Here is a 288,358-nt window from a genome sequence, read left to right as displayed (position 1 = left end):
CAAGCGTAGATAGCCAAGGTGATGGGAAGCTTTAGCCCTGCAGCAGAAAGTATTAGGTAGCTTGCCGCCCAAGCACCGTTCCCTAAGACCCCGCAAATCGTGGCGGACCCCCCACAGTCAATGTCCCAGACGCTGTACAATATGGGATGCAGCTATAGCAGTTGTGTAGATGCCGATCAGGTCTGGGATGTCTCGTGGTGAAGAAGGCCAGCGGCTGCAACCTCGCAGAGGCCTACCTTTCAAGTCGGAGCTGGCCCCTCGCGCAGCAGAGTACGCCGTGCACCCCGCAGCTCCAGCACACACCCGTCCCCCGGAACACCAGCGCTTACCGTTAGGGACGGGATCTCTCATCAGGCCGGGTATCGCACAGCTCAGCATTGCAGCAGCGGCCACCACTGGTCTCAAATCGCACTAGGGCACCGCCGGAGGCTCCGTGATCTAGGCAATGTGCTCAAGGGAATCCATCCAACATCAGCCTTTCGGCCGCCATCATGGCCGCAGGTGGGACGTAAGGGACATAACTTACACAAATCACTGCCGCACAAGGCTCATGAGCATTGGTTGCTAGGCAACGGGGCTTGCTGGCATCCAGCTGCTGCACGCAACACGTCGCAGCTAAACGTGCACGCGGACGCCCCTCTACGCTTTGGCAGCTTTATCTTCTGCCTGTCAAACGCGCTTAGGCTGACTGACGAAATGCGGCTACCCGGCAGGATTCACAACTGCCCTCACGCTTGAAGCCCTGCCTTGGCCCTTAAAATAACTCTACAGGTGAGCGGCACTAAGGACATCCTTAGAAATGCGCACTCTCTTTAATTAAGGAGCGCGAGTAACCGGCGCCTTTGTTTTATTTCAATTTAAGTTTTTTCACAGAAGTGAACGTGTATTCTTTACCTCACTTCGGAACCCTGAAAAGCGGACTTCCCTGGGTAAACAATTCATATGGGTGAGTTCTATGCCATGTGCCCGGCTCCAACCTGGGGGTGTTTAATTAAATCTCTACCCCTTCCTCTCCTTTGATTGCCTCTTGAAATTAACATGATGGATACTTTCTTTAAATTAAGGAGCGCGAGTAACCGGCGCCTTCGTTTTTATTTTTTTCACAGAAGTGAACGTGTATTTATTACCTCACTTAGGAACTCTAAATAGCGGACGAATATCACCACTTCCCTGGGTACATAATTTATATGGGTGAGTTCTATACCACGTGCCCGGGTCCAACCTGGGGATGTTTTATTAAATCTCTACCCCTTTCTCTCCTTTTATTGACCCTTGAAATTAACATACAGTACACACTACTCTGACCAGAGCTATCCATTTCTTTTTATCACCCCTAGAAATTAACATGATGGGGCCTCTAACAACACTGACTTGAGCTTAACCAGGATTCACTCTGGTTTCCATTAGGTGAGTTTTTACCACTTTGCTCTCACTACAATGATATTTCTTTGTGGTTGTTGGAACACACCTCAACTTCAATTCAATATCCCTAAGGCGCGTTCTGTCTGACTCCGCAGGCTGTAATCCCTATCCCTCACCACAGTCCTGATGAAGACCCGCTTTGACTATACATTATTGCATATATTGGGTTGAAACGTCGACGATACCTCCCGGTCCAGTTCAAGGCCTTGCTTGCAAAAATATTAAAATTGGATAGAGCAGCAGGGTCATTGTGTTCTCCGTCTTACCCTGGCCTCCTCCATCCTTGTACATATTTTAATCACATTGTACATATTACGCACTCAACTGTATCACTGAGCACAATATGTCACTTGATCACAACTCACTTTAATCTTCACCTTGTTGACAGCCTTGTATATAAAAAATTCTTTATGTATGGGTATATATAAATGATGCAATTTATATAAAATATCCTAATACCCTTCAAACCTGATTTCTTTGTGGTTTCTGGTTTATCTATGGTGTGTTCCCTAAAAACGCTTTAACATTAAACTTGTGCAGAGAATACCTTGTTTTAATTAAATTACATTTATAAGAAATAGTTGGTTACACCCGACAGAACCATTGTATTTTTTGTACCAGATTGAGAGAGGCAGATCTTAATGCCCCAGTGTGTTCACAAATGACACTGCTGTTGTGTTGTTCTTCCTGATAATCACTTCAGAATGTCCCTCCTGAAATATAGCATTGCTTGAAGGACTGCTGATCATTTCTTCCAATTTGATGTCCTTCTCGTCGTTTGTTGACCATCTTCTGTGAGCCTCTTTGCTCCCCTGTATTGCTCCCCATTTTATGGGGCTGGCACCCATTGAAATCACTATCTCTAGTGAACAATATAGAGGAAACCCTTTTTCTCCCAATCCGATGAAGACAGTTAGAAATATGATCCTAGGTGTCTTTGTAAAGGCCTTATATGAAGTATCGCCCAAGGGAACAAAAATACACACTAAGCCATGTGTACCTGAACCTTCAGCCACAGCATCACAGTGGCCTTGGCTTTAGGATAATAGGGCAAAACCAAAGGGGATGATGGATGGAGTGTTGAACATAGCAAGCACTCACCCCCAGTCAACTGATCTGGGTTTAATCCATCATCATTCTTTAGCTCACTCCGCCACCCCAGTTCAGACATGGCCATATGCAAATCAGTCTGACCCTGTGCCTCATGGAAACAGTCCAGCCCGAACTGCCAAGCCATGTCTTCCCTGGGCCAGAAACAAGCATCCTGGGACCGGTTTCAGGTTCATAACCCTCATCAGCTAGGCTATCTTGAATCCAGTGGCAAAGTGAGCAAGGGACCCACGTCTGGGCATACCCTGCCAACTTAGGGCGAACAAAGCAACACCAAAGAGGATGATGGATGGAGTGTTGAGGCACAGGGTCAAGACTTATTTGCTTATGGCTGGGTTCAAACTGGAATGGCATGGTGAGCAAAAAAATGATGGATTTAGGCCCAGATCTCTGTACTGGGGTGAATGTATGACATTGTTCTACATTCTGTCCATCAACTGTTGTTTTTGCATTTGTCACCCCGAGTGAGACAGGTATGCTCAGACGTGAGTCCCGTGCTCTCCATGCCACTGGAATCAAGCTATCCTGGCTGAAGAGGGGTGAAACCCCAAAACCGGTCCTAGGATGCTTGGTTCCAGTCCAGGAAGGACCTGTCTTGGCAATTCGGGCTGAACTGTTCCCATGAGGCACAGGGTCAAGACTGATTTGCATATGGCTGGGTTCAACCTGGAATGGCATGGTGAGCAAAAAAATGATGGATTTAGGCCCAGATCTCTGTACTGGGGTGAATGTATGATATTGTTCTACATTCTGTCCATCAACTGTTGTTTTTGCATTTGGCATAATAGGGACAAGAGCTTTGTTCTCAATCTCACTGCTCCCTCCTCTGGCAGAAAAATCATGCTCATATCTGACCTGAAATGGGTTCCGCTGAAAATTCTGACCTAGGACAGATCCTGTTTGTACTACTCCAAATTAAGTAATAGACCATGACGTTCTACACAATCTTTAATTATCTTCCAATCCTACATCACCTTCTCTACTGATAGAGCATGGATGAGTCAATCGTTCAAGCAGGGAAACACACTCCATCCCAGCAGACAAAGAAATGCCACCGGGGAACCATCTTCTGTGTAAAAACCCTTGAGGCGGACTTGTTGCCAAAGGACAATTCCTTGAACTGATAGTGCTCCTTTACGGCACAAAACCTGAGATGCTTCTGGTGCGGAAGTAGGCATGGGGTATGTCCATTGTGAGTACAAAAGCTTTGTCCAGGATAAAAAAATAATTATTTGTAATGTCTCCATTTTGAATGGAATTCTCCATATCGACATGTTCACTCCCTTTAGGTTTATAGTCAACTTGAATTACCCTGAAGTCTTTGGGGACTAGGAAAATGCTTGAATACATTCTCTTACCTCTCTCCTCTCCTCTCACTGGACTGGAACAACAGTTCCCTTTATCAGCAAATTGTGAACTTCTTCTATCAACTCCTCCTTCCTTATTATATCTGAAGCTCTGAAGTAGAAATTAGCCCAGATTCTAAATTTGTCTGTAGAAATTCTATCCAGTAACCCTACTTCACGTGAATCACCCAGACATTTGAAGTAGATTTCTCCGATGCTGCTCAGAAACAATTTACTCTTCCTCCCACTGGTTTCTGGTGAGAGAATCTGATTTTAATTTTTGACCCCCCTGGCTTCTGTTCCGCTTTCCTCTATGTCCTTTGTAAAAGCAGAATTACTGTTGCTTCCGAGACCTTCGTGAGGGCTGATGCGAAGAAGGCTTAGAAGAAAAGGGTAATGAATCTGAGTCAGACCCAACATTCTGTCAAAAGGAAAGGCCTTGAAAATGTTGTGCAATTCATCTTCTAGACCAGTTCCAATCTGCTTCCCTCAAATGGCATACACAACAGCAATGATATCTGCTCTTTATCTGTATGCCATTCCCTCAAGTAAAGGTGCTGTTTGACCTGGCATCTTTTGGCGTGGTGTCCCCTGGTTTTTTGCTTCTGTCCTCCTGTTTTTGACTGTGTGCTGGAATTCGATTTTGCTGGCTTTAGGACTCTAGGCACTTTACCACTGCATACCAGTGATGAAGTGCATGTGCTCTGTGTCTAAATGGTGATGGCATTTGGTTTGTCCATGATTAGCATATTTGATTTATTAATAAGTCGCTAGTACAGTGAACTGTGTGTGCCCAGGGCCTGTGAATCAAATGCTACTAGTGGGCCTGCAGCACTGATTGTGCCACCCACATACGTAGCCCTTCAAACATGTCTCATACTGCTACTGCAGAGCCTATGTGTGCAGTTTAAAACTGCCATGTCAACCTGGCAAGTTCACCTACTTGCCAGGCCCAAACCTTCCCTTTTATTTCATGTAAGGCACCCCTAAGGTAGTCCCTAGGCAGCCCCATGGGCAGGGTACAGTGTACTTAAAAGGCAGGACATGTGCTTTTAAGTTTTACATGTCCTGGTAGTGAAAAACTGCTACATTCGTTTTTCACTTCAGCAAGGCCTATCTCTTCCATAGGTTAGAATTGGAGTTGCCTTGTAACACTTTACAAGTGTATCTTCCAATTGGGAGCCAATAGAAAATTGGAGTTTGGTGCCTCTGGACTCACGCTATAAAAACACATCTTTTAATGAAGTTGGTTTTTAAATTGCAGGTCTGAAAATGTCTCTTTTGGAAAGTTGGAATTTTCTTACTTTTACTATTCTGTGCCTCTGCCTGTCCCTTGTATACACGTCTGGGTTGGATGACAGTTGGGCTTTGTGCATTCACTCTAGATAGTCACACACAAAGGGTACTGAGGTGTGCCCTGCATATCTTGATGTCCCATCACCAGGCTGATGTGTCTTTCTGAGCTAGAGTGGTGCGAGGGACAGGAAGGGCAGGGTCTTGTGCACTCTTTTAAATCTCCGTACTTCAAAGGCTAAAATGGATATAAATACTGAACCTCTGACACCATGTACTCAGAACACTTCTGGACTGAGGACATTCTGCCAGGAGCTGTTGTGCTGTCAGGAGGGACTGCCACGTTGCTGCTTGCTTTGTTGTGTTGGCCTGCTGCTTCTGTCTTGGGAGTGAGAGGACTGGACTTTGCTCTCGGCATCCTGCTTTTTAAGGTTCTCCAAGGGCTTGAGTTGAGCTTTCCTCCTGTTTGAAGTCTCAGGGCCATTATAAACTTCACCTGCAGCATCTGGGCTTTTTCTGCTGAAAGCCCTACTCTGCTAAGTGGTGCCAAATTCAGTTCCTGGGCCCATGGAAGTGAGTTTGTTGTACAAAACAAGGAGAAACCAGTACTCCGACTTCAAGTATGACTTTGGAGCCAGCGCCCCTCGTAGACACCGTGCCGCTGCCTGCACCAGAGCTGTGGTCCCCACTTAATGCAATGACCGTGACTTGCAATGCAGGCCCTGACACCGCTGCAGCGCCTCTAAAGATCAGCCACAGCGTGAGTCTCGATCACCGAGTCACCGAAGTCCATGAAGCCCGACTCAGCCGCAGCACCTGTGGCGGGGATATCGACACCACAAAGTCTACACCTCGTGGCTTGACCATCTATGCTTTTTCGACCCTGCACCACCAGCGGAACCGATGCATTGCTGCCAACGCTGCATCACCTCCACTGTGCCATGCAACATCCCAGGTGTCAACGGTTCAAAGATTCTGCACCAACGCTAGGAACCTACGCCTCAATTGCTTCAGTGACACCTGACCTCTGTTGTGCAATGCACCGTCCCAAGCACCGACATGCCTACCACCTGCATGGACATTAAGGAACTGACGCCGCACCGGCCTCAATGACGCCTCACCTCCCCGGCGCCTTGCAACATCATTGTTTTGTCATTGTTTCAAAAGTACTGTAACCGGGGGCAGTGCCACTCCGTAGCCGATCCACACTTCAAAACGGTCAGCCCCGAAATTTTAGATTCAACTTCATCAAGCACATTGTTATAGCCCCAGCAGGAGCTATTGTGTTTCTAAGTGCTAGAACTGCATTTAATCTTTAAGAATTCGTTTTTTGATTTGTGTATATTGGATTCCTGTCATTTTGGTCTTGTTTTATTGCGATAAATATTGGCTATTGGCTATTTTTCTAAATTGGTGTGGAGTACTTTTATGGTGTTTACACTGCATTACTGTGTGTGTATGTGTGCACAAATACTTTACACAGGGCCTCTTTAGTTTAGCCTGACTGCTATGAGCCAAGATACCCGAGGGTGAGCACAGGTAAACTGAGTGTGTACCACACTTACCCTGACTAGGATTTTGGGTCCCTACTTGGACAGGGTGCATACTTCTGCCCATTTCTAACAGGTTCCTTCTGACTGAAATAGTTGCTCCTCCAGTCAGTGCACTATATCAAGGAGATTTTGGATAAAAATGCCACCTGCTTCTCCAATGATTCAATAAGTACTAAACATGTGTAACAGTCCTGTACAGCCGTTAAAAGGCTTTTTAGATACCTGAAATTAGAGACTGAGGAGTATAGGTCCCACATATCCCAGCCCTCATTGCTAAATGGGCTCCAGCATGGGATTTCTTTAGTCTGGAGTTGATTTTCTTTTCTGTCTGGTCAGGGTGTTTTTCTCTGCCATGGATGTCTGCTCCACCAGACTGGCCACAAAGGAATCTATTGAAACAGATTCCGACATAGTCTTCTCTATCTCTTTCAGTGGATAAAGCCTCAATTTAAATCTAGGAACATTCATTTTATCTGGATCCTTCCATTCCTTTTTTACCACAACAATAACATATAGGTGAATCGGTAACCACAAGGTAACCGAGTGCGGGAATTACTTTAAAACCAGCTCTGAAAACGCACTGGGCAACTCCCATACTGGAAATCCCACATTTTGCCTAATTCTTGACAGAATTTCTCGCAACGTCTCCTTGTCAATATATTTCCCCTTTACTTCGGAAGGAAGCACCTCCACAACTTCCTCTTCTCCAGAACTTGGAAATTGACGAATACTGATCTTCATTTGCAGAACTAGTACTTGAGGAGCATAAAGAGCCTTCACTGTGTCAAGGTCAATCTTAATCCTGTTCTCCAAACATTTGTCTTCATACTTCCATTCTGAAAACTTCCTTGGGGTGGCAAGGTCATATTCTAATTCCTACCCCCTCCAAACAAAGTTGTACACCCTAATCCCCCTGTGCCAGTCACAAGAGGAACACAAGTGTATCAGCATCAGACCTAAGCCCGGCAGAGCTCCCAAGTTCCAGTTTAGCAGAAGAAAAAAACAGAAGTGAGGTGGGGAGGCTATTGTTTACAGCACTCAGAGGGTGAGTGGATTTTTCCCTCCACTTCCTGGTCTTCTCTCCTGGTTAAGGTAGGGTTTGTAATGTCCTACCAGTGATGTAACTGGTAGGACATGTTGGTAGTACACACCCATGATGTAGAGGGGTGTCGCAAACTTATTACCTGCTCCGCTGGTCTGGTGGTGCAGTTCTGCATACCACGTGGACCCAAGTCAATAAAAATCGAAGCGGGCAGGCGGGGTCAGGCAGGACCACCAGTTCCATGGCCGAATAAAACAGCACTCCCCTGCCTCTGGCGTACCATATTTCTAGGCCTCTATCACCTGCTGATTGCGGCTCCTACATAGCTGGTTGGAGCTCCTCCATTTCCCGGTGGGACCAACATAACACTGGTGACGAGACAAAGAGGATCCTGTTCTGGTGCCCGTGCAGGTGGCCATTCATCATAGATAGGGGGCTCCTTACATGCAGGCGCCCAGATGGAGAGATTAGTTGAAGAGAGTGGGGTTATTCTTTGAAGCGAGAGAGAACTCTGATGAAAGCAAGCGAGCCATGCTTCTACATCTTGGGGGTAAAGCCATTCATAAGATATTGAAAACCATTACCAAAGCAACTCTGAAGATCAATGCTACACTCATAGCTGGCCTCAATACATATTTTGCACCTCAATAACACCCAGAGCTATCCATTTTCACTTTCTACACCCTACATAGAGTTAGCGAGTACATATGGCTTTGCAGATGCAACAGAGGAGATACAGGGACAGATCATTCAGGGCTGTGCCTCCGCGCAGCTCAGGGAACACATCTTGCAGGAGTCAGGCAAGTTGCTAGCAGATATTCTGACCATGGGCTGTCCTAAGGAACTGTTGAAAGCCTGTGCTTCCCACATGGAGTAGGCTTTAAAACAAGCAATAAAGACTGAACCAGTCCTGGTGATCACGGCCTGAAAAGGATCAGAAAGCCCCAAGATGACCATGACACTGGCACAAGCATGTGGATATTGTGGCAGCCCAGCGCATCGCCCAGCAGAGTGTCCAGCGGAAGGCCAATGGTGTGTCGGTTGTGGAAAGTTCAACCACTTTGCAAAAGTATGTCAATCCGGTAAGAGTCGAACACACCCCACAACCGTCAACGCAATACCAAAAACATAGGAAAGCGACAGGGACATGGACGACGATGAGGTTATGAAACACACAGTACACTCTGTCTTCACAGTAGGGACTGCAGCAAAGTCACAACACCATTGACCCCAATGTCAGATACGAATAGGGGTGCAGCCGCTTGTAGCCATTGTGGATACGGGTGCGTCCATACACATTATGACAGCTGAAGCATTCAACTCCATGCCGCTGGCACCACCCCTTCAGAAGGCAGCAGTCCGGGTGTTCGCATGCGGACGGGCAAGACACACCACTGCCCATGCTAGGAAAATTCACAGTACCCATAACCTGCAGTTACCATACGGTAGTTTCGTGCATCTATGTCGCGAAGGTGGCCATTGCATGCTTCTGGGTTGTTGCACAGCGGAAGAACTGGGAGTTATCACCTTTGCATTCGAGGTTCATCTAGAAGGAGTGTTCCAAACACTGTTCCCTGTAACGTGTGGGCAGGTCCGTGTGCGCACCTATGTCACCTCAAGCGCGCAGTGTCCTGTGTGAAGGGATGATTGTGTGCCTTTTTGAAAGTATTCATGTTAATCGCAGCGCCCGTCATGCGCTGAAATTAGCATGAATACTTTCACAAAGGCACACAATCTGCCCCACAGCCGTGCCCTCTTAACAAAAGAAATGCAGCAAGTCTACAAGCACGATTTGTGCTTTCAGAATCACCTGAAAGCACACGTCGTGCTTGTAGACTTGCTGCATTTCATTTGTTAATAGAGTGGGGCAGATTGTGTGCCATGCTCAATTAACAAAAGAAATGCAGCATGTCTACAAGCACAACGTGTGCTTTCAGAATCACCTGAAAGCACACGTCATGCTAGTAGACTTCAGAGACGTTTTAAGGCATGGCCAAAGTGAGCTCTGACCCAGGGCCCCAACCTTTCAGTGGCCCCCTGATTGTCTTGCCCTGATTTTCCTTTAATTTATTTTTAACGTGGGTGATGTGTGAGAGTATATTATAGACATTTTGCAGAGAAATGTTGTGGTTTTTTTTCAGGCAACATCCATAAAAAGATTTCTTTTAGATCGCAACAGGACCAAACATATGAGAAATGAGAGTGTGTCACAGATATTATTTGCAGTAATATTAGTGAACTGCAGATGTGTTACAAAATTGATAACACAAATCACTATCCCTGAACAGTAGATGCAAACAAATTTAGAATTTGGACAATTGTGTCTGTATACTGTCAGTGACCTGGCCTAAGATGGCATGAAAGAGCTGAAATTGAATCATAAGTTCAAACCTGTTCTGACCAGGGGCACCCAAAATAGGTTTGGCCCAGGGCCCCCAAAATCCTTTAGATGTCCCTGGTAGACTTGCTGCATTTATTTTGTTAATAGGGCATGGCTGTGGGCCAGGGCCGGCTCTATGGCGGTGCGACTCGTGCCATTGCACCGGGTGCTGACTTCGGGTGGGGGCGCTGTGTTTGCAAGTATATTATTGTTTTAAAAGCACCTGCTGTGACATTCCTTGCCTCCAGCAATTTTCAGGCAATAATAAATATGTCAAGATAACTCTCAGAGTTTTCTGTAGTGGACATTTTAAAGTAGCGCAGAGGGTTAATATGCCTGCTGAAAAGAATATGTACCATGCAGGTCACAAAGTGCATAGAATGAACATAGGTTAGCGGGTTACTACTTTTGTCAGAGAGGTCATTTTGTTACTTTCTATTAACTGTCATCAATGAACTTCATGCATACTGCAAGGTATAGGTTAGAGCATTATGCAAAAAGGGTTAATTTGGGTACAAAGCAATTCTTATTAAAGAGAACCCCCAACCATGGTGTTACATTTTAAATTCTGAGTTTGTGCTTCTCTAAGACCAAGCACTCTTAAACTATACTGCCTACCAGTATGGATGACATGTCACTCCTACAACTTGCAGTCCTCTGTCATATGTAACATTTCTTATACACTGATTTACATACCTATGATTGATTGTCTCTGTTTAATGTGTGCAATGTAAAGTGCTCTGACACCCTACACTGGTATGAGTGGTGATTTAAAATGAATTAAATGCAGAGAGTGTTAATGAAGACTTGAGGCGCACTGTTAAAGGATGGTAGTGAGGGAATCCGTGGCAGAGATGGTCATTGGGGGCACCAACAAACATTGTCAAACAGGTTGCCAACTGCGCTAAGGCCGGCCATGTGCAGGGCAGATTGTGTGCCTCTGAGAAAGTATTCATATTAGTTGCAGCGCATGAAGGTTGCTGCCTTTAACATGAATACTCACACAATCTGCCTCGCAGCTGTGCCCCATTAGCAAAAGGTATTGACGGTACCGGCGATCCTCCACGTGCATCATGTGTGAAAAACACAATGAGTGACCAATACAAAAAAAACATGGTTTTGCTGGATTTAGAGTTACTCAAACAAATTTGACACAGAAAGATTTTGGCTTTGAGGGTACAGAGAATTTGCTCTCCAGCTACCTTTGCATTATATTAATATCTATACATAGGTTTGTGAACTAACCTATATGCCACTGTTTTAATCAGGAGGTATGTGAGCACGATATTTCAGTATATTGTATGACGAAAATATAAACAAAACATGTGATATTTCTCAGCACCTGATGCATTAACCAGCTTCCAATCATCCTTTCCATGCAGAACCTCTCTTGCCAGATGCCTGATGTCTTTTTGCCCTCTCCTGCGCAAGTGTACATCCCACTGTTGCTGCAATGCATTATGTATTCCTGCTGCTCTGTCTGCTATCCAAGAACTGGTGTTAGTTGTTGCTGCTCGCAGGTTTGCTGCTTTTGCTACAAATGCTATGATTACCATGCTGACTTAGGGCCCTATTATGAGTTTGGCAGTGCAGGACCGCCCCGCTCCGGCATCACCAAACCAGTGTGAACACCGCCTGCCAGATTGCGACTTTTTTTCGTCACTGGCAGGCTGTCCCATGGCGGTGCCTATAAAAAAGGGACCACAATGGGAATGGCAAAGCAAAGTCCTGCAGAGCATGGACTGCTGTCAAGTCCATGCCCTGAAGGACCTGAGGGTGCATGCACACAGGGGGGCAAAACATGTATCCCTAGGGATGTGATCTTGTATAGGCTCCCAACATTTCTCCACCCTACAGTGCTCCAGTTGAGAATCTTTAGTAAAATCTTATAATGGTACCACCATTGAAGTCCTGTGCTTTTCTAAAGCTGAAGTGTACTTGCCTGTATAACCAATTGATGTCATGGTGTGTGTATCTAAATTGCATCTAAAGTCCATCATGTGATGCTGTATGTGTCAAAATGCACCGTCTTTTCACTTTTAAAGCAAAAGTTTGGAGTTATATTTGCACTGATATTTGTTGCTAGACCCACACGGACGGTCGGGTCCTGGCATACATAGCCTAGGCTGCAGTACACAGAGACCTTACACTGCCGCACACAGAGGAAAAAAATCAGAGGGAACATTGATCCCAAATACTAAGAGTTCTTAAAGGTGTTCAACAACACTGGATGCCTAAAAGGAAAGACAGTGAAACTATATATCAACCGATCAGTCCAATCAGTAGCCCTAAGACACAAGCGCTTTGCTTTTCACCTGAGGCCTCAAGTAGAGAGCGAACTAGAAAAGTTGGAATCTACCGGGATCATAGAGAAAGTGTCAGGCCCTACCTCATGGGTATCACCCTTTGTGGTGACTTGAAAACCAAAGCAACCAGGTGATGTGCGCATATGCATAGACATGCGGCTCCCCAATGTCGTGATAAAAAGAGAATGCCACCTGACCTCCACCATCGATTACTTAATTGGGGAACTAATAGAAGCCAGCTGGTTCTCGACGGTAGCCCTATGATCAGTTTACCACCAGCTTACCCTAGATGAGGAATAGAGATATATTACAACATACTCTACCATGTGGGCCTGCAGCACTACCAGAGGCTCCGCTTTGGGATCTTTTTTTTTTTTTTTTTTTTTTTTTAAAAACCTTTATTTGTGCATATTAAAAGAACAAATACGGGCCTACAACCATCAGGCCGGCCACGGTACGGTTAAGCACTGGTACAAACATTACATCCCCTGTGCATCAACGGTCAAGATTAGCAACGAGTCATGAGGTATACACTGGAGAGATCCTTGACACCAGGGGAAGGAGAAGTGAAGGTTAATTTTAAGGTTTTCAAAATAATTTTATCAGGGAAAAATCAGTAAAGAATGAGAACCAAGGAGATTCGAGTCCGCAAGATAGCTTCACCACACGGGAGAGCAGCAGCATCATTAAAACAGTCATGAAAGGAAAACCTCAGGCAGTGAGGCGATGCAGTTATATAACAGGATAGTCACATGAGTAAATATGCACCCCTCCAGAGCCGCCCCCACTCAATCCACCCCACACCCGGACCCCGAATCGAAACAAGTATAGCACAGAAACATAAAAGAAAAAGGCCCATAGAACTAAATAGAAACAGTGAATTACCCCCCCACCCTACACCAATGCGGAGGCTACGGCCTACCCCCCCCCCAGCATAGTGCCTGTCGCCCAATGAACCCGAAATATAGACAAGAGAGAAAGTAGGAATAGAGTGAAGAAAAATAAGAGAACAGAGAGGTAAGTGGGGAGGAGCCTACGTTACCCCAGAGCGCCCGAAACCATCGGCCAGCTATGGCCTCCACCCACTGAAAACCCACTACGCCGAAAGCGGTCGTGGGAAAATAACGTGTCACAACAATTGAAGTGAAGGCGGACAAACCGCGACGAGTGCGCACAACATATGCAAACAGTTCCAGTCCCAGTCCAGCCCATCCGTGAAACCATGGCGATATAAATCAGTTTAGCCCTGGCCCGATCGCGGGCTTAAGATTACCCCAGCCCCTACATGAAGGCCCCGCCCCCCGTGCAGACAAAGACAATATGGCCGCTTGGGAGAAGATGGTGAAGTAGAGTCACAAAATGGCCGCCGACCATCTATTGAGGTCCCCTTGTACACCACATAAAGTCCAAACCTGGCATGTAAAGTACAGGAGTTCCACAGAAAAGAAGCAGTAGGCCACCGTGAACAGTTCCTCGAGGACGTCAGGTGTCGCTCTGCTGGATACCCTTGCGGGCACGTTGAGGCAGGCAACAACGAAGCAGGCAGCAATGAACGGGGAGACAAAGTATCCGCAATTGAGCTGGAGAGCGATTGATCCTGGGTGCCGGTAAAGCCAGAGGCAGGCACCAGTGTAGCACGATCATAAACAGCCATTGCGTCCCCGCAAGAGGACAAAAGCACTGGCAGACCCACGCCTTGTTGATGACAAACGGGGCGCTCACGACCCGCAGCCGACAGTATAAAGTCAAACCGCTCACTCAGCGCTTGCAAGCCAAGACACATTTGTAGACGCAAGTCCCGCAGGGCAGCCAGAACGGAGCCGCATGTCAGCGGAGGCTGCTCCCCCACATCGGTAGCAATCCGGGACGGCACTGTGGAGCTGGCGTCTGGTAGAGGGAGGGCGAAGCGGGCAGCGGGCGAGACCAGAGTAGCATCCCCCAGCCGCGGGCAGGCAATCATCGCCATGTTTTACCGCAGCACGGTACGGTGGCCAGGGGGGGAGATCGTAGCAAGGAGGCAATTCCCCTCAGGTCTGCGCCGCAACAGGGAAAAGCCAACAATCGCTGCCCTTCCCTCGGGTTCTCTTTGCAGCCGACTAGGCAATAGAAGAAGGGGGTCTGCAGCCTCCCACAGCTCGGTCCACGGAACGGGGCAGGAGACCCGCCGCACCGGGGCTTACCCTGTAGCTCCAGCCCATCAGTTGCGGGGTGCAGGAGGTGTCTGGGCGTCCCTCCCCCGGCTCATCCGGCGACAGTCCGTGGTGTGAGGTGGGACCGGGACCGTGGGGCTCGGGTTTACGCTGGCGGGTCCGGTAACTGCGGAGCTTCCAGGGGGCCGGCCAAGGCCACAATAGAGCAGGGGTCCAGTGCGGAGAACAAAAGCACCAAGAACTCCGGCGTCCGGGCGGGCTAAGACTCCGGGAAAGCGGCGGCGCGGTCAGCGCGTCGTCGCACACGTTGCACCTCGAAAATCGGCGAGGATAGGAAGCAGGATGATAGTCCGAGGCCAAGGGCCGACGGAGCCGGGCGCTCAAGCGTCTGCTCCGGTCGCCATCTTGGCTCCTCCCCCCGCTTTGGGATCTTGAGCTTTTTTATACTGCATAATTGGCAGCTCACAAGTAGGCTTCATGAAAAACTGAATGTCCAGTGAAAACACATGTTTGTTTTGCCACATGCACGAGAGAGCGAAAGTAACCAACTCTGATACTGTAGGTATAACTTTAGAGGCATAAAAGGCCTTTGATAAAGTATCATGGTGCTTTGTTGAAGAATCTTAAAAAATATATAACGTAGTAGATGGTTTTACCAGATTGATAATGGCTGTATACAGCAACTCGACGGTGGAGGTAAGAACAGGCAGGCTCATTTTATCTCCTTTTAATCTCCATAAAGACACAGGACAAGGATTACCTCCTCGTCCAGTCTTCCCATCCCATTCCTTATCAGTGAGCAGCTAGTCTGCTCCCCAGAACCCTATACCTAGCAGAACTTTTTTAGCACTTCCCCCTATATGGCTCCGCCAATCAGGCGAGGATATAGGGGGAAGTGCGTCACACAACTTCCTGTTAATTTTTTCCTGCCTTCGCAGTCTCTTTGCCTAGCAGGACGTGGGTCCGGTAAGTGTATTGTTCCTTTCTTAATTTGCATTTTTTTTTTTGGGCCGCCTGCTGTAGCGGCTGCCTTCTTCTATGCATTTTGTGTTTTGCTTTGTGTGGATTGTGCTGTTTACGCGGCTCGCTCTAGCGGCCGCCTGTGCCTGTTTCCTCACGTATGGTATGCAGCGTACTGTAGCGGCCGCTCACCTCCAGGCTCTCCCATAGCGCCCTGCTATAGTGGGCGCGGGTCTTCGGTGGTTCCTTGCGGCGCGGAGTGTCCTCCTGGGTTCCCCCCATAATTAAGGGATTTCCTGCAGCCGGGGCTCTCCCTTTCAACTTCCGTCCTCTCTGTTAGTTGCGCAAGAGGTCGGGGGCCTCGGGACTTCGTTCCTTTCAAATGGGAGCTTTTTTCTGTTGGTCCCCGAGCTTTTGCTGGTTGTTGGAGTGCCTTGTGTTGCTTTTTGCTTCCTCGCTGCCATGGACCAGGGTGCCTCGGGATCTGCTGCTCCAACTTTGGATGCCCTGCGCCTCCTTATTAATGAGGCTGTTTCTGCTGCTTTCCGGGCTCGAGAAGCGGCTGGCCCTCCTTCCAAGTTGCCTCGTGGGTCTGTCGATCCACCTGACGCTCATGCCGACAATTTGGGTCCTGAGGAGGAGGAGTGTGTGCGTGGGCGTTTTGTTCAGGGTGCGGAGCTCTCTGATTTGTTCTCCCGTGTGCGTGATAATTTGTATCTGATGTCCTGGAGGATGGCTTCTTTACCCAGTATCACCAGCTGCCCCCGGAGTCTTTCCCCTTGCATTGTGCTGTGTGCAAGGTGCTGGATCATGAGTGGATTGAGGTTGATAAGTCCTCCTTCCCTCGCTTTTTGTCCCGGCGTTATCCTTTGGAGGGGTTTGCTGCTGAGTTTCCGCAGGCCGTCAAGGTGGACAATTTGATGGCTGGTCTTTCCTCGCAGGGTTTGGTTCTGTCTGATGACGCCCTTCCTTCCGACGCTGTGGATAAATGTGTTGAGGGGGCGGTGAAGCGTTCCTGCTTCCAACTTTTCTGTCAGGGCGACGTCCTATTCCAAACGTGGTGGCCCACGTCACTGGGGTCCCCACGGCCCCCACCGACCACGCACGCAACCTGGGAGTCATCCTCGGCTCAAAACTCTCCATGCCCAAACAAGTCAACGCAGTCTCCGCCACCTGTTTCAACACCCTCCGCATGCTCCGCAAGATCTACAGATGGATCCCGACAAACACGAGGAAAACAGTCACCCAGCAGCAGACTCAACTATGGAAACGCCCTCTACGCCAGAGCCCCGCTCAAACTCATCAACAGACTACAGAGGATCCAGAACGCCTCTGCACGCCTGATCCTCGACGCCCCACGCCTCGACCACATCACCCCCCACCTGAGGAACCAGCTCCCCGTCGACAAAAGAATCTCCTTCAAGCTCCTGATCCACGCACACAAGGCACTCCACAAAACCGGCCCAGCCTATCTCAACAGTCGATTCTCCTTCTACGTACCCAACAGGAAACTCCGCTCTGCTGACCACGCCCTGGCCACGGTCCCACGCATCCGGAGAACAACTTCCGGAGGCAGATCCTTCTCCCATCGCGCCGCCAGGACCTGGAACACCCTCCCCCTCTACCTGCGACAAACCGAAGACCTGCTGACCTTCAGGAGACAACTCAAAACCTGGCTCTTCGACCAATAGCAGCAGCACCCCCCCCCCCCAGCGCCTTGAAACCCTCACGGGTATGTAGTGCGCTTAGTAAATTATTGATTGATTGATTGATTGATTGATTGAATTACATGGTCCAGTCCCTGCTGAAGGGTTTCCAGTCCCTGGCTCTTCTTTTGCAGGATGGGGAGGATGCCTCCTCTCTCTTGGCCCTCATGGAGTTACAGGTGCGCTATTTGTCCGATATTTACTTTGACAATTTGAGTGCCACTGCGGCAGCTTCCGGTGCTTCGATTGCTGCGAGGCGTCATATCTGGATGTGTTCCTGGAGGGCTGAGCCTTCTCAGAAAGCGGTCCTGCTTAAAGTGCCCTTTGTGGGGTCCAAGGTGTTCGGGCCTCAGCTGGAGGACATGATCAAGCAGTCAGCGGAGAACCGCAAGCTTGTGGCTCCTGTCCGCCATCCTTCTCGGGGACGTGGGTTTGGCTACCGCCGTGCCTTTGGGCCTTCTGCTCGGGGTGCTTCGCAGCCCTTTTGTGGCAGGGGTCGTGGCTGGGGGGCCCCTGGAGGTGCCAAGTCCCGTGTCCCTGCCGGTGGTGCTGATCCCGCTCCTTCCTCTGTACAATGACTTTCTGCCTTTTCCAGTTGGGGGTCGCCTTAGTTTTTTCCTGTCCCAGTGGTTGACGGTTCCAGATGCCTGGGCGGTGCAGACTGTGTCCGAGGGTTATCGGATCGAGTTCTCTTCTCCTCTCCCCTGGTCTTCCGGGAGACCCCCCTGCCCTGTCATCCTCTATGGCGGAAGGCTTTGCTGGAAGGTGTGCGCCTTCTGTTGGAGAAGGCGGCTATCGTGGAGGTTCCTCCTCTGGAGTGGGGCGACGGTTGTTATTCGATCCTCTTCCTGGTTTCCAAGAAGGATACATGGGATCTGCGCCCTGTCTTGGATCTCTTCATCCCCGACGTACGTTCAAGATGGTAACTTTGTTGTCCATACTGCATCTGGTGCTTCCCAGGAGCTTCCTGGCGTCCCTGGACCTCATGGATGCTTATCTGCACGTTCCGATCCATAGTGCGGATCAGCGGTTTCTCCGGTTTGCTGTTGATTCCCGGCACTTCCAGTTCAGGGTGCTTCCTTTCGGCCTTTCATCGGCGCCAAGAGTTTTCACGAAGCTCTTGGCCCCTCTGGTGGGTATTCTCCATTCCAGAGGTCTGCAGGTTTTTCCCTATCTCGATGATTGGTTGATTGTTTCTCCTTCTTTTTCTCAGGCTCTGTCGGATGTGGACCAGGTGTGTCATCTTCTGGGGTCCTATGGGTTCCTCATCAATCACCGGAAGTCCTCCCTGCTGCCCTCCCAGACTCTGAAGTTCCTAGGGGCTCTGTTCCGCATGGATCTGGGTATGGTGTTCCTCTCCCAGGAGTGCCAGTTGACTTTGTTCCGTCACCTTTCTTGGGTTCTGTCCCAGTCCCAGGTGTCTGCTAGTCTCTGGTTGTGGAGTCAAAGGGAGATGGCTTCCACTCTACATCTCCTCCCTTGGGCCCGGCTGCATCTGTATCCCCTCCTGCATCATGTCCTGTCGCACTGGGATCCTGCCTCTCTGGACTATGAGACTCTTATTCCTGTCACCCCCGTGGATTCGGGAGGCGCTCCGATAGTGGTTGCCCCCTCTGTCTCTTTCTCGGGGCTTCGACCTTCTTTCTCCTCCGGCAGTGGTGGTATTGTCCACGGATGCCAGTGCCATTGGTTGGGGGGCGGTCATGGGTCCTTCCAAGGCTCAGGGTCGGTGGTCCCTGTTCGAGTCTCGCCAGTTGTTGAACTGGAAGGAGTTGAGGGCGGTTTGGTTGGCTCTCCTGTGGTTTGCTCCTCTTCTTCTGAGTCGTGCTGTCTCAGTGCAGACCGACATCCAGGTCATTCGGGCTTATGTTAATCGCCAAGGGGGCATGTTCCGGTCTCTGTTTCTCCTCTCCAGGATGTTCGGTCTTTGGGCCAAGCGCAATCTGTTGTCTCTGACGCCAGTGTATCTTCTGGGGACGGAGAATGGGCCTGCGGACTCGCTGAGCAGGGTGTTTCCTTCCTCTGGGGCGATGTGTCTGTCCCCTCTTCTGTTCTGTCAGATTGTCCTCCGGTTCGGCCTTCCCTGGCTGGATCTGTTTGCCTCAGAGGAGTCAGCTCTTTTTCCCCATTTTTGCAGCCTGGTTCCTTCTTGGCTGGCCTGGGCGATCTACGCTTTCACAGTTCCTTGGTCCCTGGGTCTTCCGTTTGCCTTCCCGCCTTTTGCGTTGATCCCCCAGGTCCCCCGGAAGCTTCGGTTGGTTTGGGCAGAGGTTTTTCTGGTGGTGCCGGAGTGGTCCCGTCGGACTTGGTTTCCAATACTGTTGTCCTTGTTGGTGTGCCCCCATTGGCAGTTTCCTATGTGGCCGTCCCCTCTGCGGGCTCCTATTCTCCATGTGTCCTCTCTGCGCCACCTCCGGCTGGGGGTCTGGCACTTGAAAGGTTGAATTTGATGGGCAGGGGTTGTTCTGTCGAAGTGGCCCAGTGTATCCAGTTGTCTAGACGTCCTTCCACCTTGAAGTCTTACGACCGTCATTGGAATAACTTCTCCTCCTGGTGCCTTGGGAAGGGTCTTTTATCCTCCTGTGCGGCAGCACGGGTGCTGGACTTCTTGCGTGATTGGTTTGTCCTGGGGCTCGCTGTTGCGACGCTCCGTGCGCAGTAGGCTGCCATTCTTGCTTTTTGGGGTTCTGATGTGTCTTCTGTCTCCCCCTTGGTGGCTCACTTTCTGCGTAGTTTTTTGCTTCAGCGTCCTATTTCTCGTTCTCCTGTCCCGGCCTGGAATCTTCCCCTTGTTCTGCAGGCCTTGACTGGGCCCCCCTTTGAGCCTTTGCTTTCTGTAGACCTTAATTTCCTTACGGCTAAGTTTGTTTTTTTGGTGGCAGTTTCTTCTGTATGGAGGGTTGGTGAGATTGGTGCCTTGATGGCTTCTCCCCCTTTTTTGCGTTTCTGCTTGGACAAAGTGACCAACTGACTATCTTATTGTAAGGAGTGATCGTGCAGGAGGACGTGGAGATGGAGTCGCAATCATTTATAAAAATACACTTTCCTGGTCCTTACTCCCTAAACTGGTCTTGGAGAACTCGGAAAGCATGAGTTTCCTTCTTAAAACCTCTCCACAGTCCTCGATTGCAGGGGCTTTGATTTACCGGCCACCTGGGCTGGCTAAAGGTTTTTTAGATGGTCTGCACTCTGCCATTTCCCCCCTAGCTGCCAAATATGAACACTGCTTAATTTTAGGTGATTTTAACATCCACATGGATGTGCCTCACAATTTGGAGTCAATTAAGCTGTTCGATTCTTTAAATATGCTTCACCTCCTTCCTTATGTGACCCATTCTACACACGATAAGGGACACATATTAGACCAAGTCTTTTCCAATAAATTGATTGAAATGGATGTTCCCTTTCCCGTAGCTTGGTCAGATCATTATTTACTGACTTTTAGCATTAAGAATCACTCGCTACAACAGCTGAGTCTTATACACCACGTACCAGTAGTTTCAGATCTTTTAAATCTATGACCCCGGCCGCTGTAGGAACTTTTCTGAAATTACACCCCCTCTTACTTAATGACAATCTGGCAGCTGACGTATCTTCGCTTGACAACTGACTTGAATCTTGTGTTAATAATATGGCCCCACCCCAAACTCGAGTTGCTAACAGAGGTAGACCAACCGCACCATGGTTTACTGCTGACCATAGGAAAAACAGAAGCCACTGCAAATATCTTGAAAGGATATGGCGACAGGACTATGACACCTGTGCTAAACAAACATATAAGAACGCATTAAAAGCATATTACTGTAAAATCCGCACAGGCAAAATTAATTTTCTTAACCAAAAAATTGAGTAAGCAGGCAAGAAAAGTGCAGAACTTTTTAGAGTTGTGAAAAATTTTACGTCCCCCAATGTCTTAAAAAACCCTTTTACTCCTACCAAAGCTTTGACTGATGACATTGCTCTATTTTTTTTTTAACAAAATCTCCTCTCTACAAGCCTCCTTTGAAGCGGCAAGTTCTAATTGCGACACAAAGTTGGACTGGCTGCTCCAGCAGCCTCCCCCACTATAAACCGCTTAATACATGTCCCTGCCATCCCTTTTGAGAAATCCTTACACCTTCTCCGCTCCCTTAAATCTGGTTCCCCTACTGACCCCTGTCCGGCAAAAATCTTGGCTTCGATTGCTGAGGTAATCAATCCAGCAGTCAACAAGATACTGAATCTTTCACTTTCCACGGGGACTGTTCCGGAGCAGTGGAAACTGGGTAAAATTCTCCCCCTGTTAAAAAAAACCTCCGCTGATCCCTCGATAGCGAGTAACTACAGACCTATCTCACTGCTTCCTGCCCTATCCAAAACTTTGGAGAAATATGTCAACCATATCCTCGGGGAATTTTTAGAATCTAATAACATTCTACACTCTAGCCAGTCTGGTTTCCGTGCAAACTATAGCACCGAAACCGCTCTCCTTGAGGTTTCTGAATTAATTAAAGTTACCTTGGATAAGGGCGGGCGAGCAGTGCTGGTCTTGCTCGATCTATCGGCAGCTTTCGATACCTTACCCCACGACCTTCTCCTTGATCGACTCTGGAGGTGCGGTATTGGGCATCTCGCCTTACAGTGGTTTCGGTCCTATTTAACCAATCGACAACAAACTGTCTGGTCCCCCCCTTTTGAGGCCCGTATTCAAGCTATGAATGTTGGAGTCCCCCAAGGCTCCATCTTGAGCCCTACACTTTTTAATGTGTATGTGGCTCCTCTGGCAATGTTAGTTGAATCGTTTGGCGCCAGAATTGTCTCTTATGCAGACGACACTCAACTGCTATTTACATGTGCCAGGGGTGAAGTCTTGGACGGGAAGAACATCAAGCTCTGCCTCTCGGCAGTTTTTAGCTGGTTCAACACCAACCACTTGAAATGCAACTCTGATAAATCTGAAATGATTTTCTTCGGCCGGGCACCTGATGATAATTGGCGTGATTGGTGGCCGCCCAATATGCCTCCGCCTACCGACTTGGCTACCACGGTTAAGAACCTGGGCGTAAAACTGGATAGTAAGCTCTCCATGAATGCCCAGGTTCAATCGGTGATAGGCACATGCTTCGGCTTACTGAGGATGTTGCGGAACTTTCTTCCTCTGCTTTCTCAATTGCACAGAAGGATAGTCGTGCAGGCCTTGATTTAATCTTGCCTCGACTATGTGAACGCTCTGTACCTGGGTCTACCTGAATATTTACTTAATCGTCTCCAGGTGGCTCAAAACGCTGTTGCTCGGGCGATTTTTCTTGCTGATCGACACACCCATACAACCCCCCTTCTGAGAATTCTGCACTGGCTGCCAGTACGCAAGAGGTTTCTCTTTAAAGCATTGGTACTGGCCTTTAAGGCTTCTCATAACATCCGCGCACCCTATTTAAGAGCTCGCTGCCAACACTACGTACCTGCACGTACGTTGCGGTCCTCTTCTGCCTATCTGTTTCACACTCCCAGGTTCTACCTCTCACGACAGGACGGCCGTACCTTTCAGGTACTGGTATCCTCACTATGGAATAATCTTCCTATTGATCTACGCCAGGGAAATTATCTTTTGCGCTTCCGTCACAAATTAAAAACAGTGTTGTTTTAATGCTCTCTGTCTGTGGTATCTGATTGCTGAGTGTTTTTGAGTTACGGGTCCTATGACAAGCGCCGGGACACTCTTGGGAGTAGCCGCGCGCTCAACAAATACCCAGTAACATAACATAACAAAGTTATTCTTCGACCTTGTCAGTTCTTTCTACCCAAAATGTTGTCTACTTTCCACTGTCAGGAAGATATTGTCCTCCCTGTCTTTTTTCCGGACCCCTCCTCTCCGGAGGAGGTGGTTCTTCATTCTTTGGATGTGTTGCGGACTCTCCGCATCTATTTGCCTTTCGTAAGGTTGATTCGTTGTTTGTCACCCACGGGCCCTCTGGGAAGGGGCTTCGTCCTTCCTTGTCCACGTTGTCTCTTTGGGTGAAATGTGCTGTGGTTTCCGCTTATAAATCCGCTCGCTGTCCTCTCCCTTCTTCGGTGCAGGGTCGATCTACCCGGGGTGTTTCCTCCTCCTGGGCCATGTTCAAGGGTGCCTCCTTGCGTGACATTTGTAATGCTGCCACTTGGGCCTCTCTCCATACTTTTGTTTCTCATTACCGTCTTCAGTTGGGGATGGCGGCCTCAGCTGCCTTTGGCTCTCTTGTTTTGTCTGCTGTACATGGTGTTTGATTTGTACTGCTTTCATTTGATTAAATTGACCTGTTTTGCTTCAATTTCTGGTCTTTGTTTTTACAATCACCATGTGCTTGGGTATGGGCTCACTGATAAGGAATGGGACGGAAATACTGGACGAGCAGGTAATGCCCGGTTACTCACCGGTAATATTCATTACTCTGAGTCCTGGTCTTCCCGTCCAATTCCTGAGCCCTTCCCTCCCTCCCTGGGATTTTTTTGTGGGGAGATTGTTTCTTGGTTTTCTGGGTTTCTTTGGTATTCTCAGGAAGTTGTGTGACGCACTTCACCCTATATGCTCGCCTGATTGGTGGCGCCATATTGGGAGAAGTGCTAAAAACGTTCTGCTAGGTATAGGGTTCTGGGGAGCAGACTAGCTGCTCACTGATAAGGAATGGGACGGGGAGACCAGGACTCGGAGTAATGAATATTACCGGTGAGTAAGCGGGCATTCCCTCTTTACCTTTTTATTTTCGCTCTTGAACCTCTACTCCAAAATATCGAAATTAATGCCCAGATTTCTGGCATTGATTTCAATAACACCACTGTAAAAGTGTCAGCATTTGCAGGTGACATCTTGGTCATTGCTAAAAATGCCAGAACATCTATTACAGCCCTTATTTTGTTTTTTATTGCCATTTTTAGGTCTCGTCTGACCCAGCGCATGAGCTGGTCTGGCGAGACATTTAGTAGGTGGGTTTTGAAAGTGCTACCCACATTTTTGTGCTGGCTACAAGCTTCAGTGCACGATGGCGTGCACGCGCACAGCTGCTCTCTGCATTCCCCCCTCCCTTCTCGCCCAGCCATCTGCCTTTCCTGCGCCAGCCTTCAGCACCATGCCCCTCCCCCCGCTGCTGCGCACGCATCCCTAGCATGCTTTAGCTTGTCATCGCGATCACTTTCGCTTTCAGAGTGATCATGATAACTTTTGCTTTTACGGCTGCGCTGCGTTACTTTTACTGCCGCACGGCAAATGCTTGTTTTATTGTGCTGAGAATGTACTTTTAATGGCAAATGCATTTTTGTGTATGTTTTAATTGTACACTTTTAGTATTACATGTTCTTACTCGAAAAACATCCTACGTGTTTGTTGTTGTAGTTCATACTTGTGTCTGGAAAATATTTTGATTGAGACTTGATTAGGGAAATGAAACTCATATTAAAGTTTACATTTCATAAGAGATAGGGAGTAATCCATACTTGAAGCACATATATTGAGATAGAGCCAGAGATGCATCAGCTTTAGCGCTAAATCTCCCTCCTGAGTGATAATCAGAGAGCCACAGACACCAAGCAAAATGTACAAAGACTACAAGAAAAGCACTGGCCCCGCCCACATTTACTATTAAATGTACAGCTCTGTGTGCAGAGATCTCTGCATATGTGATAGTGACCTCCACACAGAGACGTGTGGGTTGTGAATTGCGTTTAGTATTAGGTGAGTATTACTACTGTAGTATGAGTGTTCTTCGATAGCACTATAATGTTCTGTATTTTTTTTACAGTGTTTTATTTAGCAGGAACTTGATCTGACGGTATCAGAGCGCTTTACATGAGCACCAGTTACATTACTTTCTTAGTTTACTCTCACTGGAATTCTTGGGGTATATTCTGTAAACCTCTGAGGGCAGAGGTGATGTCACATCGCTCCTGCGTGATGTGGGCACAGGAGAACACACTGGTAGTTGTGTATATTTCTGGACTGCTTAGAAATGCAAAAACACCACCACTGCCATCCTTTAATTACTGGACTGAGTACATTCACAGTGCTCACAACATGGATAAAGGCGTAAAATGGCAGTACTTTGGCTATAAATGAAATTCACAACGTGCCGCGCGATCCTTTCTTTTACTAGTACACTTATTAATCTGATTTAAATGAATTGACAGTTATTTAGCGTGCTGGGCGGGGATGAGGTAGCCTGCCTCATGTATCAAACTATGAATCAATTGCAAGTGTCATAATGTACGTGCCAGTTCCCGCACTGCTGTGAGTTCATACGATTCGGCTGTGTTTATGCAGATTATAACAACATTAATTTTGGCACATTAAACAACAATCTCTGGCTTCACAGAGATTGTTGTTTAATGTGCCAACATTGTTTCAAGTTGATTTTGTTATAATCTGCATAAATACAACCGAATCGTATGAACTCACAGCAGTGCGGGAAGGGGCACGTGCATTATTACACTTGCAATTGATTCAGGGCACTGTGGCTATACCAGGCAGACTCGCGCCAAGGGAAAACATGCCACTCAATTGTCTGATTTCTTGCATTGTCTGTTCAATGACACGTTTTAGCTCTCACGTCTCCTGTTGCTTCTCTTGCATTTGCACGTCGCAAAGGGGAGTTACACCCTTTAAGTAGCAAGCTGCACGTGGCACTCAGTGGCACTGACAGACTCTACTATTTATTGACGCTCCCGGTTCTTTTTTGCCGCTCATCTGGAGTATCCTGTCTACGGGGGGGAGTTTATTTTTATTTAAAGTATCACATGTTACCCTCAAGGACATCTCTGTAAAGAGGGGGAGCAGGGCAGATGCCTTGCAGACTCACACCGGGGCAGTGTCACCGCCTGAGGTCCTTTTGAGAGCCTCACACTGCCCAGCAGGGGTCACTGCTGAGCCTGACCCCAGACACGGACACCGCTGCTGTGTGTGGCTTGTAAGAGAGCATCACTCGCCCGTCACTCAGACAGCCTGGTGATGTCACACATGAGCAGACTCCAAGCATGGGCACATGACTGGCAGATAAGGCAGCGCCCGCCAGCAGCAGCTCTGCCCAGGGCACCGCTTCACACGCAGACCTCACACTCGGGTCACCAGCACATCTCTGCCCAGGGCACCGCTTCACACGCGCACTCCACACTCGGGTCACCAGCCCAGCACATCTCTGCCCAGGGCACCGCTTCACACGCGCACCTCACACTCGGGTCACCAGCACAGCTCTGCCCAGGGCACCGCTCCACACGCACACCTCACACTCGGGTCACCAGCACAGCCCTGCTGTGTCCCCTCAGTCACCCAGTGTTGGCAGCTGCTGTAGCGCCCCTCCCCTCTCGACATGCTTTTTTTGGGCGGAGGGGAGATCATGAACAAAGTAGCCTCTGAGAGGTGGGCTACGGCGGTTCCCCTTATCAATTAGTTGCTTCGGAGTTCTCTTACCTTTGCTCTGTGTCTGGAGAGATTTGTTCCGCTGCAGGAAAGTAACAGGAGCTCCTGTGTGCAGAGACACAAGCTGAACTGCCAATGAGCCCTACCCCTCTCTCTGTGAACCAGTAAACATTTCCTGCACGCTCAGCCTGAAACTGAGAGAGAGAGAAAAGGCTTTCTCGTCTTACTAGTTAGAATCAGGTTTATTTTAGATTATGAGTCCAAAATTCATATAGAACCATGGACGTCATTTAGGGTTCATCATAACTTAAGTCATAATGGCGGAATCTAGGGTTGGAAGGCCCCACTTACACACAGGCCTCACCACGCAGGTACGTTTTTGTACCTGTTGGAAAGTGGACCCCTTTTGACGTGGTCACCCCCACTTTTTGCCTGGTATCGGATGCAATTTTGACTGAAGTGCAGTGGGTTCCTGCTTTCCAGGTCCCCAGCACCAGTGCTCTTTCCCTAAGACAACAGTTTGATTGTTCCCCAACTGGCAAGGCCTTATCACCTCTGTTAGGCCCTAGTGAATTGTACCTCTGGACCTAGGGCATAGGTACTAACGAGGGTCCCCAAGGGCTGCAGCATGGTGCCACCCTAAAGGACCCACACCAAAATCATACAGACTACCATTGCAGGTTGTATGAAATTGCGTAGACAAATGTGAGAACACAACTTTGCACACTCCCTGTGTGCCATGCCCTCAAACATTGCATGGAATATATGTAAGTCCCTCTACAGCAGGACTTACAGACTTGAGGTAGGATGCAATATATTACAAGTCAGGAAACACCTTAACGAACAGCTATATCCCTGCACTGTCTAGTTCAATTGCTAGATAGTGCAAGTGAAGAGTGAAGCCATCTTAAGTACATGTACTGGATACTGGTCATTATGAGTTTCCCCGCTACATGATGGCTTCACTGAAACCTATGGTGTTAGGTAACAAACACATTGTCTTAAAAAATCCCTACTTTTCAATTAGTGGATTTATTAAAACATTTAACCAGAGGGTACCTTAGAGGTGCCCTCTGGAAACCTACGGGCCTCTTAGTGTGCTGCCAGACTGGTATTGTCCGGCCTGCCACCACAGACATGTTTCTGAACCCCTGCAGGTGAGAGCCAGTGCTCTCTGAGGACAGTAACAATGCCTTCTCTGGAGGCAGGTGCTCACACCTTCTCCATCAGATGGCTAGTGAATCTGCATACCAACACCATGGACTTCAAAGCCCTTGCTGCCTTTGATATGCAACCCCGTGTTCCCCCAGACCTGGGAGATGCCACCCACTTCCCTCAGATGCTTTCGACACCAAGATAGACAGGAAGTTAGCTATGCAAGGAGGCGTGGTGCACTACCAGTCCAGTCACACCCCTAAAGTGGTCTGCCTGATGTGCGCCATGAAAGAAGGATTCCACCATCTTGATTTTGGTTTAATTAAGAACTCTGGGACAGAGTTATGCCCACTCCCCAAAGGAAGTGGTCATATAGGGGATTTAGTAACCCCAATGGTAAGTAGCCCATTAGTTACTATCATTCACTCCCCTTAATGACCCTAAATTCAGTTGTTAGGTGGCTCCCTGACACCAGGCACCCAGATTTCTCTGACAAAAGAAGACAAGCATTGGCATAGCCAATAGGTCTCGCCTTTGGGACCTTATAAGTGTTTAGCCATGCAACAGTTGATGTAGTTGCACCAAGGATATTGTGCTGCATAACTAAATACTTATAAGGTCCCAAAAGCGAGACCTTTTGGCTATGCCAATGCTTGTTCTTAAATCCATCCCACAACAATTCAAGTACAGAACATATGTCAGGTTACAGCAAAATGTGCAGGAGAATGACATGTCCAAAAGAACAGGTGCATATAGAACAACAATATACAGCAGTACTAAACCCAACAGAGACGTCAGGAACGACAAATCAACACTGAGCAAAGCTGATTGTTAGATTTCTTTGTCAGTTCATGGCATTTTCTTTATGACTTTCTTTACGCCATCACCAGCAAGATTATTAGGTATTTGATCATCTTTTTAGTATCAGTCTCTTCAAGTACATCAATGAAACCTTCAAATGTCTCTATCCACTTATTCCATTGGTCCCTGATATTTTGCTTTTTGTTGCTATTGAATGAGGATGGTGGTTTGAAGAAAGAGGCACCATTGTGACCATTTGTGGGAATGGACGACATTGAGGGTAGGATTCTCTCCGACACTGTCTGCCGTCCATTCGGACCCAGGTCATCTGAACCATCTTTGAGGCTATGTGATGTGCTGGCCGCCGGGTCACCATGGACAGTCTGTGGAATGGTGACCTCTCTCTTGGTCTCCATTGGAGCCTATCACTTTCTTGGAGACCTATGGCGTAGTTCCGAGCCGCCACCCCGCAGCTTTGGTGGTGTGCCACTACAGGTATAGGACAGCTCAGTAAGCACAACCCCAGTGCTTCTTCTTGGGTCTCTTTGCCTGCCGATGATGTCGAAGAGCTCTTCATTTTTCAAGGTTCTGGTAAGTACATTGATAGTATGCGTTTGTCTGCTTCCAACCAAAGCGTTCTCTTGCACTTGTCTGTCGCTTTTTACTTTTCTTGACACCTGGCTAATCTCTACCTAGCAGCACTTGTAACTGCAGCATTATCAGTCTGCACTATGTCTGGCTCGATATTGAGTAGTAGCGCAGTACCTTTATGTATGGCCTGACCAACAGGTTCTCAACCAATGACTTGTAGATTCTTTGTAAATGCTTTTGTTTTAAACTGCTTCACCGTGGCTGGAACTGCGATTAGACTCTACATGCATTCAGCATCGATTCCGTACTTCAATGACGGCACACGTGGCACGCACAAGCAGTTTGCCTGGATAACGGAAAATTCTATTACAGGACCGGAAGCTTCGGATTATGCTATCTCCTTCTTTACTGCGTAAATCACAGCAGCCAGTAAAACATACAATTTAGTAAAACAAACTACATTGTCCATGGTCCTTTGCGTCAGCCACGCCTCCTTAGCCCTCCATAAGAGCCCTGGTTACTGTCCCATCATCCTCTTTCTTTGCTGCTCACAGCAAGAGATAAGTACCCCATACATTACCTTTAAACGTTGCCTTATTGGTTATTGCGCGCGATGTACCACAGCGCTGAGCGGTGAAAAAAGGCCGCTTTCGGTCGCAGCGCTTCTGGCGCCGGTGTCTGGGCTCCCCTCATCGCCCATACGTGCCTCAAGAGCCGGGTGGTTTCCGTCCGGCGTGTGCAGTTCACGCGAACCCATTGGGCAACTTTTGGGCTTCTTTTGGGCTCGCGTTGGGCTGCACATGCTGGGATCGGCCCTTTTATCGTTTTTGAACGCGTTTTCTCTGCAACACGGACGGCAGGAAGGACGCCTGACTGGCTGCAACAGTAGTCGCCCTGAAGGAGTGAGCACACGTTCCCAATACAACTTTCATTTTGGCTCCTACGCCTTTTAGGCTGAAATAATACTTGAATACAGCTTTGCTGAGGGGGCTTGGCACAGGAAATAACTTGTGTGCACGTGGGCTGCCCCCCCCCTTTACTCCTCCAACATATATATATATATGTCACCTGGCAGTTGGTGTGACATTGATTAATTTGCCCCACTATATTAATATCATTGATGAGTGGGTGCGCTATGAGGATGAGGAGGATGTCTATTATGAGGGACAGCAGGAGACTGTCATTAAGGACAATATAGTAGAGGCTCTGGATGCCTCTGTCCAATCCTCTGTGAACAGGGCCCTGGAGACCACAGTACCCTCTACTGTACAACAAGCTTTGGCAGCTGCGTTGAAACCAATCACCAAGCAGCTTGAGAGTTTTGCCAAGCGTCATGGTTTTACTAAAGACAAGCGTAATGTGCGTCCGGATACTGCGGTAGTCAAAGTGCGCCGATGGCTGCATGCTACGGCCCTGGATTTGCTTCCCCCACCACCTGTTGGCAACCACGAGTACTCCACTGGGGGCAAGGCAAAGAGTAAGCAAAAAGTCTATGTGGACACCGATACCACGAACACTGTTACCGATAATACCACAACAGACGATGAGACCCCTCCCAGGAAGAAGGCCAAGAAAGTGGCTTCTTCCCCTTCGGAGACTCCAACCAATACCCCCTTCACCTTCAATCCTAGTGAAATAGTACATCCTAGATCTACTGACTGGGCTCCAACACCCGAAGTCATTGAATACTTGCATGAGAACATTCGTAAAGGGTTTGATAAGGAAGTCCTGAACCGGCTTAGGTCGGAATGCCCTCGGCCAGACCTACCTGACAAGGTCGCGGAGACTCCCGAGATAGATGTAAGTTTGCTTACATTTTTAAAGAAATTCGCCAGAGATCCCAAAAAAGGGCTAGATCGAGCCTGGAGATGGTGTCAGTAAAGCTCCTTGACGTTGTAGGACCCCTTGCAAAAATACTGGAAATGGCCTTGGTGGCCAAAGAAACAGCGACTCCGGTGGATCCGGATATCCTCGCAGGGTGGACACAGAGGGCCATTTGCCTGCTGGGCAATGCCAACTGTGCCATATCGACGGAGCGGCGTAAGTCCTTGCTTATGCGTATGGACTCTAATCTGACCGATCTGGCAGCCGCTGAACCCGGGCCTCTTGCGGAGGGCAACCTATTTGGAGACCGTTTCGTGAAGGATGTGTCAAAGTACGTGGGGACTTTTACATCCCTTGAAAAGCCCAATCAGGAATAAAACGAGTATTTACGCAAGGCCTTTTCAACAGGGCCGGATGAGGTAGGGGACGCTCGTCAGGTCGTTTCTCCAATCAAGATCCCCCCAGAGGTGACTATGGTCGCGGAAGAGGTGAATGGGATTCTACTAGAGGGGGAACCTTCTATCCCACTCGTCGCCGATTCAACAAACGCAGATTCCACGGAGGTGGCAACAGAGCAGGCTTCCAAGCACAGAGTTCAGCAGGTGAGTGTGACAGATTTGTCTCTTTTACCGTTGGGGGGTCGCACTCAATTTTTTCTACACAATTGGCGCAACCTTACCCAGGATGCGTAGGTACTTCAGACGGTTCAAGGATTCCAACTGGAATTTTACGAACCTCCCTGTCAGGAAACGTTCCCGAAACCTCTCCATTTTTCCCAACAAGAATGCAATTTTATCGACAAAGAAATAGAAGAATTGCTGCAAAAACACGCAATAGCTTTATGCAACAACAAGCCTAACGGTTTTTGCAGCAATATTTTTCTGGTCCAGAAGAAGGGTGGTGGCCACAGACTGGTCCTGAATTTGAGGGAATTCAATCACTACCACGTTTACAAACATTTCAAAATGGAAGGGATTCACCTTTTGGCAGATCTGTTGAAACCAGGGGATTGGCTGGTCAGATTAGATCTCAAGGATGCCTACCTGTCCTTTCCCATTTTTCCTCCACACCGCCGCTTCCTGCAATATCAATGGAAGGGTCGGTGGTTCGAATATTTGGCCCTTCCTTTCAGGCTTTCCTCTGCTCCTTGGTGTTTCACCAAGGTGATGAAGCCGGTAGTTGCACATTTGCGGGAGCAAGGGGTGCGCATGATTATCTACCTGGACGACATCCTAATCATGGCTCACAGTCCAGAACTGGTTTCACATCACCTTCAAATGACTATCTCTCTCTTGCAGAGTCTGGGGTTTGTAATCAACCATGTCAAATCGGCTCTGATCCCGTCGCGGACGACCGAGTTTCTGGGCTTTGTGATACTCCCAGAGGGCCCAATTGCGTCTTCCCAAGGCGAAGCTCAGGGACTTGAAGAAAGAAATAGTGGCACTGCTAGGCAAACAGGTGGTTTCTCTCGGGGTCATTGCCAGAGTAGTGGAGTTATTGGCATCGTCCATTCAGGCGATTTTTCCCGGGACCACTACATTACAGAGCTTTACAGAGACTCAAAATCCAACACCTACAGAAGGGTCTGGCTTACACAGACCTGGTTCCCCTGTCACAGGAAGTGAGGGACGAGATGCAGTGGTGGCTGGGCCACTTGGAAGCGTGGAATGGAAGAGCCATTTTCGGCTCCCTGCACGAGGTTGTTATCGAGTCCGACGCCAGTCGTTGGGGTTGGGGAGCGCGCTGCGGTGATATTTCCACAGGCGGAAGGTGGTCCCCCCAGAAACTATCACTACACATAAATTGTCTGGAACTCCTAGCGGGTTCCTTTGCGATTCGAACTCTGTCCCCCAAGCAGACCTCCTGCTGCATCCTTCTACGGATGGACAACGTGTCGGCAGTGAGATACATAAACAAGTTGGGAGGAACGAGATCGTCCCTGTTGGTGGAGATTGCCAAGGATTTCTGGCATTACTGCCTGAGCCGCCAGATAACGATAATAGCGGTATATATTCCAGGACAGTCCAACCTCATAGCGGACTGGAATTCCAGACAGCTCCGGGATTACAGCGATTGCAAATTACTGCCGAGCATATTCCAATGGCTGCAGGAAATTTGGGGTCCGTGTCTGACGGACCTATTTGCTTCCAGGCTGAACCAACAAATTCCCAACTTCTACAGAGGCCGGATCCAGTAGCGAAAGCAACAGATGCATTCCTTCAGGATTGGTCGGGGTCAGTGAATTATGCATTCCCACCTTTCCTTCTCATCCCGAGAGTGACTTCTCACATTCTCAGACAACAGGCAGAGGTGATTTTAGTGACGCCACAATGAAGATCGCAACCATGGTTCCCGATATTGTTGGAGATGAGCTGTGATCTTCCCAGGATGCTCCAATGGTCGGAGTCACTTCTCCTGGGACCTCACGGGGAACGGCACCCTCTGATTCTATCGGAGCGATTGTCGCTGATGGCATGACGAATTTCCGGCAACAGTGGGAAATGCCGGGGTTTTCGGAGACAGCTTCAGATTTCATCAGGCAAGCTTGGGCGCCTTCCACCAGGAAGCGATACTCTTCAGCCTGGACAGGCTGGATGGGTTGGTGCGTGGAACGGCTCCTGGATCCTGTGGGGGCGGGATTACCCAATATTGTAAATTTTCTTTCAGAGAAGGCAGCAAGTGGTTTGGCTTATCGATCTGTAAATAACTTTCGATCAGCCATTTCGGCGGGGCATAACCCGGTGGATGGGAAACCGGTTGGTATGCATCCTATGATTTGCAAACTTCTTAAAGGCATAAGAATAGCGAATCCCCCCAAACCTAAGTTCTCAGGTTTATGGGATGTTTCTTTAGTCATTTCTCTCTTCAGTAGTTGGCCGGTGAATACTCTGTTATCAAGAAAACAGTTGTTTGCAAAGTTAGCAATGCTTCTATGTTTGTCAGCTTGTAGACGTTCATCGGATGTGCGGGCACTGGAAATTACAGATAGAGTATTTACTCCGGAAGGAGTTTCTTTTACGATTACAGGCCGTACGAAGACACTTTCCAGACATATAGAGTATAATGCTTTTCCTAGCAATGAGAAATTATGTGTTGTCCAATGCTTGAAAACTTATGAGGATTGTACTCGATCATTGAGGCCTGAGGGCTCTACTCAACTTTTGATTGCTTTGCAAAAACCTTTTAAACCAGTGTCTGCTGCAACCATAGCCAGATGGCTTCGCTATATCATGAAGGAAGCTGGTGTTGATATTCAAATGTTTGGTGCACATTCTGTGCGTGGTGCCATGGCATCAAAGTCCTTTATGTTAGGCTCTAGCATTCAGGACATTATGCGTTGTGCTGATTGGTCATCTGAATCAACTTTCAAGCAATTTTATTATAAGCCGGTGGGAGATATAACATCTGTTGTTTTTAATAAGCGTTAAACTAGCAAAATCCGAAGCCTCCGGTCCTGTAATAGAATCAAAAATTAGCTAGCATTCACGCCAAGAGTTTTCAATTCTATTAAGGACACGGAGGCGAGGATTATCCCACCCGGCTATGTTACAATATGATTGTTCATGCTTACCCACCCGTTGTTATTGTACTGAATTATGGTAACACGCAGAAATTACGGGTTGTTCAGGTTTGGTTTTTCTTAGGTGCAGACAAGAAGTCTGAATAAGAGAAGCCTTTCGATGGAATTTGGTTTCCTGTTAACTTCCATGTTGGAGGATGTTCGTGAAATATTATTGATTTAGTGGACTTCTATACAGTTCGAGCAAAGAAAGAGGATGATGGGACAGTAACCAGGGCTCTTATGGAGGGCTAAAGAGGCGTGGCTGACGCAAAGTACCATGGACAATGTAGTTTGTTTTACTAAATTGTATGTTTTACTGGCTGCTGTGATTTACGCAGTAAAGAAGGAGATAGCATAATCCTCGCCTCCGTGTCCTTAATAGAATTGAAAATTCTAAGCGCAAATGCTAGCTAATTTTTGACTCTCTGAGAGAGCACTGTCAGTCTTTGGGTTACTTATCCCCTATCTTGTCGCCACTTGTAGCGTCTTCCCAGCCAGGGTACCCGTAAATGACTACGACACACATGGAGCTTGGTACTACACGTCTTTATTCATTGTGTGTAACTGCGAATTCTATGTCAGGACCGGAGGCTCCGATTATGCTTCTCATTTCTTTACTAGAAATTGCTCAGCAGCCAATCATATTACAACAAACAAAAACCAAGACTACAATACCCATGAACCCACTGGGTATGACGCAACAACCATAGAGTATCTTCGTATAAAAGGTCAGTAAGAGAATACCACATCCTCTTTCTTTGCTGCTCCACAGCCAGTTAAGTGCATTTTTATTATTATTCCAATACTATTTCTCTGTATTTCCTTGCTGCAGCGCGACATTGCTATCATTGTACTCAGCGTTGTATTTTTGGCTTTAATAGCACTGTGCGCATTCAGGTTTCCTTTGCGGTCGCGTGTTCAGCAAGTTTTGCATTCTTCGATTCAACGTTGCAGGGAGCGTGTGTCTGCCTCCCCGGTTCGGGCGCGGTGCGCCCGGGCCTCTTTAATTACGTGGAGCGGGAGAAAACGGGGCTGAAAGGCTACGCGCGTGTCGCGTAGTCCTTTTCCTTTGATGAATTCAGACGGCCGTTACCGCGCATGCGCAGCGGCCATTTTCTTTGTTGGTAAACACTGTTTTCACCTCAGAAACTCAGCGCGAGAGCAGCGCTTCATTTGCTCGTATGCCCACAGCCTGTTTTCTTGCCCCTATTGACGTCCTGCTGTATATTGACACAGTTGGGGCTGGATAATCTTGCATAGGCACTGCCTAGAGTGGCTTATAATTATTGGCAAGCCCTCCCTCCACATTTAAATATTTCAGGTTATTTCACCTGTTGTTTGGTCTTGCCTACGGGGTTCTGCCGCTCCCCCTTTATTGTGCTTTGGCATATTGATTTTCCTGTTATTATTCCTTCCTCTTGTGGGCTTTATTAACGCCAGGTACTGCCATGGCTGAAAATTTTGAGGAAGATGAATATTATTATTATGATGATGAGGAAGCCTCTGGCTCTATGGAACAGGATTTAGTAGAGGCTCTTGACGCGGGTGTTCAAAAGTCTGTGAATAAGGCGCTGGTTCGCGCTATTACACCCTTAAAACGTCATTTGTCCCAATATGCGGTGCAGCAGGGTTGGCTGCCTAAGTCTTCTAAATCTTCCAAATCTTCACAGTCCTCCAGGTCTTCTAAATCTTCCAAAATTGCTAATCCGCATAAGTCTGATTTTGCCAAGCTTGCTAAGGCCCTCTCTTCTGAGCATTCCTATGGTCAGCCTTCCAGGGATCCTTCGTCTCCTCCGGCTCAGCAGACAGACGATGATGGTACCTCTCCTTCTTCCTCCTCTAACCATGACGTTGCTTCCCCTCCTCCTTGTAAGAGGGCTCGGAAGGAGCATTTTGTTGATGTGCCGTCGCATCCCCAAGTCCTTACCTTTGAACCTTCCGACATCATACATCCTAATTCTTCTTCTTGGCTCCCGTCTCAGGAGGTGGCGGACTACGTCCAGACACACATTTGTCAACCTTCTGACAAGGATGTGCGTACCTGTCTCCGATCTGAGTGTCCACGGCCTGATTTAGCAGACAAATTGGCAGATACTCCTGAGGTGGATCCCACTATGGTGACATATCTTTAAAAATACGCCAAGGATCCAAAAAGAGGTATTGATAGAGCATGGCGCTCTTGTCAAGATAAGTTATTAGACTAATGGGACCCCTCACAAAAATATTGGACTTAGGCTTTCGGGCCAAGGAGTCTTCCTCCCCCATTGACCCAGATGACCTGATTGGTTGGGCTCAAAGGGCTATTTGCCAATTGGGAAACGCCAATTGTGCCATGTCCTGTGAGCGCAGACGTTCTATATTATTGAAGTTGGACCCAAAATTGGCTGAACTCTCCACTTCGGAATCTGGTCCTTTGGCGCAGGGTTTATTGTTCGGGCATCCTTTCCTTAAGGAACTAACGAAATTTGTGGCCACTTTCAGTGGCCTTGACAAGGCTCAAGCTTTTATTAGACGGGCTTTTCGCCCGGTTTTTGGACGGGCCGGACGATATAGGGGACGATCGTTCGGCCGCGGTTTTAACCAATCCACCCAGCGTGGTTTCCAGTCCCACCGTGGAGGAGGATAAGATCCCAACTACACCACCAACAAGCCTTCCTTCTACCCTTCCCGTAAAGGTCGACACCAATTCCGGAAAGGACGCTATGGCGGTAATCAAGGAGGACATCACGATTCCTCCGCTTCAGGTGAGCTTGCTCTCGGCTACAGAAGTCGTGTTGGGGGGCAGGATTCAGTTTTTTCTTCCCAATTGGCTTTTGATCTCCAGCGATGCATGGGTGTTAGAGACAGTCAAAGGTTTCAGAATAGAGTTTTTCAGTTGCCCAAGTCAACCCTTCCCTCCTTCTCCCCTAATTTTTTCCCTTCACGATCAAGCGATTATTTCCACGGAAATAGACTCTCTCCTGCGGAAAGGGGCTATTGTCCGGTCTTCCCGTCATCCTCAGGGTTTTTCCAGCAACGTCTTTCTAGTTCAGAAAAAAGGAGGCGGTTCCAGGTTAGTTCTCAACCTAAAAGAGTTCAACGGCTGGATTGTCTATCGCCACTTCAAGATGGAGGGCATCCATCTTTTGAGGGATCTTCTTCAGGAAGGGGACTGGATGGTCCGTCTCGATCTGAAGGATGCGTATTTGTCGATTCCCATTTACGGTCCTCATCGCCGGTTTCTCCAATTCCAATGGCAGGGTGTCTGGTTCGAGTTCAATGTTCTCCCGTTCGGCCTCTCGTCAGCACCTTGGTGCTTCACGAAGCTTCTGAGGCCCGTGATGGAGTCACTGCGAGCTCGGGGTGTTCGTCTGATAATCTATCTGGACGACATTCTCATCATGGCTCACTGTCCCCGTCTGTTAATGCTCCATTTGGAATGGTCAATAGATCTCTTACAGTCACTCGGATATCTAGTGAATCCTCAGAAGTCTATTTTCCGTCCCTCGCAGTCGATGGAATTTCTGGGTTTTCTGATCAATTCCCTCTCTTGCCAACTGCTCTTGCCCCTTCAGAAGATCAGAATGATCACACGGGAGTTGAGATTGATTTTACACAAACAGCTTGTGTCGTTGAGATCTATAGCTCGGATTGTCGGTCTGTTAGCTTCATCAATTCAGGCCATCTTCCCGGGTCCTCTCCATTATCGGGCGCTCTAGCGACTCAAAATCCGTCATCTCCAGAAAGGCCTCCGGTATTCGGATCAGATTCCTCTTTCAGAGGAAGCAAGGTGGGAGATGTTGTGGTGGTTGGAACACATGGAGTCCTGGAATGGCCGAGCCCTATTCGGAGTGTCCCCGGAGGTGGTAATAGAATCCGATGCCAGTCAGTGGGGATGGGGAGCCCGTTGCGGTCCAATGTCCACGGGAGGCCGGTGGTCTTCGGAGGAATTATCTCTCCATATCAATTGTCTGGAGCTTCTGACGGGGTCTTTTGCGATCCGTTGTCTGTCTCCACGCATGACAAACTGTTGCATTCTCCTGCGCATGGACAATGGCTCAGCGGTTCGATATGTCAACAAGTTAGGGGGGACACGTTCCAAGATTCTGGCAGAGATAGCCAAGGATTTTTGGCACTTCTGTCTTCAGAGAAACATCACGGTGATTGCAGAGTATCTGCCGGGTCACAGCAATCTGGTGGCGGACTGGAATTGTCGTTATCTTCGGGATTTCAGCGACTGGAGACTTCACCCTCGGGTGTTCAGATACCTGTCTCGGATATGTGGCCCCTGCCAGATCGATCTTTTTGCCTCTCGACTCAACACTCAACTTCCTCGGTTTTTCAGTTGGCGTCCGGATCCGGAGGCTCTGGCCACGGATGCATTTCTACAGACATGGCCGTCTCTTCTGTGTTATGCCTTTCCCCCGTTTGTCATGATATCCAGGGTTCTGGCACGCATTAAATTTTATCAGACGGAGTTGATTCTGATCACCCCTCTCTGGAGGGCTCAGGCTTGGTTCCCACTTCTTCTGCAGATGTCTTGTGCAGTGCCACTTCTTCTTCCCCAGCTGTGAAATCTGTTATTGGATCCTCTCAGCAATCCTTATCCTCTAATAGAGTCGGGTCAACTCTTTCTGGTGGCATGGCGGGTTTCGGGGATCGCTGGCAAATCCCAGGCCTTTCGCGAGACGCTTCCAGATTTATCAATGAAGCTTGGTCTCCCAACACACACAAACGTTATGCCGCAGCATGGAAACGTTGGTGTGATTGGTGAGATCAACGGGAAGTGGATCCCTCTTCAGCAGATGTCTCTTTGATTGTAAATTTTTTAGCATCTGTTGCCTCCTCCGGGCTTGCATATAGGACTGTCAATAATTTCCGCTCTGCCATCTCTGCAGGACATATTCCTATTAATGGTAAACCTGCCGGTGAACATCCTTTGGTTTCTAAATTACTCAGGGGTATCAGGTTGGTTAAATCACCTTGTCCGAAATATGTTGCTTTATGGGATGTGTCTATTGTCCTACGTTTTTTGGAGGCTTGGCCCTCCAACGCTTTTTTATACCGCAAACAGTTGTCTGGAAAGTTGACTATGTTGTTATGTCTGGTCTCTTGCAAACGTGTTTCTGATGTTCGCGCGCTAGATCTTGCAGGTCGTACCTTTTCACCTGAAGGGGTTACTTTTTCTATTTCCAGACGTACTAAGTGTAATACTGCCTCAGTCACTTACCCGAGTTTTCCCAATAATCCAAAACATTGTGTAGTGCAATGTATTAAGGATTATGAGGTAAGTACTGCTCAATTTCGTCAAGATATGCATGGTCAATTGTTGATTGCGTTGCAGAAACCTTTTCGCCCTGTGACCCCGGCTACCTTAGCAAGATGGGTCAGATGGCTCATGGGTGAGGCAGGTATTGATGTTACAGTTTTTGGTGCACATTCAACTCGTGGAGCAATGGCTTCCAAAGCTTTTTCTATGGGAGTGACCTTAATGGATATTATGAAAGCAGCTGATTGGTCAACTGACTCTATGTTCAAAACTTTTTATTATAAACCTATTTTGGATATTGCTTCTGTTGTGGTGGCGCAGCTTTGAACAAGCATAATCGGAGCCTCCGGTCCTGACATAGAATTCAAAATTTGCGAACATACGTGACAAGAATTTTCAATTCTATTAAGGACACGGAGGCGAGGATTATCCCACCCATTTTTTCTGTCATGTACTTTTCATATATATCTTTGCATATGGTAATTTTCCATTCTATATTTCTTGTGTATTGTTATGATGTAATTTGGATGAATTCCTTGTTTTTTCTTCCCTCCCCTTAGTATCTATACCTTTTTTCCTTCATTTGGGAATGGTTTATTACGACTTTATATCTTTTTCAGGTTCTGATCCGAAGTGAGTTGCGCTCTTCTACTTTTCTTCGATTATTTTGGATACCTGCTGGTTCCGGTTTTGGGATGTCGACTCAAGCATCAAGACAGCTGTTCCGTCCTGTTGGTCTCTTGTTGCAGTGATCGAGCTACATTGTTCTTCCATGCTCTTCCCAGATGTTGAACTGTTTTTCTTCCTCTAACTGTTCTAACTACCAAAGAAAGAGGATGTGGTATTCTCTTGCTGACCTTTTATACGAAGATACTCTATGGTTGTTGCGTCATACCCAGTGGGTTCATGGTAGTCTTGGTTTTTGTTTGTTGTAATATGATTGGCTGCTGAGCAATTTCTAGTAAAGAAATGAGAAGCATAATCCTCGCCTCCGTGTCCTTAATAGAATTGAAAATTCTTGTCACGTATGTTCGCAAATTTTGAACTCAACCTTATAAAGCACCCTTCAGTGCAATACACCTTATTCATTACGTCATAGCTCTACTGAGTTCATCAGTAGCCAAAAGGGTTCCGTCATTGTTTAACCAGCAAGACACTACACCTTATTTCTAGGCCTTTGTCCCCTCGTTGGCACTCCTCCACCTCCCAGAGCTGCCAACATAACAGGGTTCACCTCAAAAGTAATGACTGGGATGTAGGGACACTAAAGTTTACTGTTACCTCATGTAATGTAACGTTTGCTTTTGTAACATGCCCACTTGTAATTTTCTCCTCATGTAACGCTGCTGTTCCTATTGTGAAGCGCTCTGACACCTTCGGGTAAAGTCCGTGCTATATAAAAACGCATAAAATAGAATAAAATAAATAAATAAATAAGTTGGTGCAAGATGAAGGCTGTTACTTGTAAAGTTGTCACATAAAGCACTCGAGACACGTGTGATTCTTTCCGCTGTGTTTATTGGGATATCACACAAGCAGTTACTCCGAGGAGCGCCGGCCAACCCTCTGTGCCCTCGCTGCAGCGCGCTCACTCTCCCCGCCTCCGCGCTAGCTCTGCGCGCGCATCCGGCGCCAACGTGCCGTGCCGGCGTCACGTCTGCGTGACGCGGTAACAACTAGACCGCTACATATCTCCCCTTTTTTCCAACCCAAAGTTCAATCACTTACAATTCGCAGTCCAGTTCAAAGTCGTGGAACCTGGAGGGCCTTACAACTTGTCTACCGCTCCTGGTCACCTTACCACTGCACTCTCGAGTCACTTGGCTCTGTGTTTCTTCACGTTCTGCTCCTACATTCATCTCTCCTCCACTGTTCATGTTACCTCTCGGTCTGTCCATATCTGCCTCTGGTGTCTCACCCCTTTGATCTCCTACTTGCTCCTCTCCAGCTTCCGCTTCTTCCCTTTCTTCACTTCCACTCGCCTTGTTCCCTTCGTCCACGTCTTTCGTGCTTTCACCTTCCGGTTCCCACTGCTCCCATCTCAATATCTTGTTGCACCGGGCCATGCGGTCCTGCGACCACACATTCCCATCGCTGAGCAGGGCCGCTCTATCGTACACTTCCTTGACCTGCATGGGCTTGCTGTACTTGCTGTCTCCTTTCCTTTGTAGGGTAGCCAATTTTACTCTCACCCATTCTCCTCTCACTAACCGAGTGTCCTTCACACTCCTCCTCTTGTTGTAATTATTGGTGTAGATGGCTTGTGCTCTCTCCAGATTTGCTCTTACGACCGCCGGAGACCATTCACTGGTCACTACCTTCTCCTTCCAGATTCTGTTGTCGTGCGTGAAGGGTTCCCGCCCTCTCAATATTTGAAACGGGCTGAACCCCGTACTCGTGGGCGTTATTCGGTAGGCCCATACCATATTCTCCACCGCCTTCTTCCAGTCTTTGTTGCAGGTGATGGCCGCTTGTATGGCTCCCATCACCACCCTGTTAAATCGTTCCACTAGACCGTTCCCTGCTGGATGGTAAATGGCCGTGTGCTTTACCAAGATGCCATTTCTCTCCATGAACTGGTTCCATTTCTCTGATTTGAACTGGGGCCCATTATCACTTAAGATGGACTTGGGAATTCCCTCGCGGGTGAATGTCTCCGATAAGAACTCCAGGATGTTCTCCGTGTCCATGGATTCACTCACTTTTATCTCTGGCCATTTGGAATAACGGTCGATGAGAACACACACATATTTCTGTACGCTCTGGTCATCCAGCACCGGCCCTAAAATATCTATCGACAACTCTTCCCAGGGGTTTGAGGGAGTGTCGAATTTCCCCAGTGCTGGGCGTAAGGGCCTCAACGTTTTGTCGGCCCCTTGGCATTGGGGACACTCTCTGACGTGTCTCTCTGCTCTCATGTCCATGCCTGGCCACCAGTAGTTCTGTTTCGATCTGGCCTTGAGTTTCCCAATCCCCAGATGGCCGACATGCAATAAGTCCAGCAACCTGTTGATGAGGTTCGTCGGGGGGATTACTCTCTCTCCCCGGTAAATGAATATGCCCTCGTCTCCCACCGTCAGTTCTTCTCTCACCTCATAGAAGGGTTTGAGGTTGGGTTTCACCTTTTTCTTATCAGGCCACCCTTGGGTGATGTGCACTTTTGCCTCCCTTAGGTCAGCATCTTCTTCATAAGCTTCCGTCCACTCTTGTATGCTGATGATCTTCTCTTGGTCTTCTATGAGAGCCACCATCTCTCCTCTATCCGCTGGGTCTTCTTCTCCCGGCTCCATGGCCGCCGCTCGGCTCAGGTAGTCCGCCACTCGGTTCTTGTTGCCAGGGATGTACTCCACGTCGTATCTGAATTCCAACAATTTTAGGGACATCTTCGATATCCTGGGCGTGGCGCTGGCGTGTCCGCAAGATGTTAAAACCTTCACCAACGGCTTGTGGTCCGTTTTGAGCAGGAATCGGGTACCCCATAGGAACTGGCGGAACCTCGTCATGGCCCACACTACCGCCAACATCTCTTTCTCAATGACGCTGTACTTGCCTTCTGTCTCCGTCAGTGCTCTGGAGGCGAAACTTATTGTTTCCATGTCCCCACTTCCTCGGTCTTGCATAAGTACAGCACCTAACCCCTTGTCGCTGGCGTCCGTGATGAGTATGGTGACGCCTTGTGGGTCATACCCCTTGAGTGGTATTGCTTCCAGGATCCCCTTCTTAATGACTTCAAATTCCGCTTGGGCCTCCGGTGTCCATTGGAACACCGTGCTTTCTCTGGTCAGCCTCCTCAAGTTGTAGGTTTTGGATGCGAATTGTACCACAAACTTGCTGTAGTACTCCGCCATCCCCAGGAATGATCTAACCTCCTCCTTGTTCTTGGGTGGCGGTGCTTCAACAATGGCTTTCACGTTCTCCCTCTTGGGTGTGATCCCCTGTTGCCCTATTTCGTGGCCTAAATAGGTCACTGACTGTAGTCCCAAACGGCATTTCGACCATTCCGCCGTGAGGCCTTTGGCTTCCAGCGTCCGTGGTACCTTATCTAGTGTCCGGTCATGGTCCTTTCTATCTCTGCCCATCACTAGTATGTCGTCCTGGAAGTACTGTACGTCTTTGCAGTCTCTGAACAGTTGGTGCATCATCTTTTGGAAGACGGCCGCCGCTGAGGCCAGTCCGAACGGCATGCGACAAAACCTGTAGCACCCAAACGGGGTAATGAACGATGTGAGACTTTTGCTGTCCGGGTGTAGCGCTACCTGGTGGTAGGCTGACGTGAGGTCGATTGTGGAGTACCACTGGACTCCTCTGGTTCTCGCCAGCATTTCCTCTATCTTGGGAAGGGGAAATTTCTCCACCACTATGTTCTTGTTGAGTTCCCTCAAGTCCACACAGAGTCTGACCTTCCCGTTGGGTTTCATCACGACCACCAAAGGCGCCAGCCATTCAGCACAGGTTATGGGTTCTATGATGCCCTTCTTCTCCAGATCTTGAAGTTCTGTCTGGACAGCTTCCCTCACTGCAATGGGCACATTCCTCACTTTATGTGCTACTGGTGTGGCTCCTTCCTTAAGTACTATTTTGTGTTGGAATTTCTCCATTTTTCCTACTGCGCCCCCGAACACTTTTGGGTAGTTCTTTTTCCATCGATCCATGTCCGGCCATTCCTCCTGGTCTGTGAGCAGGATCTGTTCCTTCCCCCCAGGGTCGAGTTTTATGCCCAGGTCGCCCTGGTCTAACCATCCCAGGACGGAGGGTCCTTTCTCGGCCACATACAGTTTGCACCATGCTGATCGACCTCTGAACTCAAACAGTAGACGTCGGAAGCCTAGCATGGGAATGCGATCCCCATTATATGTTACCGGTCGTATGTCCAGTTTCTCCAGGCCAGGGCCCAACTCATTTTGGAATTGATCTACCCACACTGCTCTCTGTATGATGGTGAATGGGGATCCGGTGTCTGCCACGACCGAAATTGTTATGCCGCCCATGGACATCTCTAGGACCGGTTTGGTGGATCTCTTGGCGTCCACGCTCAGTACCTGATCGTATATACACAAGACAGTGACCACCTCTTCCTCCGTGGCTTCTTCCTGATCTTCTGTGCTTTGGTCCATATATTTCACCACTCCTTTCTGCTGTTTCTTCCGACACACCTTCTCGTAGTGTCCCATTATACCGCAGTGCATGCATTTTGCTCTGAAGGCCGGGCACCGTCTGTCGTGGGCTTCGTGGGACCAACTTCCGCACCTGTAGCATGTTTTCTTATTCTCACTGTCCGCTTGCTTCCCTTGCCATCTGCTGGTCCCTTTGGCTATGGGTGGTTTGGGTTTCTGGTCCCTGCGGTGGTCTCCCTCTTGTATCCTGTTCACCATGGTTGGGGTGACCGTTTCTTTCCTGGTAGCCTCGGCGCACCTCTTTGAGAGTTCGGCCCTCTTCACTATGACCATTACTTCTTTGAGTGTGGTGTCCCCGCTCGCCCACAGCTTGTCTTGCACATTTGCACTGGTGGTGTGCATGATCACCTGGTCCTTTATGAATTCGTCTTCCCACAGTGCATACCTGCACGGGGCTGCTAGCTTCCGTAATGCTGCTACGTACTCTTCGATGGACTCCCCCACTTTTTGTTTCCTTTGCTGAAAATTGTATCTATCTACTGAGACACATACGGTGGGGCGGTATCGCTCATCTAGGTCTTCCACCGCGTGCGCATATACATCATCGTCTGTGTCTTCTCTCTTCGTGGGTACCAGGCTCTTGTATATCCTCAGTCCTTCTGGCCCTAGGTTTAGTAGTAGGATGCGTTTTTTCCTCTGAGGGGTGAATTTTTCTTCGTTCTCGTCCTCCAAGACCCCTATAAAATTGTCTATATATTCCTTCCAATCTTCCCATTTCATCATTGGTTCACCAGGTTTCGTTAGGAATTGCACCGGTGCTATCGCATACCCTGCAGGGGAGCTCATCTTTGCTTCCTTGGTGCTCGTTCCGTCAATAGCTTTGCTCGGGGGGCTACCTGGGGTGTTATCGTTGTTTCTTGTGTGCTTAATCCTCTGGGGGCTCTTGTCACTGGACCCCTCTTCTTCCTCTTTGGTAGCCAGTGCAGCGCTCTCTGTGCCTGATTACGTGCGAAGGCGGCTCGTATGCTTGTGGCTGTTGTGGACGGTGTCGTCCCTGCAGCCTGTATGTCGTTCGGGTGCTGTTCCGTGGCTCTGCCACGCTCCTCGGTTGCTCTGTGCTTTGGTTCGACCAGCGCGGTCGGCTAGGGCGTGTCCCGTGGCTCCCTCCCCGCTCCAGGCGGCCTGTGCGGTGTTCTGTTCGGGCCTGGTGGCCTGGTAACGTGTCTTCCTTCGACTCACGGGGCCACGTGGGGTGTTGCCCTCTGCTGTGCTTCCCGTCGGTCCGGTTTTCGTCCCGACCTCGTCGCCACTGTAAAGTTGTCACATAAAGCACTCGAGACACGTGTGATTCTTTCCGCTGTGTTTATTGGGATATCACACAAGCAGTTACTCCGAGGAGCGCCGGCCAACCCTCTGTGCCCTCGCTGCAGCGCGCTCACTCTCCCCGCCTCCGCGCTAGCTCTGCGCGCGCATCCGGCGCCAACGTGCCGTGCCGGCGTCACGTCTGCGTGACGCGGTAACAACTAGACCGCTACATTACTCTTGCAGCGTTACACCATCCTCTCTTTTGCGTGAAGAACTCGGAAAAACGATGAGATAGTTCAACATTATGTGAATTTGAGGAAATTCCATGAATCTCCCTGTGTCTACAAAAAAACATAACTGCCGTCTTGAGTAACGCTGGTGCTCATTTCGAGCTGTGAAAAAACGCAACAAAAAAATTGCTGACGTAATTCACTTCAGGTTCCTGTGAATTGTTATTCCCACCCCACCCTCCCATTGAACACTGTCAACCAACTTTCCAGACTGAACGCCTTTTCATAAGTCTTTCTTTGGCCTTGCTTTATGAACAGGCATTGCTGACCGACTGTTTCGACCATGCACATAGCTCTTCTCATATTCGTTAGCGTTTCCTCCTACGCGTTTGCGCAGTGTGTTTGAAGACCTTTTTTTTTTATTATTTTTTATTAAAGAGTCTGGCGATAGAACTCTTACATTCATGCCCATGCGGATGAGTCCTCTTTCTATGGCCGTGCATTTTTGTCTGCTCGACTCGTTTGCGTCTGCTCGGTGTTGTCGACCCGCCCGCCTGCAGTGCGCGTGCGTATTAGTGCCAGGCCGCGGTTCCAGGCCGGCCCGCTGGGTGACGCTGCCCTCGGCAGGACTTCATAGTAGCCGAGGGCGGAAGGAGCGAGGCCGGGCTTCGAGCCCGGAATGAAGGACTGCGAGTACCGGCAAATTTCGGGGGTCACCCCCGGAGTCCCTACTCCTCCCGGCCCGTCTCCCCCTCTCCGTCGGAAATGGGAGGTGTTCCCGGGCCGCAATCGTTTCTACTGCGGGGGACGACTGATGCTGGCCCGGCACAGCGGGGTGTTCGTGCTCACGCTCGGGCTCATCCTCTGCACAAGCGGCCTCTTCTTCGTCTTCGAGTGAGAGTCACGGGTGATGGTTGGGTCGGGCGGGGACATACTTTAGGCGAGAAGGAAAGGCCAGTAGGGAATATGTAGCGGGTACAGTACATGAGCCAGGAAGAGAAAGAGTGACAGATACAAACCAGACTCTTGGGTACTTGGGAGGAGAATGGTGATAAAAGTTAGTTTGTAAAGGCACGCAGAGAAACATTTGAAAGGGTAGGCGAGTGCATGTACGAGAGTAGGGGACAACAGTTTAAGAGAATGGAGAGTTGAAGGAGCCAAGGAAGCCAGGGGAGACGGATGCTGCTGAACAAACACGATGAGAGGACGCTGGTAGTAGTTCTATGAGTAAGCTGGCCCGCTGTATGGATAAAAGTACACACACACATTTTCCCTTCGAACCTTTCAGGGCGCTTTGTCAATACGAGCATCCTTCCCCACTACCGAGCGAACAATCGGAAGAATTCAGTCAGTAGTTGTTAAGGCGGCCAACGTTTTCTTATTCTGTGTAGTTAGTCTTTTTACCCACGCTGTATTGCTGCAGAAGGGAGGTGTCCTGCTTTTGGCTGTTCATACGAGAAGTGGAGGATTAGAGCTTTCCAACGATACACCTGACGTGGCTGCCAGTGTCCAACTCTCACTCTTTCATTCCGGTGTTAGCTGTAGAGGAGTGCAACTCCTGTGACTGAGAGGGAGGGCCTGCTGCACACGTGGGGCCCTGCACAGTGCAGCTGTAGTAGCCAGGTTAGCTGTAGATATAGAAAAGTCGAATGCAGCATCCTGCCATTGAACAGCTTTGAACATGTGAATGAAAACCACGCAGGGTGCATATACTGGGAATATACTTTTGGTGTTTTAATCTGTTAAGCCTGTTTCCAAGTGCTCACATATTGTAAGATTGGTTGACCGAGACACAAGGAGACTGTCTCATATCATCCAGTTTGTTGTAGTATAGTGCCCGATAGGGCAATCGACTAACCTCTTCCAAGGGCAATCGACTAACCTCTTCCAAAGGCAAAACATTTATTACCATATTGTATTTCGGTGAATTTTACTGAGACTTAGCGCTGCTCTCCATCCAAAGGTAATATCAAGATCAGTTTTTATAACCACACAGTAATCTATTCCTGTTTTCTAAGTTACTTTTATTATTGGTTTTGCGTATATAATAAACTTAAATGGTTCTCCCAATCCTAGTCTTACACCTGTTGATGCTTGTATTATAAAAAACGGTGGGGATGTCTCTTTTGCCCCCACCCCTTCTATCACTTAATATGTCCTATAAATTGATTCACGTTCTTCGACTTCAATTGAGAATTATGACAGGCACTGCATCTCTTCTTTTATTGTAGTATTCATCTAGTTTTCTCGAGAATGTGTACTAATATTAATCTCTCGAGGGATTGTAGCTCTTTAAATCATTCCTGGAATTCACATGTAGTACAGCACAGCAATTGCACATTATCCGGTCAAGCTTCTTTTCAGTTGGTCTAGTGTAGAGGTAGTGGTTTATGAATGAACGCAGAAGTATGTGCTCTGAATCGTAGATCCCTGCCCCCTCTGCCGTGTCGACACTTTACCGAGGCAAATCTGTGGGAAGAGAATTGAAGATCCGCGCTGTTGACATTAAGGCCAAATCAGACAGAATCATGGGAGCAATTACGTCATAAGAGCTTAGACTGGCTATCCAAACATAAAGGGTTTAGGGCATCACTTATTGACCATATTATTATGGTACGGAGAGTTGGTTGGGTGGGAGATTCCCTAAAACGCATTAAAGGGGACTGTATAGTTATTAATTTTCATGGACCTTCATTGGTTAGATCAATATTATCGTCCCAGGAGGCTCAGCCTAATTTAAACACCAGTATCTGGGCCCTGCCATTGGGGTATTTCTATAAACCTTCCCTGGAGGCATCACTTATTGATTTGCGTTTTGCCGCCCACCCCCTCTCGCTACACAACAGATTCACGCCCTTATCTGGTTTGGATAGCCAGGACTGACTATCTTCTCCCCGACCAGAATTAGATTTAGTACAGCTAGTCCCCTCTCTAATTGTATCCCCGTCTTGTTAACTCGACACCCGAGCCACTCTTAACGTTGAACCCACTCTCAAAATACTGAGTTGGAATGTGGCAGGTCTCGCGTCTAAAATGAATTTGCCTGACTGGTTGGAGTTAATTCACAAACAAGATATTGTAATGTTCCAAGAGACCTGGGCCACTCAAGAGCTGTTTTTAGAGGGGTTTGAATGCTTTAATATTGTGTCCCCCATTCCAGACTCTGGAAGACCAGCTGGAGGCCTCTCAATTTGGATTAATATTAGGGCAGGGGGCCGTGCCAGGGCGCTCACCACCAATAACGACAAATTTCAAGCCCTGGCTACAAACGGGGAATTTCGTTTTATTTAATTAATTTTTATAATAATGATTTTAAGAATGTTCCCAATATGAACTATATTGATCTGTTTAACTTCATCTCTAATATACAGACATCTAACCGCGGCATTAAACCTGAGGGCATTTGCCTAGGGGGTGATTTTAATGTTAAGATCCGGAGGGGCATCCACTCTGCTATCTATCCTACGAACATGGCACCATTATGTCATGGGGGGCCCAATTACTAGACCTCCTAAGTATTAATAACTTTACAAACGTAATGGAGCTCGCAGAAGTGTCGACTAGAGCGGGCCATATTGAACCCACCTGCAGGGGCTCGACTTCCACTATTGATTATATTTTTACTACTGCCCCTTTAGGGAATTTTGTATTAAAAGCTGAGGTGATTCCCACACTACAGGGGGATCACAACCCTGTCAATCTAACCCTGAGTTCTATGTCTAGACCAATCTATGATGTAGAGTGTGGTGCTAGGGACTTGTCCCCCTCTACTGACAATCTCAGATTGGTCTGGCGTGGAATAGACAACAAAGCCATATTTGGCAGGATGGTAAGAACTCACCCTGAATTGATCGACACTTGTTTGTCGTTTAAGGAACATAACCCGGAGGTAGTCGTCGCCTTCTCACAGCTTTGTGCAGGAGTTAAAACCTTGTTGTCTAGGCCTAACCTGGACCCAGGTTGGTTCAATGTTGATTGCTCCTCAGCTAATAGAGCCCTGTGCAGGGCACTTGTTAACAAACCCAGAGATAGTTCCCTTATTAAATCACTCAGATTATGTTATAAAAGAGCTATAGCAACTAGAAAGGAGGCAATCATAAGAGAGCATTGGGACAATCTTGCACGGGCCACCGCGTTAAATGGTAAGGATTTTTGGTCGGCCGTTAAAGGCATGAGGTCTCTAGGGAACCCTATGTCTCCTATTAGTTGCAATATCTCTAGTGAGTCTTGGGAAGCGCATTTTAGTAAGATCTATTCTGCTCCGGCTGTACCTATAATCATCAATGAGTATATAATGACTAACAGGGTTTCGATTGACCTATCGGAGGTAGAGGAGGCTATCGATCAGAGTCTGGGAGGTAAAGCCCCTGGCCCAGATGGCTTGCCCATCGACCTTATCAAGTCATCCTGATTTTTGGGCGCTCCTATTGTTGAATGTTTTTAATAATTTAACTAATTCCCCTATTCCCCGTACTTGGTCCTCCAGTATTATTGTGCCTATTTTTAAAAAGGGGGACCGCTCAGACCCGAGTTGTTACAGGCCGATCTCCCTGATTGATAATACGCTGAATTTTGGGGAGGGTCCTGTATAACAAAATTAGGTCATGGGCCGAGGAGTGTCAGATTTTACATCCTTGCCAGTTGGGATTTAAGAGTAATATCGGTACTGTTGAACAATGCCTCAACCTCAACTTGATTATTGGCAAATATAATGTAGCTAAGAAAACACCTATATATTTGGCATTCATGGATCTCACGTCGGCCTTCGACTTTAACAGGTCTCGGCTGTGGACTACCCTTTTAAACTATGGCCTGGATGAGTCCCTTGTATCCTTTTTAGCTTATCTGCATAAAGACCTACTCGCCCGGGTGCGCATAAGCAGGGACGGGGAGGTCTAAAAAATTATTGAAGTTGGTAGAGGGGTCAGGCAAGGATGTGTCCTGGCCCCTCTTTTATTCATCTTGTATATCAACGATTTGAATAAGTCTCTGATAACATTGACCCAAGACGTCCCACGCATTAACGGCAATAAACTTCCGGCCCTGTTATATGCCGATGACGCGGTGCTGATGGGCTGCACCCCAAAAGCCCTTCGCATTTTGGTGCGTGGTTTTGTAGAGTTTATGGATGCCTTGGATTTATGCACTAATTTCCAAAAATCTTTTTTAATGGCGTGTGGGTCAAAGAAGTATTTTAAGTCATCAATAGTTTTAAATTCCAATAGTTTACAGAGCACTCGCACTTTCCCATATCTTGGTCTGGTATTTGCCTTAAATGGATTATGGGCGGACCATGTGGCTTATTGCAGGAGGAAGTTCACAAACTCTACTAACACGATACTCTGGCTATCAAAGCCGAGGAGTACAGAGGTGGTGTCTGCCACTGTTAATTTTTAGACTCCAATGTATACCTATTGCCACTTATGGCGCTGAAGTTTGGGGACATACTAATAGTGGCATCATGCAGGATGAGGAGAATAGATTCTGTCGTAAAATCCTGGGTGCACCTATTTCTTCTAAATATGCCTGTCACTGTGAACTTAACCTGCCATACATTGAAGATTACATTAAGGCTCCCCAGCATTATTTTGGCTGAGAGTTTGGAGAAATCCCGCGGCCCAACTAACCAGAGAGATAATATCCGACTGTTTGAAATGTGATAAGGGAATGAACATAGCTTGGTTGGCAGCGGTACACAAAAGTTTATCCAGTGTGAATTGCGAACACTTATTTTTAAATCCTTTAGACCTCAGCACTATTAGCAGTAAATCCATTCAGATGGCTCGCTATGCATTTTATAGGGATGCCAGATTGGATAAAGAGCGCAAGAAAGTGTCAGTCGCTAGGTATATGTGTATTGAGAATGTTTCACGTACACCTTCTAGCTATTTATTAAAACCAATTAGTAGCTGGGAAAGGGGGCTACTCTTCTGGCTGAGGACTGACACCATGAAATGTATGCTCTCCTTTCCCGCTGGGTTTACCTCTAACCTTGATCTACTGCCATGTCCATGTAATAGCCAACCGAAACAATCGATGTTGCACTTTTTATTTTTCTGCTGCTATTATTTAATACTCACTAAAAGGTTTTTACTTCGGTATTTTAAAGCCTCACTGGAGACTGACTATAAGGCTGCATATGGGAAGGTCATTGCTTTAAAAAATGATGAGCTAACCTTTCGGGCTTGCTCTTTCTTGAAGGCGGCGGTACGTACTCGTAACTCTATGTGCCCCTGCTGAATCCTTTGTATTTTACCTTGATATTTTAACTTTTAAGATGTCATTTTAATGGATTCTGCACTTTCTATCTTGTGTACTGTACTACTGGAGGACTCATTTTAATTTCAACTGGATTCTTTTTAACTGTCCTTTTGTTGCTGATATCTTTCGGTGAATATGCTGCTGTTTGTCTGCACTTTTATGGATATTTATTTTTGTATCCGAATAAAGTTTAGATTGATTGATTGACATGTTTTTGTGAGTATACATGTTTTGACTAAGGGCTACCAGGTGACCTTTTCGCTGGGGAACACTTTTCTAACTGTGTTCCTATGAATTATTAGGTGTAAGGCACCATTCCAAGAAAATTCCCATTTGTTTAATTTAAGCCAGGACTTGGACACAAGGCATATTATCACCACCTGGCAACCATATTCTTAACACATGCTTTTTAAAGGAAAATTCTGAATCATGTCACTGTTAGCGACTGGCAAAGTGCTTCATTTTACGGATACAGAACATTGCTGTACCAAATTAGGTTTGCTAACTGCTGCCAGATATTAGTCTAGCCTATTCCAGAGTTCGCTTACTGCCCATGATCAGCAAATGTACTTTAGAACTGACAGGAAGCAATCACCTTATGGGCATCAGAGAAATCCTTCTGATGGTCCTCAGGATGGCAAATGTATGTCCTAGGTAGTCAGGACTGAACAATTATATTTTTTTCTGAAATAGTGTGTGTGTGTGTGAGAGGCCTAAAGTATTTAGTGGGGTAACGTGTTGGGTAGATAAGAGAAGGAGCACTTGTGAGTGAGATCTGGAGATGGTCTGTTACATTGTATAGGTGGAAGTAGAATGTCTTTTCATTGTATATAGGAGTCATGGTTGAAATAAAACAGCGAAACTGTAAAAGGACTAGAGTTGGTATTATTTCTTCATTTATTTATTTATATATATATATTCTTTACAATGTAAGCGTAAATGGGACTATTAATGCCCGGAAATTTAAACGTAGTGATGCTACTATCTGTGGAGCACCACTAGACCCATTTGTAATGCGCCTTACATTCTCTTAAATTAAATCCTTTGTAATCTAAAGGTCCAAATTAGGTAAAGTATGGTTGTTGTAACTCTTTGTGTGCCTGAGCGTTTAATTCTGCAGTTTCTAAAAAGATGAAATATATTGTGGATGGAGGTGATGTGCATATTAGCTTGCCTGGTTATGTTGGTGGCTTTTCAAGTACTCAATTACTTTCATGGCTGTCGTAAGGCTTTTAAATTCCTTCCCTGCAGCATTGGTGAACCCTTGTGGCTTTTGGGGGGCGGGATATTTGGTAGTTTGGAGAAGCAATACTCTTGGGAACAGGGGTTGGTGGGGGGTGTGGGAGAAGGGAGACCGAATGCGTGCAGTTGTAGCTTAACGGCAAGTGGGGTTGGGAATGACTGACTTCATTGCTGACTGTCAGTGTTGGGAGCCAGAAGATTCAACCAGAGACTGGAAAACTGAAGTTGGGAAAGGTTCTTAGGAGTATGTGAAGTTAAATAGAGGTAGTAGAGTATTTGGTGCGGTGCTATGACTGAGACATGCTTTAAGAGACCTGTGGTTTTATATTAATTTGAGCAGTGTGACTAGATTGATGAATGTTACATGTGTGTATTTGAAGATTTGCTTAAGTAGTGCAAATGTTAAATAAAAAAATTACATAATTGGAGACATTAATGTTTTATTTTGAGGAGTGTTGAATGTGATAAGCTGGCACATCTTTACTTGTCAGGTTATTAATGTATTTTTTCCTGTGAACCGCACTACACATTAATTGGGTATGTACACGTTTTTATTGAAGCCCATCTTCAGCCTACTCTAAGGTTTAGCTAACTTAAGTGTTTCAAGAGGTGAATCAAAATAGCTTTCTTACCCAGAAGTCTTGGCGCCGTTTGTTGATCATTGTTTTATAGATTGTGACCTGTTATGAAAATATTTTTTAAAGTGTTTATGTAAACTTGAGCTACAGTTTGTGTGGACTTTGAGCATCTTTCCCTGGGTTTTCTTAGTGATTCCAATGCAATCATTTCAAAATTAACTCCGCCCCCATTCTTTTTGTGCCATTGTGATGGGAAGAACTGTCTGCATTACTAGTATTTATTCGATGTTAGTAAGACCTAGTGAAGTCCTGACTTGGCCCAGGGATATTCTAATATCCATCAGCCAGTATAAAGTTTTTGTAGTCCAAAAAGTATTGAGCATATGTGGGCCAGAGTTTTCTTATTCAGTTAGAACCCAAACACTTCGAGACCAGGATGAATGGTTTTGTATAATCCATGTGGGATTGAGGCATTGAATTTCAACATGTAAACTCTTGGTGGCTGGTGGTTGGGCTATAAAAATGTCCCAGCTGGAATGAAAGTCTCCATATATGTTTGACGATTGCACTGCAGTAGTTAGGTGGTTGCATGCTGTGAAAGGTCAGCGACTGGGAGTCTGCGATTTGTGTGTATATGTATGTGTGTGTGTGTATATACATATATATTTGGGATTGGATCAAAGCTGAGTAAATGAGATTCATGGATTTAAATGTATGTTCTCATTGTTTGATTTTAATATAGCTACCGAGATCAGAGTATGTTTATAAGTGGCTATTCATCACATAAATATAGTAAAATTTGCACAGAAGTGGAAATCGAAGGTGGTTGCAGACTCTTAGGGGCACATATTTAACTTTTGTGTTTTACTGGTTTCTTGAAAGACATAAGATGTATTGTTGACGGAGTGCTGAAACTATTCAGACACTCACCCCAGTCACAGATCAGGGTTGGACTCATCATCATTCTTTAGCTCACTTTGCCACAAGTTCAGACACAGCTAAATGCAAATCAGATTTGACCCCTTGCCTCATGGGAACAGTCAAAACCGAATTGCCAATCCATGTTGTCCCTGGACCGGAAACAAGCATCCTGGGACCGGTTCTGGGGTAACACCCCTCATCAGCCAGGCGAGCTTGAATCCAGTGGCAAAGTGTCCATGAACATGCATTTGTCACCCCGAGTGGGACGGGTATGCGCAGACGTGGGTCCCATGCTCTCTATGCCACTGGAGTCAAGCTATCCTGGCTAATGAGGGGTGAAACCCCGAAACCCGTCCTCAGATGCTTGTTTCCAGTCCAGGGAGGACTGGGCCTGGCAGGTCGGGCTGGACTGTTCCCATGAGGCACAGGGTCAAGACTGATTTGCATATGGCTGGGTTCAAACTGGAACGGCATGGTGAGCAAAAAAATGATGGATTTAGGTCTAGATCTCTTCACTGGGGTGAATGTATGACATTGTTCTACATTCTGTCCATCAACTGTTGTTTTTGTATCGTTGGTATTACAGCAGATAGCAATGGTTCTTGGCATACTTGCATGGATCAATAGACTATAGCGCATGAGGTGAATTTGACTTATGCCATGTGTGCCTTGGATGGGGTGCTTGGGAGAATGACTAGAAAGATGGAAGTGACTTATGCTTGGAGGTGATTGTTGAGCAGGACGGTGTGGTTTTGTTACAATCTTGTACAGATTTTGCTGGTTAAGTTTGAAAAAATAATGAGAAGCTAGTGTCTGTCTATGCACACGTTCTTTCAATGCTGTATTGTGGAGGTCTTTATTGATGTATAGGTCACAGAAATAGTTGTTGGATGCTTGTTTTCTAGACTGTTCTTTAGCTGTATTGTTTTTATGGTATGGTCTACCAGTTAGTGAGAATAAGCTGGTCCTGTTTCTTTACACCATTCACCTATTCTCTGAAGTACTGTAGTGATTATTGTTTGATGAGGTTATTTCTGATCTCTTTCAGGGGTGCCATTGCATCTAGAGTGCAGCTTGTCTTTTGGTTAAATGCTTCGTTACTCCTGTCTATAGGTAAGGATGTTGAAGTAGATCCGAATTAGGTCCGTGGGAGTGTAGAGCAGAGGTCTTTTGGTGTTCCAAGTTGTCTTGGGAAAGAGGGTATTGCCTTGACGTGTCTTTAGAAGGAAATTGTAAGTAGAGTCCATGGCGCATTGTGCATGGGAGCCAAAAGTATTAATTGTGCGCACGTTTGATAAGATGAGTTTGCTAGGAATGCAAGGTTTGAATGGTTGATCAGAAGTATATAAATCTAGAGAAGGAGCAGCTGAAGTTAGACTGGGAATTGTTGTGTTCAGAAAGCGGGTTTTAACAGCGAGCACTGAATGGGTGGTTTTGGGGGAAAAAGATGTACTCCTTACCACTTATTGTAGTGCTTCTGTGCCACCCATTTGATTATAACCATTCCTTGGTTGATGTAACAAATCATAGGGGGTGCGACTAGGGCGATCAGTCGCAGGTGTTCATACCTCTGGCTAGGAGGGTGTATGTGCTTGGTGGGATATATAGGCTGGGGAGGGTGAAGCGGGAGTGGGTCGGTGAGGTAATCGGCTATCGTAGCATGCCAAACTGTTCCATGGTGGAGTGAGTTGTGGGGAGGGCACATGTCACCCTCTCGTTCAAGAGCAGCATGGGTCTTCGGGATTTAGGTACCAGAGGAGAGTACTACGAGAGCTAGGTTTGCTCCAGGTGTTTCCCAGTTGGGGAACCTGCCTTGGGGTCGCACCGGGACTGGTTTCCACATGGCGGGGGGGGAGGGTCAAAGAATAAAGGGACCACCTGCTAGGATAGGGTTGTCGAGGCATGGAAAAATCAGTTATGAAAACAAACCTGCCTACCCTTCAATTATGCTTCTGATAGTACATTTAATATATGTATGTGTGTGTGTGTGTGTGTGTATATATATATATATATATATATATATATATATAAACACACAGCGTCTTCTTCACATATATATATTAGTAAAAATTGTGAATATTAGGTATTTATGCTGATAGTATTTCTTTGTTTGCACAAGATGACAAAAACAGGGCCAAGGTATTTATACCAATATTTTTGCACAGAGTGCATAAAATTATGGTCCTGATTAAAGATGTGTAAATCGTATAAATAATACGTATTAAACAGATAGTATTGCGATTTTTGCACCTCTTGCTGAAATTAAGATCAACAATTGCACATGAAGTTTAATGTGAAATTGCATGAATTGCACATTGTGCTAATTTGCACATACAAAAAAGAGCATTGTATATCAGATTATCTGTAAAAATTGAATTCTGCACTACGCCAATTTGCACATGTAAAAAAGTACTTCTTAATTACCTGTAAACTTGAAAATGTAACGGTGATGAGGAAACAAACAGGCAGTCTGTTTTCCGTTGTTATTGCACTGGCACTTTAAATTGTGGGGGGGAAGTATGGGTACGTCATGTGATCAAGGCCTCTAGGGGCTGAAACGCGTCATGTTGGCTGGGCACTTTTTCAAATAAAGAAAGCGCACGCAGTCAAGAGGTGTCCGTTCCTTTCTGATTCCAGTGGCAGGGAAACGAGTAGAAGTGGTATAGTGGAATATATATATATATGTGTGTGTGTGTGTGTGTATATGTATGTATATGTATAGATATAGATATATATATATAAAAATCGTCCTTGCGGGGGGAGCGCTCGATAGCTCGTGCCGACCGTGAGGTAAGGACAAACCCCACATGGATTTGAAAAGCAAAATCAAAAAGCTGCACTCTTCCACAGTGATTAATCACCGTGACCAGGAACTGTTAAGTTCGAAACGCGTAGGTGGAGAGAAGGTCATTTAAAATTTGCAATTACCAAATCCAGGAAGAGTGCGGCTTTTTGATTTTGCTTTTCATATATATATATATATCTATCTACCTACCTACCGGCAGTCGCCAGTATGTAGTTATAGTTAGGACCTAGTTACTATAGGAACATGGCAACATTCTATTCGCAATAACTTTGGCGCCAATTGACTAATCTTCGCGAATTTTTCAAAACGAATTCTTTGTTGAGATCAGCTCCTATGTTGAAAGTTTGGGGGTGATTCGTGAAGGGGGGGCCGAGAAAAAAGGGGAGTCCCAACACGTGTTTTTTCAATGTTAATTTCCAGAGGAAACTTTAGACAAGGTTACAGGTTGAACAGAATTACCCCAAATTTGTAAGGGAGAAGGGTCTTGGTCTAGAAAGCATGCTTTTGTTTATTTGGTGTAAATCCGTTCAGTAGTTTTTGAGAAATATCGAAATTTACAGATATCGATATTTGGGAATTCTGTCATCTGATTGGCTGAGGCGTTACTGCTGGTGATTGGCTGCAAGCGGTTGCAGCTAGGAAGTGTTGGCCCCCAATTTGTGATTCCGTTGAAGTGAGTAATGGGAAAAAAGGGAGAAAAAAGTGGGAAAGAGGATGGTAGGAGCGCTGTGAGGTTTGTAGGGTGTGCTATAGAGGGAGTGTGAAGCAAATTATTTATCCCTACTGGTGTGAAAGTGCTGTTTTGCCCACTGTAAGATGGTGCTGAGATGAGGTGCCGGTACAGTCTGGGATGAAACTGTGCGTCTAAACTGTGAGCTGAGTGCTGTAAAGTGATGTGCTCTGGGCGCTGTAGCATAGTGGGCGCTGTAGCATATCTGTGCAGGTGGTCTTACAATGCGTTTAGAGTATAGCATGAGTGGGAAGCAAAGTACTTAGTGGTATCGGTATGAAGACTCGGGGATGAAACTGTGAGTGTAAGTCGTGAGTTTATTGCTGTGAAGTGATGTGGGCGCTGTAGGATACTGGCCGCCGTAGCATACCTGTGTAAGTAGTGTTAGTGTGCGTTTATTCTATACAGGGAGTGTGAAACGAACTACTCATCCCTATTGGTCTGAAGAGTGGAATGTAGTGTTTTAGGAAGCAGGAATAAAGGAATAATCGTGAAGAATATAATGCAGAATGTTGCAATGCCAGAGAAGGAAAATGGTAAAATGAGTTGTCTAAAAGTGGTTGTGTGTAATAAAGGGATGGAGTTTGAAAATTCTATAGAAAGTGTCTTTATTTTAGTGCCATAATTGGACCCACTGGTGCAAGAGCTAAGGTATCCAGCTGATGCATAGTTGAACCACTTCTCCTGTATTCAAACGTAAGCTCCGGCATCGGTGACTTGTACATTACATGTTACAGTTGCATGTGAAATAAACAATAGCTATTACACTTGAATGACTCTACATTCTATAAAGAAAATAAAGGTAGGATACTATTAGTACATGTATCGTTTACGAAAATAAATAAAAAAGAAATTGCAAAATGTAGTCATCAAACTTTTGATGTACCTTGGCAGTGCTTTTTTGTAACAGAAAATTAACAACAGTAGAATAGTTAGCAATCTGTTGTATAGTAGATTCAATGTGGTGCGTGTCAGAATTGGTACTAGTTCTACCCACATTGGAGCTTTGAGAATGAATACAAACATTTCGCTTCTGAGAAGCACATTCGGTACCTTTGTAGTCAAACCGTACATTATTGTCTTCAGCTGTTTCAAAAAAACATTCTTGTGTAGAGCTAAGGCATCGAGCTTAGACAAACTCCAATTGCTTCTGCTGTAGTCAAATCAAAGCTCCTGCATCAGTGAATTGCACATTATATGTTACAGTTCTATGTGACCTACTGAATAGCTATTAGACTTGAATAAATACATTGTATAATGAAAATAAAGGTAGTTCACGATTACCACACTGTGCCAACCAGTTCCTAAACAAAGTCGTCTTTTTACATTTTTATCGTGAGGTTCTGAGCAGAGGCTGACTTTGAGTAAAATTGTGTGAAAGGGCTTTGTGAATGGCAGGCAGAGAGGTGTGTGCACAAAGAATAGACGTGGTTTCTAAATGGGTGTCGGGTTTAGGTTAATTTTGGAAGTAAATAGCGTATTTGCATAGGCCATACATCATCGATTCCTGTTTAGACTGGAGACGTAAGGGGGAATAATGAGGCTAGAGTTCAAATCTCTGAATATACTTAGAAAGTTATTATTTTAAAGTAGTAGGATTGAAGTGTATTATAAAAAATTTAAAGGAAAAAGTCAAAAAAGATGGAAAAAAATCCATTCAAGAATGTGAGTTTCTTACAAGTCTTGGAGATTCCAGTCCAGAAGTTCTTCAGCTGCTTGAGATGTGTAATGTTCCAAGAGGCTATTGTTGCCATCGTGTGAGAAAAGCGAAGCGATCCAATTCATATCCTCGAAGGGACAGTAATGTTCCTCGAATGTTGGAGCGGTAATTTGAATGGGCAGGCAATCTGCGATGTTGTGAAAGGTCGCACGTTGCAGGAGATCTTTCGCGGCTGCGCAGAAATCCCATTGGGCTGCGATTCCTTTTTGCATTGCATTTGCCATTGCTCCGCTGCCAGATCAATCACTTTCATGGTTTTCAAGATACTCCATTACCTGCTGGATATCTGGATCGATTGTTGAGATGTTGGCAAGGCATACATCCATTTGCCAGTCGAATGGGCAAGTTTTGCAATCAAACGATGGTTGTATGCATATTGCATAAGTGTAGATAAATGTTATGTTGTAGCTAGCTCCGATAATAGAGGCAGGCAGCCGAATATTTATTTTTTTTTTTTTTTTTTTTTTTTTTACAGTATTGATGTAGCTTGGCGTAGAAGCGTATTCTGTCGGACATAGTTGTTACTATAGAGAGCGTAGCCATTTCTAGAAGTAGAATTAGTAGTAGCATGGCCGCAAAGAGGGTAAGAATTATGGACACTGCTCCTGTTATTCCAGAGATGATCGAAAGAATGTCTGAATGTAGTCTGGTATTAAAAGAACAGTTTGAAAGCGTGTTAGAAGGCTGTAGGAGACCGTGTTAAAAAAGTGTGCCAGACCTTGAGTGTGATGTGTTAAATTGTGTAACAATTCACAAAGTGTAATGGGAGGTTCGTATTTAAAAGGGATTGTATTTTACTTGAAGTTCGTCGTATCTGCAGTCAATAAATTTCTTTTGCAGAAGTGAGGGACACTTCTGTTGTGAACAAAAGCGCTTTCAGTTTGGTTTGTTTAATGAAATCTGTTTTCAAAGTAGGGATTGAAGGCCAAGTTGAAGTTTGGGAGTTTGTGTGGTTGGGAATAGACATTGCCACAGGAAGTTACTCGGTTTGAAACAGTAAGGACATACGGTATGCCAGCTCACATTCCGTAGGAGTGCATGTTATTGAGAAGCAGATAACTGCCGTTAGAAAGCTATGTGAATGTTGGTTTGATTGTGGGAGTTGGCGTCCTTTTAAGAAAGGGCGCAAGATTGGGGGCTGTAAGCTTAGGAGCACCGTGGAGTTGGACATTCTTGGATAGTAATGAATGACTGCTATTGTGGTCTCACTTTTCACCTGTGAGAAACTTCTGTATGCTCTTTAAAACAGCGATATGTAAATGGGAGAAACCACTGCTCGTGAATAAACGTGCTACTTCATATAATCACATACAACATGTACACCTAGCAGACACGACACTGCGTACTGTGGGAACCGTGGCTAGCCATGTACCCAAAGCAAACATGGCATTGCACCTCTGCCACACAGTGCAGAATGCGGGTAGAAATGGGAGCAAAGTATGTGCGAAGGTGGCAAGTAATTCTCGATTATAAAAGTATACAATGCAAACTCTTGTGGGGATGTGCCGGACAGACTTGAGTATGCAGAGCACAGACATGTACATGTCAACATACACTGATGGTCTATTGAGTGAAGTGGACGCAACCATGATAGTACAGTCAGTAGGGAAGATTACGGAATGGTAGCGTGTACATGCCTCCAACCCCCCCCACCACCTCCAATGTTTAGGGAAGTGGACTTGCTTGCCGTACGCAACGCTAGTGTAGGGGTATGAATAAAAGGCACGTATCTTTGGGTGTGGTTCTCTTCCGGATTGGCGAACGTGTCTGCCAGGTCTGCGCCGCTTACACCGCCACGAGGTTGACGCTGTGAGTGAAGGTGGGTGCGTGAATGATGCTCTCAGCCTGCTGGTTCTCAGAAACCGTCATGGCCGCTGTGACGCATATATGCCCCACAGTTCACCTTTCGACACCGCTGTATGTGAAAGAGGGCCGACCATGTGCCGGTGGAAGGTCCTGGGCCGAGGTCTGCGAGCTCGGAAGGCTCCTGAGATTAACACTGGCTACCGCGACAAAGGCACACAGAGCCCAGCCTGAGGCCCAGGAGCGTGGAGTGCTCTGTATACTACTAACACAGTAGTCGAAGAGGTACCAACAGTGGAAAGGTGTTTTGATACCATAGTGGATGATGTTAGAACTGTATCTGAGAGTGGGGATGAAGGTACTCCCTTCGACCAGCTGCAACCAACTCTGGGTCCCAGCAGTGGAACTGTGTCTTGATCCCAGAATGGGTGATGTCCGATATTACCTGCTACTCAGTTTTCAGGGAACTCCCTCCATTGAGGTGCATCAGACTCTGTGCTTCTGTAGCTACCTGCTGTACAGGATTACTGGGCTTTGTTGACTGCAGTCGGTGGAGTACACTGCGGTACAGCAGGTCCTAACAATGAAACGGGGTCTTGATTCTATGATTGAGGATGTCAGAAGGTAGTCTGTGATGATTTCGGTGTACCCCCTCCGATCAGGTGCAATCAACTCTGGGTCCCAACAGTGGAACGGTGTCTTGATCCCAGAATGGACGATGCCCGATTATTACCTGCTACTGAGTTTTCAGTGAACTCCCTCCATTGAGGTGCACCAGACTCTGTGCTTCCGTAGCTAACTGCTGTACATGATTATAGGGGTTGGCTGACTGCAGTCGGTGGAGTACACCGCGGTACAGCAGGTCTGAACAGTGGAACGGTGTCTTGATATCACAATGGACGATGTTATAACTGCATCTGAATGGAGATGAAGGTACCCCCTCCGATCAGGTGCAACCAACTCTAGGTCCTAACAGTGGAACGGTGTCTTGATGCCATAATGGATTATGTTAGAACTGCATCTGAGAGTGGAGAAGAAGGTACTCTTTTTGACCAGGCGGAACCAACTCTAGGTTGCAACAGTGGAATGTTGTCTTGATTCCACAATGGAAGATGTCCGATATTACCTCTTGCTGGTTTTTCACACAACTCCGTCTGAGGTGCATCAGATTCTGTGCTTCTGTAGTTAAGTGCTGCACATGGTTATTGGGCTTAGTTGACTGGTATTGCTGGAATACACCGTGGCAGAGCAGGCCCAAACAGTGAAATGGGCTCTTGATATATGATTGAGGATGTCATAAGTTAAAGTCTGTGATGATTTTTATGTACCCCCTCTGATCAGGTGCAACCAAATCCAACGAATCCAACGGTGTGGCTGTGAGTTGTGAATGACCACTGGATTTGGTGTAGACTGCAATTCGCAGGGTTCACAATTTAGATTGCGTGGTGATTGTTTAATTACAGAATCCAGTAGTTAAGTAATTAGAACGTCTATTGAAACATACACAATATTGTTTTAGTATACTTGCTTCAAGACGTTTTTTATATCAGTTATAGGTTTAGTGAAATGACAAAATTTATCTTGGAAGTCCAGAGGAACAGTGGAGAAGTGTGGCTGTGGAGAAGTGTGGCTCAATGGTTAGAGCGGCAGACCCTGATGCAGAGGTCTGGCCCGGGACCAGGGTTCAATTCCCCGCCTCGGCGGGTCTTGGGCTCAAAATTCCACGGACCTGACCATTCTCGCCTCGGTGCCTATTCCAATCATGGAGTCCCACTCTGCAACTCTGGGCAATAGCTTGCTTAATCTCCACAACGGCCCCCACAACGCTAAGGATGCCTGGCCTCCACCTTGGGGGTGCCCAGGAGTGGACACCTCACAGGGAAAGCCAGGATGGGTTCCACAGCGGTATTCGTACAAGCGCCTTGAGACCCTTGCGGGTGAGTAGTGCGCTATACAAGTATCAATTTACAATTCAATTTACAATAGTGTAGACTGGAGAGATGAAATCCCAATTTGAATTCTTTTGATTTATTCATTGTAGAGTTCTCTGTAATTTCTGTTTTATTTTGTAAAGAGGGAGTGAGAAAAAGTATTGATGGTTGTGTGCGAGTACTGCTTTTAATTAACAATGCAGACAGTAGTGTTCACAATTCAGATCGAGTTGCTATTGTACATGATGCAGTCCTGTAAGAGAAGAGATTGCTGTAGTGTGCTCTGTCTGCACCACTCATACGCATCATTGCAGGCTCTGTACATGTTTTTTTTGCTTCGTGTATTGCAAACCGTAGAGGTCCAGTCAATGCCATGTGGCTGTGGGCCCCTGCTGAACGCTCTCTGGCCTACACTGCAGACTTCAGTGTCCACATTTGACATTGAGTCGGTATTAAAGATGATGCAGTCCTGTAGGAAAAGACATTGCTCCAGTGCGCTCTGTCTGCACCACTGATGCGCATCATTGCAGGCTCTGTACATGTTTTTTTTGCTTCGTGTATTGCAAACTGTAGAGGTCAAGTCAATGCCATGTGGCTGTGGGCCCTTGTGACCGCTCACTCTGGCCTACACTGTAGACAGCAGTGTTCACAATTGAGATTGAGTCGCAATTGTAGATGAGGTAGTCCTGTAGGAAAAGACATTATTCCAGTGTGTACTGTCTGCACCATGCATATGCATCATTGCAGGCTTTGCACACTCTTTTTTTTTTTTTTTTTTTTTGATTCGCTGACGACAAACTAGGTAGGTCAAGTCACTTTAGGTATCCGTGGGTCCTTTGTGACCGCTCTCTATGGCCTACACTGCAGACAGCAGTGTTCATAATTTAGATTGTCAGTATTGCTCCTAGTACCGGCTGTCTACAGCACACATTATCGGTGGCTGTGCACATGCTGAATGCTTTTGATGTGGTTATGTGAGTGCACTAGAACTGATGGAGCGTTTGATATAATCTTTTTGTGTATTATTTCAGATCTATTGATTGTGTGTCAGTATACATCAAGTTGTTCTTTTACGATGGAATTAATTCTGTATTTCACATCTACTGTCCCTACCTTACTGCAGCATAAATTATTCAATCTGTGTGTGTGATCCAATGATTACTGTTGTAGTTGATGCTAGCAGCAACCATTGTCTGAAGGCTGGTTTAGACTTACCGCACACACATCCAGCACATATCACTGGATATGTCACCATGGTAATAAAAAGGAGTCGAGCGTACGTGCCCGTATCCACTTCCACTATCTATCTGTGTCCGTGTGTTCATTACCTATGCATGATACGGTCTCTGGACCGTACTATATTACGTTGTGTAGTGGACAGCGTATTGAAGCATGTTACCTGTGGTATTGAAGAAAATTTCGGTAATGTAACTTTTAGGTGTATGGGTATCCTAGGTGGAAGGCTACTTTACAGAGCATGAATATTGATGAAAATGATGGTTGCATGTTGTGTGTAGTGTAAGATTTGTATATTGCAAAAATTTTTGAACGAAGTTCTCTAAGCAGTAGAGGTGTGTCTCATGAAATGCAGTACAGATATTGACTAAAATGGGTGGCGTTTTCGAACTGTTACAATGGAAATATTATGAACTAATGCGTTTTTTTTTTAAATGGTTATATGGCTATCGCGCAGCCAGTGCGCAATGAGACCGCACCGATGTGATTTTGAGAAAATATATTTATTATAATCTAAGTTTATTAGAGTTAGAAATATATAACTGTTTAAAATATTTTTAATCATCGCTTGCTCTCATATACACTTTAATGTTTTTTTTAGATCTAGTTTTGAGACAAAAAAAATGAGGAAATGGCGTATGCGGGGCAACATCGTATGTCTATGACGTAACCGAGGGCGTGGCAGCGTGCACTCGCCACATACGCACCACGCAGCCAGCGTGACCCTATACGTACATGACGTAACGCGCGGCTTGGTAGTGCGTACCCGTCTAATACCAAAGTAGCAGCGGGCGCGACCTCCTATGTACATGTTGTTGCGCGGGACGCAGTGCCACAAACCCGTCGGATACGAAATGCGCATCATTTAAATGTGGTTGATAGGATTCGCGTGTTGCTCGAGCTTGGTAGACTACCGGTATGGGACTATAGTTTTCTAAAAAATAAAAAAAAATAAAAGATATACATATTTTGTGGGGAGGATATAAAAGATGACATTTGTAAAGTTTTTTAAAAAAGTATGAGAGATGCAAAATATTAAACAATTTGAAAAAATATAGGTTTTATAAATATTAAAATATGAAATTAACATTTAAAAAACCTTCGAAATTCACTGAAAAAACCATAGGTTTTACAGACGTTATAGTTAGGAATTAGCGTTTAAAAGGTGGGGTCAAGGTGACCCTTGACCCCACCAGGTAGGTCGCTCCCCCTCTGCACAACACTGTGTCTCCCTGCCCCAGCTGCCGCAGCTGCTGAGGAAGTTCGAGGCCCTCCACCACCTGCAGGCTACCATCTGCGCCTCATCCCTGGTGGCCAGTGGTAGGCCGTAGGTTTGTTCATCTTCCGCTCTATTGTTTTATTGTATTGCCTGTATTTCATTGTTGTGTCTGTGACTGCTGTTCTGTCTTTCCCCGCTGCTTGTTCGTGGTCCGTGCCCGTTTTCTTCCCTCTGTTCCCCTTGCTGTCCCCATGTCTCTCTGCCTGGTTTTTCCTTCTGTACCCCTCGCTGCCCCCGTGCCTCTCCGCCCGTTTTTGCCTTCTGTTTCTCAGCTGCCCCAGTATTTCTGTGCCCTTTTTGCCTTCCGTGCCACTTGTTTTCCCTCGTTTTGTGTGCCCTTTTGCCTTTGTTCCCTTCATCATCCCTCACCGCCGCTGCATCCCCTGCAGCCCTGCCCCACTGCCCATTCGCTGCCCCCGCCTACCGCCTCCTAGCTGCTCCTTCCCTCCCACCTCGCCATATATGCCGGCCGCTGCGCGGCCGTGCCTAAGGCAAGCCAGTCTGCGCCAGGACCACGCCCGGCGCCAGAACCCCTGGTCCCCGCACCCGCCACGACGACCGCCGCCACTACGATGCCAGCACTCAGCACGCTCTCAACTCCGGGCGGACACACACCTGCTTCAAGGCCGCCCCGAAACGCACACACGGTCCCTTCACCTGCCGGAACTGCAGCTACACCAGCCTCAGAGCCGACGAACCACCCACCAAGAAAGACCCCCAACACCCTCGCCCGCTGAAGAACCCCCCCCCCCCCCCCACCACAGAGACACCAGCAAGAGGGCCAGCTGGTTCACCCCAGAACTCCTTGCCTCCAAAAAAGCCTGCCGGAAACTAGAGAAGAAATGGCAGTGAACAAACTCCGGACAGCCACACAGCACGCAAGGTTGCCATCTGCAACCACCACCACCAGGGCGGCCAAGAGGGCCTCCTTCAACGACCGCCTCGACGACAACAACGCACACAATAGCAAGGAGCTCTTCAACATCGTGAAGGAACTCTCCAACCCCAGCTCCAACACCAACGACATCCTGCCGTTGCAAGCCCTGTGTGACTCCCTCGCCACCTTCTTCCACCGCAAGATAGCAGACATCCACGACGGCTTCAACACCCAGACAGCCCCAACAGACAGCAACACAACAGACCCTCCGCACACCATCGACCACGGCCCCCTGCTAGCCTGGGCCAGTGTGAGCGTCTGACACCATCAAGACCATGAGCACAATCGTCTCCGGCTCTCCGTCAGACCCATTCCCGCACCACGTCTTCAACAAAGCAAGCAACTCCATCGCACCCCACCTGCGCGACGTCCTCAACTTCTCCCTCTAGACCGCAACCTTCCCAGAGAGCTGGAAACAAACCGAGATAAACGCCCTACTCAAAAAAACCTAAGGCAGACCCAAGAGACCTCAAGAACTTCCGGCCCATCTCTCTGCTCCCCTTCCTGGCCAAGGTCATCGAGAAAATCGTCAACAGACAGCTAACCCGATACCTCGAAGAAAACAGAATCCTGGACCCTTCCCAGTCAGGGTTCCGCAGCAACCACAGCACTGAGACTGCCCTCATCACCGCCACTGATGACATTAGGACCCTGCTGGACAACGGTGAGACCGCAGCACTCATCCTCCTAGACCTCTCTGCCGCCTTTGACACAGTCTGCCACCGCACACTACGGGCACGCCTCTACGCTGCAGGGATCCGAGACAAGGCTCTGGAATGGACCACCTCCTTCCTCTCCGGCAGAAATCAGAGCGTCCGCCTTCCCCCCTCCCCCCCCCCCCCCCATTCTGTTCCAAAGTCTCCAAGATCATCTGCGGCGTACCCCAGGGATCCTCCCTCAGCCCGACACTGTTCAACATTTACATGGCCCTGCTCGCACACGTCGCCCGACAGCATGACCTCAACATAATCTCCTACGCCGACGACACTCTACTGATCCTCTCCCTTACCAAGGACCCCATCACCGCCAAAGCCAACCTCCACGAAGGAATGAAGGCCGTCGCCGACTGGATGAAGATCAGCCGTCTGAAGCTGAATTCTGACAAGATGGAGGTCCTCATCCTCGGCTCCAATCCTTCAGCCTGGGACGACTCCTGGTGGCCGACGGCACTGGGGGCAGCCCAGACACCCACCGACCATGCACGCAACCTGGGAATCATCCTCGACTCAACGCTCTCAATGACCAAGCAAGTCCACGCCGTCTCCTCCTCCTGCTTAAACACCCTCCGCTTGGTCTGCAAGATCTACAGATGGATCCCGACAGATACCCAGGCCCTCGTCGGGAGGAGACTCGACTAAGGAAACACCCTCTACGCGGGAGCCCCGACCAAGCTCATCAAATGACTACAACGCATCCAAAACGCCTCGGCACAACTGATACTTGACGTACCACGACACAGCCCCATCACCCCCCACTTGAGAAACCTGCACTGGCTCCCCGTCAACAAGAGGATATCCTTCAAGCTCCTCATCCATGCACACTAAGCACTCCACAAGACCGGCCCAGCCTACCTCAACAGACTGCTCTCCTTCTACATCCCCCAACCGCCAGCTACGCTCCGTCGACCTCTCACTCGCCATTGTCCCGCGCATCCAAAGAACAACCATCGGCGGGAGATCCTTCTCCCACCTCGCCGCCAAGACATGGAACACCCTCCCACTGAGCCTACGACAGACCCAAGACCTGCTGACCTTCAGGAGGATACTCAAGACCTGGCTGTTCGATCGGTAGCTGCCACCTTTACCCAAACCCCCCCCCCCCCCCCCCCTCCCCACGCGCCTTGATACCCTCACGGGTATGTAGTGCGCTTTACAAGTGATTGATTGAGAAATTCACTGAAAAAACCATAGGTTTCAGGAACATTATAGTTAGTTGGACATTGACAGTTGAGCTAACTATAACTCGCGCCTGCAATGCACTGCTGACGACGTCACATTACATCACTCATGACATGGTCAGTGACATCACTGATGACATCACTGATATCATCCACTTGATAGTCTGACACACCTCTTCACACTGTAATATAACCTTTGATAGACGCACTGTGAGCCAGATATACACTGATACAGTCACTCATACATGGTGTCACTCATCATTACATCAGTATAATATCCACTCATACACGTGTGTATATATACATTTACACAGTTCTACTGATCCAGAGTTACTCACACATCTATTCAGTTATGCCAAAATCAATCATACACCCATGTACTCACCTATGCAGATATATACACAGCTGCCTTATTTATACACACATCACTTTCCTTATTGAAAAAGATACTATGACATACACTCTTATACAATCACTAATACATGTACACATTCGTGTATGTAGACACTCTTGTAATCACTGTCTTTTACGTAGTCAATTATACACCCCAACACTCACATATAGTGTGTAAAAACATATATAGTTACTCGCATATATACAACTGAGACATCAGTTCACTAATCAACACACCTGTTCACACAGTCAGTTATCTATACAGCCCTTCTGAGATGCACTTTTGAATCTATAGAACCAGTAAATCATGCATCTACTAAATAATGTATTCAGGCACTTTTACATCGACTTATTCTTGAATAGACCTTGGCATAGATGTATATGAAAAATATTTCAACTTTACAGAAACGCACATTCACTGAATGATGTCATCAGTGATGTCACTGACCATGTTATGAGTGATGTAATATGTGACGTCATCAGCAGTGCATTGCAGGCGCGCGAGTTATAGTTAGCTCAACTAACTATAAGAGACTAATTTCTCTGGTTTTATGAGTCAAATGTCCAACTAACTATAACGTCCCTGAAACCTATGGTTTTTTCAGTGACTATCTATATAAATTGTTGTGCAAGCTACTGCATGGGTTGGTCAGTAGCTAAATGAGTGTCTATATAGGTTGATTGGTTGTCTGAGTTTTTTGGGGGAGATTGTGTGTGTGTGGTGTGTGACTGCATAGATGTGTAAGTGGTTGATTCACTGGGTGTATTGGTTCAAGAGTGCAAACAGCTGTATGGGTGCATGAGTGTGTGTATGGGTGTGTTGGTGAGTGAATGGATGTCTCCGTGGTACATGTCCAAGTAACTACATATGTAAAAGGCAGTGTATGTGAGAGTTGAAGTATATAAATGACTTTACATGATAGTCGGTGTTTGTGAGACTGGCTGTATGGATGAGTGTGTACTTGTATCACTGATTATATAAGAGAGTAAGTATGTGTTAGTATCTGTATGAATAAGTGAGGTGGTGTGTGTATAATTGTATAGGTGAGTAAATGGGAGTGTGATTGATTCTTAGCATGACTGACTAGGTGTGTGAGTAACTGCATGGTTGAGTGGCGGTGTGTGAGTGTATAGGTGTATGTGTGCATATGATAGTGTTGTATTGATGAGTGACTGCATGTATGAGTGATTGTATGGATGAATGAGTGGATGTGTGTGCAGACCTAGGAATCAGTGAGTGCGTATGTAGTAACTGGTATTGGTGTGTCAATGATTTAGAAAATGGTAGTCTGTTTTTTTTACAGTGGGTGTATCAAAGGTTATATTAGAGTGTGAGGAGGTGCATCAGATTTTCACGTGGATGATGTCATCAGTGATGTCACTGACCATGTCATGAATGATGTAACATGTGACGCCATGAGCAGTGCATTGCAGGTGCTCGAGTTAGTTAGCTGAACTAACTATAACGGTGGGATTTCTATGGTTTTGTAAGAGTGAAATGTCCAGCTTACTATAACGTCCGTGAAACCTATGTTTTTTTTCAGTGAATTGCTAAGGTTTTTTTAAATGCTAATTTTTAACTATGACATCCCTATTAAGTTCCCTTGAATCCTGAAGGTCCCTGGTGGCCAAGTAGCCCACCAGGTACATCCAGTAAGCGCCACAGACCTGCGTTTCAAAGAGGTGTTCTGAGGCCACGCCCCTTTTCACACCATGCTGCAAACGTGGCTTCTGGCGCACTGCTACTCTGAGGATGAAGTCTACTTGTGTCTTGAGGTCCTCAGGACACAAGAGGACCTCATCGCCCCACCAGCAGTGCACCAGAAGCTCTGTTTGCAGAGTGGTGTAAAAAGGGGTGTGGCCTCGGAGCACCTCTCTGCAATGCAGCCCTGTGGCATTTACAAGAGGTACCTGGTGGGCTAGTTGGGCCCCCAGGGACCCTCAGGAATTAATCCCCCAACTTAAAACGTGCCACAGGGCGCGTTTACACTATGGTGCAGGGAAGGGAGCGGGGCCTGATGTAACAAGTGTGCAAGCGCTCCCTATGTCGCGTTTTAAGTTGGGTGATTAAGTCTCCTTGAATCCTGAGGGTCCCTGAGTTCCATCTAGCCCACCAGCTACCTCCAGTAAGCGCCACAGAGCTGCGTTGCAGAGCGGTGTAAAAAGGGGTGTGTCCTTAGAACACCTCGCTGCAACGCAGCTCCCTGGCGCTTACTGGAGGTACCTGGTGTGCTAGTTGGCCCCCACGGGCCCCCAGTATTGAAGGGGCATTAATTCCACAGGGCGCGTTTGCAAAGTGTTGCTGGGAGGGTGCGGGGCCTCCGGCACAATGCCAGTCTTTTTTTTTTTTTTTTTGAAGGGGGGGATTATGTGGCCCCCTTTTTCCTTTTTTTTTTTGGTCCCTGGGGACCCCTTCCCCCAGGGTCTGACCCCTTTAAAAAAAAAAAAAAAAATCTAAACGGGAAGGGGGCTGCGTGGGCCCCCCTCCTGTGGCCAATTCCGGCCCTGGGGACCCCATCCCCCGGGGCATGGCCACATTTATTTATTTAAGGAGGGTGGCTGCGTGGCCCCCTTCCTGAGGCTTCTATTGGCCCCGGGAATCCCGGGGCCGGCGTTTAATTTTTAATTTATTTATTTTTTGGGCGAGGGGGGGGCCACGTGACCCCCTCCCGGGCCACTTCTAGCCCCGGGGACCCCATCCCCTGGGGCCGGCCCTATCCGTTGGGGTCCGTGGGGGGAGCCCCAATGCCCCCACGGTCCCGCCGGCTCCCCGCCTCCTGCGGGTGCCGGCATTGCTTTTCCACACGGGGAGTTGCTGACATGCAGCTCCCCATGTGGAAAAGCAATCTGCTTTGGATTTTGGAAGAGAGCAGGTTTCCCTGCTCTCGCTTCCAAAACCCAAACCAGAGTTTGCAATGACAGGGCGGGAGCCGCACTGCTCCCGCCCTGTCATTGCAAACAGCAGTGTCCCGGGGGTGGGCACCCGGGAACACTGCAGGAGCCGGCCCAGGGGGGTGGGGGTCCCCAGGGCCATCGAGGCCTCGGGGAGGGGGGCCGCGCGGTCCCCCCTCCCATCTAGTGCACAGCCCAGGAGGTGGTGGTCCCCCACACAGTTTAATATTTATTTTTGGCGGTCCCCGGGGCTGTGGGGGGGGCAGTGTGCCCCCCCATGAATATTTGAGAAAAACCCCAGGGGTGGCAGTCCCCGGGGCTTGGGGGGGGTGGGGGCCTTGGAGACCCCCCCCCCCCCCCAAATTAAACAAGCCCCGGGGGGTGGAGGCCCCCGCTAATAATTTTTGGCAATGCCCCCGGGACCTGGCCCACCCGGGGGCCTCAATTAAATAAAGCGAGGGAGCCCTCGCTTCATTTAAAAAATTTTTTTTTTTTTTTAAATGCCTTTTTTGGACCAGGGGGTCCTTGTGGGATCCCCTGAGCACGCCTGGGGGGGTCAGGGTGTTTCTATCCTGCCCCCTTTTCTTGTTTTTCACTTTTGTTTTTACTGTTTTCTTGTGACTCTGTTTTACCGAGTCACAAGATGGCTGCCAACACTTCCTAGTTTGGAGTGTTGTCAGCCAATCACAGTGAAGCTCGTGGTCGGGAGGGTTCGTGAATCCACCGCGTCCCTAGATATCGAAACTTTTATATTTGAATTTCTCAGCAACTACTGAACGGATTTACACCCTTTTAAACAAGCATTGGCATAGCCAACAGGTCTCGCCTTTGGGACCTTTTTTAAGTATTTAGTTATGCAGCACAATATCCCTGGTGCAATAACATCAACTGTTGCATGGCTAAACACTTATACGGTCCCAAAGGAGAGACCTATTGGCTATGTCAATGCTTGTTTTTATCCCTTTCGGCAAAGGGGATATCATGTGGGCGGACACTTTCTCCTAGCTCCACGGGATGACTTACATGCTGCGCTGTCAGTATACAAACAAGGCTGCCCTCATTTACAAGAGAAAGCAAAGCAAAGGTGGCCACTCCCTAAGCACAGGGACGTGCCCACAAGGAGCGCCGTTCCCGCCCAGGCACAAAAGGGATTAAAAAAAACAAGCTCGCTCTGTTGAGTCAACAACGCACAGCTATGGGTGTTATTTACATTTGTAATGTAAATTACATCGTTACTTTCTCAGCACCCTTCAAACAACGACGTTTCTACCACATTTGTAAATTGGAATGAGACTAAGGCGGGTGAATTTCAATGCACGGTCCTTTTCCTAGCTTGTAATCATACCGAGGGATTTTTCAGGCAAATGCCTGAAAGCGCACATGAGATGTTATAATTAGATTTCAGCAAGTGCGTTAAAATGGAGGTCACCAAACGTCAGCATTGAATGAAAATCGCTTTTTTAAATGCTTCCCATCTGTTTGCATATGACTAGGGCAGTTCTGATTTAAAAAAAAAAAAAAACGTTGCGTATAGCATACAATAATCGAGTGTGTGGGATTCCCGCGAATCACAGCAGGTTGATAATATGAAAAAGACCTTTTAGAGAACACATTTTTGAAATAATGGACAGGACAACTCCCCTGGTCCCCTTCACACCCCCGGGAAAGACAATGAACGGCCGCACCACCAAATGGAAAGACAAGCAGCTTCTGCAGGCCTTACAACAAAGGAGGCGAAACAATAACAAAACCCCAGCTCATTAAACTGGTGACAGTGCAAGCTTTCCCCACGTTTTTATTGAACTGTAAGCTTACCTCCAAAACATCAAACCCGAATAAATAATGACTCCTACTTCAGGAAAACAGGGCAGACGCCCACATCTCCAAATAGGCCCTTCTGTAACAAACCAGGAACTTTGCAAACTGCATATTCATGATCGACGTTGGATGACCAGGCACTTAACAACGTGCGGTGGTAAACAAGCCTCATATCAATACGTAAAAAGACGAAAATTAGTGAATAAAAGGAGTCCATGTGGGTCCACACTGGAACTATAGTTTTATCTGTGAGGGTGAACCATTCGGGCCGTGACTGAATCCACTGCCTCCAATTCCCCAGTGGTGGGTGTCACCGTGCGCACAAGGAAGAACCTCCACTGGGAACAGAAGTGCTTTTGGGTCTGATGGCAGCAGCGAGTGGGGATGAGTAATTAATTGTGACCGGGCTGATGGCTGCCTGTTGTTGAGGCCCGTCAGTCCCTAGTGGAGTTTGGATTGGATGCAGTACACGATTGTGTCTGATTGGAGTTAAAGGGCCTTTCTCTGGGCAGGTTGTGTTGGGATGAAACCGGGAGGCCTTTGCTAGGGTGAGTAGTGAGCTATGGGTGTGGAAGGAAGTCGTACGACAGATGGAGCAGAATATTAGCATTCTCTTCCTGGGTGCTGAACTGATGCTTACGGTGTTAATGAAATGAGGAACCAAGTCACTGCTGTGAGGTACTTCTCATTTTTAAAGCGGGGTGAACGAATACATTTTTTCTTTACTGCTTGAGGTACATCAGATATTACTGAAATGCTCATATTTAAGGATTTCACGCATGGGGTAACGTGGATAAAGAAAGAAGCAACACTAAGAGGGAAAGGAAGGGCAAGAAGTAGTGATTCGCGTAACTGAATAAGGAGAGTGTGGTGTGATCAATTCTCCATTTGTTTAATTAATAATTAACAAACTTTGGGTGCTCGGGAGAAGGGAGGGGGTAGGGGATTCACGCGCGTGCTGTAAGGCTTAATGAGCCATTACAGTAAGCCAGATGGCGAAAAATGCTACCGCCGGCCACAGCTTGCAGTGCATGTGCGCGAGTGGTGCGCACGCAGCAGTAATCACACCATATGGCTCTGCTCAAGCGCGTACCCGCGCACATGCACGGCAAGCTGTGGCCTGCGGTAGCATTTTTTGAAGCACTTAAAGTCTCGCCAGACAAGCGCAGGGTCAGGCGAGACCTAAAAAAGGTCGTTTCTGAACCAAGCACTACCTTTTTGCCAAATTTGGTGTAATTCCGTTCAGCAGTTCGGGCTGTAGCCTTGGCTAAAGTTTCCTATGGGAAATTCATTTTCCGACCTCGGTTTTTTTGCATTTCTCAGGAACTACTGAACGGATTTTCACCATTTAACAAGCATTGGCATAGCCAATAGGTCTCGCCTTTGGGACCTTATAAGTATTTAGTTATGCAGCACAATATCCCTGGTGCAACAACATCAACTGTTGCATGGCTAAACACTTAAACGGTTCCAAAGGCGAGACCTAATGGCTATGCCAATGCTTGTTTTAACCTTGTTGTGCGGTTAATTTTTGACTAAATATTGTGCTTCTTTGGAAGTCAGTGGAAGGACTGCTAAACATTGGTTTCTGCGAGTTAAATGTGGGCCTGTGTTTTTACTTGAAATCAGTATGGGAACTGCTGTGCTCCTGCTGATCATATGGCGGTTGCTCAATGTGTGTTTTTGTGCAGCAGTATGAAGTATAGTATGAAGAATAACCGTGGGAAATCAGTTTTGTTTTGACATTTATATAGCATGAAATCGACCCGAAGGTATCAGAGTGCTTTAGATGAGCACCAGTTGCATTACAGACTAACACATTCATTTTTAGGCACGGGAAGATTAAGTGATTTGCCCTGAATCACCGGATGTTTGGGCGTCCCTGCTGAGACTCTAACTTGGTTCCCCAGCTTCAAAGCCGGCCGGCCCCTCTTCTCTCTCCCCCCCCCCCCCCCCCCCCCCCATGTCTAGTCAGGGTGTTCAGCCCATTGACCAGAAATTAAATGTGAGCGGTCTCCCTTTGCCTGTGTATGTGGTCATAGTCACTTAAACAAGGCTGGCCATTTCCACAAAATTGTTCACATGATTGTGCCGTGAGAGAGCGCAATCTGCCCTTGCATTGCACAGTACCCAATAAGGGTGTGGCGTAAGGCCAGAGCTGCCGACTTTGGAACAGGTGAACCAGGTTCGAGTCTCTGTGTCGACTCAACACCCTGTGATTCTGGACAAATGAGTTAATCTCCCTATGCCTACCAAATATAAATATATGTGCTTGTGTAATGTACCTGGTCCTCATGTAAAGCGATCCAGTTCCTTCAAGCCGAGTCCGCGCTATTTAAAACGGCAGAAATAAAGGGGTCTAGCGCACGTTAACGTGGTGTCTTCAGGAAGAAGCAAACTGCGCTATCTGTGCCACTAAAACGCAAGTAGAGGCATTAGCATTAGAGGCGTTCATTTTGGGTGGGTGAGACACTATACATTGTCAACCCCCATGATACGCTGTCCTGCTCAGGAGTGACACTCAACAGATTGTGGCATTGCACACTGATGGATTGTTCGCAGGAGACAGGGCTCCGTGACCGTAACACCTCTCGGGAAGACGGAGGGGTGGTGTAGGAACCGGGGGGGGGGGGGGGGGTGAGAACAGGTGCTTGCCTCACCCACTCACAGGGAGTGGGAGAGAACGTTCACTGGGTGACTGTCCCGCAAAGACTGTGCGTGTGTGGGCCATCTTAGCTGATGTGCTCTCACAGTGCAGGAGTCCCCAGAATCGTCAGTTATGCTAGCTGCGTGTGAGGTGCCAGTCTTGCTTCCTCCATTGTGTCCTCTTTCATTTGTTCTCTTTGCCTGGAAACCCAGGCACCGAATTTGCAGAATAGTGCCACAATCTGTGGAACACTCAATATGTCAGAAACGTACAGTAAAGTGAGAAATCTTATGTAATGATTTTTTTTATGCCTTCTTAAATGGGGCTTAAGATAGCGGCCACTGAAAGGCGCAGTAGTTACTCTAAAGGGAATTATTCCGATTTTCTGACTGGTCTCTGATACGTTGACAGAATTGGACAGGGGTCAGGCGCATGTCAGATGTATAGCTAACTCTACTTCAGCCGTACCGTTTTGGAGGTGACTGAGCAGGAATAACATTACATCTTCAGTTGGCGGAGACTGTTTTGAGACTCGCTGCAACAGATTCCTAAAGCAGAGGTCTTCAAATTGTATGGCGTACCTGCCCCCTGGGGGGCCCTGGTTGTATTCCCGGGGGAGGGGGGTGGGGGGCATAAATGATTCAACAAGTACTTCTGAATGAAGTTGGCCTGGAAGTCTGACTTCGTTTATTTGGCAATTTTCCAGGATGTCTTAAATTACATGCAGTGGTTGAAGTGCTTAAAAACATCTGAGAACGGTGATCCTGAGGGTCGTGGTATCTAAGATATGGCTAAAAAGAACAAAATATTCTGTTAAGACTCTTGTTTTGTCACCTTCAGGTATCTGCATATAAAATAATGCACAAAATGAACAATAAATGCAAGTTAAAGTAATCTGTGGGAAAGGCACTCTTTTACCTTATGAAACCTCATTTGGGTTGTGTGTTTTTTTTCCCCCCAGACTATTACAGAATTGAATCCTGGTTGGCACAGTGGGGAATAGTAACTTTTTAGGTCTCGCTAGCATAAGGCTGCACGCATGCGCAGTCTCGCTGGCGAGATTTAGTGTTGACAGGGTACTTTCAGTAAGGGGCATTAAGCCCTGCCCCTCTTTCCCATTGGCCGGCGTCACCGTTTATGGTAAACGGCGGCCAGCCATTGGGAAAGAGGTGCCGGTGACGGCCTCACCTGCCTTCCTTCTGCTGCAAAAGGTTTCTTATCTTTATGGGGCCAAGCACATGGCCCCATAAAGAAAAGAAACCTTTTAGCAGGCGAGGCCACGGCAGAAAAAGCCAAACGGAAACGTCATGGCGAGCGCTTGTCTTGAATTACTTTTCATATGTTTGGTTATTTTTGGGGTTCTACTTTTTAACGTACTCCTCTGTCCTTGCTTGCCATGCGTCTGTTTTGCCCAGTCATGGCTTGTCGTAAGTCCGCTCGGTGGGTTGAGACCTTGAATGCAGCGAGCGTGCTTGCCACACGCGGCACTTCCACAGGAAGGTCTGCCCGGTGCCCTCTGGGCAGATAGCATTTCCCCTTGCAAAATGTTTGCCAAAGGAGTTGAGGCCTTTTTTTTTAATTTATTTTTTTGTAACAAAAATATGTCGGTGCTTCTATTGAAAGATACCGCCGCGCTCTTGCGGCTAGTGCTCGAGGCACCCTCGTGGGCTCCTAAGAGCATTTTAGGACACGGGTTGCGTAAGGCGGGCCAGGTAGAGGCCGCGGCTCATTCCGAATCCACGGGCCCCTCTTAAAATAGTGTGTTGTGCGCAGTCGCCATGTAAACAGCAGTTCGCAGATTCCACACGCTGCGTCGGCTCCATGCCACACCGGCCTGCGTGCAACACTCGCCCTGGGGGAAGCAGAGAGACAGCCCCCTGTCGCCCGAATTGTACATAGATTTATTGTTTGATTAAGAGCTCCTGGGTGTATTCCTCCAAGGTTGCGCAGGAAGTGGTTTCCCTCCTGTCGCCCTCGAAGGCTTTATTCCTTTTACACAGAATGTTACCCACGCACGTCTGATTACTCCCCGGCCTTATATGGGTGCAGGTTGTGTTTTTCACTGGAAGGCTCTTGAGTTGGGCCTAAAAATAAATCCGAAGTGGCCGGCCTTTTTGGATCATTGCTTGCAAAGATGAACGCTGCTGCGGCGGCGCCATGGCAACCATGCAGGCGACTCATGTTGTATTGCACTGAGCACGAGGAGGGCCACTCTTTCTGCCATGCTCCACCCTATTTTTGTGACGCCATCACGCCCATTTCACGAGTGAGCCGACACGTCAACTAATATTGATGTGAGGCGAAATCCATGGTTGCCAGCTAACCCCGTGATGTCATCAGGGCCGGACTGGCCGTAGCGGGCACCGGGCAATCCCCCGGTGCGCCGCACGGGTGGGGGCCGGTTTTGGGCCCCTGGGGGGTGCTTTTGTTACAGGGCCGTTTTTGCAGCCCTATAACAAAATCTGCAAAAAAAACGGCCCTGGCAAAGAGCTCGGCGGCTCCCTCAAGCCCCTGGGGGGCCCGCCGAGCACTTTGCCAGGGCCAGTTTTGGTTCCCAGTCCGGCCCTGGACGTCATCAGCACCTTTAAACAGTAAAGTGTTTTTTTTTTTTTTTTTTTTTTTAGCGGCGTTCTGGATCGTGTAGTTTTACATTTGCAATCACAAGTAAGAGCTTATGAGGGTGAGTGTGGTGCTGCTGCTGTTGTTGTCTGAAAGACCAGACGAGTGAAACTTTTGTTATTTCTTTTATGGAGATTACTCGGAATGCCTAAAAATTGCAGGTAATTACAGGATATGACGCGAAGTGTTGGTCTGGAATTTTGCACATTTTTAGGTCTCGCCTGACCCAGCGCATGCGCTGGTCTGGTGAGACTTATTGAGAGGGCTCCAAAAAGTGCTACCAGGCCAGCCTAGAGCCACAGTCCCCCGCCTTGCCCTTCATGGTGCCGGGCTATGCTGCATTGTGGCCGCTGCCATGTAAAGACATCTGCCTCGCGCGTCCGGCTCAAAGCCGATCTGCAGCAATGGCAGTTGCATAGGTTACTGGGCTTTGCAGCTCCTGCGCCAGGCACAATCTGGTGGGTGCCCAGTTCTTTGGGTGGTGCTGGACCAGCTGTTGGTCCATGGAGACGGAGAGACCTTCTAGGCAGAGCTCGGTTTCACAGCGGTGCAACGTCTGCTGCTGCTGCCTGGCGGCGTGTTTGGAAGCAACGAAAAAAAAATGAGCTCCGATAATCCCCGGTTCCCCACCCCCGTCCTGCGCACTCCTCCTGGTGCGTGAGCTATGTCATTCCTCCATCTCCTCTTTCTGCGGGGTTGCTGGATCTGTTCCGCTACGTGACATGATGTGGGTGTTTCACTGCCCGCTTAGCAATGATTTCAAAACCTGCAGTGCATGAGGATTAACTATATCATCCTATGAACAATGTGGTTCATCTTGAAAGTTAAGCTGCGTTCGCAAACTGCAATATATAATCAAGCTACACACTCACCTTGTTCTTTTGATATTGTGTGTGTATTCACCAAGTTTCAGGCTGCGGGTTCTTTAGTTGCCAACTAAAATAGAATAAATATGTTTACATCGCATGCATGTCTTGTGATGCATTGGTGCCAAAGCGTTGTGCAGGAGGCTCAGCTTCCCCTCCTAAAACTACAAACTAGGAATCAGATTCGACTGGGAGATCGTTGTTGTCGTCGGGTAGGGGTGATAAAGTCTGGCTGCTGGCCTGAGCATCTTTGGCTAAAAGCAACTCTTACACATTGCGAAATAATGCCTTCGCCCGACGCCGTGGGTTTACACCCGTGTCCACTGTGTGAAAGTGGATAATTCAAGCCGCTTTCGTGTCAATTACAGACTTGCATCTTCAAGGCGTATCTGCTTGTCTTCCTGCAGGTGCCAGGGGTCTATTTTCCGTACTCGCACACACCGTGGAAGCAAAGCACCAGTTAACACTATTAAATATGCAAATTAAACACACCTTCAAAGTTTGGTATAGGTCTGGAGCAACACCGCGGCAAATACAATAGACTGCGCTTTTATCTTTTGTCTTTATTTTATATTTTATTATATTTACATGAGTGACAGCCCGGGTTTTCCCAAGGCAGGTGCCCAGCTGCACCGCTGTCAAGAGGTGTGGGGTGCAGTAACAACTCCCAAGTGCCATAAACAGCAGAGAAGTGTACGTCACCAGGCAGTAGACACGCATCTTAATGACAATGGTGTGTTTGCCGCTTGACTGATGTGTATGTGTGGCGTAGTTTATGTGCGTGCGTGATTTGTGCGGTTGGTGTGTGTGTGTGTGCAATACATGCCTGGTGGGTGTAGGGTGTGTGCGTCAAGCCTGTTCTATGTTCATGATGTGTTTTCGGGAGGTGTGACTGGTGGGTATGCGTGGTAGGCGTTGCGGGTGAGTTGTTTGTGTTTGCGTGATCTGTGCTGGTTGGTGTGTGTTTGCTGGGTACATGCCTAGCGGGTGTAGTGTGCATTCGTCAAGTTTGTTATATGTACATTATATGACTAATTGTCTGGTATGTCTACTGAGTGCTATTAATGTGTGATTGGTGCGTTTCATATATTGCCGATAGTTGCACTGTGTGTGATTGATGTGCTGAGTACATGTGGTGTGCGGGTTGCAAGAATGTGTATTAAGTGGTGTGAGTGTACGCATACCTGTGAGTTTTCATTCCCACTATCTGTTACATTTATTTGAAGGTGCTTCATTTCATCGGATTCTCAGAGCTCTGCACGGCCTTCCTCCTTTGGTAGTTGCGCAGAGGGGTGAGTCTACTGTATCGATGCCAGTCTCCGCAACCATCGTTAACCAACCCAGTGCAGGGAGGCATGGCCCACGGAGCTTGAAATCGGGGTCTGAGCGCACGCATTATGTGCATGCTGCTTAAAGATAACCAACTCTCTATATATGCCGGCACTTCTCTACGCTGCGCCTAAGAAGCCTCACGCTGCTCTCTCCATAGGGGGTTGCAGTGATACAATGAGAGGAGACAGCAATGCACCAGTGCGGCATAAGTGAGAATGCAACCAAACGCTACCACTTGTTTCTGTTTCGTGTGATTAACGCCCAATGAGACGCCTGCCCAAAGTGTATGCTCTTATTTTAATCTTAAATTGGTTTACAAATTTATTACACTGTAGCAAAAGCATTAAAGTCCAGTTTATTTTTTTACATCTGGAGACACCATAGTGTTGTTTGTGTGGCACCCGTTTCAAGCAGGGCCCACGCCGAAGCATTTTTTATTTATTTGCAGCTTTTATAAATAGCCACACGCTGCCTTATCACCACTGGAGAGTGCCAGAGAGTCTGGGAACGATCAGCTGAGGATATTTGTGTTAAGGATCCAATGGAATTCGAAGCATACACACCTATGCTGTATACACTGTATGCTACCTTGGAAGAATCAACGTCTCAAAAACAGCCAACCCAAATAGTTGTGTTTTTGCCAGCAATTCTTGAATACTATGGTTGAATTCTGTTGGCAAGGTGGGGTTAAAGAGATCTAGAGTCTGGGGATCTTAATGCCTAATAATCTACCTTCAGGTTTCTGCTGACTGGATGTTTGTTGGTGAATCAGCTACAAGATGGCTAGCTGTAGGGTTCTATTTGGAGTCTAATGTGTAGGGTGACCCCCCTCCGACCACTGTCTCCAGTCCTGAAATATTCACCAACAAATTATTGATTTCAGGTGCGTTTATCTTAAAAACTATAAAACAAAACAAGCATTTGCAATGCAATTTTAAAAACCAAAACATAAATAAAAGGTATTGTCATTTACAATGCCAATAGCTCAAACTTGCGTAAATGCGAGACCTATTGCATTGCAAATGCTTGTTTATTCATAGCACCGCGGGATGTGAATATAGTGGGTTTTTTTGGGGGCAATTCATATATTTGCTCTAATGTACGTCACACATTTAGTGTGGATAATGAACTACAGAACAATTCCACCTAAAATGGACTCATAAGACCTTCTGTCTGTGCTCAGTCCTGCATCTCCCACAATTCTTCGCATAAAGTTTAAGAGTGGGCCTGCCTTCAAAACATATTGTTAGGGTGTTCAAATCGATAAAGGTTGAATACCTCTGCCCTAAAGGCAAGTATACAGCAATTGCTGTTCAGATACCTCATTGCCTTCTGACACAAAAGCCATTTACAATAAAAAAAAAAACTGATGCAACAGGCTAGATGGGTAATCCGTAGGGGGTTCCTGAAACCCTGGGAGCACAGAAATTGTAGGATGATGCAAGGGACAGTATGTATCCTCCACCCCACAGATTTTTGGGTAGAAGCTTATTTTCAACAGTGTCAAGGGCGTGGCCAGGCAAGAGGGCCGATTAAACTCTCATTGTGGAGCTCCTGCTGTCGAAATAAAAATCCAGTGCTAATCTCCAAGCATCTGGAGCGGTCTACCTCCCCTGTGCACCCATTCTGCGAACCACGATGCTGGGGGGTCCGCAAGACGATCTCCGTGGGTCCTCCTAGGAGGCATTGAGCCACGAGAAATCGAGGGCTGCAGACTGGGCCATGCCTCTGATCCTTGGCCCAGGGGATGTCGCGACCCCTGGGTGTGAAGACATCGCTGCACGGCATGAGTAGAGTCAGTACCGCTTGCGCCAGAGATACTCCCTGGGCTGGTGAGTGCCTGGCAAGACAGGGTATGACTGGAGGTGTTGGGAGAGCATGGTGGACCCTCCGGCAGTGGCGCTGTGATGCCTGCGAGGGGATCCAACAGACAACTCTGAACAGGCCCGGGCTGACAGCCTGCATTCTCCTGTGGCCCTGAAGGGGATCACTTGAGCGGCTTCTGATACAGCGGGGTAATGGGACGGGCCTCAGTCTCCAGAGAAGCGGTCCCATGAGCAAAAACTTCAGAGAGTGGCTGAGAGAGAACACAGCCCAAAAACGAACCGGTGCATACATGCCTGACGTGGTTCTGCATCAGACCAGTGCTGAGGACCTGCGTGCCTCCCGCAGGGGCCCCCTCGAGAGAATCCTTCGGATAAGGGCTGGGCCAGGGTCTGAAGCTCCCATGTAGTAAGGCTGCAGTCTGGGAGGGATCGCCTCATTCTGCCCATGAGTCGGGCGCATTGAAGAGAGCTGGTTGCCACGTGGTGAACGGTCTCATGAGGTAGCGCACAAAACCAGGGCGACTGTGGTACACCTTGGCCTGCTGCCTTGGGGATCATGAAGCCCCCCAGGATGCCTATGAGCCCATAGCGAGATTGCAAGAAGTGCATGCCTGCAGGAATGAATACAGCTCGTGAGGATTTCTTGGAAGGCACCAGGCTGTGTAAGTTCCTATTGACTACCCAAACCCCCGCCCCCCCCCCCCCCCCCCAGCAACCTAGTGGCGGAGGACAGGGGACAGAAGTGCCTGTCTCATCAGCAGATTGAGGAGAGAGACAGTGTGAGCCTTGTTGGAAAGACTAAGACGCCTTCCAGCCAGGGGACATAGGCTTGAGAAGACGTATGTTGAGTGCCAGTTGGTGTTGATTCAGGCGTGGGTGATATAGCTGCGCTATTTTTGGCGATCTTGAATGGCTCCTGAGAGACCCTGCCTGTCATTGTGGGAGTGAGTGTGTGCGCCCCCTGATGTTCAGTGGCTGATGTGGCTTACAGAGGGTAAAAGAATTATCAACCTGACATGCGGTGTCTCGGTTTTATCTGGCAGAATGTGGATGGTGTCCTGTATGGTCTGCACAGGGACTGAACCGAGGGGTATCGATATCGGGGCTTTCATTAAATCGAGGAGGAGGTCCTGTATTATAATTGAAAAGGACAACCTCTGCCTGTTGAACAAAGTAACCGGGCGGAAGGTTATCCTAGAGCAGCACATGCGCGCTGCCTAGGCGAGACCTAAAAAGGACTCTTTCTGAACCAAGGGCTACCTTTTTGCCAAATTGTGTAATTCCGTTCAGCAGGTCGGGCTGTAGCCGTGTCTAAAGTTTCCTATGGAAAATAACATGGGGAAAACACGTTTTGGGACCTCCCTTTTTTCTTGGCCCCCGCTTGGCGAATCAAGACAGGAGCTGACTGGATCGGCCCACTAGTTTTGAAAATTTCGCAAAGATTCATCAACTGGCGCCAAAGTTATTGGAAAAACAAAGAATGCTTTTCCTATGGAAAATAGGTCCTAACTATAACTACCTACTGGCCAGTAGGTAATCTAAAAAAAAAATATATATATATATATATATATATATATATATATATATATATATTATAGCTCAGAGAGACTCTTATCTTATATCCTTTATTTTTTCGATACATGATACTTATTATGTTTTGGGTATGAAACCATTTTACATCTTCATAGTCAGACAATCCACCATGAGTGTTTCAAACTCAGGTCTCATAGGAAACAGAAATATTCAGTTAGAAAAAACAAACTAATGCATGCTCTAACACGCATACCACATACTCCCTCATTATTCCATACAATAACTCGTATACATAAAGTTTTTCATGTCCATAACGAAAAGGGTCTTTTGTGCTATATCAGTACCACTGTAACTATACATTCATATAATTCAGAAGTTGGCATCTGTATTTAATCAAAATAGTTCACGTCTCTCTACCTGTAGTAATGTTAAATTCATGAATAACCTTCATTCATTCAGTGGCTACATCAGTTTCATATTTTCCTTTTTTTAAATAATACAGTTCTGGTCATGTGGCTTTATACAATACTAACAACACGTGTATCAGCATTCAAACAGAGATCAATTAAGAAAGTTTAAAAAGGCAAAAGCCACATAAAATAATGATCTGTACGAGCCTACCAAGGACAAATGTAATTGGTTGCTCAAAGACTTTGTAATATAAGAAGCTTTAGATCAGTCTCCATATATCCCATAGAATACTTGCTAAGACCAAAGAAATGCTGCTGACTGCAGAACATGCCAAAAAAGAGAGAACACTCAATTTTTAGTGAAGATCTCAGTCTCCGGGGTAAAAAGTCTTTGGCAGTAAAAATCTGTGCTAAGTAGCACATTTATACCCAACTTGTCTTTAATTATCTACCTCCAAGGTTCCATTTAGCAGCCCTTAGAGACAAGGCTCTCTACTGCACATTGTTAGCGACTATCTCTTCCTATCTATGGACATTTGAGTAGGAAAGCAGGTAGAGTTTTTCCACAGTAGTTTTTAGGTCGAGTTAAAGCGTGCATGCGCTGTCTGCAAGACCTCCTGTAATCAATATTACAACTTTTTTCCCGCCTGCTACTTACCATTGAATCGCTCAAATGTCGCTCTTCTTTGCTGCCTTCTAACTCATTTGCTATGCCGATACATCACTTCAGTTGAAGGCTGTGGTGCCCCGGTAAAGTAGTTTCCTTACGCTTTATTTCTTCAGTTGTTGTATTGGAGAACTCTTTTTTAATTTTTACTCATTTGCTGCCAATCTCACTGCTTGTATTCCTAGCTGGCTTTGCAGGCACAATTATGCAGTTCCCCCAACCTTGACTGATCAGATGCTTTGGAGGGCACCTGCTCGTGAACTTCCCCTTCCTTCATTGCCACACGGGCATTTGCATCTCAGAGAGCGATGCACTACTCGCTCATTTTCTTTAGTTGACATTGGGTTGTATTTATTATCAGTTTATATAAAACATGACGATGTTAAAATTTTTAATTAGAGTCCACACACGACTAGAACCCAGTTCCTCTGGGCCAAAGTCAGCAGCTCAGTTTTTTACTCTGCAGGCAGAGTGCTCTCGTCATCGTCGTATTTGTGCATGAACTCCACAGTTTGAGACCGCTGGCGCTACAGTTGTTACACGTTACATATAATCACTCCACTGCAAATATAAACTCAAAAGGAAAAAAAAAGTCATTTTAAATGCTTAGAGCTCTAACTTTGACAAATGCAAGACCAATTGCAAATAGTCCAGCACTTTAACATCCTAGCTTTAAAAAAGAAAAATGTTTCAAGTCAGCCGGCATGCGCGGTGGTTGTGCTTTAAATGGCAAACTCTCCCCTATTGGCTGCCAGTAATATGCCCGCAGGCTAGGTTACTCCTCTGTGCAGCTTACTTGCCTCCCATAATTGTGCACTGGTGCCGGCGGCTGGAGATGGGTCCTAGGTCCCAGTGGCTTGGGCAAGTACTCCACATGGAATTGAAAATTGGATTTTGATCTAATCATTTAATAACAGTTGTTTCTCCTGTAAAATGGCGGGCCGGCATGCGCGGTGGGTGTGCTTTAAATGGCAAACTCTCCCCTATTGGCTGCAAGTAATATGCCCGCAGGCTAGGTTACTCCTCTGTGCAGCTTACTTGCCTCCCATAATTGTGCATTGGTGCCGGCGGCTGGAGATGGGTCCTAGGTCCCTGTGGCTTGGGCAAGTACTCCACATGGAATTAAAAATTGGATTTTGATCTAATCATTTAATAACAGTTGTTTCTCCTGTAAAATGGCGGCCCAGCACGCAGTACTTTCAAGGCTCCTGTAGTGCCCTTTTCACGAGCGCTGCACTTTAACTACTTGTTTTAAATGCGAACTTTCTAATTGTAATGCTCACAAAGTTTGTTTATAATAAAAAGCTTGAAAAATTGTCCCACAAGGCAGAGGAAACTTTCACGCTTACGCGCGAAGCCGGAGTGGCACATTTGTCTTCACTAAGGTCTCAAGCCCTTTTCTGTTCCTGAAACCCAGAAGTCGCAGAATAACACTCCCAGGATCGGGGAATAGAGAGATGTTATCGCCAAGGGTTTGCCTTGGTTTGCTTAAGTGACAGCAAGAAACAAATTGCTCTAGGCCTGCAGCATGGTACCCCTTCCATGTTGTGTTTTTGCTGACATTTGAAGCAGTTTACCGCAAGGCAATCTTTAGAAATCAGTGTGACTGGGGGTTAATGTTTGCATTGTTCAGCATTCAGTCCTTCATTTGTTCCTTTTGCTTTTGTTGTATTAAGTGGGAACGGTATGTCGAGACGTAGGTCCTGTGCTCACTGCGCCACTGGATTCCAGCTATCCTGGCTGATTAGGAGTGGTGCACTGAAACCGGTCCCAGGATGCCTGTTTCGGCTCCAGGGAGGACCTGGCTTGACAGTTCGGGATGGACTGTTCCCATGTGGAACAGGGTCAAGACTGATATACATATGGCTGGGTCCAAACTGGGGTGGCATGGTGAGCAAATGAACGATGGATTAAACCCAGATCTTTGTGACTAGGGGTGAATGTTTGCATTGTTCAGCATTCCGTCCATCGTTTGTTCCTTTTCCTTTTTAGAATTTTAGGTCACATGTACCATAAATTTGAACACCTGGCTTGCAAGCTGAGCTATCCCCGACACCATAAAGCACCCTTTTAAAATCATAAGTCCCCCTGCGACAGACTGACCCTCTTCACATTGCATTGCAAGATCTTAAACATTTTGCTTAGAAACTGTTACTTTTTAGGTCTCGCCTGCGTTGCAGCGCATGCGCTGCTCGCTGGTGAGAAAGTTTGAGAGAGAGGGATTTCAGAAAAGCGCTTTAAGCCACGCCCCTCATTCCCATTGGCTGGCGTCACCGTTTATGCTAAACGGTGGCCTGCCATTGGAAATGAGGGTTTTTTGTGGACGCCCTTTCGCCTCCGATCCGACTGGGTCACCTGCTTTGCTGCTGTCGCAAAGCACTTTCTTAGTTTATGGGGCCATGTGTTTCTAATTGGAAACACATGGCCCCATAAAGACAAGAGATCGATGCTTGTTTTATATTAACACGTATTTCTGTGCATCACAGTATTCTCACTGAACGAAATAAATGCTAGAAATAATGGTATTCCATCACCTACTGGCTTGTTTCAACTTATTTCACTTTTTTCTGCGTTTTAAAATTATTATTTTTTTACCAAGCTACTAGATTTCTCTGCGATTCTTTCATGAAGGCGTGGTGACTGGCTCCAGTCTTGCTAATACTCTGCATCACCTAAAGTATAAGGGCCGTAGGGGTTCTTCAAGGGTATGGGAACTAGGGGACATTGCCAAACCAGAGGCTGCTGCACAACGCAGTGTCACCATGCCGCCCAGTTGGCACTTTACGTTCTTTCTCTCTGAATCCAGACAGTGGAACCCTGAGCTCAGCAACCTGAATTTAAAATGGAAAACAAAATGCACGTTTGATTCTGCGCCAGGCGAGGAGGGCGTGCAGGCTGCCAAGAGAGCCGTAACGTGAATTCCTTTAAAGTTTACGGCTCTGCCGTGATGACGTGTGTTAAATACAGGGGGGCAAAGCGCGTTCAGCGGTGGGAGAAGATGTATAATGGGGGGGCTGCACAAATGCAGTTGCAATTAGTGCACAGATGGGCAGACTAAGGCCTTGCAAAGCAATCACTTCACGCATTTTTCGTTTTATCATATTTCTTTCTGAATGTTTACAGATAGACACAAATATGAAAGCTACATTATAAAATATATGTGAAGGGCAAGATAGAATTTGATACTAGATCAATATTGTCAGCACAGCAGGTTTGTTGTTATGCCTGCCTTGCCGTGCTACACTGGCCTAATATGGCCTCCTGCTTGTGCCTTCTCTCATTAGAACTATTTGCCCCGTAAGGGTTTGACTCCGACATTTGTAATCCATTTAAGGGTTTTGTCTTCATCACATCCTATGACCATTCAATATCCTCTGTGTAAATATACCTGACTCTTGTACACTACTTAATGCCTATGCAATAACATTGCAATATGCACCCCTTTTTTCCCAGTATGTACTTTTTCAAATTGTCACTTACGACTTGCATTTGAACCAGGTACCAATGTAGTATTCCTCTCCAAGACAATCATTGATTGGTCGTTGAACTCCTGGAGATACAACCTTTAATCTTGAGCATGGCACAATTTTCTGTGCAGGGTCTCACAATGAGCACTTTTCAAAACAATGACTATAGTTCTCAATCTTGAGAGCCTCAGGAGAAGCGTGGCTTCTCAAAGCTCTTGTAGGATGCAGTCACCACAATAGTTAACAAGCATTTGCAATGCAATAGGTCTCGCAGTTACACGAGTTAAAGCTATTGGCATTGTAAATTACAATGCCTTTTATTTATGTTTTCAAAACTAAAACAAATATAAAAGGCATTGTTATTTGCAATGTCAATAGCTCAAACTTGCGTAAATGCGAGACCTTTTGCATTGCAAATGCTTATTTCAGGCTGCCTATTACTTTTGTCTCCCCTGCCTCGCACCCTATTTTCCATTTTCAGGTTCTCTAGCACCGTGAGGTCATACAAATGGCAACAGCACTATACAAATATAATCACTCCACTTCAAATAAAAAATAAATAAAGTAAAACACATTTCCATTTTCAGCGCCAAATGCTTTAACTTAGACAATTGCGAGACTAGTTATATTGCAAATGCTTTTTTACCCTTGAGACTGTCTCAATATTCAGTGAAGACTGTTTTCTCTCCATTTGGCTTGTTCTGCAGACAGCAACATTTCTTTGGTCTTAGCAAGTATTCTTTGGAACATAGTGAGACCGATCCAAAGTGTTTTATATTACAAAGCCTTTGAGCAACAGATTCTATTTCTTGTTGGTAGGCTCGTACAGAACATTATTTTCTTCACCATATTGCTTCTTGGTGTTGGGCTTCTTTGGTGGCACACACAATTCACTGTACAATTGGCCATTCCCACTGTTTGAGTTTACTGTGGATTTACTATTTTGTTGTGGTTATTCCATGCATGGGACATGGTTTTACCCTTTGGAGGAGGACCTTTTGTAGGTGTTTTTTGCCTTTTTAAACTTCCTTAATAGATATGTTTGAATATGTTTGTGAAGCTTAGCAGAATTTGATATGTTTTTGCAGGTCACTTGGATACAGAGTGGGCTATGAAAATGTGGCGGTCCTGATTGAGGCGTTTCATGCAGAAACGTGTATTGATAGTTTTTTTATAAAGCCACAATAAACAAAAAAGTGGACGAACAGAACTGTGTTTTTTAAAAGGAAAATAAAAATCTGATGTAACAATCGAATGAAAAAAACATTTTGTTAATGAATTTAAGATAACTACAGTTAGAGTAAAGTGAACTATTTTGTTTAAATACACATGCCCACTTGTGTATTATATGAATGTATAGGTTTGCAGTGGTACTGATATAACAAAAGACCCTTTTTGTTATGGACATGAAAAACCTTTTATGTGCATGTATATGACTGATTGTATAGAAGAATGAGTGAGTCAGTATGTGTCAGAGGATGAGTTGGTATGTTTATTTAAAAAAAGGCTGTTTACTATGAGACCTGTTTGAAATACTCAGGGTGGATTGTTGGACTATGGAGATGTAAAAATGTTTCATACCCAAAAGATATTAAGTACTATCAATAACTATGTGCTGAAAAAATAAAGGACATAAGAGAAGACAGTCCCTCTGAGCTGTATATACATATGCATTTTTTTTTAGAAGTACTAGCAGAAGCATAATTGAAGGGTAGGCGGGGTTGTCCTCTTAATTGATCCCCATTGGGGTCTGCAGGGCATTGAAATATCATAGGTTAAGTCGCCCAACTCTTTCTTTATTGGGGGTATTCCCAGTCTCATGCAGTTGTTTCTATGTAGGGTCTCTAGTTCCAAACTGTGCTCAGTATTTCTCTAGATCTGCCCATTGTGGTATACTGGGTCCTTTGGGTGATGTCCAATATAAATGAGATGACTTGTGGGTTTCAGGAACTAAGATATTTTCCTTTGTGTGCTCCAAGTGTGGAAATTTAGTAGTTGGGACTGTAGAGTGACTGTAACAATTAATCACCATCCAAAGTAAGGTGCATTGCTTGGGTAATAGAGTTGCTTAGAAAATAGCTATGATTTGGGGCCATGACTTGAAAAGTAAGGTCATTTGCCCAGAGGGAGTAATGTTTGACATGGAGGAACTAGAACGGGAAGCAACTTATTCTAATAATTGTGTAGTGACCTGATTTGATCAAGGGGTACAGCTTTCCTTTGGTAACTGATTACCTGTGGCTTCTGTTTGCAGTTGTCCTTTTCTGACCCGCCATTTGACACTTGCTATACCTATCATCGGAGGGATCCTTTTCTTCTTCGTCATCAGTTCATTGTTGCGAACCAGCTTCAGCGATCCAGGAATCTTGCCCAGAGCCACTCCATGCGAGGCTGCAGATCTAGAGAAGCAGATAGGTAAGGATGCTGCATTTATTTTCCATGTCTTTGACTTGTGTGCGTGTTTGTATATATTTTATTTTAACATGGGTTCTAATCGTCTTGAATCTTCCAGTCATGATGGGCGAGCCAGCATTCACTAAATTTGAGAGCTCAACAGTGCTCCCATGCACATATTGTCCTCTGCTGCCATTTCACCTTTTTGGCTTTTTAATGGCATCCTCCAACTGCTGCGCTGCATGTGTCATGTTTGAAATTTTTATGATTTTCGGTGGTGGCTTAGTTATTTTTAACCCTTGCTGCTTGTTCTTACTCGTTTCTGATTGTAGGTTAGAAATCTGTTTTTCTTTTCGCTGCTAGTTTGATGTTTGGTCAGTCTGAGGATTTGTTTTAAATAGTGAATAGACTGTCGTGTAACAAATTTGGAAGGTGCCTTTTCTGAGCCTGAACAGTTTTAGATTCTTGTAAAGTCTGTTTTGTTTCCTGCATTGGTCTAATGCATGGTATCATCATGCCACATAATCTATTTTATTATTCTTAACTATGGCTTTGAACATTTTGTTTGAGCTTGATGCCCTGTATCATGTTCCCTTTACTTAAATGCAGCATTTCTATTAATCAAAACAAAATGTATTCTTTATTGTATGGGGTGATTCATAGAGCAGCAACGTGTTATCGACTTGGTGCTATTTAATAACCGTTTGTCTGATGGACACTGGACTAGTGGGAGTTTGTGTTTCGGCGGAGTGTGTTTTGCAGTTGGTGGTGCTACGTTCAATGGGGAAGAGGTTTTCAGTCTTGTTGGCCAGGAGTATTTTTTTCTATTGTTTGCATGTAGTACAAACCAGACCCTCCCGTATGATGTCAGAGCACTGTACACTTTGTAACAGAGAAGGGAAATAACATAAGTTCAGGATATATAGAAATAATTTACAATGTAGGGAAAGCATCTTAAGAGAGCTGATGATACCAGAACTTGTAGAATGTGGGTGTGGTTGTAGACTTTTTTTCCAAGTGAGTTTGTAAAATGGAAGTGAGATATGAAAGATAAGTTCAAGGGTGGTGTTGTTGTGATTGAGGTATTTAACTATTGTTTGAAACATTCTTTAAGAACCGATAATGATCTTAGAGTTCTTTCTAGCTTCTGGAGACATTTCGCTAGATGGATCAGTACATGGTGGCTATGCTGAATTGGGGAGGTTCAGGGCAGAGACCGGTCTTGCTTCCTTGTTTTCCATAACGTTTTTGGAGCCAGATTGTTGAGGCGTCCATGTTTAAGGCTTTGAGTGACTCAAGCCGTTGTGCAAATGCTGTTGACTTCTAAAGGCAGGCAGTTGAAAAAGCTCCAAATGATTGCCATATGATCAAACCTCTTAGTGTTTGTGACAAGAGAGTGGCAGCATGGAATAAGGCTTTTTGAGGGGAAATGTGCAACTTGGGGAAAGCCTCTTTGGAGTGGGTTACCATATCCTATACATTCTAATCCAAGGTATATTCTGCAACCACTTATTGAAGAGTCAGATGACTTTGTAGGACCTTGTCATGTGCTTTAAGTTAAAAAAAATAAATAAATGTTGATTGATATTTTCTTAATTACATTACAATAGCATTGTTCAGCAGCAAAACGTAGTAGCATATTCAATGGGACGTCAGCGTTCTACACGAACGACAGCAGTGGACAATCAAATAACTGTATCATATCCTTGGACATCATTGTGGGACCCTTCCTGTCTGGCAATCCGCACACCCACCATAGGAGATCATTGTGAATCAGTGAGCGAGAGTCCATAGTGTGTGAGCCATGGTTTCCAAAACCTTTTGGGGCAACCCTGTGCTTTATAAGTAGTCTTTCCCCCAACATATACATAGCCATGCTTTTTGTCCATTCAATCAGAGATGGGTTCGCCACTGCCCCCCATGCCTTAGCCAAGTCGCGTTTCGCCACCACTATTCCTAATTGAAGTAGGGTTAACTTTGGTTTGGCGAGGTCAATTTCAGTGGATGTTCCCAACAGCGCAGGCAGTCAGGTGTTTCCACCCTCGCTATATGGTGCAGTCGCGCTCTGTCATAGTATGCTCTGTGCAGATACTTAAATTGGATCAGTCGGAGCCTGGACTTAATGGCCACCTCTCGAGGATGCATCAACGCCGTTACCCAATTTAAGTCCTCCATCTCCCCCAAATCTGACTCCCATTTCGCCTGTAGCTTCTGCAAAGTGTCTGGTTTGTTATTTATTATCGTCTTGTATGTCCAGGAAACAGCCTTCTCCACTAGCTCCCCCATCAGGAGTCGCTCCTCCAAAGGTGCATACTCGGGAGTGTCAGTAGTGTCGCGCTCGCCACGCATGGGCCAGCTGCAGGTATTTGTAGTGTTGAGTCATGTTCATGTCGTATTCAGCCTGACGGTGTGGGAAAGTAACCAACTCTTTACGGTGTAGTATGTCCTTAAGTTGCAAAATGCCTAGTAAGTCCCACTGTCGGAAACCACGCAATTTTGTGATTTCCTGAAGCCGGTTCCCCTACCAGAGTGGGGTTTCCCTTGTGACACGGCCATCCCATTTCATTTGTCGCTCAGCCTGTTTCCATGCTGTTACCACAATCTGTGTCGCTGTCAGGAGCTGTGCAGCGCCTCTCCCCCCATATATGTAATGTGTGTGTGGGCGTTTGGTAAACTGTGTGCGTTCAAGTATGTATGTGGGATGATCTCTCTCTTCTCGACATGCTGCCATTCGTTCATGACAACTAGGTGAGCTGCCCAATAATATGCCCAAAGATCAGGCAGGGAGATACCGCCGTTGTATTGATTACGTTGTAGCGTCGCCAGTGCTATCCTCGGTGGTCTCCCATCCCAGAGAAACGATGGTAATAGGTAATCAATTTTATTGAACACCTCCACCGGAATGAGCTGATTGGTGTTTTGCAGTACATAAAGAAATTTGGGGAGCACTATCCTTTTATATAGTGCTGCCCTGCCTAGCAACATCAATGGCAAAGTCTTTCACCTCTCCACGTCCGCTCGAAAATCCCTGAGCACCCTGTAGAGAATGTGATCCAGCGCCATTGTTGTGTTTGTTGTAACGTGGATCCCTAGATATTTTATGCCCTCCCGTGCCAACTGAAGTTGGCTTGGGCCTACAGTATAGCTGCCACTCTTGTCTGCTGGATACAAGTATGATTTCCCCCACTTAATTTTGTACCCCACATGTGCACCATATGTCTCACAGCTGTCCAAGATTCTAGGGAGCGTCATTTCCGGGTTTGTGACGTACATTAATATGTCGTCCGCATACAGGGATATAGGTTTGTCGGTCTCATCATTCTCTCCACTTCTGAATCCCATTATGTCCGGGTGCAGTCGGATCACTGGTTCCAGCAAGGGGGTTAACGGGCAGCCTTGTCGAGTGCATCTACCTATTGGGAATTCCCGCGACACTACCCCATTGACTCTAACCCTGGCTACGGGTCTCTCATAAGGTACAGTGATCCAGTGCCTGAATACCGGACCAAACCCGAACTCTTCCAAAACAGACATACGAAAAGGCCATTGGACAGTGTCAAATGCCTTTTCGGCATCAAGGGAGAGGACAAGGTGTGGATCTTCTTGTTTATTAACCACTTCCAACCAGTTATGCAGTCTCCAAGTTGAGCCTTGTCGAACTTTTGGGCATAAAACTGGACTGGTCTCTATGAATGAGGCCAGTAATTACTACGGTGAGCCTGTTTGCTAATATTCTGGCTAGTATCTTGGTCTCCATGTTTGAGGGAGATAGGGCGATACGAGCTACATGCCTGTGGTGGTCTGTCCTTTTTGGGGATGACTGCGATTGTGGCAGTCCGCAAGTCTCTGGGAGGCTTCCCATCATATGCACCTCCAAATATAGTTGGAGGAGGTGCGGGCCAAAAAGCGTCACATGTTGCTTAAAAAATTCAGGAGGCAGCCCATTAGGTCCAAGGGCCTTTCCAGTTGGCCGATAGCTGTCCTAATTTCTTCTTTTGTAATCTTATCGTCTAATGTCTCAGACTCACTGTCCGTTAATTTAGGGAGCTGTATCTCCCGAAGATATACTTGTATTTGTGACAGCTTGGCTAATTCACGCTGCTTGTAAAAGTCCTCGTAATAGTCTGCAAAGGCGTTGGCTATCTCGACTGGGGTCAGATGAGTTCGACCATCCTCCGCTTGTATCAGCGAAACCCATCTACTGTCAAGCTCCTTCTTGCTAAGCCATGCCAGCAGCCTACCGGTCTCGTCACCTACGTCATACAGACGCCGGTGCATGGCTTGTATCGCGTGTTGCGCGTATTTTTTTGGCGAGTGAAAAATATTCCTGCCGAAGGAGTTGCAACTGCGTAGCATGGAGGGATCATTGCCCGTGCTCGCCTGTGATTTGAGCTGCAGTAACTGGGATTCTAATCCTGTGATCACCTCTTCCTCTTTACGTTTTTTGTGAGCTATGTTTTGTGCCCTATCCCGTAGTGCAGGTTTGTATGCCTTCCATAATGTAATGGCAGAATCCACCGACCCCACATTCTCGTTAAAATACAACTCCGTGTCTACCCTGACCTCCTGAGCAACCTGAGGGTCTTTAAGTTCCCATGGGTTCAATTTCCATTCCCCGTTCTGTCGTGTACGTGTACCCACTGTGAGCCACTAGGGATGTGCTTCAAGTTTTAGCTAGGTATCGAAGGTAAAGCAAAGGAATATTATGGTTGTGACGTTTACATCGAACATTCTTATCTTTTGTAATTGGTGGGTCCAGTCAGTAGAAAGTTGTTCAGTTTAATGTGGGTAGAAAATAAATATTAAACTTGTCTTTTGAGTGTGTTAGACTTGGCTCCAGTCAGATGTTCCTTGATTGAATACCAGGCTGGAGTGTGGCCAAGAGTGGGTAGAATATTTATAAAGACGAAGTCTCAAATTATTCGGGTTAGTAACCGCATATTGGTGAAGACGTAACCAGATTATATACATGGCATCCATATAATGTAACAAAGGCGCAAAGATATTGGTTTTGTGTTCATTTTTTTACGGAAGATAGGATAGTTTTCGAGCAGAGTAAGCACTCCATATTCAATGTAGAAAAAGAAGGCATAGCTATACTTAAAGCAGGGCGGGAAAAAGCTAAATCTGACATCCTGTACCTTAGTCCTGCTCTTTTTTTCTCTTGACGAGCTCTGGTCAGGATACAGCCCAAACATCTGAGTTACATGTTATGTTAGTAAAATGTATTGAGCGTGCGAATACCCGGGGTGTCTTGGCACTAGGATTGCGGTAAGCCCAGCCGAAACATCTAGTTCTGAAATAGCCAGAATTTTAGCCCTTTTCTAAAGATGGTGAGGGAGCTTGCACTTCTGAGCTCAATTGGGAGCATGTTCCGGAGTTTTCCGGTGCCATATGAGAAACTTTGACCGCCCCAGCTTGAGGACTGTATTCTCGGAACTTTCATAAGTCTAGCGCCTGTGGAATGTAACTGTCTGGACAGTTCATACCAGGCAAAGAGATTTCTAAGAAATAGTGGTCTGTGTTGCTCAGTGCCTTGTAAGCTAGGCATAATGACTTGAATTTAATTTGCTGTGCCACCGGAAGCCAGTGGAGTCTACGAATTTCCTTAGCTACTGATTCATGGTTGGGGACGTTAAGCAGAAGTCTTGCAGCTGCATTTTGAACTGTCTGGAGCTTTTTATGATATTGCTTCTGCATACCCCCGATAGAGCCCATTACAGTAATCAAATTTTGACTGAATTAGTGTGGTTACAACAATCTTTCTAGAGTCAGTGGGGATGTAAGGTAGGATCTTCTTGAGTTTCTTTATCAGAAAGCGGGAGGCAGAGCTAATGGCATTTGTCTGGTAAGATAGTGCTAGTTTATTATCAATCAAAACTCACAGATTTTTTTTTTTTTTGCCGTCTGAGCTGGTTTTTGGCGGTTCACCCATCCCCGCCGGCCACCAGAGGTTGTCCCATCTGGGTTGCAGGTTACCAAAGACGACTACCTCGGTCTTCTCAGAATTAAGCTTAAGACAGTGTTTTCCCATCCATCTATTTATTTCCCTCATACAGTTCTGAAACTGTAGTGTGGGGGAGGCTTGATGTTTGTACGCTGCCACCACTATCTGGGTGTCATCGGCGTAAGGCGTGAGGCTAAAAACCAAACTCTCGGATCAAAGTGGCGAGTCCAGATACGTATACATTAAAAAGGGATGGACTCTGAGATGAGCCCTGTGGAACTCCACATGGGAGGATGTATGGATCCGATTTATACTTGTCCAATGTCACTGTTTTCCTCTTTTCTGAAGGAATAGTGACAAGCAAGGCCAATGCCGCTCAGTTGACCCCCCCCCCCCCCCCAGCATTTCCAGCCGCTGATGCAGAAGATGGTGATCAACAGTATCAAATGCAGCTGACAAATCGAGGAGAACAAGGGCGGCCATGCCCCCTCTGTCTATCACAGTCCTGATCTCCTCGGTGGCCTTAATTAATGCAGTTTCAGTGCTGTGCTCGTGTCGAAAACCAAACTGGGAGTGATGACCACTGTTCCCGTTAAGGTGTACGCGCACACCTCTGTTATCGAGAGCGCACACTGCCGTATGGGCAGCGCGCACACACCCACGACATCCCGCGAGTGAATCGCGCCGCTGCTTTAAAATAGCCAGCGGTGCGAAAATCACTCACTTCCTGGATGCGGTGTTGGGACTGGGAGGTAAGGTAAGGCGGGGGTTGGGGACTTGCGGCTGTCGGCACCTGCGGGGCAGATTGTGGGCTTTTAAGTATTCATGTTAATCACAGCCCCTTCACGAGCTGTGATTAACATAAATACTTAAACAAAAGCCCATGCTCTTCCCCACCAGGCCCGGTTCCAGCCAAACAGGAGCCTTGGCCCTCGCAGTGAAGGCTTGAAGGCATGCGCGCAACCCCATGGGGCTCAAAGTGCTCCAACTACCCCCTCGTGTGTGTCAGCCCGGGACGAGACAGCTTCCCGGGTGCACACAGACAGCTTTTGAGATTATCGCAGCTGCACCCGTGTACTTAACATGTCTTTAAGAGACCATTTACATGTTAACCTGGCTTTATTTATTGTTTCACCTCTTCATCGCCACATGGCGAAAGGCGACAAATCCTTTATTTGACAATGGTAACCATTGCCTACTGTTCTGCTGCGTGGATTTTTCTTTTTCTATGCAGCGCAGGAGAGTTTATTCACAAACATGAATGGTATAGTTAGAACTTGGCTTTTTTTGTTTTGTGATATAGTTAGAACTTCCGCAGTCTTTCATTATTCTAATGTTGCTAAAATGAGTATGTTCGGGCAGATATACATTTTTATCAGTAAAGCTGACCCCCATGGAATACTCTTTAAATCCTAAGGTTGTGTTTCCCCAGACCAAACCCTCTTAAAATATACTGCCCACCAGTATGGATGACATGTGATTCCTACACCTTGTAATCCTCATTGACTTATGTGACATTCCCTGTAGACTGATTTACATACTTGTATGATTCATTGTCTCTGTATAATGTGTGCGTGGTGTAAAGTACTGACACACACTACACTACGAGTAGCGCTATACAACAAAATAAATGCATATGAGATAGGGGCTAAGTAAAGATGAGGGGTACTGTTGGAGGGTGGCAGTGAGGGAATCCGAGGAGGAGGTCATAAGGGGGAGGGGCTATGGGGAGATGAGGGGCACTTGTGGCATGTGGCAGTGAGGGAATCCGAGGAGGAGGTCAATAGAGGGGGCCATGGAGGGATGAGGGGCACTGTTGGAAGCTGGTAGAAAAGGTATTTACAGAGAAAGAGGTTATTGGTGTGGCACCAAAAAATACTTTTGTATCCGCGCTGAAGCCGGCCCGGTCATGGCCTTTCTGTTTTTGTTTATTTAATTAGCAGTCGGGTCATAAGGGCTACTGTGGAACATAGTTTAAAGTGCGTGCTAATTATATTTACTGCTATATTCAATGTTTTAAGTTTGTAGGCGATTTTACTAATGTTTTTACCGGGAAAAATGAAAGTGGAGTCCTATGGTGCCTGATATGGGGCTGGGGCCCAAGGTCAGCTGTGAGATAAGGTGCACTAGAGAGGAGTAGTGGATAATCAAGCCTGTAAGGGAGTGTGTTGCAGAGTCCAGGGTCAGGCGGAGGTAGTAATGAAGAGGGATTCTCCCTGAAGGGCCGCACAGAGGGAGCCTGAGAAGTGTCACTTGCCTGATACTCCCACCTCAGAAACCTCCTCTTCCCAATAAAGGAACATCACATGGAAAAAGCACTTTTTGAGAGTGATAATATTTAGAAAGAGATTTGGAAAAAAGTGCGTTTTACTGGGCCTTGTAAGACTAAGAAGAGATAAAGGAGGGGCCGGAAGCAGGCCTGCCTAGACATATATGCGACAAATCAAGTCCGCAGTGGCCCACCCAAATGCACCCTTGGCCCACCCAAATTAAAATTCCTGGAGCCGGGCCTGTTCCCCACAAGGCGCTTTACAAACAAAAGAGTAGAGCAAGTTAAAAAACCCAGCGTGTACTTTCAGGAAGTGAACGCTGTGTTTTTAAAGTTGCTCTTCTCTTTGCAAGCTGCAGCCCCTCTCCCTTGTGGTACCTACAGCATAGCAGAAGGTATGGGGTCGAAAATGCAGAGCTTGAATTCTAGCTAGTCACTTTGTGGTTTGAGACGTACAGAGGTTGGCTGTTATTTAGGCATCTATTTTAGTATTTGAGGAACTCCCTTGAATCGGCTGCCCTACTGTGCCTTGTTCTGTGTTTTGTTTAAACGTATCTGCAAGTAAAACATGATTGAAGGTTATTCCTCTTGATGCTGATTTTTAAATTTCAGGCTGAATTTTTCTATTTACTGTTCAAAACACCCTTGCGTTCTTACAATCAAAAGCTATATTACTCTTCCGCTCGGGTGGTCTGTCGCAGGTTTTTAGGTCTCGGCTAGCGAAGGCTGCGCTTGCGCAGTCTCACTCGCGAGATTTAATGACTTGGAGAAGAGGGGCTTGAACCCGCCCCTCTTCTCCCCTGTTCTCCATTGGCTGGCCTCTTCAATGCTGGCCAGCCATTGGAGAAGAGGTCCCGTCACTCCGATCATGCCCCGTCCTTTTCGGATGGGGGGGGGTGTGTTTTTTGCAGAAAGTCTAATTATCTCCTCCAGCCAATGGCTGGAGGAGATAACCGCAAAACACGCCCCCGAATCCGAAAAGGACGCTGCGTTTCTCCGAGGCATTTCTGCTCTGTCTCGGAGAAAGGCGGTGGTGTGCCTTTTGCTCTGCCTTGTTCAACGGTGAACTCTTCAAAAGCTGTTTACGAGAATTACTTCTCTGAAACTCCCAACAGTGGTGTCATGAAACATAGCCTTGCTGACTCAAATCTTCTTAATTTTCTTTACTCTGTCTCTCCGACTTTATTTTTACTGTTTCTGTAGTTCCTCTATTTCGAAATATTCGCCAAATACTTTTTTCGCCTCATTTCCTTACCACGCTAATATTTACTTCCTTTTCCTATTTTTGTCTTGATATCCTGGTCTCATACGTTGTCTGTTACGCTTATCCGCCCCCCCGCCCCACGAATGGTAAAGCTAACGTTAAATGCAGTAGAAACAATAGGACCCAGATGGCACACATGAAATAACAAGCCAATCGTTGTCCTCGCTGCCCAAACTGTGCAGCCTAATGGCTACGCGTCAGTGACGCAAGGTAGAGGCCGGGTGGCTCTCTTAGGCGGAAGTCTAATCGGCTAAGCCGAGGCGCATGGAAGGAAGGTTGAGGGAGCGACAGGAAGTTCCTAGCTGTTGACGGTGTATACGGGCCGGGTGGCTCTTGTCGGCGGAAGTCTCCTCACCAATACCGGTCTCATTTGCTCGGGGTTAGAAGGGTCTTTTGGTCCCCTCGGGCCGTAACGTCGCTTTCTTAGGCGATAAAGCAAAAGTCACCCATTGAGGATTGAAGAGGCCGTCAACAGGCGGGAGGCGAACCAGGTACATCCTCCACCCGAATTATCTGACTAGAACGGAGAACTCTCAGAGGTCTCCATCATGTACACACGCGGGAAACACCCTAACCCTCGCTCTCCGAGAGACCCTGAGACATGTCCAATGTTACCGATTTTTCCTGATTACAGTTAAGGCGTACTTTTCGGTGTTAGTGAATTACTTGGCGTCGATCATTGATAACGGTTTCACACCGGGCGACGCAACAGCAGACTGCGGTCCCGCCTCTTTATTCCCTGTGCTTTTCTGTTGAGTGATCGCCCCTGTTACTTTTAACTCGGAGCAAGTGTGTGACTGTGACCTGTGTGGCGGGTTATGGTGACTTCAACATAGAAGGTATATCGCCGTAACGGTAATTCCAGTAGTGGTAGTTTGCAGGTGTAAATATCTAGGTTTAAGAGCGCGACTACCTCAATCCGGGCCAGTGACGGAAGCTTAACTGGATAGCGGAAACAAACCAGACAAAACTATTGCCTTTGCCAGTTCTTGTTAGCAGTATCACCTATACAACTAGCACTGATTTTGTAATGAGTGATTTTGGGTTGGATGTTTCAATTCTGAAAACAGACTCTTACATATTACTGAGGCCTCTGGTCACTCAGTTCTCCCCTTCACTCTACTTTCTTATGCAACCCTCACAGTGTTGGACACCTTTGCCCTGTTTTCTCTCCAAATCATTCTCAATGTTTCCAGCTGCATATCTTGCGTCCTCTTTCCTCTTCAGCTGAGTCTTTTCACTGTCTCCTTCTGCACATGCTTCATTCATCACCTCAACTTTATCCCCATAATCACACACTCCCCTATAAGCCCTCTATTTTCATCATTTTAGCACTTAGCAGTGAAGCACTTTAACACAACTTCTTGTAGAATCCCAATTGTCACAAATGTAGCCATCACACTTTGTGCTCTGCAGAGAGACCACTGATTGCATTTGCTTGCAGTCTAAAAACCTTCCTGACCTACTGGCAGACACTGTGAAAAATATGCATTCCATTCAGAATTGGGTTTGGAGCTGTCTGATGTGGCCGCTATGAATCCCAACAACCTGAACTCACCCACAGAACTAGATGTGACTCATTTCACGGTAAATGCTAGACAAAGGTCATATTGCATGAAATGGAGGGAGGACTGAGGTACACAAATCTATATGTGGAAATGAGTATTATGGGACAGAATGAAAATAGGTGAGAGAGGACGTCAGATACTTTCCCTGTTTGCATTGTGTTCACGTAATATTACTGTCTGACAATTATTTTTAAACTGTTGACATGATCTTTTATTTCCATCGATGTTCTCCTGAGAACTTTCCTCCAATCACTGGGCCCAGAATAGATAGAAACTCTTCAATGGGAGCTTTGGCCAACCTCCCTTACAGTTTGCTTTCCTGGTCTGTCCCATCTGCCCCTCTCTTGCATTGTTGCTTACCTGCCCCATTACCCCGTTGTCACTTGCCTGCCCCTTTCGCACATTGTTGCTTTCCTGCCCCGTCCCACCTCCTGTGTTGTTGCTTTCCTGCCCATTCCCTGTTGTTGCTTGCCTACCCCTTTCTGTGTTTTTGCTTTACTACACCCCTCCCACACAGGTACCTTTGTACCATGGTGCAAGGGTGCCTGCGTTGAGGGGATGATTATTTTTGTGCAGGAAGGAAACCTGCACAAAAATAGGTCTCGCATTTGAGAGAGATTAAGCTATTGACATTGTAAATAACAATGCCGTTTCTCTAAATGTTTTAAAAACAAAAACATAAACAAAAATAATGTAATGAGCAATGCCAATAGCTCTAACTTTACCAATGCAGAGACCATTGCATTGTAAATGCTTGTTTGCCATTGCAATGAATGGAAATGCAGCTCTTTGATAGTTAATAGCTTACTGTTCTATATTAGGATTCAAACTTCTAAACTGCAAGTAACAAAAGGGGCAACATTTCCCCACCCAACGAACAGTGCTCCAGTTAAGAATCTTTAGTAAAATCTTATGATGGTACCACCGTTTGGGGCATATTATCAAGAATGGCGTTAAAATTATCGCCGCTTTAGCAGCAGGAAACTGACGCTAAAGCGGCGATAATGGGCTTGATATTATGCCCTTGAGCATTCCAATAGAAGCCCATGTTCACACCAGAACATGGGCTTCTATTGGAATTCTCAAGGGCATATTATCAAGCCCATTATTGCCGCTTTAGCGGTAGTTTCCTGCCGCTAAAGCGGCGATAATTTTAACGCCTTTCTTGATAATATGCCCCTTGGAGTCTTGTGCTTTTCTAAACCTGAAGTGTACTTGCCTGTGTAACCAATTAATGTCATGGAGTGTTTATCCAATTTGCAAACCGACCTTAAGACCCTTAACGTGGCGCTGTATGTGTAAAAATGCATTATGACTGATTTGCATATGGCTGTGTTCAAACTGGAATGGCATGGTGAGCAAAAAAACGATGGATTTAGGCCCAGATCTCTGTACTGGGGTGAATGTATGACATTGTTCTGCATTCTGTCCATCAACTGTTAGGTCTCATCTGACCCAGCACATGCGCTGGTCTGGCGAGACATTTTGTGAGGGCTCCAAAAAGTGCTACCAGGCCAGCCTAGAGCTACAGTGCATGTGCGCGGGCGCGCTTTACCGCTATTACTTTCACTCTCGCGGCCGCTTTGTTGTTTGATCGCGATCACTTTCGCAGCCGCACGGAGGCTTTGATGTTCTCCGTGAGGCTTCAATAGATTGCAGCAGTTAAAACAAGCATTGGCATTGCCAATAGGTCTCGCTTTTGGGACCTTATAAGTGTTTAGTTATGCAACTCTTGCATGGCTAAACACTTAAAAGGTCCCAAAGGCGAGACCTATTGGCTATGCCAATGCTTGTTTTTGCATTTGTCACCCCGAGTGGGACGGGTATGCTCAGATGTGAGTCCCGTGCTGTACATGGCACTGGAATCAAGCTATCCTGGCTGAAGAGGGGTGAAACCCCGAAACCGGTCCTAGCATACTTGGTTCCAGTCCAGTTAGGACTTTGCAGTTCGGGCTGGACTGTTCCCACGTGGCACAGGGTCAAGACTGATTTGCATATGGCTGGGTTCAAACTGGAATGGCATGGTGAGCAAAAAAACGAAGGATTTAGGCCCAGATCTCTGTACTGGGGTGAATGTATGACATTGTTCTGCATTCTGTCCATCAACTGTTGTTTTTGCATCTGGCTGGAAGGCAGTTGGTGATCGGGCACTACGTTTGAAGTTCTAACTCCTGGAGGGTTTCAAATAGTGTTTTCTATTCCTTTTATTTTGTTCAAGAAAAGGTGTGGTAAAACTCTGATAATCCGTTGCAAATTATCTAATTTTGTGAAGGACTTGAGGAAATCAACAACATTCATTCATAGAGTTGCAGGAATCTGGTAAGAATAGAATCTCAGTGCCTCTTTTTTTGAAACTATAACTAAAAAGTCACAGCATAATTGTAATGAGCTTTATCTCTGTAAACAAGGACACACTCCTAGGCAAATGCTTTAGTCGTACTTCTACAATTGAGATTGTTGCATGTGTCCATTGTAATGAAACCGCTTCCAATCGTATTTCAATAATTGATATTTCATTGGTAAATCAACCATTATTAGGCAATGAAAGTGAAGCGATTTTTTTTTTTTTTTTTTTTCTTAATATGATCTAGATGTTTAGCTTTTGGGTGTTGGGAAACAACTGGGCATACTTGCCCTCCTCCGAAAACCCCACCCTTATTGAAAATGAATATTGCTTTACGCTCCTTAGGCTGAACCCTTACCGGCATTAACATATTGTTGAACTGGCAATCCCACAATGTGGCTACATTTCAATTTGCTGCAATCTCTTGCAAACTATATAGCCAGTTTAGATGTAAAACTATCCACTTTGCAGGTAAAAGCAAATCTTGTATATCTACTAACTCTACGTGAGCTGTGCTTGCTCCCTAGTTGTTGAACACTGCACTCTGTCGGACTACTGCAATTGCGAATTGATACCATTTAAGACTAAATTCCCAGCATATAACTTTTATTTTTTTAAAACAAGACTTCAACACAAAAGATTTGCTCTATAAATGAGCTCGCTAAGAGCTGCCTAATGAATATTCAAATAAGTGTCAAGAAATGTTACTGAGGTGGAAAGCATAATAGGTGGGGATTCTTTGGATAAAACATGTTATGATTCCATCTCGGCATCATTGTGCGAAAGTTCCAAGCCACTTAATAGGATAGAGGGGGGAAAAGTTGTAAAAAAAAAAAAAAAACCGCTGATTAGAAATAATGCATATAAAAATGCATACCCACAAAGGGTAAGTAGAGGAGAAGGTGTTTCCGGTATTTATTGTGACACAGGCTCCAACAAAGATTGCATTACTAAGCTGACAATTCCAGGAGAAGTTTTAGTCCCTTCATGTAACGTCCCACTTTTTGACAGGCAACAGATTACTTCACGCAAAGGCGAGCACTGTCCAGACTCCTCAGTTAAACTAGACAACCCTCTCTTTATTCACAAGTTAAACGTTGGCAACAATAACAATTGCTCCTCTATGTAGCGATAGCTGGAGAAATGCTGTTTTTCCAGTGCACGGGCACTTATGATAATATGCTGCAGCTAGTAAACTCGCACACGATTACGCAAGGCGTGGATGCAGCACAGCACATAAATGTGGGAATAATTCATAAATTGTGACAGAATATGCAGTGCAAAGACACCGTTCAGATCAAATAATCGAGAATTTTAATAGCCTACCTCTCCACAGCGAAGTTTGCTTCTAGCTCCGAGACAGTGATTTGGGACTATAGGAAAACTTGGGTATGGTGGTATATCTACTCCAAAAAATGTAAACGGTGTTCTGATTAAAGTGTGAATGTTTACTGTGTACAAAATCTTGTCTAATCTGCTCACAAAATTGTCATATTTAAGGATGTAAACTCTGAAATACAGTCCCTCAAAAATGCTGGTTTGAAAATCGAGCCTGGTAATGTAGTAAAGAAGTTCCTTTTCAAACCTGAATATGTATCCATTGCTAGAGAATATATTTTAAATAGGAGTTACATTGTAGGATTGATTGCCTCATGTAAAGAGTTGAGCTAAGTTCAGATCTGAGGCCATGTTGTACATTACATTTATCACACTTTTCACGTTGTCTAAGAGAGAGCCAGATTAGAGGAGTGTTCGATTCTCTTGCTTAATTCTAGAGTTATTTGTGCAGTGGGGGTATCAAAATTCATGTAAAATAAAAAGTATGAGGTGGTACTTTATAGCTAGGGCTCCTGGTTGTATGGTATTTATTTTTTCGATATTTGTCTGTATTCATCCATAATTATGTTTTGCTAATTTTTTGTGTATTTGTCAATTTTTTATTTTGTTTTCTGTATAAATGAAGTTGCAATGGGTATTTTTCCACATTTAACTGATAAATGTATTCTCACATTTCAATGTCCAAAACGTTTCAGCAGTTATACAGTGTAATAGCGTTACATCTGCATCGTAGACTAGCATAAATAACTGTAGCTCTGCACTTAATTAAGGTTAATTAGGAAATCTGTTGTCTTTTTCATCCCACCTACCTCTTAATCTGTGCACCTACTAATCTGGCACTCGTGATTGACAATAGAAAAAAATCATCCAAAGAAGGCCTATTTTCTGTATTTTTCTGTATACAGACAGGAAAATAAATAGTTTTCTCTCTGTATTTATCTGTAAAAATCAGTAAAAACGGAAAACTGGATGCCCTTTTTATAACCCCGTGCAAAGAGTTCTTGAGAGTAGTTGCCCAACTTGCCACCTTGGCCAAAATTAACAATATTAAATGGAACACACCGAAGTCTTCTTTCAGCCTTCGAAGTCCACTTCAAGTAGCTGTAGTGTCACAGCAAAATATTTTGTTGTATCCCCTTGATCACTCATGCAATTTGAAAGATAAATCCACACATATTAACTCAGGTGTAATTATAGCTGGTGATCTTTAGCTACATTTGAGATAGAGTCCGGCTAATGATTTGGTGAGATCAAGTGAACTGCTAACCTGGAATTGACATACATGCACCATTTAATAAGTTTTAGATTCTTATGGTAGTTGGCTATACTAGATTATACGTGGTCTTTCACTCCCCTTGTTTACGTTGTGCTTTGATTTTGAAGTAGTACTTATAAGCTTAAGTGACCTCTTCCCTATGGTAGTTTACCTGCACCCTTTTAATTCTGTTTATTTGCATTTTTGCAACATATGCAACAACAAAGTGTGCAGTACACAATTTTCCAACAGGTGCCTTATTGTCCCTACATAATGACAACGTCTCCTCCTCACATGAAGCCCCCCAGAATGCCCATCTGTACCACCTGTGAGGAAAGAAAAAAGGGCCTGATACACTTTCCTTAATAAACATGACACCACAGCATAGATACATTGGTTGATGTTGCACGCATCCACCCCCCCCCCCTGATGCACAGTCCCAGTCATATCACAGATCCATTGCGTCTTCCGACTGTAACCAATTGACAAAGGGCTCCCATAAATCTCTAGGGTGTGATGGTAACAGTTCCCAATATATCGCCAGCTGTGTTTTACAGTATCTCACACTCGCTGCCCATGCCTTTGTCATGGGAGTTGCGGCCGCCCCCCAGTGTACGGACACCTGTCTTTGCCAGTAAGAAAAGTATTGCGGGCAGTTTGCAGAATTTCGGCTGCACCATGTCCATTATGCCCAAGAGTGCTATACCAGGCTCCTGAGGGAAATTCAATCCCGTTATTGTATTTGTGAGTTAATATCCGTATCTAATAATTTGCTATTGGTCTGCACTGCCATGCCATGTGGAGGAAGGTGGCCTTGGAGGCCCCACATCTCCAGCAGCTGTCGTCCCCCGAGAGGCCCATTCGGTGTAGCTGTGTGGGTGTACGGTAGAGGCGATGAATGTATTTAAAATGAATCAACCGAAGATGGTAATTTAGCGTCAGTCGCTGCACTTGCCTACAGCTAAGTTCCCACTGATTAGTCTGGGAGGCCCGTTCCGAAGTCTGCCTCCCACGCCTTACGAGAAGTCGGAACTATGATTGGCTATGCGTTCTGAATGCCTCTGTGGATGCGGGAAACTAGTTTCTTACCTGAAGCCAGTTATCATGTTTTCCAACACCTGCAGCGTTGGCGGGGGCACGGGGAATGTAGTGAAGTGTTTCTTGCATGAGGCCCTTATCTTGTAATAGGTTACCATGTGCAGCGCTGAGGGTGGGGCGGGTTCACTCATTTGTTGCATTGTAAGGAAGTTATCGTCAGGAAAGAGATCGCCCCCCTTGCGTATTTTGTGCGTGGACAGGCACTGATGTGTGGCAGTTTCCAGGAGCAGGGGGAGAAGTGGGTTGTTGGGGAGTGACATAGATGGGGCATATAGCATGGGCAGCTGCGCACTCCTACGAAGGCCCTCCCACGCCCATCTTGGAGCTTGTACAGTGTCAATGTCCTCGCGGGGACGTTTATATGCTGGGAATAATGCTGTAGACAATGGGAGGGGTGCAACTCTGTCAATTTCTATGGCGACATGTGGCTGGAAGGGTGTGGGGTGCGTCCAGAAGTGCAAGAACTGCGCCTGGGCGCTCCGTGCATATAGAGCAAAGTCCGGTGCTGCCATGCCACCCTGTGATTGCGGGAGTGTAAGTACCTCCCAGGAAACTCTTGGTTGTTTCCCCGCCCCCACCAGCTCAATCATGAGCGATTTAAGTCTATTAAACTGTACTGTGAGTGGTAAGGGAATATTTGCGAAGAGGTAGAGGAGTTTAGGTAATATGATTATCTTGGATATCACAATTCTGCCTGCCAGGGACAGGGGGAGCATCTCCATCGTTTAACCCTTTCCTCAGTCCAGTCCACCACTGTGAGAAAGTGCCATCTTTCTTGCATGGTATGTCCCCACTTTTTGCTGTATTGCTGAATGTACTTTGACTGAGTGTGCCCTGGACTCCTGCCAATCAGGTGCCCAGGGCCCATGTTCCTTCCCTAAAACACACCAAACGCAAACCCTGGCCATATGTCAGCCCCTGGTAAATGGTACCCTAGGTACCCAGGGCCTTGTGGCCAGGGAAGGCCTCTAAGGGCTGCAGCACTCATTGTGCCACCCTTAGAGGTCCTGTACCCTAACACCCACACACTGCTCTGGCAGGCTGAGTGTCTGGGTACAAGACAAAACAGAGTCGACATGGCACACATCCCTGTGTGCCATGCCCACAAACTACACTGCGTTGGCATACATCAGCCACCCCCCTAGCTGGGTGCCCTATGCCAGTGGTGTGGGCACAGAGGCAGGAGCCCTGTGCCCCTACAGTACCCAGGTCCATTCCTGGGCCCTGTAAGTGCAGTGCTGCCATTTAAGAGTACATGGTGCTGGGAGCTTGTCAAACACGAACACGACAGCACCATAATGGCAGCACTGAAGCCTGAGAAGTTTGGTATCAAACTGCTCAGCACATTAAATCCACACTGATTCCAGTGTGTGATTTAATGTACCAAGCACCACAGAGGGCATCTTAGAGAGGCCCCCTGAAACCTAACCCACAATCCACGTCTGTTCTGAGGCTGCCTAGGCTGCCACACAGCAGACATGTTGCTGGACCCCTGGGTAGGAGAGCCCCTGCTCTCCTGGGCCTGCAACAATGCAGATCCTGGACGAGGTGCTAAATCTCCTCCCCCAGGATGGGTAGGGGGAAAGCTTCAAAGGCATGCCGCCTCTGTGAGCTTCCCCAGGCCACTGCAACCCCCCACTCTGGCGGGAAGCTTGGCCGGAAACCCCAAATAAGGACAGGGGATGTGCCAGCCTGCCATCCCCACCCCTCAGGTGGGGGAGGCGAGGTGAAGCACATCCCCGGGCTCTCGCCATCTTGAAGATGGGAAGCCCTACCCAATCAGGACTAGGCTACTGCCCCCCTCCCACAGGAGAGAGGCAGGATAGGGGGTGTACCCACCCCAGGACAGGGACCCATTGGTCCCTGCCCTTCACCTACCTGTAACGCCACTAAATCTAGTATTTAGGGGCACCCTGAACCTTCCTTTTCCAGATTCCAAAATCCGAAGAAGAGCTAGAAGAAAGAAGACCTGCCCTGCAGCTGCTAAGAAGAGGAAGACACAAACTGCTTTGGTCCCAGCCCTACCGGCCTGTCGACCCTCGAACCTGCTCCTGCTCCAACCAGGCATCTCTTGTGGCCAGCAACCTCACAAACCCCAGAAGACCTGACTACCTTTTGACTCTGGGACTCCCATGAGTAGAGGCTCTACTCAAAATCTGCTTTTAATCCCTGGCAGCAGCCCGGAACTGCGAACCCAGCACACTCTGCACCAGCCAAGCCTGGCCTGTGCCGGAGTGAACAAAGACCACGAGAATGACCCCACGGCGACTGTGACCCCGAGTACGGCTCCCAGGGACCTCCCTCAACACTCCTGAAGAAGCTTGCAGCCTCAGAACAAGGTGCCCCCCAACCGCGATCAACAGAGGGTAAGATTTCCCAACACCAAAAGGCACCCCTGCACCCGGCGCCCCGCGGCCCCCTGTGCCCAATCCCGGGGTACCTACCTATCCTCCAACTACCCAACTTACCTCTCGAAGTGGTGGTGGCACCTGAAGAATCCTCGTCCCCGAGCTTGCAGTCTTTTTCTAAACCGGAGATTTCCCATTGAAATCAATTGAGCGCCCGAAGGCTCAAAAGCACCCTGCACCCAGCCGCCCGAGTGGCCCTGGCAGTGCAACCTCTACAGCCATCTACTTCCCCACTTGCCCGGAGTAAGTGACCAGGAGCCCAGCTCCCACAGCCGCGTGGCTTGCTAGTCGTCAGCCACCAACCAAGGCCCCCCTATCCCTCATAGGATAACATTGGGCCTAACTCTCTCTGCACCCGGCCGCCCTAGAGTCGCTGGGGGTGAACAAACTGTACCTACCTGACCCTGGGAGACCCCGGAGTCTATGCCCAGAACCATAACTCTGCCAGTCGAGTACTTGCCTTTAAACCGATAACTCAGTTTTCTCCATAGGGTAACATTGACTGGCTTTTTCTGAAATTTCTTCGAAGTGTAGACTTTTCAAAACTTAAAATATTCACCAAAAATCAGCCGAGTAACAAACGAAAATACTCACCTGCTCTTAGGTGAGCTCCCAGTGCTGGATCTTGGTGCCCAGCACTGACTCCGAAAAATAATTACAACTGTACTTACCAGTAACCCAATTTTCTCCCATAGGAAATCATTGACTATTTTTCTGTGAAATTTCTTCTAAGTGTCAATTTCTGCAATCTTTAAATATTCTTTAAAAATCGTATAATATCTGAAAACGTAAATTACTTGCCTGTTTTGGATAAAGGTCCCAGTACTGAGTCTAGGCACCCAGTACTGGATTACAAAAGTAACGAGAACATACTATACCTGCAACTTGAATTTTCTGCCATAGGGAATCATTGACTGTTTTCTATGAAATATTTTCAAAGTGTCAACTTTTAAAATGGCAAAATATTGTCTAAAAGTCACAGTAATTAAGTCGACTTTTATCACTTGATTCCAAGTACTGACCCAGGACTGAATCTAGGATCCAGTCCTGGAATTCCAAAAGTAATCCTAAAAGTAATCTGTGGCAAATAACATGAAACTTCCATTGAACTCAATGCATTATTGTGTTTAAAATAGTGTTGCCTATTGCAACCACTTGTAACTGTTTACAAAAGTCAATTGCATATTGCAAAAGTATTTATATAAAGCATCTCATTCTGAGAAAGTATATTTTAATTCCAAGTGTTGGTTCTAAAATAAAACAAGCATATATTTTTTTATATATTAAACCATTGGCCTAGAGTTAAGTTATTGAGTGTGTGAGACCATTTGCTGACTGAGTGTGTGCAGCAAATGCTTTACACTGTCCTCTGATACTACCTTACTGCTCGACCAAGCTACCACTTTAGAAAGTAAGGTTATATCTAACTTTAGCCTCTGGGGACTGTGGACTCTGTACACCCTGTACCTATTTGGGAACAGTATATACAGAGCCACTTTCTCACACTTTTTGGCAGGAATGAATTTGCGGTGGGCAGCCTGGACCGCCTGTGGTAAATCTGGATAGAAGGCAATTCTGTTTCCCTGGTGTTGAATCTCCCCTTTTTCACGGGCAAGCCTGAGCACAGCATCTCTGTCCCTGTAGCTCAGCAGGCGCGCCAGTATAGGTCTCAGCTGCGCCCCAGGAGGAGGCCTGGGAACCAGCGTGCGGTGCGCTCTTTCCTCTAGAAACATTGCGGATAGTCCGGTGCTAAACAGTTCTTTCAGTAATTGTTCTATGTGTTGTTCCACGTTGGCAATATTCGTCGATTCTGGAATACCCATGATTCGTACATTATTCCTTCGTGAGCGCGCTTCTAAGTCTTCGTTACGTGTTTTAATTACTTCTAGCACCTTGTCCATGCGGAGCAGTCACTCGTGTCTGTACCTGACGGTCATCGGAGTCAGAAACTCTAGTCTCAAGTGCGTCAATGCGTGATTCATGCTTGTCCACCCTTTGGGAGACATGGTCCATGTGCAGTGCTAGGGAGTCTAGTTTGGAGTCTGTTGCGTAGGCTGGTCTTAACCTCACGCAACATCGTTTTGATGTTGCCCTCCTGGTCTGGGTTGTGTTGCGTCTCCGGAACCACCGTGATCGGCATAGACCCCATGTCTTGTAGTCGTGTGGCACGCTTCTCAAATTAGATCTTGGCTTGTTTGTTGTCTAGTTTGCCCATCGTGGGGACGTAGGAAGTGCGTGCGTAGTACTAGTGGGTTTTATGGTTGAAATAAAAGTGGTATGGTGCGATTTGGACAGCCCAGGTCGGAGTGTCTTAATTACTTCAAGGCTCACCTTCAAATGCCCATAAACAGTTCACAGGGACCACTCGTTCCCTCCCCGCTGGGCCGCGGCGTCACCGCAGCGTATTACACAGGGCACTGTGACGGGTTAGTAGGCCTGTTGAGTTGGCAAGGCAATCTCCAGGCCTGCAGTCGGTGCGCAAGCTATATGGGGTGTGGTGGAGGGCCACTGCACAGATTACGTGTCTTTTCATCAGTGCGACCGTGATCTAGTTTTGAGGCAAGTTGCAGCGTGTATGCCTGAGTGTGCTCATTGTGGAAGGGCACTTTATGTAATAGGGCCGCCCTAACTGTCCGCAGTACTACTCCTGGATTGCCACTTATTGGTTGACTTGCGGTGCCCTGTTGGGTGCTAGTGCAGTCCAGATTGACGGTATCACCCATTGCGGCTCCGATGCAATATTCCTCCCCCCAGGTTCAGCTCGTGACGTGCCAGGCTGTGCTGCATCTGCCTCGCTGGTTTATACTGCCGCCGCTGTTCACTGTTTGGGGCCCTATGTCCGTGCACCGGCAATTCACTGTTAAACCCCAGGCAGCCCGTGTCTGCCCCCTGCTTCGGCCGTATAGGGGTATCACAGCGAGAGCCACGGAATGAGCGCCTCTCCCCCCGTGGCCCCAATCAGTCCCGTAACTCCTCACCGATATGTATGGGGCCTCCGGGGACATCTGTCTCCAACCGGGGCTCAGCGAAACACTCCTCCTACAGTCGCCCCACAACCCCACATCGACAGGCGCGTTGTCACCCGATGATCTCAGGCAGGTGTCACAGCATGATGGCCCCTGGCGCACAGCAGTGTAACTCTGCCTCGACGAGTCTCCGGCGGCGACCCAGCGAATCTGCCCAGGCACGTCTGCCCCACGGCCCAGGCCTCAGGACCACAAGGTTGCTCTGCGCGGAGCGCCGCCGTCTTAAGCATCGTTACAGGTATCGATCTGTTCCGCTCCAGTCTGGCAGTTCAATCCCACCGATGGAACGTGTGGGTGGGTGGTAATTACACAGATAATTGACGGATTATGCACCTGGCCGGCAGAGCCACTTCAGCAAGCGGCCATCTTGCTGCTCGGCCACGCCCCCGCACCTCTCCAGTTATAGATTTCATTGAGCGTTCTAGAAATATGGAGGGCCATCAAAAACTTAAGAGGATCAAATTGGGTGCTCATTCAATAAACAAACTGATAGAATAGCAGATCTTGGTGAGCAATATAAAATTTGAGAAATGTTTACCAATAGTGTGTAAATTTTCAACTGCAGTGTATCATTGCATTCTTTTTGGGAGCGCTCTTTGTGTCTGCAGTGGATGTTGGAAATGAGTCCAGAACAGTCTTCCAAGAGAGCTCTGTGCATGAAAGTTGTACAAGATTGCTCATCACTCTAATGCTAAGTGCAATGATTAGTCCAAGTTCTTTCTTAATAAAGTTGCAGATATTTAATTCACCTTCCCTAGAGTGTTCAGGGAGGAGTCTTTCATTGATAGTTGCTACTGCCCTACTAACAAGGAATGTCTCTTAGTTGCTGTTGAGCTCTTAGATAAGGCCCAACTCAAGTACTTCTGACTTCAGTTAAATACGTCTCCCAGTCGGATCTCTGGCTGACCTGGATTGTCAAAATAGCAGCTCCTGTGATAACGTCCAAGTTATTAGAGCTGCTAAATCTATCTGTTACGTTCGCCTCCGTTCCCTGTTTATGGAAATCTGCAACAGTTATTCCCTCGTAAAAAAAATACAACCTACCTTGAAGACAGAGTTGGAACACTATTGTCCCATTTCTTTTTTTCATTCCAGGCTAAAATACTAGGAAACTTGTTAATGGACAATTATTGGAGTATCTGGATTCCCACAATCCCCTGCACTTGTCTAATTAAGTTTACGGCTGGCCTCAGCCACTGTACAGAGTCTGCGCTCTTCTGTGTCTCGGAAGACCTGAAAGAGACATTAGACATGGGTGGGACTGCAACACTTTGCCTTTTGAATCAGAGTGCTGCTTTAGACCTGGTATCCCACTGTGTTCTTTGCAGGAAACACCAGAACTGAGTGATTACTGGCAAGACCCCATTGCTGGCTCACTTACTGTGTGGAGCATCAGTCTTTTCAGGTCCCATCTAAACATTATGCATACACACCACGCTTTATAACTTGAGTGCCACAAGACTCTTTTCTGAGGCCTACGCTTTTTAATGTCTATGTCCACCTTTAGCAGACATAGTGGAATTCCTAGTTGTTCCATAATTTCTTATGTGGGCAGTACTCAGATAGTGGTCTCCTTGACTCCAGACACAGACAAGAATCCCTCTCAACTCAAACACTGTTTAGAAGCCATTGCCCATTGGATGAGGATGAATTGCCTCAACATCAAAAGTAGCAAAACTGAGATTTTGATAGTTTGGAAGCACCCGAGCCTGTAGGGTGTGCCCTGGTGGCCAGAGGTTTTGGGGTCCTTGCCAGAGGTTAAAATGGTGGCAAATAATTTGGAAATATGGCTGTATAAGGATTTGAGACTTGACCATCAGATTTAACACTTTGACCACTGTTGGTTTGGTATGTTGAAGCTGCATCTTGGAGCATCGAATGCCTCAATCAAAGACTCAAAACTACTCACTTTGGTCATGTCTCCTGGACCACATCCCTAAGTACTAGCTGATGGACGTCCACTGACTGCCTGTGGTGAAGCGCATTGAATTCATAGCATTTTGCTGACTCTGTAGATTGCTTTCATTCTCTGAGACACCTTGTATCTCCTTACTGTACTTCTAGATGCTTGCGCTCTGCCAAACTTAAACTGGCTGTGCTACTGCGGATTTGCTGTGCCAGACAGGGAGGGGATTGCTTCAAATATTTGGCACCAAAATAGTGGAACGCCCTTCCTCTGCATCAGTCAAACAGGGGCACTATTCCGCAAATGTCTGGAGACTTGTTTTGGCAAAAGTGAACACTTCTTTATCAAAGCCAGAAGATGGACAAGAAGGTCCAGGAAATTTGATGCCTTTAACACCAGACCTTTTTTCCCCTCCCGTAGGTCCCTATAGATGGCTAAGTATTTGACCTAAAGCTGGTTTCATGCCGCTGACCCCTTTGGTAATGGGTAGACCTACCCATACTCAAAGAGTCCAAAGCCTTAAACTCTAAACGCTTTCCCTAGGGTTTGCTGCTCCACTTGCAAATCCTTCAACTTGAAGCCTTTCTTCAATTCCCATATTGTCCCTAACATTCTGTAGCAAAGCTGTGCAGTGTAGATATTTCTTATGGCATTTACCTATTCAAGCCCTAAGCTGACATTTGTATGCCTTCATGAGTTTCTCTTGTAAGCTGGTTCATTCCGAGGGCCCATGCCAGTTTAAACTACTGTAGCTTACTAGGGGCTGGCAAGTTGGCATGGTGTTAGTTGCTGCAAATCAGAGTGCACCTTGATTTAAAGGAGTTCACGGGGTTGAATATTTTCCTGTATCATGGAGAAACACTGGTGGAGTGATTTGAGCTGGTCACATTAATGGGAGGAGTTTTACATGATGGTTTGTGTTTTACCTTCTCTTTGACCTCTTTTACAGATGGTACTGGCTCCTCCACATACCGGCCGCCCCCTCGGACTAAAGAGGTTGTGATTAACGGGCAAATGGTGAAGTTGAAGTACTGCTTCACCTGCAAGATGTTCCGTCCTCCACGGACCTCTCACTGCAGCCTCTGTGACAACTGTGTAGGTAGGTTATTGTAGACCCCTCAAGATGACTTATAGAAGCATGGTGTATTTCTACGAGAAGAATAGGGGTGGGATGAGGGATAGAGATGTTTGTATTTTGGGTAGTAGGTGGGCCATTATGTATGATGTACCCATCACTGAAAGTTGCTTTAGGGGAGTTGATGAATTCTGTGAGTGGTCATGGGCGTTTAATGAATACAGAGCATCTCCTCATCTGAGACCATTTTTATTTGTTTTTTAAACGTCTGCATCAGATTGAAGTGAGCTCACTCCCGAAACAATGCAGTAGTAGTGGTAGGGTTGCTTCTCTGTGCCATAAATGAAGGCTGCCACATTTCTAATTCTTTGTTTCTCGGTTACAAATCTTCACCAGTTGTGTTGGGTTTAATGGAAGCACACCCATGCTACATCTCCAAAAATGCATTTTTGTTGTAAAGTACTGGAAATATGGTGTTGTGGTGACATGGATTGAGGTAGTTGTCCTATGTGAGAGCACTGTGTAGAATTGATGAGGCGGTATGTGTTGGATATGTTAATGAAACTCTACGCTATCCCATTGTAAATGCCATGGAACAGGAACAACGAGGTGTTTTCGTAGCCCTTCTACCCCATCCCTGTTTTGGTACGATGAGGCAATGTGTGATTTATGACTGATCTCTGCTCGTGTTGTTTCCAACCTGTTGATGTAGCTGACCAATTGTAGGGCTACAGGGTGAGAGAAGTGTTTGTCAAAAGTAACCCCCCTTCATTGCCTGCCCTGTGTAGGGAGTACTGCGGACAACGCATGAGGTCCTTTTCAGCCCCCTGTCTTTTAACAGGAAGGTGATGGAAAAATATACTTTGGCGATTAGTCTGTGTACATTCCATGAATTAGGTTTTGTAGTCTGTGTAAGAAGAGATGAGAGAGAGCCGTGAAAATTAGCTGTGGTCCCTTCTGAAATGGACAGTTTGGCATGAACTTTTAGGCCACACCCCTGTAAACAGGAACATTATCTACTCAAGACTTATTTCGGCCTTGTTAGATCTCATCAGTGAAGTGCAGCTTGAGTCCCCATGGCCCAGCAAGCTCTTTATTTTCAGTCAGCCAAGCCTGCTCTACGTGATGGAATAAGCCCATAGTGCTTGCTAGTAGGTCAGGCCAACAACACGATCTGTGAGATACTGTATAGCCCCGTGCTTTACTATCTATCTACATTGTTCCTCTGGGCCAGGCAGAAGCGGTTTTGAGACGTATGAAGGAAGTGTTTTATCACCACCTTTTTGTTTTTCAGAGCGATTCGACCATCACTGTCCTTGGGTTGGTAACTGCGTTGGGAAACGGAATTATCGCTTCTTCTATAGCTTCATCCTCTCTCTGTCCTTCCTCACAGCCTTCATCTTCGCTTGTGTCATCACGCACCTCACTCTGCGTAAGTAAACCCTGTGCCTCCATGTTCTGTGACTTGTTAGGGTCCCTTTATGTGGGAGCTGCTAAGAAATAATGCCATGGCTGGTTCATTGTTATAACATTCTCAGGCTGGTCTTTCGCTGGCCTACCTTTTATAGTTTGACTTAGCTTGGTGTAACTTCTTAAATTCCTGTTCTCAACAGACGACTAAATAGTGCTCAAGGAAGTCTCTAAAATGCAACTGGTTATCTGCTTGCTTTTGATTGTATAGTGCCACCACAGGAGAAAGATGATTATTAGTTTTAGTGGCCTTTTAAAAGTGATTTAAAGTATATTTATTAAACTGGATGTGTCTGAATTATTGTTACATTTCACTGTAAAATTGGCCCTGCAGCACACTCTTCCCCCTGTATTGAATCCAGAGCTGCCTTTCCTCTATACTAGTGAATTGTCCTCTAACTTGGTTGGTAGCTGGAACGTTTAGCTCTAAAAAAAAAAAAAAAGAAAAAAAAAAATAAGAAAAGTACAGGATGCCCAATCTTGCCAATTGTGCTGTTAGCAAATTGGCCCTGTTCCAGATGCCTACCCAGTTTTCCCTTTTACATTCCTTTTGTTGCTATTTAGAGGGATGGCATTTATACTTTGCCTCTGTTAATGCTTCATTTAACACTGGTCTGTCTTATCTTACAAAGCTGGTCAGATATATTGGTATTGGAGACACATGTCACTAAAATAAACAAGCATTGGCATAGCCAATAGGTCTTGCTTTTGGGACCGTATGCAGCAAAATAGCCTTGGTGCGACAACATCAACTGTTGCATGGCTAAACACTTATAAGGTCCCAAAGGCGAGACCTATTGGCTATGCCAATGCTTGTTTGCATTGGTCACAATGAATAAAAAGAAGCGGAGTGAATCTCTATTCAAAAATCTAAATAAGGGATCTTGGAGTATCTTAAACACATATGGGTTGGTACAAATCCAAGTGCAAAGTTTATGGGCCAAATTAATTGGTAGCCTCAGTCAGGAGCCAGCATGAGCCAGAGAAGCAGCAATGCACTAGGTCTATTTCTGAGCAGAATTGGCTAAATGTTAACTCCTAGATATGGCACAAACAAACCTCTGTCTGGTTGTTACCAAAGAGGATTGAACTTCAGTGAGCGTAGGAGCCTCCGATTTATACTGTAGTGGTCAAGGACCCCCATCTTCCTGATCACCTTATCACGATTTTTAGGTAGATGTTTTCCGGCTCAGAGCTGTTGGTGGTATGCTGTTTCCCTCTTTGATTTCCTCTTATGACCTACCGTAGCAAAAATCCATCAGTTAGAGTGCTGCCATGCTTGGTGGCTCTGGTGGGATTGAAACCAGTCATTTATTTTTGTGTTTTTCTATAGCCTTCACTAGTGTGGTATGCTTGGTTTTCCTCCAGTGCCCCACCATGTTAGCGGTCTTATTTGTCTTCACCTCTTGCTTTACATATCAGTCCGATGATAAGGTTGCATATTTGCTCCTGGCCTTCGGTTGAGGACCCACAGCCTATCATCCCTTTAGAACTGCTTTCACTAGACCTACATGTCAATCAAACCACGCTGACTGCAATGTCCTCTCACAGGCAGAGAGAGAATTTTCCCTTGCGGTGCAAAGTCTGTTACTCCAGTATTGGAACTCTCATAGATTCCCATAGCTTGTATCATTCCCCGTCGTCGGAATCAGAGTCTCTGTAAACAAAATAACATAGCAGTAGGTACAAAAGAGAAGGAAAAAGGCCTAGGCCTCATTCCCTTTTGTAGCATATCCACCTCTTTTTGTAAAAGAGACCAAAAGAAAGCAACAGCCAATCAGATCAGCCTCACCCCACAGAACCCCCCTGAGAGAACCTCAGATTTTTTACCGCACGTTGTGCTTAGGGTGTCTCTTTTGAGCTCTGCTCACTTCAACTCTAGTTGACTACTTTTCTCAACATTTTTTTCTTCAGAATTCAGAACTGTTTGGTGTTTCATTCAGAAATGTCTGACAAGGAGAAGAAAGCCCTTTTCAAGCCTTGTTCCACCTGTGGCAAGAAGAGGCTGTATGTGGAGGACAAGCATAAGGACGGCATTTATTGCCTGCACCTGGATCATAAGGCAGCGGACTGCAAGATCTGCCGCACCTTCTCTACGAAGACCCCCCGGGACCGTGAGGGTCGCCTTCTCACTTAGCTCCAGAAGGTAAAGTCGAGGAAGGGAACTCTTGTCAAGTGACAGTGAGAACTCCTCATCTGGCACCTCATCTCGAAGGTCAGTGAAAAGGGGTAGGGCTTCCCCTTCACCATCCTCAGAACCTCCTGTTAAGGCCTCAAAAAAGACCCCCCCGTGAGTCTGAGAGCCGGAGTCAGAGTAAATCTCCTCACCGCGGTGCAAAGGAGAGGGAAGTACTATCTGCAGCTGCAGCAGTGGTGGAGTCTGCTAAAACTTTTAAAAAGCCCTCTATCTTCTGAGAAGTCATAGAGATTCCATATCGGCGACGACGCTGCAGAAGGCTCCGTCGACGAAGGCTTCAAAATCTCATGTGAAAAAAGTTACACTGTCGATGGGCTCGTTGACTGTACCTTCTAGCCACATATCGTTGTCCGTGTCGACGGGAGCGTCAACGGCGGTTATGGCGACGACGAGGGTGTTGACGACGGTAGCGACAACGACTGTGTCGTCCACGAGAGCAATTACGACGACGGCAGGAGTGTCGACGGACTCGTCGACGACGCCCATCTTTGTTGACTATTCAACCGTCGACGGTGGATCTTCCGTCGACTACCTCGTCGACGATGGTTTCTCTTACAACCCCATCGCCGACGGTACCGTCGACGACATCTTTGTCGACAGAGGATTACTATTTCCTTGAAGAGAATAACGCCTGATATGACGTCTCCAAGGAGGGTTACCCCCTTGTCTCCTGCACTGTTGCTCGAGGAAGAAGAGGACTCTGACTGGGATGATCAGGATTCTTGTGGCTATGCCCATAGCCCCTCACAATTGTTGGTAAAATGTCAGGACACTGGTTCTGAGGGCGAATACACTTGTGGGTGCTTATACCAACAATCCTATTGTTGTCAGGAAAGCGCAGGCCAGGAGATGGTTTCAGCCCCTTCTTCTCTCCTGGCAGATCTCCAGGGCATGTTGCAGGATTATAGGAAGCAGTTTTCGTAAACTCCTCCTCCTCCATCTTCGACTTTCTCTGCAGTACATGCTGTGCCTACACCATCGGCCTCTGCAGTGTTTTCTCCAGGAGAACCATCCCAGATGGTTTCACAGCCGCAGGTATCCAGCCCAGGTATACCTCCAGTGATGCACGATGTTCAGGATGATTCCTCGGACGAGGATCAGGACGATGGCAACAGGTCTAACCAGTGTGTAGAGTGGGAGGATTATGTGATCCCGGATCCAGCTTCCGCTACTCCGGATCCAGTGGATTCTCCCCCGGCAGACATTGGGGGATTTCACAAACTGGTGGAAAGAGCCTCCAGTAGATTCAAACTTCCTATGCCTTCAATTCAAGCGGAATGCTTCCTTTATGATTTTAAGGAGCCCTACAAGAAAGTGGTCCGTTCCATACCCATTGTCAGCCATGTCTGGGACGAGGGTTTGAAAGCAATGAAGAACCCGGCTACTGTTCCAGTTTTGCCACGCCTGGAGAAGAAGTACAAGGCGCCTGATGATAGTCCAGCGTCCTTGATAGGTCATCCGGATTCGGTAATATCGCAGGCGGCGCAAAGAAAGTCACGCAATCCTTCTGCACCACTGACCACTCCTCCCGATAAAGAAGGCAGGCGCCTTGATAATGCGGGGAAAAGGTTTTCCTCTATGGCGAGTCTTTTGGTACGGGCACCAAATGCGTTGGCGATCCTTGGTAGGTGCGATCGCCAAATGTGGTGCGACCTTTCACCGTATTTGGACCAGCTCCCACAGGAGTCCAAGGCGGAGGCCAAGAAGATTCTACAGGAGGGAGAGGCTACATCTGCGGAAGTGATCGACTGCGCCATGGATATCGCCACAACAGCTTTCAGTTCACTAACAGGCGCAGCTGTTCTTCGTCGCCAGGGCTGGCTCCGGGCGACATGGTTCCGGCCGGAGGTTCAGAACAAAATTCTGGACCTTCTGTTTGATGGTGAGGCATTATTTGGGAAACATATCGACGATGCCCTCCAGGACATTAAAAAAGATACGGAGACAGCAAGATCTCTAGGAAATCTTCAGTATCGGAAGGTTCCTTTCCGTGGGGCCAGGGGGAAGAGTACCACATCCTACAGAGGCTCGTACCAACAACGGTACTCCTCTTATGGTTCAACTTCTCAGTCGTATCCACCAACGTACCAACAAAGACAAGGCCAGACCTCTGCTTTCTCTAGGTCCAACACTAGAGGAAAACCGAATCGCCAGGGACGGGACACCTCCAAGAGACCATAGCGGCGTTCTGGCTCTGCCTACTGTACCCACCTCCCCGTTAAACCCGTGGGAGGCAGGGTGTCTCAATACCTCCACAACTGGAAACGGATAACATCAGACCGTTGGGTGCTCAGCATCATTCGAGATGGCCATACGCTGGGGTTTCTTCATATGCCGCCTTCCAAGCCCCCTGTCGCTATGCCTTCAAAACATCTGCGTCTCTTACAGCTCGAAGTTCATCATATGCTCCTCAAGGGAGCAGTGAAGCCGGTTCCCCTGTCTCAGAGGGGGGACGGTTTCTACTCCAGGTTTTTCCTGGTCAAGAAGACGCTGGAGAAATTGCGCCCCATTTTAGATCTCGAGGAGCTAAACACCTATCTCATCAGTCAATCCTTTCGGATGGTCTCTCTCCAGGATATCTTGCGTCTCCTCAACCCGGGAGATTTCATGGCCACTCTCGATCTCGAGGATGTGTATTTTCACATACCCTTTCATCCAGCCCACATGAGGTTTCTACGATTCACAGTAGCCAAGAGCCACTTCCAATTTAAAGTTTTACCCTTTGGACTTTGCTCTGCTCTGCTCTCACCTGTGCCAGCATCTTTACCAAGGTGCTGGCACAGGTGGCAGCATTCCTCAGGAAACAGCATTTTCAAATCTTCCCCTACCTGGATGACTGGTTGCTGAAGGCTCCGTCCAGGCAGACAGCTGAGGAGACAGTCGAGGCATGTACGACTCTGTTCAGCAATCTGGGTCTGACTCTCTCAACAGGGAGAAGTAGTCTCTCTGTCCGTCCAAGAGAGCACGATTCCTAGGGGCTATCTTGGACACGTCTCTCAACAAGGCTTCTCCATCCTTCAAGAGAAACTGAGGTCCTTGGCTCATCTGTTGAGAAAAAGAAAGTGTCTTTCAGTACGCCGTTACAAATCCCTTCTAGGAGTGATCTCTTCATGCATCCCTCTGATACCCCACTGCAGATTGCGGATGCGTTCTCTTCAGGAGCAACTAGACCTGCAATGGCAACAAGTTCACGGCTCCTTCGACGACAAGGTGGTGATCACTGCGGCAATGAAAGAAGCAGCCTTGTGGTGGACAAAGGAAGAGAATTTATCCCAAGGTCTATCCTTCGTAAGCAATCCTGCTCCTCAAGTTGTAACAGATCCCTCGCTGGGGAGCGGTGCTTCAAGACTTGCATATAAGCGGGCATTGGTTGCCCCGGCACCGCCTTCTTCACATCAACTTCCTGGAGCTCAGAGCGATTCGTCTGGCTCTACAAGCATTTCTTCCACGTTTGCAGGGTTCGGTGGTTCTCGTCCGCACGGACAACACCACTCCATGCACTACATCAACAAGGAAGGGGGTACCAGATCTCTTCCGTTGTCGCAGGAGGCCCAAAAAATTTGGGAGTGGGCGATCCTACACGGAATATCGCTCACGGCAGAACACCTACCAAGAGTGCTAAACGAAAAGGCGGACAAGCTCAGCATGGCTTTCGTCAGTCAGCCACGCGTCGGAACTAAACCAGATGGTCTTGGAGGACATTTTTCACCCGTGGGGCAAACCCTCAATAGATCTTTGTTACCCCGGTGAACAGAAAATGCCAGTTTTACGCAAGCAAAGTACACCATCGCCGATCGCTGGGGAATGCGCTTTCGATAGCTTGGTCAAGAGCATTTGTGTACGCCTTTCCCCCCCATTCCGTTAATACTGAGGATACTCAAGAAGATCAAAACGGAGCCATGCAAGATGATCCTAATTGCCCCAGCTTGGCCGAGGCAGTTTTGGTTCACAAAGATTCACCTCCTGTCTCGGGTCCCTCTACGGGCGATCCCGGATCTTCTCACGATGTCCCAGGGCCAGATCTGGCATCCAGACCCTCGTTCCTTACACCTCTCAGCATGGCTCCTGAGCAGCGAGAATTCCTAGATCATCAGCTCTCGGAAGAGATAAGAGATGTTCTCTCTCAGGCTAGAGCTCCTTCCACTAACCAGACTTACCGTCTAAAATGGAAACGATTTTGCATCTGGTGCCAACAGCCAGGTGTGGACCCTTTCTTGTCTCAGCCTCATCAAGTTCTTCCTTATTTCCTGTCATTGGCTAAGGCAGGTCTGGCTCATTCGTCCATAAAGGTTACTTGGCTGCAGTTTCTCGCTACAGACTCACTGCATCTGTGCCTTCTCTCTTGGCCTCCAGAATTACAAGCTCTCACAATCCAGAAATCTTTCCTCCAATTCAAAAGAAATACAGTGATTCTAAGGACTAATCCAAAGTTCATACCAAAGGTGCCTTCGGATTTTCATTTAAATGAGCTGGTAACTCTCAAGGCTTTCTTTCCTCAGCCATCTACACTGGCGGAAAGGGCACTTCATTCGCTGGACGTGCAGCGGGCTTAATTTTATCTGCACCGTACTTAAAAATTTCGGAGATCTTCTCAATTGTTCATTGCAGTCAGTGCTCCCCGCAAAGGCTTACCCCTCTCCAAGCAGGGTATTGCTTGATGGATCTCCAGTGCTATACAGTTCTGGCATTCTGCAGCGGACAAGCCTCTAGAGGACAGAATTAGAGCACACTCGACAAGGTCCATGGCTTCCTCTACGGCTCTCTTTGCGGGGGTCCAGATTAAAGACATCTGCAGGGCTGCAACTTGGAGCTGCACGCACACCTTCACAAGACATTACTGCCTGGAGACCTTGGCACAAGAAGACACGGCTGTAGGCCAGGCAGTCCTGAGGAACCTCTTCCATTGAGTGGGGAGCTTTCCTTTCTTCCCGCCTTCCTTTCTTATTTGCACATTTTGCTATGTGTTCTTTATGTGATTACATTGTTTGAGGTTTTCCTTCGGGGGGGGGGGGGGGGGGGGGGAGGAAAAGGAGAATAGAGAAAGTGATGTCACTAAGGGAGCAAAATGTGCTTCTGACTGCTAGCTACTCTGATACAAGCTCTGGGAATCTATGAAAGGTCCAATACTGGAGTAAGAAAACAAGTTACTTACCTGTAACTTAGGTTCTCCAGTATTGGTAACTTTCATAGATTCCCATGCGCCCACCCTCCTCCCCTGGGAAAGCTCAGCCCTCTGCAGGTTTTGGTTGTACTGTTACACAACGGCTACGAAAATCTGAGGCTCTGAGGTTCTCTCAGGAGGGTTCTGTGGGGTGAGGCTAATCTGATTGGCTGATGCTTTATTGTGGTCTCTTTTACAAAAAGAGGTGGATATGCTACAAAAGGGAATGAGGCCTTGGCCTTTTTCTTTCTCTTTTGCACCTACTGCTATGTTATTTTGTTTACCGAGACTCCCATTCCGACGACGGGGAATGATACAAGCTATGGGAATATATGAAAGTTGCCAATACTGGAGAACCAAAGTTACAGGTAAGTAACTTGTTTTCTTCTACAGTGCACAATCGTCCTTTCCTCTGTAGCTTATCACTATTAATGTGGTGAAATCACTGTCTTTAACAATTTCATAAATCGCCAAACCTAGATTGAACAGTGATCGCTATACATTCATTTAATCACAGTACCCACACTGTTCACGAACAGCAGTTCACTATCCATGCAGTCAGGGGTAACTGATAATCACGGGTCCAACCATGACTCCCTCGTTCCAGGACTACCTGATGTCTAAATGACAGTAGCTCTGGGAATGACAAACCATTAAAAACTGCAAAAGCTATTCACTTGTGACCGCAGAGAATGCTACAATCAATTGACGATTCACACCCGACGCCATCATTTAATGCCCACTTTTGTTCAAGTGTAGAAGGCTCTCGCTTCAGATAATTTATGTTCGAGGCATATCAGCTGCAGATCACACGCTAGCATAGTAGATCGCCATCTGGTGTTGGGCTCGGATGCTTGCAGGTTGTTGTTGTTTTGGAAGAAGTCTTTGTAGTCACGAGATCGGGGACTCCTCCCTTAGACGATAGTGCGCATGGGCATCAACTCAATCGGTAGATTGTTTTTTTCCGCCATTGGGTTCAGATGCAACTTTTCCGCTCCGGTTGTAAATCTCAATTCCAAGCTTCTCGAAGCGCAAAATTTACAGAAAAACCATCGCATCATCTTCGACATCGATTTTATCGGCTCGATTCCGGACGTCGACGCGGGCCGCTGGACCTATCAACGCCGTAGGGCCTACGGCTCATGAAAAGGACGCCTTTCAAAAATTGCCCCCAGTGTGGAGCAAAATTTCCGCACAGTGACCATCAAAAGGTCTGCAACCTGTGCCTATCACCTGAACACAAGTCCAGCTGTCCAGCCTGTGCATCCTTTTGATCCAAAAAAACCATCCGAGATCGAAGGGCTAGAAGACATATCATGGCACAGAGACCAGCTCCGGAACCAGAGGACATCTTTGATGAAGGCCCCGATGTCCCAGAAGAAGATTCCGAGGATCTCAATCATCTCCCAGGCAGACGACTCAGACGACCTCCTCACTCCTGGGCAACGTGTGAGTACTACTGCCCCTGCCCCAACCCCCCCAAAACCAAAGGCAGTGGTCAAGACTTTGCCTGTTGGCCCCAGTCGAGACCGAAAACATCCTTCAGAAGCCCCGCCTCCGGGCTTCGGCTCCGAAGAAAAAAGATGGGCCTTCCGGTAGCTCGGCACCGAGCAAACCGCATGTCATTGTCCCGCCGGCACCTACGGCACCGAAGCCAAAAGAACACTCGATGCCGAAATCGGCTCTGACGCCTTCCACCTCCAAATCGGCTCCTAAAACACCAAAGCCCATAGAAAAGCCGGCTTCGAAGGTTCCCAAGCCTAAAGATCCAGCTTTGGCTCCGAAAATAACATCCTCGGCACCGAAACTAACGGCTAAGGACTCTGATACACCTTTTTAAAGCCAAAACCAATAAGGATCAACCACAACCTCGCTCGGAACCGAAATAATCGGCACCGAAAACTGTTACCGAGGAACAAGAACTTTTTCACCCAGATCCCATCGATCCAAGGCAGAAAAAGATTTAGATCAACCCCAAAACTGGACATGTCACGGCTGTGCCATGTAAAAAAAAAAAAAAACGTAAAGTGGACACATCTGCTCCAGTTCCTGTACACAAGGACTCTGCAACATCGCCTATGCCCCCTTCTTCTCCTACACTGCCTTCTAACCCACCTCCTCTGCCTACACCACCCTTACCTGTAACTTCTCCACCACATACACCACCTCCGGATGATGATGATGATGATGACCCTGGGGGTGGGGGTGATCCTAATGACCCGTTCACGGATCCAGATACCTCACCACTTGATGATTGGGCATTCCCTATCCCAGCAGACCTACCAGACCCACAGCCATATCCCTCAAAACCATCTCCCCCAGATGATCACCTGGGGTTTGGCCAATTATTAAATACAGCTGCACTTTTTCATGGTGTTACAATGCACTCCGACGCACCAGAGGAATATTTCCTCTTAGATACTTTTGAACAATCTCAAAAGTCAGTGCAGATATTACCTATGATCAAAGGAGTCATTCAGCATGCCCCCGAAGTATTTAAAGACCCCGTCCGTGCCAGGGTTCTTAACCCTAGAATAGAGAAGAAATATAGGCCTGCCCCTGAAGATCCTACTTGCATCAAAGGACAGTTGTCTTTGGATTCTCTGGTCGTTTCCAATGCTAGGAAACGCGCCAACTCCCAGACCTCCGGAGATGCACCACCCCCGGATAAAGAATCCAAACTGCTAGAAGCTTCTGGCAAAAGAGTAGTAGCACAAGCAGTTAATCACTGGTGTATTGCCAACACTCAAGCACTACTGGCACGATATGACAGGGCAAACTACGACCAGTTAGAAAATCTCTTACAACATCTACCTGACCAGTATAAAACCCAGGCAAATGACTTTATCCAAGAGGGCAAGTTAATTTCAAATGCGTCAATTAAATGCGCACTTGACGCAGCAGACACTGCCTCTAGATCAATTAACACCAGTGTGCTCCTTAGACGACATGCCTGGCCACGCATTTCAGGCTTTAAGCCTGAGGTACAAACTACCATACTCAGTCAGCCATTCAACCAAGAACAGCTATTTGGGCTGGCTGTAGACACTGCCTTTGAAAAAATGAAAAAGGACACAGAGACTAAGTCAATGGGAGCATTACAGTCTCCACAAACGCGTTGCTCCTTTTGGCGCTCCTTCTACAGAGGAGCCTCCAAAAATATGGGCGCAGACACCTCCTCTACATTCAAAGCCACTACACAAGCATCCCCCAGTAGAGGATATTTTAGAGGCGGATATAGAGGGAACAACAATAAGGGACGAGGTCGAGGTAATAACACTCGCACCTCCCCTGCCACAGAACAGTGACTTTCCTCCGCTCCCCCCAGACCATTCCACTCCAGTCGAGGGCAGACTGACACAATTCCTACCTGTCTGGAACTCCATTACAACAGACAAGTGGGTAAGACAAATTATCCAGTATGGTTACTGCCTGGAACTTACAGCTACCCCCCCCCACACATACCACCCAAACAGCGTCCCATGTCCGCAGACCATCTCATACTCCTCAAACAAGAGGATCTCTCACTGCTTCAAAAGCACGCAATAGAGCCAGTTCCCTTAGAGCATCAAGGAACAGGGGTATACTCGCTGTACTTCCTAATCCCCAAAAAGGACGGGCCTCTGAGACCAATCCTCTACCTCAGACCCCTAAATCTGTATATACACACTAGATCTCAAGGACGCCTACTTCCACATTCCCATACATCCTGTTCACAGGAAGTACCTAAGGTTTGTGGTGGACGGACAACACTACCAGTTCACAGTCCTTCCATTCGGGGTAACAACCGCGCCCAGAGTATTCACAAAATGTCTTGCAGTAGTAGCAGCACATCTTAGAAGACGACAAATTCATGTCTTCCCGTATCTAGACGGCTGGCTAATAAAAGCCAAGTCATTACACCAATGTGTTCTACACACTCGCCAAACTATCCAACTATTACACAACTTGGGGTTCACTATCAACTATCCCAAGTCTCATCTCCAACCCTCTCATATACACCAATATCTAGGAGCTACCATAAACACCTCCACAGCCCTAGCATATCCCAGTCCAGCCAGGATAGCCAGTATACAAACTCTTATCACAATTTCAAAACCAACACTCTATTCCAGCCAGTGTACATGCAGCTCATAGGCATTATGGCATCTTGCATCTTCATTGTGCCTTATGCAAGACTTCTAATGCGTCCCTTACAGGAATGTCTAGCACGTCAGTGGAACCAGGCTCACGGACAACTCACAGATCTGGTGTTGGACATCCGCACACATCGCTCTCTACAGTGGTGGAACATAACAAACTTGTCCAAAGGTTGGCCGTTCCTAGAGCCTTTTCCACAGATAGTGCTGACAACAGACTCATCACTCACAGGATGGGGAACCCATCTCATCGGACACACCACTCAGGGCAAATGGACCACTCAACAAAAAGTGCTCCATATCAATTACCTAGAACTGCTAGCGGTATTCCTAGCACTAAAATCCTTCCAACTACATGTACAGAACAAGACTGTCCTCATCCGGACGGACAACATAACAGCCATGTATTACATACAAAAACAAGGAGGCACACATTCTCTGCAGCTGTCCCAGCTCGCACAGAACATTTGGAGATGGGCCATTCCTCAGAACATATACCTACTTGCAGAACACCTTCCAGGGGTTCACAATCAGATTGCCGATCTGTTAAGTCGACAGACACAACAAATCCATGAATGGGAACTACATCCCCAAGTTCTACTACCCTTTTTCCAAAAACGGGGCCAACCAGACCTACATCTGTTCGCCACACACAAACGCAAAATGCCTGACCTTCGCCGCCCGGTTTCCCCACCCGGAGTCAAAGGGCAAAGCGATATGGATGAACTGGTCAGGCAGATTTGCATACGCTTTTCCGCCTCTCCCACTCATTTCACTAGTAGTACGCAAGCTCAGGCAGCAAACTGATCCTAGTAGCTCCCACATGGGCACGCCAACCGTGGTTCACAACACTACTAGAGCTCTCTCTAGTTCCACACCAAAAACTGCATCTCTCCCCGTCCTTAATAACCCAGAACCATGGAGAGATCAGACATCCAGGTCAACTGAATCTGGCGATCTGGCTCCTGAAGTCCTAGAGTTCGGTTACCTTAACCTGCCACCAGACTGCATGAACATTATAAAAGAAGCCAGAAGACCTACTACTAGAGCTTGCTATGCTGCAAAATGGTAAAGATTTGCCATTTTACTGCACTAACAATAATATACACCCACTGGATGCATCCATCCAGAACATCATTTGCTACTTACTACACTTGCAAAGATGTAATTTAGCTTACTCCTCCATACGTCTCCACCTAGCAGCATTAGCAGCTTACTTACAAAATCGACAGCACTTGTCACTCTTTAGAGTCCCTGCGATCAAAGCCTTCATGGAAGGACTTAAAAGAATTATTCCTCCCAGATTACCACCCTCTCCAGTGTGGAATCTAAGCATTGTTCTTACTAGGCTCATGGGACCCCCATTTGAACCTCTACATAAATGCGAACTGCAGTTCCTCACATGGAAAGTAGCTTTCCTTATCGCAATCACATCCCTCAGAAGGGTAAGTGAAATCCAGGCTTTAACCATACAAGAACCATTCTTACAATTACATCGTAACAAAGTGGTTCTTAGGACCAATCCAAAATTCCTTCCAAAAGTCATATTTCCTTTTCATCTTAACCAATCAGTAGAGTTACCAGTGTTCTTTCCAAACCCAGACTCTGTAGCGGAAAGAGCTCTTCACACCTTAGATGTTAAAAGAGCCCTACTTTACTACATTGACAGAACCAAATCTTTCCGCAAAACAATTGTTTGTAGCTTTCTCTCCACCACATAAGGGCAACCCCATCTCCAAATCTGGGATTGCTAGGTATCCAAATATGCTACCAGAAAGCTAAACGCACACGAACAGTTCCTCCTAGGGCGCATTCCACACGCAAACTAGGGGCTTCCATGGCATTCTTAGGGAACATTCCCTTAGACATTTGTAAGGCAGCCACATGGTCTACAACACACACCTTCACTAAACACTATTGTGTTGATGTACAAGCAAAGCAACAAGGTTCTGTGGGCCAAGCTGTCCTTAAAACTTTTTCAAACTGCTGCAACCGATACAAGTGATCGCCGCGAGGGGAGATACTGCTATATAGTCTATGCTAGTGTGTGATCTGCAGCTCATGTGCCTCGAACGGAATATGCTACTTACAAGTATGCATCTGTTCTTGGCATGTAGTCACTAGGTCCTGAGGAATCGCCAACTGATCTATTGGACATTTTATAGGCGAGAAACATGTTGACCACTAAGGGGTAGAGCATAATTTTTGTCAGATTAAAACAAAATAGTCGCCCTCCTTCTTTGTAATTTTTAATCAGGTTGTGAACTCTCCAGAATAAAAATAATTGTAGAGGATTCCCTTACCTGTTTTAACCCTCACACCACATCTACATCTTACCAGGCCCTCACACCCACGGCATCTATACGGCAAGGAACAAAAGATCTCAGATAAAGAGCCCCTTTATGGGTGCCCGTCGGGCATTGCAGCGCCGGCTCGACGAGGAGCAGACCCATATGATGAAGCATGACACCTAGCTTGCTGGGTGTGTGAGTGTCCTAGTTCCGAAAGGAGGTATTTCCCGCCTCCCCACCACTCTGAGTACTCACCAGGTGGCCAACTTGCCACCCAGGAACACCGTACCTCTTTTGTCTTCTAGTTCTACCCAGGGCAAGTACCGTGGACCTTTATCAAGCCCTCATTGTCCCCCTTGTTGTTTACTAGGTCATTTGGTTCCTATACATTTAACAGACAACTCTTGGGCTCTGGTAAAAGGGACACCCCTCTGTCTGCGAAATCGTCCTCCTCACTTTCACCCAATAGACCCTAATCTTCGGGCATTGCCATATGGTAGGATAAAAGGTACCCTCCTCCCCACATCGCCTAAGACAATATGGGTGCGAGGCTCTACCCATCTTAAACATGATGTATCTGGTGTAATAGGTTTGGTGCAAAATTTTGAGCTGTACCAATTTGAGTCTCGAGGGTATACCCACTTCCCTTGGTGAGGACAGTGCCTCCTGCCACGCTGTATCATCCAGGTCACCTACGTCGCGGGTCCATTGGTCCCTAAGTGGCGTCGTGGGGTCCGGTAGGTTGTTAACTAACTTACGGTAAGTGAATGACGTAGCCCGCTTATGCATGTAGTCTGTCAGTAACCTATCCTCCAGAGGGGAAGCTTCCGGGACCGCAGTACCAGGCGGTAGGGCAGTTGTCAGTGCATGCTTTATCTGTGTGTACCGACAGATTTCAGTGGGCGCTAACTCGTATTGTTGCTGGAGGCGCTCGAAGGTGGCCACTCCCCCCTTATGCCACATGTCCCCCACCGTGGATATGCTGATGGCTTCCCATTGATCAAAGCCCTTACTGTTCCTAAGTCATCCCAGTTTCCCCGTGTCCCATAGAGGAGTGAGTTGGGTTATGACCTCGTGCCAGCCCAGTTTTGCCAGTGCTGCCTGCCATATGGTAACTGTATGTTTCGTGGGCCCTATTAATGAACGAGTTTGCTTCTTATTATAGAGGGGGGACAGCATACTTCCTGTTCTTAATTAAAATCTGTCAGCCTTAAATGCAGGATCAGCTTGTGCTACGTGTACCCACTGATTAATCACCTTAAATTGCGCCGCCCAGTAATATAATTGTATATTCTGAAGCGCTATTCCCCCCCCCCATCATACCACCCCCGTACCAGCTTGGCCTGTGCTATGCGTGCCGGTTTGTTTCCCCACATTAAGTTGGAGACCTGGGCTGCAATTGCTTTAAAATAGCTTGGATGTACCGGGAACGGGGCATTTTCCAACACATATAAGAATCGAGGTAGCGCCATCATTTTAAAAAGCGCTGCCTTCCCTAGAAGAGTCAGCGGCAATAACCCCCAGTACGCTGTATCCCTTTTTAGGCGCTCCAGTGGAGGCATCGGGTTTCTTTTGAAGAAGTCATCCGAGTTAGCTGTGACATAGATACCTAAATATTTAAACGTGTCGATCGTGATCTGGAGCGGGCAATCTATAGGAAGTTGTGGTGGGGGGCCGTGTAGCACATACAGGGTAGATTTGGACCAGTTAATGGTGTACCCGGACGCCCGTCCGAGGAGCTCGCATATATTGAGGAAGACCAGTATGGAACGTCTGGGGGAGGCCATATATAATATGTCGTCCGCATACAGAGAGATGCGGTCCTCCCATCCTGCTGCCCACCTGAGTCCTCTTATCATTGGCTCCCACCTGATCCATGCCGCCAACGGCTCCAGTACCAGGGCAAAGAGCAGCGGGGACAGGGGGCAGCCTTGACGTGTGCCCCGCGCTAAAGGAAAGTCATTAGAGATGTGCCCATTAGCCGTAACGTGTCCCACTGGTTTGGTGAATAAAAGGCGGACCCATGCACAAAATTTAGGGCCGAAGCCCAGGTGACGAAGGACTGCGAATAGAAATGGCCACTCGACCATGTCCATCGCCATTCTGGCGTCCAAGGAGAGTATAACCGCCGGTTCCTGGAGATATGGGATACGGGCCATTACTCCGTGCAGGCGCCGCAAGTTTAATGCCGTACTTCTACCTGGCATAAATCGGGACTGATCAGGGTCAACAGATGCGGCGTTGGCCTAATTGCCAATAGCTTTGCCAAAATTTTAGCCTCTGCATTAATTAACAATATCGGGCAATATGAGGTGCAGTCCTCGGCAGGTGTGCCTGGTTTGGGTATTGCCACTATTGTGGCCGTTCGCTGATCTGGTGGTAACTCGCCTATCGTCAAGCAGTCGGTGTACATGTGTAACCAGTGCGGGGCAATGGTCCCTGCTACCTTTTTATAGAGTTCAACCGGTATGCCGTTTGGTCCCATTGCTTTGCCGGATTGCAATGACCCAATCGCTACTTGCAGCTCCTCTACCGTGAGGTCCGCCTCCAGCGTGAGGGCCGCCACCGGAGTGAGCTTAGGCATGGCAATATCCTGTATATGAGACAGCGCTACTTCTGGTGTCCTCTCCGAAGACGACTCATACACTTGCTGGAAATGGTGCGCCAGTGTGTGCTCTATTGTGTGTGGATTGTGTGTGGATCCGTTGTGATTTGTCCCTCCCTCGTCCGGATCCTCGCTATCCATTTATTACCCTGCTTTATCCCCAGTTTCATATATCTTATGTTGCGTGGCCGTTAGACGTGACCTGGTCATACCTTCAAGGTATCCCCTGTGTTGTTGCTGTTTAAGATGTAATTTCTGGGCTGTATCCGGCGTTGGGGCGCTGGGTCTCGGCGTCATGCAACTCCAGCTCTATATCATGTAGTTCCCGCTGCTTCTCCCGTTTATACCCTGCGGTCGAAACTATGGCCTGTCCCCTAATTACAGTCTTGTATGCCTCCCACAGAGTAGTCGGGGAGTCTACCGTCAGAACATTCTCCTGAAAGTAGTGTTTTGTCGCCGTAATCACAGCCTTCTTGATCTCTGGGACCTGCAAGTAACCAGGGTAAACGGGATAGGTACGTCGCCTAGCTGTATGATGGTATGTGTACGTTATCTGCACCGGGGAGTGGTCAGAGATCCCTCTGGGTCTTATCCCTATATTGTCAACGTGTTTCAGGCAATCCGCCGGAGCTAGGAAGTAGTCTATTCTGGATAAACTGCGGTGTACCCCAGAGTGGAAGGTAAATTGCCGTGTTGTGGGGTGGTGCCACCTCCACACATAGGAAAGTCCAAGCGCCTCCAGAAAGCTCCCAAGGCGGGATGTGCCCGACATGGGCGCCCTCGCCGGATGGCGGTTTAGGGTGATATCTATAGTTGCATTGAGGTCCCCTCCAATCAAGAGTTCCCCCTCCGGGAGACCAAGCAGGAACTCACTAAGAGCTGGGAGTGCCACTGTGTGTAGCGCAGGGGGAATGTAAACTGATACTATATTTATAGGCCGCCCCTCCCATTGACCTACTATGGCCGCAAAGCGGCCGTGGTCATCTGTTTTAGTATGGTGCACTATCAGTGGTGATTGTTTTTTAACTAGGATACCCATGCCCCTAGAGCCTGAGGAGAATTCAGAATGTGCTACCATTTTAAACCCCCATCTGTCCATTGCCCTGCATGCGACGCCAGTAAGGTGTTTCCTGCAGCAGGGCCACCGTTTGGGAGCACCGCTTTAAGTACTGTAGAACCAACCCCCTCTTTATTTTGTCGCCGAGACCATGGACATTCCAGGTAATCATGAACAGTGGTGTCACTTGGGTCGTAGGGTACGTTTCAGGATCAGGGGTAGTCTGATTTTGTGCTGCCATACCTGATGCTAGGTGTATGAGAGATTGAAGAGTCACCCGTGTACTGCCTCTGCTGGGTATTGTGGAAAAGTGCCCTCCGCCTAAGAGCTTCCTTAAGAACATTTACAGAATATAAACAAAACCAACATATTCACCCCTACCTCCCCCAACCCTACCCCCCTCCCAAACGAAAAATACTGATTCTTCCTGTTCCTCCCTTCCTCCCTAACCCCGGATCATTCCTTATTAAAGAGTAAGTTGCAATTGTGCGATCATCCTAGTGTAGTGTTCGGTGCCCCCTAAGATATTCAAAATCCACAGGAGTTACGTGCCTCTCACACATCACCCCCAGTAAAGGGCGACGACAAGTCTCTATCCCGTGTACCTGTGTCTGCACATTCTTCTCGGCTAGGGTAACCATCAAAATAAGATATAAACCATTCAAAATCAAGAACGTAGAACTTCCCCTCTTACCTACCTGCCTCCCTGCCAGACGGATCCCCAACTATCCGCCACCCCAACATAGCAGAGTGCTTCAACCCCTTCAACAGTACTTGCGTGTGGGGTGGGTGGGGGGGGGAAGAGAAGTCAGTGAGATACCGCAGTCTATCCCCTCCTCAGAGACAGTCTGGTAGTCGGAGTATGCCACGTTCCCTTGGCCGGGCCCACCACTCTTGGTCAGAGCCCAGCACCTCCGAGCGGGAGGGGGGGGGGGGGAAGCATTGCGTGTGCATTGCGGCCATTAACTCGATTCCCCTCTCACTTATGGCCAGGTCGTGTCAGCCGCGCTCTAGCATAGCGTCTCTTGATCTGATGACGTCGCTGCCCCTCAGCCCTCTTCTCCAGTCCGGCCTCCTCACGTCCTTAGCAATGTTCCACGGAGCCGTCGGTGCCCTCAGGACGCCGCTGTCGCTTCTCTGTCTGCCGAGCCGGTCTGTCGAGCCAGTCGTGGGCCTCTTCTGGTGATTCAAAAAACAAAGTTTATCCATCCGCCACCACGCGCAGTGTTGCCGGAAACAACATGGAGTATGTTAGTTCTCTGCGCCTTAGTTCTTTCTTCACTTCAAGGAAGCTCCTGCGACGTTTCGACACCGCTGCCGTATAGTTCGGAAAGGACACCACCGCGTTCTGGACTCGCAGTGGGGGGGCCACCCTCGCCATTTGGAGTATTACATCTCTGTCGTGATGGTTGAAAATGCGGGCCAAGACCTGCCTGGGGGGAGCTCCGGGTTTGGGCTTGCCCCCTGGCACCCTGTGTGCTCTTTCCACAGAGAAGAAATGCGAAAGCTTTCTGGGTTGAAGTTTGGTTTTTATGAGCTCCTCGCCATAGAGATCCATGGCCGGATGCCTGTCGCTCTCCGAATGCCCGTGATTCGTATGTTACGTCGAGAGCGCCCTTCCTGGTCATCCAGCTTCTCTGCCATAAGCCGATTTTCTGCTTCTAGATGGGTGACCCTACTGAGGAGAGCGGCGGTGTCTCGCGACAGCGATTTCGTCAGTTGTTCCACCTCAGTGACCCTGGCGGTCATTTTCTGGAAGTCTGCTCTCAGGAAGGAAACATCAGTGGAGATGGTGCCCACCGTCGATTGTACACTGGTGAGGGCCGCCATGATATCTTCCAGCGTCACTTTCGTCGCCCCCGGCGGCTCGGAGTCTTTATGAGAGATGTCCCTGCGTTCAGGCACCGCAGGAGTATCCTTATTATAGGCGTATTTGTCCAGTTTGGTTTGCGAGTTCGTACGCGGGCCCCTGCCCCCCATCTCTGCAGCTCCGGCCGGTAGTTGCCGCCGCGGAAGCACACCACGCGCGGCCTGTCTGTTTTCCCGCCGCACTGCCGACCCGGTGCAAGTAGGCTCTGTCGCTCAGACTGGACCAATAATGAAACTTCGCGGCACACCACCGCCCTGCCCTGCCTTGCTTTGCCCTCTGACAGCCGCTCGGTGCGCCAGCCGTTGATTCCGCCGTCGGGGGACGTGGCGCCTTTATCCTTGCCATACTCCCTTTCAGTCTGGGCTGCAGGGCCAGATTGACCTCTAGTCACTCCTCTGAGGCAGGGGCTGTCCAGCCCAGCTAGGCTGATCTTGATGCCTCTACTTGTCCCCCCTCCAACTATTCAGGGCACTGCTACAGTCCTTAGGTGTGCTAATATATCTGGCGGTGAGCCCCGTAGGCCCCACACATCCAGCGCGTCCTATATGGCCCCACAGACCTCTCCCTGCACCAGTAGCCTGCGGAGTAGTCAAAATGGAGCTCTCCTGCCCCTCGCCATTTAGCTGTACCATGTCAGTGCCGGCTGGGTCCTTGTCAGCATTTCGCCCCCACCTCCGCTTCTCAGGCACGCCTCGAGGCCTGAGGCGCGCACCTGTACCGCTAGTGCCTCGTGTAGGCCCCCGACGGGGGAGGGGACGGGTGGACGAAGGATCACTCACCGGGAGCATGCACCGGTGCGGGCCGTGGTTTTCCTTTAGCGCTCGCCGACAGTTAGGGTACCCACCGTACCTTCCGCCGCCCCCTGGAGTACAGGCGCTGCCGGCTGCTCGTGGCCTACGCTACTCCCCGGCTGCCAACGGTCCACCAGGCCGCATTCCGCTGTGCTTTCTTCGGCATACGACGCGCCCCCGCCGGACATGGAGCGGCGCAATCGGTCTTCCTTGCGTGGCGCTTGTTGTTGGTGTCCTTCAGGCACAATAAATTCTCGGATGGGTTATCGGATGCTTTGGGGATTCCGCGTCTCTCCCCAGATCTTCTCTTGAGATCGGCTGCTGGCCACGCCCCCCACTTTCTGCGTTTTTGTGTATTTGTTTTGCTGAGACCTAGCAAGTGTGCAGTAGGGTGCTGAGCAAGTGAGAACCCGGCCACTCCAGACAGTATCTGTTGCAAGGAGGCGGAATTCTCGAGGCTGCATATTCCTATTGTATGGAGATGAAGTGCCCTCAGAAAGGCAGAGTTGTCAGAACCTTCTAAACTGCAGGAGGTTTAAAATGGTTCTGATGTTGATAGAGGTGTTCCAGAACCTGGGAGCATAGATGAGAGCATGTCTAGCTTACGATTTTCTATTTTGTATTTTTGTGTGTTGACGGCAGGGTTCTACTGTGCTGTTGGTCCCCAGTGGAGATACTTATTTGGCAAGGCATTCGAGATTGCGGTCTCCGAGGTAATCCGCTTTGGAGGACAATTGTCCTTGCTGGGGCTCTCCCGGTTTACCCGCTGCAACTGCAGAACCCTCATTTGGCATGCTTTAGTAGGATGCATTAGCAAACGTAAACCAGGAGCTGTAGCAGGCTTGGCTGCACTACAGCAGCACACGGCGGCGTGGGGCCTGGGCGCGCCACAAGAATGCTCTGCGCACTTCCAGCGCGCGATCCATCCCGGATGTGAGAGCGAAATATACATCTGTTAACGGCGCAGGGGTGATTCTGACTGCGGCAGGGACATGTTTGCGCGAAACCTTGTCAATTTGTCCTACTTATCAATTTCACAAATGTATGTGAGACCCCTGTTCATTTATTTCCCGAGTAGCGATTGCATGCAGCAAGACTTGCAAGTTAATTACGCAGATGTATATTGCGAGTAAATTGAAGCATTACACGGATTCTGACAAATGGGGAGCGAGGATGGCCCGAGAGCAGCCGCATGTGTATGCAAACAAGTGACAGTCACTGGTAAGGTGTGCCGCGTGTCTCCGAAAGTCCAGCAATGATAGCAAGAAATCCCCTGATGACTCTAAAAGACTGTCCTTCACAACTTAAGCATTGGCCGGGCGGCTGCGAAAGTGACGCGGCCGCGAAAGTGATCGCGCGCTGCGAGTGCTGCGCTTAATGAGCATGACGAGGAAAGCCATATGGCGCCTCTGCCCGTAAGCGCACGCCTGCGCACATGCACGCAAGCAGTAGGCCGGCTATGGTAGCATTTTTTGAAGCCCTTACTAAAAGTCTCGCCAGACCAGCGCATGCGCTGGGTCAGGCAAGACTTAAAAAAGAAAACTTTGGACATGAGCTTGAAAGGGTGCTTTCGGACAGGCAAGTACAGAAGCCTTTTTTAGTTTTAATGCACATAGCAGGAAAACTTATTTTTCGTTCAAGAAAAAAAGGACTATTGAAATATTGTAACCTAAAGACATAGATTAAATACTCAAAGATGACTAAACAAATGCATGCGCTACGTACAGTATTGGTCTGTTAGACCTCACACCGAAGTGCACTTGTTTTTAGGAAGGTGTACAAACTTGAACAAGAAAAATGCCGTCAGTCATTGTACTAGAGCGCAAATGGCTGAAACAAAATTCTGAATGCTAGTTTTGAACAGACCTGTGGAGATGTGTGTGTATACCTATGTATGTGTATATGTGTGTGTGTGTATGTGTATGTGTGTGTGTATGTATATGTATGTGTGTATGTATGTGTGCATGTATATGTGTGTGTGTGTGTGTATATATATATATATATATATATATATATATATATATATATATATATATATATATATATAATTACGTACTGGCGGTCGCCAGTAGGTAGTTATAGTTAGGACCACGTTTCCATAGGAAATCCGCAACATTCTATTTTGAATAACTTTGGCGCCGGTCGACGAATCCTCGCGAATTTTTTAAAATGGGTGGGGCGCTACGCTCCGCTCCTACCCTGAAAGTCTCGGGGGGGATTCGTCAAGCGGGGGCTGAGATAAAAGGGGGGTCCCAAAACGCGTTTTTCCCATGCATTTTTCCATAGGACCTTTAGACACAGCTACAGCCCGAACGGCTGAACAGAATTACTAGAAATTTGGCAGAGAGGTAGTCCTCAGGTCAAGGAAGTGCCTTTTGTAGGTTTGGTGTAAATCTGTTCAGTAGATTCTGAGAAAATAGCCTTTAAATCAATATATATATCTGAGCCAGCTTACGGTGCGCTTACGGTACGCTTACCGTACGCGTACGGTGGCGTGCGCGAGCCCGATTCTGATTGGCTCTTAGATCTTAGTAAACATTCGAATCGGCCGAAACCAGGAAGCGGCGGCCGCCATTTTCTCTCTCGCACTGAGAGTGTGGATTAAAATACAAAGCACAAAAACATGTAAAGGGGCTGTTTGGACAGCTCAAACACCTAGCCATGTTGACGGAGTCCCTAAAGATCCCCCAAGGCCAAAAACGGAATTTTTATTTTTTCGCTAATTTCGCCGATTACGCTTACCGTACGCGTACGGTAAAAAAATATATAAAAAAAAAAAATTATCCACACTCTCCCCACCCCGTGTGCAAATGTTGCCCGAAGGGCACCATTTGTGCATGGCTTATAACAGGTGTGAAAAATTAAAATATTACATTTCAAAACGAAGTGCATCATATGTCCTCCATGTGCGCACGGTGCGCGAAGCGCATCGTGCGTACATGGCTCATCTAGCGTAACGTGGGCACGCGGTGCGCGTAGCGCACCGCGTGCCCACCGTGCGTGCACGGCACTAACTGCGTAAAGTGGGCGCGCGGTGCGCGAAGCGCACCGCGTGCTCACTGTGCGCGCACGGTGCGCGCACGGAACGAACTGCGTTAAGTGGGCGCGCACGCCACGAATGGCGTAAAGTAACTTAGCATTTAAAAAACCGTACAAATTCACTGAAAAAACCATAGGTTTCACACACGTTATAGTTGGGAATTAGCATTTAAAAAACCTTGCAAATTCACTGAAAAAACCATAGGTTTCACACATGTTATAGTTAGCGGAAATTTTACTGATAAAAAAACCAATGAAATTCCCCCGTTATAGTTAGTGCAGGCAACTATAACTCACGCGACCGCAATCTTCTGCTGATGACATATGTGTCTTTATGAAAAAAAAATATTTGTAATATATGTATAGCTAAAAATTTATGGAAGAAGACATGGGCAAATAAGTGTCTAAATACAGTATTAGCATCAGCAGAGGATTGCGGTCGCGTGAGTTATAGTTGCCTGCACTAACTATAACGGGGGAATTTCATTGGTTTTTTATCAGTAAAATTTCCGCTAACTATAACATGTGTGAAACCGATGGTTTTTTCAGTGAATATATATATATATACATTCTCACTCACTCACTCGCTCGCTCGCTCGCTCGCTCGCTCTCTCTCTCACGGGTTTCTTGCCAATATCGCCACGCACTTAGTGCTGGGTGGGTGCCACTTACATCGGTGGCGAACCGTGTATTTCCAAAGACACTCCCTTTGCAACGAAAAGTAGGCAGCGCACACAGAAGTTAGATTTTCAAATTAATTTATTCCATCAATGTTGACACCTGCGTTTTGGCCACAACGACCTTTTTCAATGTCCGCATTGAAAAAGGCCGTTGTGGCCAAAACACTTTGTCAACGTTGATGGAATAAATTCATTTGAAAATCTAACTTCTGTGTGCGCTGCCTACTTTTCGTTACAAAGGGAGTGTCTTTATATACTTGAAGCTGGTGATACAGTTAACACCTGTCTGTAGGCCAGAATTTAAAATAGCATGATCTCATCTTCCAGCTGTTGGGTGGATTTAGGCCGTGAATGCAGGTAGTTTTTAGGTCTCGCCTGGCTATCGCGTAAGCGATAGCTCAGCGAGACTTATGTAGGGGCTTCAGAAAATGCTCCCAAAGGCTTCCCAGGCGGATCGGGTGGCGGTTACGCTCACAACCACGCGCATTCCATTTGCCACCAGCTACTTCCTGCACATGCGCCGCCTCACGCATTCAGAGAGATTTAGTAAGGGGCACAAGACCTTAGGAATGTGGTTTATGGCCAGTGCATGTGAGGCATTCAAGCGCGAAGCTGGCATCTGGCATCGGACTTGAAAGCAGCAGACTGCTTTCGCCAGCGCGCGCTCGGCCTCACTTCCTGCATCCCCTCTTACAACAATTAACTTTCGTTATAACTCACGCCCCATATGCTCGTTCCCTCCCACCCTTCCTTTGATGTCCGCTTTTCTTGTTGTTCACAAATCACGCCGCACACTGCTGCACGCCGCACACTGCTGCACGCCGCACACTGCTGCACGCTGCACGCCTCACACTGCTGCACGCCGCACACTGCTGCACGCCGCACACTGCTGCACGCCGCACACTGCTGCACGCCGCACACTGCTGCACGCCGCACACTGCTGCACGCCGCACACTGCTGCACGCCGCACACTGCTTCACGCCGCACACTGCTTCACGCCGCACACTGCTTCACGCCGCACACTGCTTCACGCCGCACACTGCTGCACGCCGCACACTGCTGCACAAAACACTGCTGCACAGCACACACTGCTGCACGCCACACACTGCTGCACACTGCTGCATTACTCACTGCTGCACACTGCTGCATTACGCACGCTGCTGCATTACGCACGCTGCTGCATTACGCACGCTGCTGCACGCCGCACGCTGCTGCACGCCGCACGCTGCTGCACGCCGCACGCTGCTGCACGCTGCACGCTGCTGCACGCTGCTGCACGCTGCCGCACGCCGCTGCACGCCGCTGCACGCTGCTGCACGCCTCACAGTGCTGCTGCACGCTGCTGCACACTGCCGCACGCCACACACTGCCGCACGCCACACACTGCCGCACGCCACACACTGCCGCACGCCACACACTGCCGCACGCCACACACTGCCGCACGCCACACACTGCCGCACGCCACACACTGCCGCACGCCACACACTGCCGCACGCCACACACTGCCGCACACTGCCGCACGCCGCACACTGCTGCACGCCGCACACTGCTTTTATGCGAGCTTATGCTACTGACATTGTAAATGACAATGCCTTTTATTTGTTTTAAAACCAAAACATAAATAAAAGGCATTGTAATTTTACAACGCCAATAACTCAACTATAAATGCGAGACCTATTGCATTGCAAATGCTTGTTCTGAAGTTGGAGTCCTGGATTATGGAATCTGATGGTATGAAACAGCGCTTAGAAAAACACCATTTTCTCCTGAAGTAACCTCTACGAAGCCAAGCTTGATTTACTTTGTAGTTTGCAGTTTTCCCTCCCTCAATTTTTTTTCTAAAATTCGCCTCCCTGTATTATAATGGAATACATCTTCTGGTGTTTAATGTGTTGATATGTTACTGAGTGCCATGGCTGTCGGTGGCCAAAATAGCTCTGCTGCTCTAACTGCGGGAGTGTGGTAGTGATTCTAGAAGAATACACAGCACTACGCTTCACCTACTTATGCATTCCTCACCAAACCGACAGAGCCCTTAACTAGGATGTTAAGAAAGAACCTCGGACCCATGGGAATTATTGTGAATTGCTTTCAGACAAATAAACTGTAACACTCTGTGACCACACAGAAGGCTATCCTTCAACAAACTGGATCTCAAGCTGTAGGAAACTCTGAAACTGCACAGTACGATATCCTTCAGAGTTCTGGGTCTGTTTGCTGAAATATTCTGGAAGTGCATGGCAAGAGTTTCTCTCAAACCACATTTGAGGAAAGAGGTAGCACACTTTTAAATCCACCTTTTCACTCAGGCATTCAGTACCCAACTATGTCACATCTGATCTTTCTAAACCTATATTCATCTTCTGTTTACCAACAATGTACTGTCTGTGTAGTGGTAGGCTCCTTTTTGATAAACTGTTCTGAGCTGTAAAACACTCCCCTTAGATTTCCCACATTGTTCATGTAAGCGAATGACACGTTTTGGAGGGAACAAGTGACTGAGAGGTCATAAATACCATACCATTTCTTTTTCTAGACCTGGCTACAACATGTGGTGTGTTCTTTTGTGTATCCACTTAATAATAAAAAATCATTTTTACAAATTAATTTAAAAAAACATGTGTGCTCATGGGGAGTACAGATATTTGGGAGGTTGTTTGTAGGAAACTGCCCCTTTTTTCGTGGTTGCCCCCCACTTTTTGCATGGTGGTGTTTGACTGAGTTTGCCCTGGGTTCCTGCCAACCAGGTACCCAGGACCTACGTTCTTTACCTAAAAGTGTACTGTGTACCCCCAAATTGCACCTCTCTGGCCACATATAAGTCTCTTGTAAACGGTACCTAGGTACCTGTGACCAGAGAAGGCCTCTAAGGGCTGCAGCACTTATTGCGCCACCCTCAGAGGTCCTGTACCTTAACACCCACACACTGCCATTGCAGGCTGAGTATTTTGGTGCAGATAAGAAAACAAGTTACTTACCTGTAACTACAGGTTCGAGGCATATGAGCTGCAGATTGTACACTTAGCATAGGTCGCCATCTGGTGTTGGGCCCGGATGTTTGCAGTTTGTTTTTCTTCTTGGACCGTCTTTGGAAGTCACGAGTTTGGTGACTCCTCCTTCGGTCCGTACTGCGCATGGGCTTCGGCTCCATCCTCAGATTGTTTTTTTTCCGCCATCGGGCTCGGATGTGATCCTTCGTACTCCGGCTTCGAACTTCTACGGTTCCAGCCTCGACGGAAAATCCTCGATTCTTCGAGTTCCTTCATCTTCATCTCTCGAAGCGGCACTTTTTCCATCCCGTACATCGACACCGGCCTTCGGGCCCTCCGCGACTCCGGTCCCGGCCGATGGAAAGGACTCCGTTTAAAAAGTGCCCAAAATGTGGGTCTAAATTTCCCCACACCGACCTCCATCAGGTGTGTAACCTTTGCCTCTCTCCGGAACACGAGGCTCGAGACTGCCCCGCCTGCAAGTCCTTTCGATCGAAGAAAACGATCCGAGATCGAAAGGCTCGACGCACCATGGCGCACTCATCCTCGACAGTTCCACCGGACATCTTCGGAGACGACGCCGAAGCTTCGGGGCAGACACACACCGAACTGGGAGAAGACATCGTCAGCGCTTCCGAGGCCGACGACTCCGACCTGGAGGACGTAACACCAGGACAGCGGGCCGTGAGTACAATGCCCCCTCCCAGCCCCGCACCGAAAACCAAAGAGACTCCGGTTACTCCCTCGCCTGCCGGCCTGGGCAAAACCAAAACCAAAGCCTCGATCACCCCACCTTCGGGCCCGGTGTCGAAGCACTCAAAGTCTCACGGCAGCTCGGGATCGAGCCAGCCGACGCCCGGTGCCGATAAACACCACTCGGCACCGAAGCCTGCAAAATCCAGCTCGACTCCGAAACCACCGGTGCCGAAGCCTGGACACTCGGCGCCGACCAAACACAAACAGAAATCGGTCGGCACCGACGCTCCGGCGCCGAAACAGCATTCGACGCCGAAACACACGGAGACCTCCAAAAAGCAGGGCGTACACAGAACATCGAAACCTCCGGTTCCGAAATCGCCGGTGCCGACAGACGACTCGGCGCCATTGGCTCTGTTTACACCAGACCCTCTACAAAAGACTTTGTCCAGAGATCCAAAGACTGGCCTTTTGACTGTGATTACTAAGAAGCGTCGCCTTGAGGCTCCGGCTCCTCCTCCTCCACCCAAAAAGAGGGACTCAGCTACTTCTCCCCTTAGAGTACCCTCCCCACTGCCACCCCCCCTCCCACCACCACCCCCTCCACCTTTACCTCACTACGATCCGGCCCCATCCCCAGACCCGGATGACGGGGACCCGGACAATGACCCAGGGGACGCCCCAATGGATCCCACTCCACCAGGGACCCCAGATCCATGGGAGGATTATAATAACCCTGATGTACCCAATGTACCTCAAGACGACCTATACCCATCAAGGCCGTCTCCTCCAGAGGACTCTTTAGGGTTTCACCATTTAGTGCAGAGAGCAGCACACTACCATGGGGTGGACATGCACACGGAACCAGTGGAAGAAGACTTCCTACTGGATACATTTGATTTACAAGATCGTTCCACTGCTATTTTACCCATGCTTAAGGGTGTCACCAAGCACGCTACAGAGGTATTCAAAGACCCTGTCAGAGCCAGAGTACTAAACCCTAGAATAGAGAAGAAGTACAAGGCGGCACCCACAGACCCTGCATACATCAAGGGCCCTGCTCCTCTAGATTCCCTAGTTGTCTCCACAGCTAGAAAGAGGGCTAACTCCCAATCCTCAGGAGATGCCCCACCACCAGACAAGGAATCTAAACTTCTGGACGCGTCTGGTAAACGCACCGCCTACCAGGCTGCAAACATGTGGCGCATTGCAAATACACAAGCACTGCTTGCGCGATATGATAGAGCACACTATGATGAATTAGAGGCTCTTATGCAGCACCTTCCAGACAAATACAAACGCCAAGCTCATGACCTGATACAGGAGGGCAAACTAATCACAAACACCTCCATTAAGTGTGCCCTCGATGCAGCAGACACTGCTTCTAGAGCCATAAACACCAGTGTCCTGCTTCGACGCCATGCCTGGCTCAGGATATCAGGGTTCAAGCCTGAGGTCCAGACATCAATACTTAATCACACCTTTGACCAGCAAACACTCTTTGGCCCAAAGGTAGACGAAGCGCTCGAAAAAATGAAGAAAGATACAGACACAGCGAAGTCTATGGGAGCGCTCCAGACCCAAGCCTCTAAGCGTTCCTTTCGACGCTCGTCCTTTCGTGGCACAGGTAGAGGCTCCTCCACCGATAATGCCTCTACCTCCTACAAATCCCCTCCTCAAAATACCTTTTCAAAGGGCAACCAAAGAGGTGGTTTCAGAGGCAACAACAATAAGGGCAGGGGCAAAACCAACAATACCCGTTCTGCCACCCCACCCGCACAATGACTCCCCTTCGCTCCCCCCAGACCATTTCACTCCGGTCGGGGGCAGACTACAAGATTTTATCCACGTATGGGAGTCCATAACATCGGACAAATGGGTGACCCAAATCATTCGGTCAGGGTACTGCCTCGAGCTAACATCTACCCCACCCAATATCCCACCAAGGCACCGTCCAATGTCCCAAGAGCATTCCACACTGCTCAAACAAGAGGTACTCTCGCTCCTCCAGAAACACGCCATAGAGCAGGTACCCGACAATCAACGAAATCTAGGGGTCTACTCCCTATATTTCTTAATCCCAAAGAAAGACGAGACCCTCAGACCCATTCTGGATCTCCGGCCTCTAAATGCCTACATACATTCAGACCACTTTCACATGGTCACCTTACAACAAGTCCTCCCACTCCTCTGCCAGGGAGACTTTCTCACAACACTGGATCTGAAAGACGCGTACTTTCACATTCCAATACACCCCTCTCACAGAAAATACCTCAGGTTCGTGGTGGACGGGCAACATTACCAATTCAAGGTTCTCCCCTTCGGGGTCACCACTGCACCACGGGTGTTTACCAAATGCCTAGCAGTAGTAGCAGCACACCTCAGACGTCAACATGTTCACGTCTTCCCTTACTTAGACGACTGGCTCATAAAAGCCGCGTCCTACCACCAATGCGTGCAACATACAAACAGCACCATCCAACTGCTTCATCAGCTAGGCTTCACGGTGAACTACCAAAAGTCCCACCTCATACCATCTCACACAAAGCAATATCTCGGGGCCACCATAGACACCTCAAAAGGTATTGCCTATCCAAACTCAGCCAGAATCACAAGCATTCTAGCCTTACGCAAAATATTCCTTCCTCAACACTCTCTACCAGCAAGAGTGTTTATGAAGCTCATAGGGATGATGGCGTCTTGCATCTTCATAGTGCCCCATGCAAGACTCCACATGCGTCCACTTCAGGAGTGCCTAGCACAACAGTGGAACCAGGCCCAGGGTCAGCTGACGGATCTGGTGTTGGTGGACGGCCGCACACATCACTCTCTGCAGTGGTGGAACACCACAAACCTTTCCAAGGGACGGCCGTTCCTCGACCCGGTTCCCCAAGTGACTCTAACAGCGGACGCATCGCTCTCCGGCTGGGGAGCGCACCTCTTACACCTCACAATGCAAGGTCTATGGACGCCACAGCAAAAAACGCTCCACATCAACCATCTGGAGCTTTTGGCGATCTTTCTAGCCCTAAAATCTTTCCAAAAGCAGATTTCAGGCAAAGCAGTCCTCATTCGCACAGACAACATGACTGCGATGTATTATATACAGAAACAGGGGGGGACACACTCTCCCCAGCTCTCCCGCTTAGCCCAGAGCATATGGAGATGGGCAATTCCCCAAAACATTTTTCTCCTGGCACAACATGTTCCAGGCGTACAAAACACCATAGCAGATCTGCTCAGCAGACAGACTCAACAACTACACGAATGGGAACTGCATCCACAAGTTCTTCACCCATTCTTCCGACAGTGGGGGCATCCTCAAATAGACCTCTTCGCCACCCACGAAAACAAAAAATGCCCAAGCTTCGCCGCCAGATACCCACACCCATTGTCCAAGGGCAATGCGATATGGATGAACTGGTCAGGCAGATTTGCATACGCCTTTCCACCTCTCCCACTAATTCCATTAGTGGTCAGGAAACTACAACAGCACTCCCTCACACTCATTCTGGTAGCTCCGACGTGGGCCAGACAGCCGTGGTACACCACGCTACTACAACTATCAGTGGTACCACATCAAAAACTGCACCTTTCCCCATGCCTCCTAACCCAGAACCATGGAGAAATCAGGCACCCGGACCCAGCTCAGCTCAACCTGGCGATCTGGCTCCTGAAATCTTAGAATTCGGGTACCTTAACCTTCCCCCTGATTGCATGAACATCATCATGGAAGCCAGACGTCCTACCACTAGAGCATGCTATGCCGCAAAGTGGAAAAGATTTGTAATGTACTGCCGTAACAATACAATCAACCCTCTAGATGCATCCATACAACACATCATATGCTATCTGCTCCATCTTCACAGCTGTAACCTGGCGTATTCATCCATACGCCTACACCTAGCAGCGATCGCTGCCTATCTACAAAACAGACAGCATTTGTCACTCTTCAGAGTGCCCGCTATTAAAGCCTTCATGGAAGGCCTCAAACGAGTAATTCCTCCCGGGGCACCACCCTCCCCTGTATGGAATCTAAATTTGGTCCTTACACGACTAATGGGTCCGCCCTTCGAACCAATGCACAAATGTGAGCTACAATTTCTCACCTGGAAAACAGCTTTCCTTGTAGCTATCACTTCCCTTAGAAGGGTTGGTGAAATACAAGCGTTCACCATACAGGAACCTTACATACAAATGCATCACAGCAAGGTCATACTTCGAACTAATCCGAAGTTCCTGCCCAAAGTCATTACCCCCTTCCACCTCAACCAATCAGTGGAATTACCTGTCTTCTTTTCGCAACCCCAATCTGTTGCGGAAAGGGCCTTACACACACTAGATGTGAAAAGAGCGTTGCTATATTACATACAAAGAACGCAACCCTTCAGGAAGACCAAACAGTTGTTCGTTTCCTTTTCTCCACCACATAAAGGCAACCCCATCTCAAAATCAGGGATAGCTAGGTGGATTGTAAAATGCATACAAATTTGCTACCAGAAGGCAAAGAGAACATTATCTGTTCCCCCTAAAGCCCACTCTACAAGAAAGTTAGGGGCTTCTATGGCTTTTCTAGGGAATATACCCTTAGATGACATATGCAAGGCAGCCACATGGTCTACACCGCACACATTCACAAAACACTACTGTGTAGATGTGCATTCCCAGCAGCAAGCTAGGGTGGGCCAGGCTGTACTAAAAACACTCTTTCAAACAGCTGCAACGGATACCGGTGGTCGCCGCTAAGGTTGGGTACTGCTATATAATCTATGCTAAGTGTACAATCTGCAGCTCATATGCCTCGAACGGAATATGCTACTTACCAGTATGCATCTGTTCTTGGCATGTAGAGCTGCAGAGTTGTACACGCCCACCCGCCTCCCCGGCTACCTGTATCCGTTCCAGTCCATCTTATTTAGATACAACACACATGGGTTTCTCACTGTTATTACTACGCTCCATCATTTCCCTGTTGGCGAAAAACAATCTGAGGATGGAGCCGAAGCCCATGCGCAGTACGGACCGAAGGAGGAGTCACCAAACTCGTGACTTCCAAAGACGGTCCAAGAAGAAAAACAAACTGCAAACATCCGGGCCCAACACCAGATGGCGACCTATGCTAAGTGTACAACTCTGCAGCTCTACATGCCAAGAACAGATGCATACTGGTAAGTAGCATATTCCTTATCCAGTATTGGTATCTTTCATAGATTCACATGCCTGAATCATTCTCCGTTGCCGAGATGGGAGTCCCACGGTAAAATACAAAAGCAGTGCCATACGTAATAAAGAGGCTAAAAAGGCCAAAGACCATATCTTAGTAGCCTATCGAAGTCCGTTTAAAAAAAGGACCAAAAGTTGGTTCCAGCCAATAAACTGCCAGCACCCTCTAGAACACTGCCAGCAGAGGCAAGTTCTCTTCAGATTTTCCAAGCACAAATAGGAATTAAGAATACCCACGCGAATATCAACGAGCACTGACACCATGGTGAGGAGGGTGGGTTGCATGTGAATCTATGAACAATACCAATACTGGATAAGTGTAGTTACAGGTAAGTAACTTGTTTTCTTACCCAGTATTGGGGTATCTTTCATAGATTCACATGCCTGAATCAGAATAGCAAGCAGTACCATAATTGTACTGTCGTTAGTGGAAGGTGGGAGACGTGTAATTTTAAACTCCCAATAGTTATCCACTACCTTTTACACAACGCATGCACTAAGCATTATACTCTATAGCAATGTTAAAGCAGAGAAAGTTGATGTAATCATATATATATTATTCGAGGCATATGAGCAGCAGATTACACACTTTGGCATAGATCGCCATCTGGTGTTGTGTCCGGATGTTTGCACTTGTTTTTATCCTGAAAAGTCTTTGGAAGTCACGAGGTATGTGACTCCTCCTTAGGATCATAGTGCGCATGGACATCGGCTCCATCCTCAGATTGTTTTTTTCCGCCATCGGGTTCGGATGTGTTTCTCGCGCTCCAGTCGGAACCGTTACCGATTCCAGTTTTCGACACTCAATCCTTCACCCTTTCGACGGTATTGTTTCGATCGCGAACCCTAATCTGTGCGCATCTCTACCGATCTTCCATTCCGGTCGTCGAAGAAGGCCTTCGGGCCGAACCTAGTCTTGGCATCTGACTCATGGAAAGGACGCCATTTAAGAAGTGTCCTCGATGTAGGTCGAAGTTTCCCCACACCGACCTGCATGAGGTGTGTAACCTCTGCCTCTCTCCCGAGCACGAGGCCAGAGACTGCCCCGCTTGTGCCTCCTTCCGCTCAAAGAAGACCATCAAGTCAAGAGTACTTTTATCGCGCACAAATCACTCTTACAAGTCTCATGGCGCTTGCAGACTGCTCTGAAAGTGAAACGGAACCAAAGACTTGTTTCCAAAAAGCCAGGTCTTAAGCTTTTTGCGGAAACAGCTGTGGTCTGACATGTTGCGGAGGTGGTAAGGCATTTTGTTTCAAGATGCTGGGGCCAGAAAAGAAAAAGCACAACCCCCCTGCCTTGCAGTATGAATTTTAAGGGGGGGTAAGCAGAGCAGAGTCACTAGAGCGCAGTGCCCTGGAGGGTGGATACCATCGTAGCTTTGACAACCAATATTTTGGACCGCTTCCATACATATGTTTGAGTTAAACATTAAGTTTTAAAGAGGGTTCGTTTTCTTACTGGGAGCCAGTGAAGGGTGCTCAAGCAGGATGCCGACGGGGATCTGTATGGGCGGTCAAGGACCAGTCTGGCGGTCGTGTTCTGAAGAATCTGGAGTCTATTTAAAAGATCCGAATTAATTGATAACAAAAGAGCGTTGCCATAGTCCATTCTGTTGATAATTAGACCTTGTATTAATGGTCTGCGGGCCTCGAAAGGGAGCCATTTAAAAACCTTGCGAAGGCTCCGTATGACACCAAAGCAGGTGCCGATAACATGATTCACATGGCCCCTCGTGGACAGACAGTTGTCCATGTAGAATCCTAAGTTTCGGACCACGTTCTTATGGGGAGGACACGGACCAAACCTAGACGGCCACCAGTCCTGTGTCCAGTGGTCAGTAGCTTTGCCGAAGAGCATAATCTCAGACTTGGTCCCATTTAACTGGAGAGCGTTAGATATCATCCATTTATCCACGTGGATCTAACAGTCTTTAAAACGTTGCTTGGTTTCGCTGGGATCAGGGCCCAGAGTGATCAGAATCTGTGTATCATCAGCGTAGGATATGTCCTCAAAGCCATATAATCTGATCACTGCAGCTAGAGGGGTCATATAAAGATTAAAAAGGGTAGGACTCAAGATGGAGCCTTGGGGTACACTCATCTTTACTGGTCGTTCACTGGAGGTGATTTTTCCCATCTGGACGATGGTTTTGCGATCCCTCAGGTAGCTGCTGAACCATTTCAGGGCCTGTCCCCTGACACCAACCTCCCAGAGTCGTCGTTCGAGAATGTGATGGGAGATGGTGTCGAAGGCCGCCGACAGGTCGAGCAGAATGAGGATGACTGACTGATGTTTGTCGAGAGCTAGTCTAATATTGTCCGTGACCTCAATCAGCGCAGTCTCCATGCTGTGCGCTGCTCTGAAACCGGATTGAGAGGGATCTAAAAGTCCGTGGCTTTCGAGATGGCTCACCAACTGTTTGTTTACCAGGGACTCCAATATTTTCCCAAAATAGGGTAATAAAGTAATTGGTCGGTAATTCAGAAGTACCTCCGGGTCTGCCGAAGGCTTCTTTAAAATTGGTCTGATTCTGGCTGTCTTCCAACATGCCGGGAAGTCGGATTCTGCCAAGGACTTATTGAATAAGTTGACCAGTCCAGTTAGGACTGTAGGGGCCATAATAGGAAAACATTTTGAAGGGAAAGGATCAGCAGGAGAGCCGGATTTTATTTTTATCATGGAGTCGGTGACAGACTTAAGGTCACATTCCTTGAAATCATTTAAAAATGTGCACGAGTCAAGTGAAGGACAAGAAAGTTCTTCAATGTAGATATGATCTGTGGAGGTGGGAAAGGTCCGATGGATGTTCATAATTTTTTCCTCAAAAAATTCTGATCGGGAGTCCGTCCACTTTTGAGAGACGGATACAGTAAGTTCATTTTTGAAAGTAGTGAACTCTTTGAGGATGTGATACAATTCCCTTGAGGAGTATTCTGCCTTATTTATCCGATTTACTAAATACAATTTTTTGGCTCATTTTATTTCGTGCATATAGCCATGATACCGTTTCTTATAATTTTCGCGGTCTACGGAATTTTTTGTTTTCCGCCACAGTTTTTCTGCGGTACAACATAGGCTTTTGGTAGTTTTTAGTTGATCAGTGAACCAAGGAGAGGTTCTATTCTTGGACCTAATATTCTGTACCGGGACAATTAGGTCCAGTGTGGTTAAAATAGCGTTATTTAATTGTAGAGCATCATAGTTGACACTAGCTGCAGGGTCTAGGGAGTTAAGACAGAAATTATCTTTAAATAACGACGAAGTTACTTTGCGCCAAGGCCTGCGAGATACCAAATCGCTATCCGAATTAGGTTTCTTTTTAGGGATGGTCTGGATGGTAAATTTCAATAAAAAATGATTGGTCCATAATAGCGGCTCAGGGGCTTCAACGACCATTTCCAATACATAAGTAAAGTGAAGATCAAGCGTATAGCCGGCGCAGTGGGTAGACCCAACCACCATTTGGGCAAGACCAAGGGTGCTTATATTTGAAAACAGTTCGTCAGTATCAGGATTAGCAAGCAGTTCCGCATGATGGTTAAAATCTCCAATAAGGAGGAAATTATCAGAGGCTAAAACATGCGGAGCAATGATTTCAACTAGCTGGTCAGAGAAGTCACCCTTTATACCAGGGGGTCGATAGACCAGGCCTCCTCTCCAGGACCCATTTAAGAGACCAGTGATCTTAAAAGTACAGACTTCTATCTGACTGCATGATACATTTTCCAAAGCACTAATTGTTAAAACACATTTTTAAGCGATTAGTACACCGCCCCCTCTTTTCTCCTTTCTATCAATACGAATAATTTTATATTCAGGCGGGAGGGCCACATGCAAGTCCGGACAGGCGTGTTCCTGTAGCCAGGTTTCTGTGATGAAGCATATATCTGGATCAGTTTGATCCAGTAAGTCCCATATCTCCAAAGAATGTTTAGAGACGGAGCGGGCATTAAAATAGATTGCTTTCAATGAGGTAGGGGGGGGGCTTTGCGTTTCCTCAAAACCCTGGGACTAACAGGTGCAATTGGGTTAATTAAGGTAGATAAACGCCTGATTTCTGGGCACTGAAGCAAATCCATTTCATAGGTACCGGAGCATTTAGTGAAAGAGACATTTAAGTCTTTTAGTTGGGCGCTTGAATATTGGATAGGACCCATTATCCGGATAATCAAAAAGGAAAGTTTCCCCGAAATACATCCGGGATAGACTAGCTCGAAGGACCATGGCTCGCTCGTCCAGTTCGATCCCTGACGACATCTTCCACGAGGGTGTCTATGTGCCAGAAGAACGGGTTGAAGAGCCCATCAGTGCCTCCGAAGCCGATGATTCAGACGTCGAAGAAGTGACTCCAGCTCAATGGGTCGCAAGTACAGACGTTGACCCCGACCCACTCCCCACAACAACAAAGGCTTTGGTCACGCCTTCGGGCTCAGGTGCACACCGACTCACTGCTTCCCATGCCCCGCCCTCGGGCCAGCAAAGAAGCCTACTAAGCCTTCCGGCGACTCGGGCTGGAGTCTTCCTGCTACCGGTGCCCAGACCCAATCATCAGCACCGAAAAAGAAGCCGCACCCACCCTCGGGGCCGACTGCGACTTCCACCCCGAAACCTTCAGGACCGAAGACTCCCAACTAGTGACTCCCCGACACCGAAAAAACAGTCGGAGCCGGCGAAGAAGCCACTCCCCAAAACTTCAGACTCGCGCTCTTCGGAGCCGAAAAAGGCATCGACACCGAAAAAATGCACATAGACTGACAAATCGCATGGCTCCAAGCCCAAAACAGCTCCACCGCCAGCTCCGAAATAGCCCTCGATGTCGACACCGAACACCCAAACTTCCTTGGAAGAGCTTTTTCAACCAGACCCTCAACAAAAAACTTTAACTAAAGACCCAAAAACCGGTCAATTGACTTTCAGTTCCAGAAAGAGACCACTGAGCATGCCGGCACCAGCTCCACCACCTAAAAAGAGGGATATAGCCACATCACCTCTTAGGCTACCTTCACCACCACCACCTCCTCCACGCCATCCCCTCCACCAGTAGATGACGACGACACATATGATGACACAGGGGATGGTGACAACATACCACTAGATGACCCCAGTCCTCCAAGCTCCCCTGACCCATGGGATGACTAGAATATGCCTAATGTCCCATAAGAGGACATCTACCCCTCTAGGCCTTCCCCACCAGAAGATACCATGGGGTTTAATCAGCTAATACACCGCGCTGCCCAGTACCATGGGGTCGACCGCCATACAGATCCAGTAGAAGATGATTTTTTAATGGACACTTTCGACACCACCCAAAGGTCCACATCCACTTTTTCCATGCTCAAAGGGGTGATTAAACATGCTACAGAAGTGTTTAAAGACCCTGTCAGAACTAGAATCATCAATCCGAGAATTGAGAAGAAATACAAAGCTGCCCCTACAGACCCAGCTTACATCAGGGGCCCTGTTCCATTAGACTCCATGGTCGTCTCAAATGCTAGGAAACGAGCTAATTCGCAGTCCACAGGTGATGCAGCTCCGCCTGACAGAGTCTAAACTTCTGGACGCCTCTGGCAAAAGAACAGCGTCCCAGGCTGAAATATTTGGCGCATCGCAAATACTCAAGCCCTGTCAGCCAGATACAATAGGGCTCACTACGATGAGTTAGAGTCCCTGCTCCAACACCTCCCCGACAAATACAAACATAAGGCCAACGACCTAATACAAGAGGGGTAAACTCATCACAAACACCTCTATCCGGTGTGCTCTTGACGTAGCAAATACCGCGTCCAGAGCAGTGAACACAAGCGTCGTCCTTCGTAGGCACGCATGGCTACGCATGGCTACGCATGGCTACGCATTTCTGGGTTTAAACCTGAGGTGCAAAGCGCTATACTTAATCAGCCATTCGACCAGCAACACCTCTTTGGCCCTAATGTTGATGCGTCCCTTGAGAAGATGAAAAAGGACACAAATCCAGCCAAATCAATGGGAGCCTTGCAATCGCAAGCTCGCAGACGTTCTTTTCGTCGCTCATCCTACAGGGGCAACTCCAGGGGATACTCGTCTGATACCTCATCCACCTCCTACAAGTTTCCCACCCAATCCACCTTCACAAGAGGTTACCACAGAGGAGGATACCGAGGCAACAATAACAAAGGCAGAGGCAAAACTAACCACACCCGCTCTGCCTCCACCCCTGCCCAATGGCTTCCCTCCGCTTTCCCCGGACCATTCCACTCCTGTCGGCGGAAGACTACAGCAGTTCCTTCCTGTCTGGACCAACATCACCACAGACAGGTGGGTGCGACAAATAGTGCAATCAGGTTACTGTCTCGAACTTACCTCTACCCTCCCCCCAAACATTCCACCCAAACAGCATCCAATGTCAGCAGACCATTTGTCACTCCTCAAACTAGGTGTTTTCCTTACTACAAAAAAGTGCCATAACTAGTTCCCCTGCACCAAAAAAACAAGGGAGTTTACTCCCTGTATTTTCTCATACCAAAGACGGATGGCTCTCCGAGACCTATTCTAGACCTCAGGCCACTAAACACGTACATACAATCAGACCACTTCCACATGGTCACACTTCAGCAAGTCCTCCCTCTACTTTCACAGGGCGTCTTCCTCTCCACCTTAGATCTCAAAGACACCTATTTCCATATTCCAATACACGCTGCTCACAGAAAATATCTCCGGTTTGTAGTGGACGGGCAGCACTTATCAATTCAAAGTACTCCCTTTTGGAGTCACAACAGCACCAAGGGTATTCACCAAGTGCCTAGCAGTAGTCGCAGCCCATCTAAGACAACACATTCACGTCTTCCCATACCTCGACGACTGGCTCATAAAAGCCAACTCACACAACCAGTGTGTTCATCACACTCCCGTGACTATCCAATTACTCCACGGCCTGGGGTTCACAGTAAACCACACCAAGTCTCATCTGAAACCCTCACATACAACAATACCTAGGCGCCACAATAAACTCCTCAAAAGCGTTAGCCTATCCCAGTCCACCAAGGATAGCCAGCATTCTCGCTCTCCTACCCAAATTTCAGACGCACCACTCTCTCCCAGCTCGAGTGTTAATGCAGCTGATGGGGCTGATGCAGCCTCTTGCATTTTCATAGTGCCTCACGCAAGACTCCAGATGCTTCCCATACAAGAGTGCTTAGCATGACAATGGAACCAGGCTCAAGGTCAGCTAACAGATCTGGTGTTAGACGGTCGCACTCACCGCAGTGGTGGAACACCAAAAACCTTTCCAAAGGGCGACCGTTCCTCGAGCCAGTTCTTCAGATTGTCATGACAACTGACGCATCGCTCTCCGGCTGGGGAGCTCCCCTATTACATCACACCATACAAGGCAAGTGGACACCTCAACAAAAGTTATTCCACATCAATTACCTGGAATTACTGGCCAGATTCCTAGCATTAAAAGCATTCCAAAAACAAATATCGGGCATGGCTGTCTTAGTCCGCACGGATAACATGACAGCCATGTACTACATCCAAAAACAAGGCGGGGCACTCCCCGCAGCTCTCCCAGCTAGCACAAAACATATGGAGGTGGGCTATACCTCAAAATATATTTCTCTTAGCCCAACACGTCCCAGGAGTCCAAAACACCATAGCAGATCTGTTAAGTCGTCCAACACAACAGATTCACGAGTGGGAACTCCATCCACAAGTTCTCCAACCATACTTTCAGATATGGGGGCAACAACAGATAGACCTTTTCGCCACCCACAAACGCCAAATGCCCAAGCTTTGCCGCCAGATACCCACACCCATTGTCCAAAGGCAATGCGATATGGATGAACTGGTCAGGCAGATTTGCGTACGCTTTTCCGCCTCTCCCACTCATACCACTGGTGGTGCGCAAACTACAGCAACACTCACTGACTCAAATTCTAGTTGCTCCAACTTGGGCCAGACAACCATGGTACACCACATTGTTGGAACTGTCAATAGTCCCGCACCAAAGATTACACCTCTCACCACGCCTCTTAACCCAGAACCGTGGAGAGATCAGACACCCAGACCCAGCTCAGCTGAACCTTGCGATGTGGCTCCTGAATTCTTAGAATTCGGTTACCTTAACCTTCCTCCTGACTGTATGAACGTCATTAAGGAGGCTAGACGTCCTACCACTAGAGCCTGCTATGCAGCCAAGTGGAAACGATTTGTGATATATTGCCATAATACCATCAATCCTCTAGATGTGTCTATCCAACACATCATAACCTACCTTCTACACCTACAAAGGTGCAACTTGGCCTACACGTCTATTCGGCTACACCTTGCTGCTATAGCAGCATACCTACAAAATCGACAACATTTATCGCCATCAAAGCCTTATGGAAGGCCTCAAGAGGATTATTCCTCCTAGAGTTCCACCCTCACCTGTGTGGAATTTAAATATCGTGCTCACACGACTAATGGGGCCTCCGTTTGAACCTCCTACATAAATGTGAGCTACAATTCTAACATGGAAAGTTGCTTTCCTAGTAGCCATAACTTCTCTAAGAAGAGTTAGTGAAATACAAGCCCTAACTATTCAAGAACCAGTCTTACAAATGCATCATAATAAGGTGGTTCCTCGCACTAATCCTAAATTCCTCCCGAAAGTCATTTCCCCCTTCCACCTTAATCAATCTGTGGAGTTGCCCGTTTTCTTCTCGCAACCACACAGTCGCAGAAAGAGCTCTCCATACTTTAGATGTTAAAAGAGCATTACTTTATTACATTGAAAGAACGCAACCTTTTCGGAAAACCAAACAACTTTTCGTTTCTTTCTCATCACCACACAAAGGCAATCCCATATCTAAGTCCGGGATAGCCAGATGGATTGTTAAATGCATACAAATTTGCTACCACAAAGCAAAACGCAATTTAACTGTTCCTCCTAGAGCCCACTCTACAAGGAAAATAGGGGCTTGTATGACATTCTTAGACAACATTCCATTAGATGATATCTGCAAAGCAGCTACATGGTCTACACCACATATGTTCACTAAACACTACTGTGTAGATGTGCAAACCAAACAACAAGCCAGTGTGGGCCAAGCTGTACTCAACCTTATTTCAGACTTCTGCAACAGATAATGGGAACCGCCACTAGACGTGGGACTGCTATACAAACTATGCAAAAGTGTGTAATCTGCAGGTCATATGCCTCGAACGGAATATGCTACTTACCAGTATGCATCTGTTCATAGCATGTAGAGCTGCAGATCTACACACGCCCACCCGGCTTCCTTTATCTGTTCCAGTATTCTCTTATTCAGATACACTATACAAGGGCATCTTCCGGTTTCTTACAAAGCTCCATCATTTCCCTGCTGGCGAAAAACAATCTGAGGATGGAGCCGATGCCCATGCGCACTATGATCCTAAGGAGGAGTCACATACCTCGTGACTTCCAAAGACTTTCCAGGACAAAAACAAGTGCAAACATCCGGACCCAACACCAGATGGCGATCTATGCAAACGTGTGTTGATCTGCAGTGCTACATGCCAAGAACAGATGTATACTGGTAATTAGCATTATATATATCTCAATCATATTAAGGAACAAATTGCCAAATACATTTGTATAATTACTGAATCCATTTAACATTAAAGAAAGAAAAAACAACAAAAGAGTGTTCTTTGTGAAATTTAAAGAATCTGACCTTAGTTAAAAAGATGATGCAACACAGCCTGTCCAACCGCTGCATCCTCATTTTACGCAGACTGGAGGCAGTAGTGTCTTGTGAATATGTGGACATTCTTCCATGCCGCAACAACAGTTCTTGTGGAGTGTGCTTTAGCCCTCACTGTCAGAGGTTTATTTGCTTTTTCGTGGCAGAACTGTATCGCAGATACAACCCATTTGGCGAGAGTGGCTTTCGTTACTGCGGTTCCCAGTTTTCCTTGACCGTAGGCCGCTAGAAGTTCATCTGTTTTCCTTATTTCCTTTGTTTTGTGAAGATAAAATTTCAAACCTCTTTTGATATCCAATGTATGTAGAGCCCGTTCAGCTGGGCTAGATGGGTTTGGAAAGAAAGTTTGTAATATTACCGGTTCATTTAGGTGAAATTGTGTTGGCACTTTCGGAATAAACGTAGGATTTGTCTGAAGGACTACGTAATTCTATAAAAGAATTGTAAGAAAGGTTCTTTTTTTGTAAAAGCCTGCAGTTCACTCGCTCTTCTTGCAGAAGTAAGAGCCAGCATGAGAGAAACCTTCCATGTAAGAATTTTAATTTCTGCTTTATGAATTGGTTTGAATGGGCGTCTCATCAATTGTGTTAGAACCACCGGAGGAGGTGCGCGGAAAAGGCCCCTCATGAATTGTTTTATGAGAGTAGATGAACAGAGAAGGAACCTGAAGATTTTCTCGACCGGGAAATTGCCGCCAGGTGAACTTTAACTGAAGAGAAAGTGAGGCCCGACTTATCTAGCGACAGTAAGGAAGGCAAAATCTGTTCAGCAGGGGCTTGCACTGGATGAGCGTTGTTCCTTTCACACCAGAAACAGAATCTCTTCCACTTCAGATGCTATGTTTTGATATTGATTTCAGCACGGTATTTAGCCAGTATTTCTCTACAGTCGTGTGAAATATTGAGACCCTTAAACTCTAGGAATTCAGGAGTCATGCGTGCAATTAAAGAGAACGTGGATACGGATGGATCACTTGGCGCTTGTTCCTCGATAACATTGTTGGTGGCGGATGAAGACGATTGGATTTGTCCTGTGACCATAGAAGTAGCTCCGGGAACCAAAACTGCCTTGGCCAACGTGGTGCAATCAAAATTAGGCGACAGCCTTCCGATTTCATCTTGATTAGTACCCTGGGGATCAATGGGATGGGGGTAAAGGCGTAGGCATAGATCCCTGACCATCACATTAAAAGGGCATTCTCCCTTGATCCCGGTTGTGAGAACCTGCGGGTGTAAAATTGGCATTTTGTGTTCTTTCGTTGAAAACTGGTCCAGAGTTGGTTTCCCCCATTTGAGAAAGATCCTGTCCACCTGTGTGTACTCTAGCTCCCACTCGTGGCAGCTGGACTGCAACTTTGCTTAGTGTATCTGCCAGAGTATTGGTAGACCCCTGACATGCTCGGCCCTCAGAGATTCCGTGGAACGTTGTCCATTCCCATAATTTCTGAGCCTCTTGAGATAGTGTTATGGATTTCGTTGCTCCTCGTTTTTGTATATAGTACATGCTGGTCGTATTGTCCGTACGGACCAGCACTGAGGGATCTCTTATTCTCGGAAGGAACGCCTGGAGAGATAAGAATACAGCCTTGAGTTCCAATCTGTTGATGTGTTGTCTTTTCTGCATCAAAGACCACTTTCCCTGGATTTGTAAATCCTGCAGATGACCTCCCCATCCCTCCATGGAGGCGTCTGTGGTCAGAATGAAATCCGGGGTACTTTGGAGAAAGGTTAGACCTTGAGCAAGGTTTGTCGTTTGAGGCCACCATTGAAGTGCCTCCACCATCCTTGTTGTGATTCGAATTACATCTTCGAAACATCCTACAGCTTGTTGCCACTGTTTTTGCAGTTCCTCTTGCAAAGGTCTCATCTTTAGTCTCGCTAAAGGCACTAAGTTTATTGCTGACTAGCACATCCCTAGCAGGGATTTCAATATTTGGACAGAAACTGACTTTCTTCTTGAAATGGTCTCTGCCAACCTTTGGAGTCGCATCTGTCTCTCTTGAGACAAGAATGCTTTGCATTGGACGGTGTCCAGGGATGCTCCCAGAAACGAATTTACTTGGGTTGGACGCAAATTATATTTTTTCCTGCTTAGAGTGAGACCCAATGTATTGAATAGATGGAGACAAGCTGCCGTTGTCTGATCGACTTCCTGCTTTGATGCGGCTTTGAGCAGCCAATCGTCGAGGTATGGAAAAACTTGAAACCACTGAGATCGCAAGGCCGCTGCTACTGGTGCTAGGCACTTGGTGAAGATCCGAAGTGCTGACTTTAGACCGAATACGAGAACCTTGAATTGATAGTGGGTACCAGCCACAGTGAACCGTAGATATTTCCGGTGCTATGGGTGAATTGGGATATGAAAGTATACGTCCGCCATATCGAGAGAAGTCATGACATCTTTGTTTAAGCATCCCAAAATATCGGAGAGTCGCCATCCTGAACGTCTGTTTTTGGAGAAACTTGTTGAGTTTTCTTAGGTCCAGAACAGGTTGCCATTCTCCTGACTTCTTTCTTATTGGGAAGAAACAAGAATAGAAACCTCTTCCTCTCTGATTGGATGGTGGTACTCTATAGCTTCCTTGAGGAGCATGATCAAGACTTCTTTTCGTAGTAAGTGAAGACACGGGGAGGGGTCCCCTGGGCGGAGTAATAGGTGTTTTTTTTTTTTTTTTTTGAAAAGATTTTATTGTGCATAAAAGGGTCACAAACACGGGCCTACAACCACCAGGGCCGGCCGCTAGTAGTCAAAGTGTTCCAGCATATCAGAAAACAATGGCTGGCCCACAGGGGCTCCGCACTATCACAGTAAATCAGACTGCACATAAAGGAAATCAGAATACACACTTTTAGTATAAATAACAACAAAAAAGAAAAATACAAAAATACAACAAACAAGGCGAAACGACTTATGAAGGGCGGCGAACACCAGCCGAATAGGTGGTTTTTGAATACATTCTAGGGTGTGGCCCTTGGTGACTAGGTTCAACACCCAGCGGTCTGAAGTGATCTCGTGCCACCGCTGTGCAAAAGCAGAAATTTTTGCACCCCCGGGTAGGGAGGGAAAATTGACTGGTACCCTGATGTATTCATCACGGCCCTGTTGTGGTGGTCGTTTGCGACCTCCCGGGCAAGAGAAACCAGCTGTTGAGGATTGGTGATAGAATGGCGGGTTGTAAGATTGGCAATATTGAGGTTGATATTGTTGATTTCTTTGATATTTGCCTTTGTAGATGGTGAATCCTCGCCCTCTGGTGCCTCTAAATGGTACTCTTCTATATTGCAGAGCTCCTAATGACTTTGCGGTATCTGTATCGTTCTTTATAGCCAGAAGAGCACCGTCTGTATGTTTACCAAAAAGCGACTCTCCATCATACGCCATGTCCAGAATCTTAACCTGAACCTCAGGTCTGAAGCTAGTAGCTTTCAGCCACCCCTGGTGTCGAATTACTGCTGCTCCCGCCAACTGCCTAAAACTTGTGTTTGCTATGTCTAAGGCACAATCCATTGTTTCCGGGGCAGCCCTTTCACCTTCCAATAAGATCTTACGGGCGTCCTGTTTGTTTTCTTCCGGGATGAGGTCTATCATCCCCGCCATATCGGACCACATTTGATGGTCATAGCGGCCGATAATGGCTAAAGCATTTGCTGCTCAAATTGATGCAGCTGCCATTGCTGAAAATTTCTTTCCCATTATGTCCATCCGACATCCCTCTCTGTCCGGAGGAGTAGTAATTGGTGTTGCCAGATTCTTTGAACGTCTCTGTGCGGCCTGAGCTATAACAGAATCTGACCTTGGATGTCCAACAAGGCAAGATGGACTATCCTCAGGAGCTCTATACTTTTTCTCTACACGCGGCAGCACTGTTGGTATAGATATGGGCGTTTTCATAATCTTCACACCCTCCTGCCAAATATGGTCGATAATCTGAATCGAACGTACAATTTTTCTTGTGTCTTCTTTAAAATCATACAGAAAACATTGTCTGTTTCACCGTGATGGATAAGTGTAACCTATTGGCTGCCCTCTGCATTAAATTGTGAAACCCCCGATGTCCTCTGGGGGAGAATTCGAAGGTAAGTGTGGAGGAGGGGATGGTGTCTAGATTACATGGTCATCCCAAGGATCCAGAACAGCCGTTAGATCCGGTAATTCACCTTCTTACACCTTTTCTTCCAAAGAGGAAGTGTTCTGAATTTCAGGGTCAGCTGGAGCTTGACTCGTTGAATTTGCCGGTGTACTGGGTATTTGAGGTTCTGGTACTGTTGTTGGTACCTGTACTTGCGGACTGGATTTTCTGGTGGAATTTGTTGAGGAGGGAATCTGTCGGTAATCTGCCAACATGGCCTGCAGATCCTGAATCAGTGACGGCGGTAGATGAGCCATCTCTCTATGGCGTGCTTCCTGTCGAGGATTAAATTGATAAGTATGACGAGGAGCCATATATTGCTCCTGATGATACTGCGCCTCATGATGATCTTCCTTATCATCGTCTTGGCATTTTACATGTAGCTCAGATGGACTGTGAGCTGCACCATATAGTTAGTCCTCATCTTCCTCCTCAATATATCCTTCCAAAAGTTGAGATGGTAGTAAAGGTGATACTTTACTGTAATCTTGTAAAGGCGGGTGAAGAAAAGCCTTTGAGACAGTCCTGGTGTGAGATATCCTTGTCAACGGTGCAGAAATCAATATTGAAGGAATTCCCGTCGTCGACTGTGTTGTCGACGGTGTTGTCATAGCCGGCGGAGATGTTGTTGATGGTGACTTAGCTGACGATGTCTTCGCCGACGGTGTCGTAGTCGACAACGGTGTTTTCATCGTCCACAGTTCCTTCGTCGACTGTTTTCGCTGACTGTTTCTTCGTCCATGATGGGTTGTCGACGGGTGAAACCGATTAAGGTCTTGTCACAATGGAAATCTTAGTCGATAAAAAAGGGGACTGAATCGCCGTCGTCATAATGGTTGGCGTCGACGATGGAGTTGACGAAGTCACACATCGTCAACTATGACAGAAATCGTCGTAGACGTTGAAAGTCTTCTACTCGCAGAGTCAGTAGAAGAGGATCTTGGACGCTCGCTTTTCTCTCTCGTGCGTAGAGGGTACAGAGTTGGCTCAGAGGAATGTTTGGAGCTCCTCTCTTTACTCAGGTTTTTCTTGGGAAGACTTGAGATGTTTCCTGTGATCTAGCCCTCTTGTGAGAAGTCTAAGCCAATCCCTTTTCCTCATCTGAAGTGTGAACCTGTTCTTTTGTGTATTGAAGCCACAAAAGTAATCTTCCCTCTCTGTCCTTGAGGGTCTTATTAGAAAAGGTGCAACAGATTTTACAGTCTTTCACCTCATGCCTTGGACAAAGGCAATAAATAGTCTTTATGTAGATCTACATGGACCCTCTTCTTCCCACAGGTCTTACAAGGGTGGAAGAGGCCTTTCTTGTCTGACATTTTCTTTAGAATAGCTGAATAGAGGGGAAAAAATGAGTAGACTCCCTTCCACACGACGTGCGGTGAAAATCTGAAGAGAACTTGCCTCTGCTGGGAGTGTTCTAGCGGGTGCTTGCAGCTTATTGGCTGGAACCAACTTGTGGTCCTTTTTGTTTGTAAAATAACATAGGTAGGCTAAAAAGGCCATATCTTAGTAGCCTATTTATTACTTATGGCACTGCTTTTGTATTTTACCGTGGGACTCTCATCTCGGCGACTGGGAATGATTCAGGCATGTGAATCTATGGAAGATACCCCAGTACTGGATAAAAGTGAAGAGTCAACGTGGCACACATCCCTGTGTACCATGCCTACAACCCACTGACTATGATATAGGTCAGCCACCCCTCTAGCTGGGTGCACTATGCCACTGGTGAGGGTACGGGTGCATGAGCCCTGTAACCCTACAGTGTCTAAGTCTATTCTTAGACATTGTGTGTACAGTAAAGCCATAAAGAGTATATGGCTGTGAGTTTGTCATTATGAACTCCACAGCACCATAATGGCTTTACTGAAATCTGGGAAGTTTAGTATCAAACTTCTCAGCACATTAAACCCTCACTGATGCCAGTGTGGGATTTAATGAAAAATGCACTCAGAGGGCATCTTGGAGATGCCCCCTGAAAAACGACCAAACTCTAGTGTCCTGGCTGACTGGCTGCTCGCCAGGTGCCACCCCCAGACATGTTTCTGAACCCCTGGGTCGAGAGTCTGCTGCTCTCGGGGTCTGGAAACAAAGCACATCCTGGGCAGAGGTGCCATGCCGCCTCCCTCAGGATGGGCAGGGTCCACAAAGGGGAAGCTTCAAAGGCTTGCCGCCTTTGTGAGCTGCCCCAGCCATTTGCTGCTCCCAGCAAATGGCCCCCACCGGTTCTGACCACCACTTTGGGCGGGAGAATCAGTGGGAAAACCAAGATAGGAGGAGAGGTGTGCCCACCTTTCCCAACCCCACCCCTCAGGTGGGGAGGCATGGTGAAGCACAACTCTGTCCCTGCCATTTTGAAGATGGGGGGGGGGAGAGGGGGCGGGGGGGGAACCAGTCAACCAGAGTGAGGCTTATGCCCCCTCCCACTGGAGTAGCCCAACACCAAGAGGCGGTCTCCCTGGCGATCCTAACCTGGGATCTGGCGATCCCTGACCTTCCGATCCCTGACCTTCCTCAAATCTCCTGACGGCGCCTGCAGCCCTTTCTGGAGGATCCCCCTGACCGCAACGGGAGCCGGTAAGAAAATCCTGACTCCAAAAGACACCCCTGCGCCCGATGCCCCACTGCCTTGGGTGGCCCAACGGACGGTATCCCGGCATCCCCCAACATACCTCTCTTCGTCCCAGAGCCTGCAGTGTTTGTTGCAACCGGAGAATACCCATTGATAACAGGGCACCAGACGCCAAAACAGCACTCTGCATCCAGCCCCCCCGTGTTGCTGTGGGTGCACTTTGTGTGCTAACTTGAACCCCCCCTTTGCCCTAAGCTTAACCCTAGGAGCTTTGCTCCCTCAACCTTGTGTCCTGCTCAGAAGCAGCCACCAACCAGAGGTCCCTATCCCCCATCAGATAACATTGGTCCTCTGCGCCCGACCGCCCTAGTGCCAGTGAGGGTGCTTTTTGAGTGCATCCTTGACCCTGGGGGAACCCTTGTTCTAACACCAGAAAATCAACCCTCACGACAGTTTACTGCAAAACGATAACCCCAATTTTCTCCATAGGATTGCATTGATTGTTTTCCTCTAAAAAAACGTTCGTGTTGAGTGTCTTGTACGGAAACGTAAAACTGATTTGATAAAAACTGTTTTACTCACCTTTTATTCAGGAAATGTCCCAGTGTGATATCTAGGCGTATCACACTAGTAGAAACGGTAATCTGAAAAGTAACTTAAAAAGTAATTGCAAAGTAACTAAAGTTATTTGAACTGTTTCTGAACATTTGCTCTACATGTAACTGCATTCACCTGTATTACCTGAGAAAATTATTATTTTACTCGCCTGCAAAAAGTATGGCCTGGTCCTAAAAATAAAATACAACAAATATTTTTTTACAAAACCAATTGGTCAGACTTCAGTCTTTGAGTGTGTACAATAAATGCTTAACACTACCCTCTGATAAAGCCTTACTGCTCGCCCACACTACCACAAATAGAGAGTAAGGTCCTGTGCATTTTAACTTCTGTAATCCTTTAGGGATCCACTTTGGTATAACTTTGGTATAGTATATACAGAGCCAGCTTCCTACATTGTCTCCCTCCCCCCCCCCCCTCCCCCCTTAATGATGTGTGATTAACAGGTGTTTTTTTGGTGGGGGGATATGTTGTAACATCTTGATGAGTTTGAAGAGGTTGTTCTAATGTGGATTTTGTTCTTTTTCATTTCAGGGTCACAGAGGGCTGGCTTTCTCAGTACTTTGAAGGACACACCAGCCAGATATCCTTTTTCAGTGATACACATTCTTTTCTGTTTCCTAACTAGCTGTCTGCTTTCAGCAGTTTATTTCTCCCTTGTATCAAAGTGCAAAAGTTCAATTGTGAGCTTTTACAAAATGTCAGTTGTAAGTTACTGCCTGGCATAAAAAACACATGCTTCATACTCAGAAGTGTGTTCCTTGGGTGCGCAATTTAAGCAGGAAGTTGGTCATTATGTGTAAGCCCCTGATTTAGATAAGGCTTGGATTAACCTTTGGGATAGCCTCTGGGTTAGGAGGGCTTATTGGCTGTGCTCGGGGTGGGGTTCCTCTCTGTATTGAACAGGAAGTGGACCTGAGCTGTGTAACGTGGTATTGGATCGACCAGGTCTAAGGTGTCTGCCCAAAGATTGAGAGGTCTGGAGTCTGGCGTGGATTGATGGGCTGGACTAAGGGTGGAAGGGAATGGGAATGCTACAAGGGGGAAGTGAGGCGGGTTTCAACAAGGCATGACTCTGAAGCCTCTCGGCTTTGAGGTCTGTATGTAATTCTGGGCTGTGTCCGATAGTTGCTGCTCCAATTTCTGGGCCTAGGTAGTTTGGCTTGAGGAGATTTGGGTGGAGAATGTGTCTGCCTCTGGTCCTCTTGCTGAATGTATGAGTGGGCATCTGTGTGCCAGACCTGTGAACCCTAGGCTAAACAGGGTGCAGTGGTGTTGGGTGTCTCTGGAGCAGCAAGCAAGCAAGCTCTAGGCCTGGAGTATGGTTCCTGGGAGCTCCTTTTTGCTAACTTTTCCTATGTACCTCTTCTTTTTGTAATGATTCCTTTACTGGGGCCACTGTTCTGGAACTGGTTGTCTGCTTTTTCTCAGTCTGGTCTATTCTTGGCCTGTCAGGATTTCACACATACCTCGTAGCCTCTGACCTGACGACAAATGAAGATGTGAGTATATACTGTACTACGACTCTTTGGGCTGATGTTGCAGATATTTTTTATGATTGGTAAGGTGCTTCTTGATCTGGATAGTCTTTTGCGTAACATGGATGCTTACCTCCAAGTTTTAGATGTCTTTCTTGGCTGTAATTTAAATGGACAGTCCCAGGCCTATCCTCGAACCATTTGTAGACCATCTTGTTGTTTTCTTGCAGGCTTTTCAATTTTGCTTGCCTTCCGTACCAAACAGTTCCTCTGAAGCAGTATTGTCCTACAGGTAGTCAAGAGTGAGGTTTAGAGAGAAGTTGATGGAATGTAAGAGCCTATTCAATATTAAAAAGGCACATTAAGCAGAATCCACCTCTGAATCCTCCTCTGCTTGGTATAAAATGTAGACCACCTCACCCTGATTTAAAATTCAACCTAATTTGAATTTCAAATTCAGTTCTGCAGTTGAAAGAAGTGAATGTTGTAAAAATAAATGCGCTTATATTTGAGTCTGAGCCAGCTGTAAGATCAGGTGATTGTGTCCGCTACAAAAGTGTTTTCTATCAGCAAGTTGTATGAAAATTGATGCATGGGGAGCGGACAAATCATTTTGATGCATCCAAAATGTGACTCTGAACCGATGCAGATCAAACAGATGTTTTAAAGGAATAAAACTCCTGTTGGTTAAATGTTTGAGACCATCAAAACAGGAAGGGAAAAGGTTTTAGCACATAGTAAAATCATTGAACACAGTAGAAGCGGGAAACTCTATCTGAAGATGTTACAGAAGAGAGCTGGTCAGAGTACTTGGCCTCTGTTTGCAACGTAAATATTCTCTGCATTCACATGCTGTGTGTTGTTCCATTTGATGGTTGGGTCTGGAATTGTTCTTCCTTTATTTATTTTTCCTCCCTTTTAGCGTCATTGATACTTTGATGTCTTCTACTTTCCCATGACCCCTCAGAATCTAGAACAAGCCTGGGGGAGATGGAAAATGCACCATTTAGGTTCTGCCTTAAGTGACACCACAACTCGCATAGAAGGATCAGCACATGGTGTGCAACTTGTACCTGTGCAAGAGTCACAATTCTCCATTGGGCACTCAAGTTACAGGAGAAGCATTGATGGCAGCAGTACGTTATGTTGCAGTTATGCGAGGCTCATTGAAAGATCTTGGGCTGTGACACCAAGCACACGTGGTAATGCTGGGCTATGGGGTGAGATTACATTTTCGGACTCCTGGAATCCAAAGCAAGCCCGAATGCTGAAAACCCTGGTGCACGAAGGGAAGACCAAACCCAAAGAACCCCATAGACTCCAGGCAAAGGACAGCATGGGAGACCAACCTTCTGACATCAACTCGACACCGTAAGGAGACTATGATCAGGGGAGGTAAAGAGATCTTAGATGGTTATCTCAGCATTCAAAAACGTTTGGCTCCGGTATTCTACAAGAGGCCCTATACATTGAAAGGAAAAGACAATGGCGCAAGGCTGAATGTGTGGCTCTCCTGCAAAAAAGGAAGAATTGACGTTTCATTGCAGACTTTTCGAATCCCCATAAAGCCCACCAAAACAATTAAGGCAGAGTAGCAGTCGGAACTAGAACCTTCACTCACCCCTTAACCATTGAATGAGGAAGAACAGGAGGATTTTTACCAAAAGGACAAGAAATGCACCAAGACCAGAATGCATGGGAAGATCTGCATTCTGACTCCCCTAAGGAACTGTTGAAATCGTACCCCTTGAGACCCTCACAACCACATGACCCCCTGCTGTATAACGACTTGATCCAAAGAGCTGCAGACACTTATGGAGAGCAGCTAGAAGAGTCAGAAGCTTGGTCCTTCTGGAAGCTCCCCAACATTCTAGACCAACGGTAAAAGACCTTCAATGAGTCCACAGCATCCAAGGTTTTAGCCTCCAAGATAGAGAAGTAGTGAATGCCTTCTAGCAAGGACTTGTGGGACATCAAGGACAGCAGACTTCATCGTAGATTACACTGCTGGGAAAAGAGCCAACACACTTTTATCCTCTGGTTCACCAAGGTAAGGGTTTCAAAGGTAGGCAGGTAGATCGAACTGCAACCAAAGATTATGAACTTCATTGCCCTGCTCAACATGTAAGTTCACCAACAATGGAAGGAGATTGAAGAAATGATGCAACACCTCCCTGACCAGTAGGGGGGAAAAAAACAATACTGTAGCGGGCAGAGCCTGAGCTAAGAAGGTGGTGGGCATGTGAACTGGACCCACTCCTCCTGGGCCTCAGTCACAGCAGGACTTAATGCCACAGTGTGTTTGTGTGAGTTCCTCCTGAGGCGGAAGCCGGGAGGCTGTGTGCCTAGCTCTTGCTGTATATTTTAATTGCTGCTAAACGCGTATAAATTGTATTATTTGCACTCTCGGCGTTTTAATTCTGCTGACAAAAAGCCTGATCTCTAGCATTGGAAGCTCTCCTTACCTTCCTTGTCCTCCCTGTGTCCTGCTGCCCAGGGTCCACTCCCAGCTGGTTGCACATAAAAGGGGAAGGTGAGCGCGAGTCAGGCGCCCTCAGCGGGCGCGCCTGACTCGCGCCGGAGTCGTGCCAGAGTCATGCCCGTCTGCGCCCGTCCGCGTCTCGAGCGCGGCTGCGCCAGGCCCTCCCTCCTTTTTGCCTGGGCTCTCTAGTTCCATTTCGTACAGCAGGGAAACCTTACTGCGCCTTAACCTGAAATCTTGTACTTGGACACAAGCACTGTTCACTGACTTGACGTCTCGTGTCTTTAAACCTTGCTGTGCACTACACAGAGATAACCGTTCTCACCCTACATGTCTTTTCCTTCAGTCCTATCCCCGTCAATCCTTGGCTCGTAAGAATACTATTATTAAAGCTGGATTGATTAATTGTCGCTCGCTTGTGAAACACTCTCTAGACATAGCTCAATCGCTGGAGGACAATCAGTGGGATATCCTTTTTCTCACCGAAACCTGGTTGGGTGCAGACTCCAACCCTGCCCTCTGCCTTGCTATCCCGCCTGACTATAAAATCTTATGCGCCAACAGACCGCACTCTTACCCCGGCGGAGGGGTGGCCATTATTTACAGATCTATCTGGTCCATTTCTTCTTTCCCCTACCCTCAAATAGAGTGCATAGAGGCACTACCTTTTTGCATTAAACTTGCTGCTAATTTCACCTACTCTGGTTTATTAGTTTATCGTCCTCCTAAATCTAAAATCTCCTATCTTCCGGCTTTCCTTGACTTCGCCCTACAAGCCTCCTTCCGCTATGCCAACTTCACACTCCTAGGGGATTTCAACCTTCATGTTGATAACATCAATGAACCCTCCATCATTAATTTTCTATCAACCCTATCTGATGGTGGCTTAAAACAAATTATTCTTGGTCCTACGCACAAGGCTGGACACACCTTGGATCTGATTTGTACTAATTTCACAGACACTACTTTAGGTAATCCTTCCCCTGTAATTTGGTCTGATCATTTTATGATCCCCTTTTCCATTTCCCTCCGTCTTCTGGACCGTTCCAGACCTCTGTCCAACTCTGTGGGTCGTAATTGGAGGGTGATTTCTCCTGAGAGTCTTGCCCCTCTTCTCTCCATGTCCGTCCCCGTGGAGGCTAAAGATCTGGACTCCCGAGTGGCCAGTTTTAACCATTGGGTCACTTCGGCTTTGGATCTCCTAGCCCCTATTAGACCTATCAAATCCCCCCTGTGCCTCTCCCTCTGCACCATGGTACTCGGAGGAACTCCGAATCTGCAAATCAGCTTGCAAACGGCTTGAGAGAAATTGGAGACGGGCATACTCTCCTGATAGTAAATCTAAATATAAAACTTCCCTCAAGGAGTATAGGAAGAAAATCATTGATCACAAAAGATCCCATCTTGAGGAGGAAATTACCCGGGCACAAGGATCTTCTAGAGTCATTTTTGACACTGTCAGAGCTTTCACTGATCCCCTGGCCCTCAAGCGCCAACCTTCGGTATCCCAGTCCCTATGCGACAATCTCTCCAGTTATTTTGAAGATAAGATTGCTACTATTCAGAGCTCTTTCCCCTGCAAAATCAATCCTTCCTATCTGAAATCATGTCCAGTTAGTTCCAACTCTGATAAGGCCTTCTCTAACTTTGAGGTGATCACCCCGGAACAGTCACTGGCAGAATTACTCAAATGTAAATCTGGTTCCCCTTTGGACCCCTGGCCGGCTAAACAATACAAATCTCTTGCGCCTGTGCTTAACCCTTTTTTAAACAATTTGGAATGACTCCCTCCAGGCAGGAATCTATCCTGACTCCTGGAAACATGCTAGATTGGTTCCCATCATCAAAAAAGCATCTGCAGACCCCTCTGAACCTGCTAACTATCGTCCCATCTCTTTGCTTCCCGCCCCAGCTGAAGTACTGGAGAAACTGGTACAACGACAACTGGCCGGTTTTTTGGAAATGAGTGGCGCATTCCACACCTCACAGCATGGTTTCAGGTCGGGTCATAGTACCGAATCTGCCCTTATAGAGATGGCTGACGCCATCAGATGGAAGTTAGACGAGGGCTCTAGAGCGGTGTTGGTGCTGCTCGACTTGTCGGCAGCTTTCGACACCGTCTCTCACCCCGTCCTCCTCGACCGTCTGCAGGCAAAAGGCATCCAGGGCAAGGCCTTGGAATGGTTTGCCTCTTTTTTGTCCAATCGTACACAGGCTGTTTTCACTCCTCCTTTTACCTCAGACAGTCGTCCCCTTAGATGGGGCGTCCCTCAGGGTTCTTCATTGAGCCCTCTTTTATTTATTTATTTATTTATTTTTTTTGAAAACCTTTATTGACAGTTCAATAAGAACAAGTATGGGCCTACAACCCCCCGGGGCCGGCCGCTAAGCAATCAGAGCAATAACGACAAGTATAAACACAGGCAGCACTTCAGGGAGCAAAATCGTACTACTAATACTGTGAACAGCGTAAGTAGGGCACCAGGAGAAAAAGGTTTTCATTTTATGATGAAACAAGGCAGAAGGATCAGGTGACAAGCAATTTTAAAACAACGATCACGGATATGCAGAGTAATGAACGTTAGCGATTTACAGCAATCTATTCGGTCAATGGCGCAAACACAAGAACATCAGGATGGAGAAAAACATAGTCTACAGCTGCGCCCACAGTCCCCTGCCAGAACTCCCCAGGAACACCCCGGAAGTTGTGAACACATGGAACGGCAACGAGGCATAGCAAAAGGAGGTGTATCACGCTGATCCCAGAAAAAGAAAGACAAAAAGAATCAGAGAAGAAAAAGGAGGCCATGGAAAAAGATGAAGGAATACAGAGTCCCCTCCCCCAACCCCCCACCCTGCACCTCTGCAGATGAGTACGGCCCCCCCCCCCCCCCCAGCAGTGTGCCTGTCGCCCTGGAACCAGACCCGAAATGTAGGAGAATAGGGAAAAAGAAGTAGGAAAGGACCCCCACCAGACGGGGGGGTAGAGAAAGTATTTATAAACTGGAGGAGGGCCTTCATAACAGACCCCCGGCTTCTCCCTCCCGCACGGTAAGGTTCCCCTAAAGTGAACAAGGAACAGCACAAAAACAATCTTCTCAAACCACGATGGGGAGCATTATGCGTCTATTGTGCCAGTAGCCATGTCAGGAGAGCACACCACCCCAAGCCCGCCCGTCCACTAGGCGACCACCCCCGAGGGGCCAGCCTCATCCCTGACCACTCAGTGGAATTCTGCCCATGCCAGAGCCCTCTTTTATTTAATGTTTATTTTTCTCCGCTGGCCGAGATCATTTCTCAATCTGGAATCCAGGCCACCTCTTATGCGGATGATATTCAGCTTTTGTTCTCATTTGACTCCCCTCCCAGTCTACCTTTGATCCGTTGAAGAATTGCCTCCGGAACATCGCTAGCTGGATGGACAGCAACTCCCTCCGGCTTAATGCTGGCAAAACCGAGGTTATATTTTTCCATCAACCTTCGCCGCTGGACTCTAACCTGTGGTGGCCTCTCAATCTGAGTTCTCCCCCTCTGCCTAAAGACTCAGTTAAAAATCTAGGAGTTATCTGGGATAGTAATCTCTCTTTTCAGAAGCAAATCCAGTCTGTTTCTGCTGCCTGTTTTTTCAAGATGAGGATGATGAAAAAATTTATAAATTTTCTCCCTAGTCACACTAGGAAAACTATTGTGCAGGCTTTAATCACTTCCCATCTTGATTATGCAAACGGATTGTACTTGGGTCTTTCTTGGGGCCTTCAGCGTCGTCTTCAAACAGTCCAAAACACTGCTGTCCGCCTGGTCTGTGGTCTTCCACTTTGGGTACATATCACTCCCCATCGACTCAGGTTGCATTGGCTCCCAGTTCACAAAAGGGCGGAATTTAAGGCTCTTACCCTCGCTCATCGCGCGATTAATGGTAAAGGTTCTGCTCATTTATCTTCCTGCCTCCGTCCCTATAGCAACACCCGACTTCTTCGCCCGAGCTCTAAACATCTTCTTTTTACCCCCAGAGTCAAAAAAGCTCGATCTGGGGGGAAAACATTCCAATTCTGTGTTTCCTCCCATTGGAACAATTTACCCCTGTCCATTAAGACCATCTGGGAGGAATCTTCCTTTCGGAGAGCCTTGAAAACTTTTCTCTTCTGTTAATTTCTTCTGAGTTCTGGCACTTCCTCTGCCTTCACACTAGCGCCGGGACACCCCGTTGGGGTATCTGCGCGCTATACAAGAGTTCTAAATAAATAAATAAATAACGGGAGGAAGGCAATAGCTAGGAGGGGGGTGGGGAGGTATTGAGACAGGCAGTCACTGAATCCAACAGTCTTGTGTACTGAAACATGATGGTACTTGCCCCTTAAGTACCTCCCTGGGGGTATTGATCTGCCGTCCAACTGGGGGCGAAAATAAAGTAGAGGTCCCTCTATTCCTGAGAAGTGAAGATGATGACCTTGCTATAAGAAGGGGTTCACGATAACGATATACTCCCCTAACCAGCACCAGTTTGGCTCCTAGCAAGGAGATGAAGTCAAGAACCCTGAACCAAGGGCACAGGCACTGCCTGTCTTGACAAGGGACTCTAGAAAACTCCAGGGATTACAGAAGACTAGCACTGGAGACTAGCAGGGGACACACCCTCATGTGACTTTGGTACCCCTCACAAAGCCTGTTCAAGCGGATGAGGAGGTACTAACCCAAGTTAAGAGAAAGGCAAGCACTGACTGATAGAGCAATATATATGCCTAACATGGCGCCAGGCAGGAGCAACATGGACAGCAACATGCTTCAGGAGGACCATAGAAAAAAGTCTGAGGGTTCCAGTGGAAGAGAGCCAAGACACCGAAGGTTCTAAACACGAAGATGACAAGAAAATGACAAACATTGAATCTGCTTTTGGCAGAGGTTACCCACAAGCAGATAGTTAAAGAATCCAAAATTAACATGTGTCCATGCCCACATATAGAAGACAAACCTGACCATTTTGACATAAAGTTTGGGGATTGAATAATCCTGTCAAGCCTAAAGGCATACTGCACAAACTCACGTTTATAGGCACCGATAAAGGGCTTCTGCAATAAACACCTCGTACGACAATCATAAGTGCTTGAGAGCCAGAGATTTTCCAGTGCAGTATTTTCTTCCCATTGGAGGAAGGGAGTGTGGATCCCAGACCAAGCACAAATGTCCAGTCCAAGTGAGTGGCATGTAAAGAAGATAAAGGCGGGAGATCCGCAGTGATATTTCTGTACACAACGAAGGGCTTCTTAACATCAATATGTGGTCCGAGTGAAGGCCAAGAGTAGTTTCTAAGCTAGGTCCTAAAACCAATAGCAGTTTAGGCAGTAGCCCTGCCCACTCCCTAATAAGAGGTGGGATTCTGAACTTGATCATGAGTGCAAAATTTATTTTGAGGATTGCCGTATTCTCCAGAACACTAGTTATCTCGACAGACAGTAAGAACCTTGTTAGTAGATGGCTGGAGAAAATGACACCCATTAAGCACTGCTTTGTCCTTCAGCTACACTTAAGAGCTAAACTGTTATGTGAGATGTATTATTGAACAAGCGAGTGCTTTTTGACCTACAAGGCCCCATCACACGGCCCAGTGACATGCACACTAGATCTACCTAGGAGGTACAAGAGGGGATGGCAGTGGCTCCAGGTCTCGCCTCTTAAGGACACAACATAAAGCAAAGCATCCCAGACTACCTTATGCATAATGACACAGCATAGGTACCTGCAGCAACACTATGGGAGATGTTATAAGCTGTCCTACAGGAACATCTTATAGCCGAGGTAGCAAGGCTCAATATTTTTCTTGGTAAACAGTTATAGAAATGAGCTCAGGGAGCTGGAAGTGCCCCACAAATGCATATAATCCCAAAAACTGTGCAGGAAGAGCACAGTGGTGTGGAGGCAGATTAAAACCTTAAAGTAGATGGGGAAAACTACCGGTGGCAAAATTAGACCCAAATCTACAAAGTGCGCATCAAGCGAAAAATCATACAATAAAGATAAAGGGAGATGAAGGACCATTAAATACTAATGAAACTGACCAGGCTAAACGCTCCCATGGCTTCTTCAAACATCTCTGCACAAAGGTGCTGCCTCAAAACCAAGCAAGGACGGCATAGGTGTATATTCCTAGGCTGATAAAACGCAAGAGAGGTTGGAGCAAGCAATTCAAAATAGGAAGTACTCTAGGCAGTTTCAGGACTCCCTCTCTCAAAGATTCTGGGACCTGATGGGTTCTCTGCTGCTTTCTACAAAGGTTTCAGTACACTTACAATACCTGTGAATGGCATTGGGTACTGTAGGTGCCCAGGGCTCATGCTACTGTCCCCTCACCTGTGGTATAGTGGACCCTTCCTTAGGGCTGTAAGGCCTGCTAGAGGGGTGACTAACCTATGCCACAGGCAGTGTTTTGGTAGGCATGGCACACAGGAATGTAGACTTGTAGTTTTAGGTTTTCCCATTTGCACAGAGACTACACTGGCAGTGTGTATGGGTCAGGGGAGGGTCTCTGAGGGTGGCAAAATATATGCTTCAGCCCTCAAAGACTTTCTCTAGCTGCAATGACCCTTGGTGCCTCTGGCACCTTTTACATGGGACTATGTAGGCCAGAGGAGTGCCAATGTGGGAGAAAAGGTACCGTTTTGGGGCAAGAACACATGCCATGGGTACCTGATTAGCAGGAACCCAGGACACACTTTGTCAAGAGGCATCAAACATCAGGCAAAAAGAGGCACTTTCCTACAGCTAGGACAATAAAATTGCCCACCACACAGGGCATCCTGACAATACAAGGAAGGCTAGGATGCCACCTGCAACCAGCCAGCCTCAACCTGTGGGTATGGCTCTAGAGTATCTAAAAAATCAGACACCTGGGCCTTCCACAAAGATGCATGGGAGTCATTAGCGAGGCTGGAGAGGGAGCAGCACCAAATATTACTCTGCCAAATGGAATAGCTTTATCCGCTTGTGTTAGGGAGTATATTGCTAAGTAAAGGACAAAGTATACCACAATTGTCAAATATGGACACCTACAAGTTGAAAAATTAACATACATATATATCTATCAATATACACTTAGCAGCGCTAGTTATGTAAACCAGGGGTACTGTGGAGAAGTTTCTTTACCACACCTGTAATCCAAAGATTCCTAGAAGTCCAGAGAATCACATCACCCAGGTCAGTGCCCACGCCAATTTGGAACCTGAACCTAATATTAACGTATCTAATGAATGCTCCATTTGAACCCAATCACAAAGAAAGCTATAAGTTCCTAATAATGAAAATGGCATTTTGATCACCATTACATCACTGTGAAGAATCAGTGAGCTACAGGCACTGAGTGCTGGAACCCTACAGATACACAAGGTCAGAGTGGTAATGAAGATGAATCCACAGTTCCCACTAAGGTCATCTCGCATTTCCACGTTAACCAGGTGCTACTGCTACCCATCATCTTCCAACATCCCAAACCTTGAGCAGAAAGGGCCCTACACACACTGAATGTCAGAAGGGAAATCATGAACTACTTACAAGAGAAAACCGAGCAGGAAAGGCAACTAGTTCTTCATAGCATTCGCACTTGCAAGTTGGGGAGACTTTCATGAGGTTACCATAGCAAGATGAAGATAGTACATTATTTAAGGGTGCTGCAAGGAAGCAGGGTGTGACTTGGAGGAGAAACCAAATTCACACACTTACCCAAGGAAAAAGGGAGCAACGCTGGCATTTCTAGCGAACATATCCGTAAATGACGTTGTGTGGCAGCGACATGGGCATCAATCCCAAACACTGCTGCATTGACGTACAAGCTAATAGCGAAGCACAAATGGGAGAGAAGACCCTGAAATACCAGTTTGATAACCCTCGCCCAGTCTAACACTACCTCCCAAAGGGGAGAAAATACTGCTTTAGAATATTATGATAATCCAGAAGAGATTCATGCTGCAAAACGAAAAGGTTGAAGACTTCTGGATTCATGCTATGTAGTATTCTGCCATTTAGTCCCCCCCCCCCGCCCTCCCCTCCCCCTAAGTGTTAGGTCAAATAGGTAAATAATGCATATTTCCAGACTTGTATAAAGGGGCAATAGATCCTAGAAAACTATTGTATGTCAGCCATGTTTAGTCCTTGAGCCAAGATACCATTGGGGTTTTTTCATTTAAAAGCTGGATAACTTGGTCTGGCATACTTCCCTTTAACTGTATAATGTTTCAGAAAGGCATGTTCATGGTATTATTACCCTAACTACCCTCAAAAGAAAGTGTCGGAAATTGTTTTTTGCTTCTGTAGATTTGTGGAATTCTCAAAGACATTGGCCAATGTAAATAGTTACATTGCAGGAGAAATTAATTCAATTACAAAAAGCACTGATCGACTGAGAAGTTGTGGACAATTAATATAGACAGGGGTGTGAAGCAGAGCTGGATATCTGAGGCCTTATTATTCAGGCGACATATCATTGAGTTAAAGTGAAATTAATCATGGTCTACTTTTCTGATCAAACTCTGGTGATATCCGACTCTGAAGTAGGGCTTTGCTGACAATCGTGTTATATTTCCTAGAATCTTGATGGCCTGCAGTGTTCCTTCAGCATTGTCTTAATTCGTGCAGAGCGCACTATGCCCTTTGGCAATTGACAAAGTTCAAACCATAGATATAGCACATTGGTGTGAGTAAAATGCTTGGCCATGAACCAAGAACACAAACGAGCATTGTCATAGCCAATAGGTCTCGCCTTTGGGACCTTATAAGTGTTTAGCCATGCAGCAGTTGTTGTTGCACCAAAGATATTGTGCTGGATAACTAAACACTTATAAGGTCCCAAAGGCGAGACCTATTGGCTATGCCTAAACCCTCTACTATAGCAGCTAGAGGTGTGGTGGGTGTTGCACTGAGCCAATTGGCTGATAAGGCACTAAAATGTTGACTCTTTTGTGGGCTTCGTCTGTCTTCAGGTTTGCAGAAAAAGAGCTGAGGCGTGTAAGCCTACGGCTGACAACTGAGCCAAGTGCGTGACGGAGACAGAGGATTGAATGAATAAAATATGGAATGCCAGGAAAGTAGAGGCATCAAACAGATAGAGGTACAGAAAAAGATAAAGTAAAAATCAAAGAGGGAAGAAAAGAAAAAGATTGCTAAATACAAATGGTGAAATGAGGAAGGGGAAAAAAGGAGGGAACGAGGAAGGATACAAGTATGAATGGAAGGATAAAACAAAGAAATGTGAAGGGAAGAGTGGAAGGAAGTGTGAAACAAAAGAAGGGTGCAAAGAAGGAAGTGTGGAAGGAAGAATTAAAAGGGGGTGGGAGGAAAAGAGGAGGACAAAGAAGGGTTAAAGAAAGTTTGGAAAGATGGAAGGACGAGTGAAAGGATGGATGAATGAAGAGAACTGGAAGACTGCTGGAACAAAAGGATAAATGGAAGGGTGGAAAGATGGAAGAGTGCATGGAACGGAGTTGGGTGGCTGGATGAGTTTAGAATGGAAGGAAGAAAGGATGAGTTAGTGGATGAACAGAGAAAGGATGACTGGGAGGACCGATAGAGGACAGGAAGGAGGGAAGGGTGAAAGGATGAATGAGTGAATAGATGGATATTAGGTGAAAGGATAATAGAAGAGAGTGATTGATAGAAAAATATGTGGGTGGATGGAAAGGTGAAATAGTGGATAAAGGGTCGTGGATTGATGAAAAGGTGATTGAAGAAATGGATTAATAGGTGGATGGGAGGGGAAAGGATGGATGGGTGTATGAAGTGGAAAGGACGAATGGATTAATTGATGAAAGGAAGGGTGGAAGGGAAGTTTTGTAAGGAGGATTGGGCTAGCTTGCTATGCTCGCGCAGTGTCATTGGACATGTGATACAAAGTGATAGGTATCTTAATTGTAAGCCACTTTCTTGGTTTAGAGTGAAAGTATCTTGTAGTTACTGTGAAGCAAAATCTCGCAGTGGCAATAAGGTAAGTAAACTAAGACTTTGCAAACTTCACAAACTAAAAAAAATTGCAAGTTCTGCCAGGTGTAGGAAATTGCACAGTTGTAAGTAGCATCTCGTTGGTGACTAGAGGAGTGGTTAGTGCAAACGTTTATTTATTGAATTTAAAAAAGGGTACATTTAGCACAGTGTGCACTATAGAAATGAAATGGTCAATTGAACCCAGACAATAATATACCAAGAACGGCTGGCATGTGTTCCTTCTGAACAGAGTGGCTAGAAGACAAATGTAAGCAATGAGGAGCGTGAGATTTCAAACCACTGAACTAAGTAGAGACAAAGCACCACAAGCATTGACAAAGCCAAAAGGTTTCGCAGATGGGAGAGCTATTGGCTTTGTCATTATCTTTTACCCATGTTGTACAGCAGCACGGCTGCCGTGTAGCATGACTGAATGAAAAAACAAAAGTGGTATAATGCAGGCAGTGCTGGCTGTGTAATCACTTTTGTCAAAGCACTACAGTGCAGCACTGAGCTATTTTAAAAATAATTTTCAGCCATGCAACATGGCTAATACTTATGGGAAAAGTGCTATGATGGCGGGCACTGTTTATTATGTTATTAGAGCAAAGGTTTGAAACTCCTGTACATGTATATTAGTTTTCCATATTGTGAAATGTGCGTGCCTTGCTTTGCCTTCTGGTGCACACAATCTCTACACATGCACTCAGTGAGCAGAAGTGTGTGTGTGTGTGTATATGTATATGTGCGTGTATATATATATATATATATATATATATATATATATATATATATATATATATATATATATATATATATACACTAATACTTATACTTGCCATGCTTTGCAATATGAGCTACTCATAGAACCCGGGGTCAGCTGGTGAGTGGTAAAGTCCTTGCGCTGGCCTCTGCTTTCTGTTTGGAATTATTAGCACGGGCCTTATTTAATGGACGTCTGGGCTCTGCTTTTCTAAGCTCAATCGATAAATTATCATCTATTCCCTTTCAGACCAACCCCCTCCACAAACCGTCACCTGTGAACGCGGATCATTTCACCTAGCAGTATAGTGTACTACTATTGATACGTTGAATACAAGCCATGTTTTCTAAGGCTCCTCAGCTGGGCTACAATCTGGAGTATCTCGTGCTTGACATACTGCAAACATACCTAATAGCACTAACGAGCTCTTTGCTCGGGCCCAGCCTGGTGCAGCCAAAGATGTTTGTTGTGGCTCCATTCATTCCAACTAGCACGTTTATAGCGCTTTTTTCTTAGCGCTCGAATGTACCTCAGCGCTATTTCATCATAACTTTCAGCCATGCAACACAGCTAAAAGTTATGGGGAAAGCGCTATGCCGGCAGGGTTGTGGGGTAAAGCAGCATGAAATAAGGGAGTGGTAAGGTGGAAAGCTGTTCGGAGGGTAGGGGGAAATATAGAAGGGCCAAACAGGGCAGGGTGGATAAAGAAGCAAACAACTTGTGGGTGGGGTGTGGAAAATAAACAATGGCTAAGAAACACGAACAACGTGCGGGGGCTATAGAAACAAGAATGAGGGGCAGGTGGGAGGTATAAATAACAACAAGAAAGAAAGACGAACAACATAAAGAGACACGAACAGGCGAGTAGGATAAAAAAACACAGACAAGGCAAAAGTACCTGAAGTGGAGGGACAGAAATTAAGGTAAATACATCTGGGCTTGATCCATGCTCACAGGAGAAAATGCATTTGCAATGCAATCTGTCCCCCTTTTGGGAACTTATAAGTATTTTGCGATTCAGCACATTAGATGCAGGGGAGGGCGAAGCTGAAACACATACAGCAGCACAGACAAGCTTGGTGTCAGCGACGCGCTATAGGCCCCCACCAGGTCAGCTAGCCTATAAAATTGCGCAAAAGAGCAGACGATGTGATATTTGTTAGTTATGCCCTGCCGATTCGCCTGTAGAATAGGGCCTAAATGCTCCCCCGCTTCCACAGAACACTGATGGTGCCTCACTTGATGCACAGGGTAAGAGTGGGGGGAGAGAAACGCTGTGTTCGAGGCATATGAGCTGCAGATTGTACACTTAGCATAGATCGCCATCTGGTGTTGGGCCCGGATGTTTGCAGTTTGTTTTTCTTCTTGGACAGTCTTTGGAAGTCACGAGTTTGGTGACTCCTCCTTCGGTCCGTACTGCGCATGGGCTTCGGCTCCATCCTCAGATTGTTTTTTTCCGCCATCGGCCTCGGATGTGATACTTCGTGCTCCGGCTTCGAACTTCTACGGTTCCAGCCTCGACGGAAAATCCTCGTATCTTCGAGTTTCTTCATCTTCATCTCTCGAAGCGGCACTTTTCTCCATCCCGTACATCGGCACCGGCCTTCGGGCCCTCCTCGACTCCGGTCCCGGCCGATGGAAAGGACTCCGTTCAAAAAGTGCCCAAAATGTGGGTCTAAATTTCCCCACACCGACCTCCATCAGGTGTGTAATCTTTGCCTCTCTCCAGAACACGAGGCCAGAGACTGCCCCGCCTGTAAGTCTTTTCGATCGAAGAAAACCATCCGGGATCGAAAAGCTCGACGCACCATGGCGCACTCATCGTCTGCAGCTCCACCGGACATCTTCGGAGACGGCGCCGAAGCTTCGGGGCAAACACACACCGAGCAGGAAGAAGACGTCGTCAGCGCTTCCGAAGCAGACGACTCCGACGTGGAGGACATCACACCGGCGCAGCGGGCCGTGAGTACTGTGCCCCCTCCCACCCCCGCGCCCAAAACCAAAGAGACTCAGGTTACTCCCTCGCCTGCCGGCCTGGGCAAAACCAAGACCAAAGCTTCGATCACCCCACCTTCGGGCTCGGTGTCGAAGCATCCAAAGTCTCACGGCAGCTCGGGATCGAGCCAGCCGACGCCCGGTGCCGAAAAACAGCATCCGGCACCGAAGAAAGCAATATCCAGCTCGACTCCGAAGCCACCGGTGCCGAAGCCTGGACTCTCGGTGCCGACCAAACACAAACATAAATCTGTCGGCACCGACGCTCCGACGCCGAAAACTCCTTCGACGCCGAAAAAACAGGAGGCCCCCAAAAAAGCATGGCGCACACAAACCATCGAAGCCCTCGGCTCCGAAATCACCGGTGCCGACGGACGATTCGACACCACTGGCTCTGTTTACACCAGACCCTCTACAAAAGACTCTGTCCAAAGACCCAAAGACTGGACTATTGACTTTAATTATCAAGAAAAGACGCCTTGATACTCCGGCTCCTCCTCCACCACCCAAAAGGAAGGACTCTGCTACTTCTCCCCTCAGAGTGCCCTCCCCACTACCGCCTCCCCTACCTCCTCCACCACCTCCACCCCCTCCCCCTCCCAGGTCTCCGCCACCTCCACCTCACTACGATCCGGCCCCATCCCCAGATCCGGATGATGGGGACCCGGACAATTACCCGGCGGACGTCCCAATGGATCCCACTCCACCAGGGACCCCAGACCCATGGGAGGATTACAATAACCCTGATATACCAGATATACCTCAGGACGACCTATACCCATCCAGGCCGTCTCCTCCAGAGGACTCCTTAGGGTTTCATCATTTAGTGCAGAGAGCAGCACACTACCATGGGGTGGATATGCACAGTGAACCAGTGGAAGAAGACTTCCTACTGGACACATTTGACATACAAGACAAATCCACTTCTATTTTACCCATGCTTAAGGGTGTCACCAAGCACGCTACAGAGGTGTTCAAAGACCCTGTCAGGGCCAGAGTACTGAACCCTAGAATAGAGAAGAAGTACAAAGCGGCACCCACAGACCCTGCATACATTAAGGGCCCTGCTCCCCTAGATTCCCTAGTTGTCTCCACAGCTAGAAAGCGGGCTAACTCCCAATCCTCAGGAGAAGCCCCACCGCCAGACAAGGAATCTAAACTCCTGGACGCGTCTGGTAAACGCACCGCCTCCCAAGCTGCAAACATATGGCGCATTGCAAACACACAAGCACTGCTTGCGCGATATGACAGAGCACACTATGACGAACTAGAGGCTCTTATGCAGCACCTTCCAGAAAAACACAAGCGCAAGGCTCATGACCTGATACAGGAGGGTAAACTAATTACAAACACCTCCATTAAGTGTGCCCTCGATGCAGCCGACACTGCTTCTAGAGCCATAAATACAAGTGTCCTGCTTCGTCGCCATGCCTGGCTCAGGATCTCAGGGTTCAAGCCTGAAGTCCAGGCGTCCATACTCAATCACCCCTTTGACCAGCAAACTCTCTTTTGGCCAAAGGTAGACGAAGCGCTAGAAAAAATGAAAAAGGACACAGACACAGCAAAGTCTATGGGGGCACTCCAAACACAAGCCTCTAAACGTTCTTTTCGACGCTCGTCCTTTCGTGGCACAGGCAGAGGCTCCTCCACCGATAACGCCTCTACCTCCTACAAGTCCCCTCCTCAAAATACCTTTTCAAAGGGCAATCAAAGGGGTGGTTACAGAGGCAACAACAATAAGGGCAGGGGCAAAACCAACAACACCCGTTCTGCCACCCCACCCGCACAATGACTCCCCTCCGCTCCCCCCAGACCATCCCACTCCGGTCGGGGGCAGACTACAAGACTTTATCCACACATGGGAGTCCATAACATCGGACAAATGGGTGACCCAAATCATTCGGTCAGGGTACTGTCTCGAACTAACATCTACCTCACCCAATATCCCACCAAGGCACCGTCCAATGTCTCAAGAACATTCCACACTGCTCAAACAAGAGGTACTCTCACTCCTCCAAAAACACGCTATAGAGCAGGTCCCCGTCAATCAACAAAATCTAGGGGTCTACTCCCTATATTTCTTAATACCAAAGAAAGACGGGACCCTCAGACCCATTCTCGACCTCCGGCCTCTAAATGCCTACATACATTCAGACCATTTTCACATGGTCACCCTACAGCAAGTCCTCCCACTCCTCTGCCAGGGAGACTTTCTCACAACCTTGGATCTGAAAGACGCATACTTTCACATTCCAATACACCCCTCTCACAGGAAATACCTCAGGTTCGTGGTGGACGGGCAACATTACCAATTCACGGTTCTCCCCTTCGGGGTCACCACCGCACCACGGGTGTTTACCAAATGCCTAGCAGTAGTAGCAGCACACCTCAGACGTCAACATATTCACGTCTTCCCTTACCTAGACGACTGGCTGATAAAAGCCGCGTCCTACGACCAATGTGTGCAACATACAAACAGCACCATCCAACTGCTCCACCAGCTAGGCTTCACGGTGAACTACCAAAAGTCCCACCTCATACCATCTCACACAAAGCAATATCTCGGGGCCACTATAGACACCTCCAAGGGTATTGCCTATCCAAACTCAGCCAGAATCACAAGCATTCAAGCCTTACGCAAAACATTCCTTCCTCAACACTCTCTTCCAGCAAGAGTGTTTATGAAGCTCATAGGAATGATGGCGTCTTGCATCTTCATAGTGCCCCATGCAAGACTCCACATGCGTCCACTTCAAGAGTGCCTAGCACAACAGTGGAACCAGGCCCAGGGTCAGCTGACGGATCTGGTGTTGGTGGACGGCCGCACACATCACTCTCTGCAGTGGTGGAACACCACAAACCTTTCCAAAGGGCGGCCGTTCCTGGACCCGGTTCCTCAGGTGATTCTAACAGCGGACGCATCGCTCTCCGGCTGGGGAGCGCACCTCCTACACCTCACCATGCAAGGTCTATGGACGCCACAGCAAAAATCGCTCCACATCAACCATCTGGAGCTCTTGGCGATCTTTCTAGCCCTAAAATCTTTCCAAAAACAGATTTCGGGCAAAGCAGTCCTCATTCGCACAGACAATATGACTGCGATGTATTATATCCAAAAACAGGGGGGGACACACTCTCCCCAGCTCTCCCGCTTAGCCCAGAGCATATGGAGATGGGCAATTCCACAAAACATCTTTCTCCTGGCACAGCACGTTCCAGGCGTACAAAACACCATGGCAGATCTGCTCAGCAGACAAACACAACAACTACACGAATGGGAACTGCATCCACAAGTTCTTCACCCATTCTTCCAACAGTGGGGGCATCCTCAGATAGACCTCTTCGCCACCCACGAAAACAAGAAATGCCCAAGCTTCGCCGCCAGATACCCACACCCATTGTCCAAGGGCAATGCGATATGGATGAACTGGTCAGGCAGATTTGCATACGCCTTTCCACCTCTCCCACTAATTCCATTAGTGGTCAGGAAGCTACAACAGCACTCCCTCACACTCATTCTGGTAGCTCCTACGTGGGCCAGGCAGCCGTGGTACACCACGCTACTACAACTGTCAGTGGTACCACATCAAAAACTGCATCTATCCCCATGCCTCCTAACCCAGAACCATGGAGAAATCAGGCACCCGGACCCAGCTCAGCTCAACCTGGCGATCTGGCTCCTGAAATCCTAGAATTCGGATACCTTAACCTTCCCCCTGATTGCATGAACATCATCATGGAAGCCAGACGTCCTACCACTAGAGCATGCTATGCCGCAAAGTGGAAAAGATTTGTAATTTACTGCCGTAACAATACAATCAACCCTCTAGATGCATCCATACAGCACATCATATGCTATCTGCTCCATCTTCACAGGTGTAACCTGGCATATTCATCCATACGCCTACACCTAGCAGCGATCGCTGCTTATCTACAAAACAGACAGCATTTATCACTCTTCAGAGTGCCCGCTATTAAAGCCTTCAAGGAAGGCCTTAAACGAGTAATTCCTCCCAGGGCACCACCTTCCCCTGTATGGAATCTAAATTTAGTTCTTACACGACTAATGGGTCCGCCCTTCGAACCAATGCACAAATGTGAGCTACAGTTTCTTACCTGGAAAACAGCTTTCCTTGTAGCTATCACTTCCCTTAGAAGGGTTGGTGAAATACAAGCGTTCACCATACAGGAACCCTACATACAAATACATCACAGCAAGGTCATACTTCGCACAAATCCGAAGTTTCTGCCCAAAGTCATTTCCCCCTTCCACCTCAATCAATCAGTGGAATTACCTGTCTTCTTTTCGCAACCCCAATCTGTTGCAGAAAGGGCCTTACACACACTTGATGTGAAAAGGGCGTTGCTATACTACATACAAAGAACGCAACCCTTCAGGAAGACTAAACAATTGTTCGTTTCCTTCTCTCCACCACATAAAGGCAACCCCATTTCTAAATCAGGGATAGCTAGGTGGATTGTAAAATGCATACAAATTTGCTATCAAAAGGCAAAGAGAACATTATCTGTTCCTCCGAAAGCCCACTCTACAAGAAAGTTAGGGGCTTCTATGGCTTTTCTAGGGAATATACCCTTAGATGACATCTGCAAAGCAGCAGCCACATGGTCTACACCGCACACCTTCACAAAACACTATTGTGTAGATGTGCATTCCAAGCAGCAAGCTAGGGTGGGCCAGGCTGTACTAAAGACACTTTTTCAAACAGCTGCAACGGATACCGGTGGTCGCCGCTAAGGTTGGGTACTGCTATATAATCTATGCTAAGTGTACAATCTGCAGCTCATATGCCTCGAACGGAATATGCTACTTACCAGTATGCATCTGTTCTTGGCATGTAGAGCTGCAGAGTTGTACACGCCCACCCGCCTCCCCGGCTACCTGTATCCGTTCCAGTACATCTTATTTAGATACAACACATGGGTTTCTCACTGTTATTACTACGCTCCATCATTTCCCTGTTGGCGAAAAACAATCTGAGGATGGAGCCGAAGCCCATGCGCAGTACGGACCGAAGGAGGAGTCACCAAACTCGTGACTTCCAAAGACTGTCCAAGAAGAAAAACAAACTGCAAACATCCGGGCCCAACACCAGATGGCGATCTATGCTAAGTGTACAACTCTGCAGCTCTACATGCCAAGAACAGATGCATACTGGTAAGTAGCATATTCCTTTTGTGCTCGGAGGGTGGGGGAGAGAGCTCAACGCGAACCGGGAGGTGGGAATCAATAAAGCACCGCATGAGAGCACATATTTTGATCCTCCGAGGTGGTCTACTAAAAATTAAATAGCGTGCTCAACAAAAGACGAAAGACAGCCATTAGCTGCACTGTGCCTGGAAACACATTTAGGCATAAGCTCAAGCGTTGGATGTCTGGCAGTATGATAGCTGGGAGTGGTGTGCGTGCACGCACACGATATACGGAATAAAAAGTGAGAGCAAGAGCAGTCTTCACTTTTTCAAGCACTGCACTTGTGCTTGAGGCGTGCCGCTGGGTGCTCCCGCAAGGTGGATGCCGCCACAAGCACGAGTGCGGTGCTTGAAAAAGTGAAGAGCGACGCTAAAGGCCCTCCTAAGCAGCACATGCGCGCTGCGTAGGCGAGACCTAAAAACCATGCTAGTCCCGGTAGGTGCCTTCAGTTAATTTACTGACCCTTTCTCAGGCTGTGCACCCTTGCCTATTTTAAAGGTTAATTAAGCAAAAGTTGCCCCACTTATAATTCATTGGGACGTTACTTGGTTCTCATATATAAGGTCTTCATTCATTGTTGTGGGCGTAACAGACTTGCGGAGGTATTCTATAAATTGAATCTGGCAGAGATGCAGGGGAGGGCGAAGCTGAAACACATACAGCAGCACAGACAAGCTTGGTGTCAGCGACGCGCTATAGGCCCCCACCAGGTCAGCTAGCCTATAAAATTGCGCAAAAGAGCAGACGATGTGATATTTGTTAGTTATGCCCTGCCGATTCGCCTGTAGAATAGGGCCTAAATGCTCCCCCGCTTCCACAGAACACTGATGGTGCCTCACTTGATGCACAGGGTAAGAGTGGGGGGAGAGAAACGCTGTGTTCGAGGCATATGAGCTGCAGATTGTACACTTAGCATAGATCGCCATCTGGTGTTGGGCCCGGATGTTTGCAGTTTGTTTTTCTTCTTGGACAGTCTTTGGAAGTCACGAGTTTGGTGACTCCTCCTTCGGTCCGTACTGCGCATGGGCTTCGGCTCCATCCTCAGATTGTTTTTTTCCGCCATCGGCCTCGGATGTGATACTTCGTGCTCCGGCTTCGAACTTCTACGGTTCCAGCCTCGACGGAAAATCCTCGTATCTTCGAGTTTCTTCATCTTCATCTCTCGAAGCGGCACTTTTCTCCATCCCGTACATCGGCACCGGCCTTCGGGCCCTCCTCGACTCCGGTCCCGGCCGATGGAAAGGACTCCGTTCAAAAAGTGCCCAAAATGTGGGTCTAAATTTCCCCACACCGACCTCCATCAGGTGTGTAATCTTTGCCTCTCTCCAGAACACGAGGCCAGAGACTGCCCCGCCTGTAAGTCTTTTCGATCGAAGAAAACCATCCGGGATCGAAAAGCTCGACGCACCATGGCGCACTCATCGTCTGCAGCTCCACCGGACATCTTCGGAGACGGCGCCGAAGCTTCGGGGCAAACACACACCGAGCAGGAAGAAGACGTCGTCAGCGCTTCCGAAGCAGACGACTCCGACGTGGAGGACATCACACCGGCGCAGCGGGCCGTGAGTACTGTGCCCCCTCCCACCCCCGCGCCCAAAACCAAAGAGACTCAGGTTACTCCCTCGCCTGCCGGCCTGGGCAAAACCAAGACCAAAGCTTCGATCACCCCACCTTCGGGCTCGGTGTCGAAGCATCCAAAGTCTCACGGCAGCTCGGGATCGAGCCAGCCGACGCCCGGTGCCGAAAAACAGCATCCGGCACCGAAGAAAGCAATATCCAGCTCGACTCCGAAGCCACCGGTGCCGAAGCCTGGACTCTCGGTGCCGAACAAACATAAATCTGTCGGCACCGACGCTCCGACGCCGAAAACTCCTTCGACGCCGAAAAAACAGGAGGCCCCCAAAAAAGCATGGCGCACACAAACCATCGAAGCCCTCGGCTCCGAAATCACCGGTGCCGACGGACGATTCGACACCACTGGCTCTGTTTACACCAGACCCTCTACAAAAGACTCTGTCCAAAGACCCAAAGACTGGACTATTGACTTTAATTATCAAGAAAAGACGCCTTGATACTCCGGCTCCTCCTCCACCACCCAAAAGGAAGGACTCTGCTACTTCTCCCCTCAGAGTGCCCTCCCCACTACCGCCTCCCCTACCTCCTCCACCACCTCCACCCCCTCCCCCTCCCAGGTCTCCGCCACCTCCACCTCACTACGATCCGGCCCCATCCCCAGATCCGGATGATGGGGACCCGGACAATTACCCGGCGGACGTCCCAATGGATCCCACTCCACCAGGGACCCCAGACCCATGGGAGGATTACAATAACCCTGATATACCAGATATACCTCAGGACGACCTATACCCATCCAGGCCGTCTCCTCCAGAGGACTCCTTAGGGTTTCATCATTTAGTGCAGAGAGCAGCACACTACCATGGGGTGGATATGCACAGTGAACCAGTGGAAGAAGACTTCCTACTGGACACATTTGACATACAAGACAAATCCACTTCTATTTTACCCATGCTTAAGGGTGTCACCAAGCACGCTACAGAGGTGTTCAAAGACCCTGTCAGGGCCAGAGTACTGAACCCTAGAATAGAGAAGAAGTACAAAGCGGCACCCACAGACCCTGCATACATTAAGGGCCCTGCTCCCCTAGATTCCCTAGTTGTCTCCACAGCTAGAAAGCGGGCTAACTCCCAATCCTCAGGAGAAGCCCCACCGCCAGACAAGGAATCTAAACTCCTGGACGCGTCTGGTAAACGCACCGCCTCCCAAGCTGCAAACATATGGCGCATTGCAAACACACAAGCACTGCTTGCGCGATATGACAGAGCACACTATGACGAACTAGAGGCTCTTATGCAGCACCTTCCAGAAAAACACAAGCGCAAGGCTCATGACCTGATACAGGAGGGTAAACTAATTACAAACACCTCCATTAAGTGTGCCCTCGATGCAGCCGACACTGCTTCTAGAGCCATAAATACAAGTGTCCTGCTTCGTCGCCATGCCTGGCTCAGGATCTCAGGGTTCAAGCCTGAAGTCCAGGCGTCCATACTCAATCACCCCTTTGACCAGCAAACTCTCTTTTGGCCAAAGGTAGACGAAGCGCTAGAAAAAATGAAAAAGGACACAGACACAGCAAAGTCTATGGGGGCACTCCAAACACAAGCCTCTAAACGTTCTTTTCGACGCTCGTCCTTTCGTGGCACAGGCAGAGGCTCCTCCACCGATAACGCCTCTACCTCCTACAAGTCCCCTCCTCAAAATACCTTTTCAAAGGGCAATCAAAGGGGTGGTTACAGAGGCAACAACAATAAGGGCAGGGGCAAAACCAACAACACCCGTTCTGCCACCCCACCCGCACAATGACTCCCCTCCGCTCCCCCCAGACCATCCCACTCCGGTCGGGGGCAGACTACAAGACTTTATCCACACATGGGAGTCCATAACATCGGACAAATGGGTGACCCAAATCATTCGGTCAGGGTACTGTCTCGAACTAACATCTACCTCACCCAATATCCCACCAAGGCACCGTCCAATGTCTCAAGAACATTCCACACTGCTCAAACAAGAGGTACTCTCACTCCTCCAAAAACACGCTATAGAGCAGGTCCCCGTCAATCAACAAAATCTAGGGGTCTACTCCCTATATTTCTTAATACCAAAGAAAGACGGGACCCTCAGACCCATTCTCGACCTCCGGCCTCTAAATGCCTACATACATTCAGACCATTTTCACATGGTCACCCTACAGCAAGTCCTCCCACTCCTCTGCCAGGGAGACTTTCTCACAACCTTGGATCTGAAAGACGCATACTTTCACATTCCAATACACCCCTCTCACAGGAAATACCTCAGGTTCGTGGTGGACGGGCAACATTACCAATTCACGGTTCTCCCCTTCGGGGTCACCACCGCACCACGGGTGTTTACCAAATGCCTAGCAGTAGTAGCAGCACACCTCAGACGTCAACATATTCACGTCTTCCCTTACCTAGACGACTGGCTGATAAAAGCCGCGTCCTACGACCAATGTGTGCAACATACAAACAGCACCATCCAACTGCTCCACCAGCTAGGCTTCACGGTGAACTACCAAAAGTCCCACCTCATACCATCTCACACAAAGCAATATCTCGGGGCCACTATAGACACCTCCAAGGGTATTGCCTATCCAAACTCAGCCAGAATCACAAGCATTCAAGCCTTACGCAAAACATTCCTTCCTCAACACTCTCTTCCAGCAAGAGTGTTTATGAAGCTCATAGGAATGATGGCGTCTTGCATCTTCATAGTGCCCCATGCAAGACTCCACATGCGTCCACTTCAAGAGTGCCTAGCACAACAGTGGAACCAGGCCCAGGGTCAGCTGACGGATCTGGTGTTGGTGGACGGCCGCACACATCACTCTCTGCAGTGGTGGAACACCACAAACCTTTCCAAAGGGCGGCCGTTCCTGGACCCGGTTCCTCAGGTGATTCTAACAGCGGACGCATCGCTCTCCGGCTGGGGAGCGCACCTCCTACACCTCACCATGCAAGGTCTATGGACGCCACAGCAAAAATCGCTCCACATCAACCATCTGGAGCTCTTGGCGATCTTTCTAGCCCTAAAATCTTTCCAAAAACAGATTTCGGGCAAAGCAGTCCTCATTCGCACAGACAATATGACTGCGATGTATTATATCCAAAAACAGGGGGGGACACACTCTCCCCAGCTCTCCCGCTTAGCCCAGAGCATATGGAGATGGGCAATTCCACAAAACATCTTTCTCCTGGCACAGCACGTTCCAGGCGTACAAAACACCATGGCAGATCTGCTCAGCAGACAAACACAACAACTACACGAATGGGAACTGCATCCACAAGTTCTTCACCCATTCTTCCAACAGTGGGGGCATCCTCAGATAGACCTCTTCGCCACCCACGAAAACAAGAAATGCCCAAGCTTCGCCGCCAGATACCCACACCCATTGTCCAAGGGCAATGCGATATGGATGAACTGGTCAGGCAGATTTGCATACGCCTTTCCACCTCTCCCACTAATTCCATTAGTGGTCAGGAAGCTACAACAGCACTCCCTCACACTCATTCTGGTAGCTCCTACGTGGGCCAGGCAGCCGTGGTACACCACGCTACTACAACTGTCAGTGGTACCACATCAAAAACTGCATCTATCCCCATGCCTCCTAACCCAGAACCATGGAGAAATCAGGCACCCGGACCCAGCTCAGCTCAACCTGGCGATCTGGCTCCTGAAATCCTAGAATTCGGATACCTTAACCTTCCCCCTGATTGCATGAACATCATCATGGAAGCCAGACGTCCTACCACTAGAGCATGCTATGCCGCAAAGTGGAAAAGATTTGTAATTTACTGCCGTAACAATACAATCAACCCTCTAGATGCATCCATACAGCACATCATATGCTATCTGCTCCATCTTCACAGGTGTAACCTGGCATATTCATCCATACGCCTACACCTAGCAGCGATCGCTGCTTATCTACAAAACAGACAGCATTTATCACTCTTCAGAGTGCCCGCTATTAAAGCCTTCAAGGAAGGCCTTAAACGAGTAATTCCTCCCAGGGCACCACCTTCCCCTGTATGGAATCTAAATTTAGTTCTTACACGACTAATGGGTCCGCCCTTCGAACCAATGCACAAATGTGAGCTACAGTTTCTTACCTGGAAAACAGCTTTCCTTGTAGCTATCACTTCCCTTAGAAGGGTTGGTGAAATACAAGCGTTCACCATACAGGAACCCTACATACAAATACATCACAGCAAGGTCATACTTCGCACAAATCCGAAGTTTCTGCCCAAAGTCATTTCCCCCTTCCACCTCAATCAATCAGTGGAATTACCTGTCTTCTTTTCGCAACCCCAATCTGTTGCAGAAAGGGCCTTACACACACTTGATGTGAAAAGGGCGTTGCTATACTACATACAAAGAACGCAACCCTTCAGGAAGACTAAACAATTGTTCGTTTCCTTCTCTCCACCACATAAAGGCAACCCCATTTCTAAATCAGGGATAGCTAGGTGGATTGTAAAATGCATACAAATTTGCTATCAAAAGGCAAAGAGAACATTATCTGTTCCTCCGAAAGCCCACTCTACAAGAAAGTTAGGGGCTTCTATGGCTTTTCTAGGGAATATACCCTTAGATGACATCTGCAAAGCAGCAGCCACATGGTCTACACCGCACACCTTCACAAAACACTATTGTGTAGATGTGCATTCCAAGCAGCAAGCTAGGGTGGGCCAGGCTGTACTAAAGACACTTTTTCAAACAGCTGCAACGGATACCGGTGGTCGCCGCTAAGGTTGGGTACTGCTATATAATCTATGCTAAGTGTACAATCTGCAGCTCATATGCCTCGAACGGAATATGCTACTTACCAGTATGCATCTGTTCTTGGCATGTAGAGCTGCAGAGTTGTACACGCCCACCCGCCTCCCCGGCTACCTGTATCCGTTCCAGTACATCTTATTTAGATACAACACATGGGTTTCTCACTGTTATTACTACGCTCCATCATTTCCCTGTTGGCGAAAAACAATCTGAGGATGGAGCCGAAGCCCATGCGCAGTACGGACCGAAGGAGGAGTCACCAAACTCGTGACTTCCAAAGACTGTCCAAGAAGAAAAACAAACTGCAAACATCCGGGCCCAACACCAGATGGCGATCTATGCTAAGTGTACAACTCTGCAGCTCTACATGCCAAGAACAGATGCATACTGGTAAGTAGCATATTCCTTTTGTGCTCGGAGGGTGGGGGAGAGAGCTCAACGCGAACCGGGAGGTGGGAATCAATAAAGCACCGCATGAGAGCACATATTTTGATCCTCCGAGGTGGTCTACTAAAAATTAAATAGCGTGCTCAACAAAAGACGAAAGACAGCCATTAGCTGCACTGTGCCTGGAAACACATTTAGGCATAAGCTCAAGCGTTGGATGTCTGGCAGTATGATAGCTGGGAGTGGTGTGCGTGCACGCACACGATATACGGAATAAAAAGTGAGAGCAAGAGCAGTCTTCACTTTTTCAAGCACTGCACTTGTGCTTGAGGCGTGCCGCTGGGTGCTCCCGCAAGGTGGATGCCGCCACAAGCACGAGTGCGGTGCTTGAAAAAGTGAAGAGCGACGCTAAAGGCCCTCCTAAGCAGCACATGCGCGCTGCGTAGGCGAGACCTAAAAACCATGCTAGTCCCGGTAGGTGCCTTCAGTTAATTTACTGACCCTTTCTCAGGCTGTGCACCCTTGCCTATTTTAAAGGTTAATTAAGCAAAAGTTGCCCCACTTATAATTCATTGGGACGTTACTTGGTTCTCATATATAAGGTCTTCATTCATTGTTGTGGGCGTAACAGACTTGCGGAGGTATTCTATAAATTGAATCTGGCAGAGAACATTAGGCCAGAGTTTGATTTAACCTCGCTGTGGTTAGTAATTGATAAGGACACTTGTGCTCTTCACTGTCTCTATGACTCCTGCTCACACACTATTGGTGAAAGGTTTTTATTAAACTAGGTCACCAAGTTGAGCTACTTAATGATTTTGTCCTGTTTTGTAAGCAGTGGCTCAAAGTACTCCAATCTGAAGACTTGCAAACCAATACTTTATTCACTGAGACCATTTAAGGCTTGTTGTAAGAGCCAAGTCAGATCAGTTTTGCCAAATGGGAGTTAAACATGAAATTTAAGAAAATAGTCTGTATAATATGTAGACTAAATGTATCTCAAAAGAAATCCTAGCATACTTCAATATGTCACTCGCCTCTCAATAATAATTATATATACGGATGTGGTAAGGGAATTTGAGCACAACGGGCCTGGATTGATGCTATGGATGAAATTGCATGTGCCTGCTATTGTTTGACAGGCTCAGTGGAATCAGTTCTACGTACTTTGCTTGAATGTCATTCTTTTACCAATTCACAAGATACTTTTTCAAAACTCAGTCACTTTATTTGACATGAATATGCTGCCATATTGTGAATGTGGCTGAGACGCATGTGATGTGTGACATTTGTATACTTTGGAATGCTTTTGAGTATTTTAAAGTTTGATAATAGTTTGTGGTTTTCTATTTATTTAAACAAACACTAGACTATTAATGATGTATATATGACATTATTAAAGTTTGTCACTGTAGGGTCTTGTGGCACTATAGAATATGGACAGCAGACCTCTTGGTTTAAAACAAATACATTATCTGATAGAGACATCTAGCCGCTGATTCCTTAACTTAGAATATCCCCAGGCTTCAGACTCGAGCCAGAAAACTTTCTGCAGCAGCACCTCTGTGCGCCGGGGGTGGCGCAGGGGGTGGCTCCGCCCTGACGTCTACAGACGTGACGTCAGTGGAGCCATATAAGCCCCTCCCGGCGCGCTGACGTCCGTTTGCTTCTTTTCCACGTCCCAACGCGGATCCTGGAAAACCAGCGGTTTCTTGGCATGTTTTTCAGGCCTTCTCGACTTCTTCGGCGTCACGGAACAGTGTGCGATGCCTTCGGGCTTTAAAGCGTGTGAGACCTGTGCACGCCAAATGTCTGTCTGGGACCCGCATGCCATTTGTATGTGGTGCTTGGGAGTTCACCACGACTCCGAAGAGTGCAACGCCTGTCAACAGATGGAACCTAAGTCCGTAAGGGAGCGTCGTATGAAGTTGCTGGCCGCACGGCTGTCCGGTCTTACACCTTCGCGCACCCGTTCTCCCTCTCTGGATCAGGCCCGCTCTCAAGGTCGTTCCCGCGGACGTCTTTCGGAGACAGGTAGAGCACAAACATAAGTCGCTGAGGTCGTCCTCCCTAAAACATGATGCTGGGGCCCGTTGCTCTCGGTCTTTGCCAGGCACCGGTGCCCAGCAGTAGTCTTCCCCCATACTCTCCCTTCCCGGGTGTTGGAGCGACACGGGCCCAATTAGAGGCTTATTCAAAGGCCCTCCACTCTTCCTTTGGGGCACCCCCTCTCCCATGTGCGCCTTCGGGTCCCACAGAGGAGGAAGGCACTCATGTCAGGTCTTCACCTGCGGATTCATCTTCGGCGCTGGCTGCGCGCATCGACTCCAGTTCCGGAGTTGATACGACATCGACGGGACACGGCCCAGAGGGCCCTCCCAGTCGTCGGTCCAGCCCACCCGTCCAATCTCTGCATAGCCCTGCGCGGCTTCCTGCGCTGACGTCTGATGTGGCGCTGAGTTTGATGCCCTGTCGACCTCTTTCCTCCCCGCACACAGGGGTTGGGTCGCCGTTGGACCGCGCCCAGGCCGAGTCCCCTCTGGAGGTTCTTGACGTCGATACGTCGTCTCGGCGTCGGTCGACGCCGGTGCCTACTCCTCCTCTGTTACAGGAGGTTGACGTCCCTCTGGACTCCCTGTGCCCGAGGTAGTTTCAGTGCCCCTTGGTGCAGGTCCCTAACGTTCTGTGGCCTTCGGGTCTACCTCAGGCTCCTCCACTTTTACTCTCTAGTGGACGGGTTAGTCTCCAACCGTCTCCTACCGACGGTTTGTTGTCGCCCCCCAGAATGGCGACGGAGGCTAGTGCAGCTTTCGTGCGGGCTATTCGCAGGGCTGCAGATATTCTTCGCTTTCTGCCCCCTGTGGTTTCCCTGCCCTCTGATCCTTTACAGGATCTCCTCCACATGGAGCCTGTTGAGGTGGAGCCTTTGTTGCCCCTTGGTGGGACTTTGTTTGACATCCTGCTTGGTACCTGGGCACGACCCTCCTCTGGTGATCCTGTTGATTGGGCCATTGCTCACCGGCATCGTCCGGCCCCGGATGATCCTCTCTGCCTGTCCCTTCACCCTTGAGCTCAGGGTCTGGTTGTACAGGCGGCTTTTGACTTGCAGCCTTCCTCCACTTTACCTCCCACTAGGGAATCTCGGTGGCTGGAGACATGTGGTTGCCACATTTTTGCCTCTGCCAGTGCGGGCATCCGTGCATTAAACACGTCTTGCGTGTTTGCACGTGCTTCCTTTGTCCTTGGGACTTAGTTGAGCTTCTTCTCCCTTCCCTCCCAGAAGGGCCCCGGACTGAATTACATCGCCTTCTTCTTGATGGCAGGGCAATGGTGCAATTTTCCCTCCGATCATCCCTTGATGTGATGGACTCTGTGGGTAGGGCACTGGCCCGATCGGTTGCTTTGCGCCGCCATGCATGGCTGCACGACAGTTGTTCCCCAGACAATGTTCGGGATGCTCTTCAGGGTCTGCCATTCAATGGCGTGACCCTTTTGACTGCCACGCTGATTCAGCGGTCTCCCGCCTCATGTCTGGTCTACTGTGACTTTCTGGCCTTGCGGCCTGGTTTTCTGCCTTGTGGTATCTTTTTCTTGTGCATAGCCAATGTTGCCTTGTTTGTTTTGAGTCCTGGGTTCTTAATGTAGTACCCAGATGGTGTAGGCGGTTGTTCCGCCCTCTTTAACTTTGTTCAGTACAGCGGGTTTGCTGGTTCTGACTTCTATTCAGTCCTCTGACTGTGACCTTATCCCTAGAGGACCCCCCTCACAGGGGTTAAGACTTACCCTATGTGGGGTATTTGCTGGCTATTATGTAGCTGCCTTCCTACAAGGAAGGCTTGGTACGCTCCTGTGGAGTGTCTCACAGAGGTTCTTCTGTGGATCAGTCGATCACTCTCTTACAGGGGATACGACGTCCCTTTCTGTTACTGACTTGTGGATTGTCAATGCTCCTTTGTTCTGAACTTGTTGCCCTTCACAGTTCTATATTATGGTTGCAGACTTCCTGTCGTGTGTCCTGATGTTTTTCACATCTTGTCTGCCTCAGGGGAGGTTTTAGCCTCCGCTTTTGTGGGGTTGCTTCTCAGAGCGGTGCTCTACTCTTTCCTTCATTATTTTTCAGTATACAGTGCTTGGCACTGTACCTTATGGTGTTTTTTTTGGGGGGGGGGGGGGGGGGGGTTTACACCATTCACTTTCTTTTTCATCTTTTTTGCACACTGTTCCCATGCTCTCACAGTTTTTGCTGGTGGCTCCACGTTGTGGTGCGGAAAGGTTTCTCCGACAAACTGACGTTAGTGTGCCGGGAGGGGCTTATATGGCTCCACTGACATCTATGGACGACGTCAGGGCAGAGTTGCTGCTGCGGAAAGTTTTCCGGATCCAGTCTGATGTCTGGGAATATTCTAAGTTAAGGAATCTGCGGCTAGACTGTGTCTCTACCAGATACATCGTTACAGAAGGTAAGTAACTCGTCCTTTACTTTCTTTTGCCTCATGATTGTTTACCTTATTCTTGATAATCTCAAATAAGTATTTGTCAGAACAGAGAGTTGGGTAAGACTTCTATATGTAGAGCCTATTAACTAACGTGTTTCTGCAAGTTGTACTGTCATTTATGAACTGACAAATGATTTAAATTCATTTCTGCATCTGATTTGTAGCCAGTGCAAGCTGGGTAGCATTGGCGATTCCCTGGAGAATCGAGGAGCTAAAAGAACTAATCTTGCAGTCTGATTTTGAATACACTGTATTCTGTGCATCAAGGAGCTATTTATGCCGGTGTAAAGTGAGTTCCAATAGTGTAATTTCGATGAGATTAATGCAGATATTGCAATGCGACGTGTAACTGTAGAAAGAATAGGTGCAAGCTTACCAAGTCTCCTCATCTGAGTTTAACTTATCAGTAGTGGGTATTTGTTGTCTCAGTTCCAGTTTATTCGGTAGTTAAAATCTAGTAAATAGGAGCCATATTTGTTGTCCTAGCAATTGGACTTCTCTCTTTCTCTCATAGTCTCTTTGTTTGCAAATGCTAAATAGCATTTTGATTGTTGTACAGATTATATTTTCTCGTGTGGATATCGGAAAAGGTGTCATTTATGTAATTTTTCTCTTTGAGCTGGCCGAGACCACCTCTCCGCTTTAGTATTTCCAAAATGTTGCCTTAAGAGAGAATATACTAAAGTATACAAAAAGTGATGGAATGCTTGCATTTATCTCAGCCACTGGTAATCACTCGGGCCGCATTTTAGTCCATTGTAATTATGCAAGATGGATTGGGATGCAGCCCGAGTGATTGCAAGTGGCTGAGATTAATTCTATCCACCTTATTGCTGTTGCAGTTAATGCTCTAAGTGCGAGTGGTATGCCCAGATGCTATACCTGTCTGATGACCCCATATCTGAGTGAAACCAATCCTAGGTTGTTTGTATCTTGGTTCAGGGAGTACCTGGTGTGGCAATTCGGGCTGGACTGTTCCCATGAGGAGCAGGGTCAAGGCTGATTTGCATATGGCAGTGTCCAAACTGAGGTGGAATCGTGGGCGAAAAACAATGGATTTGGATGGTGCCCGATCGATGTCCAGTGACTGATATTCATTCAAACATTCCATCCATCACCTTGTTGTTTGAGAGAATATGTCTTAGTTTTTTCAATTTATTTCCCATGCTTTATGTGAGTCTTCCAACTTCTTAAAACTTAGGCCCTCATAATGGGTTGACCGCATTTAGGTGTGAGCTGCTAGGACACTAAAATCTGATTCTGGAGGCTACCCCCACATCTAAATCTGGCCATTACAAGTTATAGTCTTTGGAATGTGTAATGCCTGCATACCCAGAAATGCTGCATGAGAATCCACATTTTCCCTACTTCTGGTCACTGTTTAGCTTGTATTACCACATCCTATCAGAAGGGGGCAGGTGGCTGGCGTGCGGACAGCTTCATCTGTGGTGAGGGGATAGTGGCCTCAGTGGTTTGTTTGGGGGTTAGCATGCGTTGCTGCCCTGTTCTGATTGAGGGAGCAGCAGCCAGGTCCTGCTTCTGCCCTCCGCTCCTGCCCCTCTTCATCTTAATTTTACTGAGTGTGGGTGTCCCTTCTCTTCTAATGCTGACGTTTCTCAAACAGATCAAAGGTTCATGGTCAAGCAAAAATGCAGAAGACTCTGGAAATCCTTACAGTCATCAAAGTATCATCACAAACTGCTGTGCAGTACTGTGTTCCCCTCTGCCTCCCAGGTAAGAATGCACAACACCTCTAGCCATGCAGAAATGCATTTGCCTTCGGGTCCTCTGTAAGACTGCACTTTAATCCAGTGTTCAAGTGGATTGTTCACCTCACCTCCATGCATATTCACCCCTCAGGTGGGTGTGACCTTGATGCCTCCATACAGGCACCATCCCATTTAGTGCAAGTGCACTGTTTGACTTTTTCTTTATTCCGACTAGTTGGTGTTTAATGTTTTATATCATTAATCAACATGCTGAGTATTTCACACCAAGATGCTGCTACATGGGGTCCCAAAAAAACGAAATAGTCACATTGACTATATTTAACCCTTTAAGAACACGAGAGCACCACATTTCGATCCCCAACAAGCTGCACAGCCAATCTCAAACGAGTCCAATGAATTAAATTCATAATAAACTTCAATTATTCCACAATTGTATCTAATATTATTCATCCTTTTTCTCCCTTTTTTTCTTAAATTCATTATTCTCATTTTCATATTTGTTAATTGCTGTTCATGAAGACACAGGAGAATGACTGTTTCCACATGTCACGCTTTATTTAAAATCACCCAGTGCATTTCGGGAAAATCCCTTTAGGGGTATCTAAGATACAAAAAATTAATCATCATCAGTTCCATTGTAATACTTGTGATACAATAAACGTGCTAAACACAACCATGTTGCAAACTTGTTCAAACTTTATGATAATGCTACTTCCAATTCCTGTTGCTCATTTATTTCTACAGTCATAACTTTAAGCACTAACCCATGTTAAATATCTCAACTAGCCAACCTCCTCGCTTGTCTAAAATCCAGGCATCCATCAACAATAACTGGTTCCTGACCTTCTATTCACCCCTGGGGCCTGTATTTAATCTCAGTTGTAATAGTGCTCTGTAGCACGCTTACCGTGACATTTGCTGTTAAACCTCCAAATAAAAAGCTTTTCTGAATTTGCTCTCATGTTTAACTTTATTCATTTCCATCTCGCGGTAAAACCTGCGCACTGCTCCCGCACATTTTGTCAACAAAAGCTGCATCCAACTGATGTAAATTAACGCTCACCTTTATAACCCCAACTGCCCTCGGCTAAACTATCACGTGCCGTGAAGCACGCACTAAACTAAGCACTGGATTACAGAAAGTGCGGGACGGCTTACTGATCATTCTAGTCTGTTAAACTCCATTACCCAGAATACCCCCACAAATGCGTCGCAAAACTTCAACTAGCGCTCCCCACCCATGTGGCTATGTAATACTAGTACTCTGAACAAGGGAATATACAAGACATACAAATGTTCATTAAAGTAGCAAAGTTTAAACCGTCCATGTGTTTAACGTAATGATTACTTGGCAGTAATCTCATTGCGTTATGAGTTCAATTCCATAATGAAAACGATCGTGCATGCCAGGGAAACATAGCTCCTGCGTTATCGATGTTATTGACACTATATAATGTCCCATTCCTTAAACCTATTCAACTCTTAACTTCATCCTGGGTGCAATCTCGCCGGGTTAGAACGGAAAGTGTAACCCTTTGTAACACTTGAAGTACACAGTACTTCATGAGCTTGACCCAAATCCTTGCATGGGTAATGGGTACATTGTGCAAAATAAAAAAAACAGTATTAACTCAAAACAAATCATTATATTCCAAAAGACTACTGTGAAGCAGAAAACCATTTTACTGTCCCTTTACGAGTAACTGCGGGGAAATTGGGAATGTACAACACAGGTACATAACTGATTTGAAAGTCAGTGTGATGGAAACCAACCCCCAAAACTCTAACAACAATGCTGCTTTCACAAACATGGTGAGTTACCTAACCAAAAAGCTATCATTTTTGAAGTATGCAACGTTCTAGAAGTGTTTTAATCTGGCTCTCTAGAATCTTAGCTGGCCCTGCTTGCACCACCGCAATCAAAATGGCAGAGCACCCTAGTCTCAAACATAAGTTTTTATGCAGATATCTCTGCAAGAGGTCTCTGAGTGACATCGACAACTCTAACTTCGCTCCTGCTCTCGGTTTCATGTCCCTCAGACCCCCCTTTGGTGAAAAACATCCCAATTATTTACGGTTACCCATCTATATGTCTATTTTATGTATCACACTCTCTGAGCGTAACAAGCTCTGATACCAGAGTCTAAACCTGTTTTATCTACTGCCACAACATAGCAGGAGTGGATACAAAAGTTGTCATAATGGAATTTCTGCCTTTTGACTGGGTTCTTGGAGTCTGTCTGAACAGCCACTCGCTCTCTGCTCCGTTAAGGAGATAAGAACAGTTTCAGAAGGCACAGCAGGTGGTGGGAGCGCTGGGCAGGAAGCGTTCATTTTGCATGGAGGAGAGTCCATGTTATGCACGGTTCCCCCATTACTCCCTGTCGGGTAGCTGAAGCCTGGGTCAGATTCTTTCCTTATTCAGATATTCTACTTTTTCAGACACAGTGCTTCTTGTTTTTATATTTAGAACTGAAGAACCCTCCCAACTGCTGGAATAAGGACACCTACTCTGTTAATATGCATACCAAAACTCCCATGAAAAAGCATCTGTATATAGAAAACATCTACTGTATCTCCACAAAAGCATAAGTATCTGTCCTCTAGTAAGGAAAGGCCATACACCTTTTGGTTTGTGAAAGGACACTTCTACACCCTCCATTCTCGAAAAATCACATCACCCCTTGGGCGTCCAAGTTGCATTCTCTGCAGTAAGTTTGAAGCCGCCCCAAATGTAGATAACAGATGCACAGTGTTTACCTCGCTTCATATTTTGCTTACTTTCAGGCTGAGCTACATGATTGTCTCTTAATGGCATCCTCTGGATGCACATCTGTATTCTAGATGTTTTTGCTCTTAAGTTGCTTACTTGCCCTTTCTTTTTTCAGTCTGATTGACCGACGAGGCTTCGTGCAGCCAGATTCGGGAATTCTTCCTGCTCCCAAAACAAGTTCCTCCTTTGAGGCAAAGACTGACAACAACATGGTAGGCGGAGTCCTCTAGTGTCACAGTTGATTTTCCCGTGCCTGTTCTGTGCATGTGCGTGACGTGACACCAACAGATGCACTATACACCGCACAGTGGAGAGGAGCTGTCTTTTTCGGGCTTCCAAAGATGGACTTCAGCCATAGGTTGCCTTGTTTTGATGTAGTTCTTAATACAGCGTTGCTGAACTTAGCTGCTCAGTTGCTACTTGTGAACACCAAGCATTACCAACACCCCAAGTCGTGATGCAGTGTGTAAAGCTAGGGCTTTTGAGTGCCTATCTAATGAAGACCTTCTGGACTGTCAGCAGTAATACATGGTTACATGTGTATTGTCTCCTCCATTCACAAAGTTCATTGCACCGGCAAGCTGCGCAGAGTATGTGTACATCGTGAGCAAGGGCCTGAAATACAGCAATAATTTTTTTTTTTTGGTACCATACTTTCCAGCCTCCATTTCATTTGTATTAAGGTGCTGATTGGCAGCAATTCAGAACAGTTTGTCACTGTCCTAGTACCTTGCCCGTGGTATGCCCAAAAAGGCTCTTAAGTTGAAGGAACATGTATGATGATGATGATGCACGGAAGGGACCAGGAGAAGCACCCAGTACTTTACCGAGACTTGTGGGCCAGCCAGTAGGACACAAAGGATAGATGTAGTATTGTAGGGAGCGATTTATGGGCCTTTTCTAGAAGCAGCTTGGCATCACTCGTTTTCATACAGGTGTATAGTTAACTTATGATGGCCACTGCATGACTAAGGATTTGTTTGTCATTGATTTAAAGATGTTTAGAGTCACTGTGACACTTTTTTGGAATATACATTAAGGATCACCCCAATCCTCATTAAGGATTCCAGGGTTGTGCATTAATTTGTATTCTGTCTTTTGTGTATCGAGGTGTTTGCTTGCGATCTGTCATTGGCAGGCGATCAGTTTATCCTTGGTAAAGGGCCTGGCCCATGCTGGTGCAACAGATTCATTAATGGCCAGATCTTTGAGGGGTAGTATGCTTGATGTTGAAGTTCCCTTGAATTTTTCCTTAAAGGATTGGAAGTTAGTAAAGCTTTTGGGGTTCCCTTTCATTCACCGTTCATACCACCGGAAGCTATAATTATTTAAAAGAGCGTTGAAGATATCCATACATTCTACAAAGGGTTTTCTTGACTGCTGAAGGATACATTTATTGAAGAGTCTGCACACAGTGCTGGTGTTCCTTTACTGCTGTAATTAAATGCCCTCCCTTTTGTACTGTCCTTGTTGCAGACATTTTGGGGAGGTTTACACTGACTAAGGTTTGCTCTACACTATATTCGGTGGTGTTTATGGGCTGCTCTGTACTGTTTTGACTCTTGAATGGTTTTCATCTTGACTTTGTTCCCTCTGCTCGTTATGGGTAATGAGATTTGGCAGATGCTTATTCATAGTTCTCATGAGGTTGAAAAGTTTGTCAATCATTGTTATTTTTTGGGTGGGGGAGGGAATGGGCGAGTTTGCATCAGTGAGGTGCTTGTCCTTAATTTGATTGCTTGTTTGGATCACCCTAGACCTAATCGAAGGCCTGTTGACTTTCGGTTCCTTAGGTGTGACTAGGACAAGTATTGCATGTATTACCTGTGCTCTTGTAATATGAGGGGTACAGATTTGATGAAGCACCTCTTAATGTTGTTGGCAATACTTGAAAACAAAGCTGCTTGGGGATTTTGCACACTTTTGTATACTTTTTATGATATTTTTGTATGTTGACCGATATTGTGCTGTAAAATGTCATGTCATCATGTTAAACAATTTATAAATAGAAGTTTCATTATTGCGATTTTTTTAAAAAAAAATATCTTTTGTATAAGGTTTTTGTTTTGTTTTGCAGAGGCATCCGTTTATATGTAACCTTCCACCTCTTTCCTAGTGTCCTGCTCCCCATTATCCTGCTCAGTTGATCACTTTTCCTTGTTCAAGAAAATGGACTATATCTTGAGATTCCTATGGGTATTTTAGGAAGAGACACCCAACATCTTGCAGTTAAATATTCCCCAGGTTCCCCTGTGTCCATTTGTCTCTTCACATTCTTAGGGTGTTGTGATGGAGAGGCCTCCTGAGGGTTGGAGAAGGAGGGAGGGCAGTATGGGTTTTTGTTTTGAATCCAGCCTGCTCTATAATTGGGAGGCCAATGAAGATCGTGTGTCTATTCTATCTTGGAGACAAAGGCACAGTTTTGAGAAAACTGATCGGTTGCTAGAAATTTTATCTTATGACCTTCTGTGTGATTTTACAGAAGACTTTCTGGTAATTGCATTGCTGGGGGAAGACATTGGAGACTTTTGGTCCCGCTTCACAAATAACCTCTGGTTGATGTAATAAAGATGTACTGTCTCTTTTTAATGAGGGTTCACTTGTCCAATAATAGGCTTGGTGCTCCTTGCATTGTTTTCCTGCGGTATGCGACTACAGAATAATGTTGCGGCTGTTCTGTAATAAATGCCTTAACTCCCCGTGTCTGCTGAAGGCAAATGCCTGCTTCCTGTATAACGGATTCCTGGCAACAATTGTATGTGTAGGTAAAAGGAGGGCACAAGCAAACCAAATAAATACCACTAAGTGTTATTTGATTGTGAGAGTTGAATGTAGTCTACATCAGCGTCTGGTGTATGCAGATGTAGTCTGTGAAGGTACAGCTTTCCTGGGGTTCCCGCCTACCCCTCAGAGGTCACGTGGGCATGAGGGGAGATCACATATTGATCACAGTTGGTGAAGAACTGTTGAGAGGTTTCTAGGAGTTAGAAAAAATGTGTTGAGGGGAAAATACTGGTTACATTTATGTCCAATGTTACCCTTCTTTTTCTTGTTACAATATTGTTTTGGACTCGTTGTAATAAAATATATTTTTAAACCAGTAATCTTTTTTAAAAATGTTATTTAAACACACTATTCCATTGTTTTAGGAGCGAAGAGAGTTTGAGCCCTATGTAAGTGGGTAGAGAGTGTGTGTGTATGGGAGGTGGCATTTGAAATTGTCAACGCTGCAAATTTTAAAAAACGTCGCTCTTCCACATAAATAGTTATCCACAACAGGAGGCTGTTATCAGTGGTGGGTTGATGATGCTGTGGTATGTGGGTGTCCAAATATTGGGTTTGTGTAGGGGGAATAAGGGGGAATAAGGAGATCGCTTCACTGTGTAGCGTCAGTAAGAGCATGCCTTTTGTGATGCACGGTAGTAGCATGCCTCCCCTTTACGATGCTGGCTCCGTCCTGCTCCGATGGGTGTCTGCAATGTAACATCTGAAATTTGGTGTCTTCACAGGGTGATGTCTGTCAGGACTTTGCCATTTCTTGCACAGCCTAACTGCAGATCTCTCTACCTTGTGGATTTTGTTGTCTTTTTGCCTGCGTTTTTGCTGGTAAGACATTCTTTTGAATCCTCCCTTTCACAGCATGACCATGCATCCATTCCCCCTTGTCTGCACCTAGGCATATACCCAGTTTACCAATTTATCCTACCTTCCCAATTCCATATCTGTGTTCAGTGTTTTTATAAAACTACACTACAACCAAGTAATCTCTTCATCGCCCATCACTGTTCTCTGGCTGTCAGTAAGCTTTCTGTGCTTGGCAGTTGTGCAGAAGTTTTGAAAGTGCTGTTTGCATGCCAGTAAGCGGTGTCCATTCTTGCATTGCATGTCAAGACATGGCTGTCCATGGTAATATAACTTTAGAAATATCACTGTGAGCATCTCCCTATACCAAAATGGTAATAAAAACTTCTGCCACCAAGAGAGCACCTTCTTAAGAGTGCTGTATAAATACACCTGTTATGTTATACTTTTTAGTGCAGCGAGTCATACTTTTGATATGTCTGTTAATCGAGTGAGGTGTCATTTCATTGCATGTATAGCTGCACTTATTGGGCTCCAAAACCAGTGGGCATTTCAAGCTTTCAGATCCCTTGCACAGGGCCGAAGTGGGCACATAATTGTTAATCTAGTTACATACAATTTGTTTGCACAATGATGGCTTTGAGCACTTGTTCATGATCATCTTTCACCATTAAAAAAAAACCACAAAACTTTAAGACCCCTTTAAAAACCGGTGGGAAATGACATCTGGCACTGCATGAAACATCACTTCACACTTCATGTTGACCAGTGAGAGAACCTCATTCTGCTTTTACCCATACCTGACCTTGCACATCATTTCTGGAATTTGCAAGGTAGTTGTTGATGTCCTCTCTGTGACAGTTAATTGACCAGCAATGTAAAAAGAAAATTCCCCTGCCACTTTTTGAAGTCTAGAATTTCTTGATATTTGGTATCCGTCTCTACGTGAGATGCAGCACTAAATGGTTTGCAATCCAGCATAGAAGCGGTTGTGTGTGGTCCAAATTAGATGGTGCTCCTAGATTGGAATACGGTTGTTTCAACTTAAAGGTGATAAAGCGAGTGTAAAGCCCGTGCCTGAAATAGGCTGATGCTAAATTCTAGAGTTCGAGCAGACCTCTGTCATGTGAATTGTAAGAGGAAGGAAATGTGATCGGAAGGATGTCATTACTAGTAGTCTCCTTGTTAACACAGTACAGTGGTGTGTTTATTAATCCCATTGTGCACTGTAGGTGGATTGCCCTTCTGCACGCTTCGCACTCCATTGTAGTCAGAGCCAAGATCTTCTAGATTCCACAAGCTAGGCTGTTCATCTCTTCTAATTTCCTTCCAAATTAATTCTGTTTTGAGTGTCAATGTTATATTTTCTGTATGCCGTTTCTGACTTGAAAAGTACAGCATGAAAATCTGACATTATGGGATGACGTTTGAGGCGGACCACTGCCTGAGATGAACTGGCACAAGCCAATACCATGAGCATTTTCCTGCTGGATGCAAGTAACGTTCAGTAAACTGCCTTTTACCAATACAACCAAAATTGCCTAAGACCTCCGGAGGAAAGCGGAACTTGTTTGACTTAATTGGGTTGGCCACCTGGTTTTGCTTGCTTCAGAAAAGGTGTTGTGACCGTTTAACATGATTTGGGGGAAAGAAAATACTACTTTGTGACCCTTCAATTCATTGCGTGGTCCAGGCAATGTAGTTACTCTGCATCATACTATTCTCAACATGGTCATCAATGTAGAAAAGTCCCATCTGCGTGCAGGGACATCTGGACACCCCAAAAAATAAAATATCCATACACATACATACATAAACACACATATATATCTCCATTTAATGTTGGAGGTAGACACAGCAGGGTTGAACAGTTCATTGGCACCCCTAAGTATTTGACAGACCAGCTTTAACTGTATCTTGCCATATAAAACTACAGTATTGTAATAAAAATATGAACCACATTGCAACCTTTAGTGTAGAAATTAGCTATATAGAGAAATCACTGGAAAAAACGTCTGACTGTGAAGAAAAATGAATGTAAAGATGCCGGTCAGGTCAAACATGCATTAAGCATACACTGTGTCTTTAAGAAAGTTAATAGTTTCCATTACCCACCATACATTGCACTGGCAGTTCACCTCAGATCATCATTTCTTTTTTCTGGCTCATGGTGAATGGATCTCCGGGCACTTCACCCTCATTTTTTGAGAAATGTTCTTCAGAAACTCTTCTCCATCTTCACTCCACATCCTTCTGAGACTGTTATCTGTTCGTTGTGTTTATTCATCTGTAGAGAATTATATTGTCCTCATTATACTGTCTCTTTTCGTGACGTGGCCCTCCAGCAGGAGAAAGAAGGCTGCTTCTGATGCCTATCACCTAGCTGTGGTGTGTCTTTGGCTCTCATTCTGTTAAAGACTGTCCCATTTGTCAAAAAATGACAAAAAAGGCTCTTGAAGACGGCGAAGGAATTTGCCTTGGAGGCCAACTAGAATAATTCACAGCAGAAGAGGAAAGGAAGAAACGAAGAGAGACTGCTTCCTCAACTGCAACAGGTTCCTCCCATGAAGATGACAGAAGTAGCTCCAGGGAGGGCAAACACCGTAATCACCACCACCATTGCTCAAGGCACTCCAGCACTTCTCAAGAGCATCTGTTGATGGTGAAACCATTGGCGCAGAAAGCCCAGGTCGGTAGTGGCCGGCATGACTCGCGGGGGTGGGGGGGTGGGGGGTGTTTGGGGAGTTGCGCGGGGGGGGGATAATTTTAAATACATTTACAAAAGTTTAACTTCCCTTCGCGGCCCGGTCTGGCGTCCTCTCCTCCACACAGGAAGCAGGCAGCCCCCTCCCCTCCCCTAAGCCAGTCACAACGCTGCAATGGCAGCTTTGTGATTGGCTGGGACGCTGACCGCACAGGCATCCATGGGAAGGCCATTTTCTGTATGTAGGCTGCATGCAGCCTACATGGGGAAAAGGCTAGAGTGTGTATGACTGATTTGGTTGGCCCTGGGGCCGACCAAACAGTCAGCACCCACAACAGTGTGCAAGCCACTCCTCCCCTGCCCTCGAGCAGGACCGCTATCCCACCCGCCCCCAACCAAGCCCTTCTGCTTTCTCGCAGTGCGAGAAGCAGTAACATAAAATGGTATTTATAATACCATTTTATGTTTCTGCTTCTCGCACTGCGAGAAAGCAGTGGGGCAACTCTTTCGCCCACATGGAGGGGCCGTCCCTTGCCCAGGTACTGATCACCACTTCCATGATACCTCTACCATTGACATTCACGCCATCATCGTTTAGACTGCAGACACCTTCACATCACTGACCTTCAACGGCAACAACTCCATGATATTGATGTTTAACAGCAACATACTCCACAGTGCCATTGTTAATGTTGTGACATCACGTATTGTTACCAAGAATGTCTGACACGAGTCTATGGTGAGATCGATGTTGTGAAGATAGACTTAATAGTCTCTACTGCCTCGGTTCACATTCTATCATGAGCTCATTCTAATGCAGTTATACCTATGGACAAACCTATTTTACCACAGAGACCAAGGTTTAGCAGCCTTGCAGAGGACCAGTTACAAGAGCCTTTGCAGGTGCTGAATCTACCACCTCTTCCAGAAATGCCCAATGCCACAGTGTCGCACTGTCATCGCTACTTCAGCACCAGAACCTGTGCCACAAGAAATTCCAATGGTACCAAGACTATCGGGACTAACACCTCGTTCATCGCGTACTGTGGCCAGATGTAAACAGCAAACACCCTCCACCTCTACGGTCACATCAAGCAACTTCACAATGTATATATCGTATAGGCCTATGTCACGTCTACAATAATATCGTCTCAAGTGGATGACATAAGAGTTCAGAGTGTCCTAGTTACAGCGATGCTTAACATACAAATAGAGGTCCCCATTCTACTGTCTCGGTTATAATCGGGCCAGAATTATGCAGCAGAAGAGGGCCAAAGTTTAAGGCAAGGTGTACTGTATTTTGTTGCAATAAAAGGCAAATTATGCTACGTAATGCAGTACATTTTGTCATAGTATTATTTTGCCAGTTTTTTACACGTTGGCACTATTTGGGCAAAGATTTTTCTCAATAGGTGCCAATTTAATACCCAAATACAGCAATAAGAAACGGATAGTTGATTAGTCAGCCTTTGCAAACTTCTGTCACCTAGCGAGCATGTCTAGAGAGCAACAATCCAATACCAACCCACATGAAAATGTAAATTACAAGATGGGAAAAGCGGTGAAGAGAATTGTGGGCATGTTGCCTGGCAGGCTGGAAATGTCACCTGTGTGAATCCCTCTGTCTCAGTATTGTAGTGCCAGCCGCTTGCCACACTGCAAAAAATATGGGACATCTGATAGAGCCATCTTGTCGCAGATTCTTTACCTTTGAAATTCCCAGGTGTCAGACTGGATCTGGAAGATTTTTCTTCCAGCTATACCCCTGCACGCCAGTAGGTAGCACCAGCTGGCTCCACGTGACGTCATCCGCGCAGAAAATGACATCCGCATCATCTATTTATCGCCTGCCTGACCATGGCTCCTAAGGCTTTGTGGGAACGATCCCTAAGCTGCTTGAGGCCCGGCAGGCGGCACCATGTCACTCGACTCCTTGGAGGTCATGGTTCTGATTTAAGTACAAGGTCCGGACGCAGCTCCAGGAGTCCCAAGCCTTCGTCCCATTCAAAATCATAGGGACATTCAGGTAAGAGGCATAAGAAGCACAGGAAGTCGAATCGTGCTTCAACTTCTCCCTGTCCATCGTCCGACGTGATGGAGGAACCTCCGCGTTCAGGGCCTCCTTCTCCGTAACATGTGCCTGGATTGGATCTGCACCTGCACCTCCCCGATTTTTCCTGGAGCCGAAGCAACCCCCGCCCAACTGAGAATTTTGAGTCTGTGTCTCTCATGTTTGGGTGGCCTCCGGCGCACCTTCGGGTCTTGTTTGGTCAGAGGGTGCTCCTTCGGGTTCAGCGCCAGCAGGTCCGATGACATTGGCAACCCCTCCCCCCAAGATCTATACTTTGGTCCGGACAGGTGTCTGTCGTGCCACTGCCACCATCCCCTGACTCTGCTTTCCACGCCGATGCCAGTCCCATTCTCCTTCCCGTCGACCTGGAGCTGGTACGGCATCGCTCAATGTTGATTCTGGTGCCCACAGAGCTCCTAGGTCGTTTCCTGAGCCTTATTCTGAAAGGCTAGGAGCAGGAGAAGATTGGGAAGGTCACTGGACCATTTAGAAGACCAGCCAGAAGAGGAAACTGACTAGTATGAGGAATTGGGTGAGGCCAGTGGACTGGATACTCTTCCAGATACTAGCATGCTTTCTCCCCCTACAGTGTCTACGGAGGAGGGAACATCTTATGCTATGGTGGTGAGAAGGGCAGCTTTCAGCTTCCTTCAGTGGCAGTCAAGCCTAACATCTTGATGAAGGTGCTGCAGTCAGAAGATTCCTCCTCTGAACCCTTACTCCCATTTAATGAAGCCCTCACGTACGTCCTACTGGGAAACTGGTCCAAGCCCAGCCACAGGGGCGCCACTGACCTGCTCCGGGCGACCCAAATTTCCTCACTACCCACTCTATCCCAGAGAGCATGGTCTTATAGGGACTCCTGGGAATTAACCTCCTCAGCTCTGGCTAATATGGATAAGATTGAAGGACTCCACTTTTGTATTAAAGTGAGCCCGACCTCCTCCTTCACCGGCCTTCTGGTTTATAGACCCCCTGACTGTAGCCCTGATATATTGCTGGATTTCTCTAATTTTGTGGTTCAAAAATCAATTTTGTCCACCAACTTCAGTTTTGGGGGATTTTAATCTTCATATAGACTGTTAAGTGCAACCAGGCCTGGCAACTTGTGTCCTATCTTACTGGGGCTAACTTAATTCAACACGTCACAGCCCCCCACATATAAAGCTGGACATATCCTTGATTTGATATTCTCTAATATCCAGAAGTTAACATGGCTACCCCGAAGCAGGTGGTTTGGTCCGACCACTGCTTTTTAGGTCTCGCTGAGTCAGCGCTACATTTTGTAGGTGAGTTTTCAAAGTGTTGCTGGCTGGCCTAGCGCTTGCGTTCACGCGAGCATCCGCCAGTTTTCAGTCCCGCACCGCACACCACTCGCCAGCCTACCTTTGCCATCGCGCGCGCTCTTATTAAAATTCCTTTCCTGCCCACTCACCAGCCTACTCGTCGCGCGCGCACCACTCGCGCGGCGCACGTGTTTTTGGGTTGATCTTGAGTGGATGAAAGGGTGGATGGCCATGCTTGGATATGAACCAGTGACATTCATATCATTAACAATTTGAACTTCTTTGCTTCTAGCCTAAAGAGTCAAAGCTTAGAATGTCAACGTCATGCGTGTAGAGCCCTCATTTAATTTGCCACAAACCCTTCTTTAATATGGCCACAAACCCTCCCTTAATTTTGCCACGCACCCCTGTTGCACATTTCACTACATAACGGTTACCAGATGAGGTGCTACCCGCTGTGGTTAAAAGTTCCTTCGTTAAGCACCGGCGACATGTGATAATGTAGTCGGCCACTTCCGCACATTCCAAATACTGTTCCATTGGACTTCATCGTAAGGTAACAGCTCCAAGAGAACAGGCTGCATTACAAGTCATTTAGTAACCCGTAATATTAAGTTGATGGAGCCTCTAGTAGGCTCAAGATCCTGTGACTTTGGGCAACTTACCTAATCTCCTGGTGCCTAACAAAAAGGAATGTGTCCTTGTGTAACGTAGTTGGTGTTCTTGTAAAGCACTCCATTACCTTCGGATTGAGTTTGCGCTATATATAAAACTGCAAAAAAAAACAACCCTACAGCAGGACCCCTCTGTATACGACCAGACCTTTCCCTAAGTGCCTCTCGTGGCGGCGATCAGAGCGTTCTCTCCGCATGCCAGCCTCTTACATGGTGTCGCCAGGGTTAATGTTTCTATGGTGCATTTCTTTCAGAAAGGGATTCCACTCGGAGCAGGCGAGCCCTGCAGCAGCTTTCTTATTTCAGCGTGGTATACGGTTACTGCGCTGTTCAAATTTCATCACTCAGCTGCAGAAAAAAAACATTTGCAATGCTATAGGTCTCGCATTTGCGAGAGTTTGAGCTATTGGCATTGTAAATGACAATGCCTTTTATTTGTGTTTTCAAAACAGATTAATAAAACACATGGTCATTTACAATGCCAACAGCTTAAACTCACGCAAATGCGAGAACTATTGCATTGCAAATGCTTGTTACCATTCTCCTTTAGCCTAGGAAGATCACCGACACATGTAAATACCCACTCCTTTTTAAAAAGAAATTGGAAATATTTGACAGGAGTTTTTGGGGCCTATTTTACAGACTACCCAACCTGTTCTTTCTAAGGATCCGAACACTGATGCTCTGGTTTTTCACTAGTGGATTGCGACTGCTGTTGAGTTCACTGCCCCAGCCAGATTGTCCAAATCTCTGAGAAACCCTCCTTCCGCTCCATGGTTTTCAGAGTCCCTTAGGTCTCTAAAAAGTAATTTCAAACGTCCGGAGCGACAAGGGAGGGTGCATTATGCCGTCGCTGCTAAAATGGTATATAAAGCCTCTTTGAAAGAGTTGCACAGAGCAGATCACGAGGCCAGAGACTGTCCAGCATGTGCCTCTTTCTGCTCCAATAAGACCATTCGGGACTGATGCGCTCGAAGAACCATGGCTCGCTCATCGACATCAATCCCCAATGACATCTTCCAAGAGGGCGTCGACGTGCCGGAGCGAGAGTGGGTCGAAGAAGGCCTCGTCAGCGCCTCAGAAGCCGATGACTCCGTCGAAGAGATCACTCCGGCGCAATGGGTCGTAAGTAAGAACGTCGACCCCCGACCCCCTCCCTACACCATCGAATAAGCCTTCAGTCACACCTCCGCCTTCAGGCTCAGGTGCACACCGAGAGACTGCTTCCCATGCCCCGCCCTCGGGTCCGGCAAAGAAGTCTACTAAGCCTTCAGGCAGCTCGGGCTCGAGTCAGCCTGCTGTCGGTACCGAAACACAATCACCGGCACCGAAAAAGAAACCACCCTCCTCCTCTGTGCCGACAGCTGCATCCACATCCAAGCACACGGCACCAAAACCCACAAGCACTGACTCGTCGACACCGAAAAGACATTCGGAGCAGAACAAAAAAACACTCCTGATGGGTTCGGATTCGGAGCAAAGGAAAGCCTCGGAACCGAAAAAACAACAAGTTCCACAGGCCACGGAGACTGTAAAAATGCACGGTTCCAAACGAAAACAACACAGAACCACTACAGTCAGTGCCGAAGAAGCCTACGGAACAGAAACGCTTGGCACTGAAAGACCAACATCCAGCAGAAGAGCTGTTCACACCAGATCCTGCTCAAAAGACTCATAAGGGATCCTAAAACTGGCCAATTGACTCTTAGTTCTAGGAAAAGACCACTAGATGCGCCTGCACCGGCTCCACCACCTAAAAAGAGGGACATTGCCACATCTCCTCTAAGAGTCCCTTCTCCAACTCCTCCTCCTCCACCACCACACTGTTCCCCCTACGCAATCTCCTAAACCAGTAGACGATGATGACACCTTGGATGACATAGGGGAGTGTCCGGACGATGTGCCACTAGGGGATCCTAGTCAACCTTCTTCCCCAGACCCCTGGGATGATTATAACACGCCAGATGTCCCTAATGTTCCACAGGATGATATCTACCCCTCCAGAGGATACCATGGGCTTTAATCAGCTCATACACAGAGCTGCCCAGTACCACGGGATTCACTTGCATACAGCCCCATAGAGCAGGATTTCCTAATGGATACATTTGACACCACTCAAAGATCCACCTCAATACTACCTATGCTTAAAGGGGTTATTAAGCATGCACCTTAAGTCTTTAAAGATCCTGTTAGGGCTCGAGTTATTAACCCCAGGATCGAGGAAAAAAATATAAAGCTGCCCCTGCTGACCCAGCTTACATTAAAGGCCCAGTACCCTTAGACTCCCTGGTAGTTTCCAATGCTAGGAAAAGGGCCAATTCTCAGACATCCGGTGACGCTGCACCACCCGACAAGGAGTCTAAACTCTTGGACGCCTCTGGCAAAAGAACAGCCTCACAGGTGGGTGACATATGGCGCATCGCCAACACTCAAGCGCTGTTAGCCAGGACACATTATGATGAACTAGTGTCCATAATGCAGCACCTCCCAGATAAATACAAAAACGGGGCCAATGAACTCATACAGGAGGGTAAGCTTATCACCACACCTCCATCCGTTGCGCTTTTGCGTAGGCATGCCTGGCTACGCATCTCGGGTTTTCAACCTGAACAAAGTTCCATCTTCAACCAGCCATTTGATCAGGAGCACCTATTTGGCCCAAATGTAGATTTAACCCTTAAAGATGAAAAAAAGGATACGGACACCGCTAAATCAATGGGAGCCTTGCAGTTGCAAGCTCCCAGACGTTCCTTTCGTCGCTCACCTTACAAGGGCACCCCCAGAGGCTACTCCTCAGACAACCCCTCCACCTCTTACAAGGCTCCCGCCCAGTCTACGTTTACCAGAAGTTACCAGAGAGGAGGCTACAGAGGCAACAATAACAAAGGCAAGACCAACCACACCCGCTCTGCCTCCACCCCTACCCAATGACTTTCCTCCAATTCACCCAGACCATTCCACTCCGGTCGGGGGAAGACTACAACAGTTCCTGCCTGTCTGGACCAACATCACTACAGGCAGGTGGGTGCGACAAATAGTTCAATCAGGTTACTGTCTAGAACTTACTTCTACCCCCCCCCCCCCACACATACCGCCCAAACAACGCCCAATGTTGTCAGAACATTTATCTCTGCTAAAGCAGGAGGTGATCCCCCTCCTACAAAAGGGTGCAATAGAACCTGTTCCTCCTAAAGCCCACTCTACACGAAAGATAGGGGCTTCAATGGCATTTTTAGGGAACATTCCCTTAGATGACATCTGCAAAGCAGCTACATGGTCTACACCGCACACATTCACAAAACACTATTCTGTGGATGTGCAAACAAAACAAGCTAGTGTGTGCCAAGGTGTACTCAAAACATTATTTCAAACTACTGCAACAGGTACTGGTGGTCGCTGCTAGGGATGGGTACTGCTATACAATCTATGCCAAGTGTGATCTGCAGCTCATATGCCTCGAACAGAAAATGCTACTTACCAGTATGCATCTGTTCTTGGCATGTAGAGCTGCAGATCCACACACGCTCACCCACCTCCCCGGGACCTGTATCTGTTCCAGTTCTATCTTACTTGGATATACACACATGGACATCTTTTCCTTTCTACTTACTCCATCATTTCCCATTATGGCGAAAAACAATCGAAGGATGGAGCCGATGCCCATGCGCACTATAGTCCAAAGGAGGAGTCGCCTATCCCGTGACTTCCAAAGACTTTTCCAGGACAAAAACAAGTGCAAACATCCGGGCCCAACACCAGATGGCGATCCATGCGAAGTGTGTGGATCTGCAGCTCTACATGCCAAGAACAGATGCATACTGGTAAGTAGCATTTTCCTTCTTGTCCTCCAGACTATTTCTCAATGTATTATAGCTAGTTTACTTTACATGTTACAAGTTAGAAAACAAACCTCGCTGCCTGGTATGTAGAGCACATTCTATAAGAGGAAAAGTGGTATCCAGGGCTAGGGTTAGGAATATCCCTTGTAAGCCAGCAATCTAGAAATCTAGTCCTACTTTTACTAGACATTACTTTTACTAGACATTACTGACGTCATGAAGATTCTCGAGCTGATACATTAGTGGTTCACATAACACCACTTTTAGTTAACACAAAGCTATTCACAGAAATGCTACATGCCTTCATTACAGATTTGTTTTCTCTTTACATTGACCTGTTTATATGGGGGATATGCTTGCTCCTCTATTCTACGTTTATGACTATCAGTGAAACTCCTATGATGCAGACGAAACTAATCCTGATTCTGCACCATAGGTATTCTCACTGAAATCATAATCCACTCTCCCTCCTCCCAAGCTGTAAATGTAAATTATTTGTTCTAGGTAATACCCGCTATGACACATCCTATTCTTCAATTAAAAAATAACTGAGGCTGTGAGGCAAACTGCCAGTACAGTGCATGCTGGGTAATGGCAGCTGCTGCCTTTCACAAAGTTAGTGTATTTTTCTTCACAGAGCAATTGTTTTCAAGTGATTTCACTATACAGCATATTTCTACCGTAAATGCTGCAATACGGGTTATATTTTACTCTCGATACTAAAGATTCTACAAAAAAAGCTGTTAAAAAGGGCCTGGCAAAGATATATGGACGTGCCTCCGAATGGTTCAACACTGAGGTGTTTACCTCCATCATTAGAAGATGTTCTATATATATATATATCTGCCCCTCTGTTCCCACACGCATGTGGGGCTATTCTACATTTGACTTTAGTGAAAATACCTATGATGCTGAGCCAAGAATTCAAGGAAGTAGCATTGTCTTCTAAGCCACTCTCCACACAGGGTGGTTCCTTTAGACTTGTCCACAAACAAGATGCTGGCAGAGTTTATGCAATAGGTTGGTAATCTAGAATTTAGATCTGCTGCAATGAACATGTCTCAAGTGGTCCCTAAACTTCTCGCAGGTTATCTATAGGTGTTGGAATAGAGCAAGCACCAAGGCTGTCTGGTCTATCACTTAAATCTACTAGTTGTTTAGCAGCAGCACGCATAAAGGCTGCACATTGCCCCCGTTTTATTGTATTACCTCATTCCAGACTGCAAAGCATTCTCACAAAAAGTTTGCTCAGTAGGATGAGCTAACCGCAAACTTATAGCTTTCTATAGCTAAAAAAACCTCCCTTGGTTAACTAGAAGGATGCATGGTTTGCCCATAACTCCTTAGACAAGGTTCCGGTTTACATTCTCTTTAGGACAAGCCTTGAGGGTTTTTGGGCACCAGCTTAGGTAATGCTGTATCCTGGCTAAAGCCTGCTCTATAGTCCTTACATTCTCTTAGGTCTGAGTGTGAAGCAGCACATATATTTGCTGCACACTATCTCATAGGTTCCTATTATTTGTATTCTTGCTATTTCCTGAAAGGTCATGGGAAAGTAAGGCTGCAGCTGGCTATGATGCGTAGCATCCGTTTTACTCCAGACTCCGTTTTGGTGTGGCCACACTCTCATGCTAACCCTTTTTGTTTTCTTTCAATTGCTCTGCGGGATAGGTCGTTTTCAGGGTAATAATGCCAAGTGGAGGACTGCTGGATGCCATTTTGCGGGAACTGTGGAGGGCATGGAGAAGGAGGAGGTAGTATTTCATCTGTCCATATTTTAACTGGATGTATTCTAAATTCAACCAAATTACCCTTTAAGTTTAGATGCAGTTTTATCTATAATATTGCCTATGTCATTATTGTATTAACATTATTCTTTGGTTTTTCTGTAGTTTGTTTTCCGGAAGTTGCCCTGATTTGTTCTGTCTTGAGTGGCGACCCTCAGTGGAGGCTTGAGAATGCAGTCATCACTTGTGCCTCGAACTCTGAATCTCTTCCACTGCTGTATGTTCCCTTCCGTAACAAGTGGAAATTTGCCATAGCCAAGGATAGCCTTTCTAACTTGCTGAACATTCTTCCATGGATCAAGCTGCTATCACAAAGCCACATGATCCTTGTGCTGTAATGGAGTGGCTAGTGTCATGTCCAAGACTACTTTAGTGAAGCAGCCTGGCACCAAAGTTTCAGCTGTGTTGCAAGGATTCAGGGTGCCACTATGACAGCCATAAGTTCATTGGCAATGCGGATATTTTTTGAACTGCTGTAGTGGACTGCTGTGTTTCATAAAGACTTCACTTGAACTACTACAAATTGTCAATTGTCTAGAGCTGGAGTTCCCGGCAGAACACATTTCAATAGGTGTCCGGATCACTGAGATAATTGCACTCTGAGACTGCTTCTGCAATCTGACCAACTCTGCACCTACTCTCCTTAATCCGAAGAACTAGAAAAAATATTACAGATAAGTGCAGGCATCGTGCTTTAATGCTTTTGGGCCAATTCAAACAAATTTCCTTCATTGTGAAATACTGTCTACGTACCACAGCCTCTATGCACTGAACATTTTTTTTTATATGAAGGTCTAAGAAATGCAATATTATGTGATTTGTCTGATAGTGCATTTTTCTCTGAGCACTAGTCATAGTAGAATAATAATAAAAAAAAACAATTGGGGAAGCACAGCATTGCGATTTTCTTGTATTGGTTGTGGGACTCCTTTACAGTTATTTTTCATTGCACAAGCCGGTCAGTGGGATCATTTTTACAATGAGTAGGTGAGTTGTTGCTTGGTGCAGGCGTATATGGAATGCAGTAAACTCAATTTTACTGTCAATTTATTTTTTCCTTTTTTTTTTTAGACCGAGTTGGGTGTCCTCTTCTTTATTATCAGGTTGAGTAAAGGTGCGATTTGACTGTCCTTTTACCACTCTGACAGCACTTCAATCCACCTCATACTTTGTCATTTTCAACAGAAAATTCTTCTTCAGTATTGGATCTTTCATAGATTCACATGCTTGAATTGTTCCCAGTCATTGAGATGGGAGTACCCTGGTACACGCAGTACAGGTTATACATAGCCCAGAAGGTCTAGAGAACATTCAGTACAGTAACTTAAACACATCATATAAGAACCAAACTCCAGCCAATCAAGTGACCGCACCGTCTAGAACACTTCCCACAGAGACTTCTCTCCCTCAGATTTTCTGCCACACGTCCTGTCAAAGTAGTCTTCTTGAAAGAAAGAAAACACACACGCACAACCCCTCACGCCCCCTCCAACCCAAACCAAGTGGATTTCCCTGAGTGGAAGTGGGTGGTACAAGCAGTTCTAATGGCTAGCTCGTCTGACAGCCAACTAGACATTAAATGAGGCTCAGAACTTTAAAGGGATAGGACTGAGGCACTTCGGTGCTCACAGCCAATCAGGGTAGCTTTAACAATTCCTATGATGGGGAGACTGAACCCTATGCCTGGATTTCCTGGGGAAACCTGATCCCACTCCCAGGAAAAGCATTTAATTTTTTAATTGGTGAAAGAAAGCCTGGGTTTGACTGTGCTGCTATTCGCTGTAGCACTTGGAATGGTGAAGAAATAGCAGTTTGTCCTGCTTTTCCGCAGAATCATGCCAGCGTATGCATGTTGGTCCATGAGAGCCACAAAGTTTCTGCAAGGTTAGCATAAAAACTCTGCTCTGCATGTGTAGTAAGAGGCAGGGAAACCAAGGGAGGCTCATCCTGTCCCTTAAAAACGTAAGATTTCTTTTAGTCCTGCAGTGCGTTTCCTGTCTATTTGATCCTCTGTCCTGACTCTCTGCTCCTAATATACCAATTCTTTCTGACCTCACCTTTTTTGTGTATTCTTGTCCTGTGTGTTGGCACACCAAATGTCTAGATAGTCAAGGACGGCACTCTGAGCGCTAACCAAGTGCAGCGATAGCCTCTGTATAGATCACACACCTTGGCCACTTTGCTGATAATGCTGGCTGGTTTAATCTGCTTTATTCAGAATGCTTGTTGTCAATCACACTATAGTCTGAAGACGCACATGTGTGGCACTTCAGGGCTGTATCCCTGCTTGCACGATGCCATTCCTTAAGGGCAGAGTCAGATGCACACTGTGGCACCGGTTCAGGCTAGCCTGGCTGATGAGAGATACCCAGAAACTGTTCACAGGATGTTTCTGGTCCAGGGAGGACCTGGCTTGGCAGTTTGGGCTGGACTGTTCCCATGAGGAGCAAGGCCAAGACTGGTTTGCATATGGCTGGGTCTAAACTTGGGTGGCATGGTGAGCAGAAAAATGATTGATTTAACCCAGATCACTTGACTTGGGGTGAATGTTTGATTTGTTCTGCATTCCGTCCATCATTTGTGTGTCACTTACTTTCGTACCCTAAGTGCTCCGGGTATGCCCAGACATAGGGCCTGGGCTCACTTTGCCACTAGATTCGAGCTAGCTTGGCTGATGAGGGGTGATACCCCTAATCCTGTCCCAGGAGGCTTGTTTTTGGTCCGGGAAGGGTATGGCTTGGCAGTTTGGCCTGGACTGTGCCAATGAGGAGCTTGTTAAGACTAACTTGCATTTGGCTGGGTCTAAACTGAGGTGACATGGTGAGCAAAAGAGTGATGATATAACCAGATCTCTTAACTGGGAGTGAATGTTTTATTTGTTCAGCATTCCGTCCATTTGTCTCTTTTGCTTTCTTGCACATTGTGATTGTGGCAGCCTAGGTGTGCATACAGGGGACCTCAATCGTTCAGCGGTCTGTCTTATGCTATCAGCCTTCGTCAACTGCATTAACTGTGGCCCTGAAAAGTAGAGCATTGTGGAGAAATGTATGTGTACCAAACGCTTCAAAGCCTCGTCTAAGGCAGTAAGTGCCATAAATGCATTTACAGTACAAGACCCCTCCTCTTTCTGTGATCATGCCCGGACGAAAAATAAACATTGAAGAGGCCTTAGTGGCCCACTCCTCACCTCCGCTGCTTTCATCTGCTTGTGCTGTAGGCTGAAGAACGAGATGCGCAGCAATTTTTTATTTCATTTACTTATTAAAAGAAAGAAAAACTAGGTTGTTTAGTAGCCGAGGCATATGGAAGTTATTCCATTGGTACAGGGGCGCAGAGGCTGACTGGCCCACTAAACTCTATGTATTGCTATATTTCACAGTTCACAATGTAGCGAGGTGGCCCATTTTCTTCCTTGCACTCTAGCCCATAAAACACTGCCAACACCCTGTTCAGTAGGCAATGTGGTAATCGAAAAACAGACTGCAGGCATTCACCCTCCTCATCGCATTGAACCACTGATGGTGATGCCAGAATCATATCCTTTGCACTCATAATTGCAGCCGTAATAAATGAGGGAGGGTCAAAGAGTGGCAGAGATCAGTATGGAAAAGACTCTGAAAAGTGAAGCCTGGAATTTTTACTTTATTTGCTTAATGATGGGCGTGTCAGTTTTCTGTCAGCTGCATATCTCCATGCATATCAATTATAAAATCCTTTGTAAAATTCTCTGTCTGATTGCTGTGGGCATTGTCGCCTTGCGGCAGCTGCAGATGAGCATTCCAAGTAGAGACCCTAGATGACTACCAGTAAGAAGTCTGGTAATAGTTACTAGTTTAGGTAATCTCTGTCTTCGGAATAAGTGGCTGCTTTTGAACAAGGTATAGGTTACCATTTAATTTCATCTTTGTACAACCCGGGTAGTTGAATATGTCAATACACTTTTCAAGCTTTAGAACTGCAAAGAAGGCAGCATCAGAGCTGAGCACAAGCAGCAAAGATGGGATTCATTTTTTTAAAATGTTAATAAGCTTTATTACTAATACATTTCACAATGGACCGGCAATAAACATACCATGTGAAAGCAACTAGAACATGAAGGAGCAAGCAATAAAAACCGAGGCAAAAGCTATTTACATTTTAAATAGCATTAAAAGGGAGAAGGGGAGAGGAAAACACTCTTACAACTGGAGATCGAGTATTATTGCATAAAAGTAAAAATCAGTAAAAAAATTTCAATACCACTAGAAAAACAACAATGATAAAAAATTTAAAGAAAAGAGCAGAGAAGCTTGACAGTTTTCGGAGGTTTAAAATTCTCAGAATGTGTAACATTTTTGTTTTTGGAATCTTATTTTAGATAAGTTGTTAATGGTAACCAGTATAAGTATTAACAAACGGTTTGCAGGAGAAGGCAAAGTCAATAACCAATCGATTATAGTTACATACATTGTTCCACCAAGTGTGAACTGAAAGATTAGCGGAGTTTTTCCAATTAAGTGTGATTTATTTATTTATTTTTGGGGAAGGCTAAAACCAACATAAGGTCAAATAAACCATGTTCGTGTTTAGTCAAACCCAAAGTATCTAACCAACTCCCTGTGAAAAGAATAAAATTAGAGAAAACTATTTAAATTAAATATAAGGGACATGTAGAACCAAACCTTTTTCCAAAGGGAGGTGTGAGAAGTTGGCCTGGCATATGCTGTTCCTAGTTATAGGGACACCTTGCACCAGTCCAATTCGACTCTTATTGATGATAGGTTTAAGACAACCTTTAAAGAAAGCTATCCTAGTGGTAGCTGTTGAGAGCAGCCTTCAGGCTAAGTCTTGAAGGAGTGTTAAGCTTATTGTTTTACCATAATAACCTCTTGAATAACCAAATGAAAGAGTAGCCCACACAGGTATATATATATATATATATATATATATATATATATATAATATATGTATTTATTCTAGACAGAATCCCACAGTCATATGTGGCTAGTGGCAAAGTTACAATTCAAACAAGCATTTATAAACACAATAAATAGCACAGAAATCAATGGGCCCCAGGGGGGGACCAAACCATATACTAAAATAGTGGTATAAGAACCACGACAATTCTACAGGCAATGCCTAGGGCATTCAGGATCGCTTGCCCCTTCAGAATCCACCCACAGTTAAGAGGAAGGGGACCCACGGGAGACGCGTGCAGTGCAAAGAGCTGCTATCGGGATCGCAATGTTAGCCTATGGAGAATGTCGCGGTTGAATATTTAAAGTTTAAAGACACTTCTAGCAGTAGTACAAAGTTAAGGCTTGAGACTTAAGGCTTTGGAGAGCCCACCACCACGGGAGTACCGAAGTACCACTGTTACCTGCCCCAGGGAAGCCGGGTGCATAGGTCGATTCTGGTGTCGGGTCGCGGGCTGATTTTCTATGGAAAAGTAGTCCAAACTGCTGCTAGCTGAAAGCGTCGATGAAGTCGTGAAGATCTGAGATGTAGAGAAGAACCTGAAAGCAGAGGGGACAGAGTCTGGGTCACGGCACAGTGACCAGGGGGCTCACAGCAAGGAGCCCTTCGATGTCGGGTGCTTCAGGTGAGGAGGATGCAGCTTGGCTCTGCAGTCACGGGCTCCGGGAGGCTTCAAGGAAGGCCAGCTTCTGGAGGGCGACTGTCCCACGTCGGATAAGGGTCGCTGCGGTGTTAGTGTCCCGATTGGATCCACTAAGCCTTGGCAACCGCAACCCATGCAAGATGAACAAAGCAGCTGCTGGTGCAGACCCACGAGGTCTGAGGGTGCTCTACTTTGGAGAGAGTGCAGAGCAGGCCTGGAGCAACCAGGGGAACTCTTGGATGTAAAGATTGTCCTCTGCCAGGGCCCACAAGTCGAGAGACCAGGGACCGCGGAAGGCAGCAAAATGGAGTGCATAAAAGGGCTCCCACGGGCCACCGGAGCGGACTAGGGAGCTGAGATTTGGCACGGATGCTGCTTGAAGGTTGGCTCAGAAATGGGCCAAAGCACAACTTCCCCACTGGTCGGGGTCGTGTGCTATGCAAGAGGTGGCCGGGGTCTCGGGGTAAGCAGGGATCTCGGCACCCACGTGGTCCACGGTGCTCAGACTTGTTGGGCACGCTCACAGGACTCTGGGATGCTCTGGAGACCCACCTCAAGGTTGCTGGAAGACGTCGAAGTTCGTGAGAGCAGCGAAGTTCCAACCGGGTATCTTGCAGTCTTTCAGGTGCCTGCCAAGCAGGGGGATAACTCCTTTACCCAAGGGAGATTTATTCAGTCAGCTGGGCAGCAGCTCGTCGAAGGTCAGTTCTGTGAAGTTCTGGATTAATCTGAGGCTCTGGGGCCAGGTTATTCACATATATCCCCAAGATTAGGGGATGGTCCCAACAAGAGCCTACCAATCGGAGTAGAGGCGGGAAAGGGTGGCTACACCCACTCCCCTTTGTGTGTTTCCCGCCTGGGCGAGGGGCAGGATGCCCCTGAACCGGTTCCAGGCGGTGTATGCAGAATTGGGGCTCTGCAGCTGCCTACGTGCAACTCTGAAAGGACATTTGGTGCACCCACCCTGTTCCAATCCACATATCCTGTCTGGGGAGGTGCTGGCACCTCCCTGCCACAGGAGCCCTATTGTCCAGATGGCGAGGCTGGGGTTTTCCCCAGCAACAGCCAGCCAGAGTCGTGTAGGTGGCGGACAGTAGCCATTTTGTGGTACATGTGCACTTTTAAATTGGTGTCTAAATTCTACCGCTTTTCCCATATCACCCTCCTAGCAAGGGGGGATCGTACCCTCATGCCCATGGCTGGACTGGGCGTATGATTCCTTCATGTTTGACACCAAACACGATATGGTTCTGTGTAGCCATTCCCAAGTTACAGCGATGACGCGATAACTTATAATGCGGTTAAGAGTATATGGTATGGCTACACTACAAACAACCCAGTAACGATTTTACGAAGGTTGCAGAGAGGTCCTACTCACGTAGGGGTCCCCCCTCACACTTACCTCAGCACCCAGCCCTGTAGGATTACCAGGGCCTGCCATAGGGGTGACCTATGAGAGTATATGTGTTGTAAGGGTGTGGGATATAGGGTACCTACATCCCTGTAAGGGGTGCTAGCACCACCTTACCCAGACTACAGTAGTGGTCCGGTGGTGTCAGTTTGGGTGGCTGTCCCAGGGTGGCACAATAAGTGCTGCAGCCCTGGTAGGCCTACTGGGGGACCCATGCCCTGGGTACCTAGGGTACCATCTACAAGGGACTGGTAGGGTATGCCCAGCATCCAATTGGTTGGTACCTAGGGTACTCACATCGTTTAACGGAGGAAGCAGATAGGCTGGGGTCCTGGATACCAGGGCCACAGCCTGGCTAAAGTCCTAAAAACAGTCAAAACATCAGCAAATAGTTGGGGGCAACTATGCAGTCGATGCCACTCTCCTACAGGAGGCAACAGCTGGGCAAAGAAAGAGGAGATGCATTAATTCTGCTGAAGGAAAGCCACAAGACCATCAATTCTGATCAGTTGTAGGAGAAAAACTAGCTATAGATATAGGTGTGACATATAATCTGTGGTACAGAAAGAACATAGATTGAGTAGTAGATGCAGATCTAGAACGCTTAAGTGAGCGAGTCCACATCTTATTCCTGAAATTGATGCTGCAAACACTGCCCAGATCTGCTTCCCAGGCAAGTTCTACCTTAGTTTTAACACAATCAGAGGCTAAAATGCATTTATAAATCAGCGAAGCTTTAGAAAGAACAGGAAGTACTCTAAGAAGAAAATTTTCCATAGAAAATGTTTTTCAAAGGAAGTGAATAAACGACCTCTAAAATGGCTGCCATTAGAATGGAAAATTGGTACCAAAACCAGCGAGGACATTTTAAAATAGTGTGAAATTGAGGGAAAGAACAAGGGGTTATATTGTCAAATAGATCATGAACCCATACTATCCCCCGCAGTCACCATAATTTCCAATAAATCGACCTATTAATAGTAATGAGGCAATTGTACAAAATTGTAGACTGTAAAAAAGAATCTCCAGATACAATCTTCAGTTGACAAAGCAGTCTCAGCAATGAGTAAGTATGTTTAAATAGGGGGACAGAAGTATTAATATTTTTGGAAGAGAAGTCTAGAACTTCTTTTGTTGAGAAAGGAGAAAGTAAAGAATGTTCAATAGTGACCCATAAAGGCATGTAGGGGGAGGATTCAGAGAGAAGTCATTTAGAGGCTAGACTGAGACAAAAAGCTTTATGATAAACTCAGAAATCAGGAAAATTAACACCCACACAAGATTTTGGTTTCCGAAGTTGCGCTAAAGAAATTCTAGATTTTTTCCCAAAGAAACTTGGAAAGGAGAGAATGTATTTTCTTTCAAACGAATAGACAGAATATTAATGTGAAGCACAGAGAAAATGTACAATAAAATAGTCGTAAACATAATTTTGATGGAGTCCAGACGTCCCCACCAGGAAAGAAAAAGAGGATTCCAAGAAGAAAGGAGTTTTTCAATGCAAGAGAGAGCCTTTTTCTTATTAATTTTGACCGAATCTGAAATGAAGTGGTTAAATCAGATGCCTAAATATTTAATTTTGGAGCTATTCGACAAGAATCCAGTAGATGTAAAAGAATGCTGAACACAACATTTGGTAAGAGGGAAATTTCTGTTTTATTCAAATTATTCTTGTAGCCAGAAACGAGAGAAAAAGCAGACATTTCTTGTAATAAATGTGGGGGAGAAACCTCAGTAGTGGAGATAAAAAGTAAAATATAATCCGCATAGGCAGATAGCTTCAAATGATGATCACCACAAGGAAATCCAGAAATTGAATCATTGTAGCGAATAGAAGATAACAAGCATTTGCAATGCAATAGGTCTCGCATTTACAAGATTTTGAGCTATTGGCATTGTAAATGACAATTCCTTTTATGTATGTGTTGATTTTTAAAACCTAAATAAAAGGCATTGTCATTTGCAATGCCAATAGCCTAAACTCTCGCAAATGCGAGACCATTGCATTGCAAATGCTTGTTTGTAAGTGCACCACTGTTTCCCCTCTGCCTGCCTCTCCTGTATGCAAGTTATTCTAAATCTCAGGACTATCGAGTTTAAGCTCTTTTGGAAACCATAATGATCTTATTAATTCCAGCAAGCAATTGCTTCTCACATAGACCGCTCTAATGATCAGATTTATGTTAATAACGGACCAAAAACAATGCCGTTAATGAATGGAATGAGTGTGAAAAACTAACCATGATAACTAATGGACTGACCACTAACTTTCGGTTCGGGGTAGCGTGCTACTGCGTAAAGTGCTTCAACGCCTCGACAGGGGGTAGTAAGCCTTATATAAATGTAATTTAAAAATTCTGCCGGACAGCATGTGGGTTGTCCGAACAGCTGAAAAAGCAGTTTTAAACAAAACGCTTTCCCCAAGTGTTATAAATGGAACAGTCAGTCCTAATGGACTTTGCTAAAAATCAAGCGTTTGTTAGAGCGTGACTACTCGCCCGTAAGGGTCTCATGGCGCTGGGGGGGGGTGCAGGTTCCGGTCCATCAAGGAGGGGGTCCGTCGAAGAGCCAGGTCTTGAGATCTCTTACGAAGATGGGGAGCCATATTGTATGTCGGAGGTGGAGCGGAAGGGCGTTCCAGGCTTTGGCTGTGAGGAAGGAGAAGGGGCAGCCTCCTGATCTGGTTTTCCGGGTGCGTGGGACTACGGCGTAGGAGAGCTGGGCTGATCATAGGGTCCTTTGGGGTGCGTGGAATTTGAGTCGGCTGTTCAGGTATGCTGGTCCGGTGTCGTGGAGGGCCTTGTGTGCGTGGGTGAGCATCTTGAAAGTGACTCTTGCCTCGATGGGGAGCCAGTGGAGTGTGCGCAGGTGCTGGGAGATGTGGCATTGTTTCGGCAGGTTAAGGACCAGTCTTGCGGCGGTGTTCTGGACGTTCTGTAGCTTGCGGGTGAGGTTTTTGTTAATTCCTGCGTAGAGTGCATTGCCGTAGTCTAGTCTGCTGGTGACAAGGGCGTGCGTGACCGTCTTTCTGTGTTCCAGGGGGATCCATTTGAAGGTCTTACGCAGGAGGCGGAGGGTGTGGAAGCAGGACGAGACTGCGTTGATCTGGTGGTCCATTTTGAGCTCTGAGTCCAGGATGATTCCCAGGTTGCATGCTTGGTCCGTGGGGGTGGCCGGGTTTCCGAGGGCGAGGGGCCACCAGGTGTCATTCCAGGCATCGGGGTTTGGGCCCATGATGAGTACTTCCGTCTTTTTGGCGTTGAGTTGTAGGCAGCTGTTTTTCATCCATTTGGCAACGGCTTCCATGCCGTCTCCAAAGTTGTGTCTGACAGTGTTGGGTTTGTTGGATAGGGAGAGGATAAGTTGGGTGTCGTCTGCGTATGACACAATGTTGAGTCCGTGGGTTCTGACGATGGGGGCGAGCGGAGCCATGTAGACGTTGAAGAGCGTTGGGCTGAGGGAGGACCCCTGGGGGACTCCGCAGGTGGTTGTCGAAGGGTCTGAGAGGAAAGGGGGGAGTCTGACCCGCTGGTGGAGAGGAAGGAGCTGATCCAGTCGAGGGCCTTGTCCTTGATCCCTGCGTCGTGGAGTCTGCGTATTAGAGTACGGTGGGAGACTGTGTCGAATGCCGCGGAGAGGTTGAGGAGGATGAGAAGTTCTCCAGTATTAGGGTGTCTTTCATAGATTCACATGCTTGAATATTCCCCGTCGTCGGAGTGGGAGTCCCACGGTAAATAAAATAGCAATATATATATATATATATAATAAAATATATACATAAGTAATCATATAATTAGCGCATGTAGGTGTAAAACACACATAGTGTACCTATAAGAGAAAACTCCATAGGAATACAATGGAGAGAGACAAAAGACCTTTGTAGTCTATCTCTGTCATTATGTAAGTCCGAACTCCAGCCAATCAGGCGTCAGCCCCTCTCTAGAACCTTCTCCTCAGAGCTTCTCACCTCAGATTTTCTACCGCACGTCGTGTGACAGGGAGTCTCCCTGAGCTCTGCTCAGTTTTTGTCAGTGAGCATGTCTTCTAGTAAGAAATCTTTGTTTAGACCATGTTCTTCATGTGGAAAACTGCGTTTGTTCTCTGAGGACCCACACAGTAAGTGTATTTACTGTTTATATCCTGACCATGAGGTGGCAAAATGTAAGTTTTGTAGAACTTTTTCTACAAAAACTCTAAAGGACAGAGAAGGCCGCCTGCTATTATGGCTACAGAGACTGAAGGACAAGGATAACCCTCTCTCTGATGTGGAAAGTCTCTTTTCTGGTCGTTCTCAACCAGCCTCTAAGCGCAGTAGTGTGCAGGAGTTACCATCTCCTTTCCTGAAGAAAAAGAAGCTGGCTTTGCCTCTGACAACTGCCACCTTTGTGGTTTCACCTACTGCTTTGTCGCCTAAGGGACACTGTTCTCAGGCTGCTGAGGCGTCTACTTCCCATTCCTCGGGGAAAAACTTGTCAGCCTCGTCGACGATGCTCCCGACGACGAGATCTGCTGTTTCTACCTCGTCGACGGTGACCCCGACGACGACGTCAGCTGCTTCGTCGTCGACGAGCGTTATGTCGACGTTATCCTAGTCGACGATTACCATCAGTTCTTCAAGGGCGGTGACTTCTGTTGTGCCCATTACTTCGACGTCGACGAAGAAGGTAAAGGTTCCGTCGACGAAGACTGTGTCGTCGACGAAGACGTCGTTGAGCTCGTCGACGCCCATTCCGTCGGCGAAGAAAAAGAAGATCCCGACGACGACACTGTCGACGGTGGTTCCGTCGACGAAAGCCTTGTCTACGAAGACCTCGACGACGGCTCCGTCGGCAGCGGCTCCGTCGACGGTGGCCCCGTCGACGATGGCCCCGTCGACGGCGGCTCCGTCGACGGCGAATCCGACGACGGCAATTTTGTTGCCACAGACTTCGTCGACGATAATTCCGTTGACCATCATTCCTTCGACGACGGCTCCATCGACGAGTACATCTCCACAGTCATTCGTAAGGGTACGAATAAGCGGTGTGGCGGCTACCCAGAAAACAAGAAGGGAAGGAGTTTCTTGGACACCATTACCTCCTACTGTGGGCTCGGAGAGCCAGGAACATAATATTCCTTTGGGAGTTGCACAGCCTCCCTCACCATTATTCGCTACAGATTCGGATCAGGAATCCGAGGGGTTACCGGAGTCTTTCGGAACGGCACAAAGTCCATCCGACTTGGTTATTAAGTGCCAGGATGTCAGTAGTGAGGATGAGGATCCGGTATATATACACCAGGCCCCTCCGAAGCATAAAACGGCGACTCTTCCTCTGTCGCTCATTACTAATCTCCAACGCATGTTGGACGACTACAACCAACGGTTCCCTCTATCCCCTCAACGTTCAGAGGTTCCGTCAACCCCGGTGATTCCAGCAATTATTCCACCGGTACCTATTGTAAATCCTGCTCCTCAGATGCCGCCTGTACCTCCACGACAGGTTCCGGAAAGGTTTTTGCCTCATTATGAGCCTGTAGAGGAAGGCCCTCAGGACACAGAAGAGGGTGAAATCCCAGATGATGATGGGGATGTAGATGACAATGATGATGATATGGCGGAGTGGGACAATTACCAGGCAAAAACACCATCCCCCTCACAGATAGTAACAGGGGATTCACCTCCAGTGGACATAGCCAATTTTCACCAACTGATGGAAAGGGCATCACACCGTTTTAAGTTAACAACGGAGCGCAGGGAGGAAGATTGCTTCCTTTATGATTTCAAGAATCAACCCTACAAACAGACTCATGCTATTCCCATAGTTGAGTTTATTTGGGAAGAAGGCAAGAAATTAATGCAGACACCGAATACCTTGCCAGCTCAGGTGCCTCGATTAGAAAAGAAATATAAGGCACCAATAGGAACCCCAGCATGCCTCACGGGTCAGGCTAAACCTGAGTCGGTCGTTACGCAGGCAGCGCAACGTAAGGCGAAAAATCCGGCATCTTCTATCACCTCGCCTCCGGATCGTGACGGACGTCGGATGGATGCCATAGGGCGTAAATTCTCTTCTATGGCCTCTACGGTGGTTAGAGCAGCTAATGCCTTGGCCATCCTGGGACGATATGACAGACAAGTTTGGGCTGATATCTCGGATGTGGTTCAGGAGTTACCAGAGCCATCTAAAGCGGAGGCAATGAAGTTGCTCCAAGAGGGAGAAGCGGCATCGGCGGAAATAATCGATTGTGCAGTAGACATCGCATGCATGGGTTTCCGTCAGCTTGCCGGAGCGGCTGTTCTGCGTAGGCAAGGATGGTTAAAATCTACATCCTTTCGTCAGGAGGTTCAGTCTATGATCCTAAACATGGCATATGACAGCGAGTCTTTATTTGGGAGCCACGTCGATGAAGCTCTACAGTCCATAAAGAAAGACACTGAAACAGCTAGATCACTAGGAAACCTTCAATTTCAGCGGAGTAATTTTCGTGGTGCACGCGGACGCGGCACCTGCTCAAGTTTTCGAAGAGACAATAAACAATACAAACCTTACAATCAAGGGTCCAACCGTTACTCTTATGGACAGCAACAGCAAACATCACGGCAGCAAACCTCCAAGTCATATAGAGGAAAATCCTCATACAGAGGAACCGCATCAAAGAGACAGTGACTCTTACCGGACAGACAAGGTTGGAGGTCGAATCTCTCTGTTCTTTTCCCAATGGTCCTCCATCTCAAAGGACCGTTGGGTTTTGGACATTGTGAAGAAGGGACACGCCTTAGAATTCACCAAATTCCCTCCTCCCACTCCACCCTCCGGACCGCCACCAGCTCACATGAAAGAACTGTTGCATCAAGTACGACTTTTAAGGCAAAAAGGAGCTATAGAACTGGTTCCAGTGTCTCAGAAGGGAAAAGGTTTTTATTCCCGGTTCTTTTTGATCACAAAGAAAAACGGAGAGTGGAGGCCCATCCTCGATCTAAGAGCACTAAACAAATATATAAAGAGCCAATCCTTCCGTATGATGACGCTGGTAGACATCTTGCGCTTACTCTTGCAGGAAGATTTTCTGGCGACGATAGATCTCCAGGATGCCTATTTTCATATCCCTATTTTACAGCGGCATCGAAAGTTCCTGCGTTTTCGAGTGGGTCAACACGATTACCAATTCAAAGTGTTACCATTTGGCCTGCGCTCGGCCCCTCGAGTGTTCACGAAGGTACTGGCTCCAGTAATAGCGTATTTGCGCCTCCAGGGAGTGCAAATATTTCCATACCTGGACGATTTTCTCCTGAAATCTCAGTCAAGCACTCACCTGCGACAACACACTCTTCTGTGCCAGAACGTGTTTCGCTCTTTAGGCCTGTCCGTAAATGTGGAAAAATCCCAACTTCATCCGTACCAACAAAGAGATTTCCTGGGCGCAACTCTGGAGACTGTGTCAGCGAAGGCATTCCTCTCCCAGGAGCGTCTCAAAAAGATGCTGCGACTGGTGGCTCTGATCAGATCAAGAGAGTCAGTTTCTGTGAGACTATTAAAATCATTTCTGGGGATGGCGTCATCATCCATTGCCTTAATCCCTCATTGCCGGCTGAGGACACGTCCTATACAGGAAGCTCTGGATGCTCAGTGGCGTCAGGTAACGGGATCTTTCCACGACATGATATGTGTCACAGATCAGATAAAGTCAGCACTCGCATGGTGGGCAATTCCAGCCAACTTGACGGAAGGCATGTCCTTTCTGTCGCTGCCACCGGACAGAACACTCACAACAGACGCCTCATTGGAAGGATGGGGCGCTCATTTGGAGGATCTCTCTGTAAAGGGAAGATGGTCCACACATCAAAGATCTTGGCACATCAACAAGTTGGAGCTCATGGCGATTTTTCTGGCTCTAAAATCGTTTCTGCCTTTGCTCCAAGGAGAGTCAGTGCTAATACAGACAGACAACACAACCTGTATGCACTATGTCAACAAACAGGGCGGAACAAAATCCCCAAGTCTCTCCAGGCTAGCTCAAAGAATTTGGGACTGGTCTCTCAGTCACCAGATCTTGCTTACGGCAGTCCACCTGCCAGGAGTATCCAATGTCCTAGCGGATTCCCTGAGCAGGTCCTCCTCGTCGACCCACGAGTGGGAGTTACACCAACCCACTCTAGAGAGGATATTCCAACTATGGGGCCGTCCGCAACTCGATCTCTTTGCCACGCCGGAGAACCGGAAATGCCGAAATTACGCAAGCTGGCATCCCCACAAGCAATCACAAGGGAATGCCCTTTTGATAAACTGGTGCAATCTATTTGCGTACGCCTTTCCTCCAATACCCCTCATACCTCGGGTTCTTTGGAAGATGAGGAGACAACCTTGCCACCTGATCCTAATAGCCCCGCGCTGGCCACGGCAAGCGTGGTTCTCAGAACTGCTCCTCCTGTCCCAATGCCAGCCAATCCTCCTGCAACATCGGACGGATCTGCTCACAATGAGCGAAGGGAGAATTTGTCATCCAAATCCCTCCTCACTGAGCTTATCAGCATGGAACCTGAACACCATGAGTTCGCCCACCTAGACATCCCCCAGGATTGTAGGGATATTTTGGCCCAGGCAAGAGCACCTTCTACAATCAGGACGTACAAGTTTAAATGGAAACGATTCTGCCATTGGTGTGCTGCTAACGGAGTTCATCCGATACATTCCACGGCAGAGCAATTGCTACCATTTTTCTTGCACCTAGCCAGTTCTGGACTGTCGCATGCAACCCTAAGGGTTTTTCTAGCAGCCATTTCCCGTTTCCGGCAAGATGGATCAAGTTCCCTTTGTTCCTCAAGAATAATCCGCCAATTCTTTAAGGGCCTATTCCGGAAATTTCTGCCAGTTCGGCGTCCTCCTCCGTTGTGGCACCTCAACGTTGTGTTGGCACAATTGATGAAACCTCCGTTTGAGCCCATTCACAAGGCCGACCTAAAATATCTCACTTGGAAAGTAGCTCTACTTCTGGCACTAACGTCTTCTCGTCGTGTCAGTGACATCCATGCTTTTACCATCAAACCTCCGTTCCTGCAGTTCAAACCGGATGCTGCAGTGTTACGCACCAATCCATCATTTCTACCCAAGGTGCCTACTGACTTTCACATTAATGAGCCAGTAATATTAAAGACCTTTTTTGCCAATCCTCAGACACCTGCAGAACAAAGATTACATTCTTTGGACGTCAAGCGGTGTCTTAAGTTCTACATCAGTAAGACAGCTTCTTTCAGGAAATCCGATCAACTTTTTATAGCATATGGACGCTGTCATAAAGGACGTCAGGTTACTAAACCAACGATTGCACGCTGGATCTCGGCAGCTATTGTCTTTTGTCACCAAAGGGCAAATAAGCCTCTGCAGTCTCCAGTGTGGGCACACTCCACTAGGGCAGTATCATCATCTACTGCCTTATTTGCTGGAGTATCTTTGCAACACATCTGCAGAGCAGCTACGTGGTCGACCAGACACACGTTTACTAAGCACTACTGCTTGGCAACTTTAAGCGAGGAGGATGCTGCAGTGGGACAGGCAGTGCTGCGCAATCTTTTTAAGTAAGGTGAGCCTCTTCCTCCCGCCTCCATATTGTTTCCATATATGTATATTATGCATTTACAATGTTACAGTTGTTCAATACTGTTTTTATGCATAAGAAGATTGATTATATATATATGTTGAATCTATTTTGGCATGGAAACAATGGTGATTGTTACTGCTAGCTATTCTATATTCAAGCATGTGAATCTATGAAAGACACCCTAATACTGGAGAAGAACAATTGTTACTTACCTGTAAACAGGTGGTTCTCCAGTATTGGTGTCTTTCATAGATTCACATGCGACCCTCCCTCCTCCCTTCAGAGGCTCTCTTCTCCTCATGCACTTTACAGTCACTCTTGTGCTACGAAAATCTGAGGTGAGAAGCTCTGAGGAGAAGGTTCTAGAGAGGGGCTGACGCCTGATTGGCTGGAGTTCGGACTTACATAATGACAGAGATAGACTACAAAGGTCTTTTGTCTCTCTCCATTGTATTCCTATGGAGTTTTCTCTTATAGGTACACTATGTGTGTTTTACACCTACATGCGCTAATTATATGATTACTTATGTATATATTTTATTATATATAAATATTGCTATTTTATTTACCGTGGGACTCCCACTCCGACGACGGGGAATATTCAAGCATGTGAATCTATGAAAGACACCAATACTGGAGAACCACCTGTTTACAGGTAAGTAACAATTGTTCTTCTTCCCCCTTCCTCTGAGTAAGGGCAATATTAAGTATAGTAACATTAGTACATGGGGTGGGGGGTGAAGCCCTGTCTAGTCCATGGCTCGCACCTGGCTGTGCTTCCAGATACCAGTTTTCAAAACAGCTCCACATGGGCGATCCCAGGCGTGAAACACTGGATGGGAAGTCCTGAACAGCCCGTGGTGCGGTACAAGGACGCAAAAGCCTGAGTGAAGCCATGACTTGCCGTTCACAGGAGCTGGAGCTTCGCGGTTTCACACAAGACTCTGATGGGGAGGCCGGGACTGCAGCTAGAGAGATTACGCGAGCACTACTGCTGCCCAGCTTGGCCTCAGCGGCGCGCTGCCCACTAGATCCACCCTCCTGTGTCTGTCGCGATGATGGTGGCCCGGAAGCACAAGTTCCTTAAGCCGGGAGTGCGCGGCCCCACCCGTTGAATAGGAGCAGCATGGCAGCTGAATTAAAATTGCTAGCTGCTCTTGCGCTGGAGCACAAGAAACCGTCACCTGTATTACTGAAATAACCGCTCTGCCGAACCCAGATGCATTTCTTCCACCTTGCACACCAGCCAGGCTCGGGGACATGGAAAATATGAAGCTTGAGTTTCCACCCCTGCCACGCTTTAAAGAGGACTCAGAGGTAAGAACCCCAGAAGTACTGCTACTGATCAGGGATGTTGCAGGTACTTGTGCATAACTGGCGATGCCAAGGTGTGCTGTGATTACCAGAGGCAAGCACTTACTGTGGTGCTCCTTGATGAGCCGGCAACAAGAGGCACTAGCATGTGCTGGAAAACTCGGGTATGTTCCCATGAGGCACAGGGTCAAGACTGCTTTGCATATGGCTGGGTTCAAACTAGAACGGCATGGTGAGCAAAAAAAACGATGGATTTAGGCCCAGATCTCTGTACTGGGGTGAATGTATGACATTGTTCTGCAGTCTGTCCAACTGTTGTTTTTGCATTCACCCACCAGATAAAGCCCACCGTGTAACACCGCAAGCAAACAATCTTGTCCGGATGGGCCGTCGCAGAAGGAGACAGGGCGCTAACAAAAAAAGCCTCACTTTCAATCGGAGGCCAGCGTTTACCATAAAGTATGACCCCAGCCAATGAAAATGATGGGTGGAGCTTCCACTCCACTCCACTTCTGAAATCGCCTCGACGACAATAGATCTCGCAGAGCGAGCAGCGCATGCGCTGCAATGCTAGGCGAGACCTAAACAAGGTTCAAGAGCTAAGGTAAAGAGAAGAGGGGACAACCCTGCTGAATACCACGTTGTAGAGGAAAGTATTGAGATGTGCGGCCGTTAACTAATACAGAAGGCCATAGGGGCAGTATAGAGCAAAAAGATAAGAGAAATTATATTTGGAACAAAACCATGCCAGATAAGGGCCTTAAATAAAAAAAGACCAATCCACCCTATCAAATGATTTTTTCGCATCTATGGAAACTGAAGCTCAAGAATAAGAAAGAGTGTGCCTTATTTAAAACATTAAAGAATAACCGAGAGTTATCAGAAGTCAATCTACCCATAATGAAGCCACATTGTTCTATACCACTCAAATGCGGCATACGAGGTTCTAACCATAGAGCCAATAATTTAGCAAAAACTTTATAGTCCACATTGACCAAAGAAATAGGACAATAGTTCTTACGATAAAGTGGTTCACGACCCTCTTTCTGAATGAGACAGTTCTTGGCTTCTTGAAAAGTGTCTTCTGCTTTGCCAAAGATAAAAAGAAAATTGAAAAAGCTGTCGAATTTAGGAAGTAATAAATTAGAAAAATGTAAATTAAATTGCACTGTAAAGCCATCTGGATGCGGAGTTTTACCTTTTTTGAGCAAATTTAAAGCTTCAGATACCTCCGGAAGCAATAAATCAGATTCAAGCAAAAAGAAATTAAGATATTCACGAGGAGAAGAAATGTTATTGAGGTAAGATTGAATAAGGGAAACAAAAGGGAGAGATTCTGGGGTATATAAATCTTTATACATTTTCATGAATTCATCTAAAATATCCTAATCCATAAACAGAAGTTTCCCTTCTAAAGAACATATGGAATAAATTAATTCTTGTTCTTTCCGAGATGTAAGAAAATTAGCCAGAAGCTTGCCAACTCTATTATGGCCACCATAGTAGTGATCACTACTATGAAGTAATAGAGATACAGCATTGTCACTAGTTACTTTATTAAAATTCATCTTCCCACGTACAAGCTTCTGTAGAATAGAATCGGAGGGAGAGGTTTTAAAATTTCTCTCCAAACATTTAATATTAGCTAATGTAGATTTATGCTGTTGAAGAAACCGCTTTTTTTTTTTTGAGACATAATCTATAATAAAGCAGTGAGCTGTGGCTTTAAAAGTGTGTCTTAATAAAGGAGAAGAAAAATTCTGGTCCTTATTTAACAGAAAAATTCATCAGCAAGAAAAATAAATGAGGAAGAAAAAGTGGATCCTGTAGAAGAGTTATTAAAACACCATCGAGAGGACCTAGGTTGCGGACGGCGGCGCAAGTCAAAATCAGCAATAACTGGAGCATGATCAGAGATAACAATTGGTTCAATGGAGGAAGAGATGAGGTTACGAGTTAAAGATTTAGAAATAAAGACATATTCTAATTGAGTAAGGGAGCCATGAGGTAGAGAGAAAAAAGAAAAGTCTATTGCATCAAAATGACTTAACCTCCATGTAGCCACAAGATGTATCTGATATATGGAACTGAGAAATTGTTTGAGATTTATGGGGAATAAAGCGAATTTGGGCTTGACGATCAATACAGGGATCAATAATCTGATTACAATCCCCCCCCAATACAAAACGCCTAAATTGAGTACATCTTTTTGCAACTGTAGGCCAAAATGAGTAGTCCGGCTGGGTCGGGCCATATACATTAAATACCTTAAAAGAAATATTATTAATTTGCAATTTAACGAACGACCTACCCTCAGAAACAGTCTCCTGAGATACAACTGTACATTTTAGGTTTTTATGACCTAAAATAATTACTCCGTTTTTCTTGGTTGAAGTAGGGGATACTAAAACAGAACGTACCCAACCCAAGCCTCTGACGCCTTGAGATGTGACTCTAAATGTGATAACATTCTCTCTCTTTATAGGATTAACAAAACCTTTCACATTCCAAGAAATAACTCTGAATGTAAAATAACAGGGATACACATAAAACTACACGATCAACTGCGAAAAAAAGAAGAGAATATACTAGAGAAGAAGAAAATGGAGAAGGGAAAAACTGCAATAATATCACATGGAATAGGAGTAAAAGACTAGAGTAGGAAAGAAAGGGAGGGAAGAAAAACGCAACAAGAAGAGACGGTACATGTCAGAACCTGACGACTGTAATACATACCTTTACGGTAAGACAGAAAAAATTAGTGGCAACAGACATGTGAAGACATTGCAGCTAACCCGGGACAACGCACCACATTGCGATGCCATATAACAGGAAACAGGTACACGGGGAATCTGAGAAACCTGTAATAACATTGGGGAATAATAAGAAAAAGTCGATGTTAAAAAGAAAGCAGATATCAAGAGAAACAATCTATAAAGTAATCAAAGAGGATAAAACACTGCAAATGTTAACGCTTAAAGTCAAGTTATAGAGAAAGGACCAGCACTCGCCATCGAGGTTGTAGAATGAGAATTAATATATTCACTGAGATACGCAGGGTCTTCAAATGAAGTCTTGTTCTGAAAGGTAACCTCAAACAAGCATGGGTGGAATAAACCAATGTGTGCACCTACTGTGCAAAGCGCAGGGTGAAGATCTAGGAATTCCTTCCGCTGCTGAGCAATTGTCGTAGAGATATTTTGAGACCGAAGCAGTCTTGCGCCAGACCAAAGAAGTTGTTTCTTGAGCTTGGTTGCATTTAAAACATGTAATAGATCCGTGAATTTCAAAAATAAAAGAATTACTCAACGTGGTTTTGAAGGAGCATATGAGGAAGATAGTCGTGGACCTCATCTTTGCACGCGTTGAATATTTAATTTGATCGCTGCAGGAAGGTTCAGACGCTGTGGGAGAAAGGTGATAAAATAAGCAACAGGGTTGTCCCCCTCTATGCCCTCTCGAAGACCATATAAGTGAAGATTATTGTGCTGATTTCTATTTTCAAGATCCTCAGCAGACATTGTAAGCAACAGAACCTCCCTCTCCAAAGAAGTAATTCTGGCAGACGAATCCTGTATGTCGCTGACCTGTTGTTCCACCAAGGATAAACAAGAGTCCATGGACGACCATTTATTGTCCAGAGCTTGCAGACAAGTATTAGTTTCCGCAACAAAAGGTCTCAGCACACGTATTTCTTCCAAAACTGTGTCTAAAGATACAGGAGACCGAGATTTGGGCGGAGAAGGAGGATCCTGCTTAAACCTTTTATTGGCAGAAGGTGGTAATAGTAATTTTGGTACAGGGATAGGCAAAGGCGCAAGCCGAGATGAGACCGATTGAGCCATTTCCCCCGAGTGCCGGAAACTGTTAATGGAAGGAGCAGTATGAGAAGAGCTGGTAAGGGGCTCGCTAATAGAATGTCTCTTATTAGAGTGCAATAACGTCTTACTTCTGGTCATGAACCAAGCTGATAAGACAAGGAAAAATATTTACGTGAAAAGAAACAATATTGGTCCGAGAGCACTCCGCAAACAGCGAAATGCCTTTGAAAAACCGCTCCTCCCAATGAAGAAGTACAGTCAATATGGCAAAAATGAAAGGGTGACTCAAACTGCGAAAACAAAGTCACTGATCCAAACATGCCAAGCTCTAAGGAGACCTCCTCAAAATGCAAAAATACAAAATGGCGGTCGCTAGGCAGCCTTCAGAGTCAAAAGACAGCAGCGTCACATGAGGCAAATATTCAGCCTCAAAAAGGTACCTGCTTCAGGAGCAAAGCGGCGCGGGAGCTGCTGTAATTTCAGCTGTAGTGCCCGAGGCAGCACAGAGCTCCGGTGTCAGGTGGCCATCTAAGGTCGCGTCCCCGACGGCATTCATTTCTGAAACCAGTATAGGCTGGAAGATGCTGCAGGCTTAGCTATACAAGCCCAATTTAAGTTAAATAATGCAACTACTAACATTAAATTACTCCTAAGTGCACCATAGCAAACTGGTAATGAAATACCTCTTTCAACCTGTGAGACTCGAGGAGTAAGGAAACACTCTGGGTCAGTGTTGGAAAACAGCAAATATTTTGCAGGTGAGATTTGCAGGTTGAATAATCCTGAAGTATATGAAGCTTTTGTTACGAATTATGCTGGCAACACACTCAATCAGGGACCGGGGAGGTATTGCATAAAGTCACAGTTACCCTTAAAGGCACAATTGTCACTTCCATTGCAAATCCATAACAAACAAATGCTGTTTGGTATAGTATTCTACACAGCTTAGGGAAAAATATAATTGGGGTGGCAGAGCTGCAGTAATTGTTTAAAAGCACGCCCTCTTCATGGAGGTCTAGGGAAAAGGAGATAATTCAAACTCTAGATTGCAGGTCTTGCAACTTTTTTATGGTATCTGGGGCCCTGCCAGGTCCTCGGATGCCTTCTTTCTTCAACCAGGCTGCAGCTACCAATTGGGCAAAGCTGAAATGGGGAGCTGTTCTTGCTTTGCTTGCCTGTCCTCTCATAACAGTCCCATATTGGATTTCATTTAAACATTGACATCCTACCACCTCACCTACATGGAGTACTGTTCGACCTGTGCCTACCTACCCCTATCCTAACCCTATATCATGTCCACTGTGCAGGGAGGTTTAACACCCCATCCTCTCTTCTATCCTCATCTTGTGTTCACTGATTCAGGTAGCAGTCTCCATTGTTAGGGCAGCTGAGTTTAATTGGGTGTGAATCTGCTGAGGTGTGACGTCTGCAATATGTGTTGTACTCCCCAGAGCTTGAGTGTGTGTACCGTGGGGAGGGGTGTGTGTATGCCTGTCACAACAGCATGTGAGTGTGCATACAGGTGGAGGTACATATGTCCTTCTGGTGTGTTTTATAAGGGTGCATGTTGGAGTTTCAGTAGCAATGTCTGCATAATGGATGTGTTATTTCAGTAGGTTGTCTGTGGAGTGTATCTCTGCAGGACTGTGTGTGTCATGCAAGGTGGAATAGTGTGTGTGCCATAGTCGGTATTTTTGACTTTGAAGGGTATGTGATGTTAATGGCTGTGTCTCTGTGGGGTCTGTCTATTGCTCCAGAGATTGAGCATCTGAAGAGGTCTCTTCACTGTATGCATATGGATGTTTCTTTGAAAATGTTTGTGGGCTTCTCTAGATTATTTCCTGGCCTCTGCATTCTATATAAAGACGTTTACTATCTGAAGCTCATAAACAGATGCTCTATCAACACTCTGCTCCACTCTTCATTCTCCATGGATGTCCCATGGATGTGGGAGAAAACAGTTGTGAAAGAGGAAATGAGAAGAGATGGGAAGGTAACAGAAGAGAAGAAATTAAAGCAGGAACGGCATAAAAGCAAGAGGAAAAGCAAATAAATCTACAACTATATTAGCAAAAAATAGTAAAGGATAAACTACAGGTCAAGGAAAAGGAGAAGAGGGGCAGAGAAAGAATGAGCATTTTAAAGTAATAAAGAAGCTAATCTATATGTTGGTTGAAATGTGATTGAGATGCCAAATGCAATGTGCCTAGACTTCTAGCTGTAATCTGTAGTTGACTGAATACCAGCTCTTGTTAAACAGTGCAGATGGTTGATAACTGACTGCAGTGATGAAGGTTCAGCATGCATGTGACCGGTTTTATTCACAAAACTATGCACAGATCAGTGTATATTACTATCCCATTGAGAGAGGTCAGTGGGTTAATGCACCTAAGGATAGATTGCTTGTACTTGTTTTGGTCACAGATGGCACTCATCGACCTAGATATGTGATTAATGCATTACTGCATGGAGCATTATGTAATTTTTCTATCACAGGTTCCAATTTTAGCCAAATATCTCCATACTCCTAGTGCACTGAGCGTATAATCTCTAGGTCAGTCGAGTGCTGGGGTTAAAAGTTGAAGAAAAAAACACAAATTGAAACATTTACACTCAGAATATACCAACATTACACACAAAAGCACATCCCATACTCTAGACGTATTTCTTGTAAACCAAGAAAATGTTTGACTTTAGTACTGTTGCAAAGTATTCGTTTTGTCTAGCAATTTAAATGAAATAAATAAAGTAATGTGTTTGTTCCAGCCAGATAATTGATTTAGGTAGTAAGTCGATTTCTTTACAGGACAAATAGATTTCTGTAGCATTTTGCCACTTGCGCAAGAAATTATCTCAGTATCTCCACCAAGAATTTGATGCCTGTAAGAATGCCCTTCCTCCCGGATTGGGGAATGTCACTGCATTAATATTTCCATAGGCAAACACTCTCTCCTTCACGTAACTGATCGACTCCTGAGGCGGATGCCGGAAGAGACTGCTCGAACTTTTTAAAAATTGAAGTGTATTTCTGTGCTTTTAAATCCTTTTGTCCACTTACCCTGAGCACTTTTCCCTGAAAAAACGCCAGTTATTAACCCTGTTACAGTGGATTTGAGCGCTGTTACAGGGAAGGATTCCACTGCCGCCATCGCGGCTCGAACGCTGGGACACGCCCAATCTTGAGGCCACGCCCACTCTCCTCAACTCCCTTCGAAAGCGCTGGTCTGCTAGCGCGCCAAACACGTAACTGATCAACTCCTGAGGCGGATGCCGGGAGAGACTGCTCGAACTTTTTAAAAATTGAAGTGTATTTCTGTGCTTTTAAATCCTTTTGTCCACTTACCCTGAGCACTTTTCCCTGAAAAAACGCCAGTTATTAACCCTGTTACAGCGGATTTGAGCGCTGTTACAGGGAAGGATTCCACTGCCGCCATCGCGGCTTGAACGCTGGGACACGCCCACTCTTGAGGGCACGCCCACTCTCCTCAACTCCCTTCAAAAGCGCTGATCTGCTAGCGCGCCAAACACGTAACTGATCAACTCCTTCGGCGGATGCTGGGAGAGACACGCCCACTCTTGAGGCCACGCCCATTCACTACCACCTACAAATGTGCTTCTCACGTAAGCGCAGCGGGCGAGCGCAGCGGGCGCGCCGTCAGCGCGCCTGAGGCAAGCCCGTCCGCGATCGTACGCGATCGTACGCGGTCCAGGGCCATACCCTATGCCCCTCGGGAGGACCCCATACGATGGAGCAAGCAGGAACTATTAACCTTCCGCTGCAACATTGCTGAGTCTTGTAAGCATAACTTGCGAGTGGAGGATAACATAGGCTGCGAATATTGTCACTTCTCCTATGATCCTGGTAGGAATATGGCCACTACGGACTACATCATGCATTGTGGACTGCTTAATGTACGCTCGCTACGGAAACACAAGTTGGACTTACATGATCTACTCACTGAGAAACAGTGGGATCTTGTGTTTCTAACTGAGACATGGCTAGATGAAGGATCTACACCTGACGCCCTGGAGGCGCTCCCAGAGGGATATACAATACATAGACTGGATAGACCCACAGGTAGAGGAGGGGGTATTGCAATTGTAGTCCAGGAAAGTCTACGATGCCAACTAGACTATTCCCCCATCTTGGACAGCGAGGCAGGGAGTTTCACTATTAAAGTGAATAACGGCTGCACGCTGAAGGGCATGTTAATCTATAGACCCCCAGGCCCTATAGCCAGGTTTGAGGAGAGTCTGGTTGAGGGCATTATGGAGACTGCGCTATGTAAAGACAAATTTCTGGTGCTTGGAGATCTTAATTTACACCTTAACAACCCCTTAGACAATGTTAGCAAGAATTTCTGTCAGGCATTAGGAGCCCTCCAATTGAATCAAATTTTAAATGGTCCCACTCATCAGTTAGGACACTTGCTCGATCCTATATTTGTTAATTGGGGGGAAGTAGAAGCCATGACCCCTATCCCTATCCCCTGGTCGGATCATCACATAGTACCTTTCTCTATACGAATTCCTGGAGGAAGATCTCCGCAGCCAACGGCATTGTACCACCTCAGGCTGAGATGGGCCACCTAATCCCAGTCTAAATTTTGCGAGGCGTTGATTTAAGGGGGGAGCCCTGGGGGAGGATGATGTAGACACGGCTAACACTAATCTTTGTAAGCGCATCAACGAGGCGCTAGATTCTACAGCTCCACTCTCAAAAGCCAAATCAGGTGGCCGGGTTCAAAAAACTGCCCCATGGTTCAATGATGAACTACGAGTCATGAAAGCCGCACTGAAGAGAGTCGAAAGACAATGGCGCGGGGCTCTTTCCAAAGAAACTAGAGATGCCTACTTGATTGAGAGGCGACTTTACCATGGGCTAATTAGGAAATCTAAAACAGCATATTACACGACTAGAATTAGCGAAGCTGGAAACTCGATGAAGGAGCTTTTTTCGCTCTATAAAACTCTCTCGAGTGGAAAACCAGCTACTGCCCCAGATGACTGCTCGCCTGAATCCTGCGATAGGATCGCAGATTTTTTTGCTGAAAAAATATCCAAAATGTATTCGGCATTTCCGATTCAACCCATTAATGGGACAGAATTTGTGGAAAGCCCTAGGGAATGGGGGGATAGACATAGATTGACCAACTTTGTCACCCCGCCTCCAGAAGATCTCTTAAAAATCTGCAGATCTGTGAAGTCGGGATCTCCGCGGGACCCTAGTACACCAAAACGTCTAGCGGATAGCCTAGTGGTATTGGAACCTTACATTAGACATCTATTAGACGTGTCCTTCAGCACCAAGACCGTGCCCAAAGACTGGAAAAAGGCGGTGGTTCTACCCCTTAGGAAGAAACCTGATATCAGTTTTGATAAACTAGAGAACCTCCGGCCAATTTCCCTTCTACCCTACCTGGCCAAAGTGGCTGAAAAAACGGTCAATCTGCAATTGATGGATTTCGTGGAAAAGGCTGCCTTACTACACGATACCCAATTTGGCTTCCGTCCCCGCCATTCAACGGAATCTGCGCTCCTGATGGCTGTGGAGACCCTACGTCAGGGGGTGGATGAGGGTCATACTATGGCCCTCATCCTATTGGATCTGAGTGCAGCATTCGACACTGTAGCTCATACCACCTTGCTACAGTGTCTGAACAGTGGAGGAATATCTGGAGCTGCACTCCAATGGATCCAATCGTTCCAGACTGGGAGAAGCTTCCAGGTCCGCCAGGGTGATCACTACTCCAGGGACATAGGATTGGGCCAGGGCGTTCCCCAGGGATCGTCCCTGAGCCCCACCCTTTTTAATCTTTATGTCTCCCCAGTGGCTCCGATTGCTGTGGGCCATGGGCTGCAAATTGTGTCCTACGCAGATGACACGCAGCTGGTTATCTCCCTTTCACGCGCGCCCGGCCTTGCCATGGACAGTTTCAGGGCTTGCATGCAAGATCTCGCAACCTGGATGACAACTAATTGCCTTAAATTAAATGGCAACAAGACCGAGGTGCTCGTGGTGGGGAGGAACCCATCTGTTTGGTCGTCGGCGTGGTGGCCCCCATGCTTAGGTGAGGTCCCAACACCTCGTCAGGAAGTCAGAAACCTTGGGATCTGGCTTGATGCTGACCTGTCTTTTGGACCCCAGATAGACCGGGTGGCGGGTGTCTGTTTTAGCATTTTAAAAAGCCTACGGAAGGTCCTAGTTCTCCTCCGTACGTCCGCCCGTAGAACGCTGGTGCACGCCCTCGTCACATCGCGTCTAGACTACGGCAACCTATTGTACTTGGGAGCAACCTGTAAGGCAATAAATCGCCTTCAGGTGTTACAGAATGCGGCAGCCCGCCTCATTTTAAAATTCCCCAAAAGATCGGCCTCCAAAGCTACCCTCCATTGGCTGCCAGTAAGGAGCAGAGTTGAATTTAAAGCCCTCTGTACTTGTTATCGCATCCTTACTGGGAAGGCGCCAGCACCACTCCAGAACCTAGTCACCAGGTATGTACCATCACGCGCTTTGCGCTCCTCACATGGAGGCCTATTAAAGGTCCCTAGGGTGAGAAGGGCCCGCATGGGAGGAAGATCCTTTCGCTACTTGGTGGCGAAGAGCTGGAATGCTCTACCTCTTAACCTTCGCCTGGATCCATCTGAATCTAGCTTCCGGAAGAAACTAAAAACACATCTATTCTCTAGATAACCGGGCCCACTCCTCACTTCTGTTTCTGAGTTTTTCAGTTTCAGCGCGGGGACACGCTTCCGAGCGTAACCAAGCGCTTTACAAAATTCCCTTATTATTATTATTATTATTATAGTATGAACGAGCTACACCATCCGATTCTGGTCTGAAATCTTTTAATTGCAGCAGATACCCAGCATGACATGTTTCGACCTTGTAACGGTCTTGATCACATGGTATGTGCATAGATTAGTTGCTTGATTCTTATAAAACGTACAAACAGTGAGGAATGACTTCGATTTTCACTTGGTCACACTTTTTTAATGCCAAAGCAGTCATTATTGCACTGAAAAGTTCTTGAAAATGTATTTAATGAGTTTTATATAGCGCTGGCTAGACCTGAAGGTATCAGAGCGCTTTACATAAGGTTCCACAAAATTACTAAGTACATAACATTCAATACATCATTTGTTAGAAAAGCAGTAACAAGAGTATGGAAGGTGATAAAAATGGAGCATAGAAGGGTAAGGGGGAAGGATAGGGGGGAGATAGGACAGAGAGAGACGAAGGAATGTCTGCCCAAAGACCGGCTGGGTAGGTGACGGCAGAGGGGGAAGTCCTAAGCCCATCTCCTCTATAGCTATCAGGTAGCTCCACCGGGCATCGGCCAGAAAGCTAGTACTCGGCTAGAAGACATAAAAAAGCATAGAGGAATGGATAAATGGAGCGTAGAGAGGAAAGGGTAGGGTGAAGGGGTAGGAGGGAGAGAATGACGGAGAGATTAAGGAAAGTTTGCCCAAAGCCCGGCTGGGTAGGTGAGGGCAAAGGGGGAAGTCCGCAGCCCATCACCTCTATAGCTATCTTGTAGCTCCACCGGGCATCGGCCATAAAGAAAAGAAACCAGTAAAATAAGTTTGATTTTCAAAGCCACGGTCTCGTTGAGCAGTTTTCTAAATCAGATGTCCTTCACCCAATACTGGTTTCATAAATGCACATGTAGGGATTTTCTCATACCACTTTAGTAGATGACTACATTGACCATAATTCCAAGTTTGGTATGTCCGGCCCTTCGCTTACAATGTTAGGCTTTTGTATTTGTAGGTGACATAATACCACACTCTAAAGAATAGTTTCATGTCGTGCTTTGGCGGTAAGACGTTCTGCACACACATTCAAAAAGTAAGCAACTGGATCCCAGTTATTGAAGGCACGGTCACTGCTGCATCAAATAAACTTTCGCCAGCAACTCGGCTCTGTGCCGGGAAACTTCCCCTGCAAAATGTTGCTGTAAGTTGCACTTTTGGAATGGTGACCCGTTCATGTCTTCTGCTATTTTCTTATGTCAAAAGGCAATGATCAACTTAAAGAAGATATGCAGGAAGTGGTATATGAAGATGGGTTTTCCGTGCACCATTATTGCAAGCCGGTGTTGCATTGTCTTTTTCCCCAGAAGCCAAGTAAGAAAAGGACAGATAATACATCAAAGGAATGGACTAATTATACATATGGTATTACCTGCCAACAAGTCATATAAATGCAATTTATGTTGGGAGCATTTTTTATGATTCAGTTAAAAGGCAGATACACTAGTTGATTCCCCCATCAGCAAATTCAAATAATCTGTGTGTTCAATATACCATTCCACAGCACTCCTCTGCTGTATCAGGATGCATCCTCATTTACACCACTCTGCAAATCAGCACCATTTACCCTATTTCCCTCCAGCGCATGAATAAAAATGAACCATTCAGTAATATAAAGGTCCAATGGATATCACATGGAGCTGACTTCCAATCCAGTACCAAAGCCCACGCTTGTCCCTGTGACATAGACGCCGACGTAGCTGGTGCTGGAGGGCAACTCCATTCCTATAGTCCCATACAATTCTGAGACAAATCCATCTCGGCCAAAACTGAGGTCGCGTCTCTGTGCTGGACCAATGCACCCTACCCCAATTTATGCCTTTGCCCAAGAGTCGCACCCTAGCACTCCAACAACTTTTTGGTTCCGATTCTGATCAGAGTCAACCAGCTTTTGGAGATGACAATAGAGATGGTGGGGATTATTTACCTCAACATTATAATGATGACACCCTGTACATGGACTTGCAGGAGGCCACTGGGTTGGACACTTCCCCGGACATTGGGCTGTATTTTTCCCCGGGGCCATTAATGGAAGAGTGCCTCATTTGCTGTGGTGATTAGATGGCAAAAACCAAAGGAAATGATGGACGGACTGTTGAACATTGCAAGCACTCACCCCCAGTCCACTGATCTGGGTTTAATCCATCACCGTTCTTTAGCCCACTCGGCCACCCCAGTTCAGACATGGCCATATGCAAATAAGTCTGACCCTGTGCCTCATGGGACCAGTCCAGCCCGAACTGCCAAGCCATGTCTTCCCTGGACCGGAAACAAGCTTCCTAGGACCGGTTTCTGGCATTTCAGCCGTCTTCAGCCAGGCTTGCTTGAATCCAGTGGCAAAGTGAGCAAGGGACTCACGTCTGAGCATACCCTGCCAACTTATGGGGAACAAAGCAAAAACCAAAGGAAATGATGGACAGAGTGTTGAACATTGCAAGCACTCACCCCCAGTCAACTGATCTGGGTTTAATCCATCACCGTTCTTTAGCCCACTCTGCCACCCCAGTTCAGACATGGCCATATGCAAATCAGTCTGACCCTGTGCCTCATGGGAACAGTCCAGCCCGAACTGCCAAGCCATGTCTTCCCTGGACCGGAAACAAGCTTCCTAGGACCGGTTTCTGGCATTTCAGCCGTCTTCAGCCAGGCTTGCTTGAATCCAGTGGCAAAGTGAGCAAGGGACTCACGTCTGAGCATACCCTGCCAACTTATGGCGAACAAAGCAAAAACGAAAGTAAATGATCGACGGAGTGTTGAACATTGCAAACACTCCCCCCCAGCCAGTGGATTCAAGCAAGCCTGGCTGAAGACGGCTGAAATGCCAGAAACCGGTCCTAGGAAGCTTGTTTCCGGTCCAGGGAAGGCATGGCTTGGCAGTTCGGGCTGGACTGTTCCCATGAGGCACAGGGTCAGACTGATTTGCATATGGCCATGTCTGAACTGGGGTGGCAGAGTGGGCTAAAGAACGGTGATGGATCAAACCCAGATCTGTTGACTGGGTGTGAGTGTTTGATTGGTTCTGATGCTCCGTCCATCACCACCCCCTTTTGTACAGCTTTGTTCGCCATAAGTTGGCAGGGTATGCTCAGACGTGAGTCCCTTGCTCACTTTGCCACTGGATTCAAGCAAGCCTGGCTGAAGACGGCTGAAATGCCAGAAACCGGTCCTAGGAAGCTTGTTTCCGGTCCAGGGAAGGCATGGCTTGGCAGTTCGGGCTGGACTGTTCCCATGAGGCACAGGGTCAGACTGATTTGCATATGGCCATGTCTGAACTGGGGTGGCAGAGTGGGCTAAAGAACAGTGATGGATCAAACCCAGATCTGTTGACTGGGTGTGAGTGTTTGATTGGTTCTGATGCTCCGTCCATCACCACCCCCTTTTGTACCGCTTTGTTCGCCATAAGTTGGCAGGGTATACTCAGACGTGAGTCCCTTGCTCACTTTGCCACTGTATTCAAGCAAGCCTGGCTGAAGACGGCTGAAATGCCAGAAACCGGTCCTAGGAAGCTTGTTTCCGGTCCAGGGAAGGCATGGCTTGTCAGTTCGGGTTGGACTGTTCCCATGAGGCACAGGGTCAGACTGATTTGCATATAGCCATGTCTGAACCGGGGTGGCAGAGTGGGCTAAAGAACGGTGATGGATCAAACCCAGATCTGTTGACTGGGTGTGAGTGTTTGATTGGTTCTGATGCTCCGTCCATCACCACCCCCTTTTGTACCATGGTGATTAGATGGGCAACAAATCTATGGTACCTACAGCTGCCAACAATGGAAGTCAAAACTAAAGTATTGACAAAGGTTTTGCAACCCGGGCAAACGTCCTGTGAGTCTCTATTGCCATTCAATGAATTGATGGACACCCAAGTCAGCACCTGATCTAAGCCTTGTTCCTGCCAGTCAGTGAACAGGTATGTTGCTGGACAGCACAGACTGACACTAGGCGACCCTGACCTCTTAACACAGCACTCAACATCAGAATGTATGGTAGTTCAGGCTTCCACCAGCATAGTTGCCCCCAATTTGTTTCCTACGACTGTCCCAGACAGAGTCAAAACAAATTAAAATGTTTTAGAAACAGATATTTTCCTTAGCCAGTCGAGTCCTCCAGTTATTCAATGCCAGCTGTTTGCTTTGGAGATATTCCCATGCCTTATGGGACATGACTGACAATCTTGCAGGCCGTTCCCATGGAATTTCGGGCCAACCTAGCTCAAGCCATTCAGGGTAGAGCCAAATACATCATCCATTCAGGCCTGAACACCCCCGACTGCTTGGCAGGGCAATCAACACTAACATGGTGCTTTGGCCTCAAGCTTGAATGTGATCCGTGTGCTCTCTGGGGATATGCAGCCTTCTTTAATGGACATGCCATTCGACTGATATTGCCTGTTTGGTGAAAAAAATCTGCTTCAGTGTTTGATCGCTTCAAGAAAAGCAGTGCTAAAGTGCATTCTTTAGATCTTTCTATCCCTGCAAGACAGTATCCTCAACAGTTTTACCCCTTTCGAGGCTAATCCGGAGGGTTGGTGTAGCCACAGCACCAAGGCCTCCACCCTTACAACAGCTTTATTGATGCCCCTTTTGGGGACAGCAATCAAGCAGGCCCTCCCAAATGCCTCGGATATCAGCCTCCAAGCTGCTTTAGTTTGGTTTTAGTGGCCCACTTCATTGTGCAGGCTCTATTGGCTAAAGGAGCCACAGAGAGTCCCGGACCAGAAAATAGGTATAGTAGTTACTCCTGTATTTTCTTGTGCTGAAGAAGGGCAAAGGTCTTCATCCTATTTGAGATCTCTGCCCTCGGAGTGCCTTCTTGCAAAAGGACAAATTAAAAACGCTCATGTTGACCCAGGTTTTGTTGGCCCTGGATCCAGTGACTGAATGGTTGCTTTGGATCTACAGGATGCTCACTTTCAAGTGTCTGTCCTGCAGCCTCGCAGACGCTACTTGGGGTTCAAGTGGGGTCAAGAGTATTTTCAGTTGCCCCTCTCCACTTTGACCTCAACAGTGTCTTTTGGTTTTCACAAAATTGATGGTGGTGTTCACTACACACCTTCAAAGGGTGGGTATTCTAGTTTTTCCCTACCTTGAAGACTGGCTGTTGAAGGTGGGCTCACCAGAGTTAGTCGTAGACCACCACCAGATGACGGCGGACCTCTTCACATCGTTGAGGTTCAATATCAATGTGTCTAAGTCACACTTAACTCCTTTGCAGAGGCTCCCTTTCTTTGGACTCATCGTAGATATAGTGCGTTCAGGCCTTCCCTCAACCATACTGAGTCCAGGACATTCGGTCTATGATCCCGGTGTTTCAGCCTCAGTCCTGGGTCTCTGTGAGAGTGTCTGATGCTTCTGGGCCTCTAGGCATTCTGCATCCTGCTCATTAGCAATGAAAAGGAGAGTGCCAAAGACCTTTAGTGGTGACTGCTGCACAGACAATTGGATCAGAGGCATAGCTTTCTGTCCGATTCCCCCCCCCACCCCCCACACCTTTCCCCGAGCTGATGGTGGTGAAGGATGTGTCGCTGCTTGTTTGAGGAGGTCATCTCAGAAGTGAAAATCAGAGGACTCTATCAGTTGGAGTTACGGGCATTCACCTGGCGCTGAAAGCCTTCCTACAGACCACCAAGAGGAGGCTGGTTCAAGTTCTCATGGACAATACCACCACCATGTGGTACTGCAACTAAGAGTGGGTGGTGTCCTGGGTCCTGTGTCACGGAGCTCCTCGCCTCTGGAGTTGGCTGGAGCGACAGGGTATTTCCATGTCCGTGAACCACCTGGAGGCATCTTTGAATACAGGGGGCAGATTTAGCCATCAGCACCTGGCGAATCAAGAGTGGCGATTATACAACCCGAAGTGGCAAAGGGAAACTTCCAGAAATGGTGAGAACCCTGGCTAGATCTTTTTGCCAGCACTGAGAACGCACAATATATAACATTTTGCGTACCGGAGTTTCCAAGAAGTCTTTCTCTCTGAGAGTTCTGAAGAAGATCAGGAATGACTGGGCTCAAGCTGTTTTAGTGGCTCCATATTGGACAAGGAGAGAGTGGTACCCAGAACGTCTGGGCCTTAACATCTGTCCTCAGATCAGGCTACTGCTTCAGGAGAATCTCCTGCTGCAGCATCAGGACAAGGCCCTGAACCTATACAATCTCCACCTACATGCATGGAGACTGAGGGACAGCAGCTGGCTGCATTTCGCATCCCCCCCGAAGTTGTGGATGTCATCCTTGCTGTCAGGCATCCTTCTACAAAGGCTATTGATGCCAGGTGCTGGGACAAGTTTGTGGCCTGGCCTGGCACTCACAATACGGACCCTTTACAGGCAAAACTGTTGGATGGCTCACTTGTTTTATCTGTTGCCCAGCAAGGTTTTGCTGTGAGGACCGTTAAAGGTTATTTATTGGCCCTTTTGGCCTTTTCACGTGTGCAGGACTACCCGTCCCTGTTCAAATCACGTATGTGATGAGGTTTCTCAAAGGTTAGACATATGTTCCCCCCAACCCTTATTAATGCCACAGTGGGACCTCAATTTGGTCCTCACTTTCCACATGTGCACTTTCTTCAAACCCATGCACAGCTGTTTACTACATCTCCTGACTCGAAAACTGTGTTCCTGGTTACGGTCACTTCAGCTGGTCATATGAGTGAACTCCAAGCGTTCTCTTATACCTCTGTTTTTCCAGATAAAGTGGTGTTGAGGACTTGGGTGGCCTTCTTCCCAAAGGTTAGGACTGCTTTTGATGTTGGTCAATCCATCACTCTTTCAACAAATTTTGCTCCACTTCACCCCACGAAGGAGGAGGAGCGTCTTTATCGGTTGGTCTTCAGAATAGCCTTGAGTTTCTACATCGATCGCACCAAAGACCATCAGGTGGACAATCAGCTTTTTGTCGAGTTCTCCGGGGCGAAGAAAGACAAGGCAGTGCAGAAAAGGGCTGTGAAAGTAGGTAGTCATCTGCATTAAGATAACCTATGCTGTGGCCAAGAAGCAGCCTCCAGAAGGACTGAGGGCCCTTTCCACCAGGGCCAAGGCTGCTACCACTGGGCTGATACACCCAAGTGCCTGTCCTTAACATCTGTCAGGCTGCAGGGTAGGCATCAAAGCACATGTTCATGAAGCACCACTGATTTCACAGCCAGGTCTGATTGGAAGGGCATTTTGGTCATTCAGTCCTCAGGGGTGTGGAATTCCTATAGTCTGACTCTCAGGACATATTGTTTGATCAAGGGCAACAAGTTTTTGTTTATTTTGTCCTTCAGACAAGTAGGCCCAACCCCCTGCAGCACAAACGCTTTGGCTACTACTTTACTGTACCACATTATGGATCGGGGAATGCCATTGTTGGCAATTTGTGTCCATATGTTTTCGCTGTTCAAACTGGTATTTATGGTTCATTAATACAAAGCCTTTCTTATTACGGTGAGAGTGTTAAGAAAGTATTGTAAGCTTGGACTGCAATACTGACAATTGTTCTACTGAAAAAATGTGTACATGCATTTGCAAAGTTTACCAATATGAGGCTCTATACAATGCTCCCAGGATGCTCGCTAATTAGATGCACATGTTTGCAGAATCTTGAAAGCAAAATTGATGATCCTTTTCTTTCAAAATAAAATGTTCACAATAAATGCAATTAGAAGCACAAAACACTTTTCTGAACTAATGTGTATTTGTAGGTAACAGTTTCAGCATCATTTAGTAAAATGTGTTGATGCACGCTAGTATTTCCCAAAAATATTCATAATGGAAAATCGGTGCAACCAGTTTCAACAAGATAATGGTAAATATGAAAATAAACCAGCATTGACAAGCCTATAGGTGTGATATTGGTGGTCAGCCTTTTGGTTTTGTCAGTGCGTGTCTTGTTTCGATATGTTTTTTGTAAAACTTTGCGGAAGCTGCCAGGTCCTCACCATTATCTCAAATATTGGCAAAAATCTATAATATTCTTTGGTCTCAGAAACTACACATTGTCACAGTAGTTCATGGCGCTGAACAAAACTACTTTGTGTGCCAATATGCTCCTTGTGAAAGAGCAGAAGCCAGTCGATGGATAGATAGATTGTTGGATAGGTAGATAATTACGTAGATTGCTAGATAGACAGATAATTTTAATAAAACAAAAGGTCTTGTCCCAATTAGGGGCATAATTCTAAAAGAAAGTGACCAAATTGCACCCATTGTATATGTCATTGCATTAGTGCAGATTTACGGCTTTTATGAATCCACAAGAATTTACAGAAGCAGGCCAGGAAATCATACTCCTAGAAAAGTTGTGAACTGCCTTTTAGCACAAACAAATATCCAGGTGTATATTTGCTCATGCAAAAATCTGTTGAGCGTTTACAAGTTCACTTTCCCTCCAACCACTTTTTTCCCAACCCTGGAAGAAGTTTTACTTGTGCCATTGTCAGGAGTACATTTCCAAACTTTCTCAGTGTGGGTTAAGATTAGAGCAGAGATGGCGAAAAACCCTAAAACATGCAATATAGTGGGATTGCACAGATTCAAAAGAGCATGCCAGCACTGGAACTACTGCTTAATGCTACGTTCAGCCCTGGTATGTAAAATTGCAGAAAGATGACAAAATAAGAAAATTGCTACTATTCAAACGCTACTTTAGTAAGAGCCCTGGCCTAATCCGAAAGGCTAATATCAAAGTTTTTACATAATGAGATTACTCCCATAATTTGTTGCTACACTATGTGGCACCAGTAGGGCAAGAGTTTTTTTTTTTACAGGACGAGTAGATTTATGAAGCAACCTGTCCCATGGGCAAATAGATATTTTATCAAATTCCACACCCCGGAGTCCTGCAGGATTTTTGGTTTGAGCCATTCCACGGGCTGTCCACCTGTGGAGGTACGGGTTTGGTATCTATTCTAGAGGTGTTGAATCTTTGAATAGAAGCATGTTACTTACCTTTGGTAACACACGCTCTGGTGGATACTCTAACCACAGTTCCATCACACCCCTACCATATCCCTGTTTCCTGGAATTGCCTATTTTCCCATCTAAAAAAGGACCTAAACTGGAGATCTGCAAAATGGTAGCTCTGATTATTGTTTGGCTCAGCTTCTGAGGGAACAGACAGAGTCAAGAAAGAAACTGATGTTCATGAGCAGGGTTGATACTTGTATGCAGCTCCATTGTCACTTACGGGGTGGAACAAAGTCCATACGGAGCTGCACAACACCAGGCACCAACTTGTGGGAGCAATGCTGTTTAAATCTTCCACAGTCCATCTGGCACCTGGAGCTATTATAAATGTGAGAAATCTGCATTTAGAATATCCACCAGAAAAAGCATTATTGATGGAAGTGTAACATGTTCACTAAAACTAGTTTATTTTGTGCAAAAAATCAAGAGCAAAGGAAATTTCAGTTTTTTGTCCTGATAGACCTATCTGCAATCTTTTACACAGTGCACCACGCTATGATTGGTGATATACTGAAATGTATGATATTGGAAGAAAGACATTAAAAGGGTTCGAATCTGAATGGTCTCTATTATTCAAAATTGAGGACAAATGCTCTTATCCACTCAATTTCTTTTTTAAGTCCCCCTGTGCTCTACCCCCAATACCCATCATTTTCAAAATGCATTTGTGAACCACTTGGAAAAATTATGGTTTCTACGAATGCATCATTCTATCTATATGCGGATGATACTCTGTTTTTATTTTTAAAGTTCAGCCATGAACATAAAGTGCTGTCTTGACCAAAAACAACCGCGGGTGGGTCAAAAGAGACTCAAATTTAAACCTCCAGAAAAGAGTTTCACCTTCTCACTTGACTCTAAGGCCTCTTTGACAAATGACTCAACACTTCCTAGACAGCTACAATTTGCCCAGAAATGCTTTCAGATGGGAAATATTTGGGCTTTACCTCCTCACTCCCCTTTCATATTGTTTGTGATGTTTTCAAAGCTTAGAATTTCACATGATGCTTTTTCTCTTGTTAAATTACTAAGGTTGTTTGATTTGTTTAATTGTATAGTGCACACACCCTCTTGGGTAAAGAAGTACTTTATAAAATAAATCAGTATAATGAAAAATGTCTTCGCTAATGTGACGGAAAGTGTCAATTCTATTAAGCACAAGGAGGCGAGGATTATGCTTGGGCTTACTTCTATTTATTGCTCAGCAGCCCTTCAAATTTAAACAAATATAAGAATGGGAGGGACTACAAATGCCATGAATTTGAGCAGGCTCAACAGTCTACCAGGCATCTCTGCTACAACATAAAACCATCTTCATGGAAAAGCATTTCCTATTTCATTGTGTGGAAGTCTCCAGAACCATAGACTCTTTTGGGGAGAAATCTTGTTTCTGATCACCACCTGCAAAATAAAGTCCAAGTTATCCGATTTCTTAAGACTGGAGGTCAAACATCAACAGCTATAAGAATAACACCAAAATCACCACAACATAACAGATTACATGTCAACCTACATCCCTATTATAGCCTGTAAAGCCACAGCCAATACTTCTACCTACCCCAATGCACTCCCAATGTTACCAGCTGGAGGGTTGATAAAAATCCAATTCCCTTTGGGTAGGATAATCTTCGCTTCTGTGTCATCAATGGAATTAAAACTTTCCTTCATCAGAGCTAGGGAATTTTTCAATCAATGTTGGGACCGGAGGCGTCAGATTATGCTTGTGCAAAGCTTGCTTACCACCATGATTGCCATACCCATAGGAGCCGCGGACCTGAGGGACTGGCATGCGGTTGATATCCACACCTTAGAGGACCTATACCGTGAGGGAGAGCTTTTACCATTCGAGACCCTTGCGGAGGAGACGGGACTAGCGCGGGGCCAATTTCTCCGCCATCGGGCACTGATGGAGACGCTGGCAGGGCACTGGGGAGACTTACGAGAGGAACCGGAGCAACACTTGGTGATGCAATATCTCCATGTCTTGGGCCGAGGGGGGCACCTGATTAAATGGTTTGCCGCGGCCTTACGCACGCACGCAGCGCCAAGCCTGGGGGCATTACGCGAGAAATGGGAGGCAGACCTTGCCCGCCCCATGGCGGATAAAGAATGGGAAAGGGCGCTACAGGGGCCGAGGAGGGTGCCCAGAAATATGAGATTCCGCCAAATACAGTTCTTCGTCTTGCATAGGGCCTACCTAACGCCTGCTGCTATTAATAGATATTTCCACCGTGTGGATGCAAGCTGTCCCCGTTGTGCGGAGGTTGATGCTGATCTGCTTCACATGTTGTGGGGTTGCCCGGAACTGAGTACTTACTGGCAGGCAATTCACGAGATGCTCCGCAGGTGCACGGGACGGGAGATTCCCCCTGAGTGGCCTACTTACCTGTTGCACCTCTTTCATAGGTCACCCCCGGTTAAGGTTGCCTCTCGATTTACAGATTTGGGGATCATAGTGGCAAAGCGACTTATCACTAAGCGCTGGAAGGCAGACGCTGCGCCGCATGTGCGGGCGTGGCGCGGCTCTTTTCTGGTCTGGGCCAAGGCGGAGGAGGTGGCACTTCGGACGGAGGAAACACTGGGCCTCAGGGTGACACCAATCGCATCCCAATGGGGAGAGATGCTGCAGATCCTGTTACGGTCCGATGATATGGCCCTGGCGGGGGACGGTGGCGAGTTACAGGAGCCGCGTTAGACATAGGGGGGCTGTCCGATCTGACGAACTATTGCGGCGCTGGGTATGCCTGATTTGATACTGACGACCATGCATGCCGCGAATCGGATGAGAGTATACATGACATTCCTGGGGGTGGGGGTCCGGGGGAGGGGCTCGACGGGAGGGGGGTTTGAGGGAGAAGGTCATCTAGAATTACACTTGAGAGCTGCTGTTGGATGTTGTTCTAGTTGTTATGTTGTAGAGGGGACAGTTCCCCAGTTGTAGGATGGGGTGTTCAGCGATGTTTGAATATTGGTCTGGGGTGCACTGGGAAACGTACGTCTTTGGCTAAAGAAACTGCGGCTTGATGCTTTCCGCTAGTGATGTGACTGCAACACCACGCGTGATGATAGCTTTCCTCGCAGGTTCACAGGTTACAACTTTAGTCAATGCTATACGCCACTCGACTGGTGCAAATGTTATGATTATATGTGATGTGATCTGAGATTTTACTGTGCATCAGTTGTAATTATGCTCTCTGCCATTATGAGATGTATCGTATGATTCTCACTACCAAACTTAAAACTTAATAAACAGATTTCTAAATAAAAAATGATTGCCATACCCATAATAGGTTTGAAGTAAAACTTTTTAAAGGTGGACTCCAAAGACCTGTTTGCCTCCCCGAGGATATCCTCCTACTGCGAAGGCTTTTGAAGCCATCGTTCCTCTGGCAGAATGTGTCCCAAAAGTAGCGGTCGGTATTAATGCCTACCTCTGACATTGCCCAATTAACCCAACTGGCAATCGTGGGAATAGAAACTGGCTTAAAGTGTTTTTCAATTAAATCAATAACTACCGGGCATCTGACGGTCTGACCTCTTCTGTGAGGGCCTTGCATGCTTGAATACATCTCACCACACTGAGCTTGGGATGATCCGGAGAGTACAGATATTGAACTGTCCTCAGTCTGGTCTTCGTGTTTCAAGATACCAAAAACCCAGAGGTTTTAATCACAGTTTGAGCAGATGTGAACACTGGGAACGGTTCCCGGTAAAAATCCGAATCTCTGGTCAGGCCTCCACACAGCACGTTCTCCCGCCCGGCCGCGCAACTGATCCTGATAGAGCGGGAAAAGCAGCTGTCGCACTAGTGGGCTATGAGAGATGATTGTGTTGCTGTGTGTTTCTTGGGGTGAGGGCCGCTACGGCAACCAACGTGGCCAGACTTGATCGGAAGCTGCTGCTGGCAGAAAGAAGCATCGACCGGCAAGAGCTCCGAAAGAACTAAAGTTCTGGGCTGACTGCGAGGAAGAAGCTGTGAGAAGCGTAGCCATACCTCATCCGGGGCTTGGTCAGGTGTGGGCTAACCTCACTGCCACTGAAGCTGCCTGGTTCCCGGGGAGTCCTGATCGTACGACTGCATGACTGCGCTGGTGCTTCTAGGGGGCTGCGGGGGCTTCTTTTAAGATCTAGCTTCTTTTGTGGCCTCTGGCTGGTATACACCACGATTGAGAGTCCTCAGGCCCGGCGGCAGTTTGTTTCTTTTCATCTGTTGAAACCCAGGCTGCTGGTGGGGCCGATTCCATTTTTAGTGGCCATGGCCGACAATCAGCTGAGCAGCGTTTAGGGGCCTCTGCTGTGGCAGTCTCGAGGGTGAAATTCAGCCGGCCTCTGCTCGGGACTGAGAGTGGATCTCCGCCGTGCAGAGGGGTCGCATGCTGGGTGAGATTGGCTGAGCGTTTGGTGCATTCAGCCCCTGGTGATCCTCGATCAGGTTGAAGAAAAAAGAAATAAATGAGCAAATGACACAACCAACTTGGAGATCTTTGGAGAGGGGACGATAGTGCCAATATCGGCAACAGTTATCACAACACACATAAGTACATAAATAAAACACACGACACTGAATGTAAGTGGAGAAATATTGCTGCAGGTTTATTAGCATAATAAATATGCAAACACGGTGGGTTATCTTACGGGCGATCCCAGGGCAGGCCAGCCCCATGCCGCCTGCCCGTCTGATAAGCCTAGAGTCACCATGGCAACGCCACTTGGTGTCTACCAAATGTTGGGAGGGTCCCCCCCCTCCCATCCGTGGACCTCCAGTCCACATGCTTCACACGCCCCCCCGTGATGGGTGGGCGGAGCATACATGGCAGCCCCCGGTTGCTCAGACCCACAACCGCCTGTCGGTTAGCGGGGCGCCGTAGGTCTTCCAGTGGACACGCTAAAGATCCCTGGGTATCCTGGCTTAGCACCACACGGTGCTGCTGCATGCTATACCCCTTGGTATGTGCAGACCCTGGATCGCCCTGTAACTCCTCCTGCAACACAAAGTGAAAATTGTTAGAAAAACCTGCCCCCCCCTTTGTCCCTCCGGATGCCGGGTAAGCGGATGGGCGGGCAAGGCGAACGAGCGGACAAGAGGGCGAGGAGGGGGCGGGGACAGCATATGTACCCCCCTTTGCTCCTCCCCGCCGGAAGCAGCTACCTGTCCGGGGTCTCCCTTGGTCAAACCCAGGGACACGACCTCCCACCCCTGTGCCTTCCTGTGGCACTAAGGCGGCCGCCCTCAAAGGGGCGGGCCGCTGCGCAACCCCCCCCCCGGGCAGCCTTACATAGTGCCAATATCGGCAACAGTTATCACAACACACATAAGTACATAAATAAAACACACGACACTGAATGTAAGTGGAGAAATATTGCTGCAGGTTTATTAGCATAATAAATATGCAAACACGGTGGGTTATCTTACGGGCGATCCCAGGGCAGGCCAGCCCCATGCCGCCTGCCCGTCTGATAAGCCTAGAGTCACCATGGCAACGCCACTTGGTGTCTACCAAATGTTGGGAGGGTCCCCCCCCTCCCATCCGTGGACCTCCAGTCCACATGCTTCACACGCCCCCCCGTGATGGGTGGGCGGAGCATACATGGCAGCCCCCGGTTGCTCAGACCCACAACCGCCTGTCGGTTAGCGGGGCGCCGTAGGTCTTCCAGTGGACACGCTAAAGATCCCTGGGTATCCTGGCTTAGCACCACACGGTGCTGCTGCATGCTATACCCCTTGGTATGTGCAGACCCTGGATCGCCCTGTAACTCCTCCACAGCCTTGGGAGTGGCCACCGTCACTACCAGGGCCCCCCACCAAGGTAGACCTATGTACTTAAAACCTGCTGCAGCCAAAGTTTCCCCTAGGTCTAGTCGGAGAACATCCATACCTAAACTAGAGGGGTGCCCTTCAATTCCCTCCAGGCACCCTGTGGACTTGGCGTGTATAAGACCATGCCTGATGAAGCCAAGACCTCTTTGCTCTGCGCCACTGCGCATGGCTCCCGGTAGGCCTTTATACCTATAGCATACCGGTACCGGGCTTCTCCCAGGTCCAGCCAAACAAGACTACGCTCAACCGGACCGGCGGCCAGCGTGTACCAACAGGACGAATTCCCCCGTCCTTTTAAACTCTCCCATGGATTTGACTGTAATGACCTACACCAAAATGAGCGATGGTCCAAGGTTCCCTTTGCATGGCTACAGAACAGTCCCTTTGACAAGACACTCCTGCCTGGCAGTGCCCATGCGGGAGGTGGTAAGAGATGACAAGCCCGCCTTGCTTCCTCTTTCGCTCCGTTGGAGTACGCCCATCGCATTCCATCAGTCACCCTCAACTGTAAGCCTTGCCCTCCCGAAAATTGCTAGTATACCAGGGAGGGACAGGTCAGGGTGACCACAGAGGAGAAAAACTTGTAAAATGCTTCTCTAATTGACTACTGGGAAAGCCAAATGTTCTCCTGCGGAATAGAGCCCAAAGGTGTTACCCCGGTGTTTCCCTCGATCATATGGACCACACGCCCCTGTTGGAAGGCCACTTCCACAACCTGCATAGCTGCCAGCCAGTGCCGGAGGGCGGGAGAAGTTAACCGGAAACGATACTCGCATCACGGTGCATGTTTCGTCAAACTCAAGGGCGGGCTGCTAAGTGAGCAACCATGCTCCGCCCTAGTATCCGGTGCTATAGACGGTCCCCGTACCCTGATGGAACAAAATGCAATTCCCTTGCTCCTGTTGAGCACGAACCCAGAATCAATTGTTCACCATGGTTCAATACCTTCCTGCTGCTAATCATTTCCTAGCTGAATGTTGGCAAATCCATGTTCTGTAATGGCACTACTTCGCTGCCTGCACCCTTCTGCCAGTGCCTAAAAGACCTTTGACATGCTGCCTGGCCTAATCCATCTTGCCCTGTTCTAGAAGCACCCGCTTCCGCCGTAGAGCAAACAACTCGCCAGAAACCCCAAACTGGCCCTGATGCGAGACAAACCGAGCCAAGGCACGACGCCTACATCCCTAGCTGCCAAGGTTTCATATTGCTATGTATGACATTTTCATAATGACCGCGCCCCTGTGGGTGACATTCCCAGACTATAAATGACACTACAGTGGGAGCGAAATCCGTCAATGATATGGCGCATGTCCAACCTACCCATGCACATTACTGAAACATGTTAGGGCGGCGGGACCTGTGATGCTGACTGCCGGTATAGTTCAATTGTCTCGCTGGCTCCAGAAGTCAACCCCATCATGGGAAAGAACTCTCCCCCAGTCTGTGCCCCTAACTGTATTTGCATTGAGTGGTCCTATAATGAAATTAATCAAATTGTGTGCTTGTGTGAGGCGTCTGCGAAGCATGGCTCCTGTCGTGACTGCTCAAACACGTGACATATCCTGTGCTGACCTCGACACTGTGGGACTGTTGTTCAATGGACATGCTCATCTATGGCCTAATATTGGTCAAACAGTGCAGCACACGACAACGGAAATAAATTCCACTGTATCACACCACACTTACGTTAGGCAGTGCATAATTTTAAAATAACTGTCAGGCCAGGGCACCCGTCAAGAACCACTCCAGCTTCCTTCACCTATTCCCAGTGCCAACGCTGCCAAGTACCTGTGTGTAAGTGCGACTATTCGAGGTCTTCAGAAACCCCCAATTAATACAAACATCCTGGGCAGTGGTCAGCCCGGTAGCCACTGGACCAGTATGTGGTACCTTCAGTGAGCCAGAGCTATCATCTATCTTCAGCAACGAACCGTGACCTGCAGCGCAGAGTGGTTGAGGTTCTGCTCAGTTACTCTTTGTCAACTGTGGAAGTCTGACCTGATGAATTCTGAAATTGGTGAACTCAGCTTGGAGCAAAGCATTACGACAGAATTGGGACCTCTGTAACATCCTGGGCAGGAAGGGAAGGGGACGTGAGAACAAACATTTGCTCTAACACTAATGCATCCCGCCTATCAACAGCACACCACATAATGCACCTACCGTCTGTGCGTTATTAAATATAGCAGTAAAGCAGAGGTACGTGTGGCTACTGTACCCAAGGCCGTAATGTGCCCTTAAATAAGAAACCCTCAACGTGATTAATGGCCCACCCATGTCCCGGGGACCGGTTCCCGAACCTGACCTCCCTCACCATTTCTGCAAAACTTCAGACAGTCCCCACAGACTGCTGCAGATAGAACAATTATACTGCTGTGTGACCAGTGGGCAAAGATTGGGTGCTATGCAATAGCCGCATCAGCCCGACCTACACAGAGGATCTGGGTTCAAACACATTTGAACAAAGCAGCCAAAGTTTAGACTGCTATGTGTGACCGTTTCCGAAGTCAGTGTAATTCGTGAGAATGCACCTATGAGTGACACTTTATCGCGAGCGTAATCCAAACAAGACTACGGCGAAAAATTCTCAGCACTTGCATCAGTTTGAGAAACAAAAACCCCTAGAGGATCGCACCCCTGCCGCAAGACACCAGGAGCAGGAGGGCCCTTGGTGCGAAAAGTTTGCTGTTTGAAAGGGCAGACTGACTGTGGTATGTGATCAGCCGCATGGCACGACATTCCTTTTAGATACCATTTTAATCACACCTATAAAGAAGCTGCAACTGTAAGTGGAATAGCAGGTCTAACAGCGTCGACAGGCATCCTCAGCTTACAATAGGCGTGATGGAGTAAGGGTATCCAGTGAGAATCAAAATGGCAGCTGCCCACCTGACCGACCGTGGTGGGAACCACTCCTGTATATTCTAGTCAGGTGGTCCCAGTTCACCTGTCACTGCCTGGTGTACGTGACCTAGGTACATGGTCCCCTTGCCTGGCGGCATGCCATTGAGACCAACATCCGATGAGTACCACTATCTGCCTACGCTACCATCTTGCCTGTCGCTCCTTCATGCCCAGATATACCATGCGATAATTGCTCTCCTCCGCACTTGACCCGACCACACCTAGTAGAACGATCACAGCGGGAGGAGGCGGCATGTGACCTGCCCCAAGACTCTATGAAATCCTCCTACCGAATGAAGTGGGAGCTCCACCAACTTCTTGGCCAAGCCTGCCAACCCCCACAAGAAAATGTCCCCCTAAGCTCCCAGAATTGAAGGGGGGGGGGGGGAGGGGCTGACTGTGTGGAGATGTGCGAATGGAGGACATGCGTCCTGGAGTACCTATTGTTTGGGTGCAAATATCAGTCCCACGAGAACCTAATGTGTTTAGTACCAATAACCGTGGTGACAACTCAATCAGCGCAGGGCTGGTTGCCCCCCCCCCGTCATACAACCGTGTGTGACAAGCCGGGAGATCAGGGAGGCTAACCCCAGTCAGACACAGAAGGACCCACCACGTGGCTGTGCCCAAAAAACATGAACCCGCAACAAAAACGACCCGCTGGAAGGACAACAAGAGCCTGACGCTCTACACCCGCGGATGGCCCCGGAAGTGACCAATCGGTTAACAATCGAGTAACTAACAACGGACATCCTTTCAGCATCTGAAGGGCTGGCCATTTCAGAAGTACCCGGGACCCCTATGCCAGGCAACAGAGCAGGCCTCGGCACCAGTGGTGTGCGTGATCGTAGCCCACATCCGTGTGAGCCAGGGTCCGCGATGCATACTTATTTCATGATTAAAGCACTCTACTAGCTAAACATGGTGACGTTTACACTCCCAATATGCCCTACAGGGTGGATAGCTACACCTGGCATGGTAGTATCAATTGCTGGAGTGAAAAGTGCAATTGGAAAATATGCATCAGCCACTAGTACATGCATACAATCGACTCTGGAAGTAATCCATAATACAAATAAATCACAAGTCCAGGGAGAACATTCCTGCGAGCCAATGCCACCCAGTGGCCGCAACATGGAGCACTTACATAAGGACCATTTACATTACACACGTTTTATTTATTGGACAGGGGGAGGTCGAAGGATTTTGCCCCGATTCACTGATTTGTTTGCCCCCGCCGAGACTGGAACCAGGGCTGAGCAGCCCAGGGCCGAGAACGAGCGGGCTCCCACAGGAGCAAGCCGGGGGGGGGGGGGGGGGGGGGGGACCCAAGTGACTCACTTTGCGACCCCAAACACACTTACTTATTGATGCTCTTAGTATTAGTGGACTCCTGTGTCTCTCTCTCTCTAATGGGACCCGGCCCAAACCAGATGTGCGGCCACAACAATACAGCTACCCAGGGGTTACCGGGAGGGCTGTCAGAACACCAATAAAACTACAAAGAGACCGGAGGAACCTAAAAGCACTGCACCAGAGCCAGTGCTGTGCCTGAAAACTTACAATACGTTTTTAAAACAGATGCTAACCTCCCTGCTTACGAAAACATAACAGAGGGGCCTAACAACAAATTCACCAGCCACTCGCTACAGGCCTGGTATTACCCCTGGCAGCACTTTTCAAGCAGTAATCATACTGTAATTTACAGTGGCGCGCCAACACCCCACCCAGAGGGGTTTGGTGAACAATGCTTGCCACTGCAAGATTGTGTTACCCAAAGTGCGTACAGCCTCATTTCACAAGAGCATCTGCAATTGTATTCCTAGCTGAAAATAACTGACAGCAGGGGACTCGGACCATATGACATATTCAGTCACGGCGATATTGAATGTTGTGCCCCAGTAATGCAGTCTCCCTCACCTCAACACCCTGTCAGGAAGCTACCCTACACCTGCGCCCCCTGAAGCGTGTGGAGATGCGTGCTACCCACTTATCAAAGCGCTTCTTCAGATGATGAATAAATACATGACTGCAGTTGCAAGTCAGTGCATAGGTGCCTTGCTTATTTGTAGATTACACGGGACAACCCGCCTCCTGTCCCCCAACTGCGTATGCAAGGCTACCCTGCCAAAGGCCCCTCCGGGACTCGCACAGACACTCTGTGCTGCTCTAGCCACGCCCACTGCCCTCGCCCCCGCGCCACGCCATCATGACGCGGTGGCGACCCGAGGGAATGGCGCGCCTGGCAGGGCACTTGTTTTAGTACATACAAGCACAGGATGCCACGGCAACTTCAATATGCCGCTCATATAGATGCATATGATGTGGGCGCGAGCGCGACCCAGAGGTAAGGAACGCTCGAACGAGAGGCTCGAACCCCGGTTTAAGCACTACACGGGCCAACAAGCTGTCGCGCACGGGACCCGAAGAAGTTGGAGCGCAGGCCGGGCCCCAATAAGCAATGCACCTCCCGGCCGAGGGTAAACGATAGAGAAGCACGATGTCCGATACGAATAATTATATGGCGCGAAACAACCCGATGAATGTAGCGCTTAAGAAGCCTCAATACGCTACGCATACAGGTGAGGGGCGATAACTAACGTAAAGACCCAACCGGCCCGAAATACGCAAAGTCACAGACCGGTGTAGTCCTTATCTACGTACTTGGAACCGCGACACAAGTAATGTAACAATAAATACATGAGGAAGTATACCTAATTCTGGCCCGTACGGGGTCCAACCACGACCTTGGCGTTATTAGCCCCCGATCAAACCAACTAAGCTCACCGACCAAGATGAAAGCAGCGCGGGTTTTCCAACATTCAATGAGGGTCCGAGGTACTCTGAAAGAGCGTAGCTTGACAATGCAGCGTCGGCGAACATAACACTGAAATGCGGAATGACTCCTACAACTCATCAACTTCAATACGAGATATGAACCATATACCGGTGTAAATCACTCATTAACAATCTAAACCGGTAGGCAAACGCACCCATAGCAATTGGTAGTGTGCAGCGTAGGTCGTTCCTAAAATAAAACAACAACTGTAGGCTACCGCAAACCCGCACGTCGGCGGTTTTATCCAGGGCCAAGAGGGGGTAAAATGTATAACTTGCCCAGGGACCCTATCTGCTGAGACCACCCCCAGTCTAGTCGCCTGCAACCTGCACCCCCGGCAGCCGACTGCCCACTCCTGCCGGGCCAAGCGACGTAAAATTAAGCGAGGGAACTCCCGGCCCGCTGGCCCCATATGCCCTGACGCGAATCCGGCCGTAGCCGGATACGCGAGAGGCCCCTTGCATCCGCTGCGTAGGTGCGGGGCGGATGTCTGCGGCCAGTGGCCCCCGACCTGATTTTCCACGGCGCCGTAGTCCATCCGGGAGCCCACCCGGCCTCTATAACAGAAATAATGAAAAAACTTAACACTGTGCCCTTAAGGGAAGAGCCTCCGCCGTACCCTCTGCCACAGCAACTCAATCGCGGGCGCCTACCCCCCTGAATGCGTTTCCGCCCGGTCCGAACCGGGAACTATCGCAAGAGTGCTTGTCCTTAGCGGGTGCCCACCCCGTCCGGGACCTGACGCTGACAACGAAATATCGGGTGCCCACCCCGCGATAGGTAAATTACGCGGGAGCCTGCCCCGTACTTTCAACGGCCGCCGGGAGCCCTGTTCCGCCGCGCTGCCCACGGCGACCCGGAAGGGGCTCCCAGCCGCCTCGTGTGACCGAGGATTCCTGCCCCCCGCCGGTGAACGTGGTAGACCGAACACCCCCGCTCCGACGGGCGCGTAGGTAAGAGACGAGCCCCGAGAAGGCTCCAGCCTTCCCTTGACACCTGTAAGCGCGGGGGAAACCGAGCCCATCGCCGGAGGCGTGCGCGATCCCCCCCCAAGACAAGACTTGTTTCCCTGCTCCAAGCCATCACGACGGGATAGTGGTGGGGGGTGAGATTTGCCTATGAACACAGCCGAAGACACGACTCCCAGTACCAAACCCGTGTCCCGTGTACTGCAGTCGATGCCGAGCTGCGAGTATTCTGTTCACTCATTCCCCCACCGTACACGTTAAAACGCGACCCCGACCTCGTACCCCCCCCCCCACGCCTCGGCAATAACTGGCCTCAGCTCAGGGCACGACCACCCCCCGCCCGTGGTACGCCTACCACAGGGCCCCGCCGCCTGGCACTGCCCAGGGACAGGGCCGGGGCGAGGAATGCAACCGGCCAACTCACCGAAATCAGAAGGAGCAGGCGCAACGGTACGACGACTCGCGACGACGATCTAACCCAAGGCGAACGAGCGGACAAGAGGGCGAGGAGGGGGCGGGGACAGCATATGTACCCCCCTTTGCTCCTCCCCGCCGGAAGCAGCTACCTGTCCGGGGTCTCCCTTGGTCAAACCCAGGGACACGACCTCCCACCCCTGTGCCTTCCTGTGGCACTAAGGCGGCCGCCCTCAAAGGGGCGGGCCGCTGCGCAACCCCCCCCCCCGGGCAGCCTTACAGAGGGCCTCCATGGAATCTATCCAGCATAAGGTGAACCCCCCCTCACCCCCCCTCTTCTGGCTGGGAGGGTGCTCTCTTGATAAGGCTTCAGTGTTTCACAGCCATTTTATTAAGACCTCTCCTCCGGGTCTTCCCCCAACCCCTTGGCAGCCATTTTCACATCCTCTCTGACACCACCCATCCCCAGTGTTTCCCTCACTTGAGTTCTGGGGACGCCACACAAATGGCTAAGCTTGGAGCTTCATCTAGGAGTCACAATTAGTACTGAAGGCTACTTTTGTTAAGGCCGGCTTTTCTAAAGCACCTTGGATCTACATTACCTGTTTGTTTATTGTCAAGCTTAGAGCTCTATCTTGTGGACATAATTGAATCTGAAGGCTACCTTGTAATTCTGGCTTTTGATGTAGGAACTTAGAACTACATGATGTGTGTCTATGATTTTTAGGTCTCACTTGCATTGCAGCGCATGTGCTGCTCAGTGGCGAGAAATGTTGTGAGCGTGGGATTTCAGAAAAGGGTTTTAAGCCCTGCCTCTCATTTCCATTAGCTGGCGTCACCGTTCATGCTAAACGGTGGCCTGCTATTGGAAATGAGGGTTTTTTGTGGACGCCCTTTCGCCTCTTTATGGGGCCATGTGTTTCTAATTAGAAACACATGGCCCCATAAAGACAAGAGATCGATGCTTGTTCTTTCATTCGTGTTTAGCAGCAGGGAAGGGCGCGTGAACCCTCCTTTCTGTAACATGCTTGCTCTCCCTGCTCTTCGGTTGGGGCGAGGGGGCCAGTATCCACCCATGCTCCGGCTGCAGCGCGGTCCTCTTTCACTTGCGGGAACACGCTTCTTTTTCTTCTTGCAGCAAAATAAAAAATCACTTAGCCACGTTGTGCCTTCTAAAACAATGGAGTAAGACACAGAAAACGTTGCCAACAAACCCACAAATCCATCTGACCCCAGCTAATGAATACATTCCTTATTCCCTGTGTGAAGGTCAGTTTATTCTAACCTTGTCTACAGTTATGCCCCAGCCTCTTCCCCGAGGGCTTTATATTCACTCCCTGGCTCCCTGTCCTAGTTGCTGCATCAGTGCCACTGTGAAAAGGTCATCATTTAAAATGTCTCAGTCGTGCACCGCGCATCAAGGTGCGGATCCTGCTTCTCTTTTCCAAGCCTCGTGCCAGGTCTAAGCCCGTGGTACTTGCAGCTTCGCGCTCTTTTTGTCCCTTGCAGATGTTCGTATTTACCTTTTAGTAATTCAAAAATTAGCCCTAGTACTCTATTGGGATTTTTGTTTGTGTTTGTTTCGGGTTACCGCCGATGCAACAAATGGCGTTTCTAATTAAACACCAGAGCAGTACGTGACAGGCAGCTCAACATATTGCAACAGCTTGGGTGTTTTGTGTGGCAGGAGGCCCGTGACCAAGCGCTTCCACCACCAGCAAAGTGATGCCGGTCACAATGAATCACTGCCCCGGAGTTCCTTACTTCAGCAATGAAAATTGATTTTTGAAACTGTTGTGTTAGAAAGACAGAGGCAGACACTTTGTCCTTTGTGCATTTACATCGATTTCCCCCCTCGCGAGCCGTACAGTGGGACTGACTGACTGACTATATGGTACTGAAGGAATCTTGTTAGCGGATATTTCCGCTTTTCAACAAGAAAGGTAGGCTTTGCAGAGAAAAATAATGAGCTGCCTAATACTGATCACTACCACCCGCAGGTGTTGTCGGAGCATTTACTTATTCACATCAACATTTTGCCAGGAATAAATCAAATGCAGGCCACTTATGTCCCTAAATTCCACGCATTTCAATCTACATCATGGATAATTTATGCAGAAGTAGGTCAGAAATGTTTACGAATTAACAAGTTATTGCGTCACTGTGTGACTGTGTCCTAGGATTTCATCCTTCCCACTATACCACTCACTGTTTATATATTGTTTTGTTGATTTTAACTAAACAACCAAAACATCTTCTGACTTCTCTGTTCCTTTGCACAAAGATTTGAACCAAAACGATACAGCTGCTGAGTAATTAGAAAGCACAGGAAATGTGTGGCGATGCATAGGTGTAAAATACACATGCAAACTACACTGAGTCCAAACCTGGCATTTGGAAGACAGTGCAGACTAAAGTACTGCAGTTTCAAGAAATGGTGGTGTAATCCCACTGAAGCATCATAACTTCATCATCTGTCTAACTACTCCAGAAAACAAGCATTTGCAATGCAATAGGTCTCGCATTTATGCGAGTTTAAGCTATTGGCATTGTAAATGACAATGCCTTTTATTTATGTTTTAAAAACCAAAATATAAATAAAAGGCATTGTCATTTAGAATGCCAATAGCTCAAACTCTCGTAAATGCAAGACCTATTGCATTGCAAATGCTTGTTTTGTAATTTCTCCAACATCTTACTTGCTCCTTGTGAATATGTAGGCTCCCTTGACTTTTGCCGCAGGAACTTGGAACTACATTACCTGAGTGGCTATAGTTTTTATGTACTTTCTTCAACATCGTACTTGCTTCTTGTGACAGTACCTTCCTGCCTGGGTTTAATTTACACTACCCACCTCACTATGGCTCCTCACTCTTCGTTTTGCCTTCACCTCGTCGGTCTCTAACCGTGGTCGCACTCCTGTTAGTTGCACCCTCAACTAGAAACCAACCACGATCATCTTGATTACAATGCTCCCCCATAAATCTCTTGACACAACACTAGTCATATATGGTCCTAACTCTTAGACTATCGATTTTCCTATAAATGTCTCAAAGAATGCGAAGAAGAATCTCAAACACAAACTTCTGAAACAACATCCTGAAACTCTTGCGGATACCTACCACAATTAGTCCAATGGCTCCAAGAAAACTAAATTTGTATTCTATTCCAAACGCCCTACAAAATGGAAAAACATCTTCCTTCTCCTCCTGGAAGTGACCAAGACCATCAAGATACCTCACGAAACTTAACTGACGACGTTCCCCTCCTCTTCTTTTAAAGGTGAAATTGATATATCCATTTTCAAGACAGGTAACATCCTTATACAAGCGACCGACCCTCCCCTCTCCTTATTTGATCATCACTTTCTGTCATTTTCAAACCGCGATCACCACAGGGAGATCTGATTCATTTGTCTTCATCCTCATGACCTCTGACTAGCTCCACTGAACTGCCCCGACTTCCTCCACCCTCCAATGCACCTTCTGGCCCAGAGCTACCCAGGGACCTCACCAGTATCCTTATTTCCCCATCCAACACTCACAGCACACGTACTTCTTCCGGTGGGTCGACACCTCTGCCCACCCTAACCAGCAATCTCCCAGTCTCGAATCGCTGTGTGGGGCACCTCAATCCTAGCAGCTCAAACCTCATTACGAGACCTGCTACACATATACCCATAGCCAACGTGCCCCTCCCTACCATTGGCTTCCCTGCTCAACCCATACGCGCCAACCACAAGCCTAGTCCCAATGATAAGGAACTCACACATATTAAAGCGCGGTCTGCTCTGAGTCTCCAAAGACTTGACTCTCATCCTCCCACGTGCATTGCTGATAGTGTCAAAATCACTTTCACTCAGATCTTGTCCCGCTTGGAACAGAAACTTGACTCCCTGGCTAATGACATAGCTCACCTAAAACATGACATCTCTCAACAGACCAAGCTACCCCCGAGAGTTGTGAATTACCCCCAACACACTGGCGCGCCCACCTCAGCAGCGCATGATATCACCTGGGCCCTCACTTCTCTAAGTCATTTGGCCCACAGACCCCATTGTGCCCAACGCACCCTTTCTGATCTTGAAGCCACGGCTCTCAGTGAATCCTACATTATGAAGCACTTGACTAAATCTCCCTAACCCCCTCCACTATCCCAGTAATTGTCAGCACAAATAGACTACCCTCAACTATAAATAAGCCCAGACCACCAGCTCAACTCACCACCATTCAAACTCTTCCTTCCTCTAAGGATAAGCTTTGCCATCTCTCTTCCATGTTCCTCAACTGTAGATCAGCAGCAAAGCACGCTACTGATATTGCTAAATCTATCATCCGGGAAGAAATAGACATTGCTTTCCTTAAGGAATCCTGGCTTAATGACCACGCCACCCCTATAGTTGACCTGCTAACCCCACCTGGTTACACCATCATTAGGCAGGACAGACCTAAAGGATCGGGTGGGGGGTCTAGCAATTATTCACAATATTGGAATTCAACTTTCCACATTAAGTATGGCAGAATACGCAACCTTCGAATACCTCGGGGTGGAACTTATAAAACAAAGGCTCCCATCCTATCAACTTCCACACCGTCTACCATCCTCCTGGTGAACGAGCCCTTTTTGTAGAAGAGTGCTCAGACCTAATTACTCAGTACGCCTTAACAGACAGGAAGGATGTGTTCTTGGGAGATTTAAACATCCATTGGAACAACACAGAAGACACCTCAATCAGACTACTCAAGAACCTCCTGGAAATTAATGACCTAAATCAACTCTGTAAGGAACCAACTCACATCAAAGTCTCCACCCTTGACGCAATAACAAAAAATGACCTTATCTCCATCAGCCCATCTCACCTATTGACTGGTCTGACCACCATCTAATTCTTTTCAACATCAATACCCCTACCAGACCCCGCCCTGATGTTATGAAGAAACCTAAGCTGTTAACCAGAAATGTCAAACAAAGCCCAACTCTTGAACTTGAATCCAAAATTCGTGATCAACTATAGCGTCTCCCCTTCTTGCCTGCCGCAGAAGAGCTCACTTCACACTACAACTCATTGATATCGGATGTTCTCGACCAAGTGGCCCCTCCTAAACTAAAACAATTAAGATCTTCAAAATCACACGCTTGGTTTAATTCCAATCTCAAGAGCGAAAGAAGTAAACCCAGACAAGCAGAAAGGACTTGGAGACAAAACCCCTCAACTTATGACCTAGCACTACTTTGAACAACAGGACTGTCATACAAAAAACATATCTTTAGAGAAAAAGCCTCCTTCTTCCGCAGTCAACTGGACTGTGCAAAAAACAGACCTACAACAAACTACATCAGCACCCCCTCGTGCTATAATGGCCACAAACGAACAATGTAAAGAAATTGCTAGCTTTTTCACTGACAAAGTTGCAAAAATTGAGCAATCCTTCTTGCAAGTCTCCTCTCCTCCCTCTGTCCTTTCCACCTTCACCAATCATCCCACCTCCCCTCGCAGCTGGTCCACTTCCAGATCCCATTTCCGACCAAACAACCACGAAAAGAACCAACGACTTCCTGAATCTCGCCAAACCCGAAAACAACTCCAACTGGTCGAACATCAAACCTTTGACTGAAAAGGAATTCTTCAATATAATCATGAATCTTAAGCCAACGACCCACACCAAGGATCCCCTCCCATCCACGATGGTGAAAAATCTCAACCACATCATCGCCCCGTTCTGGACTCTCATCATTAACACATCCCTCACCACGGGGTGTGTGCCGATCTCTCTCCAACTAGGACAAATCACACACATTCCCAAAAATACCAGGGCTGACCCCAACGATCTCAACAACCTCAGACCTATCTCCAACCTCCCGTTCCTTGCCAACACTTTGGAAAAATGTGTCTTACAGCAACTTAATCATATACGAAAATTCTCCCTCCTTGAAACTTTCCAATCTGGGTTTAGGAAAGGCTGTAGTACTGAAACGGCCATGCTGAACATATCTGATGACATCCACAGAGCCTTAGACGAGGGTGACGCCGGCCTACTTATCATACTTGACCTATCAGCGGCGTTCGATATAGTTAGTCACCCAGCCCAACTTGAATCTTTGAAGTTGTGTTTTGGTTTGAATGGCAGCGTACTAAAATGGTTCTCTTCCTACCTTCAACATCGCTCACAACAAATCAAAATCAACTCTTGCCGGTCTAAACCCACTGGGATCAATCTTGCCGTGCCTCAGGGCTCAATTCTATCCCCCTCCCTTTTCAATCTCTTTATGGAACCCTTAACGGTCATCTTGAAACAGGCAGGGATCAAATACCACCTATATGCTGATGACACCCAACTTTACTACAAAATCAAATCACCCAGTGACATTCGACATCTAAACAACACACTGAACAAGTTACAATCCTGGTTTTACGCTAATCACTTAAAGCTAAACCCCATCAAAACAGAAGTAATTATTTTCTCCCCCAAAAGTAACCAGCTTCCAATACATGAATGGCTCATCGAATCTAAATGCTTTAAAGTGCTCTCTTACTTTATCCAACTCCGCAAAATCCCTTGGCTTCGTCCAGGACAACATGTCAATGAGAGAGCACATCAAGAATACAGCAAAAGGAGAGCTGTACACACTCAAAAACCTCAAGAAACTTATATAGTTTATTCCGGCCAATGATTTCTAGAATGTGGTGCAATCTTTGGTCCTCTCTAAACTATACTAGGGTAATGCCATTCTCAGTGGGACGCCTAAAACTCACCTCACCTCCCTGAGATCAGTTCTTAACATGGCAGCCCGGCTCATCGCAGACGTTAACCGGTTTGAACACATCACTCCTGCACTCAAGAGCCTCAACTGGCTTCCCTTTGAAGGAAAATGCGCCTACAATACTGCATGTATCATCCACAAAGCCCTTCACTCTAATTCACCAAACTACTTAGAGAACAAGCTGTCAAAACCAGTGTCTACTAGAGCATTGAGAAGCTCCAATGCTCTTCTGCTCCTACCTCCCATTCTACAAAATACAGCAACCAAGCCGCGCTCTTTTTCTGGAAATGCTCCAAGTATATGGAACTCCCTACCGTGTGACCTTCAATGCAACCCTTCCTTCCCTTGCTTCAAGAGAAACCTGAAACTCCTCCTCCTCAACAAATACTTTAATTCCTAGTTTACGGATCTTAGTAAAGTATTGCTTTATTGGACCTAGACCCTCTGTCTGAAGTGGCGGTTCTCTTTTTTTGCTTCTCTGACTTTTAGATCCTCTCGAATCGTGTCTTTAGTGTTGGTCACTCTACTAGCACCTTTGATGGGTACCATTGTCTATTGAGCTCTCGTCTCATATGTTCATTGCATGACTGCATTACTGTATTCTATCACGATCATGTGAAGCACTCTGACACCTACGGGTCTAGCTTGCGCTATATAAAACTAATATAAAATAAATAAAATGTCCCATAACTAAGAGGATCAACACTGTAGGGGTTTGGAGAAGCATACCACTCGCAATTATTTCTCCCACCGGGACCCCATGCCAGGGTTCATGGCCAGATGAGATTGCTCATATAAGTGTATTGATGGTACGGAAGGCCAGCCCCTTTTGAGAGAGCTCTGACAAAAAATTCAAAACTTGCACTAAATCCATCCCCATTGGATCCAGATACCTTCCCAGGAACCAATAGGCCCAGCTTGCCAAGCAGAGCCATACTGTTTAGTATTGAAATCCACCCATGCTCTCCAGATGACCTCTGAATCCTTCTGCGGGAGGTCCCCCGAGTCTCCAGTAACATTCTAATCCATAAGATGGAGCGAGCCGTGCAGAATGAGCTGGTGCCAGTGGCCCTCAGCATTCGTCAACATAGACTGACTCTGGGAAAGTTGGATTGGAGAATTTATAGAAAGTTCCAGAAGAACTGTAAGTCATGCCCAAGATCTCCAAATCAAAGTAATCAGAACCAAAGATGGTATCTGGCACCAGACCTCTGTCGAGACTCTGGTTATCATGGAGAAGGGCGGGAACACGTACCCCCAGATCCGACTCCAGTCTTGCATGAAAGCATCTGTTGCCAGTGCTTCAGGATCTGGTCTCCAGATGAAGTAGTGGGGAAGCTGAGGGTGTCCAGGTAAATGATCAATCTGATGCACCTTAAACGGAGAAGCTCTAACACAGGTAGCATGAGCTTGATGAAGCACTAAGGCCAATGAGAGCCTGAAAGGAAGGGCTATGAACTTGGAAACCTGATTGTTTCAGCCAAATTGCAAGAACCTGCAGTGAGTGGGAAAGATTGGGACGATGAAAAGAATAAGTCCTTGAGGTCCCGCCTCACCATCAAATTGTTTAGAAGAAGAATATCCCGCAAAATATGGAGGCCTTCCATCTTGAAACAGCAGTACACCCACCATTGGTTGAACTCTAGTAAATTGATCACTTGTCGCATTTTCTGGTCCTTCTTTTTGACCAGAAAGAAATTGCTGAGGAACCCTTGGGGTTGCAGAGTTGTAGGAGCAGTAGCCTCTTTGTCTAGGAGAAAACCTACTTCCTGGGAGATGAGTACTGCCTGCCACTAAATGGACTATAGAAAGAGACCGACAGACCTAAACCAGGGACCCATAGAACTCAATATGGAAACCTGAAATGATTTGCAACACCCAAGCGTCCCCAGTCACCTTCCTCCACACATGTAGGAATAGACTCAGACAGCCTCCCACTTGTTGTGTTCCCATTGAGGCCCCTGGTGGCCACATATCCCAAGTCTTAGTTAGCTAGCTCACCTAACTTGTGATCAATTTAAATGAGGAGGAGTGTCTTCTCTTATGCGAGAGATCAGAATTTGTGTTACCCAGCTCTGGCCCATGCTGACAAAACCTCAGGTGTCTTTGCCTCTTGAGCCTTATCCAGTATTTTAGGTAAAGAACCTAGAATGTCCAATACATTATCTTGGCAGACCTTCCAGGAGTGATCTATCCCCTACTTGGGCTCCTCCACAAGTTTAGTAAAAAATAAAAGTGGCCATCACGCCATCAATCTCTGGTGTCAGGGTAACCTTTCCATTGTGGCATGGGCCAGGACATTTCACCCTAAGGTGTCCTGTAACATCCTTGTCCAAGGGTTTCCTAATTCTAGAGGCTACACACTGGACCCCTCTAGGGCATGAGATACAATCCACCAAATTGGGGTGATAGATATCATCCGGGTCCAACATGCCTTCAATGCCATGAGCCCTCGAAGCCTCCCTGTTTTGTGAACTGCAATGCGGTTACAAAGCATTTGCATTTACCACCAATTTTTTTTTGGGTGGCTACCCATTCTCAAATTGGAAGGGGTCCCTAAGGGACCCCTTCCCCTTTGTGAATATGGACGCCAACATTTTTTAAGAGCAGGAGGTGGTCCCACAGACCACTGCCTACTCTTAAAAAATATAAAGGTAGCTTTTCATTTTTAATTTTGAAATTTATCCCGTTTTCCTTATTAGGAAAACAGGCTGTATTACAAAAATAAATTGCTTTATTTAAAAAGCAATCACAAACATGGTGGTCTGCTGACCCCAGCAGGCCACCATCCCAGTGAGTGCAGGTCATTCCCTAAGGGTCGCAAAGTAAGACCTACCTCATGGATATATTTTTTTTTTTATTGAATTTTACAGTTTACATACATCAAGGCATATTATAGCATGTAGATATGCAACATTGCCAACAGATCCATGTGTATCTGGATGTCATGCAGACGATTAATATCAATATCAAGGTATAGCCACTTACTTGCGCTTTACAATCTGGGAAGCAAAGACTCCCATTAAATGCAAGCATTACATGAGGTAAACAGCCACAGTACCACCCCGCTGGTATATTGAATGTTGTTAACATACCGTATATGTATGGCCGTGTGTGTTATTCCACCCCAGAGGTCCCGCAGCAGCCATCCAGTCCGATCGCCCCGGCCAGAAGGCAGGGTTTTAGTTTGAATGTTCCCTCAAATACTCTAGCAGGGGTTCCCAGATTTCTCTGGGAACGGATGAAGCAGGCAAGTCTGTAATCCAGTCCTTAAATTTAGAGGCTCGCCCCCTGCCCCACCTGCACGCCACCCTGCGCTTGGCAAACAAAAGGCCCAATGCAATGAACTTCTTGCGTGGTGTCTGTATGTCAGCTATATAGGCCAGAAGTTCGAGCATAGGGGACAAGGGAAGAGGGACGCCAACCATCGCTGACAGATCGACACCCACTTCCTGCCAATACCCATTGACCTCACTGCATTGCCATGCACGGTGCATGAAATCCCCACCCGCCGCCCGTTATCTCTCACATCAGTCTTCATTCCTCAGCTTGTATTTGCATAATTGTGCAGGTGTGTAGTAGGTTCTATGCAATAATTTAAAGTGTACGATTCGCAATCGGCTGCTCGCTGTAATGACTTCCATCTGTTTACAGCAGTATATCCATTGCTTGTCTGTCAGTGCTGTCATTAAGTCATGGTCCCATGCATCCCTGGCCTCTTGTTTCAGCTGTGATTGCTTTAGTAGCGCTGTGCGGTAGATTCTAGACACCGCGTGAGCAGGCCCTAACATTTTGAGTATAGTATGGAGCGTCTCCAGCGTGTGTGGCTCCTCCGTGAACCCGAGGATATTGGCCCTGACCTTGTGTCGCAAGCACAAGTATATGAATACTTCCAGCTCATGCCGAGTCTTGAATGAGCCCTCATGGTACAGATCATCCCAGTTGTGGAGGTTTCTTTTGCAGGTGTATTTCACGGCATACGGCCTCTTGCTTAACCGGAAGTGTTGAAAGGAATGGCAGGTGTCTCAGCGGGGAGTACAGTGTGGGCTTACGCACTAGTCTAGCTATGCGCTCCCATGCCCTGTTGGTGCAAGGGTGGTGGGCGATTCTCTCTCCAGCTACGAGCATTCCCAAGAATGAGGCTGGAGGTGTGAGCGCCATGTATCCCTGTTCTGTAGCCAGATGCGGCATGAATGGTGGCGGGTCGAACCAGTATACCGCATAATGAGCTTGGGCACTGAGGTAATAAAGCTTCATGTCTGGGGCCTCGAACCCTCCTCTAGAGAATGGTTGTGTCATGGTTCGCCACCCCACTCGGGGATGCTTCCCACCCCATGCTAGTCTGATAAGTAGTGATCGAAGGGTGTGGAAAAAAGGGTACCCTGGATAATAGGGTATGTTTATAAATAGGTATAATAATTTTGGTAATATGATCATCTTCATCAATGCCACCCTGCCAGCGAGTGACAGGGGGAGTGTTATCCATCGTGCCACCCAATTAGTAATTGCTTCGACGGCTGTGCCATAATTTGCGCGCAGTGTTTCCTCTTTATTCCTAGTAATCACTACGCCTAAGTATTTTATCTCCGACTCACACCATTTCATTGGAATTTCCATGGGAAATTGTGCAGTGTTGGGCGTAAGAGGAAAGATTTGTGATTTGCCCCAATTAATGCTTATCCCAGAAAGGTCCCCGAATCTGATGAACTCTCATAGTATGGGATTAAGACTGATGTGTGGGTCTCGCAAGTAGAGGGTGATGTCATCGGCATATAATGACACTAATATCTGTCGTGAGGGGTATTGTATGGCATATTGTCTATGATGTTGCGGTAACTTGGCCGCCAGGGGCTCGAGGGCGAAAGGTAACGGTGAGAGAGGGCACCCCTGTCGAGTGCCTCTCTTGATGGAGATCGGGGCAGAGTACAGGCCACTAATCTGTATAGTGGCCTCTGATTGGGAGTATAGTAGCTGTATCCATGCCAGGAATGGCTGAGGGAGATCCATCCTACCCAGTATTGTGAACATATAATCCCACTCAAGGGAATCAAAGGCCTTTGTGGCATCTAAAAAAAAATCCCTACTCCTGAAATCTCAGGGTCTATATCGTGTAGTAGCACAAATGTGGTACGCAAATTATGGGAGGTGGCTCTGCCAGGTAGGAAGCCTGACTGATCCGGGAGAACCAGCCCTTCCATCAGAAGTGATAACCTATTTGCAATTACTTTCGCAAATATTTTTCTGTCGCAATTTATCAGTGATGGGGATCTATACGCCTCACATTTACTAGCATCTTTGCCCGGCTTCAGCAGGGATATGATCAAGGACTGCCGCATGGTCTTGGGAAGGGTCCCGCAATCCCTGGCCTCCTCAAAGACTAATTTGAGGAATGGGGCTAATTGGTCTATATAACTTATAGAAGTCAAATGGAAGCCCGTCCGGCCCAGGGGCACTTCCTGATCGCAGGCCCATTATCGCCGCTTGGAATTCGTCCTCTTCAATGTCAGCAGAGAGGAATTCTCTACGGGAGTTGTTCATCCACCCGAGGGCGGTATCCTCCCAATAGGAGGCAGCGTTAGTGGGGGGCACATATGTGAGTGCCATAGTTTTGCGTAATATTCCGTTAATACACTAAGAATTTCCTGAGAGTCCATATGTCTATCCTCTCCATCATCTAATATTTACAGAATCAGCCAGGGCCTTACAAGGGCGTTCACCCTCCCCATAGGTCCTCGCCGTGTGGTATTTAGAGTGGAATTTGGATTCACGTTCTGCTTCATTAGAGTATTCTATTAACAGCTCTTTAAGATGTGTCTTCAATTGCAGGGTGGGGGCATTAACTAGACACTCTTCTGCTTGTCTGATTTCTTTTTCTAATGAATACATAGTCACCCTAATGGCGTGCAAGATACCACCTCCCTTGGCCATACACATCACTCGTATCGTAACTTTAAAGCTTTCCCACACACATGCTAATGTTGGGACACTGTCTTGGTTATGGGGAAAGAATTCCACAATTTCCTGCCGAATTTCTTCAGAGAAGACGCTATCTAACAAGGTTGTGGGCTGTAATCTCCAGGACCTATATGGGGATACGCTACCCGACGGGGTTAAGGTCAGTAGTACAGAGGAGTGATCCGAAAATGTACGCGGAAGGTGCGTTGCAGCGCGTAGCCATGTATTCAAGCCTTTGGAGATCAGCCAGAAATCGATTCGGGACCAGCTGGAGTGTACTCTAGAGTAAAAGGTGCCCTTTCTCTGTGTTGGATGCATGGACCTCCAAGCATCGAACAGCTGGTGGTCTTTAATAATGTCTGATAGATGTTTAGTCGATTGTGGGTGTGAGGGTGAGAGCGTGCAAGCGGGAGCCACATTGAAGTCTCTCACCATATGATATAAGTGGACTCCATCTCTAAAATGCGGCCCCATAGCCTGGCAAAATACGCAGCATCATCAGTATTTGGGCCATAGCAGCTCACCAGCGTTACGGAGTGATCCGCCAGCCTGCCTTACATCACACTATGTCTGCTTTGTGGATTTTGGAAATCCCCTATTGGGTGATACCTCACGCCCGTCTTACCAGTATAGCTGTGTCTCTAGCGTATGTCTAATATGCTGAAAAGCAGCTGTGTGCTGCCCACCTTTTGCCAAAGGAAGGTGCCGTCCTGGGGTCAAGGTGCGTCTCCTGCAGCATTGCTATCTGTATATGGTGTCTGTCTAAGTAGCCCAAGATCTGTCTGCTTTTGCGGGGATCCCGCAGCCCTCGCACATTCCATGTCAGGAAGTGGTATTTGAGCGGTGTGGTCGGGTTTGTTGTAGTTGTGGCTGTCATGTTGTCACTAGGCATGGTGACTCCCTGGGAGCTGTAGCGCTAAGTATGTATAGAGTGGCTTGATGTATGTTTGTTGCTGCATAGATCTCTTTTTAAAATGTGCATTGTCCAGTTGCATACATATAACAAGCCTGTCCCTCCCCCCTCCCACATACGGCCCAATCCCGCAGGCGAATAGCATCCCTCGCCCCAGTACCCACCAACAATCCCACCCATCATGCATTTTTCAGACCAATACATGTCCCACTAGGGGTATATGACCAGCCGTAGAAACGTGTATACAAGCATTTCTTTGAGGGCAGTTTGGGGCAGTACCTATCATAATAAAGAGAAGAAAAAAACCTAGTAATTTTAAACCAACGAAGTTCATTATTCAGGGGATTCCCAGTGGAGGAATGCGCCAAAGAGGGTGTTTGCACTACCCGCAGAGAACGGGTGTGCCCGGCAAGTCATTTTTTATGTGGCGGGCTCACCAATTCCAACAATGCCACCTGTATTTGTTCAAGTGAGAAGTTTGAGTGACCATCTTGGTGCTGACCCAGCTATGCGCACCCACGGCCTACTTAGGTTATGTGTATGGACCCAACGTGTGTGGATGGCCATTACCTGTGCTTTTCAGTCTTTAGTCCTCCTCAGAAATCGGGGATGACAGTCTTGAGTCTGGGTCTCCATTTTGTGAGGGAGGAATGCGCCTTTTCATGCTGTTCAGGAAGTCTTGAGCTTGCTGCGGTGTGTTAAAAATATACGTCTTCCCACGATAAGGGACTCGTAACTTGGCGGGTTACAGCATTGAATATTGTATGTGAGCTTGCTGGAGATTTCGCTTGACCTGTATGAATTTCTTACGTGCCTCCTGCACCACCATGGTGAAATCCGGGTACATCGACACCTTGTTTCCTTCATATATTAGCTTTTGCTTTTCTCTGGCTAATCTCAGCACATGTCCCGGTCTTTGTAATTAAGCAGTAGTGCCAGGATTGGACGCGGGGGGCCCCGGTGGCAGCCTGGCTGCAAGTGATCGGTGTGGTCTCTCTATCACCAGGATTTTGGATAACTCCTCCGCCCCAAAAAGCCCTGCAGCATTTTCTCCATGTAGTCTTCCATGCGGCCCTTTGCGGTGGATTCTGGGACTCCTAGTATGTGGACGTTGTTTCTGCGTGAGCATTCTTCCAGGTCCTTGTTTGACTTGGCCCTTTTTGCAGGGTCATCCCTGCACTTTTTGCATTCCTCCTGTATTGTTTCGGTCCTGTTTTTGTTGGCTTTAGGACTCTGGGCACTTTACTACTGCTGATCAGTGCTAACGTGCATATGCTCTCTGTGTAAAGTGTTATGGTAATTGGTTGTCCATA

The 288,358-nt window shown here is 47.1% G+C and overlaps 1 protein-coding gene across 2 annotated transcripts; it reads left to right on the top strand.

Moving 5' to 3' along the window:
- The first annotated feature begins 47,007 nt into the window (after positions 1–47,007).
- ZDHHC18 (zDHHC palmitoyltransferase 18) lies at positions 47,008–223,887 on the top strand. 2 transcript variants are annotated; one of them, XM_085647719.1, is made up of 11 exons: positions 47,010–47,353; positions 92,525–92,685; positions 118,037–118,186; positions 119,457–119,594; positions 169,933–169,981; positions 170,798–170,900; positions 204,174–204,283; positions 207,168–207,264; positions 210,562–210,658; positions 222,880–222,962; positions 223,101–223,887. In XM_085647719.1, exons 1-9 carry the CDS (start codon positions 47,139–47,141, stop codon positions 210,601–210,603), a joined length of 1,065 nt encoding a protein of 354 aa, XP_085503845.1. In that variant the 5' UTR covers positions 47,010–47,138; the 3' UTR covers positions 210,604–210,658; positions 222,880–222,962; positions 223,101–223,887. The 2 variants fall into 2 exon arrangements, with proteins under 2 accessions (XP_085503844.1, XP_085503845.1); XM_085647718.1 differs by lacking the exon at positions 210,562–210,658 and having other exon boundaries at positions 47,008–47,353; positions 223,101–223,886.
- The last annotated feature ends 64,471 nt before the right edge of the window (positions 223,888–288,358 follow it).

Source organism: Triturus cristatus, chromosome 3_2 (assembly GCF_964204655.1).
Source record: "Triturus cristatus chromosome 3_2, aTriCri1.1, whole genome shotgun sequence".
Classification (NCBI taxonomy): domain Eukaryota; kingdom Metazoa; phylum Chordata; class Amphibia; order Caudata; family Salamandridae; genus Triturus; species Triturus cristatus.
This window is presented reverse-complemented; position numbering and strand designations above follow the sequence as displayed.

Bases quoted from the DNA above. Each gene is read 5' to 3' on its own strand.
- ZDHHC18 (XM_085647718.1), top strand. From the start codon at position 47,139: ATGAAGGACTGCGAGTACCGGCAAATTTCGGGGGTCACCCCCGGAGTC. The intron at 92,686-118,036 runs GTAAGGATGCTG...CCTCTTTTACAG, and splicing joins AGATCTAGAGAAGCAGATAG to ATGGTACTGGCTCCTCCACA. The intron at 170,901-204,173 runs GTGAGTATATAC...TTTCTCAAACAG, and splicing joins ACCTGACGACAAATGAAGAT to ATCAAAGGTTCATGGTCAAG.